This window comes from Pseudophryne corroboree, chromosome 3 (genome assembly GCF_028390025.1).
Source record: "Pseudophryne corroboree isolate aPseCor3 chromosome 3, aPseCor3.hap2, whole genome shotgun sequence".
Taxonomy (NCBI): domain Eukaryota; kingdom Metazoa; phylum Chordata; class Amphibia; order Anura; family Myobatrachidae; genus Pseudophryne; species Pseudophryne corroboree.
In genome coordinates, this window is record NC_086446.1 from 655,218,952 (window position 1) to 655,505,804 (window position 286,853).

At 46.6% G+C, this 286,853-nt stretch overlaps 1 protein-coding gene and 1 pseudogene across 1 annotated transcript; both read left to right on the forward strand.

The window, feature by feature from the left end:
- The first annotated feature begins 114,896 nt into the window (after positions 1-114,896).
- On the forward strand, positions 114,897-242,899 carry NRBF2 (nuclear receptor binding factor 2). The gene is made up of 4 exons (XM_063961824.1): positions 114,897-115,145; positions 185,987-186,071; positions 228,177-228,217; positions 241,343-242,899. The coding sequence occupies exons 1-4, from the start codon at positions 115,116-115,118 to the stop codon at positions 242,084-242,086; spliced, it is 900 nt and encodes a 299-aa protein (XP_063817894.1). The 5' UTR covers positions 114,897-115,115; the 3' UTR covers positions 242,087-242,899.
- LOC134897859 (5S ribosomal RNA) lies at positions 180,740-180,860 on the forward strand (annotated as a pseudogene).
- Positions 242,900-286,853: the final 43,954 nt, after the last annotated feature.

Here is a 286,853-nt window from a genome sequence, read left to right on the forward strand (position 1 = left end):
TGTCAAACAAATCTTATTGACTTTTTTGACTGTGTGACTAAAGTGATGGATAAAGGTGGAGCCATGGATATAGCTTATCTAGACTTTAGTAAGGCTTTTGACACTGTTCCACATCGCAGACTGCTAAATAAACTTGAAAGTTTGGGATTGGATATTAGGATTATTGAATGGATAAGATCTTGGTTGAAGGATAGAAAACAGAGAGTTGTGGTAAATAGAGTGCATTCACAGGATGGAAATGTTACCAGTGGAGTACCCCAGGGATCTGTACTTGTACCAGTGCTTTTTAATATCTTCATTGGTGACATTGCAAATGGCATTAAAGGGAAAGCATGCCTTTTTGCAGATGACACAAAGGTATGCAACAGGTAGACACACCAGGTGGGGTAAAACAAATGATTGAGGATCTAGGTAGAATAGAGGAATGGTCAAGAGTGTGGCAATTACAGTTTAATGCCAAAAAATGCAAACTCATGCACTTGGGTCTCAAAAATCCAAAGGCTAAATATAGTATTAATGGCACTATACTGGAAACTACTGAGGAGGAAAGGGATCTAGGAGTCACTATTTCAGGTGACTTAAAGGCAGGTAAGCAATGTAACAAAGCAATGAGGAAGGCTAGTCAGATGCTTGGCTGCATTGGGAGAGGAATCAGCAGCAGAAAGAAAGAAGTAATAATGCCACTGTATAGGTCATTGGTAGAGCCTCATCTAGAATACTGTGTTTAATTCTGGAGGCCATATCTTCAAAAGGATATTAATACATTAGAAACTGTACAAAGAAGGGCAACTAAAATGGTGCATGGCCTACATTACAAAACATACCCAGAAAGACTAAGAAATCTCAATATGTATAGTTTGGAGAAGAAAAGGGAAAGAGGAGACATGATAGAAACTTTTAAATAAGTCCAGGAGGGAAACATTCTCCAAATGAAGAGAAGCAATAGGACACCAGGACAAGCACTGAGACTGGAGGGCGGGAGGTTCAGGGGAAATTTGAGGAAAAATTACTTCACAGAAAGGGTAGTGGACAAGTGGAATAGCCTCCCATCTGAGGTGGTAGAGGCTAAGACAGTGGAGCAATTTAAACATGCATGGAATAGACATAAGGATATCCTTAAAAATAAATAAGGATCAAACAAGGTTAGAGAAAAAAATAATGTAAAAAAAAAAAAAAAGGGGGCAGACTAGATGGGCCAAGTGGTTCTTATCTGACGTCAAATTCTTTGTTTCTATGTTTCTATGCCCAGCAGCCCAGCCTGTGAAGAACAAAAGCCGCTCAGTGCCGGTGCGTCACACGAGCCGAGTGATGGGAAACAGCTGCACTGTAGCACCCAGGAAGGGACGCTGCGGGAAAGTTCAATCAGGCTCCTCTCTTCACGCCAGCCACAGTCACCAGAGGAGGAAGCGTGATGTGACACCATGACATCACCGTCGCGCCCCAGTAACCGTGACAAAGTGGGAGGCACCGTCATGCTGCCAAACACCATGGTCTTGTTACTTTGTGGCGCATTATAATTGTGTTAATGGCTGTAACGGGTGCAAAGTGTGTGGCAGGTGGTACTGAGTACCCACTACCAAATTCTTAACGGTTCGCCGTACCCAAGCATACCCGCATACTTGCACCACTGCCTCCAATTCAAAAAGGCATCATGATGTCTCTAAGAAGAAGGTAATGAGGAGCAGGACATGGGAGGCGGCTGGAGGGACTCTGAAGGGGCCTGTCAGTGCTCCAGAGATCAGTTGGTATGTATGTAACTGAGGAGGAGAGGGTAGGGTGGGGGGTGGGGGGAGGGTGGGGGGAGAGAATCATTAAATATATTATTGATATATATATGTATATATATATATATATATATACCATTAAATATATATTATAATATTATAAGCTGTTAAATTTTATTAAATATGTGATGGGACTCATTAAATATTTAAGGTATAAGGGAATCATTAAATATTTATGAGGCGGGGGAACATTAAACATATATAAGGGGTGAACGGCGGTCATTTTTATATAAGAACAATAGAATATATGTGTGTATATGTAGGACCTGCCACAGGGGGGAGGAGGCACAGCCAAGGGGGATGCAGTACTGACATGATGGGGAGGGGTCCTCCTTTCTTAAGTGCCCCGGCACCCTTGAGACTTAATCCAGCCCTTTATTTACCTAATCTCTTTCGGAATGTCCTTGATTCTCCCGAATTTCGGGGAGTCCCCACAGACTCCAGGAAGATGGGATCACCTTCCTGGATCACAGGCACTTCCTTATGAAATAGCCGGTATGAGGAGAATCTACTGTCGGGGATCGTGTCATTGTGTCCTTGCACACTCTGTGTGATGCTGAGACTTACAGAAGTGTTCAGTGGGAGTGGGGCCATGATAACTCGATTTGCTTCCCTTGGCCACCTGCATCATCCCTCCAGGAACTCCTAGATGGGAGGTATATAAAGTCACCAAGTATGCTGTATGGATTCTGATAATCCCATTCCACCAACGCCAGGCTCCCCCCTCTCACCTCAGGTGGCTTCCCCAGCAAATGCAGCAAACATTTTCTATCACGGATGTCCTCTGCAGACCAAATGGGACATTCTCCAATTCTCCATGTGACCACTTTTACGCACACCTCATGCCTCACCTCCTTTTAATTTATTAGGGATGTCCTCTGCAGGCCAAATGGGACATTCTTCAATTCCCCATGTGGCCACTTCTACGCACACCTTATGCCTAATCTCCTTTTAATTTGCAAAGTAACCTCAACCCTAAGCAGATAACTATGGGGCTTATTTATTATTGGTGGCAGAGGGTGAAGGGTTAAACATGCTATATGAATTGTTATGTGTTTGAATAGACACGTACGCACTCTCTACAAGATGCCTTTGTCTGTTCATATAATATAAGGCTTGTGTGTGTCTTATCTTCAAGGACAATTACATACCAGATCAAAACTGTTACTTCTGTGTGTTACTAAAATATCCTGCATGTAATGTCGTATGCTACTTCTATTTATCCAATCATATGCTTGCACATATTGTATACACCCATGTTTCTTTTCTATATAGTACGCTGTAATTTATTAAATAAACAGTGTGAATCTTTACTGCTTGTGTTGTGCATGTAACTTGTGGCTAAAGGTTTACACTCACGGACGTCTGAGAGGCCATCACATCGAGGGTTAAAGAATATAGGGGCATATCCTTTCAAATGGGGGCTACGTCCGCGATTCAGTGATCGTCCCCGAATGGTAAAGATAGAGAATTTATTGTCTGTCTTTGCCATACGGGATTGCGGTCATACACTGAAGCTGAATCCGTGTCAGTGTTCTGGGAACACGTGACCAAACATCTTTAATGTCTGGGACTTAAAGATACGTCTGAGAAGGGACCAGGGGTCCAAGCGCAATTCTCCAAAGACGTTAGTATCTGGGATACTTAAAATAGACCTGGGAGTCTATACATAACGTGACGTTAGTATCTGGGATACTTAAAATAGACCTGGGGTCTATACGTAACGTAGAGAATACCTCGATTTGATCGTCTATATATTTTTGTATGTTTGTAGTGAGATAAGTTCTTATATTTGGTCCAGACGGCTGGTAAGTTTTCGTCTGCCAGATATCTTTACTCAAACACTTTTCCTGCTTCCTGTTTAAAACGCTGTATTTTTCTGACATCTTGTACGAATGGTAAGTATCGTACACGTCAAAAGATTTCATGTTCTCACTGTGCAGATAATATTGTGATATTGTCAATGACTAATTAACTGGTTAGCTGATGCATGTATAGTAGAGTGTTGTACATTTTAGATATTTTCTTTTAAAGTTGTACTGTTGATTTATATTACTGTCTGACAATGGGCTCTAGTCAGAGTAAAAAAAACTACATATCCCCCGCCCCTCCCTGGTGAGACATGCAAGATGTATGTCGACCGCAACTCTACCTCAGAGTATTACTTAGTTAACCCATGGGTGGATAATTTAGCGGGATGGACAGAGAAAGCAGGACAGGACCCATTCCTACGGGAAGGCAGTAATTACCCTTTCTATATGGAGGATTAAAAAAAATGTCAGTTCCCAACAGCACAGAAGCGAAGCAGTAAAAAACTGTAAATCTTTGAAAACCCTCTGCCTCCCCCTTGCATTCCAATGTATCCTGCGCTCGGAGACACAGATCTCTTGGCAGCAGTAACCCTTTCACACCAAATGGGATTGCCTCCAGCTCCACTGCTAGAAAATGCGTCCACTAGCTCTATCCCTAACGCACCAATAACCCAGAGTTTAGATAATAGTAAAACACTGTCCCAAGCCCACTATTACCCTCGATGGCTGTATATCTTATTTGCGCAAAGCTTGCAAAGGACGCAGCTATACACATATGAAGGAAGTCTTTAAAACCCGTGCTCCTTTGCCTGTGCTTTTTTGCCTGTCGCTGTAGCTTGTAAACAGAAACCTGCACCCACTCATAACTATCAGAACTCCAGACGCTTTGACAGACAGAACCAACCCCGCAGTCAGGAAAGATTCCAAAGACCCCGCGCACTGACGGGGCCCGGAGGAGGGTATCCCAGCCTTTATTCAACTCACCCGTCATAGTAAAGATTCACCTCTGCTGCCACTTATTATAAATGGAAGTAAAATTCCCTTTTTAGTGGACAGCGGTGCAACAACCAGTGTTTTGTGTTCTGACCTATGCAGTATCCCCTCTCACCAGAAAAGATAGAAGGTCTCCGCCCCATGATACAGCAATTCTTACAACAGGGTATTCTCAGACATATTGTATCACCATACTGTACTCCTGTGAACCCTGTTGCCAAAGCTGATGGCAGTATAAGATTTGTACAGGATCTCAGAGCGATCAATCAGCTAATTGTCCCAATTGCACCAATTGTTCCAGATGTAAACTCACTCATTTCTGCAATCCCTGCAGATGCTGCGTTCTTCTCTGTAATTGATTTGAAGAATGCCTTTTTTCAGCATACCTGTAGATTCACAGACACAATTACTTTTTGCCTTTTCTTTTGAGGGTAAACAACTTACCTGGTGCAGATTATTGACGCACCTGTTGTCTCCAGGCCACATTGGGGCCCTGGCAACCTCACCATGGTTCAGTCCTGCTACAGTATGCAGATGATCTGCTGCTCTGTAGTAAAACTGAGGAGGCCTGCCGAGAGGATGGTGTTTCATTACTAAACTGGCTTTGTGAATGTGGACACAAGGTGTCCAAAACAAAAATGCAATGATGTAAAAAGCATGTTGATTACTTAGGTTTTGTGCTCACTCAGGGAGAGAGGAAAATCAGTCCACAACGCATACAGTCTGTATTGGGCCTGGTCACCCCAACTACCCAGAAGGAACTACTGTCCTTCCTGGGTATGGTAAATTACTGCAGACAGTGGATTTCTGATTGCTCTTATTATGATAACATTTTGAGACAAGCCACACTGAAGGACAAACCTAAAACTGTACAATGGTCACAAGAAATGTTAACTGCATATGAAAGTTTAAAATGTATGTTGATGAAAAGTCCGGCACTTGGCCTCCCCAATTATGTACTACCTTTCCATCTATATGCAAGGGACAATTGTAAAACCATGGCGGGGGTGCTCATACAGTTTCATGGAGGGAAGTTGCGCCCCGTGGCATTTTTTTTCCAAAGTCATGCCAGTGTCTGTGCAAGGTATGCCTGCCTGCCTCAGGGCTTTGGCAGCCTGTGCAATGGTTGCAGAAATGGCCACTACCCTCACTTTAGGCCACATCACAGTACTCCACACCACACATGATGTCCTGGCAATACTTAAAGGCTTGCACACACAGCACATGTCAGCACAACGCCTTAGTGGATATGAAGTACTCCTTTTGAGTAACCCTACCCTTACCATCAAGTACACTGCTAGTTCTTCTGGCCCTGCACCCATTCTCAATGCCCTTTTAGGCTTGAAAGGTCCCGAGGATGAACCACCCGACCTACATGACTGTGCTGCTTCCATTGAAGCTGAAACTTCTCCCAGACTTGACATGTCTCCCGTTCCCATACCAGGCGCAGACATAGTATTTGTTGACGGCTCCTGTAGTAGGCCCAATGACAATACATACCAGGCTGGCTATGCCATTGTCACCCTCCCTGACACTGTGTTGGAAACCCTGCCAACACCTTATCAGTCCGCGCAAGCTGCAGAACTCATTGCACTCACTAGAGCATGTCCCTCCCTTGACAACGTCCATCTGCTCACTCAACTTCAAGCTGCTGCGACTAATACTGATCTCTCCGACTGGACTTACCCAATTCTGCAGAAAAAATCCTAAATCAGGATTAATCTGCAAAGAGGGGAAACCCTGTATACCCCAGTCCAGTGCCCCTTTGCTCGTTGCCCAGTGCCGTGGTGTTGGTCACCGTGGTGAAGCCACAACACTCCTCCTACTAACCAATGATTTTTATGTTACTAATGCCAAATCACTTGTGGACCAGTATGTTAGCAGATGCATCACTTGCCTCAGGAACAACCCTAACAACCCTAATAAAGCTAAACACCAGCATCTTGAATACCCCACCACCCCTTTTACACACTTACAAATTGATTTTACCCATATCCCTGGTACAGGTAAACAAGAATATGCCCTGGTCATTGTAGATATGTTATCTCGCTGGCCAGAAGTATTCCTAACTAAGTCAGAGGATGCCAAGATAGTAGCAAGAATCCTAACACAGAAAATCATCCCTAGATGGGGGTGCCCCCTGCAAATAAATAGTGATAAAGGCTCAGCCTTTACAGCCAAAATCACACAGGCCTTAGTAAAAGCTCTGCAGGTGGAGTGGAAGTTTCACATCCCGTACCACCTGCAGAGTTCAGGGGTCGTAGGAAGAATGAATAGGACCCTCAAAGACAAACTAAGGAAGGCCACAGGAGGTACCTTCCACAAGTGGAAGCAGGTCCTTCCCATTATCCTAGCAGAAATCAGAATGACCCCACAGAAAACTCTAGGATACTCACCCTTTGAAATACTAATGGGTAGACCCTTTTCCTACACCCTGGGCTAAGAAACCACTAGTAATACAGGAAGGAGATCTAGAACTCATCAGAGAAGAGTATGTCAGGTCCCTGATAACAAAACTGAATGAAATTGAACATGAGGTTGTTTGTAAAAACCCTTTGAATCCACAGGAACCTACACACCCCTTTAAAGTCGGAGACAGAGTCGTGGTGAAGGTGCTCCCCAGGAACAAGAGCCCAGGAGACTTCACCTATGGTCCAGAGACAGAGGTCGTAGCAGTTACCCGAACAGCAGTCCTGACAGAGGAAAGTCCTACCTGGATCCATGCATCCCGAGTAAAAAAGGTTCCTAGACCAGACCTAGAGAGGGAAGCAAGTGATTCCAGTGAGGTACGAACCGGGGCGGACAGCCCTGACCTCCCACCCAGCGAAGACAGAAGACCAGAGGAGGATGAAGAAAATGCCCCCTATCTTTACCCTGGGGACTATCTTGATAGCCCTACTGGCCCATTTTCCCCTCTCAATGACTGAGGTTGATATAACTCAGAATAAGGGAAACTGACACTATGGTATAACTCTTCCACCACATACACCGCAACCTACATACTAGATTATTTCCAATTCCCCCAACTAGCTGCTGTCCAAAAGTCTGTTGACTACCAGATCCGCGCTGACACCACAGACAACCTAAGCCCCGAGGTACCCTATATTTGCGTTACAGGCCATAACTGGGGAAATGATTGCAGCTCATGGTCCGCGGCTGCCTGGAACACAGGTACCCCATGGGGCTATAAGCCCGCTGAAGCCTTAGATGAAAAGGATAAACACGGAACATCATTAACCCAACGATTAACCCTTCTTAAAATGCCCAACAATTACTGCAACTCCCGCTCAGGCTAAAAATTGCGCCATTGGTGTGCAGAAAGACGTAAGCTTTGCAAGAATCATATAGTATAACAATAATGATTCTAAGAGGGGATTGAAGGGTTAAACATGCTATATGAATTGTTATGTGTTTGAATAGACACGTACGCACTCTCTACAAGATGCCTTTGTCTGTTCATATAATATAAGGCTTGTGTGTGTCTTATCTTCAAGGACAATTACATACCAGATCAAAACTGTTACTTCTGTGTGTTACTAAAATATCCTGCATGTAATGTCGTATGCTACTTCTATTTATCCAATCATATGCTTGCACATATTGTATACACCCATGTTTCTTTTCTATATAGTACGCTGTAATTTATTAAAAAAACAGTGTGAATCTTTACTGCTTGTGTTGTGCATGTAACTTGTGGCTAAAGGTTTACACTCACGGACGTCTGAGAGGCCATCACATCGAGGGTTAAAGAATATAGGGGCATATCCTTTCAGAGGGGCTGCAAGAAAAACTATAATTCCTTATCATTGCATATCTCAGCAAGAAAGAATACAATTTTGGGAGGGAGGTGTGGGGGTTAAAATAAACCTTTTGTCTGGACAGAAGCTCCAATAGGATCCTGTCCCAGCTAAGAGGTTGGCAATAAAGTGTTAGTTATCACTATCAATTTACTGCTGGCTAGGACCCAGCGCATACACAAAATGTGATTGCTGAGAAGGGAGGAGCATAGGGCATCAGTAGATCACTCTCTGGTGATAATGCCTCCATAGGGACAAGGGGGCAAGCAGCACCATCTGAATATGATGCTAGTGAACAGGACAGAACGTGATAACTTAGCCATGACCATAGCCCCCTTTGCAAACAATGGGAACAGTGGTCTGCTGTGTTAATTTGCCAACTCTGCATGATATTTGAAAGGAAAGTACTTAATAAATAGGCCCCTATTTCTATTCTACATATAATTTAATATTTTATTTTTATGTGTGTATATATATATATATATATATACTTGTGCTCATAAGTTTACATACCCTAGCAGAATTTGTGATTTTCTGGCCATTTGTCAGAGAACATGAATGATAACTCACAAACTTTTCTTTCACTCATGGTTAGTGGTTGGGTGAAGCCATTTATTGTCAAACAACTGTGTATATAGGGGCAGTATATGGTGGGGGGTGCAGATTATGGAAGAGGATGTGGATGCAGTATATGGTGAGGGGTGAAGCAGGGCCGTCTTAACAGCAGCGTAGGCCCCTGGGCACGACAATGCATCTTTCAGCGGTAGGGGTGCTATCAGCGGCAGCTTTGATGTCCCAAGGGCGGGTGGGAGAACACTAAACTGTAGAAGGAGCATTAGGATGAATGAAGGGGCCCTGTTGCCCTGGTACATGACTTCCAGGGTGGTAGGGGGTGTTTAATACGTAGGGGAGAGGTGGATAATGGACTTAATATTCATCATTTTCTGGTGGGAGGGTAGCTTGCTTGACTGCAGATATCTCAAGTTCCTGAAAAAAGATTTCTTAGCTTTAAATGGGCTTAAAAAAAACTAGAGAGTCCCACCTTTCATGAGGTACTGGGGACTTGGAGATCAGAGTTCAGGAGCCAGGACAATCCACCAACGAAAATATAAATCTGCATACCAGGCGTGTGGAGCTGAAGCAGGGACCAGCTGCTTGACGGCTGATATCTCTGGTTCTGGGCATAGTAGAGACAAGCTGCCAGTGTTCACCAAAAGCGGAGAGTCCCAGCTTTTGGAGTATACCCTCATGAGAACTCTAAGGCAGACAGAACCTGAGATATCTGGCTGGGAAGAGCAATTAACAGGCTTGGATGGGGACCACTGCTTTGAAGTCAGATATCTCTGGTTCCCCATGGCTGATTTTCAAAAATATTGTATCCCTGGAAAGAAGGGACCCTCATCTATCAGGGCCCTTATACTCCTGGAACCCATGGGTAAGAGCCAATTTAGCCCATATGAAAAGACGGCACTGGGGTGAAGTGTACAAAGGGTGTGAGTGTGAGTGTGTGTGTGTGTGTGTGTGTGTGTGTATGTGTGTGTGTGTGTGTGTGTGTGTGTGTGTGTGTGTGTGTGTGTGTGTGTGTGTGTGTGTGTGTGTGTGTGTGTGTGTGTGTGTGTGTGTGTGTCCATGTCCCAAACGGAGCTCTGCCAGGTGCCCTCCAGTGGCTGGCAGCGGCAACACAGAGGTGACTATATTAATAAAAAAATCTGCATATCTCTCTCCACTGTCCCTATCTGCCCCTACCACTCCACTCTTTCCCCAGTCCCTCCTGTTTCTCTTTCTCCCCCCTGTCCCTATCTGCCCCTACCCCACTCTCCATCCCCCCAGTCCCTATCTGACCCTACAACCACTCTCTCACCCCAGCCCCCTCTCTTCGTATGCAAGTGTGAAACAGTCAGATCAGTATTGTTAATATTAGCAGTGACAGGATAGGATGCTGTAACATTTCCCTGCAGTGTCACTTTCACCTTCACCTGTGAGTCATTTGCTCTGTGTGACGGCCTCCAGTGGCCACTGGCGCACATAACAGAGGAGCAGTATTAGGGGTCTATTTATTAACATTATTTTTACTAAAATAATGTGAAAAAGGGTGTTTTCACACCCTTTTCACATTATTTTAGTATCACTTGAATGTATTAAAGGGCATTTGGAGCAGTTTTCATGAAAAACTGCTCCAAATCCTTTTTTCACTTATTTTTAGTAACCCACATCGCATTCCCCTTACTTATAATGGGATATGTGATGTGGCCAAATTCAGCAGCAGCACTGCGATGTGCACCCTTTTGCCCAACTTTCTCTGCCCCTGGCAGAGAAAGCTGAGTGGGGACCCTGCAGAGTGATCAGCTATGTGTGTCCGATGGACACACAAGCTGTTCACAGTGTAAAAAAAAAAAAAAAAAGTAAAAAAAAAACAAAACATACTCACGTGTCCAGGGAGCCGGTGTCCGCTGCTCCAGTGAGCGCTGCTAGACGCCAGGTTCCCCATATGCTGTGCTGTGACCCTGGTGCAGTAAAGTGATGCTGCAAAATGGCAGAGCACTTTGCAGCACTATACAACTTTACGGGGGTCACAGTACCGGAGAAGGACCCGGCGCCCGGCAGCCTCCTGAAGCAGTACGGACCGGCTCCCTAGACAGGTGAGTATATTTGATCTTCTGGGGGGGGGATCCGCAGCATGTGGGGGTAGTCGTGACGGGGGGGTTGACCGGGCAGCGGCGGTAGCGACGATGTCGGCGGGGGTGGCGCATGCGCAGCAGGACATTGGGGTATTTTTTATGAAAAATACCCCAATGATGCTGCGAAGAGGCATCGCAGGGACAGAGCTTGACCGCAAGCTCTGTTCCTGCATGCGATAATTGATACATCCCTGCTATGTAATCAATTATTGCAGTGCGAGTTTGGCCGATTTTATCACCTGTCACCTAGATGCGGATTGTGATAAATAGGCCCCGTAGCCTTTTATTATATAGTCAAATATTTCAAATAGTCATACACTAGTACACATTTAAAAGAGTAGGAATAGAACCTGTGGCAACCGCATCCCGGCGCCGGGATGCTGACCACCGGGATACCGAACGCTGGCAATGTGATACACACCCATTTAAAACAACGTCATAAAAGGAAAAAATATTAAAAACAATTAGTAATTAGCGGCCGGTAAATTTAAAGTCCCAGCAATTGCTGAAGCATCAAAAGCAGCTTAAGATAGTTAGTAGCTGAATGTTAAAAGTTTCTAGTCCAAACTTAATAGAAGAACCACTGCAATCGATAATAATAAAGCATATAGGGTGACATGAATAGTTTACCCATCAGCGGAGTCCATATGATGATTAGACCTCCCGGCTACTGATGCTGTATCCCCAATTATGTAGCCTTATCCAGAGTAATATTACTTAGGTGGCCGGGATCCCACTGTCGGTATACTGTCGGCCGCCGGTTTTTCATATCGTTCCCGAAGATAGGTACAGGTACATTACTGCTAGATTTAGATAAGCAGATAACTAGGTAATATAATGGTGTGAGTATATAAAGACTAGGGTGGTCATTCCGAGTTGATCGCTAGCTGCATTTGTTCGCAGCGCAGCGATCAGGCTAAAAAACGGCTGTTCTGCGCATGTGTATGCTGCGCAATGCGCACGTGCGTCGTACGAGTACAATGAATGATGTAGTTTTGCATAGGTCTAGCGAAGCATTTCAATCTCACTGGTGGCTGCAGTGTGATTGACATGAAGTGGGCGTTTCTAGGTGGCAACTGACCTTTTTCTGGGAGTGTTTGGAAAAACGCAGGCGTGCCAAGAAAAACGCAGGCGTGGCTGGGCGAAATTAACAGTCTGAAGTGATCGCAAGCGCTGAGTAGGTTTTGAGCTACTCTGAAACTGCACAGAAAACTTTGCGATCCATTCGCTCGACTTCTGCTAAGCTAAAATACACTCCCAGTGGGCGGCGGCATAGCGTTTGCATGGCTGCTAAAAACTGCTAGCGACCGATCAACTCGCAATGACCACCTAGATGCCATGTACTTTCAGGAAGAATCATCTTCTGTGAACATGTCTAACTTCATGTACTTTGTTTAACAGCTAATGCTAAGTGCGATTCAGTTATTGCTGAGGTTCCAAAGGAACCTCGCACATTAATGTAATGTTGTTATCCGAACTGAGTAGGAAAACATTGCATGTTTGTGCTCGTACCCATATATCACACTTCACTGAATCAACCGCTTTATTTCATTTACTAGCTCTAGCAATTTGAAAGGCAGTAATCACTGCGCTTGGTGTGCTTATAATAATCTAGCTAAGTGACAATCAATATATATTGTGCTCTACATTAAGAAAAACAACAAGGCTCAAAGATAAAGAATAATAAAACATAATTTACTGGAAAATATCAGTTTACCATAAAAGTGAAAGAAACATTTGTTAGCGTTTAATCATAAAATGCGATTGATGCTATACCTGCTCAGAATACATACACTTCCATGATCTACGAGTATCAAAAAGACTAAAAGTATATAGAAATAATTTTTTCTACATAGTTGCAAAAATGTAAGTCAGTAGTGCCTAATGAAATCATATAACCACAGCCTTAGACGATAAGGGCAAGGGCGTAGCTACCAGAGGTGCAGGTAGTACAGCTGCTATGGGGCCCAGAGCTGAGAGGGGCCAATCTTCCCTGTCAAAGTTACATGTGTTATATAAATTTTTCGCCAGTGGGTGGTATATAGGGGTCCTTTCAAACTTTTTCCTTGGAGTCTGCAATATATCTAGGTATGCCCCTGTAGCTGCTCATTGTAGTGTGGTATAAAATGAACTGTAGTGCATTTTAATGTTATATAAGCCATATGTATATATGAACCGGGGCACTGTAATGAGTCACAATACGAACGGGGAGCACTATATATAATAATGTGAATTGGGGATACTGTGCGGCATAATGTGTACTGGCAGCTCTGAAATGTGACATAGGGGGAACGTAAGCACTACGTAAGTTCATAAAAGAAACTAGGGCACTACTATGGGGCATAACATTAAATAAGGCTCTACTATGGTTCAGAAAATGAACTAGGGCACTATTATAGGGCAGAAACTGAACAAATGCTGCTGAGAAGTGTCTCTCTAGAAGCATTGGGATGGGGCCCCTTCAGAATGTTGCTTTGGGGCCCACAAAGTTCTGGCTATGCCCCTGGATAAGGTATATAGCTCCCAATAATGTACTTTATGGACTCAATCCCAATTTTCTTGAATAAAACAGAGCTTAATAAACTGCTTCTAATCGTTACTTGTGTGGAAATATCAACTTCTCCTAAAGGAGAGCCATGGCTGTTGCTGGCATCCCAGTTCCTATGGCTGCAGTATAGCGCTTCGCATGCATCATGGGAAATGTGCCAACAGACGTTGGGCGGGAAGCATCAAAGCTAAGAATACGGTCAAACTAGAGATGACCGGTTCGGTTCTCAGAGAACCGAACCCTATAGGACTTCACTATCCGAGCCCGGATCTGAGTCAGGCTCGGGTTTTCCCGCCTGACTTGGGAACCAGAACGAGGCTAAATGTCATCATCCTGCTGTTGGACTCTCACGGGGTTTGGATTCCATATAAGTCGCCGCTCGTCGTCGACATTTTCACTCTGGCATTGGAGAGTGTAGAGAGATGAAGTGTCTCCGTCCTTAGTGTCCTGCATCAGTTCAGCGTTAGTGTCTTGTGCTGCATCAGTCCAGTCACAGTGATTGTGTCCTCTGCTGCCATATGTCCAGTGCTGCTGTATAAGTCTAGTCCAATGGTGCTGTGTTGTGCTGCATCAGTCCAGTGGTGGTGTCTTGTGCTGCATCAGTCCAGTCACAGTGGTTGTGTCCTTAGCTGCCATATGTCCAGTGCAGAGCCATCTTAACAGCAGTGTACTACCCTGGGCACAGCAATGCACTGGGCCCCCTACCCATCCTCCAGCGGTAGGGGTGAGGGGTGCTTGCAGCAGCTTTGACATCCCACAGGTGGTAGGGGTTGTTCTATCTTCCACTCAGCATGTAGGACTTGGAGCAGTAATTTCTGCTAATTACCTCTTTACTGCACAGATGGGGCTAAACTGCAGAAGGGGACATTGGGCTGAATGAAGAAGCCCTGTTACATGACTTCCAGGGTGGTAGGGGATGTTTAATACGTAGGGAAGGGGTGGATAGTAGGGGTGGTCTTCAGTTTGCCGACTGTCGGGATCCCGGCGCATAGTATACTGGCGCTGGAATCTCAACAGCCGGCATACTGACACGTTTTCTTCCTCTTGGGGGTCCACGACCCCCCCTGGAGGGAGAATAGATAGCATGGCGCGCATAGCGTGCCACTGTGCCCGCAGCGTGGCGAGCGCAGTGAGCCCGCAAGGGGCTCATTTGTGCTTGCCCAGCTGTCGGTATGCCGGCGATTGGGATTCTGGCGCCGGTATGCTGGCCGCCGGGAGCCCGGCCGCCGGCATACACTACTACACCCGGATAGTAGAGTGGGCTTAATATTTATCATTTTCCAGTGGGAGGGACGCTTGCTTGACTGCAGATCTCTCAAGTTCCTGAAAATATATTTCTTAGCTTTGGGATAAAAAAACTAGCGAGTCCCACCTTTCAGGAGGTACTGGGGACTTGGGGATCAGAGTTCAGGAGCCAGAGCAATTCACTAATGAAAATCTAAAACTGCATATTAGGCGAGTGGAGCTGGAGGAGGGACCAGCTGCTTGAAGGATGGTATCTCTGGTTCTGGGCACAATTGAGACAAGGTGCCAGTGTCCATCAAAAGGGGAGAGTCACAGCTTTTGGATTATAGCCTCATAAAAACTCAGACAGACAGAACCTGAGATATCTGGTTGGGAAGAGCAACTAACAGGCTTGGGTGGGGACCACTGCTATCAAGTCGGATATCTCCGGTTCCCTGGGGCTGATTTTCACAAATCTGGTGCCACTGGAAAGAGGGGACCCTCCGCTATGAGCCTATGGCCCTTATACTCCTGAGGCCCTTGGGCAAGAGCCAATTGAGCCCATACGAAAAGACGTCCCTGATCCAGTGCTGCAGTATAAGCGCAGTCCAGTGGTGCTGTGTTATGCTGCATCAGTCCAGTGGTGGTGTCCCTGTGCTGCTCTATATGTCCAGTGGTAATGCCGTATATGTCCAGTGATACTGCCATATATGTCCAGTGATACTGTCGTGTATGTCCAGCAGTACTGCCGTATAAATCCAGTGATCCTGCTGTATAATTCCAGTGATCCTGCCGAATAATTCCAGTGGTACTGGCATATAAATCCAGTGATCCTGCGGTATAATTCCAGTGATCCTGCGGTATAAGTCGAGTGATCCTGCCATATAATTCCAGTGTTCCTGCCGTATAATTCCAGTGGTACTGGCATATAAATCCAGTGGTACTGGTGTATAAATCCAGAGATTCTGCCGTATAATTCCAATGGTACTGGCTTATAAATCCAGTACAGTGATACTACCGTATATGTCCAGTGGTACTGCCGTATATGTCCAGTGATACTGCCGTATATGTCCATTGAAACTGCTGTATATGTCCAGCAGTACTGCCGTATAAATCCAGTGATCCTGCCGTATAATTCCAGTGGTACTGGTGTATAAGCACAGTGATCCTGCCGTATAAATCCAGTGGTACTGGCGTATAAGTCCAGTGATCCTGCCGTATAATTCCAGTGATCCTGCCGTATAATTCCAGTGATCATGCTGTATAATTGCAGTGATCCTGCCGTATAATACCAGTTGTACTGGCGTATAAGTCCAGTCCAGTGATACTGCCGTATATGTCCAGTGGTGCTGCCGTATAAATCCAGTGATCCTGCCGTATAATTCCAGTGATCCTGCCGTATAATTGCAGTGGTACTAGCGTACACCTCCAGTCCAGTAATACTGCCGTATATGTCCAGTGGTACTGCCATATAAATCCAGTAGTACTGCCGTATAATTCCAGTGATCCTGCCGTATAATTCCAGTGGTACTGGCGTATAAATCCAGTGATTCTGCCGTATAATTCCAGTGGTACTGGTGTATAAATCCAGTCCAGTGATACTGCCGTTTATGTCCAGTGGTACTGCCGTACATGTCCAGTGATACTGCCATATATGTCCAGTGATACTGCCGTATATGTCCAGCAGTACTGCCGTATAAATCAAGTGATCCTGCTGTATAATTCCAATGATCCTGCCGAATAATTCCAGTGGTACTGGCGTATAAATCCAGTGATCCTGCCGTATAATTCCAGTGGTACTGGCGTATAAGTCCAGTGATCCTGCCGTATAATTTCAGTGATTCTGCCATATAATTCCAGTGGTATTGGCGTATAAGTCCAGTGATCCTGCCATATAATTCCAGTGGTACTGGCGTATAAGTCCAGTTCTAGACAGTATCCTGATCAGTGCTCAATATCTGCTGCATTATTGTGTGACCAGTATACTATATAGTAGTACAGTGCAGCATTTTGGTGACCACCAGTATAGGCAGTACAGTAGGCCATTGCTGTATCTTGCAGCTCCGTGTCACTGCAAGTATCCATATCTGTGCTGCATTGTTGTGGGCAGTATATATAGTAGTATAGTGCAGCATTTTGGTGACCAACAGTATATAGTTGTACAGTACAGTAGGCCATTGCTGTATCTTGCAGCTCTGTGTCACTGCAAGTATCCCTATCTGTGCTGAATTGTTGTGAGCAGTATATATAGTAATACAGTGCAGCATTTTGGTGACCAACAGTATATAGTTGTACAGTACAGTAGGCCATTGCTGTATCTTGCAGCTCCGTGTCATTGCAAGTATCCCTATCTGTGCTGCATTGTTGTGAGCAGGTATCCCTATCCCTGCAAGTATCCCTATCTGTGCTGCATTGTTGTGAGCAGTATATATAATAGTACAGTGCAGCATTTTGGTGACCAACAGTATATAGTTGTACAGTACAGTAGGCCATTGCTGTATCTTGCAGCTCCGTGTCACTTCAAGTATCCATATCTGTGCTGCATTGTTGTGAGCAGTATATATGTAGTAGTACAGTGCAGCATTTTGGTGACCAACAGTATATTGTTGTACAGTACAGTAGGCCATTGCTGTATCATGCAGCTCCGTGTCACTGCAAGAATCCATATCTGTGCTGCATTGTTGTGAGCAGTATATATAGTAGTACAGTGCAGCATTTTGGTGACCAACAGTATATAGTTGTATAGTACAGTAGGCCATTGCTGTATCTTGCAGCTCCGTGTCACTGCAAGTATCCATATCTGTGCTGCATTGTTGTGAGCAGTATATATAGTAGTACAGTGCAGCATTTTGGGGACCAACAGTATATAGTTGTACAGTACAGTAGGCCATTGATGTATCTTGCAGCTCCGTGTCTCTGCAAGTATCCATATATGTACTGCATTGTTGTGAGCAGTATATATAGTAGTACAGTGCAGCATTGTGGTGATCAACAGTATATAGTTGTACAGTACAGTAGGCCATTGCTGTATCTTGCAGCTCCATGTCACTGCAAGTATCCATATCTGTGCTGCATTGTTGTGAGCAGTATATATAGTAGTACAGTGCAGCATTTTGGTGACCAACAGTATATAGTTGTACGGGTTCACTACGATCTGCCAGCGGCCGGCCTCCCGGCGACCAGCATACCGGCGCCGGGAGGCCGGCCGCCGGCTTACCAACAGTGTGGCGAGCGCAAATGAGCCCCTTGCGGGCTCGCTGCGCTCGCCACGCTACGGGCACGGTGGTGCGCTACGCGCGCCACACTATTTTATTCTCCCTCCAGGGGGGTCGTGGACCCCCACGAGGGAGAATAAGTGTCGGTATGCCAGCTGTCGGTCTCCCGGCGCCGGTATGCTGGTCGCCGGGAAGCCCGACCGCCGGCATACTGAGGACCACCCAGTTGTACAGTACAGTAGGCCATTGCTGTATCTTGCAGCTCCGTGTCACTTCAAGTATCCATATCTGTGCTGCATTGTTGTGAGCAGTATATAGTAGTACAGTGCAGCATTGTGGTGACCAGTATACTACAGTACAATAGTCCAGTGCTGTGCTTGCAGCTCAGTGTCAATTCTCCATAGTATCATCAGTGCTCATTAAAATCAGTGCTCAGGATAATCAGTGATTGATCAGTATAATCAGTTCTCAGTATAATCAGTGCGCTGTTAGACGTGCGCCCGTTTTCCGACATTAGTGTATTGGGATTTAGACAACTGATGAAGTTATTGTGTCCCTGGTACAAAATCCCATCTAGATTCCACTTCACTAGGCAGGCGATAGCGAGATTTTACAAGAGATGTGCACCGGAAATTTTTCGGGTTTTGTGTTTTGGTTTTGGATTCGGTTCCGCGGCCGTGTTTTGGATTCGGACGCGTTTTGCCAAAACCTCCCTGAAATTTTTTTGTCGGATTCGGGTGTTTTTTTTACAAAAAACCCTCAAAAACAGCTTAAATCATAGAATTTGGGGGTCATTTTGATCCCATAGTATTATTAACCTCAATAACCATAATTTACACTCATTTTCAGTCTATTCTGAACACCTCACACCTCACAATATTACTTTTAGTCCTAAAATTTGCACCGAGGTCACTGGATGGCTAAGCTAAGCGACACAAGTGGCCGACACAAACACCTGGCCCATCTAGGAGTGGCACTGCAGTGTCAGGCAGGATGGCACTTCAAAAAAATAGTCCCCAAACAGCACATGAAGCAAAGAAAAAAAGAGGTGCACCAAGGTCGCTGTGTGGCTAAGCTAAGCGACACAAGTGGCCGACACAAACACCTGGCCCATCTAGGAGTGGCACTGCAGTGTCAGACAGGATGGCACTTCAAAAAAATTGTCCCCAAACAGCACATGATGCAAAGAAAAAAAGAGGCGCACCAAGGTCGCTGTGTGACTAAGCTAAGCGACACAAGTGGCCGACACAAACACCTGGCCCATCTAGGAGTGGCACTGCAGTGTCAGACAGGATGGCACTTAAAAAAATAGTCCCCAAACAGCACATGATGCAAAGAAAAATGAAAGAAAAAAGAGGTGCAAGATGGAATTGTCCTTGGGCCCTACCACCCACCCTTATGTTGTATAAACAGGACATGCACACTTTAACGAACCCATCATTTCAGCGACAGGGTCTGCCACACGACTGTGACTGGAATGACTGGTTGGTTTGGGCCCCCACCAAAAAAGAAGCAATCAATCTCTCCTTGCACAAACTGGCTCTACAGAGGCAAGATGTCCACCTCATCATCATCCTCTGATTCCTCACCCCTTTCACTGTGTACATCCCCCTCCTCACAGATTATTAATTCGTCCCCACTGGAATCCACCATCTCAGGTCCCTGTGTACTTTCTGGAGGCAATTGCTGGTGAATGTCTCCACGGAGGAATTGATTATAATTCATTTTGATGAACATCATCTTCTCCACATTTTCTGGAAGTAACCTCGTACGCCGATTGCTGACAAGGTGAGCGGCTGCACTAAACACTCTTTCGGAGTACACACTGGAGGGAGGGCAACTTAGGTAGAATAAAGCCAGTTTGTGCAAGGGCCTCCAAATTGCCTCTTTTTCCTGCCAGTATACGTACGGACTGTCTGACGTGCATACTTGGATGCGGTCACTCATATAATCTTCCACCATTCTTTCAATGGTGACAGAATCACATGCAGTGACAGTAGACGACATGTCAGTAATCGTTGGCAGGTCCTTCAGTCCGGACCAGATGTCAGCACTCGCTCCAGACTGCTCTGCATCACCGCCAGCGGGTGGGCTCGGAATTCTTAGCCTTTTCCTCGCACCCCCAGTTGCGGGAGAATGTGAAGGAGGAGCTGTTGACGGGTCACGTTCCGCTTGACTTGACAATTTTCTCACCAGCAGGTCTTTGAACCTCTGCAGACTTGTGTCTGCTGGAATGAGAGATACAACGTAGGTTTTAAATCTAGGATCGAGCACGGTGGCCAAAATGTAGTGCTCTGATTTTAACAGATTGACCACCCGTGAATCCTGGTTAAGCTAATTAAGGGCTCCATCCACAAGTCCCACATGCCTAGCGGAATCGCTCTGTTTTAGCTCCTCCTTCAATGTCTCCAGCTTCTTCTGCAAAAGCCTGATGAGGGGAATGACCTGACTCAGGCTGGCAGTGTCTGAACTGACTTCACGTGTGGCAAGTTCAAAGGGTTGCAGAACCTTGCACAACGTTGAAATCATTCTCCACTGCGCTTGAGTCAGGTGCATTCCCCCTCCTTTGCCTATATCGTGGGCAGATGTATAGGCTTGACTGGCCTTTTGCTGCTCCTCCATCCTCTGAAGCATATAGAGGGTTGAATTCCACCTCGTTACCATCTCTTGCTTCAGATGATGGCAGGGCAGGTTCAGGACTGTTTGCTGGTGCTCCAGTCTTCGGCACGCGGTGGCTGAATGCCGAAAGTGTCCCGCAATTCTTCGGGCCACCGACAGCATCTCTTGCACGCCCCTGTCGTTTTTTAAATAATTCTGCACCACCAAATTCAATGTATGTGCAAAACATGGGACGTGCTGGAATTTTCCCAGATGTCATGCACGCACAATATTGGTGGCGTTGTCCGATGTCACAAATCCCCAGGAAAGTCCAATTGGGGTAAGCCATTCTGCGATGATGTTCCTCAGTTTCCGTAAGAGGTTGTCAGCTGTGTGCCTCTTCTGGAAAGCGGTGATACAAAGCGTAGCCTGCCTAGGAACGAGTTGGCGTTTGCGAGATGCTGCTACTGGTGCCGCCGCTGCTGCTCTTGCTGCGGGAGGCCATACATCTACCCAGTGGGCTGTCACAGTCATATAGTCCTGAGTCTGCCCTGCTCCACTTGTCCACATGTCCGTGGTTAAGTGGACATTGGGTACAACTGCATTTTTTAGGACACTGGTGACTCTTTTTCTGACGTCTGTGTACATTTTCGGTATCGCCTGCCTAGAGAAATGGAACCTAGATGGTATTTGGTACCGGGGACACAGTACCTCAATCAAGTCTCTAGTTGCCTGTGAATTAATGGTGGATACCGGACACATGTTTCTCACCACCCAGGCTGACAAGACCTGAGTTATCCGCTTTGCAGCAGGATGACTGCTGTGATATTTCATCTTCCTCGCAAAGGACTGTTGGACAGTCAGTTGCTTACTGGAAGTAGTACAAGTGGTCTTCCGACTTCCCCTCTGGGATGACGATCGACTCCCAACAGCAACAACAGCAGCACCAGCAGCAGTAGGCGTTACACTCAAGGATGCATCGGAGGAATCTCAGGCAGGAGAGGACTCGTCAGACTTGCCAGTGACATGGCCTGCAGGACTATTGGCTTTCCTGTGTAAGGTGGAAATTGACACTGAGGGAGTTGGTGGTGTGGTTTGCAGGAGCTTGGTTACAAGAGGAAGGGATTTAGTGGTCAGTGGACTGCTTCCGCTGTCATCCAAAGTTTTTGAACTTGTCACTGACTTCTGATGAATACGGTCCAGGTGACGTATAAGGGAGGATGTTCCTAGGTGGTTAACGTCCTTACCCCTACTTATTACAGCTTGACAAAGGCAACACACGGCTTGACACCTGTTGTCCGCATTTGTGTTGAAATAATTCCACACCGAAGACGTGATTTTTTTTGTATTTTGACCAGGCATGTCAATGGCCATATTCACGGACAACAGGTGTCTCCCCGGGTGCCTGACTTAAACAAACCACCTCACCATCAGAATTCTCCTTGTCAATTTCCTCCCCAGCGCCAGCAACACCCATATCCTCATCCTGGTGTACTTCAACAGTGACGTCTTCAATTTGACTATCAGGAACTGGACTGCGGGTGCTCCTTCCAGCACTTGCAGGGGGCGTGCAAATGGTGGAAGGCGCAAGCTCTTCCCGTCCAGTGTTGGGAAGGTCAGGCATCGCAACCGACACAATTGGACTCTACTTGGGGATTTGTGATTTAGAAGAACGCACAGTTCTTTGCTGTGCTTTTGCCAGCTTAAGTCTTTTCATTTTTCTAGCAAGAGGATGAGTGCTTCCATCCTCATGTGAATCTGAACCACTAGCCATGAACATAGGCCAGGGCCTCAGCCGTTCCTTGCCACTCCGTGTCGTAAATGGCATATTGGCAAGTTTACGCTTCTCATCAGACGCTTTCAATTTTGATTTTTGGGTCATTTTACTGAACTTTATTTTTTGGATTTTACATGCTCTCTACTATGACATTGGGCATCGGCCTTGGCAGATGACGTTGATGGCATTTCATCATCTCGGCCATGACTAGTGGCAGCAGCTTCAGCACGAGGTGGAAGTGGATCTTGATCTTTCCCTATTTTAACCTCCACATTTTTGTTCTCCATTTTTTAATGTGTGGAATTATATGCCAGTATCAATAGCAATGGCCTACTACTATATATACTGCGCACAACTGAAATGCACCACAGGTATGGATGGATAGTATACTTGACGACACAGAGGTAGGTAGAGCAGTGGCCTTCCGTACCGTACTGCTATATATACTGGTGGTCACTGTCAGCAAACTGCAAAACTAAAATGCACCACAGGTATAGAATCTAGATGAATAGTATACTTGACAACACAGAGGTAGGTAGAGCAGTGGCCTTCCGTACTGTACTGCTATATATACTGGTGGTCACTGTCAGCAAACTGCAAAACTAAAATGCACCACAGGTATAGAATCTAGATGGATAGTATACTTGACGACACAGAAGTAGGTAGAGCAGTGGCCTTCCGTACCGTACTGCTATATATACTGGTGGTCACTGTCAGCAAACTGCAAAACTAAAATGCACCACAGGTATAGAATCTAGATGGATAGTATACTTGACGACACAGAGGTAGGTAGAGCAGTGGCCTTCCGTACCGTACTGCTATATATACTGGTGGTCACTGTCAGCAAACTGCAAAACTAAAATGCACCACAGGTATAGAATCTAGATGGATAGTATACTTGACGACACAGAGGTAGGTAGAGCAGTGGCCTTCCGTACCGTACTGCTATATATACTGGTGGTCACTGTCAGCAAACTGCAAAACTAAAATGCACCACAGGTATAGAATATAGATGGATAGTATACTTGATGACACAGAGGTAGGTAGAGCAGTGGCCTTCCGTACCGTACTGCTATATATACTGGTGGTCACTGTCAGCAAACGGCAAAACTAAAATGCACCACAGGTATAGAATCTAGATGGATAGTATACTTGATGACACAGAGGTAGGTAGAGCAGTGGCCTTCCGTACCGTACTGCTATATATACTGGTGGTCACTGTCAGCAAACTGCAAAACTAAAATGCACCACAGGTATAGAATCTAGATGGATAGTATACTTGACGACACAGAGGTAGGTAGAGCAGTGGCCTTCCGTACCGTACTGCTATATATACTGGTGATCACTGTCAGCAAACTGCAAAACTAAAATGCACCACAGGTGTAGAATCTAGATGGATAGTATACTTGACGACACAGAGGTAGGTAGATGAGTGGCCTTCCATACCGTACTGCTATATATACTGGTGGTCACTGTCAGCAAACTGCAAAACTAAAATGCACCACAGGTATAGAATCTAGATGGATAGTATACTTGACGACACAGAGGTAGGTAGAGCAGTGGCCTTCCGTACCGTACTGCTATATATACTGGTGGTCACTGTCAGCAAACTGCAAAACTAAAATGCACCACAGGTATAGAATCTAGATGGATAGTATACTTGACGACACAGAGGTAGGTAGAGCAGTGGCCTTCCGTACCGTACTGCTATATATACTGGTGGTCACTGTCAGCAAACTGCAAAACTAAAATGCACCACAGGTATAGAATCTAGATGGATAGTATACTTGACGACACAGAGGTAGGTAGAGCAGTGGCCTTCCGTACCGTACTGCTATATATACTGGTGGTCACTGTCAGCAAACTGCAAAACTAAAATGCACCACAGGTGTAGAATCTAGATGGATAGTATACTTGACGACACAGAGGTAGGTAGTGCAGTGTCCTTCCGTACCGTACTGCTATATATACTGGTGGTCACTGTCAGCAAACTGCAAAAGTAAAATGCACCACAGGTATAGAATCTAGATGGATAGTATACTCGACGACACAGAGGTAGGTAGAGCAGTGGCCTTCCGTACTGTACTGCTATATATACTGGTGGTCACTGTCAGCAAACGGCAAAACTAAAATGCACCACAGGTATAGAATCTAGATGGATAGTATACTTGACGACACAGAGGTAGGTAGAGCAGTGGCCTTCCGTACCGTACTGCTATATATACTGGTGGTCACTGTCAGCAAACTGCAAAACTAAAATGCACCACAGGTATAGAATCTAGATGGATAGTATACTTGATGACACAGAGGTAGGTAGAGCAGTGGCCATCCGTACCGTACTGCTATATATACTGGTGGTCACTGTCAGCAAACTGCAAAACTAAAATGCACCACAGGTATAGAATCTAGATGGATAGTATACTTGACGACACAGAGGTAGGTAGAGCAGTGGCCTTCCGTACCGTACTGCTATATATACTGGTGGTCACTGTCAGCAAACTGCAAAACTAAAATGCACCACAGGTATAGAATCTAGATGGATAGTATACTTGACGACACAGAGGTAGGTAGAGCAGTGGCCTTCCGTACCGTACTGCTATATATACTGGTGGTCACTGTCAGCAAACTGCAAAACTAAAATGCACCACAGGTATAGAATCTAGATGGATAGTATACTTGACGACACAGAGGTAGGTAGAGCAGTGGCCTTCCGTACCGTACTGCTATATATACTGGTGGTCACTGTCAGCAAACTGCAAAACTAAAATGCACCACAGGTATAGAATCTAGATGGATAGTATACTTGACGACACAGAGGTAGGTAGAGCAGTGGCCTTCCGTACCGTACTGCTATATATACTGGTGGTCACTGTCAGCAAACTGCAAAACTAAAATGCACCACAGGTGTAGAATCTAGATGGATAGTATACTTGACGACACAGAGGTAGGTAGTGCAGTGTCCTTCCGTACCGTACTGCTATATATACTGGTGGTCACTGTCAGCAAACTGCAAAACTAAAATGCACCACAGGTATAGAATCTAGATGGATAGTATACTCGACGACACAGAGGTAGGTAGAGCAGTGGCCTTCCGTACTGTACTGCTATATATACTGGTGGTCACTGTCAGCAAACTGCAAAACTAAAATGCACCACAGGTATAGAATCTAGATGGATAGTATACTTGACGACACAGAGGTAGGTAGATGAGTGGCCTTCCATACCGTACTGCTATATATACTGGTGGTCACTGTCAGAAAACTGCAAAACTAAAATGCACCACAGGTATAGAATCTAGATGGATAGTATACTTGACGACACAGAGGTAGGTAGAGCAGTGGCCTTCCGTACCGTACTGCTATATATACTGGTGGTCACTGTCAGCAAACTGCAAAACTAAAATGCACCACAGGTATAGAATCTAGATGGATAGTATACTTGACGACACAGAGGTAGGTAGAGCAGTGGCCTTCCGTACCGTACTGCTATATATACTGGTGGTCACTGTCAGCAAACTGCAAAACTAAAATGCACCACAGATATAGAATCTAGATGGATAGTATACTTGATGACACAGAGGTAGGTAGAGCAGTGGCCTTCCGTACCGTACTGCTATATATACTGGTGGTCACTGTCAGCAAACTGCAAAACTAAAATGCACCACAGGTATAGAATCTAGATGGATAGTATACTTGATGACACAGAGGTAGGTAGAGCAGTGGCCTTCCGTACCGTACTGCTATATATACTGGTGGTCACTGTCAGCAAACTGCAAAACTAAAATGCACCACAGGTATAGAATCTAGATGGATAGTATACTTGACAACACAGAGGTAGGTAGAGCAGTGGCCTTCCGTACCATACTGCTATATATACTGGTGGTCACTGTCAGCAAACTGCAAAACTAAAATGCACCACAGGTATAGAATCTACATGGATAGTATACTTGACGACACAGAGGTAGGTAGAGCAGTGGCCTTCCGTACCGTACTGCTATATATACTGGTGGTCACTGTCAGCAAACTGCAAAACTAAAATGCACCACAGGTGTAGAATCTAGATGGATAGTATACTTGACGACACAGAGGTAGGTAGTGCAGTGTCCTTCCGTACCGTACTGCTATATATACTGGTGGTCACTGTCAGCAAACTGCAAAACTAAAATGCACCACAGGTATAGAATCTAGATGGATAGTATACTTGATGACACAGAGGTAGGTAGAGCAGTGGCCTTCCGTACCGTACTGCTATATATACTGGTGGTCACTGTCAGCAAACTGCAAAACTAAAATGCACCACAGGTATAGAATCTAGATGGATAGTATACTTGACAACACAGAGGTAGGTAGAGCAGTGGCCTTCCGTACCATACTGCTATATATACTGGTGGTCACTGTCAGCAAACTGCAAAACTAAAATGCACCACAGGTATAGAATCTAGATGGATAGTATACTTGATGACACAGAGGTAGGTAGAGCAGTGGCCTTCCGTACCGTACTGCTATATATACTGGTGATCACTGTCAGCAAACTGCAAAACTAAAATGCACCACAGGTGTAGAATCTAGATGGATAGTATACTTGACGACACAGAGGTAGGTAGTGCAGTGTCCTTCCGTACCGTACTGCTATATATACTGGTGGTCACTGTCAGCAAACTGCAAAACTAAAATGCACCACAGGTATAGAATCTAGATGGATAGTATACTTGACGACACAGAGGTAGGTAGATGAGTGGCCTTCCATACCGTACTGCTATATATACTGGTGGTCACTGTCAGAAAACTGCAAAACTAAAATGCACCACAGGTATAGAATCTAGATGGATAGTATACTTGACGACACAGAGGTAGGTAGAGCAGTGGCCTTCCGTACCGTACTGCTATATATACTGGTGGTCACTGTCAGCAAACTGCAAAACTAAAATGCACCACAGGTATAGAATCTAGATGGATAGTATACTTGACGACACAGAGGTAGGTAGAGCAGTGACCTTCCGTACCATACTGCTATATATACTGGTGGTCACTGTCAGCAAACTGCAAAACTAAAATGCACCACAGGTATAGAATCTAGATGGATAGTATACTTGACGACACAGAGGTAGGTAGAGCAGTGGCCTTCCGTACCGTACTGCTATATATACTGGTGGTCACTGTCAGCAAACTGCAAAACTAAAATGCACCACAGGTATAGAATCTAGATGGATAGTATACTTGACGACACAGAGGTAGGTAGAGCAGTGGCCTTCCGTACCGTACTGCTATATATACTGGTGGTCACTGTCAGCAAACTGCAAAACTAAAATGCACCACAGGTATAGAATCTAGATGGATAGTATACTTGACGACACAGAGGTAGGTAGAGCAGTGGCCTTCCGTACCGTACTGCTATATATACTGGTGGTCACTGTCAGCAAACTGCAAAACTAAAATGCACCACAGGTATAGAATCTAGATGGATAGTATACTTGACGACACAGAGGTAGGTAGAGCAGTGGCCTTCCGTACCGTACTGCTATATATACTGGTGGTCACTGTCAGCAAACTGCAAAACTAAAATGCACCACAGATATAGAATCTAGATGGATAGTATACTTGATGACACAGAGGTAGGTAGAGCAGTGGCCTTCCGTACCGTACTGCTATATATACTGGTGGTCACTGTCCGCAAACTGCAAAACTAAAATGCACCACAGGTATAGAATCTAGATGGATAGTATACTTGACGACACAGAGGTAGGTAGAGCAGTGGCCTTCCGTACCGTACTGCTATATATACTGGTGGTCACTGTCAGCAAACTGCAAAACTAAAATGCACCACAGGTATAGAATCTAGATGGATAGTATACTTGACAACACAGAGGTAGGTAGAGCAGTGGCCTTCCGTACCATACTGCTATATATACTGGTGGTCACTGTCAGCAAACTGCAAAACTAAAATGCACCACAGGTATAGAATCTACATGGATAGTATACTTGACGACACAGAGGTAGGTAGAGCAGTGGCCTTCCGTACCGTACTGCTATATATACTGGTGGTCACTGTCAGCAAACTGCAAAACTAAAATGCACCACAGGTGTAGAATCTAGATGGATAGTATACTTGACGACACAGAGGTAGGTAGTGCAGTGTCCTTCCGTACCGTACTGCTATATATACTGGTGGTCACTGTCAGCAAACTGCAAAACTAAAATGCACCACAGGTATAGAATCTAGATGGATAGTATAGTTGACGACACAGAGGTAGGTAGAGCAGTGGCCTTCCGTACCGTACTGCTATATATACTGGTGGTCACTGTCAGCAAACTGCAAAACTAAAATGCACCACAGGTATAGAATCTAGATGGATAGTATACTTGACGACACAGAGGTAGGTAGATGAGTGGCCTTCCATACCGTACTGCTATATATAATGGTGGTCACTGTCAGCAAACTGCAAAACTAAAATGCACCACAGGTATAGAATCTAGATGGATAGTATACTTGACGACACAGAGGTAGGTAGAGCAGTGGCCTTCCGTACCGTACTGCTATATATACTGGTGGTCACTGTCAGCAAACTGCAAAACTAAAATGCACCACAGGTATAGAATCTAGATGGATAGTATACTTGACGACACAGAGGTAGGTAGAGCAGTGGCCTTCCGTACCGTACTGCTATATATACTGGTGGTCACTGTCAGCAAACTGCAAAACTAAAATGCACCACAGGTATAGAATCTAGATGGATAGTATACTTGACGACACAGAGGTAGGTAGAGCAGTGGCCTTCCGTACCGTACTGCTATATATACTGGTGGTCACTGTCAGCAAACTGCAAAACTAAAATGCACCACAGGTGTAGAATCTAGACGGATAGTATACTTGACGACACAGAGGTAGGTAGTGCAGTGTCCTTCCGTACCGTACTGCTATATATACTGGTGGTCACTGTCAGCAAACTGCAAAAGTAAAATGCACCACAGGTATAGAATCTAGATGGATAGTATACTCGACGACACAGAGGTAGGTAGAGCAGTGGCCTTCCGTACTGTACTGCTATATATACTGGTGGTTACTGTCAGCAAACGGCAAAACTAAAATGCACCACAGGTATAGAATCTAGATGGATAGTATACTTGACGACACAGAGGTAGGTAGAGCAGTGGCCTTCCGTACCGTACTGCTATATATACTGGTGGTCACTGTCAGCAAACTGCAAAACTAAAATGCACCACAGGTATAGAATCTAGATGGATAGTATACTTGATGACACAGAGGTAGGTAGAGCAGTGGCCTTCCGTACCGTACTGCTATATATACTGGTGGTCACTGTCAGCAAACTGCAAAACTAAAATGCACCACAGGTATAGAATCTAGATGGATAGTATACTTGACGACACAGAGGTAGGTAGAGCAGTGGCCTTCCGTACCGTACTGCTATATATACTGGTGGTCACTGTCAGCAAACTGCAAAACTAAAATGCACCACAGGTATAGAATCTAGATGGATAGTATACTTGACGACACAGAGGTAGGTAGAGCAGTGGCCTTCCGTACCGTACTGCTATATATACTGGTGGTCACTGTCAGCAAACTGCAAAACTAAAATGCACCACAGGTATAGAATCTAGATGGATAGTATACTTGACGACACAGAGGTAGGTAGAGCAGTGGCCTTCCGTACCGTACTGCTATATATACTGGTGGTCACTGTCAGCAAACTGCAAAACTAAAATGCACCACAGGTATAGAATCTAGATGGATAGTATACTTGACGACACAGAGGTAGGTAGAGCAGTGGCCTTCCGTACCGTACTGCTATATATACTGGTGGTCACTGTCAGCAAACTGCAAAACTAAAATGCACCACAGGTGTAGAATCTAGATGGATAGTATACTTGACGACACAGAGGTAGGTAGTGCAGTGTCCTTCCGTACCGTACTGCTATATATACTGGTGGTCACTGTCAGCAAACTGCAAAACTAAAATGCACCACAGGTATAGAATCTAGATGGATAGTATACTCGAAGACACAGAGGTAGGTAGAGCAGTGGCCTTCCGTACTGTACTGCTATATATACTGGTGGTCACTGTCAGCAAACTGCAAAACTAAAATGCACCACAGGTATAGAATCTAGATGGATAGTATACTTGACGACACAGAGTTAGGTAGATGAGTGGCCTTCCATACCGTACTGCTATATATACTGGTGGTCACTGTCAGAAAACTGCAAAACTAAAATGCACCACAGGTATAGAATCTAGATGGATAGTATACTTGACGACACAGAGGTAGGTAGAGCAGTGGCCTTCCGTACCGTACTGCTATATATACTGGTGGTCACTGTCAGCAAACTGCAAAACTAAAATGCACCACAGGTAAAGAATCTAGATGGATAGTATACTTGACGACACAGAGGTAGGTAGAGCAGTGGCCTTCCGTACCGTACTGCTATATACACTGGTGGTCACTGTCAGCAAACTGCAAAACTAAAATGCACCACAGATATAGAATCTAGATGGATAGTATACTTGATGACACAGAGGTAGGTAGAGCAGTGGCCTTCCGTACCGTACTGCTATATATACTGGTGGTCACTGTCAGCAAACTGCAAAACTAAAATGCACCACAGGTATAGAATCTAGATGGATAGTATACTTGATGACACAGAGGTAGGTAGAGCAGTGGCCTTCCGTACCGTACTGCTATATATACTGGTGGTCACTGTCAGCAAACTGCAAAACTAAAATGCACCACAGGTATAGAATCTAGATGGATAGTATACTTGACAACACAGAGGTAGGTAGAGCAGTGGCCTTCCGTACCATACTGCTATATATACTGGTGGTCACTGTCAGCAAACTGCAAAACTAAAATGCACCACAGGTATAGAATCTACATGGATAGTATACTTGACGACACAGAGGTAGGTAGAGCAGTGGCCTTCCGTACCGTACTGCTATATATACTGGTGGTCACTGTCAGCAAACTGCAAAACTAAAATGCACCACAGGTGTAGAATCTAGATGGATAGTATACTTGACGACACAGAGGTAGGTAGTGCAGTGTCCTTCCGTACCGTACTGCTATATATACTGGTGGTCACTGTCAGCAAACTGCAAAACTAAAATGCACCACAGGTATAGAATCTAGATGGATAGTATAGTTGACGACACAGAGGTAGGTAGAGCAGTGGCCTTCCGTACCGTACTGCTATATATACTGGTGGTCACTGTCAGCAAACTGCAAAACTAAAATGCACCACAGGTATAGAATCTAGATGGATAGTATACTTGACGACACAGAGGTAGGTAGATGAGTGGCCTTCCATACCGTACTGCTATATATACTGGTGGTCACTGTCAGCAAACTGCAAAACTAAAATGCACCACAGGTATAGAATCTAGATGGATAGTATACTTGACGACACAGAGGTAGGTAGAGCAGTGGCCTTCCGTACCGTACTGCTATATATACTGGTGGTCACTGTCAGCAAACTGCAAAACTAAAATGCACCACAGGTATAGAATCTAGATGGATAGTATACTTGACGACACAGAGGTAGGTAGAGCAGTGGCCTTCCGTACCGTACTGCTATATATACTGGTGGTCACTGTCAGCAAACTGCAAAACTAAAATGCACCACAGGTATAGAATCTAGATGGATAGTATACCTGACGACACAGAGGTAGGTAGAGCAGTGGCCTTCCGTACCGTACTGCTATATATACTGGTGGTCACTGTCAGCAAACTGCAAAACTAAAATGCACCACAGGTGTAGAATCTAGATGGATAGTATACTTGACAACACAGAGGTAGGTAGAGCAGTGGCCTTCCGTACCATACTGCTATATATACTGGTGGTCACTGTCAGCAAACTGCAAAACTAAAATGCACCACAGGTATAGAATCTACATGGATAGTATACTTGACGACACAGAGGTAGGTAGAGCAGTGGCCTTCCGTACCGTACTGCTATATATACTGGTGGTCACTGTCAGCAAACTGCAAAACTAAAATGCACCACAGGTGTAGAATCTAGATGGATAGTATACTTGACGACACAGAGGTAGGTAGTGCAGTGTCCTTCCGTACCGTACTGCTATATATACTGGTGGTCACTGTCAGCAAACTGCAAAACTAAAATGCACCACAGGAATAGAATCTAGATGGATAGTATAGTTGACGACACAGAGGTAGGTAGAGCAGTGGCCTTCCGTACCGTACTGCTATATATACTGGTGGTCACTGTCAGCAAACTGCAAAACTAAAATGCACCACAGGTATAGAATCTAGATGGATAGTATACTTGACGACACAGAGGTAGGTAGATGAGTGGCCTTCCATACCGTACTGCTATATATACTGGTGGTCACTGTCAGCAAACTGCAAAACTAAAATGCACCACAGGTATAGAATCTAGATGGATAGTATACTTGACGACACAGAGGTAGGTAGAGCAGTGGCCTTCCGTACCGTACTGCTATATATACTGGTGGTCACTGTCAGCAAACTGCAAAACTAAAATGCACCACAGGTATAGAATCTAGATGGATAGTATACTTGACGACACAGAGGTAGGTAGAGCAGTGGCCTTCCGTACCGTACTGCTATATATACTGGTGGTCACTGTCAGCAAACTGCAAAACTAAAATGCACCACAGGTATAGAATCTAGATGGATAGTATACTTGACGACACAGAGGTAGGTAGTGCAGTGTCCTTCCGTACCGTACTGCTATATATACTGGTGGTCACTGTCAGCAAACTGCAAAAGTAAAATGCACCACAGGTATAGAATCTAGATGGATAGTATACTCGACGACACAGAGGTAGGTAGAGCAGTGGCCTTCCGTACTGTACTGCTATATATACTGGTGGTCACTGTCAGCAAACTGCAAAACTAAAATGCACCACAGGTATAGAATCTAGATGGATAGTATACTTGACGACACAGAGGTAGGTAGAGCAGTGGCCTTCCGTACCGTACTGCTATATATACTGGTGGTCACTGTCAGCAAACTGCAAAACTAAAATGCACCACAGGTATAGAATCTAGATGGATAGTATACTTGATGACACAGAGGTAGGTAGAGCAGTGGCCTTCCGTACCGTACTGCTATATATACTGGTGGTCACTGTCAGCAAACTGCAAAACTAAAATGCACTACAGGTATAGAATCTAGATGGATAGTATACTTGACGACACAGAGGTAGGTAGAGCAGTGGCCTTCCGTACCGTACTGCTATATATACTGGTGGTCACTGTCAGCAAACTGCAAAACTAAAATGCACCACAGGTATAGAATCTAGATGGATAGTATACTTGACGACACAGAGGTAGGTAGAGCAGTGGCCTTCCGTACCGTACTGCTATATATACTGGTGGTCACTGTCAGCAAACTGCAAAACTAAAATGCACCACAGGTATAGAATCTAGATGGATAGTATACTTGACGACACAGAGGTAGGTAGAGCAGTGGCCTTCCGTACCGTACTGCTATATATACTGGTGGTCACTGTCAGCAAACTGCAAAACTAAAATGCACCACAGGTATAGAATCTAGATGGATAGTATACTTGACGACACAGAGGTAGGTAGAGCAGTGGCCTTCCGTACCGTACTGCTATATATACTGGTGGTCACTGTCAGCAAACTGCAAAACTAAAATGCACCACAGGTGTAGAATCTAGATGGATAGTATACTTGACGACACAGAGGTAGGTAGTGCAGTGTCCTTCCGTACCGTACTGCTATATATACTGGTGGTCACTGTCAGCAAACTGCAAAACTAAAATGCACCACAGGTATAGAATCTAGATGGATAGTATACTCGACGACACAGAGGTAGGTAGAGCAGTGGCCTTCCGTACTGTACTGCTATATATACTGGTGGTCACTGTCAGCAAACTGCAAAACTAAAATGCACCACAGGTATAGAATCTAGATGGATAGTATACTTGACGACACAGAGGTAGGTAGATGAGTGGCCTTCCATACCGTACTGCTATATATACTGGTGGTCACTGTCAGAAAACTGCAAAACTAAAATGCACCACAGGTATAGAATCTAGATGGATAGTATACTTGACGACACAGAGGTAGGTAGAGCAGTGGCCTTCCGTACCGTACTGCTATATATACTGGTGGTCACTGTCAGCAAACTGCAAAACTAAAATGCACCACAGGTATAGAATCTAGATGGATAGTATACTTGACGACACAGAGGTAGGTAGAGCAGTGGCCTTCCGTACCGTACTGCTATATATACTGGTGGTCACTGTCAGCAAACTGCAAAACTAAAATGCACCACAGGTATAGAATCTAGATGGATAGTATACTTGACGACACAGAGGTAGGTAGAGCAGTGGCCTTCCATACCGTACTGCTATATATACTGGTGGTCACTGTCAGCAAACTGCAAAACTAAAATGCACCACAGGTATAGAATCTAGATGGATAGTATACTTGACGACACAGAGGTAGGTAGAGCAGTGGCCTTCCGTACCGTACTGCTATATATACTGGTGGTCACTGTCAGCAAACTGCAAAACTAAAATGCACCACAGGTATAGAATCTAGATGGATAGTATACTTGACGACACAGAGGTAGGTAGAGCAGTGGCCTTCCGTACCGTACTGCTATATATACTGGTGGTCACTGTCAGCAAACTGCAAAACTAAAATGCACCACAGGTATAGAATCTAGATGGATAGTATACTTGACGACACAGAGGTAGGTAGAGCAGTGGCCTTCCGTACCGTACTGCTATATATACTGGTGGTCACTGTCAGCAAACTGCAAAACTAAAATGCACCACAGATATAGAATCTAGATGGATAGTATACTTGATGACACAGAGGTAGGTAGAGCAGTGGCCTTCCGTACCGTACTGCTATATATACTGGTGGTCACTGTCAGCAAACTGCAAAACTAAAATGCACCACAGGTATAGAATCTAGATGGATAGTATACTCGACGACACAGAGGTAGGTAGAGCAGTGGCCTTCCGTACCGTACTGCTATATATACTGGTGGTCACTGTCAGCAAACTGCAAAACTAAAATGCACCACAGGTATAGAATCTAGATGGATAGTATACTTGACAACACAGAGGTAGGTAGAGCAGTGGCCTTCCGTACCATACTGCTATATATACTGGTGGTCACTGTCAGCAAACTGCAAAACTAAAATGCACCACAGGTATAGAATCTAGATGGATAGTATACTTGACGACACAGAGGTAGGTAGAGCAGTGGCCTTCCGTACCGTACTGCTATATATACTGGTGGTCACTGTCAGCAAACTGCAAAACTAAAATGCACCACTGGTGTAGAATCTAGATGGATAGTATACTTGACGACACAGAGGTAGGTAGTGCAGTGTCCTTCCGTACCGTACTGCTATATATACTGGTGGTCACTGTCAGCAAACTGCAAAACTAAAATGCACCACAGGTATAGAATCTAGATGGATAGTATACTTGACGACACAGAGGTAGGTAGAGCAGTGGCCTTCCGTACCGTACTGCTATATATACTGGTGGTCACTGTCAGCAAACTGCAAAACTAAAATGCACCACAGGTATAGAATCTAGATGGATAGTATACTTGACGACACAGAGGTAGGTAGATGAGTGGCCTTCCATACCGTACTGCTATATATACTGGTGGTCACTGTCAGAAAACTGCAAAACTAAAATGCACCACAGGTATAGAATCTAGATGGATAGTATACTTGACGACACAGAGGTAGGTAGAGCAGTGGCCTTCCGTACCGTACTGCTATATATACTGGTGGTCACTGTCAGCAAACTGCAAAACTAAAATGCACCACAGGTATAGAATCTAGATGGATAGTATACTTGACGACACAGAGGTAGGTAGAGCAGTGGCCTTCCGTACCGTACTGCTATATATACTGGTGGTCACTGTCAGCAAACTGCAAAACTAAAATGCACCACAGGTATAGAATCTAGATGGATAGTATACTTGACGACACAGAGGTAGGTAGAGCAGTGGCCTTCCGTACCGTACTGCTATATATACTGGTGGTCACTGTCAGCAAACTGCAAAACTAAAATGCACCACAGGTATAGAATCTAGATGGATAGTATACTTGACGACACAGAGGTAGGTAGAGCAGTGGCCTTCCGTACCGTACTGCTATATATACTGGTGGTCACTGTCAGCAAACTGCAAAACTAAAATGCACCACAGGTATAGAATCTAGATGGATAGTATACTTGACGACACGGAGGTAGGTAGAGCAGTGGCCTTCCGTACCGTACTGCTATATATACTGGTGGTCACTGTCAGCAAACTGCAAAACTAAAATGCACCACAGGTATAGAATCTAGATGGATAGTATACTTGACGACACAGAGGTAGGTAGAGCAGTGGCCTTCCGTACCGTACTGCTATATATACTGGTGGTCACTGTCAGCAAAACTCTGCACTGTACTCCCCCTATATAATACTGCTGGTCCCCAGTCCCCACAATAAAGTAGTGTGAGCACAGATATATGCAGCACACTGAGCACAGATATGGAGTGTTTTTCAGGCAGAGAACGTATAATACTCGTGGTCACTGGTCAGCAAAACTCTGCACTGTACTCCTCCTATATAATACTGCTGGTCCCCAGTCCCCACAATAAAGCAGTGTGAGCACAGATATATGCAGCACACTGAGCACAGATATGGAGCGTTTTTCAGGCAGAGAACGGATAAAACTGGTGGTCACTGATCAGCAAAACTCTGCACTGTACTCCTCCTATATAATACAGCTGCTCCCCAGTCCCCACAATTAAGCAATAAGCACAAATATTTGCAGCAACATTAATAAACGGAGAGGACGCCAGGCACGTCCTCTCCCTAACATTTCCAATGCACGAGTGAAAATGGCGGCGACGCGCGGCTCCTTATATAGAATACGAATCTCGCGAGAATCCGACCGCGGGATGATGACGTTCGGGCGCGCTCGGGTTAACCGAGCCATACGGGAGAATCCGAGTATGCCTCGGACCCGTGTAAAATGGGTGAAGTTCGGGGGGGTTCGGTTTCCGAGGAACCGAACCCGCTCATCACTAGATTTTACCAATTAATATCAGTGATTTATAATTAATTATTAATTACAGTGATCTTGCCAAATGATTCCAGTGATTTTGTCATTTTCTTCCAGTAATTTGGACCAATAATACCATTGATTAGAACGAATAATTCCTGTGATTTTGTCATTTTCTTCCAGTGATTTGGACCAATAATACCATTGATTAGAACGAATAATTCCTGTGATATTGAGGTGTTTGTGTCGCTTAGCTTAGCCGTCCAGTGACCACAGTGCACCTCTTTTTCTCTTTTCTTTGCATCATGTGATGTTTAGGACTATTTTTTTAAGTGCCATCCTGTCTGACACTTACGTATATGTCCAGTGGTACTGCCATTTGATATAATTCCCAACATTACTGCCATATAATTCCAGTGATTTTGTCATTTTCTTCCAGTGATTTGGACCAATAATACCATTGATTAGAATGAATAATTCCTGTGATTTTGTCATTTTCTTCCAGTGATTTGGACCAATAATACCATTGATTAGAACGAATAATTCCTGTGATTTTGTAATTTTCTTCCAGTGATTTGGACCAATAATACCATTGATTAGAATGAATAATTCCTGTGATATTGAGGTGTTTGTGTTGCTTAGCTTAGCCGTCCAGCAACTACAGTGCACCTCTTTTTCTCTTTTCTTTGCATCATGTGCTGCTTGGGGCCAATTTTTTAAAGTGCCATCCTGTCTGACACTGCAGTGCCACTCCTAGATGGGCCAGGTGTTTGTGCCGCTCTCTTGGGTCGCTTAGCTTAGTCATCCAGCGACCTCGGTGCAAATTTTAGGGCTAAAAATAGTATTGTCAGGTGTGAGGTGTTCAGAATAGACTGGAAATGAGTGGAAATTATGGTTATTGAGGTTAATAATACTATAGGATCAAAATTACCCCCAAATTCTATGATTTAAGCTGTTTTTGAAAAAAAACACCCGAATCCAAAACACACCCGAATCCGACAAAACATTTTAAGGGAGGTTTTGCCAAAACACGTCCGAATCCAAAACACGGCCGCGGAAACCGAATCCAAAACCAAAACACAAAATCCGATAAATTTCCGGTGCACATCTCTATTTAATTCCAGTGATCCTGCTGTATAATTCCAGTGATCCCGCTGTATAATTCCAGTGGTACTGGTGTATAACTCCAGTGATCCTGCCGTATAATTCTAGTGGTACTGGCGTATAATTCCAGTCCAGTGATACTGCCGTATATGTCCAGCGGTACTGCCGTATAAATCCAGTGATCCTGCAGTATAATTCCAGTGATCATGCCATATCATTCAAGTGGTACTGGCGTATAAGTCCAGTGATCCTGCCGTATAATTCCAGTGGTACTGGCTTATGAATCCAGTGATCCTGCCATTTAATTCCATATAAGTCCATATAATTCAGTATAAGTCCAGTCCAGTGGTGCTGCCATATAAGTGGTGCTGTCCTGTGCTGTATATTTTTTACTCCAAATAAAGGGGTTACTAATATGTAATCCAAATAATTTTCACAGGGTTTGCCCTGTGAGGTGTAGAGGTACGCTCTCCTGTACCGCATATTGTTAAATAACTCCAGAAAAATAATGGAGAACAAAAATTTGGAGGATAAAATAGGGAAAGATCAAGAACCACTTCCTCCTAGTGCTGAAGCTGCTGCCACTAGTCATGACATAGATGATGAAATCCTATTAACGTCGTCTGCCAAGGCCGATGTCCAATGTGATAGTAGAGGGCATGTAAAATTAAAAAAGCCAAACTTCAGTAAAAAGACCCAAAAAAAAGAAATTTAAATGGTCTGAAGAGAAACAATAAACTTGCCAATATGCCATTTACAACACGGAGTGGCAAGGAACGGATAAGGCCCTGGCCTATGTTCATGACTAGTGGTTCAGCTTCACATGATGATGGAAGCCCTCATCCTCCCACTAGAAAAATGATAAGAACTAAGCTGGAAAAAGCACAGCAAAGAACTGTGCGTTCTAAGATGGTATCACAAATCCCAAAGGAGAGTCCAAATGTGTCAGCTGTTGCAATGCCTGACCTTCCCAACACTTCACGGGAAGAGGTGGCTCCTTCCACCATTTGCACGCCCTCTGCAAGTGCGGGAAGTAGCACCCACTGTCCACTTTCTGATATTTAAATTGAAGATGTTACTGTTGAAGTACACCTGGATGAGGATATGGGTGTTACTGGCGCTGAGGGGGAAGTTAACGATGAGGATTCTGATGGTGATGTGGTTTGTTTAAATCAGGCACCGGGGGAGACACCTGTTGTCCATGGGATGAATAATCCCATTGTGATGCCTGGGCAAAATACCAAAAAAGCCACTTCTTCGGTGTGGAATTATTTCTCCACAAATCTGGACAACAGGTGTCAAGCTGTGTGTTGCCTCTGTCAATCTGTAATAAGTAGGGGTAAGGACATTAACAACCTAGGAACATCCTCCCTTATACGTCACCTGCAACGCATTCATCAGAAGTCAGTGTCAAGTTGTGAAACTTTTGGTAAGAGCTTAAGCATACACTGACACCTAAATCCCTTCTTCCTCTTGTACCCAAGCTCCTGCAAGTCACACCACCATCTCCCTCAATGTCAACTTCCTCCTCCGTCAGGAACGACAGTAGTCATGCAGGCCATGTCACTGGCAAGACTGAGGAGTCCTCTCCTAACCGGTATTCCTCCGGAGGATCCTTGAGTGGTACGCCTGCTGTTGCTGCCGCTGCTGCTGTTGTTGCTGCGGTTAGTTGATCGTCATCCCAGAGGGGAAGTCGGAAGACCACTTGTACTACTTCAACTAAGCATTTGACTGTCCAACAGTCCTTTGTTAGGAAGATGAAACATGACAGCAGTCATCCTTTTGCAAAGCGGATAACTGAGGCCTTGACAGCTATGTTGGTGTTAGACGTGCGTCTGGTATCTGCCATTAGTTCAGTGGGATATAGAGAATTTTTGAGGTACTGTGTCCCTGGTATCAAATCCCATCTAGGTTCCATTTCACTAGGCTGGCGATACCGAGAATGTACAGAGACGTCAGAAAAAGTGTCCTTAGTGTCCTAAAAAATGCAGTTGTACCCACTGTCCACTTAACCACGGACAAGTGGAACAGGGCAGACTAAGGACTATATGACTGTGACAGTCCACTGGGTAGATGTATGGCCTCCCGCAGCAACAACAGCAGTGGCACCAGTAGCAGCATCTCGCAAACGCCAACTTGTTCCTAGGCAGGCTACGCTATGTATCACTGCTTTCTGTAAGAGGCACACTGCTGACATTCTCTTACGGAAACTGAGGGACATCATTGCACAATGGCTTACCCCAATTACACTCTCCTGGGAATTTGTGATATCGGACAATGCCACCAATATTGTGCGTGCATTACATCTGGACAAATTCCAGCATGTCCCATGTTTTGCACATACAATTAATCTGGTGGTGCAGAATTTTTGAAAAATGACAAGGGATTGCAGGAGATGCTGTCGGTGGCCCAAAAAATTGCAGGCCACTTTCAGCATTCAGCCAACGCGTGCCAAAGACTGGAGCTCATTAAACACTCCTGAACCTGCCCTGCCATCACCTGAAGTAAGAGGTTGTAATGAGGTGGAAGTCAACATTCTATATGCTTTAGAGGATGGAGGAGCAGTAAATTGCCATTCAAGCCTATAGATCCACCTACGATATAGGCAAAGGAGGGGGAATGCACCTGACTCAAGCGCAGTGGAGAATGATTTCCGTCTTCTGCAAGGTTATCCAACCCTTCGAACTTGCCACACATGAAGTCAGTTCAGACACTGCCAGCTTAAGTCAGGTCATTCCCCTCATCATGCTTTTGCAGAAGCAGCTGGAGAAATTGAAGGATGAGCAAAGACAGAACGATTCCACAAAGTATGTGGGACTTGTGGATGGAGCCCTTCATTCGCTTTGTCAGGAATCAAGGGTGGTCAATCTGCAAAACATCTCTGTACTAAATGTATGTTCAAATCTCACCCTGTAATCTGCCTATTGCAATCTGAACCTCTGCAAAACATCTCTGTACTAAATGTATGTTCAAATCATTTGTTAGATAGTTATGTGATTTCTGGATTTGTTTGTAATTTAAATTACCTGTGTTTCAAATTTTGGTTAGTGCCGCATATTTAATGAAGGCAGACTGGGCTGGTGTTTGCTTAGTCAAACACTGTGTTATTTAACCACTTTGATTAGTGGGACATTTGGCTCAGCTGTAGTTGTGTCAATTGACCATAGTATATCTGTAGCTTCAACCATGCACAGCTGTGCGTGTCAGCTGTGCGTTCCAGTACTCAAAGCGTTCCTATCTCTAAGCATTTTGAAAAGTAACAGTTAAAAAAAACAGTTGAACAAACATTGAACAACATCAAGAAAGAATTCAGGAACATAATGTGGACTCACCAAACCTCTGCAATTAAATCACCAGGACTACGCTCACTAACCCTCTGGCAGAGAACATCAGTAGTGCCTTACAGGCTTACCCTTCAAGGTGAGCAGGGAGCACTGGTGGGGAGAGCACCAAAGCCAGGCTCAGCAGGGTTATTTTCTTCTGATTTTAGTGTGCTCCCCACATTCTCATACCCCCCCCCCCCTCCGTACCTCACCAATTAGACCAGAATCATTTCCCTCCTTTCATTGTTTACCTGCAAAGGTGATCTCACCATGTGCTTTCTTCTTTAAAAAAAAAAACAAAAAAAAACACTTTTACTGCATACTTCCACCCCACCGTGTGGTATTCCTGTGAGGTGTACCTTCACTGATTGCACACCCTGCCAGCAGCATCTAACACAGTGCACCCCAAATGGGGGCCTCTGGTTGTTCCTCTGCGGGCAGGATGTGCCTCACGTGGATTGTTCATACAGGTTATATCATACGACTACACAAGTGCCCGTTCTCCCATGTATGCATTGGGCCTGTGAATGGCTCCCAGTGTAACTCCTGTAGTGCGCCCAATATGGCTGCCTCATTTGGTACGCTTGTGACTGGGATAAAAATACATGGACCTGATAGTTTTGTTTGCACCTTATTCTGAATGTTAGGATGCTGCAATCACCCCCATTTTGTGTCACCTCTTCTAGGGATGGACTATTCCACCCAGGGTAATACTACGCTGTGTGCCGAAGATGGCTGCCGCACCTGGTACCCTGTGAGGGTGGAATACACAGCCCATGGAAGTTATTACCCAAAATGCCTACACCAACCCTGCATTATGATTACTCTATGCATTTTAGGTTTTAATTTTTATGCCTGTGTGGCCTGTGTATTGCTGTATTAATCTTCTGTATTATGCTTGTTTTGATGTAAAGCGCCTTGAGTCCTGTTTGGAGAAAAAGCGCTATATAAATAAAATTATTGTTATTATTATTATTAATCTGTTGAAATCAGAGCACTACATTTTGGCTACCGTGCTTAATCCTAGGTTTAAAGCCTACGTTGTATCTCTCTTTCCTGCAGACACAAGTCTGCAAAGGTTCAAAGACCTGCTGGTGAGAAAATTGTCAACTCAAGCGGAGCGTGACCCGTCAACAGCTGGGGCTGCGAGGAAAAGGATAACATTTTCTAGCCCACCCGCTGGTGGTGATGCAGGGCAGTCAGGAGTGAGTGCTGATATCTGGTCCGGACTGAAGGACCTGCCAACAATTACTGACATGTCTACTGTCACTGCATATGATTCTGTCACCATTGAAAGAATGGTGGAGGATTATATGAATGACAGCATCCAAGTAGGCATATCAGACAGTCCGTACATATATTGGCAGGAAAAAGAGGCAATTTAGATGCCCTTGCACAAACTGGCTTTATTTTACCTAAGTTGCCCCCCCTCCAGTGTGTACTCTGAAAGAGTGTTTAGTCAGCCGGTAATCTTGTCAGCGATCAGCGTAGGAGGTTACTTCCACAAAATGTGGAGAAGATGATGTTCATCAAAATTAATTATAACTTCCTCCGGGAAGATCTTTACCAGCAATTGCCTCCAGAAAGTACACAGGGATCTGTGATGGTAGATTCCAGTGGGGACAAATTCAGTACCGGATCTTGCCACGGGCAAGCAGTACTTTTGCCCGGGGCGCCGCCTTCCGGAGGGCGCCGGCGCCCTCCGGAGGGCGCCGCACCATGGCAAGATCCGCCACTGTGCCCTCTGCAGTGCCCCCCGCTGTGCCCGCCGCTGGTCCCCCGCTTTGAAGGGAACCAGACGCTAAGCGTCTAGTTTCCCTTCATGGAGAGGACTGTGCTGTGCGGTGCGCGATGACGTCATCGCGCACCGCACAGCAAAGGTCCTCTCCATGAAGGGAAACTAGACGCTTCGTCTAGTTTCCCTTCATGGAGAGGACCTTTGCTGTGCGGTGCGCGATGACGTCATCGCGCACCGCACAGCATAGTGGCAGAGACACTAGGGGTCATAATTGACCTCTAGTGTCTATGCTGTGCTATGGGAGAGACGTAATGACGTCTCTCCCATAGATCCGAGGACAGACACAACCATCCGAGTCCAGGAGAAGAGCGGCGCCGGCGGAGGAGGAGGTCTGGAATCAGGAGCGGGGATTGTAAGTATACTTTTATTTATTTTAATTTTTTTTTTCAGCTGCGCTACAGGGGGCACAAATGGGGGCGTAGCTGACCACGCCCCCATATGAAGCCACGCCCCCATTTTTGCCCGGGGCGCCACAAGGGCAAGATCCGGCCCTGGACGAATTAATACTCTGTGAGGAGGAGGATGTACACAGTGAAAGGGGTGAGGAATCAGAGGATGAGGTCGACATCTTGCCTCTGTAGAGCCAGTTTGTGCAAGGAGAGATTGATTGATTCTTTTTTGATGAGGGCCCAAACAAACCAGTCATTTCAGCCACAGTTGTGTGGCAGACCCTGTCACTGAAATGATTGGTTTGTTAAAGTGTGCATGTCCTTTTTATACAACATAAGGGTGGGTGGGAGGGCACAAGGACAATTCCATCTTGCACCTCTTTTTCTTCTTTTCATCATGCGCTGATTGGGACCTAGTTTTTTTAAGTGCCATCCTGCCTGCCACTCCAGTGCCACTCCCAGATGGGCCAGGTGTTTGTGCCGCACACTTGTGTCGCTTAGCTTAGTCATACAGCCACCTCGGTGCAACCTTTTGGCCTTAAAACAATATTGTGAGGTGTGAGGTGTTCAGAATAGATTGGAAATGAGTGGAAATGAATGTTATTGAGGTTAATAATACCATAGGAGCAAAATTACCCCCAACTTGTGTTATTTGAGCTGTTTTTATGTTTTTTTTTTAAATCACCCAGATCCAAAACCAAAACACGAAAGGGTGGTTTTGGCAAAACCAATCCAAAACCAAAACACGAGCGGGGAATTAGAACCAAAACTAAAACACAAAACACGAAAAGTGCCTGCCGCACATCTCTAGGTCAAACTTCTGAAAAATGCAGTTGTCTGAGGTTTGGATGCATTTCTTATAGGCACCCAGCTCCAGAATGCAATACAATCGGATCCCTCCCAATGTCCCCTGCGGTGTGTTCTTCAGCTGATGCATGTTCAAACAGTAATCCTGAGTCATAAACCCAGAAGTCCTATCATGGCAGAGGACAGCTGTTATCAGGAGATCTGTCCTTTGCGATTTTATTCAAGACGTTCTAAAATGCTGTAATGGTTGCGATGAGTGGCGTGATGCATGGCAGCTTGCTGCATCCTGCCCTTGGAAGAGTAGAGAAATGGTCACTATGGGCCTAATTCAGATCTGATTACAGCAGCAAATTTCTTAGCTAATTGGCAAAACCATATGCAGTGCAGCTGGGGCAGATAGAGTTGGGTGTGGTGTGTGCAAACTGAAATCGAAATTGCAGTGTGAAACTAAAGCAACCAATATAACTGCACAGGAACAAAACATACCCTCCAACTGTACCTTTTTAGCAGGTACTGTACCGTTTTATTATGGTCCGTACCGATTTTTGGCTCTCCAAACGTCCACTGAAAATATAGGAAAAGGTGCGTGACCCCTTTCCTAATTTGTACCGATTTTTATGTGTAAAATGTTGGAGGGTATGACAAAATAACCAACCCAAATCTAACTCACTGCACTTATTATATCTGCCCCACCTGCAGTTCACATGGGGGGTAATTCAGAGTTGATCGCAGCAGCAAATTTCTTAGCAGTTGGGCAAAACCATGTGCACTGCAGGTGTGGCACATATAACATTTTCAAAGAGAGTTAGATTTGGGTGGGTTATATTGTTTCTGTGCAGGGTAAATAGTAGCTGTTTTATTTTTATACTGCAATTTAGATTTCAGTTTCAATACACCCTACCAAAATCTACCTCTCTCTGCACATGTTATATCTGCCCTCTCATGCAGTGCACATGGTTTTGCCCAACTGCTAACAAATTTGCTGCTGCGATCAGATCTGAGGGGGTCATTGCGAGTTGATCCCTCACTCGCAACTTTTTGCAGCGCTGTGATCAGGTTAAAACTTGGCAAAACTGTGCATGCGTATGCACCGCAATGCGCAGGTGCGTCGTACGGGTACAAAGATGATCGGTGCTGGGCTATGGATTTAACGAATAATCCATTTGCACAGTCGATCGCAAGGTGATTGACAGAAAGAGGCCGTTTATGGGTGTCAACTGGGAGTGTTTGGGGAAAAAGCAGGAGTGTTCAAGCGTTTGCAGGTCTGACGTCAATCCCGGGACCAAAAAAACTGGAGTGATCGCAGCGGCTGAGTAAATCCAGAGCTACAGAAGAAAAAAGGGGGGTGTTGTAGGTGCACTGTCTCTAGCATTACTGATATCATACAGCTTAGCATATAATAAATAGTGGAGTTTAGTTATGAATTGATCAATGCATGAAGCTGCAGCCCCGCGGCAAGGGACTCCACTCTGCTGCAGTACCTAACACTATAGGGGTTCAAACAGCAGAGTGGAGTCCCTTGCCGCGGGGCTGCAGCTTCATGCATTGATCAATTCATAACTAAACTCCACTATTTATTATATGCTAAGCTGTATGATATCAGTAATGCTAGAGACAGTGCACCTACAACACCCCCCTTTTTTCTTCTGTAGAACTACAAGTCTCAGTAGGTAGCACCTCACATTACTGGCAGCTATAGGTGTGCAGTCTAAGGCCCCTCCCTAAATCCAGAGCTACTCAGAAACTGCACAAACTGTTTTTGTACCGCTCGGCTGCAAAGGCGTTCGCACACTTGCAAAGCGAAAATACACTCCTCCATAGGCGGCGACTATCTGATCGTAGCGCTGCAAAAAGTTGCTAGCGAGCGATCAACTCAGAATGACCCCCTGAATTAGGTCCTATGTTCAGATGCTAGCACGGCTACAAAATGCAGCAATAGTGCATCCAGTCCAGAAGTGTGTGTACACACAGCAGGGTGCCTGTACTCTGTGCAGGAAGGAGACAATGATTACTGCAGCCAAGCTAGAGTATTGTAATCTCATCCAGCGCAGGGATTTTTTCTGTTTTTGTTGATCCTATTTTTTTAAGTTTTTGCACAACTTCTTCCATTTCCTGCAGGTGGGATATATATTGTATGTTTAAATTAATATATTTGAAGTGCCAGGAATTTTAATGGTGATACATCCATTATTTGTTGTTTGGTATCACGATTTGCTGCTCAGTATTGTAAAAATGTGGCTATTATTTACTATCACAATAAAAATTATATAGATATATATAGATATATATAGATATATAGATATATATATATATAGATATATACATAAACTTGTACTTGAACTGGCACTCCTCTTATAGGTAGTAGGTTGCTCCGGTGCCCCCAGTGAAATAGAGGTATTACCAATTGGAAAAAAGACCTGTGGCACTCAGAGGCTTAGCAGTGTAACTCGTGTATTCACATCAGCATATCAAACCAACGTTTCGGGGCTCGCACGCCCCTTTGTCAAGGTGAACAGAAAAATGTTCACCTTGACAAAGGGGCGTGCGCAGTGCCGGCCATAGGCATAGGCAAACTAGGCAATTGCCTAGGGCATTTGATATGCCTAGGGGCATCAGCAGCTTCTGCTGATTAAAATGATATGCGGCATGCCTATATTCTGTGTGTAGCATTTCATATGCAGATACAGCCACAGTCTCACACAGTATATAGGCATGCTGCATATCATTTTAATCAGCAGAAGCTGCTTGTGCATCCTAGCCACATAGCAATGCAAATAAGATGCATTTTCATTAAAAAAAGGTGTGCCCGACGTTAGCATTGAGGAAAGATTTATGAGGACACATCTGTATCCAAGCAGAGGCAGAGGTCACAGTGTTAGTGGTAGTGTGAGTGCTGTGTGCATGTGAGTGGCTTGGTTGTGCAGTAGTGTTCGGAATATGTGTGAGGAGCATTATGTGTGTCATGTAAAAATGCATTAATAATGTCCAACATATGTGTAAGGGGCACTATGTGTGTCATTATGTGTATAAGGGCATTAATTATGTGCGGCATATGTGTAACAAGGTGCTACTGTATGTGTGTCATTATGTGTATAGGGGCACTAATAATGTGCAGCAAATGTGTAGGGGGCACTATGTGTGTCATTATGTGTATAAGGGCATTAATAATGTGTGGCATATGTGTAAGGGACATTATGTGTAAAAGGGCATTAATAAAGGTTGTCATAATGTGTATGGCGCATTATGTTTATAAGGACATTAATAAGGTGTCTCATATGTGTAAGGGGCAGTACTGTGTGGAATTAGGTGTATAAATGCATTACTAATGTATGGCTTTATATGTATAAGGTGCTCTACTATGTGGCGTTGCATATAGAAAGGGCACTACTGTGTCGTCTAATGTGAATAAAGAGCAATAGATTGTGGTGTAATGTGAATAAGGAGCAATTCAGTGTAATGTAATGTGAATAAGGGGCTCTACTGTGAGGAGTAACGTTTATAAGGTAAAGTGATACTGCTGTGGGATGTAATATGAATTATGGACACTATTGTATGATCAAATGTGAATAAAGTTGCAGTACTGTGTGGCGTAATTGGAATTGGGGTTACTATTGTGTGGCCATGCCAGAAGCCTGCAAAAACACACCCCTTTTTGGGCTGTGCGCCAAATGTGCGAACTGTTCCTATTTATAATATAGGGGGTACAAACACCAAAATAAGGACTGCTATAGGTGAGGGGTGATGGTGCTGGGAAAGAGGTGCAAGGTCAGAGGCGGAACCAGCGGTGGTGCTTGGGGGCACCAGCCAAAATCTTGCCTAGGGCATCATATTGGTTAGGGCCGGCTCTGGGCGTGCGAGCCCCGAAACGTTGGTTTGATATGCTGATGTGAATACATGAGTTACACTGCTAAGCCTCTGAGTGCCGCAGGTCTTTTTTCCAATAGATATATACATACACATATATATATATATATATATATATATATATATATAAGGCATTACTATAGACCAGGGGTGGCAAGACTTTTGGAGTCGGTGATCTACTTTGAAAGCTGAAAAGCTATTGTGATCTACCTAGGCGGTATAATTGCGCGTTCCGCAGATGCACGCCCAAAAAGGGATGTGGCATGATAAAAAGGGGGCGTGGTATACAAAAAGGGGTGTGGCCTTGCTGCACAGGGTGTAATGACTGTCTTCCACGAAATCACACATTGGCCCCCACAGGTAAAAACCTCAAACACATATGCCCCCACAGTGCCACATATGCCCCCCGAATGCCAGATACATATATGCCCCCACAGTGCCAGATATGCTCCCACAGTGCCACATATGCCCCCACAGTGCCAGATACACATATGCCCCCACAGTGCCATGTGCCCACAGTGTCACATATGCCCCTACAGTGCCAGATACAGTTGTGCTCATAAGTTTACATACCCTAGCAGAATTTGTGATTTTCTAGCCATTTGTCAGAGAATATGAATGATAACTCACAAACTTTTATTTCACTTATGGTTAGTGGTTGGGTGATGCCATTTATTGTCAAACAACTCTTTTTAAATCATAATGACAATAGAAACTACCCAAATGACCCTGATCAAAAGTTTACATACCCTGGAGATTTTGGCCTGATAACATGCACACAAGTTGACAGAAACGGGTTTGAATGGCTACTAAAGGTAACCATCCTCACCTGTGATCTGTTTGCTTGTAATCAGTGTGTGTGTATAAAAGGTCAGTGAGTTTCTGGACTCCTGAAAAACCCTTGCATCTTTCATCTAGTGCTGCACTGGCGTGTCTGGATTCTGAGTCATGGGGAAAGCAAAAGAATTGTCAAAGGATCTGCGGGAAAAGGTAATTGAACTGTATAAAAAAGGAAAGGGATATCCAAGAAAAAGATATCCAAGCAATTGAGAATGCCAATCAGCAGTGTTCAAACTAATTAAGAAGTGGAAAATGAGGGATTCTGTGGAAACCAAATCACGGTCAGGTACACCAACAAAAATTTCAGCCACAACTGCCAGGAAAATTGTTTGGGATGCAAAGAAAAATCCACAATTAACTTCAGCTGAAATACAGAACTCTCTGAAAAAAAGTGGTGTGGTTGTTTCAAGATGCACAATAAGGAGGCATTTGAAGAAAAATGGGCTGCATGGTCAAGTCGCCAGAAGAAAGCCATTACTACGCAAATGCCACAAAGCATCCCGCATACAATACTCCAAACAGCACAGAGACAAGCCTCAAAACTTCTGGAACAAAGTCATTTAGAGTGATGAGACCGAAATTGAACTTTTTGGCCACAACCATAAACGCTACATTTGGAGAGGAGTCAACAAGTCCTATGATGAAAGGTACACCATTCCTACTGTGAAACACGGAGGTGGATCACCAGGTGCGTCTTAAGCGAGGAGGGGGCCCGTGTGCAGACTCCGGGTGGGCCCCCTCCTCTACATGGCGCTGTAGGCTCTGACACTGCGCCTGTCCAGGTCTCCGGAAACATGGCGCCCGCCATGTTCCGGAGACAAATTTTAAAGTGCGCATGCGCGGCGGCCATTTTGGAGTCGATTTTGTGCTGGACAGAGGCGGCTGCAGCGTCCGACGCTGGACTCCGGAGAGGTGAGCACTAAAATATGGGTGCAATGTGTGCGGTGTGGGGGCCCCCCTGGACCCAGGGGCCCGTGTGCACCACACACATTGCACCCATTATAGAAACGCCAATGTGGATCGCTGATGTTTGGGGATGTGTGAGCTACAAAGGCACTGGAAACTTGGCCAAAATTGATGGCAAGATGAATGCAGCATGTTATCAGAAAATACTGGAGGAAAATTTGCACTCATCAGCCCGGAAGCTGCGCATGGGACGTACTTGGACGTTCCAACAAAACAATGATCCAAAACACAAGGCCAAGTTGACCTGTCATTGGCTACAGCAGAATAAAGTGAAGGTTCTGGAGTGACCATCTCAGTCTCCTGACCTCAATATCATTGAGCCACTCTGGGGAGATCTCAAACATGCAGTTCATGCAAGACAGACCAAGAATTTACAGGAACTGGAGGCTTTTTGCCAAGAAGAATGGGCAGCTTTACCATCTGAGAAAATAAAGAGCCTCATCTACAACTACCACAAAAGACTTCAAGCTGTCATTGATGTTAAAGGGGGCAATACATACACGGTATTAAGAACTGGGGTATGTAAACTTTTGATCAGGGTCATTTGGGTAGTTTCTGTTGTCATTATGATTTAAAAAGAGTAAACACAGTTGTTTGACAATAAATGGCTTCACCCAACCACTAACCATGAGTGAAAGAAAAGTTTGTGAGTTATCATTCATATTCTCTGACAAATGGGCAGAAAATCACAAATTCTGCTAGGGTATGTAAACTTATGAGCAAAACTGTATGTCCCCACAGTGCTAGATATGCCTCCACAGTACCCTGGGGGTCATTCCGAATTGTTCGCTCATTGCCGATTTTCGCTATATTGCGATTAGTCGCTTACTGCGCATGCGCAAGGTTCGCAGAGCGCATGCGCTTAGTTATTTTACACAAAAGTTAGGTATTATACTCACGGCATAATAAGGATTTTTCATCGTTCTGGTGATCGTACTGTGATTGACAGGAAGTGGGTATTTCTGGGCGGAAACTGGCCGTTTTCTGGGCGTGTGCGAAAAAACGCTGGCGTTTCTGGGAAAAACGCGGGAGTGTCTGAAGAAACGGGGGAGTGTCTGGGCGAACGCTGGGTGTGTTTGTGACGTCAAACCAGGAACGAAACTGACTGAACTGATCGCACTGGCAGAGTAAGTCTGGAGCTACTCAGAAACTGCTAAGAAATTTTTATTCGCAATTCTACTAAGCTAAGATACACTCCCAGAGGGCGGCGGCTTAGCGTGTGCAATGCTGCTAAAAGCAGCTAGCAAGCGAACAACTCGGAATGAGGGCCCATGTGCCCACACTAACATTACTTTATCTTACGCTGGCTGGCTTGAGTGCGTCCCCTCTGGCTGCATCCCCGCTGGCTGGCTGGATCCCCGCTGGCTGGCTGGATCCCCACTGGCTGGCTGGATCCTCGCTGGCTGGATCCCCGCTGTTGCGGTCCTGCTGCCGCCGGCGCTGACTGGATCAAACCAGATCCAACAGACGCATAGGCTCCTCACATCACGTTCCCAATCGTGCATTGCGCGGGTGTGCGGCTGACGCAATGCATCATTGGGAAAGCGCCGAACTCAGAGAGGCAGCAAGTCACACTTGGATCGCGATCTACCGGCGAGAGCTCTGCAAACTACCGGTAGATCGCAATCAACGTTTTGGCCGCCTCTGCTATAGACTGTAGACTACAAATTCATAATAACTAATTCATAACAAAGAGACATGATAATTAAGCTTATACACAAGGGGGGTCATTCCGAGTTGTTCGCTCGCAAGCTGCTTTTAGCAGCTTTGCACACGCTAAGCAGCCGCCTACTGGGAGTGAATCTTAGCTTATCAAAATTGCGAACAAAAGATTCGCAATATTGCGATAAGACATCTCTGTGCAGTTTCTGAGTAACTCGAGACTTACTCGGCATCTGCGATCAGTTCAGTGCTTGTCGTTCCTGGTTTGACGTCACAAACACACCCAGCGTTCGCCCAGACACTCCTCCGTTTCTCCAGCCACTCCCGCGTTTTTCCCAGAAACGGTAGCGTTTTTTCACACACTCCCATAAAACTGCCAGTTTCCGCCCAGAAACACCCACTTCCTGTCAATCACATTACGATCACCAGAACGAGGAAAAAAAACGTGAGTAAAATTCCTAACTGCATAGCAAATTTACTTGGCGCAGTCGCAGTGCGGACATTGCGCATGCGCACTAAGCGTAAAATCGCTGCGATGCGAAGAAATTTACAGAGCGAACAACTCGGAATGACCCCCAATGTTTGTATTCTATTTAGGCTTATTCACACAGTTTCCACAGTGGGAAAATGTCACTATGAATCATATATATCTATGAGAGCTTAAGTCTAGTATGTGTTAAAGGGTTTGCTTGTTTTATGCCCTATGATGATATAGTTGAATACCGTGCTTCTCTTTTACTTGTATATCAATGCCACCTAGTGGTCATTCATAAGAACAACAGTTAAAACTTTCTATCATTGGGCTTATTCAGTTTTGTAAGCAAACCAAATAAAAAAAAAGTACAACTAGGTAAAACCATGTTGCACTGCAGGTGGGGCAGAGTTAACATGTGCAGAGAAAGTTAGATTTGGGTGGAGTGTGTTCAAACTGAAATCTAAACTGCAGTGTAAAAATTAAGCAGCCAGCATTTACCTTGCACAGAAACAATATAACTCTAATCAAATCTCAAACTCTCTGCACATGTTACATCTGCCCCACCTGCACTGCAACGTGGTTTTACCCAGTTGTGCTTTTTCTATTTGGTTTGCTTACAAGCGTGAATAACACCCATAGTGCTTCTACAACCAGATTTTAAATTCTAAGTAAGTCATACCTCCTAACTTTGGTGGCTGATAAAGAGGGACATCGGTGCGGCGGAGGCCACACCGGAAAAAGGGCGTGGGCTCCGGAAAGGGGGCATGGCTTTACGGGAGTGCCGCAATCGTGAGCCACTCCCCCGGTTTTCATCACTTTGGGGGCATGCCCAGCGCTCTGTGAGCTGCTGGCATGCCCCCTCTCCCTCTGTCTCTATTGAATAAACGCTGTGAGCATGCACACAGCATCTATTCACCGCTGCTCTGCTAAGCAGAGCAGCGAGTGCAGGAGACTCCCAACTGTCAACCTCTCTCACAAGCAGATGTTTAGGGGTGGTGTGGCTGACTCTGATACAGATATTTTCATGCACGCCATAGCTGCAACTAGGGGAGGGGCTAAGGGGGCATGCACCCTGGGTGCTGATTATCAATGGGTGCAGAGAACATTGACAGGAGACCCTAAGCTGCAGCAGGCAGCGATCAGTGACATGAGAGGAGCAGCCATCGGTAGGCGCTGCATTGCATTGCAATGCTGCTCCACGGAACCTCCTGGCTGCAGACACAGATGGAGAAGGGTAGAGACTGGCGATATCACGAGACAGCGGGACCACGTCAGCCTAAACACGGAAGCTACAGCTGGCACGGAGGCACTGCCCAGCATCCAGCCTCGGCTCACGCAGTTGGTTAACCCGGAGATCGGAGGGCATTAGCAACCAAAGAATCAGCGCATCTAACGATAATCTGATGGCACCAGGTCCTGCCTACCACTATCAAGGCCGCTCAAGAGTGGCTCACCTGTCAACCATTTGCAGACAGTCTACACATCCGGACAAACCATCAGCAGCACAGCCTTACCAGTAAGTGAAGGTATCCATTGGGTGGAACATTACACTACTTCTGACACTTGCAGCTGCCGCCAGTGTGCGCAAAAGAAACTTCTTAACAACAGGAGATATGTAAAATGCTCACATATCTGTCACATACTTATTTGGTATCAGTGTCGGACTGGGGCACGGAGGGCCCACCGGGGGAATGCAGCGATAAAGACCCATGCTTAGGGGTGTGGCCAGCTGACACAGAGGCTTGGCTAACAAGGTACGAGTTCCATGATAAATATATATAGTAAATACTGCTAGTGCATGCATGATAATGTACCAGATTAAAAACTGCAATGCACTGTCGATAATGCGCCTAATTCTGAGTTGATCGCAGCATCAAATTTGTTAGCAGTTGGGCAAAAACCATGTGCACTGCAGGGGGTACAGATATAACATGTGCAGAGAGAGTTAGATTTGGGTGGGGCGTGTTCAAACTGAAATCTAAATTGCAGTGTAAAAATTAAGCAGCCAGTATTTACCCTGCACAGAAACAAAATAACCCACCCAAATCTAACTCTCTCTGCACATGTTATATCTGCCTCCCCTGCAGTGCACATGGTTTTGCCCAATTGCTAACAAACTTACTGCTGCGATCAACTCAGAATTACCCCCAATATGTATAATGTACAATTCAAGTGCACAGTCGGGACCTGATCCATAGAGGAGGAGGTGGGCCCCCAGGCAGTGGGGCCCACCGGTGGTTTCCCCTGTACCCCTGTGGGCCAGTCCAACCCTGTATGGTATGATCATTGGGTGTTACAGTATATGATTTTATATTTCTAAATAGCATATTACATGGAACATATTGTTGGAACATATTGTTTTTGTAGAGGTTGCTTCAGATTTGCCCATAGAGGGCACACAGTAATGTTTTTGTTAAGTTTTGGGTGTGTATATCTATTTTTGAGATGTGGTGCTGTATCCTGCAAATACCTTTACTATATAATGCATTGTCATGGTGCAAAGCTCCTGGCATTGAGATTCAGGGCAGGGCCGATTCTAATATACATTACAGTGTGCAGTGGATGACCGTTTGACAACCCTCAGTGCCCGATGGACCTAGGGGCCTGTTCTGATGGCTGAAGCCACGGGCTCCAGTTGGCTGTTCTACCCGCACTTTGTGTGGCATAGTGTATAAGGTTATTACTAATGTATTGCATAATGTGTAAGGGACTAAGTAGCCAGGGTTATTATAGCATTTAACATAGTGACATTAACATCTGGGAGTGGTAGAATCATAGTTGTCAATTGGTACTAAATCATTACTTCAGCAGGTGCATTATAACATGAACAGCTAAACACAAAATACAGGTTGAACCCGATGGGCATTTTGCCTCTTTTCAACCTCACTAACTATGTAACTATGTGACATTACTTTGTGGTATTATGTGTATAAGGTGCATTACTACTGTGTGGCGTAACATGTATAAGGGGTACTAATGTGAATAACAGACACTACTGTGTTATGTAATGTGAATAAGGGGCATTTCTGTGTGGCATAATGTTAATAAGGTATACTATTGTGCGGTATAATGTGAATAAGGTTGCAGTACTGCGTGACGTGGGGGGGAGGGAAGAGCGTCAAATAAGTGCCTTGCCCCTAGTGATAAAAATCCTAGTTTCGGCCCTGTGTACGCAATGTGGCTACATTACATATAACAGCCCATGTGTATAATGCAAAACAGAGGCCTCTGTAGGACATCTTCACATACTTGCCGGGAAGAGTGGGGGGAACGTGGTGGCATGATCGTGTCATCTTGGCTCTGCCCCCCGCTATACAGTCCCAAGAAAATCAAGAAAACAGGAATTGTATAGCGGGGGGTGGGGCTACGATTCACCATGAATGACGACATTGTGCCCCCTCAGACCGCCCTCTTGTGCTCTTCCCGATGGCTGTGAGTGCCACACGATTTTCAGAGCCTCCTGGCCATTCCAGAAGAGTAGGCAAGTATGCATCTGACTGCATATGTGAAAATGTTCAGTTAGATTAAAAAGTTCTAAATCTACTGTAGGCAGGGGTGTATCCAGAAGAAGGGAGAGAGGAGAGGAGGGGGAGATACAGGGAGGAGGACTGTGCTGAGGGGGAGATACAGGGAGGGTGAGGGTGCTGAGGGGGAGATACAGGGAGGGGGAGGGTGCTGAGGGGGAGATACAGGGAGAAGGAGGGTGCTGAGGGGGAGATACAGGGAGGGGGAGGGTGCTGAGGGGGAGATACAGGGAGAAGGAGGGTGCTGGGGGGGAGATACAGGGAGGGGGAGGGTGCTGAGGGGGAGATACAGGGAGGGGGAGGGTGCTGAGGGGGAGATACAGGGAGAAGGAGGGTGCTGAGGGGGAGATACAGGGAGGGGGAGGGTGCTGAGGGGGAGATACAGGGAGGGGGAGGGTGCTGAGGGGGAGATACAGGGAGAAGGAGGGTGCTGAGGGGGAGATACAGGGAGGGGGAGGGTGCTGAGGGGGAGATACAGGGAGAAGGAGGGTGCTGAGGGGGAGATACAGGGAGGGGGAGGGTGCTGAGGGGGAGATACAGGGAGGGGGAGGGTGCTGAGGGGGAGATACAGGGAGAAGGAGGGAGCTGAGGGGGAGATACAGGGAGAAGGAGGGTGCTGAGGGGGAGATACAGGGAGGGTGAGGGTGCTGAGGGGGAGATACAGGGAGGAGGAGGGTGCTGAGGGGGAGATACAGGGAGGGGGAGGGTGCTGAGGGGGAGATACAGGGAGGAGGAGGGTGCTGAGGGGGAGATACAGGGAGGAGGAGGGTGCTGAGGGGGAGATACAGGGAGGAGGAGGGTGCTGAGGGGGAGATACAGGGAGGGTGAGGGTGCTGAGGGGGAGATACAGGGAGAAGGAGGGTGCTGAGGGGGAGATACAGGGAGGAGGAGGGTGCTGAGGGGGAGATACAGGGAGAAGGAGGGTGCTGAGGGGGAGATACAGGGAGGAGGAGGGTGCTGAGGGGGAGATACAGGGAGAGGGAGGGTGCTGAGGGGGAGATACAGGGAGGAGGAGGGTGCTGAGGGGGAGATACAGGGAGGAGGAGGGTGCTGAGGGGGAGATACAGGGAGGGGGAGGGTGCTGAGGGGGAGATACAGGGAGGAGGAGGGTGCTGAGGGGGAGATACAGGGAGGAGGAGGGTGCTGAGGGGGAGATACAGGGAGGAGGAGGGTGCTGAGGGGGAGATACAGGGAGGAGGAGGGTGCTGAGGGGGAGATACAGGGAGGAGGAGGGTGCTGAGGGGGAGATACAGGGAGGGTGAGGGTGCTGAGGGGGAGATACAGGGAGGGTGAGGGTGCTGAGGGGGAGATACAGGGAGAAGGAGGGTGCTGAGGGGGAGATACAGGGAGGAGGAGGGTGCTGAGGGGGAGATACAGGGAGGAGGAGGGTGCTGAGGGGGAGATACAGGGAGAAGGAGGGTGCTGAGGGGGAGATACAGGGAGGAGTAGGGTGCTGAGGGGGAGATACAGGGAGAAGGAGGGTGCTGAGGGGGAGATACAGGGAGAAGGAGGGTGCTGAGGGGGAGATACAGGGAGGAGGAGGGTGCTGAGGGGGAGATACAGGGAGGAGGAGGGTGCTGAGGGGGAGATACAGGGAGGGGGAGGGTGCTGAGGGGGAGATACAGGGAGGAGGAGGGTGCTGGGGGGGAGATACAGGGAGGAGGAGGGTGCTGAGGGGGAGATACAGGGAGGAGGAGGGTGCTGAGGGGGAGATACAGGGAGGAGGAGGGTGCTGAGGGGGAGATACAGGGAGGGGGAGGGTGCTGAGGGGGAGATACAGGGAGGAGGAGGGTGCTGAGGGGGAGATACAGGGAGGAGGAGGGTGCTGAGGGGGAGATACAGGGAGGAGGAGGGTGCTGAGGGGGAGATACACACACACACACACACACACACACATATTTACTTAGCAAATACCTTAAGGCTTTGCCCTACTGGCTGGCATCCTAGAACAGGAGTGAGCATTTGTGACTTCTAACGGTGCTCATAAACAGCAGGTACAGGAGAAGAGAGCGCACAGTGAGTACAGGAGGCGGGACGGGTACAGGAGGAGAGAGCGCACAGTGAGTACAGGAGGCGGGCCGGGTACAGGAGGAGAGAGCGCACAGTGAGTACAGGAGGCGGGCCGGGTACAGGAGGAGAGAGCGCACAGTGAGTACAGGAGGCGGGCCGGGTACAGGAGGAGAGAGCGCACAGTGAGTACAGGAGGCGGGACGGGTACAGGAGGAGAGAGCGCATGGTGAGTACAGGAGGCGGGACGGGTACAGGAGGAGAGAGCGCACAGTGAGTACAGGAGGCGGGCCGGGTACAGGAGCAGAGAGCGCACAGTGAGTACAGGAGGCGGGACGGGTACAGGAGGAGAGAGCGCATGGTGAGTACAGGAGGCGGGCCGGGTACAGGAAGAGAGCGCACAGTGAGTACAGGAGGCGGGACGGGTACAGGAGGAGAGAGCGCACAGTGAGTACAGGAGACGGGCCGGGTACAGGAGGAGAGAGCGCATGGTGAGTACAGGAGGCGGGCCGGGTACAGGAGGAGAGAGCGCACAGTGAGTACAGGAGGCGGGACGGGTACAGGAGGAGAGAGCGCACAGTGAGTACAGGAGACGGGCCGGGTACAGGAGGAGAGAGCGCATGGTGAGTACAGGAGGCGGGCCGGGTACAGGAGGAGAGAGCGCACAGTGAGTACAGGAGGCGGGCCGGGTACAGGAGGAGAGAGCGCACAGTGAGTACAGGAGGCGGGACGGGTACAGGAGGAGAGAGCGCACAGTGAGTACAGGAGGCGGGACGGGTACAGGAGGAGAGAGCGCACAGTGAGTACAGGAGACGGGCCGGGTACAGGAGGAGAGAGCGCATGGTGAGTACAGGAGGCGGGCCGGGTACAGGAGGAGAGAGCGCACAGTGAGTACAGGAGGCGGGCCGGGTACAGGAGGAGAGAGCGGCAGCACACAGCGTGACTTGTCCACACCATGTGTGGGTGCCGGGTTGCCAATGGTTAAGAGACAGGAGGAGGTGCAGTGCGGCGCTGGCGGCTGACAGTGTGAGTACGACGACTGTCAATGGTGGAGCACAGCACCACGCCACGGGTCGGTAATAGAAATCCGATCTGTGGCAGGGGGCCCTTTCAGACGGGGGTCCGGGGTACTTACCCTCAGAGCCCCCCATTCCTTAATCCGGTTCTGACCGCCGGGCCTCTTGCACTGGTACTTGTGCCCGCTGGCTCTATCTGTGGCCGATTTAAAAAAAAAATTGCCACAAATGACAGGGGGGGAATGGGCCCGAGTGCCCCTCTCCTGGATCCGCCACTGACTGTAGGGCAGCCAGAAATTAGAGAAGTGCGCAGACCCCCGTGTTTTGGTTTTGGTTCTAAATCATTGTTGTGTTTTGGTTTTGCAAATCCACCCTTTGGGTTCAGTTTTGGATCTGGTTTCTTTAAAAATAAATAAAAAGTCATTAACATCAGCTAAAATCATGTAATTTGCACCTGTTTTTGTTCCTATAGTATTATGAACATCAAGTAAGACAAAAAATTGGATATGTTTAATTTGTGCAGTTAACTGGAAAATAAGCAGCAGGTCCTTCTCATCTAAAAACAAGCAAACACTAAAGTTTGTAAAACTAGACTATTTGTAAAAGAATGATGATAGGACTTTGTGCTAATTCCGGAAAGATGTAATTTTTCCCAAATAAATATCCACACTTCAAAACTACTTTTGAAGTATAGAATAGAATATTAACAATTTATTGGGACAAGTACATAAAGTGCATCATTTAAAAAAGCAGATTTAAGATATCACAGTGCGCTTACTGCTTGTAAACTTTACACTCAATACAGTACAATAAACATAAATTACATAGGACAATAAAGTGCATAAAAGCATATAAAGTGCATAAAAAGTACATAAACTCAATTTTTACGTACCCTCTAGGGCTAGTGGTGTGTGCCTAATGATGGTGAAACTTCGCTTTGCCCAAGTTGTTGGAGAGTCTCTGGGAGTAGTCAAAAATCAGTAATTCAGCATCACAGCACGACGCGTTTCGGATCGTATTGGACCCTTTTTCAAGTGCATCTAGAGGGTACGAAAAAACAGAGTTTATGTACTTTTTATGCACTTTATAGGCTTTTATGTACTTTATTGTCCTGTCATTTATGTTTATTGTACTGTATTGAGTGTAAAGTTTACAAGCAGTAAGCGCACTGTGATATCTTAAATCTGCTTTTTTAAACGATGCACTTTATGTATTTGTCCCAATAAATTATTAATATCCTATTCTATACTTCAAAAGTAGTTCTGAAAGTGTAGATATTTATTTGGGAAAAATTACATCTTTCCGGAATTAGCGCAAAGTCCTATCATCATTCTTTTACATATTATGAACATCAGTAACATTCATTTCCAGTCACATGTGCCCACCTCACCATACACTCTCCTGAGTGAAATAGCACCTGAAATCAGAAGGGAGGGACTTACAGATGTGTCCTCATAAATCCACTCAGTACGCCATGCAGCGTTAGATGCCCGGGGTGAGTGAGTCACCAAGTCTAGTGAGACTCTGCTAATGTTCAGCATCTGTTTTTGCTAAAACTGTGACCAGGATGCACATGAAGACTGTGCTGATTAATGGGATATATGATACTTGTATATTGTGAGTGACTGAGTCTGTATACAGAGCAGAACAAAACTTGTATTGGAATAAAACTGCGGCTGCTACATTGTAGCACTTTGTGTACATATTCAGAGACTCAGTGGCACACAGGCGATGCAGTTAAATTGACATACAGGTGTCACATATCAAATTACTCAGCACAGTTTCATGATGCCTCCTAGTTGCATTGTGTTGTGACTAAGATGCATTTTTGCCAAAAAGAGGGGCTATTTTGTGTGACTGACGCAAAGATGTACAGATGTGTCCTTTTACAGCTTTGCCGTGTCAGCGTGTCTGCTATGCCATAGACTTGAATTGAAGCCAGCCTGCGCATTAGCCTGCCTCCCATTTACTTGTATGGGACCTGGCAGAGATGCTAACGAGCGAGACATGCCGTGCTTCATTCACATTGCGGTCCTGCTACAGCACGCTGCTATAAGCAGCAAAGCTGTGACAGGACAGACATATGTATGAGGACATATCTGTACATGCAATGCAAAATCCAAGATTCAGGTTTTAAATCCGAGTTCTTCGAGGGAAGACCCACCTCAAGACTTGGTTCTACTCGGATCCCCGAAGTTCAGGTATGTTTGGTTAAACCGTACCACTCATCTCTACCAGAAATGACATGGGTCTTATAAGATGATGAGAAAACATGTCCCATAATAGCCTCTGCATTGCTGAGATATTTCATTTTTCCTTCACATTATTCTTGATGTACTTATTGAGAAAAGTCTTCAGTAGTGCAGAATACTGTAAAAGCAGTTTTTATCTTTATTTCATGTGTGTAATGTATATAAATATTGGCTTATATACATAGTAACGCACTATGGTTACTATAAAAAAGAGGGGTTAATCGGAACGGCAGTTAGCAACTTCAGTCAAAATTTTATACAAAATAATCGTGCATAGGAGACCACAAATAGGTTGAACCCGATGGACAATTGTCTTTTTTCAACCTTAGATGCTATGTTACTCTGTATATGTACTGTACATCTTCAAAGTGGATAAATATACTGTATGTCTATGTCTAAATCTACTTATACTTTAAACTCCTGAAAGCTAAAGGCCAGTACTCACGGCCCGATTTGGGAGAGATGTGTGCTGAGCGGTTCGCTCAGCACACATCTCTCCCGGCGCTCAGCACAGCGCGATCTGTGCTGAGCGTGCGGGGGGGAAAGGGGGGGCCGCTCACTTCACCCAGCGGGTGAAGTGAGCGACCTGCTAGATTGGCCTGCATGCAGGCCAATCTAGCAGCAGCGATAGCGATGTGCGGGGCCGCGCATCGCTATCGCTGAGGGGGCTACACACGGAGCGATGTTGCTGAAAATCTAAGCAATCTAGTCAGATTGCTTAGATTATCGCTCCGTGTGTACCCCCCTTTACACTTGGCTCTGCCTAACCACTAAGAGATTAAACATCTGTTAGGGGGGAGGAACAAATGACATCTGTTAATAGCTTTAACCACAGGAAGCGTAGATAACACAGATAACAATTAAGTTGTAGCACCACTAAACTTTTGTAGGTGAACGTTAACTATAGAAGTCAGAAACATACACAATCCATTATAAGGATTTACAGTTAGAAAGATATACTTAGGTGACATTGGGCTAGATGCATCATCGCTTGGAAAGTGATAAAATGGAGAGTGAAAAAGTACCAGCCAATCAGCTCCTACTGTAACTGCCATTTTTTCAAACACAGCCTGTGACAAGGTTAGGAGCTGATTGGCTGCTGCTTTTTCACTCTCCATTTTATCACTCTCCAAGTGATGATGCATCTAGCTAACTTAGTAGGAATCTTTGGTACAATTGGCTGCTGTTCTGGAATGCATAGCAGGTGCAGTGTTACCACTGGGCATGAGAAATGTCAGTTGGGCATGAGGGAAGTGCAGGCGACCACCAAGTAGAAGGTGGTAATCTGCGTTTAGAGGCCTGCATAGTAAAGGTCCTTACAGACTGATCAATGCCCCAATGTAATAAAATAGTTTTTTTCCTGAGCATTTCAGAGTCCTACAGATAAAGTGACACTGTCCTACTGTATTGTTAAAGCACTGACAGATTTGAAAAAACTATTGAAAATAGTGGCGCATGCATATGAAGAACTATGGAATAGGCCTAGAGCAAGGACAGACAATGTGCGGCACTCCAGTTGCTGTGGAACTACACATCCCAGCATGCCCTGCCACAGATTTGCTGTTAGGTCATGCTAAATCTGTGGTAGGGCATGCTGGGATGTATAGTTCCACAGCCAGCAGCTTACCCCTGGTCTACGGGCAGTATTCAGTAAAGTCACAGAGGTCTGAACATCCAATCCAGCATCTGAGCAATAGGCTCCTACCAACAGACTTACAGTATTATATGTTGTCAGGGGCTATTGCAGAATTTCTAGATGAGCTGGGGGTTCCAAATGCTTGATTGTAGAGCTAGTGTGACCAGCCCATGGAGAAGAGGGCATAATCAGGACTTAACAAACTATAGGGGGAGATTCAGACCTGATCACTGCTGTGCACAGCGGGCGATCAGGTACTAACTGCGCATGCGTATGCACCGCAATGCGCACACGCATCGAACAGTAACAAAGGGCATCGATGGTCAGCGACAGGATGGTGCGAAAAATCCGATCACACAGGCGTTTGCAAGGTGATTGACAGGAGGAGGCCGTTTGTGGATGGTAACTGAGTGTTTATTGGGAATGTCTGGAAAAACCCAGGCGTTCCCAAGCGTTTTCAGGGAGGGTGTCTGGCGTCAGCTCCAGCCCGGATCATCCTGTTCTCATCACACTGTAGGAGTAAGTCCTGGGATGGACAGAGACTGCACAAAGTGGATTTTAGCAGCTCATCGCACACATGGGATCGCACACTTGCATGGCCAATATACACTCCCCCCGGAGGCGGCAACTATCTGAATGCAGGACAGCAAAGATAGCAGCCCAGCAATCAGGTCTGAATCACCCACATAGGGGTAAATTTACTAAGCTCCCGATTTTGACCGAGATGCCGTTTTTTCATCAAAGTGTCATCTCGGTAATTTACTAAGCAATAATCACGGCAGTGATGAGGGCATTCGTAATATTTTGAAGTCCTCGGAAAAAAATCACGAATGAATACACCATCGATCAAAACGCGGCTGTTTAAGTATGAATCTCGGTCATTTACTAAGAAGTGCAAAGCAAAAAAAAACAAACACTGCCGTGAAAAATTACAACTCGTAAAAAAGTGCTAAAAAAAAACAGACCTTTTTTTTTTATTCGTGATTGGATAGGCATGCACGGATCCATGAGATCCGGTCATGTATATCAGTGGGAAGGGGTGGGAAAGTGCTTATTTTTTCCAAAAAAATTGCGTGGGGTCCCCCCTCCTAAGCATAACCAGCCTCGGGCTCTTTGAGCCGATCCTGGTTGCAGAAATATGGGGAAAAAATTGACAGGGGTTCCCCCATATTTAAGCAACCAGCATCGGGCTCTGCGCCTGGTCCTGGTTCCAAAAATACGGGGGACAAAAAGAGTAGGGGTCCCCCGTATTTTTAAAACCAGCACCGGGCTCCACTAGCTGGACAGATAATGCCACAGCCGGGGGTCACTTTTATCTAGTGCCCTGCGGCCGTGGCATCAAAAATCCAACTAGTCACCCCTGGCCGGGGTACCCTGGGGGAGTGGGGACCCCTTCAATCAAGGGGTCCCCCCCCCCCAGCCACCCAAGGGCCAGGGGTGAAGCCCGAGGCTGTCCCCCCCCCATCCAATGGGCTGCGGATGGGGGGGCTGATAGCCTTTGTTGTAAAAGAACAGATATTGTTTTTAGTAGCAGTACTACAAGTCCCAGCAAGCCTCCCCCGCATGCTGGTACTTGGAGAACCACAAGTACCAGCATGCGGCGGAAAAACGGGCCCGCTGGTACCTGTAGTACTACTACTAAAAAAATACCCAAAAAAACACAAGACACACACACCGTGAAAGTATAATTTTATTACATACATACACACATACATACATACTTACCTTATGTTCCCACGCAGGTCGGTCCTCTTCTCCAGTAGAATCCAAGGGGTACCTGTTGAAGAAATTATACTCACGAGATCCAGGGGTCCAGGCTCCTCGGGGAATCCAGGTGTAATCCACGTACTTGAAAAAAATAACAAAACGCTGACCCGAGCCACGAACTAAAAGGGGACCCATGTTTGCACATGGATCCCCTTTTCCCGACTGCCAGAAAACCCACTCTGACTTCTGTCTAAGTGGGTTTCCTCAGCCAATCAGGGAGTGCCACGTTGTAGCACTCTCCTGATCGGCTGTGTGCTCCTGTACTGAATGACAGGCAGCACACGGCAGTGTTACAATGTAGCGCCTATGCGCTCCATTGTAACCAATGCTGGGAACTTTCTGCCCTGCGGTTGACCTAAAGTGACGTCACCGCTGAGCAGAAAGTTCCCAGCATTGGTTACAATGGAGCGCATAGGCGCTACATTGTAACACTGCCGTGTGCTGCCTGTCATTCAGTACAGGAGCACACAGCCGATCAGGAGAGTGCTACAACGTGGCACTCCCTGATTGGCTGAGGAAACCCACTTAGACAGAAGTCAGAGTGGGTTTTCTGGCAGTCGGGAAAAGGGGATCCATGTGCAAACATGGGTCCCCTTTTAGTTCGTGGCTCGGGTCAGCGTTTTGTTATTTTTTTCAAGTACGTGGATTACACCTGGATTCCCCGAGGAGCCTGGACCCCTGGATCTCGTGAGTATAATTTCTTCAACAGGTACCCCTTGGATTCTACTGGAGAAGAGGACCGACCTGCGTGTGAACATAAGGTAAGTATGTATGTATGTTTGTGTGCATGTATGTAATACATAGGTTCTCAAACTCGGTCCTCAGGACCCCACACAGTGCATGTTTTGCAGGTAACCCAGCAGGTGCACAGGTGTATTAATTACTCACTGACACATTTTAAAAGGTCCGCAGGTGGAGCTAATTATTTCACTTGTGATTTTGTGAGGAGACCTGCAAAACATGCACTGTGTGGGGTCCTGAGGACCGAGTTTGAGAACCTGTGATGTAATAAATCTTTACTTTCACGGTGTGTGTGTGTGTGTTGTCTTTTTTTGGGTATTTTTTTAGTAGTAGTACTACAGGTACCAGCGGGCCCGTTTTTCCGTCGCATGCTGGTACTTGTGGTTCTCCAAGTACCAGCATGCGGGGGAGGCTTGCTGGGCCTTGTAGTACTGCTACTAAAAACAATATCTTTTCATTATCACAAAAGGCTATCAGCCTCCCCATCCGCAGCCCATTGGATGGGGGGGGACAGCCTCGGGCTTCACCCCTGGCCCTTGGGTGGCTGGGGGGGGGGACCCCTTGATTGAAGGGGTCCTCACTCCCCCAGGGTACCCCGGCCAGGGGTGACTAGTTGGATTTTTGATGCCACGGCCGCAGGGCACTATATCAAAGTGACCCCCGGCTGTGGCATTATCTGTCCAGCTAGTGGAGCCCGGTGCTGGTTTTAAAAATACGGGGGACCCCTACTCTTTTTGTCCCCCGTATTTTTGGAACCAGGACCAGGCGCAGAGCCCGATGCTGGTTGCTTAAATATGGGGGAACCCCTGTCAATTTTTTCCCCATATTTCTGCAACCAGGATCGGCTCAAAGAGCCCGAGGCTGGTTATGCTTAGGAGGGGGGACCCCACGCAATTTTTTTTAAGGATTTTACAGTGTTTAATTTAAAAAATAAATAAATAAATGAACCCCAGCACGGATCACACAGATCCGGACGAGATTCATTGTAAAAAAGTGGGCAGTGTTTTGCTAATCACTACCGTAAAAATAAAAAATAAACACGAATGACATCGACATCGGAACAAAAGAAAAACCCGAATACGGCAGCTTAGTAAATCCGTCGTAACAAATTCAAAAAGTTGCAGTTTTACACTTTCAATGTCATTCGTGATTGAACTTTGACCTGAAACGGGAAAATACGAATGTTAGTAAATTTACCCCATAGTCTGCTTCACACAGAGTATGTTATACCTCAGACAAGGCCAGAGATCACAGTAAGCCATTACATGAAGCAACATGGCCTGCATGCAGAGGCAGAACTCTGGGAGGCAACGGAGTCAGCTGCCGCCGGGCATACTTCCTATGCAAGAGCAGATATCTCCACCAGTAAGGTGCATGCTTCCAGTGTAAAATATTGTGGGTTCTAATTCTAGGTATGACACTTGCAAATTAATTGTCAGAGAAATAATCAGCATTGTGAGTGATCGAGCAGATCTATGTAGTGTGTGGCTGGACCTCTACATAGATCTACCTAGTTCCAACGGGTTTTGTAGTAGCTTCATATAGTTAGAATTAGAGATGAGCGGGTTCGGTTTTACTCGGATCTCAAAGTGGCATCTTATTGGATTACTGATGATATATAGGGGGGGGGGCACCAATATTTTTCTTGACTCCGGGCAACTGGGACAAACTTACGCCACTGCCTGCATGCCTGCCAGAGCTGAATTATTTTTTTTCTCAGATGGGGGCACCATTGCCCAATCCAAGTCCCCTGCTCTATGGAGCATTGCAGCAAGTCTGGGAGTGTTGGGGAGCGAAAAACCTAGCACCAGCACTGGACATGCAGCATATGTACACATTGGCCTCCGTATTCACTGGATAATGTGTGCATACCTCCCAACTTTGCTGATGGTCGAGGAGGGACCTAGTGACCATGTCGACCTAATGCATGTCGACTTTTAGTGGTCGATCCAATGTATGTCGACCTAATGCTTGTTGGCCTAAGGACTGCCATCCCTCTCCCCAGGGAGAGTGGATTGGTGAGGGAATACAGGGCTTTGGGATGGGGGAGCTGGGAATGTAGCATGGAGTAATTGGGGAGAGACAGACTGTGGTGGGGTGTGTGGGAAGATGGAGAGAGGGAGACACAGACTGTGGTGTGTGGGGGGGAGGAAGGAGAGATATACATATTTATATGTGTGTGTACAGATAAATAAATCTATATAAATATATTTCTTTATTAAGGGGGTAATTCAGACCTGATCACTAGGGTGTGTTTTTGCATACCTGCGATCAGGTAGTTGCCGCCTACAGGAGGGAGGGTATTAGCTGTGTGCAGGTGTATGATCGCATTTGTAGCAGAACTGCCAAACATCAGTTTGTGCAGTTTCTGCTCAGCCCAGGACTTACTCAGCCGCTGCGATGACCGGGGCCAGAGCTGACGCAAGAAAACCTCCCTCCAAACACCTGGTTCCTCCTGCATTTTCCCGGACACTCCTCTAAAACGGTCAATTGACACCCACAAACGGCCTCTTCCTGTCAGTCACCTTGCGATCGCTCGTGCTATTGTTTTTTCGCACCATCTCGTCGCTATGCACCGATGCCTGGTGCAGTCATCCGACACGCTCGCGCATTGCGGTACATACGCATGCACAGTACAGACCTGATCATCCAGCAGTTATCAGGTCTGAATTACCCCCTAGGTTTCTATATAGCGCAGCAAATTCCATTACGCTGAGGGGCCCCAGATATATCACTGCACCGGGCCCCAAGATTTCTGTTGCCGGCCCTAACCACTGAGTCCCCATAGCAAAACAAAATGAAGAATGTTTGTGAAAGAGACATCCTTTTTTTAAATAGTATCGGCTGTTGCAGCTGAACTTACCAGCCGCCGTTGCCCGCTATTCACGACCCCACTGTGACCCATCTTCCCACACTGCTTTGTATCTGCTGCCTGTCACTGACATTGGCTGTGATACCAGCTGAGGCATCCATCCCCAGCTCTCCTCCCCCCTTCCTTTGAAGAAACATGACTGACTAGAAGTCGGCTGCTGGGCCGACAGTAAAAGGTTTGCATTGTGAGACTGTGGTATGTTACTTATACTTCACAAGAACAAAGAGTGACCAAATTCACATTTCACTGGCAAGATAGTCGACAGAGATTATGATAAAGTGAGGCATATTGTATGTGTGTGTGTGTTCATAGCCAGAATTAGGGGGGGGGGGGGTGCAGGACATACTGTACCCGGGCCCCCTTTGTCAGGGTGCCCCCATCCAGAGCACACGGACTTCACTAGCTTTTCCTCTTATGCAGCAGCAGAACTAGGCAGCCAGGGTTTCATGAGCTACCAACGGAGCTTTCTGACCAGAAAAGAGATAGGAGGGTGGAATGAGCTGTAAAATACCCAGATATCCCAGCTTCCCCTCCCCCCTGCCTGTGTGTCTGGGTCCTGTGTAACTGGTTATCTAATGAGAACATTCAGGTCTAGAGAGATACACACACAGAGAGTCCTCCTGAGTCCTGTCCCAGTGTGTAATTAGTACAGAGGCTGCTGCTATTCTTACATGTTAGAAGATTAATTATAGATTTCATTTTTCTATGTGTATTTTAAGGTTGTTCAAGTTGTCTTTGTTCCACTACAAGAACATTTTATAAAATAGTTGTCTTTCAATTAAGTGGAGCTATAAACAGTACCCAGGCATTATTACATGATTAGTTTTAAATGTATTATACACCATTGGTTTAAATTGAATATACGCAATCCATAAATCCCAACATGACCCATTCCAGAGGGGACAAAATGCTGTCTACCTGGACATCCTTCTTAAGTTATGATTGCAATCATCTGTGTCAAAACACTTTTCTTATCAATTAAATAGTTCAATACAGGTGACACCAATCATATATTAAGAAAGAAGTCCAGGCAGAGAGTATTTATTCCCTTCTGGAATGGGTAATGTTTGGAGGTATGCACAATCTAATATAGACCCCCATTCCACCGGGGCCCCCATTTCTTAAGTGCCCCAGGCATGTCCGAAGCCTTAATCCGGCCCTGTGTGTGTGTATCCATGACTAGACTAGTCCACCAGTGAATGAGAGCTTCTCTGCTTGGTTGAAGTATGCACAATCAGTCTTACATGGGCATGTGTCTTTCTACGGCCGGACTAGTCAGCATGTGGGTGAGGGCTTCTTCGCTCAGCCGTAAGGACCAGTGTCCTGGAAAGTAGACCAACATTAACTTCCAAAGTCAGACTTTGAAATACAATACATTTTAAAGATGGGTGAGTGCCCACGCTCTTGTAAATTAAAAATAAAATGTGTCCCATCATTATTGGACATTCTGTATGTACCTGTGTATATGTGTATCTGGTATATGTGTATAGATATATGTGTGTCTCTGTATATATGAGTGTATGTATGTACGTGTGTGTGTGTGTGTGTGTGTGTGTGTGTGTGTGTGTGTGTGTGTGTGCGTGTGTGTGTGTGCTTATCTGGTATCTGTATATGTGTACCTGGTATCTGTATATGGATACATGTGTACCTATATATATGAGTGTATGTATGTAAGTAGCTTGGTATATTGGTATACGTGTACCTATATACAGTATATGAGTGTATGCGTGTGCTTATCAACGCATCTGAGTATATGTGTATCTATGTAATAAAGGGCCTAATTCATGTTTGTACTCACACCCGATGGTTTACATACAAGTACGATGGTTGTGGGACTGGGCATGTGCTGAATGGGATTGCAGCCCCCTGTCAGACGCAGCATAATTAACAAAATAATAATAATATTTATATAACGCTCTTTATATAGGACCTAATGCGCTTAGCTTTTCATAAATACAGAGAGCATGGAGATACTAAAGGAACATTAAGGGAATGCATGGTTATAAGCTCCCCCCCTCCCCCACCGGGATTCTACGGCCGGGATCCCGGCGCTGGAATGCTGACCGTCAGGATTCCGAACGCCGGCATCCCGATACACACCCGGTTGGCTAATAGCCTGGCAGTTGCATTTTATAGCAGCTGTAAGTTGTGCAATTTTTATGCTGGGAGACCCATGTAGAGGGCATGCAGTAGTCTAATTGAGATGATACAAATGCCTGCATGACTTTTGGCAAATCTTCAGAGGGAATTAAGTTTTTGATTCTGGTTATGTTTCAGAATGAGGATTTCATTATGGCTAATATTTGATGTTTAAGTGTCAAGCCAAGATTCCACACATGATCAGTGTTTTGCAATTCTGAACTCCCAAGTGTAAGTCCAGTTGGTTGGCTATACTGCAGTCTTGTCCTTTGATGTTGCGGTCCTATCATAAAGACCTCTGATTTATCAGGACTCAGTCACAGCCAACTGGCACTCATCCACTCCAGGAGCTCAGCTAGACAGCCACTTAGGGTTGTTATTAAGTTCTCAGTACCCAGAGCAAAGGACAGGTACAGTTGTGGATAATCTGCATAGAAGTGGTAGACCAGGCCATGGTGCCTGATTATTTCACCCAGTAGCAGCATGTATACTGCTACAAGCATGGAGGATAGTATAGTACCTTGTGGAACACCACATGGCAGTGGCACTGGTGACGATGATTGTACACCAGATGAAACGCTCTGTGATCTGCCTGTGAGAAATGATTTGAACCCGCTAAGGACTGTGCCATCCAGTCCACAGGAATTTTTCAGGCGCTCAATCACAATTCTCTGGTCCACGCTATCAACTGCTGCAGAGAGTTCCAGAAGGATTAAGATTGAACAGTCACCTCTATCTCTTGCATCAGAAGATTATTTAAAACACACACCAGGGCTGTTTCACTGCTGTCTTCTCCTGTTTTCTGATTGGAATGGGTCATAGATATCATGGGTTGTCAGGCGGGTTTCCAGTTAATATGCAATCGCTTTCTCAATAATGATTCCTAGAAAAGGAAGGTTTGATACCAGTCTGTAGTTGGTCATGGAGTCTAAGAAGAGGTCTAACAATTGCTTCCTTCAGGGTTTCAGGAAAAATGCCCGTCTGCAAGACTATTGAAATATATTTGCAAATACAGGACCAATTATGTCCATACAACTTATCAGAACCTTTGTTGAGTCAAGGTCCATGTCACAGGTAGTAGGATGCAACATTCAAGCAATTTGACATGCTGCAGTGTTTGGGGGCGGAGACTGGATAGCACCCATCATCGTTCTTCAAAAGGCATGACAAGTCCAGGGTCTGGAGATACTTATCAGGTGCTTGAAAAGGGAGGGGGTCACAGCAAACAGAAAGGGGGGTGTTTTTCCCCCTGGTATCCCCCCAGCACCCTAACACCTGTAAGGTAAGGTAAGCTAGCCCTTAATCTGGATGTATTTTTGTATGAGCCTTTATCAAGAGACCTTACTATAGACAAATCACATGGCCCTATGTGGGCACTACTATCATGTAGTGTAGGATTGCCGATATCAGAGAAGCTGTGAAGTGGCTCAGCAGCTTCCCATGTATTTGCAAATATATGTAACATATCTCTGAAATTCTTTTGCCAGATAGGTTCAAGTATTGTTGCAGGTTTTAGTCAGTGTGCTGAAAAACTCCCCCCTTTGTTTTCTGTGACCCCTCCCTTTTCAAGCACCTGATGAGTGTCTCCAGGGTGATTGAGCAGCTACATCTGTGTTTGTTTGTTTGTATGTATGTGTGAGAAAGCATTGTATGGGAGCAGCATTTGGAAGGCATGCTGGTCCTTGTAGTGCTAATGGGGGATCCTTCGGATGACTCTCAGGTAAGCTAGCCCTCAATCTGGATGTAATTAGTCTTTATCATGAGGCCTTACGATAGACAAATCACATGGCCCTATGTGGGCACTGCTATCATGTAATGTAGGACTGCTAATATCAGAAAAGCCATGAAGTGTCTCAGCAGCTTCCCATGTATTTGCAAATATATGTAACAAATATATCTGAAATTTTATTACCTGATAGGTTCAAGTATTGTGATAGGTATTAGTCAGTGTGATGAGGGGATACCAGGAGGGAAAAAACACCCCATTTCAGTTTGATGTATTTAAAAGGGTCTGCAGAGGATAATGGGGATATGCACTGTGAACCTGCAGAACAGCAGTATCCATAGAATTGTATATAAGCAGGGCCCTCTTCTTTCATGTGGTTTTCCTTCTCTAACTTAAACTATCTTCTACTCCATACTCCCTTCGACAGCACCAAATACCTCAGTTTTCTGCCACACTGTCACTATCAGTGTCATCTGCTGATGTAGCTATGTTCTCAGGAATCTTACCTGTCAGATGGGTGACTCTCCTCGGGGGTCCCGGTGCTCCCATGGCTATCTGGTGGCTGCATACTGTTCCTGTGCTCAGGCCCGGACTGTTTGGCTCCGTTCATTGGGCTTCGTCGCATTGAGTCAGGTCAGACAATCGCCAAACCACCAATGGCGCAACAAGACCCAGTCATGTGACCTGTGCCACCAATCCTGGCAAATCAGGGGGTATAAAAGGCTTTTCAGGTGCACTAGGAAATTGCCAGTGCAACATTGAGAATTACTAGCATCTTTTGGTTCCAGAGTTCCTGTGACAGCATTCAGACTCTGTATTACCGCTGCTTGAGACCAGTTCTGATCCGATTTGCAGTTTTACTAGTTCCAGCTCAGTTGCCAATGATTCAAGTTCCAGCCTTGTTGCTACAAACTTGGACCATAGCGCTACTGATCTCGGCCTAGTTGCTTATGCCAATTCCATTTACAATTCTAGTCAATAAAACCTTTGGCACGTATGGGTTTGGGAAATAATTATTATATTATTGTAATGTACATTGACCATCATTTAGCTTCATTAGCAGTTTTGCTAAGATTGCAAAAATTGCTAATGATAAAATTGCATGCTGGGGGCCGCCCAGCACAGGGCAAGGCCGCCCAGCGTGTAAATGGTTGGCAGCGATGAAATTGCTATTCAATATGATTGCATCGCTGATTTGTGGATGCCCCATTGTCTACGCAGCCAGGCTGCAAAGTTATGCCTCATTTCCCATGCCAAATATGTACTTTTTATCCCCATATCCCCTATACATTCAGTTTTTCATTCCCCATAGCATGACCCTGCTCACCCCATACTGTTTGAATCAGCCTTAATATTGTAATGTATGCACTTGTGTTATGTTATCTATTACACTGTATATGGGTTACGCCTGTTAGCATTAGAGCTTCCTTTTATCTACTTACACCACAGTGGACACTCAAAGGCTGAATCATTTAAGGTACCATTGTCCTTTTTGTTTATTCCCTATTGTCCAACGGGATGGCTTTCTGCTGATGTAATCACCTTGATTAGAATATGTGTATTGTATTCCAATGTCTTAAGATCCTAAGACAAAGAAGAAAGCAAAATACACCCCTGCAATATGAAGCTTTTGGGGGTATATGTAGAGCTACCAAGAGAGCTGAAGGAAGATTCTCTGACCCTAGGCTAAGAAGTGATATTCTGCCAGTGATCTGCTGTGGAACGCATTATATTGGATTCATCTGGGACTCTGTATTGCTGGAAGAGATTCTCTGCTCCTAGGCTAAGAAGTGATGTGCTGTCAGGAGTTTGTGGTGGGAATTGTCATGTGGAATTAGATCCCAGAAGTGTGCCGAACAGTTTATAACCCACTCTGTTCAATAAACCACTGTTGGTTTTTCATCTACATTTGGATTTGGAAAACCTGTATCTTCACATACATCAATTCTTATTATGGGCCATCTCTCACTTTTTTGAAGGCACTGCTCCCAATATGCTTAATAGAGTCTGGATCATCCTGCCAAGATTGTTGGGTTGTATGTGATAAGCAGTAGTGTGTAGCTTCTTCCAAACAACGTACATATTTGTCTGAAAAGCATTAAGATATACCTGAACAAAATTTGTTTGCAACTTAACTGTAGGCTTCACACTGTACTGGCACAGCGATTGGTGTAGTAAGCCTCCCTAAACATAATGTAAGAGCAGCAATTGTAAAAAAAAGTTTTATCTTCAATTGCGTCAAAAAGACCAACCACAATGGGTGACTGGTCTGTATCAGATCCAAGTGGAGTGTTTTGGGGGGTTTTGTGTGTGTCATAATTTTTCAGATTGTAGGAATAATGCTCCTTTTCTTGCTATGTCTTCCCTAATTGTAATAACACCTCTTCGGATGGTAGCCTTTCTTTTAGGGCTTTCAAAATGTGCAGAATGATTATGATGACATATCTTTATAATGGCAGCACTGTTTATGCGGCATATACAAGAAATTGTTTTACTTCTGTTCCCCTTTCTATGTGTTTAGTAAATTGTGGAGCTACTTGTTTATGGTTTTCTCTGTTTAATTTATTTTGTTCAATCAACCCTTTAAGGTTCATGAAGATCTCACTACTTTGCTGTATTTTTATCCACTTCTCTACCGTCTAGTCTTTCCCTAGCAGGAATCAGTATGATATCTCGGCGGAGGGGATGCCAGTGGTCGTAATACCAATGCCAGGATCCCGGTGATGATAAGACCGACAGGGGTAAGGGGTGTTCTCAACTCTGCCAACCCCCTGACCCTCCCTGCAGCCTAACCTTAACCTCCCTCTTTAGTGCCTAACCCTAACCCCCTTGCGGAGGTGCCTAAGCATAACCTCCGTCCTTGCTGCCTAAACCTAACCCTCCCTCCCCTGCAGCCTAACCCTAACCCCCCCCCCCCCTCCCCCCCAGGAGTGCCTAACCCTATCTCACCCTCACTGCAGCTTTACCGTAACCCGCCCTTCCCCCCTTCCGCAGCCTAAACCTAACACCCCCCTCGGCTCTAAACCTGAACTGCGTGGATGCTTACGGTCGGGATGCCTGGTGTCGGGATTCCGATGCCTGAGCCCTGGCCAATTTGGAGTTCCGATGTTAGAAGTGTGAATGCTGTTGGGATCCCGGCGTAGATATTTTGACTTCCAGGATCTCGACAGCCAGCATCTTGACCGCATCCCCCCTAGCATAGTTCTTGACAAGAAGAGTGCCAGCTGAAGTTTTTTATTTATTCATAGGTCTTAGATATTTATTTCAGGTTTATTTCTCTTGCCAATCATAATACATCTGGATTCACATTTATGTTTCTAAAATGGTACTTCACATCACAATTGCATAACCTAGATGTCATCTATCTACTAAAGCTATGCTCTTTGTGGTTTTCAAATGAGTCAACAAATCATTATCAGTAAAAAAGCAATAAAAAAGTGAAATGTGTTTACATTAGATAACCTTTGATTTTTTTTTCTGTTATGCCTACAACAATAACCGGAATTGAGCTTTGAAGGAACTATCTCTATAACATTGTTTTTCTCTGATCCTGTTAGTAAGCTATTATTATTTCTCTCCCACCTCACTCTGATCCTGTTAGTAAGCTATTATTATTTCTCTCCCACCTCACTCATGAACCAAGATCATTATGACTTTCTTCCATGTATAAGCAAAAGCGTTTGATACAGTCAAGAACTAGGAATCTTTGTCAATTTAATTAACATTTTCTCAAATGCATCATGTTGTCTAACAATCAGTTGGATCATCTCAGTTCTCAGCAGCATTCCTCTCAAATTGCCTAAAACCATGTTATATGGTAATAACTAGCAAGCCCTATTTATTATTATTAGTATTATTCTTTATTTATATGGCGCCACATGGGATCCACAGCGCCAAGTTATAGAGTACATAGACAACTACGCAAAACAAAAAAACTGTGACTTACAGTTCAAGACAATATAGGACAAGAACAGGTTATATAAACATAGCTGCGTCAGCAGATGACACTGAAATAAATATCAGGGCGGCAGAAAACTGGGAGATTGGGTGCTATCAAAGAGAGTATTGAAAAGATGATAGGTTAAGTTAGAGATGGAAAAGCACATGAAGGAAGAGGACCTGCTCTTAAAAGCTGACGTTCAGCACACAGACAGGGGTGACACAAATGGGGTAGAGAGTGAACATGGGACAGAGGGCTTGGGATGAGAGACAGCTGGGTTTGGTGAAGAAGTGATTCTTGAGAGCCCGTTTGAAGTTTTGAAGAGAGGTGGAGAGTCTGAGGGAGAGAGGTAGAGAATTCCAGAGAACGGTGAGCAGCATGTGTAAGATCTATAAAACTATCATACTCCTTTACACATCATTTTGAGTGAGATGGCAAGACATCCTTATTAATGACCACTTGTTCTCAACTCACTCCAAATTTTCTTATATTAATTTTTGAATGTTTTAGCCTCAATCCAAAATTGGTCAAAAGTACAAAAACTTAATGAAGATGATTAGGAAGTTTGGGCATGCACCTACAGGTAGATTGTAGTAAATGTTGTCTAGATACAAGGGAATGCTATTGCAGTTTTTTCTGCTCTGGCAATGTTTAATTACTGCTAAAATATCCCTAAAGGCATTGCATAATCTCAACAGCATTGTGTAAATTCATAGTGCCCTTTGGAGTTGTAAACATCCACCTGACAGTGACGTGTGTGGAGGTAAATGGCTGGGGAGGCACTGGTTAGTATCAGAGCCAGACTTACTAATATATGAACCCGAGAAATCATGTGAGCATTACACACAGGTGCAGCAGTATATATTGCTGGAAATTTGGTGAGTTTTGATCAGAGATGTGCAGACAAGGTAGGCAGGTGAGACAGCGCTTCACCTGTCAGGCTGTCATAGTCCAGTATACTCCAGAGTTTTGACTATAAAAATGATTAGAATAATAAAAAGAAGATATTTTGTATGATTTTTATAGTCAAAACTTTGGAGTATACTGGAATATGACAGGAGAGGCGCTGTTTTACCTGGTTGCGAGAGGGGGTGGTTAGGGTTAGGCTGAGGGAGGTTATGGTTAGGCTGCAGGAGTTGTTGGTTGGGAAAAGGGGTAGGGTAAAAATACTTACTGGGATGTGTCGGGATTCTGTCCATTGGGATCCCGCTGTCGGCCTTCTGACTGCCGGTATTTCATATTCAACCCCTTAACAAACAAGTATCAGGTAGTCAAAACTGAAAGAACAAGTAGTATATCTTCCAACCATCATGATTTTTGCGTGACAGTGCCGATGTCCCACCGTCCACCATTGTGACCATCAGTCGCAACTCGCAATAGTAGCAGACTGCGGTTAGTCTGCAAAAGCTAAAGCTTACTCAGACTGGCCATAGGATTCGGAAAGCCAGGTCCTTGAAGTCTGCATCTAGTGGCGCAATTTACCGCCTCCGCTCTGTCCCCCAAATGCCGCAGCATGTCAATCTTGCTGCAGCTAAGAGGGGGCTGCAAGCAATATTCCAAGACCTGTTCTGAATATAAGCAGAATGCATCTTGCACCTGCGCAGACCCACAAACATTGGATTTGTATGTAAACCATCGAATTTTTGTACAAATTCGAATCAGGCCCTGAGTGCTGCACTACACAGCTCATGCCACTGGCGTATCTGTAATGGGTGCAGTGCATGTGGTGCACATGGGCCCCTGAGTCCAAAGGGGGCCCCACCGCACACTCTGCATCCATTTTTTGTAATACTTACCCCTCCGGAGTACCACACTGACACCAGCAGCACTGTGGAATCACTGTGAAAATGGCACAGCGGCCATTTTCACAGTGTTCTGCACATGCGCAGTAGAAAAATCACTGGGAAAATGGCCAACACACCATTTTCCTGGTGATCTGCACATGTGCAGTAGAGTCTGAGCCCTCTAGTGCTCAGACTCTCCAGCACTGCCGGCAGAGAGGAGGTGGTCTAATCGGAGGAGGCAGCACACGGGCCTCCTCCTCTCTTAAAGCGCCCATGGCTCATGCTGCTACTCTATGATGTGGGTGGTCTCTGCAGAGCACATTGACATCATCAGTGGCAGTCACTGTCAGGGCCGGAATGAGCCTTGGGGGGTCCGGGGCACTTAAGACAGGGGAGCCCAACGGAATGGCGGGAGGTGTGTATTAGATTGTGCATAGGATACCTTCCAACATGACCCATTCCAGGAGGGACAAAATGCTCTCTACCCTGACTTCCCTCTTAATATACAGTATGATTGGTGTCACCTGTGTTTATTAAATTGATAAGAAAGGTATTTCAACACAAGTGATTGCAATCATAAATTAAGATGGAAATTCCGGTGGAAATAATTTTAACTCTACTGGATCATGGTGGGAGGTATGGATTGTGTATATTAAATTTAAACCAATGGTGTGTATTAGATTTAAAATAATAGTTTAATAATGCCATGGTACTCATTATAGCTCCATCTAATTGAGAGAAAACTATTTTATAAAGTTTCCTGTAGTGGAACAAAGACAACTTAACCTTAAAATACACATACAAAAATAAAATGTATAATACGGCTCAAAAAATAATAATAATTTGTTTATATAGTCAAGGATATTTGAATGAATTTAGGGTAATTTGAGGGTGCTGATTCCAAATATACCATTGGTTTTCCCAGATTGGCTCTATTTTTTTTTAGCTATTGCATATACCCTGGAATTACATTTTTCCCATAAGCGCTTTAGACCTGCTTGTCTTAGTAGTTGTGGTTTGATCTTCATTGTGTACTTACTGCATCTGATACTTGTAGTTACTTTTTTCTTCGTTCATAAACAGCATTAAAGAGCAAAATTTGTTGTTTTTCCAGGCAAACATGAGTTCATCTCGAAGATCTTGCTTAAATTATCCTGATGTATTTTGTTAAATTTGTGGTGAATACACATTCCTCAAGCAAAGAAAAGACATCATTGAATTTGTGAAGCCTATCTTGCATATTTTGGTATAAAGCTTGGTGATCAAGATAAGCCCTGGGCTCCCCACAAAGTCTGTAAAACTTGCATAGACAATCTTCGCCAGTGGACATATGGAAACAAAAAAAAGTTTGAACTTCGGTGTGCCTATGGTGTGGAGGGAACCCAAAAACCACTGATGACTGTGCTGTCAATGGTAAAGGTTTCAATAAATACAAGAAACAGAAATGGGAATACCCTTATGTAGAAGCTGCGGTTTTAAAAGCAATAAATGTCAAAAGTTTACCATGTTTATATGTTGTTTCATCAAATAATAAGAATTTACTTACCGATAATTCTATTTCTCGGAGTCCGTAGTGGATGCTGGGGTTCCTGAAAGGACCATGGGGAATAGCGGCTCCGCAGGAGACAGGGCACAAAAAGTAAAGCTTTAGGATCAGGTGGTGTGCACTGGCTCCTCCCCCTATGACCCTCCTCCAAGCCTCAGTTAGGTACTGTGCCCGGACGAGCGTACACAATAAGGAAGGATTTATGAATCCCGGGTAAGACTCATACCAGCCACACCAATCACACTGTACAACCTGTGATCTGAACCCAGTTAACAGTATGATAACAGCGGAGCCTCTGAAAAGATGGCTCACAACAATAATAACCCGATTTTTGTAACTATGTACAAGTAATGCAGATAATCCGCACTTGGGATGGGCGCCCAGCATCCACTACGGACTCCGAGAAATAGAATTATCGGTAAGTAAATTCTTATTTTCTCTATCGTCCTAGTGGATGCTGGGGTTCCTGAAAGGACCATGGGGATAATACCAAAGCTCCCAAACGGGCGGGAGAGTGCGGATGACTCTGCAGCACCGAATGAGAGAACTCCAGGTCCTCCTTAGCCAGGGTATCAAATTTGTAGGATTTTACAAACGTGTTTGCCCCTGACTAAATAGCCGCTCGGCAAAGTTGTAAAGCCGAGACCCCTCGGGCAGCCGCCCAAGATGAGCCCACCTTCCTTGTGGAATGGGCATTTACATATTTTGGCTGTGGCAGGCCTGCCACAGAATGTGCAAGCTGAATTGTATTACACATCCAACTAGCAATAGTCTGCTTAGAAGCAAGAGCACCCAGTTTTTTGGGTGCATACAGGATAACAGCAAGTCAGTTTTCCTGACTCCAGCCGTCCTGGAAACATATTTTCAGGGCCCTGACAACATCTAGCAACTTGGAGTCCTCCAAGTCCCTAGTAGGTGCAAGGCACCACAATAAGCTGGTTCAGGTGAAACACTGACACCACCTTAGGGAGAGAACTGGGGACGAGTCCGCAGCTCTGCCCTGTCCGAATGGACAAACAGATATGGCTTTTTTGAGAAAAAACCACCAATTTGACACTCGCCTGGTCCAGGCCAGGGCCAAGAGCATGGTCACTTTTCATGTGAGATGCTTCAAATCCACAGATTTGACTGGTTTTAAACCAATGTGTTTTGAGGAATCCCAGAACTACGTTGAGATCCCACAGTGCCACTGGAGGCACAAAAGGGGGTTGTATATGCAATACTCCCTTGACAAACTTCTGGACTTCAGGAACTGAAGCCAATTCTTTCTGGAAGAAAAATCGACAGGGCCGAAATTTGAACCTTAATGGACCCCAATTTGAGGCCCATAGACACTCCTGTTTGCAAGAAATGCAGGAATCGACCGAGTTGAAATTTCTTCGTGGGGCCTTCCTGGCCTCACACCACGCAACATATTTTCGCCACATGTGGTGATAATGTTGTGCGGTCACCTCCTTTCTGGCTTTGACCAGGGTAGGAATGACCTCTTCCTGAATGCCTTTTCCCTTAGGATCCGGCGTTCCACCGCCATGCCGTCAAACGCAGCTGCGGTAAGTCTTGGAACAGACATGGTACTTGCTGAAACAAGTCCCTTCTTAGCGGCAGAGACCATAAGTCCTCTGTGAGCATCTCTTGAAGTTCCGGGTACCAAGTCCTTCTTGGCCAATCCGGAGCCATGAGTATAGTTCTTACTCCTCTACGTCTTATAATTCTCAGTACCTTAGGTATGAAAAGCAGAGGATGGAACACATACACCGACTGGTACACCCACGGTGTTACCAGAACGTCCACAGCTATTGCCTGAGGGTCTCTTAACCTGGCGCAATACCTGTCCCGTTTTTTGTTCAGACGGGACGCCATCATGTCCACCTTTGGTAATTCCCAACGGTTTACAATTATGTGGAAAACTTCCCCATGAAGTTCCCACTCTGCCGGGTGGAGGTCGTGCCTACTGAGGAAGTCTGCTTCCCAGTTTCCATTCCCGGAATGAAACACTGCTGACAGTGCTATCACATGATTTTCCGCCCAGCGAAAAGTCCTTGCAGTTTTTGCCACTGCCCTCCTGCTTCTTGTGCCGCCCTGTCTATTTACGTGGGCGACTGCCGTGATGTTTTATCCCACTGGATCAATACCGGCTGACCTTGAAGCAGAGGTCTTGCTAAGCTTAGAGCATTATAAATTTACCCTTAGCTATATTTATGTGGAGAAAAATCTCCAGACTTGATCACACTCCCTGGAAATTTTTTCCTTGTGTGACTGCTCCCCAGCCTCTCGGGCTGGCCTCCGTGGTCACCAACATCCAAAACTGAATGCCGAATCTGCGGCCCTCTAGAAGATGAGCACTCTGTAACCACCACAGGAGAGACACCCTTGTCCTTGGATATAGGGTTATCCGCTGATGCATCTGAAGATGCGATCCGGACCATTTGTCCAGCAGATCCCACTGAAAAGTTCTTGCATGAAATCTGCCGACTGGAATTGCTTCGAAGGAAGTCACCATTTTTTTACCATGGCCCTTGTGCAATGATGCACTGATTTTAGGAGGTTCCTGACTACCTCGGATAACTCCCTGGCTTTCTCTTCCGGGAGAAACACCTTTTTCTGGACTGTGTCCAGAATCATCCCAAAGCACAGGAGACTTGTTGTCGGGATCAGCTGCGATTTTGGAATATTTAGAATCCACCCCTGCTGTTGTAACAGTATCCGAGATAGTGCTACTCCGACCTCCAACTGTTTCCTGGACTTTGCCCTTATCAGGAGATCGTCCAAGTAAGGGATAATTAAGACGCCTTTTCTTCGAAGAAGAACCATCATTTCGGCCATTACCTTGGTAAAGACCCGGGGTGCCGTAGACAATCCAAACGGCAGCGTCAGAAACTGATAGTGACAGTTCTGTACCACGAACCTGAGGTACCCTTAGTGATAAGGGCAAATTTGGGACATGGAGGTAAGCATCCCTGATGTCTCGGGACACCAGATAGTCCCCTTCTTCCCGGTTCGTTATCACTGCTCTGAGTGACTCCATCTTGATTTGAACCTTTGTAAGTGTTCAAAATTTTTTTAGATTTAGAATAGGTCTCACCTAGCCTTCTGGCTTCAGTACCACAATATAGTGTGGAATAATACCCCTTTTCTTGTTGTAGGAGGGGTAATTTAATTATCACCTGCTGGGAATACAGCTCGTGAATTTTTTTCCATACTGCCTCCTTGTCGGAGGGAGACCTTGGTAAAGCAGACTTCAGGAGCCTGCGCAGGGGAAACGTCTCGACATTCCAAACTGTACCCCTGGAATACTACTTGTAGGATCCAGGGGTCCTGTACGGTCTCAGCGTCATGCTGAGAGCTTGTCAGAAGCGGTGGAACGCCTCTGTTCCTGGGAATGGGCTGCCTGCTGCAGTCTTCTTCCCTTTCCTCTATCCCTGGGCAGATATGACTCTTATAGGGACGAAAGGACTGAAGCTGAAAAGACGGTGTCTTTTTCTGCAGAGATGTGACTTAGGGTAAAAACGGTGGATTTTCCAGCAGTTGCCCTGGCCACCAGGTCCGATGGACCGACCCCAAATAACTCCTCTTCCTTTATACGGCAATACACCTTTGTGCCGTTTGGAATCTGCATCACCTGACCACTGTCGTGTCCATAAACATCTTCTGGCAGATATGGACATCGCACTTACTCTTGATGCCAGAGTGCAAATATCCCTCTGTGCATCTCGCATATATAGAAATACATCCTTTAAATGCTCTATAGTCAATAAAATACTGTCCCTGTCAAGGGTATCAATATTTTTAGTCAGGGAATCCGACCAAGTCACCCCAGCTCTGCACATCCAGGCTGAGGCGATCGCTGGTCGCAGTATAACACCAGTATGTGTGTATATACTTTTTATGATATTTTTCCAGCCTCCTGTCAGCTGGCTCCTTGAGGACGGCCCTATCTATAGACGGTACCGCCACTTGTTCTGATAAGCGTGTGAGCGCCTTATCCACCCTAAGGGGTGTTTCCCAACGCGCCCTAACTTCTGGCGGGAAAGGGTATACCGCCCATATTTTCTATCGGGGGGAACCCACGCATCATCACACACTTCATTTAATTTATCTGATTCAGGAAAAACTACGGTAGTTTTTTCACATCCCACATAATACCCTCTTTTGTGGTACTTGTAGTATCAGAAATATGTAACACCTCCTTCATTGCCCTTAACGTGTGGCCCTAATAAGGAATACGTTTGTTTATTCACCGTCGACACTGGATTCAGTGTCCGTGTCTGTGTCTGTGTCGACCGACTAAAGTAAACGGGCGTTTTAAAACCCCTGACGGTGTTTCTGAGACGTCTGGACCGGTACTAATTGTTTGTCGGCCGTCTCATGTCGTCAACCGACCTTGCAGCGTGTTGACATTATCACGTAATTCCCTAAATAAGCCATCCATTCCGGTGTCGACTCCCTAGAGAGTGACATCACCATTACAGGCAATTGCTCCGCCTCCTCACCAACATCGTCCTCATACATGTCGACACACACGTACCGACACACAGCACACACACAGGGAATGCTCTGATAGAGGACAGGACCCACTAGCCCTTTGGAGAGACAGAGGGAGAGTTTGCCAGCACACACCAAAAACGCTATAATTATATAGGGACAACCTTATATAAGTGTTTTCCCTTATAGCATCTTTTATATATTTCTAACGCCAAATTAGTGCCCCCCCTCTCTGTTTTAACCCTGTTTCTGTAGTGCAGTGCAGGGGAGAGCCTGGGAGCCTTCCCTCCAGCCTTTCTGTGAGGGAAAATGGCGCTGTGTGCTGAGGAGATAGGCCCCGCCCCTTTTTCGGCGGTCTCGTCTCCCGCTCTTAACGGATTCTGGCAGGGGTTAAATATCTCCATATAGCCCCCGGAGGCTATATGTGAGGTATTTTTAGCCAAAAAAGGTTTTCATTTGCCTCCCAGGGCGCCCCCCTCCCAGCGCCCTGCACCCTCAGTGACTGCCGTGTGAAGTGTGCTGAGAGGAAAATGGCGCACAGCTGCAGTGCTGTGCGCTACCTTAAGAAGACTGAGGAGTCTTCTGCCGCCGATTCTGGACCTCTTCTCGTTTCAGCATCTGCAAGGGGGCCGGCGGCGAGGCTCCGGTGACCATCCAGGCTGTACCTGTGATCGTCCCTCTGGAGCTAATGTCCAGTAGCCAAGAAGCCAATCCATCCTGCACGCAGGTGAGTTCACTTCTTCTCCCCTAAGTCCCTCGTTGCAGTGATCCTGTTGCCAGCAGGACTCACTGTAAAATAAAAAACCTAAGCTAAACTTTTCTAAGCAGCTCTTTAGGAGAGCCACCTAGATTGCACCCTTCTCGGCCGGGCACAAAAATCTAACAGAGGCTTGGAGGAGGGTCATAGGGGGAGGAGCCAGTGCACACCACCTGATCCTAAAGCTTTACTTTTTGTGCCCTGTCTCCTGCGGAGCCGCTATTCCCCATGGTCCTTTCAGGAACCCCAGCATCCACTAGGACGATAGAGAAAAATATTAATTTTGAGTGTCTTGAGTTTCTTTTGAAGGGATTTGTAGTAATTTCTACATGCTAAGCTACACAGTTCTGCATATCCAAAACTTAACATGCGTTTTACTGTTTTTCATGGGGTACCCAATTATCTAAAAAAGTATAGCCAATCTGGGAAAACCAATGTCATATTCAGAATCAGCACCTTCAAATTACCCTAAATAGACTGAAAAATTATTGACTATAGGCATAGTGTTGACCAGTGTAATTTATCTTACAAGAATGCAATAGCAGCAAGCCACTGTGCTACTTACATACTGAAACAGGACTCAGGAGTAATGTGTGTGTGTGTGTGTGTGTGTGTGTGTGTGTGTGTGTGTGTGTGTGTGTGTGTGTGTGTGTGTGTGTGTGTGTGTGTGTGTGTGTGTGTGTGTGTGTGTGTGTGTGTGTGTGTGTGTGTGTGTGTGTGTGTGTGTGTGTGTGTGTGTGTGTCTCTAGACCCGAATGCTCTCATTAGATAAGAGGTTACACAGGACCCATACACCCAGGCAGGAAGGAAGAGAAGCTGGGATCTCTGGTTCACTTACAGCTCCCTCTCCCCTTCTATCTCTTCTCTGATCAGGAAGCTACGTCAGAATCTTATGAAACTTGATACTCCTGTGTCTCTACCTGTACTGCATACTGTATTGCTTACATTCTGGCTGCATGTTTCTGCTGCTGCACAAGAGGGAGAGCTAGTAACGTCAGTGTGCACCGGCCAGAGGGGCCCTGATAGAGGGGAGCCGGGGCACAGTATGCCCTGCGCCCCCCCCCCCCCCCCCCTTAATCTGGCTATGGTCACTGTGTTCCTTCTCACAGGGAGCAGTGCAGGTGGGAACTGTTGTGAAATAGGTTTGTTGAGAGATAGAGCATTGTGTAGAAGGAGATAGGATAATTTGTTAGCAGGGGAGTTAGTGTTGCAGTGAGTATTTTTTTGGGGGTATGAGCTGTACTTTTACTATTATTTTTTTTCTTTTGATTTTCTTCCCGATCCCCTACTGAAACATTGATACCTCTATATAGTCACTACAGTCAGATTACATTTTCACTAGTACAAACAGAAAGCTCCTTATTCCCCCAGTATTTTACTCAATAGCAAAAATGTACTAAACATAGAAACATAGAATTTGACGGCAGATAAGAACCGCTTGGCCCTTCTAGTCTGCCCTTTTTTTATCCTTTAGGTAATCTCAACCCTTTTTGAACCTTAATTCTTTGTAAGGATATTCATATGCCTATCACAAGCATGTTTAAATTGCTCTACAGTCTTAGTCTCTACCACTGCAGTAAGTGGCTTTATGTTTGGTACCTTTGAAACTGCTGCAAATTTTTTTTCACCCATATGAATTATGTCAGATCAAGAAATAAAGATGACTGTGGGTAACTATTTATTAATCCCACTATACTGCAGAAACATCTTAAGGTAAATGGATTTTAAAAAAAAAATGACACTTTATTTATGTATTTATTTATTTAATTTATTTATGTATTCTTTCATCTGTGGCATTTTTAATTATTATTCAGTGGTGGCAGTGTTATATATTTGATCAGTACTGGTAGTATGTTTTTATTTATTTTTTACTGAGTAAACATGTAAGCAGTATTTACTATTTTCCTGGAAATTGCCCCTAGAGGACTGGGCCCGCGGCTAAGTAGTACAGTTTGTTACATTTTTGTTCTTACATGCAAGAAAACTAAGCAGTATGTTTTGAGCTATCTTGCCTATAATCACAAACTCTATTAATGGTGGGTTTTACTATGCTAAGTTAAACTGCTGCTTGGTAAATTTAATTAACTGTGTTTTTAATAGGGGGGTAATTCAGAGTTGATCGTAGATGTGCTAAATTTAGCACATCTACGATCTTTACTCTGACATGCGGGGGATGCCCAGCACAGGGCTAGTCCGCCTCGTATGTCAGACCCTATTCCCCCGCACAGGTACAAAAGCATTGCACAGCAGCAATGCTTTTGTACCTGACAAGTAGCTCCCTGCCAGCGCAGCTACTGCGTGCTGGCAGGGGGCTAACCGCCGCGTCCCAGCGGCTGAGTGTGACGTCACGCAGCCACTGCGGTCCGCCCCCCCAACAGCCTGGACACGTCCCCGTTGTCCACGTTGTCCGGACCACGCCCCACCAAAGGCTTTCTAACGCAGTTGACATGCCCCCTCCCGCCCCGCCTCTGCCTGTCAATCAGGCAGAGGCGATCGCACCAGTGAGATGCTTTTGCATCTGACTGGCTGCACATGCGCACTGCGCCTGCCGTGCGTGTTCACTGCGCATAGTTATTCAGACGGCGATCGCTGGTGCTGTAGCAATGCAGTCCCCCATTAATTTAAACAGACTTGCCACCACAATATCTAAGTTGACTATTTGAATGCCATTGACTCTACCATGACTTTAGTAAAGCTTCTGGCTTGAAAACCACTCACAAAATTTCTGAAAAACCCACACTTTAGTAAATGTCCCCACAAGTATTTTACTATTAGACAGCGAGCCATTGCTAATACTCTAAATCTGTATAAGAATGACCTTCCTTTCTCTGACATGCTCAGTAGTTGTCGGAACTGTCAGGTAATGACATCACTGGTGAGAGGGGTCAGAGTTAAGACCAACATTCAGTAACTGTAGTGTAACTGTTACTTAGTAATGTTTTTAGTTACTCCTTTCATCAGCACCAATCTGCATAGACAGTGTTATGAGAACATCCATAAGGCATTTTCAGAAAATGCTGTGTGAAACCTTTCTGGACACCTAACAACCTAGCAACTGACTAGAAAAATTACTACTCCAATTACCCGATTACCCATAAAGTCTCACGCAATGGAGAATTATATTTTATATATATATATATATATATATATATATATATATATATTTGGGGGGAGTTGTCTTTTTCCAGTTCAAACATGCGCTCAAAATACCGACAGAAGGGATACCAACAGCCAGGAGACCGACATTGGGATCCCAACGGTCAGATTTCTGACACATGCCAAAGCTAAGTTGGGGTTTGTCACTAGGGAGAGGTTAGTGTTACATTGTGGGGGGTTAAGAAGCAGGGGACGACGACAGGCAGGGTTAGGCAATGGGAGGGCGAATATATAAGGGCGTGGCTTCATGGGAAAGGTGCATGGATAGTACCAATTCAATTACACTGCACAGAAGTGTGCGTTATTCAAATTACACCCCACAGTAGTACCCTTTATACACATTACACCAGGTAGAGCCCCTTATACACATTACACCAAGTAGAACCTCTTAGAACTTCTTATACACATTATGCCAAGTAGCACCACTTGTACACATTATGAAGGCAGTGCCCCTATACACATTACGCCAGGTAGAACCCCTACAGAGAGTGAGAGAGAGGTGTGCATTTTCCACCGCACGCCCTCCCTGGAGCATCATTGTTGCGCAGACATTAATTGTCCCTGTACTCAGAACACCAGCAGTCCGCAGCCTCCTCCTGTACCAGGAAATTCCACAGGGGAAAACGAGGGGAGGCAGAGCACATGGAGGGCACACTCGGACACGTTGCCTGCTATATTGTACAGCATCCAGCACAGCAGCTGTCAGTCTGCACCAATTGGGGATGGATGTGGATGGTGCACCCACAAGACAAATTAAACACCCTAGTTACGGCCCTGGGGGGATACTCCCCCCCCCCTTCCCCCAATCATCTGCCTATGCCTCTCTTTAATTTTCTTTAATTTATAAGCTAACCTTCTTTAATAATCCTATTCCCCCCAACAATAAAATCACTGCACTTCTTATAATATTTTGTTAATATAAAATTACATTCATTCTTACCCACTCACCCCTACCAATCTTTGTGAGTGAAGGCAGGGTGGGGGTGCAGTCACTGGCTGCCTAACTGGAGCTGGACTGACAGTCCACTCCATGCTGGTGCCACTGTGGCTGCCTGCTGAGCTCACTCACTGGAGGACTGCCCACTGCTCAAATCCGAGCACCCGTCCAAATGCCGCAGCTCCTCACGGCACAGGGCACTGTGTCAATGGATGAGACATGGGCAGAGGCTCAAATTATGACCACACTAACAATAGTATATAATATGATTGCAAGAGCTGCCACCACAATATGCAGTTTAAGAGACAGAGCAGAGCTGCTGCACATTTCCAGTGGTAGCAGTTTCTTCTACCAAGTTTGCTGTGTGTGTGGATCTAAGCCCTCAATCAGTGCACTGGACCAGAGAGAAGCTGCTAGGAAGAAGAGACAGGCGCCTTACCATGAGGTGGAAGAATGTGCAGTTCTGTATACTACTGATTCTATTACGGTTGTGTGTGCATTTATTTATTTATTTATTTATTTATTATGGGATGTTTAACTTTTCCTGACCACTTACTTTATTTATATTTGTAAAAACAGGATTTTAATACCTACCGGTAAATCCTTTTCTCCTAGTCCGTAGAGGATGCTGAGGTCCATTTCATGACCATGGGGTATAGACGGTTCCGCAGGAGCCATGGGCACTTTAAGACTTTTCAAGGGTGTGAACTGGCTCCTCCAGACCTCAGTTATAGGAACTGTACCCAGGGAGACGGACATTTCGAGGAAAGGATTTACTTTTATACTAATGGTGAGATTCATACCAGCTCACACCTCAACCATGCCGCACAACATGGCATTCAACATAACACACGCCAACAGGCATGAACCATTTACAGCAACATGCTGAAAACAAATGTAACACACTTGTGTAACTAACTGAACAAAACTGCAGGTAAAGTACGCACTGGGTCGGGCGCCCAGCATCCTCTACGGACTAGGAGAAAAGGATTTACCGGTAGGTATTAAAATCCTGTTTTCTCATATGTCCTAGAGGATGCTGGGGTCCATTTCATGACCATGGGGTTTATACCAAAGCTCCAGTACGGGCGGATGACCCTGCAGCACCGATTGACCAAACTTGAGGTCCTCATCGGCCAAAGTGTCAAACTTATAAAATTTAGCAAAAGTGTTTGACCCAGACCAAGTAGCTGCTCGGCAAAGTTGCAATGCCGAGACCCCCCGGGCAGCCGCCCAGGACGAGCCCACCTTCCTAGTAGAATGGGCCTTCACCGACGTAGGTAACGAGAATCCAGCCGTAGAATGAGCATGCTGAATCGTTCCTCTGATCTAGCGCGCAATAGTCTGCTTAGAAGTAGGACACCCAATCTTGCAGGGAGCATACAGGACAAACAGAGCCTCTGTTTTCCGTAACCGAGCTGTTCTTGCGACATAAATCTTCAAAGCTCTAACCACATCTAGAGACTGTGACTCAGTGAAAGTGTCAGTAGCTACTGGCACCACAATAGGTTGGTTTATGTGGAAGGATGAAACCACCTTTGGAAGAAATTGTTGACGAGTTCTTAACTCTGCCCTATCTTCATGGAAGATCAGGTAAGGGCTCTTGTGAGACAAGGCCCCCAATTCAGACACCCGCCTTGTGGAAGCCAAGGGTAAAAGCATCACCACTTTCCAAGTGAGAAACTTCAATTCTATCTCCTGCAGAGGTTCAAACCAATCTGATTGAAGGATCTGCAACACCACATTAAGGTCCCATGGTGCCACTGGAGGCACAAATGGAGGCTGGATGTGCAGAACCTCTTTCACGAACGTCTGAACTTCTGGAAAGGAGGCCAATTGTTTTTGAAAGAAAACTGATAAGACCGAAATCTGGACCTTGACTGACCCCAATCTATGGCCCGCATACACACCAGCCTGCAGAAAATGGAGAAAACGTCCCAACTCAAACTCTTCCGTAGGAGCCTTCTTGGATTCACACCAAGACACATATTTTCTCCAAATACGGTGGTAATGTTTAGACGTTACTCCTTTCCTGGCCTGAATAAGAGTGGGGATGACTTCCTTGGGAATACCCTTTCGGGCTAGGATCCAGCGCTCAACAGCCATGCCGTCAAACGTAGCCGCGGTAAGTCTTGATACACACACGGCCCCTGCTGTAGTAGGTCCTCTCGAGGAGGAAGAGGCTGAGGATCTTCTATGAGCAACTCCTGAAGATCTGGATACCAAGCCCTCCTTGGCCAGTCTGGGTCAATGAAGATTGCTCGAACTCTTGTTCTTCTTATTATTTTGAGAACTTTTGGAATCAGTGGAAGTGGAGGGAAAACATATACCGACCGAAACACCCACTGGGTCACCAGTGCATCCACTGCTACTGCTTGAGGGTCTCTCGACCTGGAAAATATCTCTGAAGCTTCCTGTTTAGACGAGATGCCATCATGTCTACTTGAGGAACTCCCCAAAGACTTGTCACCTCTGTGAAGACTTCTTGGTGGAGGCCCCACTCTCCTGTATGGAAATCGTGTTTGCTGAGGAAGTCTGCTTCCCAGTTGTCCACTCCCAGAATGAAAATAGCTGACAGAGCTCTTACATGTCTTTCTGCCCAGAGGAGAATCTTTGTCACCTCTGCCATTGCCGCTCTGCTTTTCATTCCGTCTTGCCTGTTTATGTACGCGACTGCTGTAACATTGTCCGACTGGATCTGCACGGGATGATCTTGAAGAAGATGTACCGCTTGTAGAAGGCCGTTGTAAATGGCTCTCAATTCCAGAACGTTTATGTGAAGACAGGCTTCCTGACTTGACCATTTTCCTTGGATGCTTTCCCCCTGTGTGACAGCTCCCCAGCCTCGGAGACTTGCATCCGTGGTTAATAGGACCCAGTCATGAATCCCAAACCTGCATCCCTCTAGTAGGTGAGAACTGTGTAGCCAGCACAGGAGCGAAATCCTGGCTTTGGGGGACAGGATTATTACGGTGCCTGTGTAGGTGGGATCCAGACCACTTGTCCAACAGGTCCCACTGGAATACTCTGGCATGAAATCGGCCAAACTGTATGGCCTCGTAGGCTGCTACCATTTTCCCCAACAACCGAATGCATTGATGGATCGACACACTTGTTGGTTTCAATATTTTGTTTGGCCATTTTCTGGATTTCCAGAGCCTTTTCCACTGGAAGAAATTCTCTCCGTACTTCTGTGTCCAGAATCATCCCTAAAAAGGACAATCTTGTTGTCGGTTCCAACTGCGACTTAGGAAAATTCATGATCCAACCGTGTTGTTGGAGTATTGACAGGGAGAGTGCGATGTTCTGCACCAACTGTTCCCTGGATCTCGCTTTTATCAGGAGATCGTCCAGATAAGGATTATATTGACTCCTTTTTGACGAAGGAGGACCATCATCTCCGCCATCACCTTGGTGAATATCCTCGGTGCCGTGGAGAGTCCGAACGGCAACGTCTGGAACTGGTAACGGCAATCCTGTACTGCGAATCTCAGATAAGCTTGGTGAGGAGGATAAATGGGAACATGCAAGTAAGCATCCTTTATGTCTACTGACACCATGAAGTCCCCCTCCTCCAGACTGGAAATCACTACCCTCAGGGATTCCATCTTGAACTTGAACCTTTTCAGGTAGAGATTCAGATTTTTCAGGTTTAAAATTGGTCTGACCGAGCCGTCCTGCTTCGGAACTACGAAGAGGCTTGAATAAAAACCTTCTCCTTGCTGTGACAAGGGTACCAGGACAATGATCTGATCCTGACATAATTTTTGAATTGCCGTTGTTACTGCCTCTCTTTCTGGAAGAGAAGCTGGCAAGGTCGATTTGAAAAATCGGCATGGGGGGGATGTCTTGAAACTCTAGTTTGTACCCATGGGACACTATTTGTAAGACCCATGGGTCCAGGCCAGATTGAATCCAGATTTGACTGAAAAGTTTCAGACGTGCTCCCACCCGAGCGGACTCCCGCAAGGGAGCCCCAGCATCATGCTGCAGATTTGGCAGAAGCAGGGGTGGACTTCTGCTCCTGCGATCCGGCAGACGGTGCGGATTTCTTTGCTTTTCCCATTCCCCTACCTGCAAAAAAGGGGGAACCTTTGGCCTTTTTGTATTTGTTGGCCGAAAGGACTGCATGTGAGAGTGATGTGTCTTTTTTGCCAGTGTAGGAGCATAAGGCAAGAATGTCGACTTACCTGTGGTAGCCGCCGAGACTAACGCATCCAGCCCATCACCAAACAAGGCCTCACCTTTATAAGGAAGAGCCTCCATATTTCTTTTGGAATCTGCATCAGCATTCCACTGACGAATCCACAACGCCCTCCGAGCCGATACTGCCATGGTAGCGGTTCTTGATCCCAAGAGACCAATATATTTCATGGTTTCTAGTACGTACGCAGCAGCGTCTTTGATATGACCTAACGTTAGGAGTATCTTGTCTCCATCTATTGTGTCAATGTCTAATGACAAGTTTTCTGACCACTTCTCAATAGCACTACTCACCCACGCACAGACAATGGTAGGCCTGAGTAGTGTCCCATTGGCCACATCAATAGATCACCTCTCTCACTTGCGCCTGTCGGCTCCTTAAGTGAAGCCATTCCAGGCGCAGGGAGAAACACCTTTTCTCTTTTAGACAGGACCCTGTCTAAAATGCGGAGTGACTCCCACCTTTTTTAGAAAAAGGTAAGCTGTCTGAATTCCTTTTGGGAATCTGAAATTTCTTTTCAGGTTAAATCAGACTCCCTCCAAGAGACTGTTCAACTTCTGAGGTGGAGGGAAAATTACATTACTTCTTTACTAAAGTAAACCCTCTCCTTGTGGTAAAAGAGGGGCTACGTAACGTCTAACACCACCTTTATAGCTAAAACATGTTTTGAATGCTTTTTTGCTAATTTAGGACCTATTCCCCTGGAATCACTAGTGTCGACACAGGAAACAGAGTCTGTGTCGGTATCAGTTTGTACTACTTGTGCAAATTTGTATGTGACCCAGAGGGGTCCCTGTGGATGAAAGGCAGAACTATTAAAAATCACATCTTCAACATATTATATTCAGTTGTCTGTATGAGATTCAGTAGGGATTCACACTATCATGTAACCTTTCACCCAGTCAGGCTCTTGGTGTCATATTACACCTCTGTGTCTCTAACATGTCTTCCACAGAGGAAGAGATTCCCTGCCACAGACATGTCACATGTCACATGTGTTTCTGCTCAGCTTTTATGAGGTAATTTTTTATACTGGCGGGGGTAGGACTGTGCCTCAGCAACTTATGCCCCTTATTTATGACAGTTTCCATAGGTTTCATGCTGCCCAGGCCCCCCCCCCCCCACTCCCTGCACCCTGCAGTGCCTGTGAATGTGTGGGCAACATGGCGCGCTGCGCTCCAGCCAGGCGCACGGTACCTTTAGCTGTCACTTTCTTGATTGAAGATCTGTCTTCTAACACTCACCTGTCTTCTGGCTCTGTGAGGGGGGTGACGGCATGCTGTGGGAGTGAGCATCTAGGCACGGCTAGCATTCATAGCATTCAGTACCCTTCAGGAGCTACTGGTGTCCTGTCAGCCAGAAGCAGAGCCATGAAACTCTTTAGGAAGTTGGTTCCTACTTCTGCCCCCTCAGTCCCACGAAGCAGGGAGACTGTTGCCAGTTCTCCCTGAAAATAAAAAACCTAACATAAGTCTTTTCAGAGAAACTCAGTAGAGCTTCTCTGGAGTGCATCCAGTCTGCCTGGGCACATTTCTAAGACTGCGGTCTGGAGGAGGGGCATAGAGGGAGAAGCCAGTTCACACCCTTGAAAAGTCTTAAAGTGCCCATGGCTCCTGCGGAACCGTCTATACCCCATGGTCATGAAATGTACCCCAGCATCCTCTAGGACGTATGAGAAATATGTTTGATACAGCCTATACCTTAGACCATCTATAGCAGTGATGGGGAACCTTTGGTGCTCCAGCTATTGTTGAACTACACATCCCAGTATGCCCTGCTACAGTATTAGCATGGCCAAATAGCAAAACTGTAGCAGGGCATGCTGGGAAGTGTAGTTCAACAATAGCTGGAGCACCAAAGGTGCCTCATCACTGATCTACAGTGTTAAACATTAATACTGTATTTCATACACTATCCAGTGTGTAAAAAGACCAGAATTGGTACTAGGTTCCTCTACCGTCCCCCCAGACTCCTGTGCGTGCTTCAGTGTGCTGCAGAGTGGGAGATTATGGATTTCAGTTGAAAACCCCCACGCTAGAAATCGTGCATTTGCACCTGGACATGATGACATTGTGCCGGAGACGGGGTTAGCCAGGAGGGGTGGAGCATGTGGGGGGGGAGCTGCAGTGCTGCCTACTGTCTTGTATATAGTGATGTGCTTGGCAGAGAGGGAGCCGAGTGCACCACTACATACATTACAGCAGGCATCGCTGCTGCTAGTGGCAGTGAGCAGCCCTGCAGGTGCTGTAGGATGGTACGGCTACAGAGCATATGTGGTGCATATGTGCTGTGTGAAAGGCATCATCAGCACTACCCTAGTTATGGCCCTGGGTTTTATACATTTATACATTGAAAAATCACCAACATGTATGATATATATTTTTAGACATGAATAAATTTGCTTTGACATAACAGTCATTATATCAGATATGTATAAAATGTACTTTGACAAGCAAACAACTGTTTCTTGTGAAAAAAACCCAAAAACAAAATATACTGTACTTACCACTTTACCATGTGCAGCTCTCCATCACAGCTAGATAGAAATGACAGGCGGTTCCTAAATACAGGGGCAGGTCATCTCACCCCATTCTTTCCTATGACTTTTTTTTCGTTATTACTGTGGGGAAAAATTACGCTGGGTACACACTAGATTATATTTTTAACAATTTGACAATTTCTGATGAATCGGAAAGACAAAGCGTTCAAATTGTCCAGTGTGTATGTACTATGCCGCTTCCCATGGCATCCTTACATTGCCAGATTGGTCGTACATGTTGCTCAATCTGAGGATGTTGTTAGCGGCTCCATGCATAGTAATGAAGGACAGAATAATGAATCGCTCTGACTGTCATTACATCATTCACTGTAGGCGATGTATCGTTACATTGGCATCACGACGGTTGCATTGGCATACATCGTGCAATGTGTACCCAGCTTAAGTTATTTCAAAAAGACAGTTGAGCATTAAGGGGGGTACCAATGGAGCGATATTCTAAGCAATCTGACTAGATTGCTTAGAATATGAGCATTATCGCTCCGTGTGTACCCCCTACAGCGATAGCGATGCGCAGCCCCGCGCATCGCTATCGCTGCTGCTAGATTGGCCTCCATGCAGGCCAATCTAGCAGGTCGCTTACTTCACCCGCTGGGTGAAGTGAGCGGCCCCCCCGTCTTCCCCCGCACGCTCAGCACAGATCGAGCTGTGCTGAGCGGCGGGAGAGATGTGTGCTGAGCGGTTCGCTCAGCACACATCTCTCCTGCATCGGCCCGTATATATGGGCCTTTAGTCAGCTGAGGCGGCAATATTGCCTCAGGGCAGTAACGGCTAACCTGATTATAAAGGAGACAGTATGCAACAGAATATGGGCTTTCTGTAGCTATGTTTCTGAAACTGTTATTGCCACGTTACTCATGAGGTAGGAATTTGAGAGATTGTCTTGTTAAAACTGATGTTACAGCTATGACGATTGACAGGCCCACACATTTTCAACCACAACGTGTGGGCTATTTTAAAAACCCAAACTGTTTTTACAGACAGGTAAAGTCTTCCATCCACATTCTGGCAAGCCTTTTGATATAAAACACCATTTTACTTGTAGCGCTAGATATGTGGTATGTACTATTACTTGCCTTTGTGGGTATATTTAAGTGGGTAAAAGCACACGCCAATTTAAGAGCCAGATGGCGCTTCATCACTCAGCCATCCATGTGGCATTTTCTAGTGGCAATAAAGAACAACCTGTTTCACAATACTTTTGTCAAATTCCTCACAATCTTATACTTTAATATACCAAATGATTAATTATATCCCCCTTCTCATTAATGTGGGGAATTAAATTATTTTGCATGCAGCTATAATTAATGGGCATCCAACAGAGCAATTCAATTTTTCTGAGTGTCTATTAATTATTGTGCTTTTCGCCCCCAAAAAGATGGGGTTTACTTTACATGCTAAACCCATCTAAAGTCCTGGTTAGGTCACCCAATCCACGAACTACTTAGCAAGAGGCTGGTAGAAATAATGTGACCCCCAGCGGCACTCAGGCCCAAACAGAGCAACAAGAGAATTGCACTATCTAATGGTAGCCATGGGGAAAAACAATTGAATTCTCCACAATGAGTCCTTGAGATTACAATGCTTCCTCCAGGCAATGTTTTCTCTCATAGCATTTTTTATTGTAATTTTTTTTGCCAATTAGTCAAAGCATGCCTTGTAGTATGTTATATAACCTAAATATGGTTTGGTAAACAGATAAAATTATATATATATATATATATATATATATATATATATATATAGCCTGGTGACCCATGCACTCATCTGAGTTTGCAAGTACAGGTAGAGTATCCCATATCCAAATATTCCGAAATACAGAATTTTTTGAGTAAGATAGTGAGACCTTTGTTTTCTGATGGCTCATTGTACACAAACTTTGTTTAATGCACAAAGTTATTAAAAATATTGGCTAAAATGATCTTCAGGCTGTGTGTATAAGGTATAAATGAAACATAAATGCATTCTGTGCTTAGACTTGGGTCCTATCACCATGATATCTCATTATGGTATGCAATTATTCCAAAATACAGAAAAATCCGATATCCAAAATACTTCTGGTCCCAAGCATTTTGGATATGGGATACTCAACCTGTACTGCCAATTAATTTGTCCATCTTATCTATGGCTAAGACATTTATATCCATTTTGTATCCTGTATCCAGGTATGTGTCATCCCCCCCCCCCTCCCCCCGGCGGGTATACTTACCCCCGCTCCCCCTCCTGAGTATACTTACCTTGATTTGGAATAGTGCGACTCTCCTTCTCCGCAGCACCATCTTCCCAGTGACAACTTTGGGACGACGGCGCAGCAGTATGTGAAAGTACAGACTCTAGAGTCCATTGTTCTCTATTGCACATGCGCCATACTCCTGAATATCACTGGGAAGGTGGGGTACCAGGGACGTGCAGTCAGGGAGGCAGTGCCTCCTCCTGCCATTAATGATTAAAATAATACAAAGAAGATACTTATGACACTTTCTGTGTCATAAGTATCTGCTTCATATTATTTAAAGCAATTTGGCTTTTAAATTGACTTTGGGAGGCAACGATAGTGGTGCCTCCCATAGTCAATGGGACAGGGGACAAAGCGGGAGGCGGAGACATGCGGGCTGTAAAAGCAAGTTGGAAATCAATGAAGAAGCGGCACTTATTAAAGAGCCGCCTGTGACATGGGGACGTGCTTTCACCCATGAAAGCACGCCCCTGTCAGTGAGGAGGGATGTGATTGGCCAGCGGCTCCGTCACTGGATCCGCTGTCAATCATCACTGGGTGGGTGCGGGGCGGGCATATGCGGTGGCGGCAGCGGTGCGGATGTTGGCAGAAGCGGCATAGCGGCGGAGGAGGTGCGGGCGTTAGCGGCAGGTCTGGATCCAAGAGGATCCAGTCCCTGCCTGGCTGCAATTCAGTATTTTGAGTTTGGCAATAGTGCCAATTTCAAAAATGGTGCTGAAGCGCCATTTTTTAAATTCAAGATGGCCACCGCGAGCCAATCACAGCTCGCTGCATCATCACCCTACCCCCCCCCCCCCCCGGCTGACTTATAAGTCAGCGCGAGGGAGCGGCTGTCAGTCTGACGGCGGAGGAGGAGCAGAGAAGAGCTCCTGAAGCAAGAAGATGCCGTGGAAGTCCTGGATCGGCGGCGGCCATGCAAAAGAGCTTAATGGCCGCCGCCCACCAGGTGAAGCCAAAAGACGCCGTGGAAGTCCTGGATGGGCAGCGGCCATGCAAAAGAGCTTAATGGCCGCCGCCCACCAGGTGAAGCCAGAAGACGCCGTGGAAGCCCTGGGGAGGCGGTGGCCATGCAAAAGAGCTGCCCAAAGGCCGCCGCCCGCCAGGTGAAGACCCTGTACAATAAACTTTTTTTTTTTAAATGTGTTGTGTGTTTATTTTAATATTTTCTTTACAGGAGGACTACAGGTGCCAGTGGTCACTTTATGTCCGGGCATGCTGGCACTTGTGGTTCTCCAAGTGCCAGCATGCTGGGGCAGGCTTGCTGGGACCTGTAGGCTGCCTGTAAAGAACAATGGGGGTCATTCTGAGTTGATCGCTAGCTGCCGTTGTTTGCAGCGCAGCGATCAGGCCAAAAATCGGCATATCTGCGCATGCGTATGCACCGCAATGCACAGGCGCGTCGTACAGGTACAATGAGCATTGTGGGTTTGCACAGAGTCTAACGAACATTCCTGTCGCACGGCCGAACGCAGGAAGATTGACATGAAGTGGGCGTTTCTGGGTGGCAACTGACCGTTTTCAGGGAGTGCTTGGCAAAACGCAGGCGTGGCTGAAAAAACGCAGGCGTGGCTGGGTGTTCGCTGGACGGGTGTGTGACGTCAAAAGCCGTCCCCCCGTCATTAGAATCAACGCACACGAAGAGTAACTACAGGGCTGGTCTTGTTTTGCACAAAAAGATTTTGCAGGCGCTCTGCTACACAATCATTCGCACTTCTGCAAAGCGAAAATACACTCCCCAGTGGGCGGCGACAATGCGTTTGCATGGCTGCTAAAAACTGCTAGCGAGACCCCCTATATTAGCATGGCATGAACCCCGCACCCACCGCCACCAGGGGTGTGGGGCATAGCATTGGGCTTTCAGCCCAGTGCTGGTTATTGCTCGTGATAAAGGTAACCCCAGGAAAGGGCACCCTTTGCTTAACCAAGTTCAAGCACGCATTCAGTCAGTCAGCATCAGGTTCATACACGGCTGCAGCCAGTGACCAGTCAACAAAATAACCTTTGTAATAACTAGCCACACATGTATAAAGTGGAAAGTAATAGAGCAGAGAGAGAGAGCTTTATTTCCTACCAGCAGTACATTATAAAGTGATACAAATTAACATATCGTGTGGTCGATTCCTGACACGAAGCTTAATCCTATTGGCTAATAAAACTTCTATCTTATACGTAATATGTTTGCCAACGTCTATATTTCTTATATGTGCTCTTAAGTGGAATAACTGGGGGGGTTTTGCTAACCTCGAAACCTACATATGTCTGGTTATATTTTTACACCTGCTATACCGCAAACTGACAAATACCTTTTGAAGCTCACATGTCTAGCTGCTGACATTATATTTCTGCTAGGAAATTACCGTAAAATATATCTTAGATAAAGGTCATAACTTCACAATATGGGTTCAAACAAAGTGCAGTGTCTGTACTTTTTCCTGTGTCAGCTCTAAGCTGAAAACAATTTGAAACAGCTTGTCAGATGTCAATTATAAATGGAGTCTTATGAACAAATATGGCTTCCATCTTTATCAACTTCCCCTCTTTGTTTCTAATTTTTACCTTTAATTTACCCTTCCTTTACCTGGTCATTGATTCTATAGGGACACCTACTTTCACGACTGGTGTACCATAAGGGCACTCCAGGCATGGGCTAGTCCATTCAACATCCCTATGCTCGGGCAGAACCAATGTTCCCTATTCTCTTATCCCTAACCACAAGAGAAAGTTCATAAAGCAGAGGAGTCTTTTGAGGATGGAATCATTATAATGTTCATGGTCCTTGCTCAATAGTCCTCGAAAGTCTTTTTGACTCAATATTGTGACAGCAAAGTTCATTAGATTACGTCATCATAACAGTAGGGACAGCTGGAAGCTTCTTTGTATCTGGTATGGCAGGTCTCACAGTAGAAGAATGTGGAATTGTATATTATAGCTCCTCCAATAAGTTTCATATAAATTGGTTGCGGTTTAGCAGTTTCAGCAATGCCTTAGGTAGAAAAACATTTTAGTGTCAGTATCCACATAATAAGCCTTAAAATATGCAATTAATAGCAAAACAAGTTCCTTAGCAACAATAGATAATATTTCTGTAAAGCAATTGGTTGTATAGTGTTTATAAAACCAAGAAAAGAAAGAATCTGGAAATACACTGGTATAATTATGATTAGTAGCGAACTGATTTTTCAACTGTATTACTTTATTTATTTTTTCATCAATAATATCTTCTGGGCTAGTATAATTTATTAAATAAGTACAACATTTTACTCCATACATGGTCTGCAAAGTGACACTAGCCTGCAGATACAGTAAACAATTGGAGACAACTGTTTATATTGGTCCTGTTTTACATTTAATGACCAGCATCTTTTATGCCTATTTGTCTTTACCTGGGTAATTGTTGACATCCTATGTGTATTCCCTTTTGTTCTGTTATTTTTGGCATAGTTACTGATTATTGCACTATCACTTGACTCCTTATATAAGTAAGGTTCAATCATTACTGTTTATATAAGAATAACCATGCTAACAAGAAGAACTAAGTTACACATTATACATCCCCCAGACCCTTATATGGCCTGGGGCCTATTAAATTGTATCTATATATTTTGATTATGTATCGTGATTGGATAATACTTCCTTTGTCATTTTCTTGCAATGAGATGCGTCTATTCATGAGTCTCTTTCACTCAACGTGACTGAAGTGGCGGTAGTCAACAGAACTTAAAACGGTCCTTTGAATTTGGGTTCAAGATACTTTCTCTTTCTTAGTGACCACCCAATCACCTTGCTTTAGTTCATGTGAGTCTTGGGAACAGTTAGTGTCTGGAATAGAATCAAAAACTTTGCCGTGCAATTTGGTTAGTTGCTGTTATATATGCATTACATAATAAGTTAAGTCACCGTGCTTATGTTGCAGTTGCTGTGGAAAATAACATACTGTTCTAGCAACAATACCAAAATAAGATTTCATATGGTATTAACCCATGCTTTTCACTTGAAGTATTTGTGAGAACAAAGCAATGGGTAAACCTTCTAGCCATGTTTTGCCTGTTTCTGTAACTTATTTTTATAGCTTTAGTATTAGGGTAATAAGTTTTTCTACATGTTTACTACTTTGCCTATAGGGAGTGTAAAAGGCCTGAGTAACACCTAAATCTGACAGAATTTTGCCTAATACTTCTCCTGTGAACTGGGTACCTCTGTTGCTTTCAATAACTTAAGGTACTCCATATCTACATATTACTTCTTGCATTAACTTCTTTGCAACTGTTTTGGCGTTTGATGCTCTACAAGGCCAAGCTTCAACCCAATTTGAGAATAGGTCTTTGCACACAAGTACATTTTCTTACCCAGAACATTTAGGTAACTGGATAAGGTCTATTTGTTATCGCTGAAATGGGTAGCAGGTTTGCGGGGTACTTTTTGCTGGTACCTTCACAACCTTTCCTGGTTATGTAAAGCACAAGCTACACACCGTGCAACATAAGCCTGTGCTGCCTGTGTGAAACCTGGTGCCACCCAATGCTGGTTCAGAATCCTCACCATTGCATCTCTTGATTGGTGAGTTTTTTATGCAATATTTGTGCTAAGACTGGGTAAAGTGAGCGTGGTAAACAGAGACGGTTTCACACCATCCAACTGTCACCGTGTATTCGCCCACCTAATTTTTCACAATCTTTTTCTCCTTGCCTAAGGCCTGTGCTTGTAATTTGCACAATAACTGTAAGTCTAATGACTCTGGTGTGACAGTTAACATCACCTGAGTGTTTGGCAGAGGCTGGACTGCTGCAGCTTTTGCCGCCTAATCAGCTAAAGCGTTTCCTCTGACCTCTGCAGTATCCTCTTTAGTGTGCGCTTTGACCTTTATGACTGCTAATTTATTTGGCAATTGAAAGGCAGCAAATAATGCCCTAATACAGTCTGCATGTTTTATTGGTTTTTCTGAAGAGCCTATAAAATCTCGCTCTTCCAGATAACTGCATAGTCATGAGCAATACCAAAGCAGTACCTTGAGTCTGTATAAATGTTAACTGTTTGACCTTCAGCATAAATACAGGCTGCTATCAGTGCCCTAAGTTCTGCCTCCTGGGCTGAACTACCTGATGGCAAGGGTTCCTGTATTAAGATGTCTGTTTCTGTGGTAACTGCAAAACCTGTATGCGGTTCCCCATCCACATAGTACCTGGAGCCATCCACAAATAAATGTAAATCTGCATTTAGTAGAGGATGTTCCTGTATGTTCGGTGTACTTGCGGCTTCAAGGGTCATTAACTCTATACAATCATGTTCTTGATCGTGTGTAGAAATTGAAAAATTTGATTGGTTTTCTGTGCCTGTCATTTCATCATCACTCGTACCATTCCCCTCTTTTGAAACCAGCGGCAACAATGTAGCTGGGTTTTAAAGAAGTACAACGTTTGATAATGACATTGGATGGTGTAAGCAATGCTACTTTATATTTGGTTAGTCTAGTAGCAGATAAATGATTAGTCTGCGCTTGGTTCAGAATTTTAGTTACTGAGTGAGGCACCTGTACAGTTAAGGGATGACCCAGAACAATATCAGCAGCCTTGTTTAACAGTAACGCTGCTGCTGCTACTGACTTGACACAGGTTGGTGCTGCCCGTATGACTAGGTCTAACTGTACTGAGTAATACGCTAGGGGTCGCTGTTTGTCACAATGTACCTGCGTTAATATTCCTTGCGCATGGCCTGAAATTTCACAACAAAACAAATTGAAAGGCCTTGCATAATCAGGAAGTCCTAATGCTGGTGCTGATATTATGTCTGTTTTTAACTGACAAAAAGCATTTAGCTGTTCTTGTGTCATGAGTAATGCACCTTGTGCATTTTGTCCCTTTAGGGCATCATATAACACTAGTAGTTTCTGTGATGCGCCTACAATCCACTCTCTGCAATAAGTGATTAGTCCTAAAAGGATATGAGTTGTTTACATGTTTGAGGAGGTTTAACTTCTGAAATAACTTTCCTCCTTTTTGTAGTGATATGCTTACTATAAGCAGAAATGCAGTGTCCTAGAAATGTTACTTTGTTTTGTGCATATTATAACTTATTTCTATGTACCCTACATTTTTTTTTTATATATGAATAGCAATAAGGGTTGACATTTGAGTTCTATTTAAAAATACCTTACACTTGTTGTTCTTTTGATGGCATCATATAAAACTTAGTTTTTTGTGATGCCTTTGGAATGTATTTTGTACAATAGGTGATTAATTCTAGAAATGACTTAAGCTGTTGTAAGGTGCGTCATAGAGATATTTCTAAAATAAACCTCCCTCCTTTACTGTTATATGCCGAGCATTAGCAGTAATGCAATGTTAATGTATGTTCACCTAACATTTTTCAGAGGTATCATTTATGCATTGATACAGTTTACAATTTTGATTTTATACCATGTAAATGTAATTGTATCATGAGGGCAGACTTCTATCTTAGGGGTATGGACTATAACTACAGTTCTGCTCACTTCTCATACCTAGTTTACTTCATCACTTGGCCCCACCCCTTGTAATAGTTACCCAAACACTTCTTGATTCTCTGACATTTCATTACACACTGTAACTGGAACAGTAACGAGCTGTATATTAAAGAAAATATTTTTTTACATTTGTAACATGTTTTTATTTATCTACCTATGAACTGTTACTCTTTTAGACACAGAGATATTAATTTTACTGTGGAGATTTGTTTAATGCAAATACATGTCATATTTGTAGTCTTATGACAGCCCTTTGCTATTGGCTGGGGCAATATTTATTTGGCCACAACACATTTCATTATACTTATCCAAAACTTTATATTAAGAGAATACTATTTTACACACACAAATAAAACACTGAGAGTGAGCCAGCACTCTCCCAACTCCGAACAGGGGTTATGGAGTTTAATGATAAACCATTAGAACTTACATAATACATTATATTACACACTTCCATTGAAGTCTACAAGTCATTTGTAGCCACTGATTCAATACATATTTACCAATGTAATTTACAGACTATATATTTTGCTATTCTGCGGCACAAAATGACAGAAAAGTGCAAACACACTGATTACAATTTATGAATAATCTCTTTACACAATTTGATAAGCATGCAGTTTCAGAGACAAAAGCAGCCTGAAACTGAGACTGTTGGACCCCAGTTTTACCTAATGACGGACCAGACCAGCCCACATGGGAAGGCAAAAAGGAGTAAAGAATAGATTACTTCACCAGCTGGATTTTGTTTGCATTTCCATGCCACCTGAGTTAAATTGTCCATCACTAAGCAGGATCCAGAAAACTTATAACCCTTTTTGGATTCTATTTCTAGGTTTAAATTATTTTTAATTTTTTTACAAATCTAATGAACTTTATAAATTGTTGTTTAACATCAGGGAGTTCTGTAACTGTTGTTATGTTAACAGTTCTGAATTTGTTTATGGCTTGTACCATGTTGTGGTTCTGCGCCGCTCTGCCTGCGCTGCGTTACCATCCGCAGCTGCTACAGCAGGTGTGATTGAATCTTGTGTACATACCGGATACAATCCATAGGGGTCTGATCCCTCGGGTACAATATATGCTGGAGGTGCAGATGCCAGACTAGAGACCACACATCCAGTTTGTTTAGGATGCACTCCTGGTCTTTTGACATTACTTGCTGTGCACTCTTTAGTTTGACAATGTATAAGTTTAGGGCATCCGCATCTCCAAGTATATTTTGAAGGTTTCTTATTTTTAAGTAATGGCAGCCATTTACTGATAGATTTCCTAAACCTAACGGATTTTTTAACATTTGGTCCTTTACAGGGCTTACATTTGTAAGACCAGGGTGTCTGACAAACTGGGCATATTGTGTCATCTGGTGGGTTACAATGTCCACAATTTGGACATGCCCAGTAAGGATACCCTTTGGTTTTCTTGGGACCTCTATGTATCATTGTTTCCTGTCTTGTTGTGTCTACATCTTCCCAGTCATCCAAACTTATTAGGGACAGTTGTTCCTGAATTTGGTCTACTTCTTCTAACTCTTTTTCATACTGAAGTAATTCAGCTGTGTCAATCCACAACTCAAGCCTACGCTCCAGTTTATTATCCTTCACATATCTCCCATAGGTTACTCTAATTTGTTTCAACCTATCCGGGTCTAGAATGCCATCAGTAGTCACTCCTGCCCATTGAAACAATCGTCTCATACCCTTCAAGCATTGCTCACCATGTACATTCTTCATAATGTCCATGGCACTCCGAGGTGCTTCATCCGAAGGATAAGTATTTGTATTTCCCATTCTTATGGCCAGTAAGTATTTAAAATCTGGGAAATATCAGTAGCCTGGATCTAACGGATCCTCAGAGATATAACTGTGAGGAAAATTGCCTGAAACAGAGGTGATGTGTAACCAATTTTTACCTATGTCACTATCTTTTGGAATGAAATGACATCCCATCAATATGAACACATCATCTGGGTTTTCTCTATTTTCCCAAACCCCTTCTTCTGCAGAGTACACTACTGCTGTCCCTCCCCTAACTTATGTATGATTGCTATGCAGACACAATCCTGACAGGACATTTAACTTGCATTCATTGCTTGCACCAATCTGTGGTTACAGCTCACGGAAGAGAGAGAAAAATAAAGTTTTAAATGACTTCCGTTCCTGATTTTTTTTCTTAACTCTGTACGCTATAATTTTCTAAAGCGACAGGACGTGGTTCTATGGTACTAACAAGGTATGCAAGTCAGATGCAATGATATTCTACTGTGAGTACAACTTAGACTCTTATATTGTGTGCAATATACTGCTCTGAATCTTTCAATTCAGAAAGTATATCTGACCACTTCCTTCCAATGTCTCTTACTGTAGGAATGAAATGGCAACAAATTGGTGCAAAAATGTCAAATCCTTCTTCCCAAGATTCAGAAAATAGGGGAGATTCTCCTGGACTACAAATATAATGTAAATAAATGTTTTGATTGTGGTGTGCCTTTACTAAGAGTACTACACACTTACAAAGGGGACATGTCTGTTTCATAACTCAGACTTATTTTTTAAAGTCTTTCTACAATATCCTACACATATAGACTGCAGTAACACAAACTTAACCTACGTTCTAATTCTCAATATAAGACAAAACAAGACAGTGGTCGCAGCAACGTTTAGTTTAACAACCCGTCAGTTGGTTATATGCAGACACACTCTAAATACTCAGAATCCATTTACTTCCACATTCATTCATTGTTACGCCTTTATAACACATATAAGCACATATAATAGACGGAAAATGAAAAAAATCAACCTGTTTACTGAGTGAACTTTGTGCGTACGATCCCGATGCCTGTCTCCCAGCGGAACAGATTGAACAGTTAACGGAATGAGAGTCTACAGAGAAATAGCTCTACGTACCATGCATGGGTTTTGAGTCTCAGTCAAGGAACCGTCCGCCCAGTCGTCCGCTATTCAACAGGTGATGTGGGATCTCGGATTCGGAACCTCCATATTGATAAAGGTAACCCCAGGAAAGGGCAACCTTTGCTTAACCAAGTTCAAGCACGCATTCAGTCAGTCAGCATCAGGTTCATACACGGCTGCAGCCAGTGACCAGTCAACAAAATAACCTTTGTAATAACTAGCCACACATGTATAAAGTGGAAAGTAATAGAGCAGAGAGAGAGCTTTATTTCCTACCAGCAGTACATTATAAAGTGATACAAATTAACATATCGTGTGGTCGATTCCTGACACGAAGCTTAATCCTATTGGCTAATAAAACTTCTATCTTATACGTAATATGTTTGCCAACGTCTATATTTCTTATATGTGCTCTTAAGTGGAATAACTGGGGGGGTTTTGCTAACCTCGAAACCTACATATGTCTGGTTATATTTTTACACCTGCTATACCGCAAACTGACAAATACCTTTTGAAGCTCACATGTCTAGCTGCTGACATTATATTTCTGCTAGGAAATTACCGTAAAATATATCTTAGATAAAGGTCATAACTTCACAATATGGGTTCAAACAAAGTGCAGTGTCTGTACTTTTTCCTGTGTCAGCTCTAAGCTGAAAACAATTTGAAACAGCTTGTCAGATGTCAATTATAAATGGAGTCTTATGAACAAATATGGCTTCCATCTTTATCACTCGGGAGGGGGGACCCCATTCAATTTTTCCGGGGTCCCCACTTTCCGAGTAATTTCAGCCCTGGGCTGACTGGTTTGGGGGTGTTTAATGCTATGGCAGGGCCGAAACTAAGGGGGGGCTAGGGGGTCAGGTGCCCCGGGTGCTGGGCTTAAGGGGGCGCTAATGAGCCCAGTTCGTCTGTAGCTACTGACCGGCTGTAAGAAGCCAGCAGCAGCACTACTAGACGCGGCTCATCTGACTGTGCTCCTCCGGGATGCGGGCGCAGGCACATCGCGCGTGTGACGTCATGACGTCGCACGCGCACGTGCATGTGGCGTGACGCGCGCACTTGGCTTGAGCACGGAGCTGGAGGAGGCGGGAGTATCTGGCGCCGGCGGCCGCGGCAAAAAATAAATATAATAAAATCCGACCTGGGCTGGCTGCAAAAAAAAGTAGGTGCGTGATGCGGGCGGGCGGCTACCTCCACAGTGAGTGTGGTCCACTGGCTGCAGAGTACACAGTCAGCACACTGGGGACTTCTTAGTTAATAAATATACACTGACACTGACTGGCTCACTGACGTGACATTTTTTTTAAACCAGTATCGTACTGGCATATATATATATATATATATATATATATATATATATATATATATATGATTTATATATATATATATTTTATTTATATATATATATATATATATATATATATATTTTTTTTTTTTAATATATTATATATAAAATATATTTTATATTATATATACAGTATGTGTATCTATATGTATATATATATTATACTGTATATATATATATATATATATATATACACACACACACATACAGAATGATCCGGCACTCCAGCAGGCCCTCGGCTGCAAGTGCTGATGTGCTCACGGTGCCTTCCTCATGGACACAATAGCCCCCAATGTAGCAAGCGGATGGAGGCGGCACTCAGAGACTTTTCAATATTAAACGTGAACAAGTTTAATGGTGCATCTACGTTTCGGAGCCGACGGGGCTATGGCTCCGAAACGTACATGCACCATTAAACTTGTTCACGTTTTATATTGAAAAGTCTCTGAGTGCTGCCTCCATCCGCTTGCTCTATTTATATATATATATATATATATAATATTTATATAAATATATATTATACACATATAGATATATAAATATATCGGCACTCAAGCAGGTCTTTTGAAGTGTTACAAGTATATTGTCAGGTGTCACAACAAACAAGCAATGTTCCGGGGCCCGTAGCCTCTCCTTTGCCCGATTGGGCTACGGGCCTCGTAACATTGGCTTATATGATGTGACACCTGACAATATACTATTTAGTACAGGGGGCACGTGGGCCATTGCTACCATTGTTTAGGGGTGCCGGACACCAAGGACTATATATATATATATTATATATATATATATATATATATATAGCAATACATAGTCAGCGGCACTCCATATAGTGTAGAAATAGACATCCAGTTATGGCCGGTGCTCACCATTGGAGGCAAAGTCTCCAAAAATACAACAAACAGCAGTAAGCGGCACTCACGGCTCGAAGAAGAAATACAGGATTCCCTTTGAACGTGTCAACATTTCAATGTTTATAATGACGAAAATGTTTTATTATAAACATTGAAACGTTGACACGTTCAAAGGGAATCCTTTATTTCTTCTTCGAGCCGTGAGTGGCACCTACTGCTGTTTGTTACATACATATATATATATATATATATATATATATATATATAAGAAAGTGGAGTAAAAAAAAGCGCCTAATAGTGTCAGTGAGAAAAACCTTTGTGGGTTCAAACGTAGTGATAATTTAAACAATAAGCAACGACTTATTGTTTAAATTTATCACTACGTTTGAACCCACAAAGGTTTCTCTGACTGACACTATTAGGCGCTTTTTTTTACTCCATTTTCTTACATTTTACCTATATACTGTTTTAGAGCTGCCACTCACTTATGTATGAGGTGTGTCGTGTTTACTAAAAAGTATTATCAGAAATCAATCCTTTTGTATTTTCATACCAGGGTGCCTGACCAGGTATATACGTAGGCGCTATTTTCCACTATTCCCCATATATATATATATATATATATATATATATATATATATATATATATAATTATTATTATTTTATTATTATGCTTTATTTATATGGTGCCACAAGATCCGCAGCACATATTACACAGTAAATAATCAAATGAGCAAACAAGAAAACAGCACTTACAGTTCAAGACAATATTGGACAGGTATGGAAAACCAGCGATTAGTTGCCATCAAAGTATGGAGTATAAGATAGTGTAAGTAAGAAAAGGAAAGGCACATGAGAAAAGAAGGCCCTGCTCTTGCGAGCTTGCAATCTATTATATATATATATATATATATATATATATATATGTTTGTTTGTATTGAAAGACTTGGGAGTTCCGCCTCATTTACAAACACATGTACAGCCGCAATACCGTAGTGACTGCACCTTAGCACGTAAGATACCACATAGAGGATGAGGCAGCTGCTCAGTAAAGCACTTCATGCCACAAGCACCTGAGTATACCTACATATAACGATCCTTGCTTGACCACAAAGAGGATGAGTGCCTGGATAATTTACAACTAGATAGATAGATAGATAGATAGATAGATCACTCCATCCCCTCTAATACACAGTACACCCCTGCCTCATTCCCCTCAGGGGATGGGGGGGAATGGTGCATTCAGTGAGGGGAGGACACTAATATTTAATGCAGTCAGTGAATGAGGGGAGACAGTGTCCTTTTTTATTTAAACGTGCAGTACAGATTGTGCAGGGCGATCCCATTCCCGTTAAACTTCAGTCCTGCTTAGTAGAACAATGTTTGATTAGCCTTCTGGTGCTGAGACTATGGAGAGATATAGGATGGGGAGGCAAGTTGAGGCTGCTGGAGAGAGACTGGGTGGGAGGAAGCTAAGGTTACGGAGAGATGCAGTGGGATGAGACTGTTGAGGAGAGACAGTGTAGAAGGGGATGGGGCACAATAATATTTATTAAGACACCAATTCAAATAAAATTAAGAAAAAAAACAAACAAACAAACAAACATTACTTCTATTGTATGATGGTGACATTGGTTATATTCCTACATAAACCTACTTCTTCTAAACCATGTGATCACCTTTATGAGTGGATACTGACTGAAGTTATTGTGGATCCATTTATTCGCAGGTACCCCATTGCAGAGAAACCACCGTATACATTAGGTAAGAAAATACTCCTGCTCTGTACCTAGCAGGGAGGAATGGGGGGGGGGGTTAAATAAAAATTAGCGACTTTAATTTTCATAAACTGAAAAAAGGTTGCAAAGATGTCAAAGAAACCATCGGGAGCAGAGTACCGGAAGAAGGCAAAGGAAAGAGAACAAGCAGCACAACGATCATCGTCCTTGATGTCATCGTGGCTGAGTGACAAAAGCTCCAACAAAGGTACATTAAAAATATACATTTATAATAAGACTACATTAAAATGCTACAGGTGAAGTAGTAAGTTGTAAAATATTATATTTTTATATTATTTGGGTTTTTTCAGGTGAAATGGAAAAGAGCTGTGATTTGGAGGCAGATAAGACACAAGAGAAGATTAGGGATCAGCAGGACGATATTTCAAGCAGTACCATTTCTACAGACATTCACAACCAGGACACCATTTCTGGAACCTCAGCAGGCACACAAGGTGTTAGTTGCATGGATTTTGCTTTTGATTTCAATGACCCAGGTACATGGCCAAGTAGAATTTCTGATCCTGAGAGATGTTTCATCACAAGAATGAGAGCAGGGACACAACATAATCCTGATCTAAGCAGAAGCTTGAGAGACGGAAGACATCTCACAAAGGAGTGGTTTTTCAAACAACTACCAAATGGTCAAAAAGTAAACAGATCATGGCTAGGTTATAGCCAAACAAAAAATGCTTTGTTCTGCATTCCATGTAGGCTATTTTCACAAGCTTCATCAGAGACAACACTGCCCTATTTGGCTAAAGAGGAAGGTTTAACTCAGTGGCGAAAGCTCAGTGACAAAATCCCAGACCACGAGAACTCCCTACATCACAAATCACGTTTTTGTAATTGGAAAACTCTTTAAACCTCCCTCGGAATTGGTGGTATAGACAGAGAACTGCAACTCCAGATAGCTAAGGAAGAAAAACATTGGCGAGTAGTCTTGCATTGTATTATAGATGCTATTATGTTCTTGGCCAAGCAGGGGAGTCCCTTGAGAGGATCTCAAGAAAGTAGTGATTTTGGGAATCCCAACAGTGGCAAATTTCTAAACACCATAGACCTTATATCACACTACCACGCTCCTTTGTGTGAACACATAGAACGGCACAAGAAAGGCCAAGTGACCTACTTTTCTTCAGCGATTCAAGATGAATTCCTTAAAATAATTGCAGGAAAAGTAAGACAAGATATACTGAATGAAATAAAAGAAGCTAGATATTTTGCGCTCATGTTTGATTGCACTCCAGATGTGAGCAAACTTGAACAAATGACAGAGGTAATTAGATATGTCAAAGTAAGTGAAAATGGCCCAGAAATTGTAGAAAGTTTTATTGACTTTTTTGTAGTTTCTGACAAGACAGGCCTTGGTCTGAGTGAAGAAATCCTCAAGAAAGTCCAAAATGATGGTTTAGACATGAAGTTTTGCAGAGGTCAGTCATATGATAATGGAGCAAACATGGCTGGAGTTTATAAAGGCGTCCAGGCAAGAATACTCCAAGAAAACGAATTGGCATATTTTGTGCCTTGTGCGGCACACTCACTAAATTTAGTAGGAGTACATGCTGCTGATATATCTCCTGAAGCACAGACCTTCTTTGGGACACTTCACTCTCTCTATCTGTACTTTGCAGCATCAACTTCAAGATGGGAAATTTTGAAGAAACATGTCCCAACCTCACTAAGATCACAAAGTAAGACGAGATGGTCAGCGTAGAGAGAAACTGTTGAGGCAGTATACAAACATTTAGATAAAGTTATGAAGGCCCTGGAAGAATTGGGGACCAACCCTCTGTCTTCTCCAGAAACTAAGTCAGAGGCAAACTCTCTGTTAAAACACATAAGCAAGTTTGAATTTATCATCATCACTTGTTTCTGGTATGGAATCCTAAGAAAGATTGACCATGTGAGTCAGTATCTACAGAGAGATGATGTAACAGTTGACAAGGCAGTAAGAAATATACGTGGGCTGATAAACCTGATTCAGTCAGCAAGAGAGAGTGCTGTGCCCGAAGCTATAACTGAGGCTAAAGATATAGCACACACTAACAATCTTACAACTGATTTTAAAGAAACAAGAAGAAGAAAGAAAAAGAGGATGTTTGATGAAAGTGAAACTCCTGGTGATGATGCATCTAACATCTCACAGGAAAAATTGTTTAGGATCTCACTATTGGAAATTATTGATCGAATAATAAGTGAACTTAATAAGAGATTTCTAGCACTAGAAAAAATCAATGAAAAATTTGGATTCCTACATGGAATGGAACTACAGAAATCAGAAACAACGCATCTGAAAACACAAGCAAAGGAACTGGCACAAATTTACAAGGAAGATATAAATGAAGAAGAGTTCCTCCATGAAATCGAGAGTTTTAAATTTCATGCATTGGAAGTCGACGAAAAGATGAAATCATCCCCTCCAGCGACCATCTTGACCCTTATCTACAAACATAGGCTTGAAGAGGCATATCCTAATATCACTACAGCACTTCAAATTTTTCTAACACTTCCAGTCTCTGTCGCCTCCGGGGAAAGAAGTTTTAGTAAATTAAAACTTATTAAAACCTACCTAAGGAATACCATGGGTCAGGAAAGGCTGACAAACCTCAGCATAATTTCAATTGAACACAAGAGAGCCTCCACTCTTTGCTATGAAGACATTATAAAAATTTTTGCTGCGAAAAAAGCTAGGAGAGTACAGCTTTAATTGATTTTTGTGTGCATCTGTGTTTTATATTGTAACCAGTAGTGGCTGAATGTATGTTTACTTCTGCTAAGCAGTTCCCCCTGCACTATATGGTCGGCACTGCAAGCGCCACTGATTATAAATATTATGTTATTTCAATAATTGTAATTTGAATAAAACAATTTGGATATTTGATGGTGTTATTTAAGAAACCTAACTCAATATTTTTAAGGGATAGATATTACATTTATGTCAGAAGGGCCATCGTTCATGGTTGAAAGATGTCTGAAAGGGCAAAGTGTACAGTTGTGGGGTTTTCTGTGTTTTGTATTTATTTTATTTATTTATGTTTTTATTTAATTTTTTTTGGGTGGGGTGGGATGGGGTGGGGGACGCCAAATTACTGCCTTGCCCCGGGTGACAGAAATCCTAGTTTTGGCCCTGCAGGGGGGGCCCATACCGATTGTCTCCCCTGGCTGGTTCAGCCTGGTGCTGGTTTTTCTTAAATATGGGGAGTTACATTTTTTTTTTCCTGTTTAATATTAAGGGCGGGGGAGAGGGGGGCGCTAGTGATTCATCCAGTGCCTCCCCAGCCACAAACCTCGCCGCACGTCACCTTTCCATGCCCAGAGACGATGCAGAGCTGGATCTGTCACGCCGCCTCTGTGCACGCGATATATACAGCTGGGCACTGTGCAGTACGCTCTCTGCTGGTTCGAGCAGGAAACACAAAACGACGCTGCAGTAGTATCCATGGCAACGCGAGTTCCGCCCTCAGCCCCGGCCAACTCCCTGCATCTGGCACCTCCCTCAGGTGTCAATGACGTCAACACGGCGGGGCGGGGCGAGAGGAGGAAGTTGTTGTTGCTGCTGCTGCTGCTGCTGCTGCTGCTGCAGGAGCCGCTGTGTTGTGTTGTCACAGCCGGGATCAGATCCTGAGACCTCTCTTCCCCGGGGCAGCGGCAGCAGCGGGGACTGCGCGGCCTGATGACTGGCCCCGGACACCGGCTCTCCCCTGACTAACAGCCTTTCTCTACACCCGGCGGGGATCTATGGAAGTGATGGAAAGTCCCCTGAATCTGGTGAGTGCCCCCAGCCCCGTCTGCACTGGGTCACATACGTGTCACGACTGGTGACTGGATAGCAGGGCATCACCTGTCTGCCTGGCAGCTCACTGCCCACATCACTGGCAGCTGCAGTGTTACTCCTCCCTTTGCCACTGCACAGGTTCGTGTGGCACTACAAGTCCCAGCAGGAACATGCAGGCCATAGTGTTATTTGTAGGTCTACTCTACCTCCTACTGACAATCCACAGGCTGCCCACACTTGTGTACTCAGGTCATTTTAACAGGTGTATACATGTATTGAAAAATAATCATTGCCATTGCATTGTGGGTGTATATATGTCTTGCAGGGGGTCTAGGTATGGCCTGGTATTCCTTGTCCATGTCTTCTCTCATCTATATGGATAACTGCACACCATACTATGTGTATAACCATTATCCCCACCATATATATAGTACTAGTGTATACAATATACTTGCCCCAAACAATCCAGATGTGGCTTGTACTGTAACTTTCCTGATATATGACTGTATGGCTCATGCTTAGTCCTCTGAGTCTAATGGCTTTCTTTCCTGTTCCATATTCCTCTAATTATATGACCTGTCATTCTAGAAGATGCATGCTTCTATACCATTGTCCAGTGTATAAGTCCCTTTTTGTCAAGAAGGCTGCTTTTATTCTAGCAAATAATCTAGTAACCACCATCTGGCTGGTGGTTGTGAATAACACTGCCATTTTGCATATGTGCCATCACATTCTGCCAATGGAGGGCCTGAAGCAGAAATTGGGAGGGTGTGCGTCAGCGCTGTGTGCATATAAATGTGTATATTTGCCCACATGCATAGTTGTACTCATCTCTGCAGCCAGATCAGCTCTATTGGTGTTGATACCCATGGACATTATCCGTACACATTTGTACCAGCCCTATATTTAGTGCAAAAGATCTGTCTGGAAACAGACGTATTTATGCATATGCACAAATCTGCCGACACACTATCAACGCACCCATGCAAAAAGTAGCTTCCACGCAGACGTTAAACGCACCTTAACTACACATGTACGCTCTTTCAGCTGGAGGTGGAGATGCGTCAGAGCTGCGTACAATTTGGCTTTGTTGTACCTGTAATTGCATATGCTCTGCCTTGGAGATTACGAAGTGTCAAAGCACACCAGATACTTTTGCAACTCCGCATCAGTCCCAGCATGTTTATAAAATATACAAGGGTGGTTCAGTAAGTAAGGTAACAAGACCTCTCACATCTGTAATGTTTTATGTCATTCTTATTTGCTGCCAGGCCAGAGCAGGTAGACCGCTGCTTCCCCTCAGGGCCATTAGACTGCGCCTCATACCAGTCATACTGTCCCCACATCAGCTGTAAGATGGCGGGCTGGCGGAAACATGGTTAGACATTGAGGTGCGTAGTGTGATCAGATTTCTGCGTCTAAAGGGCACATGAGCAGCTGAAAGTCATCACCAACGTGTCGAGGTGTATGGTGATAACGTCATGTCAGGTTTGGGTTGGTGCACTGTCTGTGGTAATAGCAGGACAGTTGCTCAAGATGAACAGCGATCTGGCCAGCCAAGCACGTGCACCACAGGCAGTGCACTAACCCCAACAACAAGCCTGTTTCCGTGACATGACATTATCACTGTACACATCGACATGTTGGAGAATTTCAGCTGCTGATGTGCCCTTTAGACGCAGAAACCTGATCACACTAAGCACCTTAATGTCCATGTCTCCGCCACCCCCGCCATCTTGCATCTGATTTTGGGACAGTATGACTGATATGAGGCGCAGTCTAATGGCCGTGAGGGGAAGCAGTGGACTACCTGATTTGGCCTGGCGGGAAATTAGAATGACAGAGAGAATATTTCATACGTGAGAGGTCTTGTTACCTTAGTTATTGAACCACTCTCGTACTTACTGTTGGAGATGTGCCAAGCCTTGGAGAGAGTTAAAGTGGAAAAGTTGCAGAAAGCACCCAATGAGCATCTAGCTATCATTTATCTAGCACAGTCTGACACTTAGGAGCTGATTGCTTGCTTTGGGCAGTATCCATTTAGCCACGTTTTTTCCTCATTGCTAATGGAGTTGGCCGGGGCTATCTAATTAGCTCCAAAAAGCTGCTTCGAGACGCTTATCGGGGATTTTGTTTCCTCTGCCCCAAACAAGTGAAACAGAATCCCTGAAAACAGCTCCAATTTCATGCGAAAACAGGGCTGCAGCTGCAAAAACACAGAAACTGTGTTTTCACGAGAAAATGTAGTTTTTTTTCGGGAGACCTAATAATACCCCTTTCACACCGCACAAATAACCCGGTATCGACCCGGCATATTGCCGGTTCAACACGGGTCAGCATGCGGTGTGAAAGGGGCACAGCCGAAATCCCACGTCACCTGACCCGGCAATTCAACACGGGAATAAAGCAGTGTTATACCCGGGTTGAATACCGGGTCAGTGGCTGCGTAAATGGGCTCCTGGGTCGATGCGACCCAGGACCCGTTTACTACAGCAGGGAGAGGTCTCATCTCCCAGCGCCACCTTCGCCCCCCGCTGCTATGGCAACCGACCCGGCATATTGCTGGGTCGGGGAAGCCTGCAGCAGCGGCCAATGCCGGATCCCACCTGGGAAGGACCCATTTCCAATTACCGGGTTGGATCCGGCATTGGCAGTATGAAAGTGGTATAAGATTACCTTACAAAAGAAAAAAATTGTCCAAAATCTTCTGTTCATTTTCACCGCTCTCTACATCTCTCCTTGTGTGAGATCCAAACTCTAAAGGGCCATACACACTAGACTATTTTTTTGACCAATATGGCCAATACAGACGATTGTGAACGATATATCGTTCACATCGTCTAGTGTAGTGTTCATTCTAGCACCCTGCACCTTTCAAATTCTGTGCAGTTCCTCTTTCCTGCCTGGGGTGTAGCTCTCTGCTCTGGTGCTTCTCAGCAAACACAGGTCTGTATCACAGCAGTGAGTAACAGAACACAGTGTGCTGAGAAGCACCAGAGCAGAGAGTGACACCCCAGGCAGGAAAGAGTAACTGCATGGATTTTGAAAGGTGCAGGGTGCTAGAATGAACATTATAGTGTGTATTGTCCTGCAATTAACGATGCGCGCACCCACGCTTGTTGATTGCAGGTTGGCGGTTGGCTGTGCTGCCTGCTTAATGTGAGCAATGTCACTTTTGACATCGCTCATCACGACATGTGTGTACGGAGCCGCGATGAGCGATGTCCACAATGTGACATTGCTCACCCACTGCAGGCGGCTTCCTCCCCGGCAGCAGCTCCCTCCTCTCCAGCGGCTCTCCTCCCAGCCAGCGGCTTCATATCTGAGGCCGCTGACGGGAGCCGCTGGCTGCTCAGCGCGTCTCCCCTCCAGCGGCTCCCTCCCTGCCAACGGCTTCATTGTGTAGCGAAGTCGCTGACGGGAGCCGCTCCATCCACTGCCCCACCAATGTAATTAAAAATCTGGAAAAGGAAAATGAAGAACAAGCGCCTAATGGTGCAGTAGTTTTTAACTTCGATTTATACCAGATGAGGAAATTTTTATCATGCACATCAAATACTGTTGTCTTCCATCTGTTGCTCACAGCCTGGGGGGTCGGAAAGTTTAAACTGTAACAGCACGTCACGGGGGGTCTTTATTCCTCCAAAGCTCAAAATACGATAGAATCAGCTCACAGCACAGGGGGTCTGTGTGGAGGAGGCAGGTCGTCGCTGGCTGTGCTGTCTGGTCCAGGGAGCGAGAGGAGATGCTATTCCCAGCTGCTGCCTGGGTCCCTGCACTTGCACAATGGGGATGACAGGCGCCGGGACCTGTGCACTGGCACTTGCAACGGCGGGACTGATGATAAGAAAGGTGTTCCCGCAGCCTTAGGTAGTTTAAAAATAAGTACCCTTAGGACTTGTAATTCTTGCATATCAAGGGGTAGTCCTAATAAATCACCAAACAACGAAACGCGTTGGCCAGACAAATCCACTCCTCCATAAGGATTTCAGATAAGCTTTTATACTAATTTTTTATTGTACGAGTCCAATTTGTATATATTGTTTGTTATATGTGTTTATATTAAAACCTTAAAAATTACTACACTATGGGCTTTTCTTCCCGTCGTTGGGAGATTCTATCTCATTATTAAGGGTCCCCATTATGAGACGCAATAAAAACACCTTAGATGGCAAAAAATACATCACATATAGCTCCTGGGCTATATGGATGCATTTAACCCCTGACAATTTTTCCTTAAAAAAGCGGGAGAAAGGCCGCCGAGAAGGGGGCGGAGCCTATCTCCTCAGCACACTGGCGCCATTTTCCCTCACAGCTCCGTTGGAGGGAAGCTCCCTGACTCTCCCCTGCAGTCCTGCACTACAGAAACAGGGTAAAACAAGAGAGGGGGGGCACTAATTTGGCAGATAAATCTATACAGCAGCTATATAAGGGAAAAACACTTATATAAGGTTATCCCTTTATATATATATATATATATATATATATATATATATATATATATATATATATATATATATATATATATATATATATATATATATATATATATATATATATATAGCGCTCTGGTGTGTGCTGGCAAACTCTCCCTCTGTCTCCCCAAAGGGCTAGTGGGGTCCTGTCCTCTATCAGAGCATTCCCTGTGTGTGTGCTGTGTGTCGGTACGTTGTCGACATGTATGAGGAGGAAAATGGTATGGAGGCGGAGCAATTGCCTGTAATAGTGATGTCACCCCCTAGGGAGTCGACACCTGACTGGATGGTCTTATGGAAGGAATTACGTGATAGTGTCAGCACTTTACAAAAGACTGTTGACGACATGAGACAGCCGGCAAATCAGTTATTACCTGTACAGGCGTCTCAAACACCGTCAGGGGCTCTAAAGCGCCCGTTACCTCAGATGGTCGACACAGACCCAGACACGGACACTGACTCCAGTGTCGACGGTGAGGAAACAAACGTATTTTCCAGTAGGGCCACACGTTACATGATCACGGCAATGAAGGAGGTTTTGAACATTTCTGATACTACAAGTACCACAAAAAAGGGTATTATGTGGGGTGTGAAAAAACTACCCGTAGTTTTTCCTGAATCAGATGAATTAAATGAGGTGTGTGATGAAGCGTGGGTTTCCCCCGATAAAAAACTGCTAATTTCTAAAAAATTATTGGCATTATACCCTTTCCCGCCAGAGGTTAGGGCGCGTTGGGAAACACCACCTAGGGTAGATAAGGCGCTCACACGCTTATCAAAACAAGTGGCGTTACCGTCTCCTGATACGGCCGCCCTCAAGGAACCAGCTGATAGGAAGCTGGAAAATATCCTAAAAAGTATATACACACATACTGGTATTATACTGCGACCAGCAATCGCCTCAGCCTGGATGTGCAGTGCTGGGGTGGCTTGGTCGGATTCCCTGACTGAAAATATTGATACCCTGGACAGGGACAGTATATTATTGACTATAGAGCATTTAAAGGATGCATTTCTATATATGCGAGATGCACAGAGGGATATTTGCACTCTGGCATCAAGAGTAAGTGCGCTGTCCATTTCTGCCAGAAGAGGGTTATGGACGCGACAGTGGTCAGGTGATGCGGATTCCAAACGGCATATGGAAGTATTGCCGTATAAAGGGGAGGAGTTATTTGGGGTCGGTCTATCGGACCTGGTGGCAACGGCTGGGAAATCCACCTTTTTACCCCAGGTCACCTCTCAGCAGAAAAAGACACCGTCTTTTCAGGCTCAGTCCTTTCGTCCCCATAAGGGCAAGCGGGCAAAAGGCCACTCATATCTGCCCCAGGGCAGAGGAAGGGGAAAAAGACTGCAGCAGGCAGCCTCTTCCCAGGAACAGAAGCCCTCCCCCGCTTCTGCCAAGTCCTCAGCATGACGCTGGGGCCTTACAAGCGGACTCAGGCACGGGGGGGGCCCGTCTCAAGAATTTCAGCGCGCAGTGGGCTCACTCGCAAGTGGACCCCTGGATCCTGCAAGTAGTATCTCAGGGGTACAAATTGGAATTCGAGATGTCTCCCCCTCGCCGGTTCCTGAAGTCTGCTTTACCAACGTCTCCCTCCGACAGGGAGGCGGTATTGGAAGCCATTCACAAGCTGTATTCCCAGCAGGTGATAATCAAGGTACCCCTCCTACAACAGGGAAGGGGGTATTATTCCACGCTGTTTGTGGTACCGAAGCCGGACGGCTCGGTGAGACCTATTTTAAATCTGAAATCCTTGAACACTTACAAAGGTTCAAATTCAAGATGGAGTCACTCAGAGCAGTGATAGCGAACCTGGAAGAAGGGGACTATATGGTGTCTCTGGACATCAAGGATGCTTACCTCCATGTCCCAATTTGCCCTTCTCACCAAGGGTACCTCAGGTTTGTGGTACAGAACTGTCACTATCAGTTTCAGACGCTGCCGTTTGGATTGTCCATGGCACCCCGGGTCTTTACCAAGGTAATGGCCGAAATGATGATTCTTCTTCGAAGAAAAGGCGTCTTAATTATCCCTTACTTGGACGATCTCCTGATAAGGGCAAGGTCCAGGGAACAGTTAGAGGTCGGAGTAGCACTATCTCAAGTAGTACTACGACAGCACGGGTGGATTCTAAATATTCCAAAATCGCAGCTGATTCCGACGACACTCTGCTGTTCCTAGGGATGATTCTGGACATAGTCCAGAAAAAGGTGTTTCTCCCGGAGGAGAAAGCCAGGGAGTTATCCGACCTAGTCAGGAACCTCCTAAAACCAGGCCAAGTGTCAGTGCATCAATGCACAAGGGTCCTGGGAAAAATGGTGGCTTCTTACGAAGCGATTCCATTCGGCAGATTCCACGCAAGAACTTTTCAGTGGGATCTGCTGGACAAATGGTCCGGATCGCATCTTCAAATGCATCAGCGGATAACCCTGTCTCCAAGGACAAGGGTGTCTCTCCTGTGGTGGTTGCAGAGTGCTCATCTTCTAGAGGGCCGCAGATTCGGCATTCAGGACTGGGTCCTGGTGACCACGGATGCCAGCCTGAGAGGCTGGGGAGCAGTCACACAGGGAAGAAATTTCCAGGGCTTGTGGTCAAGCATGGAAACGTCACTTCACATAAATATCCTGGAACTAAGGGCCATTTACAATGCCCTAAGTCAGGCAAGGCCTCTGCTTCAGGGTCAGCCGGTGTTGATCCAGTCGAACAACATCACGGCAGTCGCCCACGTAAACAGACAGGGCGGCACAAGAAGCAGGAGGGCAATGACGGAAGTTGCAAGGATTCTTCGCTGGGCGGAAAATCATGTGATAGCACTGTCAGCAGTGTTCATTCCGGGAGTGGACAACTGGGAAGCAGACTTCCTCAGCAGACACGACCTCCACCCGGGGGAGTGGGGACTTCACCCAGAAGTCTTCCACATGATTGTGAACCGTTGGGAAAAACCAAAGGTGGACATGATGGCGTCCCGCCTCAACAAAAAACTGGACAGATATTGCGCCAGGTCAAGGGACCCTCAGGCAATAGCTGTGGACGCTCTGGTAACACCGTGGGTGTACCAGTCAGTGTATGTGTTCCCTCCTCTGCCTCTCATACCCAAGGTACTGAGAATCATAAGAAGGAGAGGAGTAAGGACTATACTCGTGGCTCCGGATTGGCCAAGAAGGACTTGGTACCCGGAACTTCAAGAGATGCTCACTGAGGACCCGTGGCCTCTACCTCTAAGAAAGGACCTGCTCCAGCAGGGACCCTGTCTGTTCCAAGACTTACCGCGGCTGCGTTTGACGGCATGGCGGTTGAACGCCGGATCCTGAAGGAAAAAGGCATTCCGGATGAAGTCATCCCTACCCTGATCAAAGCCAGGAAGGATGTAACTGTGCAACATTATCACCGTATTTGGCGTAAATATGTTGCGTGGTGTGAGGCCAGGAAGGCCCCTACAGAGGAATTTCAACTGGGTCGTTTCCTGCATTTCCTGCAAACAGGACTGTCTATGGGCCTAAAATTAGGGTCCATTAAGGTTAAAATTTCGGCCCTGTCGATATTCTTCCAGAAAGAACTAGCTTCAGTTCCTGAAGTTCAGACGTTTGTCAAGGGGGTACTGCATATACAGCCTCCTTTTGTGCCTCCAGTGGCACCTTGGGATCTCAATGTAGTTTTGGGGTTCCTAAAATCACATTGGTTTGAACCACTCACCACTGTGGACTTAAAATATCTCACATGGAAAGTGGTAATGCTGTTAGCCCTGGCTTCAGCCAGGCGTGTCTCAGAATTGGCGGCTTTATCCTATAAAAGCCCTTACCTAATTTTTCATAGGGACAGGGCAGAATTGAGGACTCGTCCTCAATTTCTCCCTAAGGTGGTTTCAGCGTTTCACTTAAACCAGCCTATTGTGGTACCTGTGGCTACTAGGGACTTGGAGGATTCCAAGTTGCTGGACGTAGTCAGGGCCCTGAAAATATATGTTTCCAGGACGGCTGGAGTCAGAAAATCTGACTCGCTGTTTATCCTGTATGCACCCAACAAGCTGGGTGCTCCTGCTTCTAAGCAGACTATTGCTCGTTGGATTTGTAGTACAATTCAGCTTGCACATTCTGTGGCAGGCCTGCCACAGCCAAAATCTGTAAAAGCCCATTCCACACGGAAAGTGGGCTCATCTTGGGCGGCTGCCCGAGGGGTCTCGGCTTTACAACTTTGCCGAGCAGCTACTTGGTCAGGGGCAAACACGTTTGCTAAATTCTACAAATTTGATACCCTGGCTGAGGAGGACCTGGAGTTCTCTCATTCGGTGCTGCAGAGTCATCCGCACTCTCCCGCCCGTTTGGGAGCTTTGGTATAATCCCCATGGTCCTTTCGGAGTTCCCAGCATCCACTAGGACGTCAGAGAAAATAAGAATTTACTTACCGATAATTCTATTTCTCATAGTCCGTAGTGGATGCTGGGCGCCCATCCCAAGTGCGGATTGTCTGCAATACTTGTACATAGTTATTGTTACAAAAATCGGGTTATTATTGTTGTGAGCCATCTTTTCAGAGGCTCCTCTGTTATCATGCTGTTAACTGGGTTCAGATCACAAGTTGTACGGTGTGATTGGTGTGGCTGGTATGAGTCTTACCCGGGATTCAAAATCCTTCCTTATTGTGTACGCTCGTCCGGGCACAGTATCCTAACTGAGGCTTGGAGGAGGGTCATAGGGGGAGGAGCCAGTGCACACCAGGTAGTCCTAAAGCTTTTACTTTTGTGCCCAGTCTCCTGCGGAGCCGCTATTCCCCATGGTCCTTTCGGAGTTCCCAGCATCCACTACGGACTATGAGAAATAGAATTATCGGTAAGTAAATTCTTATTATTTAATTTTCACTTGGAAATTCCTAAACACAGAAGGCGCTGGGTTCTACCACTTTATATATCTAATTTACCAGGACTTTTGAAATTGAGTTCACACCAGAGGGCCTTTATAGCAGCCCCACCAAATTAAGTTATTATTAACGCCTAAGAATAAGTCATGTCATCCAGGTAGCAGCGCTATTTGCACTATTGTTTAAACCCCCCCCCCCCGGCTCTCCTTGTAATAAATATTCTGCGCCGGGTGCCCACGCGTAAAAGGATGTATGTAGATAGGCAGGTGTGGCACTCTTGGCGTCTCAGAAACTTATATGGAGACATGCATGTTGAATGCCATTCAACATGCATGTCTCCATTTCATTCACCATGCATGTCTCCATTTAAGTTTCTCAGACGCCAGGAGTGCCACACCTGCCTATATATATATATATATTTTGAACCCATTCTAATTTTGAATTACGTTGGTGGCACAGTGGAAATATAATTGGTGGGGCAGTGGGTGATAAAAAACTTCATTGGTTCCCCCTCCTACAGCCCTGCTCATACACCCAGAAATGCCTCCACAATATTAAAATATGTAAATAAGGTGCCAATTCCAAAGATATCTTTCGTCTTTCAAATTGTTTGAAAAATTGCATAGTGTGTACACCTCAATTTCGTTTGTCAGGACTCTTGGAAGTTCAAGGGAAATTGATAATCTTTCAAATTGTTCATCTTTCACATTGGTCATGTCTTCTAGTGTGTATGGCCCTACAAAGAAAATTACAATTTGGTGGTAAATATGAAAGAATCTTTCATATAGGGAGCACATGCATGTATATATAATATATACGTGTGTGTGTGTGTGTGTGTGTGTGTATATATATATATATATATATATATATATGTGTGTGTGTATATATATGTGTATGTGTGTGTGTGTATGTATATCTATCTATCTATCTATCTATCTATCTATCTATCTATCTATCTATCTATCTATCTATCTATCTATCTATCTATCTATCTATCTATCTATCTATCTATCTATCTCTATATCTCAAGTAAACTCCGGCACTCCAGTCCTCTCCCTCAGGGTGTAGCTCGCTCCGGTGCCCTCCCCAGGGATCCTCTCCCTGACATGTACCAACAATCGAAATCAGAGGCGGCACTCAGAGTCTTTGAAAGCAGTGGAAAAAACTGTATTTGTGAGGTCAACGTTTCGGGGACCACCTGAAGACGGGGAGGTGGTCCCCGAAACGTTGACCTCACAAATACAGTTTTTTCCACTGCTTTCAAAGACTCTGAGTGCCGCCTCTGATTTCGATTGTTGATAGATATATATATATAACACTAAGCAGTGGGGCAGCACACCTTTTTTAACATGATAGTCCCGGTGCCAGCCGTAGAAACTCCCCGGCAAGGAGTCCAAATTCTTTGCCTGATGACGATGTAAAATATACATCGAAACGTTGCAGTAATCCTGACTCTTTGTGGTTATTACGCCGTGTGCTGCCGACTACAGTTGCTGTTTAGATATATATATATATATATATATATATATATATATATATATATATATATATATATATAAATTTTACCTATGTACAGTGGTCGAAGCGGAAATTTTGAAGTGGGGGTATGGAAAAGTGAAGGTTGCAATTATGCAAGCGCCTCCAGGGAAGGAGACGTGGCCACTCAAAAGGAAGCGTATCCTTCAGTGAAGTTTACCACACCATATGCCCCTTATGCACCACAATAGTAGGACACCTTATACTATCTAGTACTAGTGCCCCTTTCACATTATAGCACACAGAATGAGCGGAAATTCACATTATACCACACAGTATGAGCTGAAATTCACATTATAGCACACAGAATGAGCCGAAATTCACATTATAGCACACGGTATGAGTCAAAATTCACAATATAGCACAAAGAATGAGCCGAAATTCACAATATAGCACAAAGAATGAGCCAAAATTCACATTATAGCACACAGAATGAGCCGAAATTCACATTATAGCACACAGAATGAGCCAAAATTCACTTTATAGCACATGGTATGAGCCGAAATTCACATTATAGCACACGGAATGAGACAAAATTAACAATATAGCACACTGTATGAGTCGAATTTCACATTCTAGCAAACGATAATGAGACAAAATTCACATTATAGCACACTGAATGAGCCGAAATTCCCCTTGTAGCACACTGAACGAGCCGAAATTCCCCTTGTAGCACACTGAACGAGCCGAAATTCCCCTTGTAGCACACTGAATGAGCCGAAATTCACATTGTAGCACACTGAATGAGCCGAAATTCACATTGTAGCACACTGAATGAGCCGAAATTCACATTGTAGCACACTGAATGAGCTGAAATTCACACTGTAGCACACTGAATGAGCTGAAATTCACACTGTAGCACACTGAATGAGCTGAAATTGTGACCGCAGGGGCAGCCAATGATGACAGGGAGAGAGAGACAGTGACGGCAGGGGGAGAGACAGTGACGGCAGGGGGAGAGACAGTGACGGCAGGGGGAGAGACAGTGACGGCAGGGGGAGAGACAGTGACGACGGGGAGTGTCGACAGTGACAGCAGGGGAACATTACCTCATTTGTTGCTGGCAACAGTGAGCTGTGGGCTGGTGGCGGCGTCGGGCGGGAGGCTGGTGAGCACGGGCGGCAGGCAGCGGTAAGCGGCTGTGAGCTACTACAGTGCTCTACACAGCCGCCGGTCGCCGCGCAGGGATGGGGAACACCATGTGCAGCAGGATGGCCACTTCCCTCACCTCCTGCAGCACTTTCATGGGCTCATTTCCGAGTCAGTGGAAGAAGTGGCCCCACTTCGACCACTGTGTGTGTGTGTGTGTGTGTGTGTGTGTGTGTATGTGTGAGTGTGTGTATATGTGTATATATATATATGTATATGTGTATATGTGTGTGTGTGTGTGTGTATATATATATATATAATATATATATATATATATATATATATATATATATATATATATATATATATATATATATATATTTCTCTAACGTCCTAAGTGGATGCTGGGGACTCCGTAAGGACCATGGGGAATAGCGGCTCCGCAGGAGACTGGGCACAAAAGTAAAGCTTTAGAACTACCTGGTGTGCACTGGCTCCTCCCCCTATGACCCTCCTCCAAGCCTCAGTTGGGTTTTTGTGCCCGAACGAGAGGGGTGCACACTAGGTGGCTCTCCTGAGCTGCTTAGTGAAAAGTTTAGTTTTAGGTTTTTTATTTTCAGTGAGACCTGCTGGCAACAGGCTCACTGCATCGAGGGACTAAGGGGAGAAGAAGCGAGTGGATTGGGCTTCTTAGGCTACTGGACATTAGCTCCAGAGGGACGATCACAGGCCCAGCCATGGATGGGTCCCAGAGCCGCGCCGCCGGCCCCCTTACAGAGCCAGAAGACAGAAGAGGTCCGGAAAATCGGCGGCAGAAGACGTCCTGTCTTCAACAAGGTAGCGCACAGCACTGCAGCTGTGCGCCATTGCTCTCAGCACACTTCACACTCCGGTCACTGAGGGTGCAGGGCGCTGGGGGGGGGCTCCCTGAGACGCAATAAAAACACCTTGGATGGCAAAAAATGCATCACATATAGCTCCTGGGCTATATGGATGCATTTAACCCCTTCCAGAATACATAGAAAAACGGGAGATAAGGCCGCCGATAAGGGGCCGGAGCCTATCTCCTCAGCACACTGGCGCCATTTTCCCTCACAGCTCCGTTGGAGGGAAGCTCCCTGGCTCTTCCCTGCAGTCACTACACTACAGAAAGGGTTAAAAAAGAGAGTGGGCACTAATTACGCGCAGTATTAAATAAAACAGCAGCTATAAGGGGAAAAACACTTATATAAGGTTATCCCTGTGTATATATATATATAGCGCTCTGGTGTGTGCTGGCAAACTCTCCCTCTGTCTCCCCAAAGGGCTAGTGGGGTCCTGTCCTCTATCAGAGCATTCCCTGTGTGTGTGCTGTATGTCGGTACGTTTGTGTCGACATGTATGAGGAGAAAAATGATGTGGAGACGGAGCAGATTGCCTGTAATAGTGATGTCACCCCCTAGGGGGTCGACACCTGAGTGGATGAACTGTTGGAAGGAATTACGTGACAGTGTCAGCACTGTATAAAAGACAGTGGTTGACATGAGACAGCCGGCTACTCAGCTTGTGCCTGTCCAGACGTCTCATAGGCCGTCAGGGGCTCTAAAGCGCCCGTTACCTCAGATGGCAGATATAGACGCCGACACGGATACTGACTCCAGTGTCGACGGTGAAGAGACAAATGTGACTTCCAGTAGGGCCACACGTTACATGATTGAGGCAATGAAAAATGTTTTACACATTTCTGATAATACGAGTACCACCAAAAAAGGGGTATTATGTTCGGTGAGGAAAAACTACCTGTAGTTTTCCTGAATCTGAGAAATTAAATGAGGTGTGTGATGATGCGTGGGTTTCCCCCGATAACAACTGATAATTTCTAAAATGTTATTGGCATTATATCCTTTCCCGCCAGAGGTTAGGGTGCGTTGGGAAACACCCCCTAGGGTGGATAAAGCGTCACACGCTTGTAATGGCTCTACCCTCTCCTGAGATGGCCGCCCTTAAGGATCCTGCTGATAGAAAGCAGGAGGGTATCCTGAAATGTATTTACACACATACTGGTGTTATACTGCGACCAGCAATCGCCTCAGCCTGGATGTGCAGTGCTGGGTTGGCGTGGTCGGATTCCCTGACTGAAAATATTTATACCCTAGATAGGGACAGTATATTTTTGCCTATAGAGCATTTAAAAGATGCATTTCTATATATGCGTGATGCACAGCGGAATATTTGCCGACTGGCATCAAGTCTAAGTGCGTTGTCCATTTCTACCAGTAGAGGGTTATGGACACGACAGTGGTCAGGTGATGCGGATTTCAAACGGCATTTGGAAGTATTGCCTTATTAAGGGGAGGAGTTATTTGGGGTCGGTCTTTCAGACCTGGTGGCCACGGCAACAGCTGGGAAATCCACGTTTGTACCCCAGGTCGCCTCTCAACATGAGAAGACGCCGTATTATCAGGCGCAGTCTTTTCGTGGACAAGCGGGCAAAAGGTTCCTCATTTCTGCCCCGTGACAGAGGGAGAGGAAAAAAGGCTGCAGAAATCAGCCAGTTCCCAGGAACAGAAACCCTCTCCCGCCTCTGCCAAGCCCTCAGTATGACGCTGGGGCTTTACAAGCAGAATCAGGCACGGTGGGGGGCCCGTCTCAATGAATTTCAGCGCGCAGTGGGCTCACTCGCAAGTAGACCCCTGGATCCTTCAGGTGATATCTCAGGGGTACAAATTGGAATTCGAGACGTCTCCCCCTCGCCGTTTCCTAAAGTCGGCTTTACCGATGTCTCCTTCTGACAGGGAGACAGTTTTGGAAGCCATTCACAAGCTGTATTCCCAGCAGGTGATAATCAAGGTACCCCTCCTGCAACAGGGAACGGGGTATTATTCCACACTGTTGTGGTACCGAAGCCGGACGGCTCGGTGAGACCGATTCTAAATCTAAAATCTTTGAACACTTACATACAGAGGTTCAAATTCAAGATTGAGTCACTCAGAGCAGTGATTGCGAACCTGGAAGAAGGGGACTACATGATGTCTCGGGACATCAAGGATGCTTACCTTCATGTCCAAATTTACCCTTCTCACCAAGGGTACCTCAGGTTTATGGTACAGAACTGTCACTATCAGTTCAGACGCTGCCGTATGGATGGTCCACGGCACCCCGGGTCTTTACCAAGGTAATGGCCGAAATGATGATATTCCTTCGAAGGAAGGGAATTTTAGTTATCCCTTACTTGGACGATTCCCTGATAAGGGTAAGATCCAGGGAACAGTTGGAGGTCGGTGTAGCACTATCTCAGGTAGTGTTGCGGCAGCACGATTGGATTCTCAATATTCCAAAATCGCAGCTGGTTCCGACGACTCGTCTTCTGTTCCTAGGGATGATCCTGGACACAGTCCAGAAAAAGGTGTTTCTCCCGGAGGAGAAAGCCAGGGAGTTATCCGAGCTAGTCAGGAACCTCCTAAAACCGAGCCAAGTCTCAGTGCATCAATGCACAAGGGTTCTGGGTAAAATTGTGGCTTCCTACGAAGCAATCCCATTCGGCAGATTCCACGCAAGAACTTTCCAGTGGGACCTGCTGGACAAATGGTCTGGGTCGCATCTTCAGATGCATCAGCGGATAACCCTGTCACCAAGAACAAGGGTGTCCCTCCTGTGGTGGTTGCAGAGTGCTCATCTTCTAGAGGGCCGCAGATTCGGCATTCAGGACTGGGTCCTGGTGACCACGGATGCCAGCCTGCGAGGCTGGGGAGCAGTCACACAGGGAAGGAATTTCCAGTGCTTATGGTCAAGCCTGGAGACATCACTTCACATAAATATCCTGAAGCTAAGGGCCATTTACAAGGCTCTAAGCTTAGCAAGACCTCTGCTTCAAGGTCAGCCGGTGTTGATCCAGTCGGACAACATCACGGCAGTCACCCACGTAAACAGACAGGGTGGCACAAGAAGCTGGAGGGCAATGGCAGAAGCTGCAAGGATTCTTCGCTGGGCGGAAAATCATGTGATAGCACTGTCAGCAATTCCGGGAGTGGACAACTGGGAAGCAGACTTCCTCAGCAGACACGACCTCCACCCGGGAGAGTGGGGACTTCACCCAGAAGTCTTCCACATGATTATAAACCGTTGGGAAAAAACTCGACAGGTATTGCGCCAGGTCAAGGGACCCTCAGGCAATAGCTGTAGACGCTCTGGTAACACCGTGGGTGTACCAGTCAGTGTATGTGTTTCCTCATCTGCCTCTCATACCCAAGGTACTGAGATTTATAAGATGGAGAGGAGTAAGCACTATATTCGTGGCTCCGGATTGACCAAGAAGGACTTGGTAACCGGAACTTCAAGAGATGCTCACGGAGGATCCGTGGCCTCTACCTCTAAGAAGGGACCTGCTCCAGCAAGGACCCTGTCTGTTCCAAGACTTACCGCGGCTGCGTTTGACAGCATGGCGGTTGAACGCCGGATCCTGAAGGAAAAAAGGCATTCCGGATGAAGTCATCCCTATCCTGATCAAAGCCAGGAAGGATGTAACCGCAAAACATTATCACCGCATTTGGCGAAAATATGTTGCGTGGTGCGAGGCCAGTAAGGCCCGACGGAGGAAATTCAACTGGGTCGATTCCTACATTTCCTGCAAACAGGAGTGTCTATGGGCCTGAAATTGGGGTCCATTAAGGTTCAAATTTCGGCCCTGTCAATTTTCTTCCAAAAAGAACTAGCTTCAGTCCCTGAAGTTCAGACATTGTAAAAGGGGTACTGCATATACAGCCTCCTTTTGTGCCTCCAGTGGCACCTTGGGATCTCAATGTAGTTTTTGGGTTCCAAAAAGTCACATTGGTTTGAACCACTTAAATCTGTGGAGTTAAAATATCTCACATGGAAAGTGGTCATGCTGTTGGCCCTGGCCTGGGCCAGGCGCGTGTCAGAATTGGCGGCTTTATCCTGTAAAAGCCTTATCTGATTTTCCATTCGGACAGGGCGGAATTGAGGACTCGTCCTCAGTTTCTCCCTAAGGTGGTTTCAGCGTTTCACCTGAACCAACCTATTGTGGTGCCTGCGGCTACTAGGGACTTGGAGGACTCCAAGTTGCTAGACGTTGTCAGGGCCCTGAAAATATGTTTCCAGGACGGCTGGAGTCAGAAAATCTGACTCGCTGTTTATCCTGTATGCACCCAACAAGCTGGGTGCTCCTGCTTCTAAGCAGACTATTGCTCGTTGGATTTGTAGTACAATTCAGCTTGTACATTCTGTGGCAGGCCTGCCACAGCCAAAAATCTGTAAATGCCCACTCCACAAGGAAGATGGGCTCATCTTGGGCGGCTGCCCGAGGGGTCTCGGCTTTACAACTTTGCCGAGCAGCTACTTGGTCAGGAGCAAATACGTTTGTAAAATTCTACAAAATTGATACCCTGGCTGAGGAGGACCTGGAGTTCTCTCATTTGGTGCTGCAGAGTCATCCGCACTCTCCCGCCCGTTTGGGAGCTTTGGTATAATCCCCATGGTCCTTACGGAGTCCCCAGCATCCACTTAGGACGTTAGAGAAAATAAGAATTTACTTACCGATAATTCTATTTCTCGTAGTCCGTAGTGGATGCTGGGCGCCCATCCCAAGTGCGGATTGTCTGCAATACTGGTACATAGTTATTGTTACCAAAAAATCGGGTTATTGCTGTAGTGAGCCATCTTTTCTAGAGGCTCCTCTGTTATCATGCTGTTAACTGGGTTTAGATCACGAGTTGTACGGTGTGATTGGTGTGGCTGGTATGAGTCTTACCCGGGATTCAAAATCCTTCCTTATTGTGTACGCTCGTCTGGGCACAGTATCCTAACTGAGGCTTGGAGGAGGGTCATAGGGGGAGGAGCCAGTGCACACCAGGTAGTTCTAAAACTTTACTTTTGTGCCCAGTCTCCTGCGGAGCCGCTATTCCCCATGGTCCTTACGGAGTCCCCAGCATCCACTACGGACTACGAGAAATAGAATTATCGGTAAGTGATCTAATGTATAGGGGTGCTGGCTGGGCGCAGGCTGGCTCCACACGCTGTCCTCCCCGCTCTCCCTGTAGCCTGCGCGCCCAGCCAATAGCTGAGACACAGGCTGCTGCTCCACAGATAATTGGACAGCTGAGCCGTCGCTCAGCTGTCCTTCCTGTGCGCACTCTCTGCGTGCGGCGCTGCCGCCGCCAGCATTTTAATGCAGTATTGAGCCGCCGCGGGAGTGGGGACAGCCATGGATCAGGTGCCCTGCATGTGGAGCCGCCATGCCTGCTCCCGGGAGCGCAGCACCGCAGATCGGACTAGAGGGGGGGGGCCTTTTAAAAAGGGGGGCCCGGGGTACTTACCCCCGGGGCCCCCCTCTTAATCCGGCTCTGACTGTGACACATTGTGTGCCCTGTAGGCACCTTATAAAGGATATGTATTTTCTGTAAATAGAAACCAATGTTTTGAAAAGAAAATGTTAAATTCTGCCATGTTCACGTTAGCACAATGGGCCTGATTCGGGTGGACCCATTGTTGATGTCGGACGTAGTGTCGTGATTTCTGCCATTGTGCATGCGCCAAAGCTGTACTGCGCATGCACAGCGAACGATCAGCAATTGTGGCTACACAGAGGATTTATTCTTTGCACAAGTACACTGCACATACGACTGCTTGCACCTCTTAATCCGGCCTTTAAATGGCTCAATTTAACATTTTCTTTTCAAATCATTGGTTTCTATATACAGACAAAGGCTTATCCTTTTATAATGTGCCTACAACGTGCACAATTCAGCAGTACATTGAGAGAAAAAGAGAAAAAAGAGAGAGTTAATTAACGTTGGTTAAAAATGTGGAGGTAGGATGTGTTTTGATGGTATTTTCTCATTATAAGTGCTTGGGGTTGTGTAAAAAGAAAAATAATTAATAAAAATAACTCTATGGCACAGTGGTTAGTATTGCTTTCTCCCAGAGCTGGGTCGAGGCTTCCATTCTGCTTACAGCCATATCTGTATGTTTTCTAATCTTTGTGTGGATTTCTTTAAAAAAATGGTGAATGTGTAAGGACTGTTCGAAATGCAAGAAGGAAGGCTCATATTATTCTCATGCTGTCCTTTTTTCAGCACTGTTCAGCCAGAGGAAGGTAACTGGGACAGGATGCAGTTAAAATGCCGGCTGTCAGGACGCCGGAATCCGGACAGCCGGTGAAATACCGACACATGGAATCCTGCCTGCCACCCAGGATACCCTCTCTGTTGGTGGGTCCGCGCCACCAACCGAGCGGGAATAGAACCTGTGGTGAGCCCCCGAGGCGACTCGCTGCCGGGATTCCGGAAGTCAGGATGCCGCTGTCGTATACCGACAGCCAGCATCACGTCTGCCGGTATATTATACCGGCACCCACTGGGACGGATTCCTGTTTGTATGGAATTGCACAGCTGTAAGGAAGCAGCTGTGAAATGCCGTCTAATTAAAAGTTGAATGCAGCAGGAGGCGTCTGTAGGAGATAGATGCATCCTGCTAGCATTAGCGAGGATCGGAGTGCTGCGTCTGAGGACGCAGCCTCGGATTGTCACGACTCGCAATTTTTCAGGTAACAGCCAGCCTTCTTAAGCTGAAGCTTACTCAAGCTAGCCGCAGGATTCGGACACCGTGATCCGGGAAGTCTGCGTCGACCACACAGACCCTGGACCCGTCCCGCCTTCAGAACGGGGGCAAACAACGAGTCAGAATGGGTTTGCATACAAATATGAATCTGGTTCACTGTCATTTAGACGCGTTAACAATGTGTAAACTGTGAGACCAGCCAGCGTAGGGTGGATAACAGGCTGTTCTGAGGAGGTTTGGATAGGAAAAACATAAATGTTATCCCAAATACCAGTGCTTCTTTTCTCTTTCCTCTCCAGATAATGCTATACTGGTCTATGGTAGCGCCCCCTATGTAATAATATGTATATAATTACACTTCTCTTATATGCAGTGGATCTTGGTATATCGGTTAGAACACAAGGACTGTCATTCCGTGTGCAGATATCATCTTCTAATTACACTAATAAAGCCCCAGTGATGCCATATGTCGTCCTGACAATTCAACGAGTGTGGTGGTTTTGGGCTGAGATCTTGGCTCTCCCTAAGGAGCAGGATCGCAGCCTATCACCAGCTCAACAGTGGTCAGCCATACTATTATGTATAAAATATCACTATTGTCTGTTTTTTATTAAGGGTTTCCACTAGGCTTTATTTACAGTAGAACTGTGCTGTTACACCTGTACTCTAGGCTTTTCTCTTTTTGCTAATTAGAAGCTGCACTTTATCTGTAGTAAGCATAGCCAGAGTAAAAGGGGCGGGGGAGGGGGGTGTTGCAGGGGATACTGTACCCTGGGCCCACTTTTGTCAGGGGGCCACCCAGCCAGAGCACACTGGCATCACTAGCTCTCCCTCTTGTGCAGCAGCAGAACCAGCCAGGCAGAGACACGAGCATCCAGTTTCATGAACTACCAACAGAGCTTCCCAACCAGTAAAGAGAGAGGAGTGGGGAGAGAGCTGTTCGTGGCCCATAGTTTTCGGCTTCCCCTGCTCCCTGCCTGGGTGTCTGGGTCCTGTGTAACTGGTTATCTAATGAGAGCATTCGGGGATATATATATATATATATATATATATATATATATATATATATATATATATATATATATATGTATATGTGTATATATATATGTGTATATATATATATATATATATATATATATATATATATATATATATATATATATATATGTGTGTGTGTGTGTATATATATATATATATATATATATATATATATATATATATATATATCTCCATCATACACCCCCTGAGACCTGTCCCAGTGTGTAAGTAGTACAGAGGCTGCTGCTATGTTTTGCATGTGACCAGATAAATTATAGATTCGATTTTTCTATGTGTATTTTAAGGTTGTTCAAGTTGTCTTTGTTACACTACAAGAAAACTTTTTAGAAAATAGTTGTCTCTAAATTAGGTGGAGTTATAAACAGTACCCAGGTATCATTAACCTATCAGTTTAATGTAAACCATTAGTTTAAATTTAATATACACAATTCATACCTATCAACATGTTCCATTCCAGAAGGGACAAAGGGCCTAATTCAGCTTACTACGCTGAAGTGCGGAAATCGCTATTCAGCAATTTCCACACTTCTACGCATGTGTGCGGCCTTAAAGTGCGGTCACATACAACCGCAGGTCTTTAGTGCTGGTTGGGGGGGAGGGGGGGCGGTTAGGGGTCAATGTTGCGTTGGGTGGGCGTGGTCTGAACAACAGTGTGACTGGACCGTTTGCTGGGTGGTCCGCAGCAGCTGTTTTACATCACACGCAGCTGCTGCAAGCCAAAATATGGCGGCCCGGCACCTGACTTCGCAGCTAGGCTGCGCAGGCAAGGGGCTACCCTAAAGACGCATTATGATGGGGGGGGCCATCCCCCCCCCCCCCCCACTGTATTCTAGTGGAAGAAGTTGTAGTATTGAGAATTTTCGCATAACTATAACTCATGCTGACTTAGGCCCAAAATGCTCTCTACCTGGACTTCACACTTATTTATGATTGCAATCACCTGTGTTGAAACACCTTTCTTACCAATTTAATAGTTCAACACAGGTGACGCCAATTCTATATTAAGAGGGAAGTCCGGGTACAGAGAGCATTTTCCCCCCTGGAATGGGTCATGTTGGGAGGTATGCACAATCTAACATACACCTCTCCTTCCCCCAGGCCCCTTGGCTTAGTCTGGCCCTGGTAGTAAATTGTAACTCGCCAATATACAAGCAATGTGGGTCTATCAAGAATAACTTGTGGGTTGTTGCTGGTATTAAAACCAAATTCTCATATACTTTTATGGAGTCTTATAGAGCTGCATTACCACCAAGTAAAAGGTGGTGGTATAGGGCTCCACTCTCAAGCCAGAGACATGGGCTGTTTTTGTCTCTGCTGAATACTGTGGGAGAGGGGGATTATACTGTTGTATCCACATAAGTGGAAAGGATTCAGATGCAAACAGCTGATAATCAGTAGTGGCCACAGCTCATCATCCTCATCGGTTCGTATTTTACACCAGGATGTAAGGGTTCAAGCAGTCATAAGTGATCCACCTCAAAACAGGTGCATATGCATTTGTCATGTGATCAACGTGAGATGCATTATAGGTAAGCATCTCAGGATAGCAGTCTGAGGTCATGGAAATTGTGGCGGGCATAAGCAGTAAAATAAATGAATGTAAAAGAAAAAAACACTTTGGGGGAAGGCATGCAGCTTGTTTTTTGGTTCAGCTCTGCATCTATTACGTTTAGCGGAATGTGATCTCACTGCATCTTTGAGAAATGTTGTTGAATTCAAGAACATAAATGGAAAGCCTGAAGCTGTATGCAATTCCAAACTGCAGTTGTAAAGTAAATCCACCTAAATAAATGAAATACATTATATGTTCAGCAATTTAGATTTATTAGAGGCAGGTACCCATGCAAATCTACTAGATCAGTGGTTCTCAAATGGGCCCTACACATATGGCGATGTGCCGCCAAGGTGCCCGACGGCCGATACGGCCGACGGGCAACCCGGCGGCGGGGGGGCAGTGACGGGGGGAGTGAAGTTTCTTCACTCCCCCCGTCACCCGGCTCCATAGACGTGCAGGCAAATATGGACGAGATCGTCCATATTGGCCTGCATGCACAGCCGACGGGGGACCAGCGATGAAGGAGCGCGGGGCCGCGCATCGTTCATCGCTGGAGCCTCCACACTGAAAGATATGAACGAGTTCTCGTTCATTTATGAACGAGATCGTTCATATCTTTCAAAAAATCGGCATGTGTGTAGGGCCTAAAACTCTGTCCTCAGGACCCCACACGGTGCATGTTTTGCAGGTAACCCAGCAAGTGCACAGGTGTATCAATTACTCACTGATACATTTTAAAAGGTCCACAGGTGGAGCTAATTATTTCACTTGTGATTCTGTGAGGAGACCTGCAAAACATGCACTGTGTGGGGTCCTGAGGACCGAGTTTGAGAACCTGTGTACTAGTTGATCTTTAGGGATATTCATAATAATTTCTCTAACGTCCTAGTGGATTCTGGGGACTCCGTAAGGACCATGGGGAATAGACGGGCTCCGCAGGAGACTGGGCACTCTAAAGAAAGATTTAGTACTACCTGGTGTGCACTGGCTCCTCCCTCTATGCCCCTCCTCCAGACCTCGGTTAGAATCTGTGCCCGGCCAGAGCTGGGTGCTTTTAGTGGGCTCTCCTGAGCTTGCTAAGAAGAAAGTATTTTAGTTTAGGTTTTTTTATTTTCAGAGAGCTTCTGCTGGCAACAGACTCTCTGCTACGTGGGACTGAGGGGAGAGAAGCAAACCTACTAACTGCGGCTAGGTTGCGCTTCTTAGGCTACTGGACACCATTAGCTCCAGAGGGATCGAACACGTGTACCTAACCTTGATCGTCCGTTCCCGGAGCCGCGCCGCCGTCCCCCTCGCAGAGCCAGAAGTACAGAAGCATGAAGACATCGAAATCGGTGGCAGAAGACTCCTGTCTTCACTAAAGGTAGCGCACAGCACTGCAGCTGTGCGCCATTGCTCCCGCAGCACACCCGCACACTCCGGTCACTGTAGGGTGCAGGGCGCAGGGGGGGGGCGCCCTGGGCAGCAATTAAGGTACCTTTTGGCAAAATAACACATATATCCAGTCAGGCACTGGATATATGTTCGAGCCCCTGCCATTTTTTACACATAGAAGCGGGACAGAAGCCCGCCGCTGAGGGGGCGGGGCCTTCTTCCTCAGCACACCAGCGCCATTTTCTCTTCACAGCTCCGCTGGAAAGACGCTCCCCAGGCTCTCCCCTGCAGTATCCAGGTGCAAAAAGGGTAAAAAGAGGGGGGGCACATAAATTTAGGCGCAAAACGATCACAAACAGCAGCTACTGGGTAATCACGAAGGTACAGTGTAATCCCTGGGTTATATAGCGCTGGGGTGTGTGCTGGCATACTCTCTCTCTGTCTCTCCAAAAGCCTTTGTTGGGTCCTGTCCTCAGTCAGAGCATTCCCTGTGTGTGTGCGGTGTGTCGGTACGTCAGTGTCGACATGTTTGATGAGGAAGGATATGTGGAGGCAGAACAAGTGCAGGTGAATGAGGTGTCGCCGCCGACGGTGCCGACACCTGATTGGATGGATATGTGGATAGTTTTAAATGATAATGTAAGCTCCTTGCATAACAGGTTGGATAAAGCTGTAGCCTTGGGACAGTCAGGGTCTCAACCCATGCCTGATCCTACAATGCAGAGGCCGTCAGGGTCTCGCAAGCGCCCACTATCCCAGATGGTTGACACAGATGCCGACACGGAGTCTGACTCCAGTGTCGATGACGATGATGCAAAGTTGCAGCCTAAAATGACTAAAGCCATCCGCTACATGATTATAGCAATGAAGGATATATTGCACATATCAGAGGAAAACCCTGTCCCTGACAAGAGGGTTTATATGTATGGGGAGAAAAAGCAAGAAGTGACTTTTCCCCCTTCACATGAATTAAATGAATTATGTGTAAAAGCGTGGGATTCCCCTGATAGGAAAGTAGTAATTTCCAAGAGATTACTGATGGCGTATCCTTTCCCGCCAACGGACCGGTTACGCTGGGAATCCTCCCCGAGGGTAGACAAGGCGTTGACACGCTTATCTAAGTGGGTGGCCCTGCCGTCTCAGGATACGGCCGCCCTAAAGGATCCTGCGGATAGAAAGCAGGAAGCTATACTGAAGTCTGTTTATACACATTCTGGTACTCTACTGAGGCCAGCAATTGCTTCGGCCGGGATGTGTAGTGCTGTAGCAACTTGGACTGATAATCTCTCGGAGGAGATAGATACCCTGGACAGGGACACTGTTCTACTGACCCTGGGACATATCAAGGACGCTGTCCTATATATGCGCGATGTCCAGAGGGACATTTGCCTGCTGGGCTCTAGAATAAACGCAATGTCCATTTCTGGCAGAAGGGTCTTATGGACTCGGCAATTATACAGGGGATGCCGACTCTAAAAAACACATGGAGGTTTTGCCTTATAAGGGTGAGGAATTATTTGGGGACGGTCTCTCGGACCTAGTTTCCACTGCTACGGCAGGGAAGTCAACCGGACGGTTCGTTCAGGCCCATCTTGAATTTAAAATCCCTGAATATTTATCTGAGGAAATTCAAGTTCAAAATGGAATCGCTCAGAGCGGTCATTGCAAGTCTGGAAGAGGGGGATTTCATGGTGTCTCTGGACATCAAGGATGCTTACTTGCATGTCCCCATTTATCCACCTCATCAAGAGTACCTCAGGTTTGTGGTACAGGACTGTCATTACCAATTCCAGACGCTGCCGTTTGGCCTGTCCACGGCACCGAGAATATTTACCACGGTGATGGCGGAGATGATGGTGCTCCTTCGGAAGCAAGGAGTTACAATTATCCCATACTTGGACGATCTCCTCATAAAGGCGAGGTCCAGGGAGCAATTACTGATCAGCGTAGCACACTCTCAGGAAGTGTTGCGGCAGCACGGCTGGATTCTGAATATTCCAAAGTCGCAGCTGATCCCTACGAAGCGTCTGCCCTTCCTGGGCATGATTCTGGATACAGGCCAGAAGAAGGTATTTCTCCCGGAGGAGAAGGCTCAGGAGCTCGTGACTCTGGTCAGGGACCTCCTGAAACCAAAACAGGTGTCAGTGCATCACTGCACGCGAGTCCTGGGAAAGATGGTGGCGTCATACGAAGCCATTCCCTTCGGCAGGTTCCATGCCAGGATTTTTCAGTGGGATCTGTTGGACAAGTGGTCCGGATCGCATCTTCAGATGCATCGGCTGATCACCCTGGCCCCCAGGGCCAGGGTGTCTCTTCTGTGGTGGCTGCAGAGGGCTCACCTTCTCGAGGGCCGCAGGTTCGGCATACAGGACTGGGTCCTGGTGACCACGGATGCAAGCCTCCGAGGTTGGGGGGCAGTCACTCAGGGAAGAAACTTCCAAGGGCTGTGGTCAAGTCAGGAGACTTGTCTGCACATAAATATCCTAGAACTAAGGGCCATATACAACGCCCTAAGCCACGCGGAGCCTCTGCTTCGAGACCAACCAGTGCTGATTCAGTCAGACAACATCACTGCAGAGGCCCATGTCAACCGACAGGGCGGCACAAGAAGCAGGGTGGCGATGGCAGAAGCCACCAGGATTCTTCGTTGGGCGGAGAATCACGTGCAGGCACTGAAAGCAGTGTTCATTCCGGGGGTCGACAACTGGGAAGCAGACTTCCTCAGCAGACACGACCTCCACCCGGGAGAGTGGGGACTTCATCAAGAAGTCTTCACGCTGATTGCAAATCGATGGGAACTTCCACAGGTGGACATGATGGCGTCACGCCTCAACAAAAAGCTAAACAGCTATTGCGCCAGGTCAGGGGACCCTCAGGCGATAGCTGTGGACGCACTAGTAACACCATGGGTGTTCCAGTCGGTCTATGTGTTTCCTCCTCTTCCTCTCATACCCAAGGTGCTGAGAATTGTAAGAAAAAGAGGAGTGAGAACAATATTCATTGCTCCGTATTGGCCAAGAAGGACTTGGTACCCGGAACTGCAAGAAATGCTCACAGAGGACCCATGGCCTCTGCCTCTCAGACAGGACCTGTTACAACAAGGGCCCTGTCTGTTCCAAGACTTACCGCGGCTGCGTTTGACGGCATGGTGGTTGAACGCCGGATCCTAGCGGAAAAGGGCATTCCGGATGAAGTTATTCCTACGCTGATAAAGGCTAGGAAAGACGTGACAGCAAAACATTATCACCGTATATGGCGAAAATATGTTGCTTGGTGTGAGGCCAGGAAGGCCCCTACAGAGGAATTCCAGCTGGGTCGATTCCTGCACTTCCTACAGTCAGGAGTGACTATGGGCCTAAAATTAGGGTCCATAAAGGTCCAGATTTCGGCCCTATCCATTTTCTTTCAAAGGGAACTGGCTTCACTGCCTGAGGTTCAGACGTTTGTTAAGGGAGTGCTGCATATTCAGCCCCCTTTTGTGCCACCAGTGGCACCTTGGGATCTTAACGTGGTCTTGGGGTTCCTGAAATCCCACTGGTTTGAGCCACTTAAGACCGTGGAGCTAAAGTATCTCACATGGAAAGTGGTCATGCTGTTGGCCTTAGCGTCGGCTAGGCGTGTGTCAGAATTGGCGGCTTTGTCATGTAAAAGCCCCTATCTGGTTTTTCATATGGACAGGGCAGAATTGCGGACTCGTCCGCAATTTCTACCAAAGGTTGTGTCTTCGTAATCTATAGCAGCCAGCTATAGATTACCTCTGAAGGCAAAGAAAGTGATAAAAGCTCAAAGCTGAGACCTTATGAATGATAGAATTAGCATTGTATTAATGCACAATGCCATACATAAAACATTCACAGGTAAAATAATGAAACCGCCACATTGGCCACCTTTACCAGTGAACAAACTGGAGACTTCGGAAATTTCTAATGGCTCCTCCATATCTGCAGACTGAATAAGAGGTATCTGGTAACCTTCTACTGCCAGAGCGTTTTGAGCGCAAAAAATCTTTGTGAAGGGAATATACAGATATGATACAGGTTGGTCTTAGCTTCAACTGTCCAAAGATTGCTGTTCCAGAACTGGGCTGGTTTTTTGAGATTTTTTTTTTTTTTTTTTGTGTGGCTAAATCTAATCTGGCCTTTTTATTCTTGAGGCTTCTTAAGGGGGGTACTCACGGAGCGATCCCAGCCTAAAATCTAAGCAATCTGACTAGATTGCTTAGATTCTAAGAATGATCTCTCCGTGTGTAACCCCCACAGCATTGCGATGCGCATCGCTATCGCTGGTGCTAAATTGGCCTGCATGCAGTCTCATACTAGCAGGTCGCACATTTCATCCACTGGGTGAAATGAGTGGCCCATCCTGTCACCCCCCCCGCACGCTCAGCACGCATCGCGCTGTGCTGAGCGGGGGGAGGGATGTGTGCTGAGCGGTTCGCTTAGCACACATCTCTCCCCACATCTGCCCGTGAATACGGGCATTAAGTGGTTTTCACCCTGTGATGAATGTGTATTTGCTCTTGAGAAGTCTTTTGTTCCTGGAGAGTGCACTTGACTTTGTCCAATGTTGTGAAAAATGTTTTCTTTGCAATAGAAATAATCCTGCTTTCACCCACCACTGTTGTCTTCCGTGGCCGTCCAGGCCTTTTTCGTGTTGCTGAGCTCACAAGTACGTTCACCCTTTTTTTTTTTTTTACTCCAAATATACCAAACTGTGTTACCCCTTTCACATCACACAAATAACCCGGTATCGACACGGGTCAGTCAGTGTGCGATGTGAAAGCACTTTGCCCGAATTAGCGGGTCGCCTGACACAGTAATTCAACCCAGTATATAAGAAGGGTTATACCCGGGTTGAATACGGGGTCAGGCGCAGTGTGAATGGGAGCCGTGTTGATGCGACACTGCTCCCATTCACAGCATAGGGAGAGGCGGCGCAGGAGATGAGCTTATCTACCAGCGCAGCCTCCACCCCCTGCCCCTGCTGCTGCGCCCCCCACTGCTATGCCAACCGACCCGGTATATTGCCGGGTCGGAAAGCCAGCAAAGCAGAGCAAATGCCGGATCCCACCCGGTAAGGACACGTTTCTCTTCCCGGGTGGGATCTGGCATTTGCGATCTGAAAGCGGTATTAATTTGGCCACCCCTGAGGTTCCCAGTTTTTCTGATGGATTATTTTGGTTTTTGCATCCTAAAGCTGTGTACACACGGTGAGATGCTTGCTGTGCCCGATTTTGACTATGCCTATTAACCTTGAACTCCCCCAGAGCCCAGATAGTACAGATTTTGACTCTTTGCTTGAGATTTTGTTTATGTACGATTATGACTAAGTGCCAATTTTGACTATACTTTGTACTAGATAATACACTAGATAGTCAAGATTGACTTGACTGCACAGTCTATCTAGCCTTACGATACCGACCCCACGGGAGCGCGTATCGGGATCGAATCTGTATCGCAAGCTGCCTAACACCTTGAGATATGCACTAACTTTTCATAAGATTTTAACTATATAGTCAAAATCTTAGTTTTATCTCACCGTGCGCACACACTTTAAGGGGGATCCGGTCTGAAGATCGACAGTGTCTAGGTCGACAATGTTTAGGTCGACAGTCACTAGGTCGACATGGATGGAAGGTCGACAGGGTTTCTAGGTCGACATGTGCTAGGTCGACAGGTCTAAAGGTCGACATGAGTTTTTCAAATTTTTTATTTTTTTGGATTTTTTCATACTTAACGATCCACGTGGACTACGATTGGAACGGTAAAGTGTGCCGAGCGAATCGGTAGCGGAGCGAAGGCACCATGCCCGAAGCATGGCGAGCAAAGCGGTGCACTAATTTGGGATCCCGGTCACTTTACGAAGAAAACGACACCCAAAAAAAAAAAAAACCCTCATGTCGACCTTTAGACCTGTCGACCTAGCACATGTCGACCTAGAAACCCTGTCGACCTTCCATCCATGTCGACCTAGTGACTGTCGACCTAAACATTGTCGACCTAGATACTGTCGATAAACCGAACCACACCCCTTTAAGGATGGCCTGTTTCACTTGCATTGAGAGCTCATTTGACCGCATGTTGTGGGTTCACAGTAGCAGCTGCCAAATGCAATTGCCAGACATGGAATCAACTCCAGACCTTTTGTTGGCTTAATTGGTGATGAAATGACAATGGAATAGCCCAGACCTGTCAATAAAACAGTTTTTGAGTAAAATTTCCAATTACTTTTGGTCCCTTGGAAAAGAGGAGACTACAAATGAAACAGTTATAATTTCTAAACCTTTCCTCCAATGTGGATGTGAATACTCTCAAATTAAACTGATAGTCTGCGCTATAAAACCAAACTTGTGTAACTGTAACTTGAATATGTTTTGGTAAACAGCTAAAATAGCAAAAATTGTGTTAGTGACAAAATATATATGGACCTAACTGTATAGTGCTATTATTGCAGGTGTTTTTCTACAAACCTTCATGTTAGGAACTGATGCATGCTGGGAATATGCATCACTGTTTCATGAGTCAAACACCTCATTGTCTTATTGGCTTTGCTGGCTGCCATATTCCCCTGAGCAATGCATGAGACTGAAATAAATAGCTGTATATCCTGTGCACTATTTGAGTAGTAAACAAACTCTCTATGTAATTAGAGATTGAGCCTTTATATAATGACGATACTCTATCCTCTCTAGTGCGTCTCATGGATAGAATTATACATTCCAAATAAAAAAAAGTATTTTCTGTAAGCCTGTGTATTATCGGTGGATAATGACATCTCCAGTACTGAACTGTAATGTTAAATAAGATGTGACATGCCCGTGAGTTGCAGGTAAAGTGGCCAATCCCGGGATCAGCGGGATCCTGGAATTTAGGGCAAAAATCATCCGGGATTCAACCCCGGGATTGGAAGCTCCCATCCCCGGGGATTTCGGGATCAGGCAGCCCTTTGGTTTTTTTTTAATGCCAGCCAGCATTGAGGGTCCTCAGGAGGCTCAGACGCTGCCCTGCTCCCTCCTCCTGGCTCCCCCTTCATATTATGACATAAAGTCAGAGGTCACGCTGCGCATCCAGCCACTCGCCGCACGGACCTCACCAGCTCCCTCCTCTCTGCTTCCCCTGCGCAGCGTGACGTGAAGTAAGAGATCACGCTGCGCAACCAGCTGCCCGCCGCACGAACCACGAACCTGAGGGAGTTGGCCACCTGTCCTCCCAAGTACCATGGTGGTAAGTTATGGGGGCGGGGCGCGAGGGGGACGACACTGGAAACAAATGAATCCCGGGATTGACCATTTTTCAATCTCGATACCCGGGATTGAAAAAGTGGCCCGGGATTGGCCACCCTAGCTGCACGTTCTTGCACCAGCATTTGTGTGTTTCCTGGCATCCTAGTTATACTAAGACATTTACCATTTTAAAGATTACAAACGATCTTAAACATTTTAGGAGTTGTAAATTTGAGAGAGTCCAGAACCCGTGCCATTCAGCTGTTGTAGAACCACTGCTCCCAGCATTCTTCCAACAGATCTGAAAGAAAGAAAATAGTCATATCCTTACTGTACACACAATATTCCCCATTATATGTAAATCTGTGATGTTGCTGGCAATAAGCTATTGTTTTATTTTCAATTGTTACAAGACTGAAAGGTTACAGTCAGGTGACTAAAGGTGGGTACACTCTGACAGATATATCTGCCGATCAATTGATCGGTAGATATATTGGCCGTCGGCTGTGCTGCGGGGCCGACGCGATATGTCTGTGAACGACTGAGTTCACAGACATATCGGCCGTACACACTGGGCGACGAACCCGCGATGTATATCGGCTGTTCAAGAGAACGGCCGATATATCGGCCAGTGTGTACCCACCTTTACAGTAGAAATACATGAGAACGAACGTGCTGTAACAGAATAGTGCTGCCACTACTTACTGCTCCAACACTGTGCCAAGCTCTCCCCAGTGTATGTTCCAGGATACAGTAGAATCATACAATTGGTCAAAGTGGTCCATCATGGACTCTCAAGCACTTGAGCGAATGGGTCTGTTAGATGGTGACCACAAGCCCACCGCCATGCAAATGACATTAAAGGGAAAGTATGCCTTTTTGCAGATGACACAAAGGTATGCAACCGGGTAGACACACCAGGTAGGGTAAAACAAATGATTGAGGATCTAGGTAGACTAGAGTAACGGACAACAGTGTGGCAATTACAGTTTCTCTAACGTCCTAGTAGATGCTGGGGACTCCGTAAGGACCATGGGGAATAGACGGGCTCCGCAGGAGACAGGGCACTTTAAGAAAGAATTTGGATACTGGTGTGCTCTGGCTCCTCCCTCTATGTCCCTCCTCCAGACCTCAGTTTGAATCTGTGCCCGGACGAGCTGGGTGCTACTTAGTGAACTCTCCTGAGCTTGCTAAAAAGAAAGTATTTTGTTAGGTTTTTTATTTTCAGAGAGATCTGCTGGCAACAGACTCTCTGCTACGTGGGACTGAGGGGAGAGAAGCAGCCCTACTCACTGAAGATAGGTCCTGCTTCTTAGGCTACTGGACACCATTAGCTCCAGAGGGATCGTACACAGGATCGCACCCTTGGTCGTCCGATCCCAGAGCCGCGCCGCCGTCCCCCTCGCAGAGCCGGAAGACAGAAGCCGGTGACAGAAGCAAGAAGACTTCGAAATCGGCGGCAGAAGACTCCAGTCTTCATATGAGGTAGCGCACAGCACTGCAGCTGTGCGCCATTGCTCCCACACTACACCCACATACTCCGGTCACTGTAAGGGTGCAGGGCACAGGTGGGAGCGCCCTGGGCAGCAATTAGAGACCTCTTTGGCAAAAGTTTGCATAATATACAGTTGGGCACTGTATATATGTATGAGCCCCCGCCAAAATTGTACATAAAAGCGGGACAGAAGCCCGCCGTCGAGGGGCGGGGCTTCTTCCTCAGCACTCACCAGCGCCATGTTTTTTATCCACAGCACCGCTGAGAGGAAGCTCCCCAGTCTCTCCCCTGCAGTTACACGGTAGAAGAGGGTAAAAAGAGAGGGGGGGCACATAATTAGGCGCAAAAATCAATATAAACAGCAGCTACTGGGTTAACATTAAGTCACTGTGTTATTCCTGGGTTAATAGCGCTGGGGTGTGTGCTGGTATACACGCTCTCTCTCTCTCTCTCTCTCTCTCTCTCTCTCTCCAAAGGGCCTTATGGGGGAATTGTCTTCAGATGAGCATTCCCTGAGTGTGTGGTGTGTCGGTACGTGTGTGTCGACATGTCTGAGGTAAAAGGCTCCCCTAAGGAGGAGATGGAGCAAATATGTGTGGGAGAGGGTGTCTCCGTCGACAACGCCAACACCTGTTTGGATATGTGAAATTAAGTGCTAAGGTGAATTTATTGCACAAAAGATTAGAGAACAGACAGGAAATCTACCCATGTCTGTCCCTATGTCGCAGAGACCTTTAGAGTCTCTCAATGCTCACTATCCAAAATAATAGACACTGATATCGACACTGAGTTTGACTCCAGTGTTGACTACGATAATGCAAAGTTACAGCCAAAATGGCAGAAAAGTATTTAATATATGATTATTGTAATAAAAGATGATTTGCATATCACTGATGACTCATCTGTCCCTGACACAAGGGTACACGTTTAAGGGGAAGAAAGCTGAGGTAAATTTCCCTCCTCTCATGATGAAAAAGAGCGGGAATCTCCAGACAAGAGACGGCAGCTTCCCACAAGAGAATTCTCAGGCAGTATCCTTTCCCCACTAGGGCCAGGATATGATGGGAATCTTCCCCTAGGGTGTCACGTTTGCCCAAAAGGTAGCCCTGACGTAACAGCTATTCTCAGGGATCCTGCAGATAGCGTGCACATTCTGGTACACTACTCAGACCGGCGATTGTGTCGGCATGGGTTTATAGCGCTGTGGCAGCGTGGACAGGTACCTTATTAGCAGAGATTGAGACCCTAGTATGCATATAGATATATATATATTAAAGATGCTGTCTTAAGAGATATGTATATATAAAACATGCCCAAAGAGACATGAGTATACTGGGTCCTAGAGTCAAAGCTATGTCGATTTCGGCTTCACGTGTCCTGTAGAATATGCAATGGACAGATGATGCCGACTTAAGAGGCATATGGAAGGCTGAGGATTGTGTGGAGAAGGGTTCTCAGACCTGGTCTCCACAGCTATAGCTGGTAATTCTGATATTTTGCCTTATATTCCTGCACAGCCTAGGAAAGCACGACATTATCAAATGCAGCCTTTCGAATAAAGAAACAAGAAAGGACGCACCTCGGACTTTCTTGCCAGAGGCGGGGGCAGAGGAAAGAAGCTGCACAGCACAGCTAGTTCCCAGGAACAGAAGTCCTCCCCGGCCTCTACAAAAATCCACCGCATGTCGCTGGGGCTCCACAGGCGGAGCTAGGCCCGGTGGGGGCACGCCTTCGTAAGTTCAGCCACAAGTGGGTTCACTCCCTGTTAGATCCCTGGGCAATAGATATTGTGTCTCAGGAATACAAGCTGGACTTTGAGAAGATGCCCCCTCACCGACTGCCCTGCCGGCTTCCCCCCACGAGAGGGAAACAGTGTTAACTGCAATTCACAAATTGTATCTTCAACAGGTGGTGGTCAAGGTTCCCCTCCTTCAACAAGGAGGGGGGTATTATTCGACCATGTTGTAGTCCCGAAACCAGACGGTTCGGTCAGACCCATATTGAATTTAAAATCCCTGAACATATACCTGAAAAGGTTCAAGTTCAAGATGGAATCGCTAAGAGCGGTCATTGCAAGCCTGAAAGGGGGAGATTTTATGGTGACTCGGGACATAAAGGATGCATACCTTCATGTCCCCATTTATCCACCTCATCAGGCGTACCTCAGAATTGTGGTACGGGATTGTCATTACCAATTTCAGACGTTGCCGTTTGGTCTCTCCACGGCCTTGAGAATATTCACCAAGGTAATGGCGGAAATGATGGTGCTCCTGCGGAAGCAAGGTGTCACTATTATCACGTACTTGGACGATCTCCTCATAAAAGCGAGATCAAGAGAGCAGTTGCTGAACAGCGTTTCACTTTCTCTGGAAGTGTAACGGCAACACGGCTGGATTCTATATATTCCAAAGTCGCAGTTGGTTCTTACAGCTCATTTGCCTCTCCTAGGCATGATCCTAGACACAGACCAGAAAAGGGTTGATCTCCCGATAGAGAGAGCTCAGGAGCTCGTGACACTGGTCAGGAATCTATTAAAACCAAAACAGGTGTCAGTGCATCACTGCACTCGAGTCCTGGGAAGGAGGGTGGCATCATACGAGGCCATTCCCTTCGGCAGGTTCCATGCGAGGACCTTCCAATGGGACTTACTGGACAAGTGGTCCGGATCACATCTTCAGATGCATCGGTTAATCACCCTATCCCCCAGGGCCAGGGTGTCTCTCCTGTGGTGGCTGCAGAGTGCTCACCTTCTCGAAGGTCGCAGATTCGGCATTCAGGACTGGGTCCTGGTGACCACGGATGCAAGCCTCCGAGGGTGGGGGGCAGTCACACAGGGAAGAAATTTCCAAGGGCTGTGGTCAAGGCAGGAGACTTGCCTTCACATCAATATCCTGGAACTAAGGGCCATATACAACGCCCTAAGTCAAGCGGAGACCCTGCTTCGACCAGACAATATCACCGCAGTGGCTCATGTAAACCGCCAAGGCGGCACAAGGAGCAGGGTGGCGATGGTAGAAGCCACCAGAATTCTTCGCTGGGCGGAGAATCACGTAAGCGCACTGTCAGCAGTGTTCATTCCGGGAGTGGACAACTGGGAAGCAGACTTCCTCAGCAGGCACGACCTCCACCCGGGAGAGTGGGGACTTCATCAAGAAGTCTTCACGCAGATTGCAAGTCGGTGGGAACTGCCACAGGTGGACATGATGGCATCCCGCCTCAACAAAAAGCTACAGAGATATTGCGCCAGGTCAAGAGACCCTCAGGCGATAGCTGTAGACGCACTGGTGACACCGTGGGTGTTCCAGTCGGTTTATGTATTTCCTCCTCTTCCTCTCATACCAAAGGTACTGAGAATCATAAGAAAAAGAGGAGTGAGAACAATACTCATTGTTCCGGATTGGCCAAGAAGGACTTGGTATCCGGATCTGCAAGAAATGCTCACAGAAGACCCATGCCCTCTACCTCTAAGACAGGACTTGCTGCAACAGGGGCCCTGTCTGTTCCAAGACTTACCGCGGCTGCGTTTGACGGCAGGGCGGTTGAACGGCGGATCCTAGCAGAAAAAGGCATTCCGGATGAGGTTATTCCTACGCTGATTAAGGCTAGGAAGGACGTGACGGCTAAACATTATCACCGTATATGGCGAAAATGTTGCTTGGTGTGAGGCCAGGAATGCCCCTACGGAGGAATTCCAGCTGGGCCGTTTCCTTCACTTCCTACAGTCGGGAGTGACTTTGGGCCTGAAATTGGGTTCCATTAAGGTCCAGATTTCGGCTCTATCCATTTTCTTTAAAAAAGAACTGGCTTCTCTTCCTGAAGTCCAGACGTTTGTAAAGGGAGTGCTGCATATTCAGCCCCCTTTTGTGCCTCCAGTGGCACCTTGGGATCTTAACGTGGTGTTGAGTTTCCTGAAGTCACACTGGTTTGAGCCACTCAAAACCGTGGAGTTAAAATTTCTCACGTGGAAGGTGGTCATGCTATTAGCCTTGGCGTCAGCTAGGCGTGTGTCAGAATTAGCGGCTTTGTCACATAAAAGCCCCTATCTGGTTTTCCATATGGACAGGGCAGAATTGCGGACCCGTCCACAATTTCTGCCAAAAGTGGTGTCATCCTTTCATATGAACCAACCTATTTTGGTGCCTGTGGCTACTCGTGATTTGGAGGATTCCGAGTTACTAGATGTGGTCAGGGCTTTGAAGGTTTATGTAGCCAGAACGGCTAGAGTCAGGAAAACTGAGTCGCTGTTTATCCTGTATGCATCCAACAAGCTGGGTGCTCCTGCTTCAAAGCAAACTATTGCTCGCTGGATCTGTAAAACGATTCAGCAGGCTTATTCTGCAGCTGGATTGCCGCTTCCAAAATCAGTAAAAGCCCACTCCACAAGGAAGGTGGGCTCTTCTTGGGCAGCTGCCCGAGGGGTCTCTGCGTTACAGCTTTGCCGAGCAGCTACTTGGTCAGGTTCGAACACTTTTGCAAAGTTTTACAGGTTTGATACCCTGGCTGAGGAAGACCTTGTGTTTGCTCATTCGGTGCTGCAGAGTCATCCGCACTCTCCCGCCCGTTTGGGAGCTTTGGTATAATCCCCATGGTCCTTACGGAGTCCCCAGCATCCACTAGGACGTTAGAGAAAATAAGATTTTACTTACCGGTAAATCTATTTCTCGTAGTCCGTAGTGGATGCTGGGCGCCCGTCCCAAGTGCGGACTTCTTCTGCAATACTTGTATATAGTTATTGCTTAAATAAGGGTTATGTTTGGTTGCATCAGGGTTGATCTGATGCTCCGTTGTTGTTCATACTGTTAACTAAGTATGGTTATCACAAGTTATACGGTGTGATTGGTGTGACTGGTATGAGTCTTGCCCTGGATTCCAAGATCCTTTCCTTGTACTGTCGGCTCTTCCGGGCACAGTTTCTCTAACTGAGGTCTGGAGGACGGACATAGAGGGAGGAGCCAGAGCACACCAGTATCCAAATTCTTTCTTAAAGTGCCCTGTCTCCTGCGGAGCCCGTCTATTCCCCATGGTCCTTACGGAGTGCCCAGCATCCACTACGGACTACGAGAAATAGATTTACCGGTAAGTAAAATCTTATTTTAATGCCAAAAAAAGCAAAATCATGCACTTGGGTCTTAAAAATCCAAAGGCTAAATATAGTATTAATGGCACTATACTGGAAACTACTGAGGAGGAAAGGGATCTGGGCGTCACTATTCAGGGGACTTAAAGCAAAGGCAGGTAAGCAATGTAACAAAGCAATGAGGAAGGCTAGTCAGATGCTTGGCTGCATTGGGAGAGGAATCAGCAGCAGAAAGAAAGAAGTAATAATGCCACTGTATAGGTCATTGGTACGGCCTCATCTAGAATACTGTGTTCAATTCTGGAGGCCATATCTTCAAAAGGATATTAATACATTAGAGACTGTACAATGAAGGGCAACTAAAATGGTGCATGGCCTACATCACAAAACATACCCAGAAAGACTAAGAAACCTCAATAAATCTCAATATGTATAGTTAGGAACACAGAAGGGAAAGGGGGACATGATAACTTTTAAATATATCAAGGGTTTTAACAAAGTCCAGGAGGGAAACCTTCTTCAAATGAAATGAAGTATTAAAACACAAGGACATGTACTAAAACTGGAGGGAGGGATGTTCATGGGAAATTTGAGGAAAAATTACTTCACAGAAACAAGTAGACTAGCCTCCCATCAGAGGTGGTAGAGGCTAAGACAATAGAGCAATTTAAACATACATGGGATAGACATAAGGATATCCTTACAAAGACATGAGGATCAAATAAGGTTTGAAATGAAAAAATATGGTGAAAAAAAAAGGGGGGTGGGGCAGACTATATGGGCCAAGTGGTTCTTCTCTGCCGTCAGATTCTATGTTTCTATGGGGGTAATTCAGAGTTGATCGCAGCAGCAAATTTGTTAGCAGTTGGGCAAAACCAGGGGGGTAATTCCAAGTTGATCGCAGCAGGATTTTTGATAGCAATTGGTCAAAACCATGTGCACTGCAGGGGAGGCAGATATAACATGTGCAGAAAGAGTTAGGTTTGGGTGGGTTATTTTATTTCTGTGCAGGGTAAATACTGGCTGCTTTATTTTTACACTGCAAATTAGATTGCAGATTGAACACACCCCACCCAGATCTAACTCTATCTGCACATGTTATATCTGCCCCCCCCACCCCCCTGCAGTGCACATGGTTTTGCCCAATTGCTAACAAAAATACTGCTGCGATCAACTTGGAATTACCCCCCATGTGCACTGCAGGGGGGCAGATATAACATGTGCAGAGAGAGTTAAATTTGAGTGGGTCATTTTGTTTCTGTGCAGGGTAAATACTGGCTGCTTTATTTGTACACTGCAATTTAGATTTCAGTTTGAACACACCACACCCAAATCTAATTCTCTCTGCATATGTTATATCTGCCCCCCCCCCCCTGCAGTGCATATGGTTTTGCCCAACTGCTAACAAATTTGCTGCTGCGATCAACTCTGAATTACCCCCTATGTTTCTAGAGGAAAATTGGCATTGTGTGCTACGTGTTCAGCATGAAGGGAAGACTGGAAGTCATTAAGTATAAGGGGAGTAAAAGTTATCCACTCACATTATTTTGTCTTCTTGCTGTGTTTGATGTGTCATACTGGATTTAATGCATGGAGGGGCTAAATATGGTTGAAATGTAACCTTTTGTTTAGGTTTGTATCCATGTTTGGCACCATGGGGGTGATTTTAGACCTGATCGCACACAATCGTTTATTTGCAGTGCTGCGATCAGGTAGTTGCCGCCTACAGGGGGAGGGGGTAATCGCTGTGCAGGGGTGCAAACGGATGTGGAGAGAGCTGCACAAACAAAAGTTTGTGCAGTCTCTGCACAGCTCAGGATTTACTCAGCCGCTGCGATGATCTGGCCAGGAGATGACGTCAGGAACCCTCCCTTAAAACGGCTGGGCACGCCTGCGTTTCTTCCTTCCTGGAAATGGTCAGTTGGGGACTTGAGCTCAGTCAATTAGTTAGTAAATCAACTTAAACCAGAATATATGGTTCTCATTATTATTATAATTATTATTATTATTATTATTATTTATTTATATGGCGCCACATGGGATCTGCAGCGCCCAATTACAGAGTAAACAAATAAGCAAAACGTGAAGACAGTGACTTGCAGTTCAATACACTATAGGACAAGTAGAGGGTATATAAACATAGCTGCGTCACTAAACAGCACTTATCAGGGTGGCAGAAAACCAAAGGATTTGGTGCTGATAGGTTAAGTAAGAGACGTAAAAGCACGTGAGGGAAGAGAACCCTGCTCGTGAGAGCTTACATTCTAAAGGGGAGGGGCACACAAACGGGTGACACAGATGGGGAGTGAGCGGGGGCTACAGAAGGCTTAGGAAAAGAAATGACTGGGTTTGGTAAAGAAGTGCGTCTTCAGAGCCCATTTGAAGTTTTGTAGAGAGGTGGAGAGTCTGAAGGGAGAGGTAGAGAATTCCAGAAAAAGGGAGCAGCGCGTGCAAAATCTTGGAGGTAGGAGTGGGAGCTGTTGTAACAGAGGTATTGTAACATGTAACAGAGGTGTTGCCCTACAGTCTAGTGACTCCTGGTATAGTCTCCAAAACCAGTGGACCACTAATGCCTCCACAGCTGCTATCCAACACAGAAATACCAATTGTAAGATGGACCGTTAATTTACGAGAAGTGACTGGCCACTGATAGTTGATGTCATACAAGAAAGCTTAAAGTGCAGAGTCTCTAGGTCACCACCTCCCAGTCTCCACCTTGAAGTGCCCATGGATCGCAGAAGCTGTCTCAAGTATTAGTGACGTTGCACCCAACAGTGTAGTGTTCATTCACCCTGCACCTGTCACAACCCGTGCAGTACCTCTTTCCTGACTTGGGTATTGCTCTCTGCTCTGGTGCTTCTAGCACACTCTGGTCTGTATCTCTGTACTGACATTCAGACCAGAATGTGCTAGAAGCACCAGAACAGAAAGCAACACCTCAGACAGGAAAGAGTGGTTGTGACAGGTGTAGGCTGCTAGAATGAACACTATTGCACACAATGCTTGGTTGGTGCATGCACAATAGGGTTTTCTTCTGGTCTGCACATGCACAGTTTGCAGATTATTTCTCCTATCGTCCGTCCTCTCCACTATGTGCACCTCTGAATCAGGCCATATGTTACCAGTCATTGCATTGTTTTTACACTCCGCAGGAAGTGAGGGACCCCGTTTTTAAAAACGAGCGGGTCCCACGGGTGCGCAGTTCACCCAGTAGGAATACATCGGCAACACACTCTGCCATCCCCGCCTCTGGAGCGCTTTCATTGCTCAGTGTACCTGTCAATCACTCAGACGCGGACTCAGATTGGCGGAGTGCATCCCGGGAATCTGATTAGCCACGACCCGAGGAAATAGCTGGATAAATGGGGCATGGCTCCTGAGAGGACTCTAATTGGCTGTGCTGCAACAGAAAGCTATGCGCCGTTTGGTTACTTGACTGGGTTGTGCTGATTGGCTATATGGCAAGGCCATGCGGGAAGCTCACAGGCTGAGGTCACTGTTTAAGCATGTCCTGTGACTCACAGCCCATTAGTTGCTGATATAGCAAGCTTGTAAGCACAGTCACCCTTTGCATGCCGACAGACATTGTTTGTCTTGGCAACGGGTCACAATCATGTTTAATACATGGCTACTAAGGTATAGGGGTAATGGCTGGTGTGATACTCAGACTGCAGCTCCCGCTCCCGTGTTGTATGCCCCCACCCAGCTTCCATAGTAGGCAGGTGGCTGCAGACTATTCCTGCTGCACTACAAGTCCCAGGCTTTCTGGGCAGGAAATAGGGAGAACACGGGGATGATGGTGACAGTGCTGTGGCTGGCCAGTGCATGGAGAACAGTGAGGGCTGTTGTGCCGCAACCGCCCACTTCCCTCCCCACTCAAAGGCAAATGTCTGCCCTGTCCCCATAACTTCATCTGTCTGAACCTCGGGGAAGGAGGTTCCCTGGGGTTGGACCATGAGAATGGATGTTGAACTAGAACCCACTAATATCATATATGGTGTATATACTGTCACTATTACACCATGTACGGTAGTCTCAGGGCCCATTCACTGTATGGATCCCACTATTCATTCATCTATCTATCCATCCTATCTATCCTATCTATCTATCTATCTATCTATCTATCTATCTATCTATCTATCTATCTATCTATCTATCTATCTATCGCAGTGAGCCAATATACACTATATGCACTCTGGCATCTTCCTCCTTTTATAGTCTGACTGATGGTGTAATGGTTAGCAATACTGCCTAAGAGTACTGAGGTCATGGGTTCGATTCCCATTATGGCCATTATGGTGTAGAGTTTGTATATTCTCCCTGTGTCTGTGTGGGTTTTTCCCCGGGAGCTCCGGTTTCCTCCCACACTCCAAAAATATACTGGTTAGTTAACTGGCTCCGAACAAATAAAACTAACCCGAGTATGTAAATACGTGTAGATGGGCAAAATGTGGTTCTTATTTGCTGTCAATGATTCTATTATGTTGACATGTCAGACATGCCAACATTATGCATGTCAAGGGTGACCGTGTCAACATACTTTATATCTCTAACCTCCGCCTAATCCTAATGCTGCTATGTTTAATAATGTTGACATTCTGATTGTTGTAGACATTCAGAACCATTTGATATTACATTGTCGACATTCTGACTGTGGACAGCATGGCTGCATGCTGCTGGTTCTCCTGCTGGTGATGTTCCTGAGAATAGGTTACAAATTATATCCCTTTCAGACTGGCGGTCTGACCTGGCTTATTGCCAGGTTAGTGAAGTCACTGCCGACACGGCCCAAGCTGAGGTTTGGAGATGAGATCATTCCTATGGTGTGAACGCGATCCGGAATACCCATTCACACTGCACTGCAAGCCAGGTTGAACTCTTGTTCAACCCTGTTTGCTACCCGGGTTGAAATGCTGGGTCGCTCATCCTGGGTGATTTCAACAATGTGCTTTCCCACTACATAATATCCCAGGTTGCTCCACGTTCACGTGCAATAACCCGGCATATTTATGGCCATGTGAAAGGGGTATTACATAGTTGTGACAGGGTAGTAATGCAGCTGAGACAGGGAAGGTATCAGGTCCTCCTACCTACTGGGCACCCATCTTGAGGATGTAAAAAAAACAAAAACCCTAAAACTACAGGGTAATATGTAACAAAAATGGAAGTGTCCCATCTCTGCAGACTTGGCCTCTCTGTCAGAGCCGCTGTAGTGCAGTGTATTAGACTGTAATATAGACACGGCATGCGTTATTTATTTGCAGGAAGTTCAGTGCGTGCCAGCACCTGTGTTTGCTAGCAGCAGAGAAGAAAGTTGATGCAGATGTATGGTACGTGTGCTCTGTGTACGTGTAGGACATTCCTCTCCTGTTCCTCATTTGTTCTCAGTCTGTCATTATTTGTAAGGTTAATCATTTATGTATTTGTGGAATACATTGTCCTTGTATCATGTCAGCCAGGACATTGTTATCTACTCACGTAAGCCAACTGGAGGAAAGACCAAGCTATAATGCCCTGATATAATTATCTGTAATTCACTCTTGATTAACAATAACCGGATATGCGTTGGGATTTGCCCATCCATGTGTGACTGTGCAAAATGGTCCTCATTCTATTACCTGAGCTTCATTATGTACAACAAAGTCTGCATAGTGTTTATCACATTCTTTTTCCTGTGTGCGCAGACATGTGGGAGCCTGTAACCTTATTCAGGAACTAGTACAGGCCGTGTTTCCATTAGACAAGACAAATACTAAGGCCAGCCTAGTGAAAACACCAGGACAGGGGCACATCCTATGGATGATGTTTTTTATTTCATTTCAGTTGTAGGTAATTTTAGAAGATTTTTATATGGTTATTCTTTACATTTTTATGTATCTTGCTTGTTATTAGTGAGTAGTTCATTATTAGAGAATAGTTCATTACTTTGAGTCATAGAAAACAACATAGATGTAACTTTGTCTTTTGTAATAGGGCATTACAAAAATGGTATGGGAAGCAGAGCATTCGGTGCCCATTATAAGCAATGCACGTGGCTCATCTCATCTCTAATATAATGTCAGCAAGCTGTGTTCTATCTCCTAATAATCCTGTGTGCTCAGACAGCTATCATTATATCCTGTTGAGTGGATTTTGTAGTGGTCACTTATGCCAAGGGCCGCTTCATGTGTGACCTCACACTATTGTCTTTTTGGTCAGGAGAGATGCTCTCCTCGTTGTGCCTCTAATTGAGCTTTAGGTTTGTTTTTTCCTATAGGCCTATTGTCACCTCTGTAGATCAGTGTATCATCTATGGCATCAAGTCCACCACACAGGGCCCCTCACCGCCTCAGTGACAGCGGCCACTCGCCGTCTCAGTGACACATACATTACTGTCAGAAAAATTAAAAAATGACTACATAACTCAAAGGACCAAACATCAGTCCTCATCAAATATGACTGGTTACAATGGTGTTCTCTTCAGAGAACATGACCAGGACTGTATTTTCCTCCTATTGTTTTTCCATTTATCATGTCCACTTTACAGCTTTTTTGTCACATTTTATAACCTAGAAATATTACTCTTGGTTGTGGGGTTGTGCTCTGATATACGCACACCTTGGGTGCATATATCAGAGTGAGGCCACACACCCAAGAGGGGTGTATCTATTTGATATAATATGTGTGTGTATATATAGACTAGAATGTTCTAATTTATATTTATTTGAGTATTTCAACTTGAGAATTTACACAAGGGGGAGGGGAGGGGAGGGTAGGATGAGCCAGTGGGGAAAGTTGGCCCACCCCTGTATCTAGGCAACTGTACACTTGTTGTCATGCGAGTCATATATTCAGGAAGCAACTGTATTTTCTCTCTGGCTGTTATGAAGAGAAGCACATGGTTAAGTCCTAAGTATGTCTGTCTTTTCACAAGAAACTGTTTTTTTGCTTGTCAAAGTAAAGTTTATACATGTCTAGTACATAATGAATTTTATTTCAAGCAAATTTATACAGGTCTCAAAATATAGATCATACAATGTATAAAACCATGTGAATCGTTTAGCTAAAGATTACTGAAATAGGCAGTTTCTCTATCGTCCTAGTGGATGCTGGGGTTCCTGAAAGGACCATGGGGAATAGCGGCTCCGCAGGAGACAGGGCACAAAAGTAAAGCTTTCCGATCAGGTGGTGTGCACTGGCTCCTCCCCCTATGACCCTCCTCCAAGCCAGTTAGATTTTTGTGCCCGGCCGAGAAGGGTGCAATCTAGGTGGCTCTCCTAAAGAGCTGCTTAGAAAAGTTTAGCTTAGGTTTTTTATTTTACAGTGAGTCCTGCTGGCAACAGGATCACTGCAACGAGGGACTTAGGGGAGAAGAAGTGAACTCACCTGCGTGCAGGATGGATTGGCTTCTTGGCTACTGGACATCAGCTCCAGAGGGACGATCACAGGTACAGCCTGGATGGTCACCGGAGCCTTGCCGCCGGCCCCCTTGCAGATGCTGAAATAAGAAGAGGTCCAGAATCGGCGGCAGAAGACTCCTCAGTCTTCTAAAGGTAGCGCACAGCACTGCAGCTGTGCGCCATTTTCCTCTCAGCACACTTCACACGGCAGTCACTGAGGGTGCAGGGCGCTGGGAGGGGGGCGCCCTGGGAGGCAAATGAAAACCTATTTTGGCTAAAAATACCTCACATATAGCCTCCGGAGGCTATATGGAGATATTTAACCCCTGCCAGAATCCGTTAAGAGCGGGAGACGAGGCCGCCGAAAAAGGGGCGGGGCCTATCTCCTCAGCACACAGCGCCATTTTCCCTCACAGAAAGGCTGGAGGGAAGGCTCCCAGGCTCTCCCCTGCACTGCACTACAGAAACAGGGTTAAAACAGAGAGGGGGGGCACTAATTTGGCGTTAGAAATATATAAAAAAGATGCTATAAGGGAAAACACTTATATAAGGTTGTCCCTATATAATTATAGCGTTTCTCTATCGTCCTAGTGGATGCTGGGGTTCCTGAAAGGACCATGGGGAATAGCGGCTCCGCAGGAGACAGGGCACAAAAGTAAAGCTTTCCGATCAGGTGGTGTGCACTGGCTCCTCCCCCTATGACCCTCCTCCAAGCCAGTTAGATTTTTGTGCCCGGCCGAGAAGGGTGCAATCTAGGTGGCTCTCCTAAAGAGCTGCTTAGAGAAAGTTTAGCTTAGGTTTTTTATTTTACAGTGAGTCCTGCTGGCAACAGGATCACTGCAACGAGGGACTTAGGGGAGAAGAAGTGAACTCACCTGCGTGCAGGATGGATTGGCTTCTTGGCTACTGGACATCAGCTCCAGAGGGACGATCACAGGTACAGCCTGGATGGTCACCGGAGCCTCGCCGCCGGCCCCCTTGCAGATGCTGAAACATGAAGAGGTCCAGAATCGGCGGCAGAAGACTCCTCAGTCTTCTAAAGGTAGCGCACAGCACTGCAGCTGTGCGCCATTTTCCTCTCAGCACACTTCACACGGCAGTCACTGAGGGTGCAGGGCGCTGGGAGGGGAGCGCCCTGGGAGGCAAATGAAAACCTATTTGGCTAAAAAATACCTCACATATAGCCTCCGGGGCTATATGGAGATATTTAACCCCTGCCAGAATACACTAAAGAGCGGGAGACGAGCCCGCCGGAAAAGGGGCGGGGCCTATCTCCTCAGCACACAGCGCCATTTTCCTTACACAGCTCCGCTGGTCAGGACGGCTCCCAGGTCTCTCCCCTGCACTGCACTACAGAAACAGGGTAAAACAAGAGAGGGGGGGCAAAATAGTGGCAAAAATTATATTATAAAAGCAGCTATACAGGGAGCACTTATTATAAGGCTATCCCTGTCATATATAGCGCTTTTGGTGTGTGCTGGCAAACTCTCCCTCTGTCTCCCCAAAGGGCTAGTGGGGTCCTGTTTTCGTTAAGAGCATTCCCTGTGTGTCTGCTGTGTGTCGGTACGTGTGTGTCGACATGTATGAGGACGATATTGGTGTGGAGGCGGAGCAATTGCCAAATATGGGGATGTCACCTCCTAGGGGGTCGACACCAGAATGGATGCCTTTATTTATGGAATTACGGGATAGTGTCAACACGCTAAAGCAGTCGTTTGTCGACATGAGACGGCCGGACAATCAGTTAGTGCCTGTCCAGGCGCCTCAAACACCGTCAGGGGCTGTAAAACGCCCTTTGCCTCAGTCGGTCGACACAGACCCAGACACAGGCACTGATTCCAGTGGCGACGGTGACGAATCAACCGTATTTTCCAGTAGGGCCACACGTTATATGATTTTGGCAATGAAGGAGGCGTTACATTTAGCTGATACTACTGGTACCACTAAACAGGGTATTATGTGGGGTGTGAAAAAACTACCTATAGTTTTTCCTGAATCAGAAGAACTAAATGATGTATGTGATGAAGCGTGGGTTGCCCCCGATAAAAAGATGCTAATTTCAAAGAAGTTATTAGCTTTATACCCTTTCCCGTCAGAGGTTAGGGCGCGCTGGGAAACACCTCCTAGGGTGGATAAGGCGCTCACACGCTTATCTAAACAAGTGGCGTTACCCTCTCCTGAGACGGCCGCACTTAAAGATCCAACAGATAGGAGGATGGAAAATATCCAAAAAAGTATATACACACATACAGGTGTTATACTACGACCAGCTATAGCGTCAGCCTGGATGTGCAGTGCTGGAGTAGTTTGGTCAGAGTCCCTGATTGAAAATATTGATACCCTGGATAGGGACAATGTTTTACTGTCTTTAGAGCAAATAAAGGATGCATTTCTTTATATGCGTGATGCACAGAGGGATATCTGCACACTGGCATCACGGGTAAGTGCTATGTCCATTTCGGCCAGAAGAAGTTTATGGACGCGACAGTGGTCAGGCGATGCGGACTCAAAACGGCATATGGAAGTTTTGCCGTATAAAGGGGAGGAGTTATTTGGAGTCGGTCTATCAGATTTGGTGGCCACGGCTACAGCCGGGAAATCCACCTTTTTACCTCAAGCTACTCCCCAACAGAAAAAGACACCGACTTTTCAACCGCAGTCCTTTCGTTCCTTTAAAAACAAGAGAGCAAAGGGATATTCATATCTGCCACGAGGCAGAGGAAGGGGGAAGAGACACCAACAGGCAGCTCCTTCCCAGGAACAGAAGCCCTCCCCCGCTTCTACAAAAGCCTCAGCATGACGCTGGGGCTTCTCAAGCGGACTCGGGGGCGGTGGGCGGTCGTCTCAAGCATTTCAGCGCGCAGTGGGCTCACTCGCAGGTAGATCCCTGGATCCTGCAGATAATATCTCAGGGGTACAGGTTGGAACTAGAGACAGATCCGCCTCGCCGTTTCCTGAAGTCTGCTTTACCAACGTCCCCCTCCGAAAGGGAGACGGTTTTGGAAGCCATTCACAAGCTGTACTCTCAGCAGGTGATAGTCAAGGTACCTCTTCTACAACAGGGAAAGGGGTATTATTCCACTCTATTTGTGGTACCGAAGCCGGACGGCTCGGTAAGACCTATTCTAAATCTGAAGTCCTTGAACCTGTACATAAAGAAGTTCAAGTTCAAAATGGAGTCACTCAGAGCAGTGATAGCGAACCTGGAAGAAGGGGACTTTATGGTGTCCTTGGACATCAAGGATGCGTACCTCCACGTTCCAATTTACCCCTCACACCAGGGGTACCTCAGGTTCGTTGTACAAAACTGTCACTATCCGTTTCAGACGCTGCCGTTCGGATTGTCCACGGCACCTCGGGTCTTTACAAAGGTAATGGCCGAGATGATGATTCTTCTTCGAAGAAAAGGCGTATTAATTATCCCATACTTGGACGATCTCCTAATAAGGGCAAGGTCCAGAGAACAGCTAGAGAGGGGATTAGCACTGTCTCAAGAAGTGCTAAAACAGCACGGCTGGATTCTGAATATTCCAAAATCCCAGTTAATGCCGACAACTCGTCTGCTGTTCCTAGGGATGATTCTGGACACGGTTCAGAAAAAGGTTTTTCTCCCGGAGGAAAAAGCCAAGGAGTTGTCCGAGCTTGTCAGGAACCTCCTAAAACCAGGAAAGGTGTCTGTACATCAATGCACAAGAGTCCTGGGAAAAATGGTGGCTTCTTACGAAGCAATTCCATTCGGCAGATTCCATGCACGAATTTTCCAGAGGGATCTGTTAGACAAATGGTCAGGGTCGCATCTTCAGATGCACCAGCGGATAACCCTGTCTCCAAGGACAAGGGTATCTCTTCTGTGGTGGTTGCAGAGTGCTCATCTATTGGAGGGCTGCAGATTCGGCATACAGGATTGGATCCTGGTGACCACGGACGCCAGCCTGAGAGGCTGGGGAGCAGTCACACAAGGAAGAAACTTCCAGGGAGTGTGGACGAGCCTGGAAACGTCTCTTCACATAAACATTCTGGAACTAAGAGCAATCTACAATGCTCTAAGCCAGGCAGAACCTCTGCTTCAAGGAAAACCGGTGTTGATCCAGTCGGACAACATCACGGCAGTCGCCCATGTGAACAGACAGGGCGGCACAAGAAGCAGGAGTGCAATGGCAGAAGCTGCAAGGATTCTTCGCTGGGCAGAGAATCATGTGATAGCACTGTCAGCAGTGTTCATCCCGGGAGTGGACAACTGGGAAGCAGACTTCCTCAGCAGACACGACCTTCACCCGGGAGAGTGGGGACTTCATCCGGAAGTCTTCCACATGCTGGTAACCCGTTGGGAAAGACCAATGGTGGACATGATGGCGTCTCGCCTCAACAAAAAACTGGACAGGTATTGCGCCAGGTCAAGAGATCCGCAGGCAATAGCTGTGGACGCGCTGGTAACGCCTTGGGTGTACCAGTCGGTGTATGTGTTTCCTCCTCTGCCTCTCATACCAAAAGTATTGAGAATTATACGGCAAAGAGGCGTAAGAACGATACTAGTGGTTCCGGATTGGCCAAGAAGGACTTGGTACCCGGAACTTCAAGAGATGATCACGGAAGATCCGTGGCCTCTACCTCTAAGGAGGGACTTGCTTCAGCAGGGTCCCTGTCTGTTTCAAGACTTACCGCGGCTGCGTTTGACGGCATGGCGGTTGAACGCCGGATCCTAAAGGAAAAAGGCATGCCGGAAGAAGTCATTCCTACTTTGATTAAAGCAAGGAAGGAAGTAACCGTGCAACACTATCACCGCATTTGGCGAAGATATGTTGCGTGGTGCGAGGATCGGAGTGCTCCGACGGAGGAATTTCAACTGGGTCGATTCCTACATTTCCTGCAATCAGGATTGTCTATGGGTCTCAAATTGGGATCTATTAAGGTTCAAATTTCGGCCCTGTCGATTTTCTTTCAAAAAGAATTGGCTTCAGTTCCTGAAGTCCAGACTTTTGTTAAGGGAGTGCTGCATATACAGCCTCCTGTGGTGCCTCCAGTGGCACCGTGGGATCTCAATGTGGTTTTGGAATTTCTAAAATCTCATTGGTTTGAACCACTAAAAAAGGTGGATTTAAAATATCTCACATGGAAAGTGACCATGTTACTAGCCCTGGCTTCGGCCAGGAGAGTGTCAGAACTGGCAGCTTTATCTTACAAAAGCCCATATCTGATTTTCCATTCGGACAGGGCAGAACTGCGGACTCGTCCGCATTTTCTCCCTAAGGTGGTGTCAGCATTTCATCTGAACCAGCCTATTGTAGTGCCTGCGGCTACAAGTGACTTGGAGGACTCCAAGTTACTGGACGTTGTCAGAGCATTAAAAATATATATTGCAAGGACAGCTGGAGTCAGAAAATCTGACTCGTTGTTTATATTGTATGCACCCAACAAGATGGGTGCTCCTGCGTCTAAGCAGACGATTGCTCGTTGGATCTGTAGCACAATCCAACTTGCACATTCTGTGGCAGGCCTGCCACAGCCTAAATCTGTAAAGGCCCACTCCACAAGGAAGGTGGGCTCATCTTGGGCGGCTGCCCGAGGGGTCTCGGCATTACAACTTTGCCGAGCAGCTACGTGGTCAGGGGAGAACACGTTTGTAAAATTTTACAAATTTGATACTCTGGCTAAGGAGGACCTGGAGTTCTCTCATTCGGTGCTGCAGAGTCATCCGCACTCTCCCGCCCGTTTGGGAGCTTTGGTATAATCCCCATGGTCCTTTCAGGAACCCCAGCATCCACTAGGACGATAGAGAAAATAAGAATTTACTTACCGATAATTCTATTTCTCGGAGTCCGTAGTGGATGCTGGGCGCCCATCCCAAGTGCGGATTATCTGCAATAATTGTACATAGTTATTGTTAACTAATTCGGGTTATTGTTAAGAAGCCATCTTTCAGAGGCTCCTCTGTTATCATACTGTTAACTGGTTTTGATCACAAGTTGTACGGTGTGATTGGTGTGGCTGGTATGAGTCTTACCCGGGATTCAAAATTCCTCCCTTATTGTGTACGCTCGTCCGGGCACAGTACCTAACTGGCTTGGAGGAGGGTCATAGGGGGAGGAGCCAGTGCACACCACCTGATCGGAAAGCTTTACTTTTGTGCCCTGTCTCCTGCGGAGCCGCTATTCCCCATGGTCCTTTCAGGAACCCCAGCATCCACTACGGACTCCGAGAAATAGAATTATCGGTAAGTAAATTCTTATTTTTTGGTGTGTGCTGGCAAACTCTCCCTCTGTCTCTCCAAAGGGCTAGTGGGTCCTGTCCTCTATCAGAGCATTCCCTGTGTGTGTGCTGTGTGTCGGTACGTGTGTGTCGACATGTAGGAGGACGATGTTGGTGAGGAGGCGGAGCAATTGCCTGTAATGGTGATGTCACTCTCTAGGGAGTCGACACCGGAATGGATGGCTTATTTAGGGAATTACGTGATAATGTCAACACGCTGCAAGGTCGGTTGACGACATGAGACGGCCGACAAACAATTAGTACCGGTCCAGACGTCTTAAAAACACCGTCAGGGGTTTTAAAACGCCCGTTTACTTTAGTCGGTCGACACAGACACAGACAGGGACACTGAATCCAGTGTCGACGGTGAATAAACAAACGTATTCCTTATTAGGGCCACACGTTAAAGGCAATGAAGGAGGTGTTACATATTTCTGATACTACAAGTACCACAAAAGAGGGTATTATGTGGGATGTGAAAAAACTACCATAGTTTTTCCTGAATCAGATAAATTAAATAAAGTGTGTGATGATGCGTGGGTTCCCCCCGATAGAAAATTATGGGCGGTATACCCTTTCCCGCCAGAAGTTAGGGCGCGTTGGGAAACACCCCTTAGGGTGGATAAGGCGCTCACACGCTTATCAAAACAAGTGGCGGTACCGTCTATAGATAGGGCCGTCCTCAAGGACCAGCTGACAGGAGGCTGGAAAATATCATAAAAAGTATATACACACATACTGGTGTTATACTGCGACCAGCGATCGCCTCAGCCTGGATGTGCAGAGCTGGGGTGGCTTGGTCGGATTCCCTGACTAAAAATATTGATACCCTTGACAGGGACAGTATTTTATTGACTATAGAGCATTTAAAGGATGCATTTCTATATATGCGAGATGCACAGAGGGATATTTGCACTCTGGCATCAAGAGTAAATGCGATGTCCATAACTGCCAGAAGATGTTATGGACACGACAGTGGTCAGGTGATGCAGATTCCAAAAGGCACAAAGGTGTATTGCCGTATAAAGGAAGAGGAGTTATTTGGGGTCGGTCCATCGGACCTGGTGGCCACGGCAACTGCTGGAAAATCCACCGTTTTTACCCTAAGTCACATCTCTGCAGAAAAAGACACCGTCTTTTCAGCCTCAGTCCTTTCGTCCCTATAAGATCATATCTGCCCAGGGATAGAGGAAAGGGAAGAAGACTGCAGCAGGCAGCCCATTCCCAGGAACAGAAGCGTTCCACCGCTTCTGACAAGTTCTCAGCATGGCGCTGAGACCGTACAGGATCCCTGGATCCTACAAGTAGTATCCCAGGGGTACAGATTGGAATGTCGAGACGTTTCCCCTTCGCAGGCTCCTGAAGTCTGCTTTACCAAGGTCTCCCTCCGACAAGGAGGCAGTATGGGAAAAAATTCACAAGCTGTATTCCCAGCAGGTGATAATTAAATTACCCCTCCTACTACAAGAAAAGGGGTATTATTCCACACTATATTGTGGTACTGAAGCCAGAAGGCTAGGTGAGACTTATTCTAAATCTAAAAAAAAAAATTTTTTTGAACACTTACAAAGGTTCAAATCAAGATGGAGTCACTCAGAGCAGTGATAACGAACAGGAAGAAGGGGACTATATAGTGTCCCGGGACATCAGGGATGCTTACCTCTATGTCCCAAATTTGCCCTTCTCACTAAGGGTACCTCAGGTTCGTGGTGCAGAACTGTCACTATCAGTTTCAGACGCTGCCGTTTGGATTGTCCACGGCACCCCGGGTCTTTACTAAGGTAATGGCCGAAATGATGATTCTTCTTCGAAGAAAAGGCGTCTTAATTATCCCTTACTTGGACGATCTCCTGATAAGGGCATAGTCCAGGGAACAGTTGGAGGTAGGAGTAGCACTATCTCGGATACTGCTACAACAGCACGGGTGGATTCTAAATATTCCAAAATCGCAGCTGATCCCGACGACACGTCTGCTGTGCCTAGGGATGATTCTGGACACAGTCCAGAAAAAGGTGTTTCTCCCGAAAGAGAAAGCCAGGGAGTTATCCGAGCTAGTCAGGAACCTCCTAAAAACAGTGCATCATTGCACAAGGGTCCTGGTAGAAAATGGTGGCTTCCTACGAAGCAATTCCATTCGGCAGATTTCACGCAAGAACTTTTCAGTGGGATCTGCTGGACAAATGGTCCGGATCGCATCTTCAGATGCATCAGCGGATAACCCTATATCCAAGGACAAGGGTGTTTCTCCTGTGGTGGTTATAGAGTGCTCATCTTCTAGAGGGCCGCAGATTCGGCATTCAGGATTGGATGCTGGTGACCACGGAGCCCAGCCCGAGAGGCTGGGGAGCAGTCACACAAGGAAAAAATTTCCAGGGAGTGTGATCAAGTCTGGAGACTTTTCTCCACATAAATATACTGGAGCTAAGGGTAAATTTATAATGATCTAAGCTTAGCAAGACCTCTGCTTCAAGGTCAGCCGGTATTGATCCAGTGGGAAAAACATCACGGCAGTCGCCCACGTAAACAGACAGGGCGACACAAGAAGCAGGAGGGCAATGGCAAAAACTGCAAGGACTTTTCGCTTGGCGGAAAATCATGTGATAGCACTGTCAGCAGTGTTTCATCCCGGGAATGGAAACTGGGAAGCAGACTTCCTCAGCAGGCACGACCTCCACCCGGGAGAGTGGAAACTTCATCGGGAAGTTTTTTCCACATGATTGTAAACCGTTGGGAAATACCAAAGGTGGACATGATGGCGTCCCGTCTGAACAAAAAACGGGACAGGTATTGCGCCAGGTCAAGAGACCCTCAGGCAATAGCTGTGGACGTTCTGGTAACACCGTGGGTGTACCAGTCGGTGTATGTGTTCCCTCCTCTGCTTCTCATACCTAAGGTGCTGAGAATTATAAGACGTAGAGGAGTAAGAACTATACTCATGGCTCCGGATTGGCCAAGAAGGACTTGGTACCCGGAACTTCAAGAGATGTTTACAGAGGTCTTATGGCCTCTGCCGCTAAGAAGGGACTTGCTTCAGCCAGTACCATGTCTGTTCCAAGACTTACCGCAGCTGCGTTTGTTGGCATGGCGGTGGAACGCCGGATCCTAAGGGAAAAAGGCATTCCGGAAGAGGTCATTCCTACCCTGGTCAAAGCCAGAAAGGAGGTGACCGCACAACATTATCACCACATGTGGCGAAAATATGTTGCGTGGTGTGAGGCCAGGAAGGCCCCACAAAGAAATTTCAACTCGGTCGATTCCTGCATTTCCTGCAAACAGGAGTGTCTATGGGCCTCAAATTGGGGTCCATTAAGGTTCAAATTTCGGCCCTGTCAATTTTCTTCCAGAAAGAATTGGCTTCAGTTCCTGAAGTCCAGAACTTTGTCAAGGGAGTATTGCATATACAACCCTCTTTTGTGCCTCCAGTGGCACTGTGGGATCTCAACGTAGTTCTGGGATTCTTCAAATCACATTGGTTTAAAACCAGTCAAATCTATGGATTTGAAGCATCTCACATGAAAAGTGACCATGTTCTTGGCCCTGGCCTGGACCAGGCGAGTGTCAAATTGGTGGTTTTTTTCTCAAAAAAGCCCATATTTGTTTGTCCATTCGGACAGGGCAGAGCTGCGGACTCGTCCCCAGTTCTCTCCCTAAGGTGGTGTCAGTGTTTCACCTGAACCAGCTTATTGTGGTGCCTTGCACCTACTAGGGACTTGGAGGACTCCAAGTTGCTAGATGTTGTCAGGGCCCTGAAAATATAGGTTCCAGGACGGCTGGAGTCAGGAAAACTGACTTGCTGTTATCCTGTATGCACCCAACAAACTGGGTGCTCTTGCTTTTAAGCAGACTATTGCTAGTTGGATGTGTAATACAATTCAGCTTGCACATTCTGTGGCAGGCCTGCCACAGCCAAAATATGTAAATGCCCATTCCACAAGGAAGGTGGGCTCATCTTGGGCGGCTGCCCGAGGGGTCTCGGCTTTACAACTTTGCCGAGCGGTTATTTAGTCAGGGGCAAACACGTTTGTAAAATCCTACAAATTTGATACCCTGGCTAAGGAGGACCTGGAGTTCTCTCATTCGGTGCTGCAGAGTCATCCGCACTCTCCCGCCCGTTTGGGAGCTTTGGTATAATCCCCATGGTCCTTTCAGGAACCCCAGCATCCACTAGGACGATAGAGAAAATAAGAATTTACTTACCGATAATTCTATTTCTTGGAGTCCGTAGTGGATGCTGGGCGCCCATCCCAAGTGCGGATTATCTGCAATACTTGTACATAGTTACAAAAATCGGGTTATTATTGTTGTGAGCCATCTTTTCAGAGGCTCCGCTGTTATCATACTGTTAACTGGGTTTAGATCACAAGTTGTACGGTGTGATTGGTGTGGCTGGTATGAGTCTTACCCGGGATTCAAAATTCCTCCCTTATTGTGTACGCTCGTCCGGGCACAGTACCTAACTGGCTTGGAGGAGGGTCATAGGGGGAGGAGCCAGTGCACACCACCTGATCGGAAAGCTTTACTTTTGTGCCCTGTCTCCTGCGGAGCCGCTATTCCCCATGGTCCTTTCAGGAACCCCAGCATCCACTACGGACTCCGAGAAATAGAATTATCGGTAAGTAAATTCTTATTTTCTTCCAAAATGGTGGCTGTGGAGTAAATTGAACCAGTTTGAAATTAAAGCTGGGCATACACTATACAATTATCCGGTAGACCATATGTTCAGTCTGGCTGGTTGGAATGAAAATATGGTAATGTAAGTGAGCAATTGACCATTTGCTCCCAAATACTGGAAAATGGACAAAAACGGTCGTTCAATCAAATTGGTTAAAACCGTGATTTAAACAATATGTATGATTTGACCGTTTTTGTTTTGTATGTTTTCCAGGGTTTGGGGACAAATTGGTTTATTGTCATTTGTTCCCATAGTTTCATTCCAATCAGCCAGATAATTGTATGGTGTATCGATCAAAGCTTTCCGGCCTCCAAGGATGCAATGGGTCCATCCATATATCCCCGCCCCCTGGCTCAGGCAAATCAGTTTTTTGTTTGGTGCGGCAGGAGCCGGACCATGGTCAGAGGGCTGCTGTGTTTTAGCAACCCTAAGCTTTCTTATTTTATTTTTATAGTCTTACTATTTTTTTTTTCAGTGATCTTTCTAAACAGCGTCTTATACGCATATTAGAGTCGCTCCAACAACTCTCCGCCGGGTCGCGACAACGCTTACCCACGAGTGCAGTTCTGTTTCGGCGGGCTTCTATGTCAGATATACTAGTAGGTCCATCAGACGTTACCAGGCTGTGGCCGGAGCACATGGAGAAGGTAAGGCATCGGTTCCGCTTAGCTAGATGGAATACGGACACAGCCGCACTGTTTTGGGAGGAAACTAACAAACGGTATCTGACGCGCCGCCACCGCGGGTGCTCCAGCGCTAGGCCTTAGGGATCATAGGCTCCAGGAATAGCATGAGGCCGCGATCCCTAAGGTTGATGTCAGCAGTGGGTAGTCAGACGCTCTCCTGGTTGCCCCTCCCCACGGTTCATGACCAGTTTCCGCCGGTCTCCCACCATGAACTGTTTACTCGCTTCCGTCCCAGACGCTACCGGTCGCAGCTTAGGCGGCTGTGTGACCGGTGCGTCTGTGTTCACTGATCGCTACCATGAGGAGACCCGGTTGCAGCTTAGGGGGCTGTGTGACCGGTGCATCTGTGTTCACTGAGCGTCTGTGTTCACTAAGTCATGGAGCGGCAGTGTACACTAGTAGCGTCTGGATCCACTCAGTGTTCACTAACGTATGATCGATCTTGGAAGCGGGGTGATTCTCCCTGTATCCCACTCTACTGAGTATGGGCTATACAGCACTAAATCTCTATCTACCTTTTGAGTGCGAGTAGTTAGATAAGTGCATATTGCATATGAGTCTGTATACCATTACTGTTGTTTTCTTAGAATTGCGTCTGAATACGTTAGATCGGTTAAACATAATTCAGTAAATGTGTTCTCCTACATACTTAAAATGTTATTGTAGTTGATGTACTCATATTGCTTATTATACTAATGTATAACATGTGACTGACTGCTAGTATGATGCTGACTTAACTATAAAAAATGTCTGTTTGTTTTGCAGATCCTCAATGCTGGTGCTTGGTAGGGTCGGATGGATATAATTTTAAAGGTTAAAGTGATTACAGTCACAAAATTGTGTAGTACACTGGAAGTGCTGATTATTTATCATGTATAAGTGCGGCAATGGTGAGGACACTCATACCATGTTTGTGTTGCAAAGCTGTATTATCATCATGATCTGGTTCAAGATGGCCTGTGTGCATAATGTTTTAGGTCAGCAAAGATACAAGGCAGAGGCGGGTAACGGTTGGCTGTGGCCTAAAGAGTGCAGTGTCTGCAAGTAATGCATGCACTCCCGGGTCGGCACCAGCGGCCGCGCAATTACTGTTATATCTCTGCACAGACTTTACCCAAAATGGATAATTACCCCAAAATTCTGTACAAGGGATAGGGTTACACTGTTAGCCCTTATATGCAGATCCACCTATGGTGTATCACTCCTAGCAGCAGCTTCTCAGAACTGGTGGTAAGTAAATCTTCACCCTTACAGGCTACACATTGTTCAGATTCATCACACGATGAAAGCCCAATTTCTCTATCGTCCTAAGTGGATGCTGGGGTTCCTGAAAGGACCATGGGGAATAGCGGCTCCGCAGGAGACAGGGCACAAAAAAGTAAAGCTTTACTAGGTCAGGTGGTGTGCACTGGCTCCTCCCCCTATGACCCTCCTCCAGACTCCAGTTAGATTTTGTGCCCGAACGAGAAGGGTGCAATCTAGGTGGCTCTCCTAAAGAGCTGCTTAGAGAAAGTTTAGTTTAGGTTTTTTTTCTTTACAGTGAGTCCTGCTGGCAACAGGATCACTGCAACGTGGGACTTAGGGGGAAAGTAGTAAACTCACCTGCATGCAGAGTGGATTTGCTGCTTGGCTACTGGACACCATTAGCTCCAGAGGGATCGAACACAGGCCCAGCCGTGGAGTCCGGTCCCGGAGCCGCGCCGCCGACCCCCTTGCAGATGCTGAAGCGTGAAGAGGTCCGGAAACCGGCGGCTGAAGACTCCTCAGTCTTCATAAGGTAGCGCACAGCACTGCAGCTGTGCGCCATTTTCCTCTCAGCACACTTCACTGGGCAGTCACTGAGGGTGCAGAGCGCTGGGGGGGGGCGCTCTGAGAGGCAAATATAAACCTTATACAAGGCTAAAAATACCTCACATATAGCCCATAGGGGCTATATGGAGATATTTAACCCCTGCCTGACTGGAAAAATAGCGGGAGAAGAACCCGCCGAAAAAGGGGCGGGGCCTATCTCCTCAGCACACGGCGCCATTTTCTGTCACAGCTCCGCTGGTCAGAACGGCTCCCAGGTCTCTCCCCTGCACTGCACTACAGAAACAGGGTAAAACAGAGAGGGGGGGCACATTAATGGCTATATATATATATATTAAAGCAGCTATAAGGGAGCACTTAATATAAGGATATCCCTTGTATATATAGCGCTTTGTGGTGTGTGCTGGCAGACTCTCCCTCTGTCTCCCCAAAAGGGCTAGTGGGTCCTGTCTTCATTAGAGCATTCCCTGTGAGTTTGCGGTGTGTGTCGGTACGTGGTGTCGACATGTATGAGGACGATATTGGTGTGGAGGCGGAGCAATTGCCAAATATGCAGATGTCACCCCCCAGGGGGTCGACACCAGAATGGATGCCTTTATTTGTGGAATTACGTGATGGTTTATCTTCCCTTAAACAGTCAGTTGAGGACATGAGGCGGCCGGACAATCAATTAATGCCTGTCCAGGCGCCTCAAACACCGTCAGGGGCTGTAAAACGCCCTTTGCCTCAGTCGGTCGACACAGACCCAGACACGGGCACTGATTCCAGTGACGACGGTAGAAATTCAAACGTATTTTCCAGTAGGGCCACACGTTATATGATTTTGGCAATGAAGGAGACGTTACATTTAGCTGATACTACAGATACCGTAAAACAGGGTATTATGTATGGTGTGAAAAAACTACAAACAGTTTTTCCTGAATCAGAAGAATTAAATGAAGTGTGTGATGAAGCGTGGGTTGCTCCTGATAATACCCTTTCCCGCCAGAGGTTAGGGCGCGCTGGGAAACACCCCCTAAGGTGGACAAGGCGCTCACACGCTTATCCAAACAAGTGGCGTTACCCTCTCCTGAGACGGCCGCACTTAAGGATCCATCAGATAGAAAGATGGAAGTTATTCAAAAGAATATATACACACATGCAGGTGTTATACTACGACCAGCTATAGCAACTGCCTGGATGTGCAGTGCTGGAGTAGTTTGGTCAGAATCCCTGATTGAAAATATTGATACCCTAGATAGGGACAATGTTTTACTGTCGTTAGAACAAATAAAGGATGCATTTATCTATATGCGTGATGCACAGAGGGATATTTGCACACTGGCATCTCGGGTGAGTGCTATGTCCATTTCAGCCAGAAGAGCCTTATGGACACGACAGTGGACAGGCGATGCGGATTCAAAACGTCACATGGAGGTTTTGCCGTATAAAGGGGAGGAGTTATTTGGAGTTGGTCTATCAGACTTGGTGGCCACGGCTACTGCCGGGAAATCCACTTTTTTACCTCAAGTCACTCCCCAACAGAGAAAGGCACCGACCTTTCAACCGCAGCCTTTTCGCTCCTACAAAAATAAGAGAGCAAAGGGCTTGTCGTACCTGCCACGAGGCAGAGGAAGAGGGAAGAGACACCAACAGGCAGCTCCTTCCCAGGAACAGAAGCCCTCCCCGGCTCCTGCAAAAACCTCAGCATGACGCTGGGGCCTCTCAAGCGGACTCGGGGACAGTGGGGGGCCGTCTCAAAAATTACAGCGCGCAGTGGGCTCACTCGCAGGTAGACCCCTGGATCCTGCAGATAATATCTCAGGGGTACAGGTTGGAATTAGAGACGGATCCTCCTCATCGTTTCCTGAAGTCTGCCTTACCAACCGTCTCTTCCGAAAGGGAGAGGGTGTTGGAAGCCATTCACAAGCTGTACGCTCAGCAGGTGATAGTCAAAGTACCCCTATTACAACAAGGAAAGGGGTATTATTCCACTCTATTTGTGGTACCGAAGCCGGATGGCTCGGTAAGGCCTATTCTAAATCTGAAGTCCTTGAACCTCTACATAAAAAAGTTCAAGTTCAAGATGGAGTCACTCAGAGCAGTGATAGCGAACCTGGAAGAAGGGGACTTTATGGTATCCTTGGACATCAAGGATGCGTATCTACACGTTCCGATTTACCCCGCACACCAGGGGTACCTCAGGTTCATTGTTCAAAACTGTCACTATCAGTTTCAGACGCTGCCGTTCGGATTGTCCACGGCGCCTCGGGTCTTTACCAAGGTAATGGCCGAGATGATGATTCTTCTTCGAAGAAAAGGCGTATTAGTTATCCCATACTTGGACGATCTCCTAATAAGGGCAAGGTCCAGAGAACAGCTGGAGACAGCTTTAGCACTATCTCAAGAGGTGCTAAGACAACACGGGTGGATTCTGAATATTCCAAAATCCCATTTAATCCCGACAACTCGTCTGCTGTTCCTAGGAATGATTCTGGACACGGTTCAGAAAAAGGTTTTCCTTCCAGAGGAAAAAGCCAAGGAGTTATCCGATCTGGTCAGGAACCTCCTAAAACCAGGAAAAGTGTCAGTACATCAATGCACAAGAGTCCTGGGAAAAATGGTGGCTTCTTACGAAGCAATTCCATTCGGCAGATTCCATGCAAGAATATTCCAAAGGGATCTGTTGGACAAATGGTCAGGGTCGCATCTGCAGATGCACCTGCGAATAACCCTGTCACCAAAGACAAGGGTGTCACTTCTGTGGTGGTTGCAGAAGGCTCACCTATTAGAAGGCCGCAGATTCGGCATTCAGGATTGGATCCTGGTGACCACGGACGCCAGCCTGAGAGGCTGGGGAGCAGTCACACAAGGAAGAAACTTCCAGGGAGTATGGACGAGTCTGGAAAAGTCTCTTCACATAAACATTCTGGAACTAAGAGCAATCTACAATGCTCTAAGCCAGGCGGAACTTCTCCTGCAAGGAAAGCCGGTGTTGATTCAGTCGGACAACATCACGGCGGTCGCCCATGTAAACAGGCAGGGCGGCACAAGAAGCAGGAGTGCAATGGCAGAAGCTGCCAAGATTCTTCGCTGGGCGGAGAATCACGTGATAGCACTGTCAGCAGTGTTCATCCCGGGCGTGGACAACTGGGAAGCAGACTTCCTCAGCAGACACGATCTTCATCCGGGAGAGTGGGGTCTACATCCAGAAGTCTTCAACATGTTAATAGACCGTTGGGAAAGACAAATTGTAGACATGATGGCGTCTCGCCTCAACAAGAAACTGGACAAATATTGCGCCAGGTCAAGAGATCCACAGGCAATAGCTGTGGACGCACTGGTAACTCCTTGGGTGTACCAGTCAGTGTATGTGTTTCCTCCTCTGCCGCTCATACCAAAGGTATTGAAGATCATACGGCAAAGAAGAGTAAGAACAATACTAGTGGTTCCGGATTGGCCGAGAAGGACTTGGTATCCGGAACTTCAAGAGATGCTCACGGACGAACCGTGGCCTCTACCTCTGAGAAGGGACCTGCTACAGCAGGGTCCCTGTCTTTTTCAAGACTTACCGCGGCTGCGTTTGACGGCATGGCGGTTGAACGCCAGATCCTAAAAGGGAAAGGCATTCCAGAAGAAGTCATTCCTACCTTGATTAAGGCACGGAAGGAAGTCACCGTGAAACATTATCACCGCATTTGGCGAAAATATGTAGCGTGGTGCGAGGATCGGAGGGTTCCGACGGAGGAATTCCAACTGGGTCGTTTCCTACATTTCCTGCAATCAGGATTATTTATGGGTCTCAAATTGGGATCCATTAAGGTTCAAATTTCGGCCCTGTCAATATTCTTCCAAAAAGAATTGGCCTCTGTCCCTGAGGTCCAGACTTTTGTCAAGGGAGTACTGCATATACAGCCTCCTGTGGTGCCTCCGGTGGCACCGTGGGATCTAAATGTAGTTTTAGATTTCCTCAAATCCCATTGGTTTGAACCATTGAAAAAGGTGGATTTGAAATATCTCACATTGAAAGTGACTATGTTACTAGCCCTGGCCTCTGCCAGGAGAGTATCTGAATTGGCGGCTTTATCTTATAAAAGTCCTTATCTAATCTTCCATTCGGATAGGGCAGAACTGCGGACTCGTCCGCATTTTCTCCCTAAAGTGGTATCAGCATTTCATCTGAACCAACCTATTGTGGTGCCTGCGGCCACTAGCGACTTGGAGGACTCCAAGTTGTTGGACGTTGTCAGAGCCTTAAAAATATACATTGCAAGGACGGCTGGAGTCAGAAAATCTGACTCGCTGTTTATATTGTATGCACCCAACAAGTTGGGCGCACCTGCTTCTAAGCAGTCGATTGCTCGTTGGATTTGTAACACAATTCAACTTGCACATTCTGTGGCAGGCCTGCCACAGCCTAAAACTGTAAAAGCCCACTCCACAAGGAAGGTGGGCTCATCTTGGGCGGCTGCCCGAGGGGTCTCGGCATTACAACTCTGCCGAGCAGCTACGTGGTCGGGGGAGAACACGTTTGTAAAATTTTACAAATTTGATACCCTGGCAAAGGAGGACCTGGAGTTCTCTCATTCGGTGCTGCAGAGTCATCCGCACTCTCCCGCCCGTTTGGGAGCTTTGGTATAATCCCCATGGTCCTTTCAGGAACCCCAGCATCCACTTAGGACGATAGAGAAAATAAGAATTTACTTACCGATAATTCTATTTCTCGGAGTCCGTAGTGGATGCTGGGCGCCCATCCCAAGTGCGGATTATCTGCAATACTTGTACATAGTTATTGTTAACTAATTCGGGTTATTGTTAAGGTGCCATCTTTAAGAGGCCCTTTCTGTTGTCATACTGTTAACTGGGTTTAGATCACAAGTTGTACGGTGTGATTGGTGTGGCTGGTATGAGTCTTACCCGGGATTCAAAATGCCTCCCTTATTGTGTATGCTCGTCCGGGCACAGTACCTAACTGGAGTCTGGAGGAGGGTCATAGGGGGAGGAGCCAGTGCACACCACCTGACCTAGTAAAGCTTTACTTTTTTGTGCCCTGTCTCCTGCGGAGCCGCTATTCCCCATGGTCCTTTCAGGAACCCCAGCATCCACTACGGACTCCGAGAAATAGAATTATCGGTAAGTAAATTCTTATTTTATTCTACATCATATGAAAAAGAAGTAAGTCTCAGCTCTGGAATTTAGCTGAGCTAATGAAAGCAATGAAGCCATTCTATCCTTAGAGGATACAGCAGAGCCTGTGTTAAAAACCAAGGCACCTGTGTTTAAACATCCAAAAACCTGAGTCAGATCAGCTGACGGAAATCATGGAAGAGGCTGGGGCTATGCCCGATAAGTTTAGAATTCCTAAGAAATGGAATTCCAGTTATCCTCTTCCAGCTGGGGATTTTTTTTTAAAGTGGAGGTGGCTCCTAAAGTAGATGCGAAATAATCTACACTGCTCAAAAAAATAAAGGGAACATTTAAACAACACAATGTAACTCCAAGTCAATCACACTTCTGTGAAATCAAACTGTCCACTTAGGAAGCAACACTGATTGACAATCAATTTCACATGCTGTTGTGCAAATGGAATAGACAACAGGTGGAAATTATAGGCAATTAGCAAGACACCCCCAATAAAGGAGTTGTTCTGCAGGTGGTGACCACAGACCACTTCTCAGCTCCTATGCTTTCTGGCTGATGTTTTGGTCACTTTTGAAAGCTGGCGGTGCTTTCACTCTAGTGGTAGCATGAGACGGAGTCTACAACCCACACAAGTGGCTCAGGTAGTGCAGCTCATCCAGGATGGCACATCAATGCGAGCTGTGGCAAGAAGGTTTGCTGTGTCTGTCAGCGTAGTGTCCAGAGCATGGAGGCGCTACCAGGAGACAGGCCAGTACATCAGGAGATGTGGAGGAGGCCGTAGGAGGGCAACAACCCAGCAGCAGGACCGCTACCTCCGCCTTTGTGCAAGGAGGAACAGGAGGAGCACTGCCAGAGCCCTGCAAAATGACCTCCAGCAACCACAAATGTGCATGTGTCTACTCAAACGATCAGAAACAGACTCCATGAGGGTGGTATGAGGGCTCGACGTCCACAGGTGGGGGTTGTGCTTACAGCCCAACACTGTGCAGGACGTTTGACATTTGCCAGAGAACACCAAGATTGGCAAATTCGCCACTGGCGCCCTGTGCTCTTCACAGATTAAAGCAGGTTCTCATTGAGCACATGTGACAGACGTGACAGAGTCTGGAGATGCCAAGGAGAACGTTCTGCTGCCTGCAACATCCTCCAGCATGACCGCAGTTGGCAGTGGGTCAGTAATGGTGTGGGGTGGCATTTCTTGGGGTGCCGCACAGCCCTCCATGTGCTCGCCAGAGGTAGCCTGACTGCTATTAGGTACCGAGATGAGATCCTCAGACTCCTTGTAAGACCATATGCTGGTGCGGTTGGCCCTGGGTTCCTCCTAATGCAAGACAATGCTAGACCTCATGTGGCTGGAGTGTGTCAGCAGTTCCTGCAAGACGAAGGCATTGATGCTATGGACTGGCCTGCCCGTTCCCCAGACCTGAATCCAATTGAGCACATCTGGGACATCATGTCTCGTTCCATCCACCAACGTTGTCCAGGAGTTGGCGGATGCTTTAGTCCAGGTCTGGGAGGAGATCCCTCAGGAAACCATCCGCCACCTCATCAGGAGCATGCCCAGGCGTTGTAGGGAGGTCATACAGGCACGTGGAGGCCACACACACTACTGAGCCTCATTTTGACTTGTTTTAAGGACATTACATCAAAGTTGGATCAGCCTGTAGTGTGTTTTTCCACTTTAATTTTGAGGGTGACTCCAAATCCAGACCTCCATGGGTTAATAAATTTTATTTCCATTGATAATTTTTGTGTGATTTTGTTGTCGGCACATTCAACTATGTAAAGAACAAAGTATTTAATAAGAATATTTCATTCATTCAGATCTAGGATGTGTTATTTTAGTGTTCCCTTTATTTTTTTGAGCAGTGTACATTATCTTTGCTTTCAACATCACGGATAGGAGAGTGGATAGGTTTCACAATTTTTTTTTTTCCGATCTAGGGCAGTCATAAGGCCAAGCCTTGGTTTCGGCTTGAATGGCAAAGGCAGTTGTTGCCTGGGCTGATGCATTGGAAGGAGCCTTTTTTTTCAATAAAAGATCTCATATAGCTCATATAAAAAACTGCAATGTTCCTGGAAGCATTGGATATGGGCAAAATATTTACTACAGGGCATCAGCCCCAATAATATCTGCTCGCAGAGCAGTTTAGCTGAGTACGTGGAAGCTGATTCAGAATCTAAGAAGGTTTTGAAATCATTGTCTTTTCTGAAAATATTCTTTTTGGTAAGAATTGACAGATATTCTGGAGTCAGAAGCAGACTCCAAGAAGGTCAGGTTCCTTCCACATACAGTTTCAAACCTAAAAGTTCAGCATTTCGGCCCTTTTTTGGTATTTAACAAGTCGGGGAAGACTAGGAAGCATTGGGCTACCAGAAGATCTACAGCTACACCACACTGGATTGGCCCAAAATCATTTGATTTTTTGGAAACTAAGCAGTGTTGGGCCTGGTTAGTACTCGGATGGGAGTCCATCTGGAAATACCAGGTGCTGTAGAAAAATAATTAGTCTGATGGTGTGGGCCTCTGCCTGGGAGACCTCAGGCTGGGGGGCCGACTTCTTCAGGTCACACAGATCTGGCAGGGTATCTCTAGTTTATGTTTTTGTCTTCAAGACATCCTGTCCCTGGGTAGAGGCGAAGGCCTTGGCTTTGTAAGAAGCAGGTCAGAAATTGCTTCAGTCAGGAATAGTCATTCCAGTTCCTCTGGCAAACAAGGACATGGTTTTTACTCTAACCTGGTTTTAGTTGGAAGCCAAATGGGTCACTTCGGCCCATGCTCAATCCTAAAATGCTGAACAAATGCATTTGGAACCTCTGTGGCATGGGAACCGTTACGTTCCTTATGTGTGGCATGGAGCCAGGGGTTTTTATGGTATCCCCTGATATACAAGATGCTTACCTACATGTTCCTATACCACTGTCCATCAGTGTTACCCAAGGTTTGCTATCCTACAAACTGCATTTTCAGTTCTAGGCCTTACCCTTTGGGTTAGCCACAGTTCCCACCTTATCTCCGCCAGCAGGGGTAAAGGATTTTCCCATACCTAGACGATTTTTTAATCCTGGCACAGTCACAGATTGCTCTTTTGTCATTTGCAACAGACAATAACGTGTTTGCAGAGGCAAGTGACTTGGAAAAATCGTCTCCAGTTTCGTCACACCGATGACTCATTGGGGGCTGTACTGGATCAGGTCTGCAGAGAGAAATTTTTACGTCACAACAAGATATCCAGGGTTCAGCATAGGATTCAGGACTTGCCACACAGTCAAACGCTATCCATTCACGCAGCAGTGCGGTTGATGGGTTTGGTGGTATCTGCATCGACAGGATGGAGTATGCACAATTCCACTCTAGGTCTCTGCAGCGTCTGATTCTTACCAAATAGAATCTACAGTCACACCACACTGGATAGGCCCGGATGTCATCGGATCGTGGGAGATCAGCAGTGTTGGCCTGGTTGGTACCTGGAGGGACCAACTAGGAATACAAGGTGTTGTAGGTATTAACGGATTGCATCAGATAATAAAGACGGACTATGGTGGCTACAGACATCTCAGCTGGACAGAGGGAAATCCGTTTGATATCAGATTGGGAAGATTCTGACACTGAGGAGCAGTGTCAGGAAGGTTGGGTTTCCACAGAAGAAAGTTGTCTGCCGTTAAAGGTTGAAACCTCGGGCCATATTCAGTACACCGGTGTAGGCACAGGACAGTCTTCGGGGAAAACCAGTCGAGTTCCTGGCGGACAAGGCGACGATAGTAGCGTACCTCAACATCAGGGAGGAACTCTCAGCCGAAAAGCGATGAAGGTAAAGCACATACTAAGATGGCCAGAACTTCATCATCCAACCTTGTCTGCTGTTTTTATTCTGGAAATCCTAAACGGGGAAGCGGACTTTCTTAAGTTGACATACCATTCAGGGAAGTGAATGGGCTTTTCCAGGACTCCAGTAAACCAGAGGTGCTTGCCAGAGATATATCTCATGGAGTCTTGTCTGAACAACAAAGTGCTCGCATACGGGACAAGAACAAAGGATCCCAGAGCGATCTTTGTGGATGCCTTATCAGTGAGATGCGACTTTCTTCTGGTTTATATGTTTCTCCAAGCACCCTATTACCCAGGGTGTTGAGAAAGTTAAACAAGAAAACCAGTAGAGAATGACGATGGATGCTCCACTTCTGCTCCCCCAACGTCCAGACCTACTGATGCAGGGTCCATGTTATCACAGACATCTGGATCTACTGTCTTTGACAGCGTGGCCTTTGAAACATTTATCCTAAAGGCAACAGGATATTTTCATCTGGAAATTCAAACAGTTTTCAGAGCAAGCAAACCTTCCTTAACTCGACTTTATTACCAAATATGGCAGGCCTATATTCAGGGGTGCAGTGAAAGAAGGTTGGACCCTAAATCTTATAGAGTTCCGGGGTCTTAGCATTCTTTCGGGCACAAATTGATAAAGGTTTGAAGGTGGCTTCCTTGTAAAAGCAAGGGTTGGCAATGACTAGGGTTTCAAAAGTAAATGACCAACTTATAGGATGTGCGTACTTTTTTTTCCAGGGTATGCTGTGCATTCAACCTCTGGTTGTTCCGCCTACAGTGCCGTGGGACTTGTGTTAGTCCTGAAAGCCCTTCAAGTTGTCCATTTGAACCATTTATTAAAATGGATCATAAATGATTTTTCTACTGACTACGGGGTCAGCTAGAGGAATATCAGACTTGGGGTCATTGTCATGTTCCCCATTTCTGATTTTTTTCTTTATCCAGATAAACCAGTTCTCAGAACTAGATCTGGGTATCTTCCCAAGGTGATGACTAAGCTCCACCTTAACAAAGAAATTGTGGTCCCGGCTTTTCAGGTTCTGGACCTTTCTGCGGGAGATGCATCGCTGGACGTGATCCGTGCATTAGAGATCTACGTGGATTGTACCAGTGCCATCAGAAAAGCAGATTCTCTCTTCATTCTCTATGGATTTCACAAGAGAGGATGGCCAGCTGGTAAGCAGATGCTGGCAAGATAGCTTCAGATGACTATTTCAGAAGCATAGTCTCTAAGCTGATCTCCCTATTCTGGCTAATGTCTCTGTTCATTCTACTTGTAAGGTAAGTCTTTTTTTGGGCAGCACAATGTGGTGCTTAAACAGAACAGGTATGTAAGGCAGCCATATGGTCTTCCGTTTACACATTCATTAGACATTATGCCTTGAATACCTTTGAATCTCACAATGTTGAATTCGAGCAAAGGATTCTCCTGTGCATCAGGAGCGTCCCCAACACGAAACTGCTTTGGGAAATCCCATTTTTATCCTGTGGATAACTTGTGGACCCTGCCAGAGAAATATACGTTATGGTAAGAACTTACCGTTGATAACTGTATTTCTCCTAAGTCCACAGGTTCCACAGGGATCCCACCTTGACGTACCTGATTTGAGGATCCTTTTACTCACTAACCTCTTCCCTCTTGCACGGAAGAGTGTGCATGTGTGTTCTTCTCGCCTGATTAGGGCTCCTGCCTTCTGCTTTGGAATACAACTGATTTGCCTGAGCCAGTGGGCGGGGATATATGGACGGGCCCTTTGCATCCTGGGAGGCCAGAAAGCTTTGATCAATGGTGCCAATCCGCTGACGCTCCATCATATCCATTGTTATCCTGTGGAACCTGTGGACTTAGGAGAAATACCGTTATCAACGGTAAGTTCTTACCATAACGTATATTTTGCATTTAAGGAAACAAATTTGCCATTTTTCCCACAAAGCTTGGAGAGAGATTAAGATAAAGAGGAGAGAGACGAAGCACAAAACGAATCGGCTTCTGTTTTCCAATTGGAGGGGCAGATGTACAGTACTAAGCGCTGGAGAGAGACAAAGTGGTGAGAGCTCAGCTACCAACTAGTCAGCTCCTAACTGCCATGTTACAGGCTGTGTTTGAAAAGCTGGTTGGTTAGTAGGTGGTTGGTTGGTACTTTCTCTCCAAGGTTTAGTATATTTGCCCACAGTCTGTAACATGACACTTATACCCCTTTCAGACAGAAACACCAGCTCCGACCTGTGTCCAACCTGGGATACTGAACACGGATGTACTTACCCTTTCACACCACCACCTGGACACTGGTCAGCCCTGGGTCTTCACTGTTCACACAGGACGCTTGGAGTGCTCCTGAGCTTGCAAATCAGCTGCCTTTTAGGTATGACCGTCTTAGGTCATGCCTTTCACACTGCAGCCAACCCGTGTTTGACCCAGGAAAGTCGCAACCCTTTTCACACAAAGCTGGGACCCGTGGCTTACCCTGGCAATAACCCCGATTCTCAGCTCAGTGTGGAAAGGGATATTAGATGCTGATTGGTTGGTGCTTTGTGTGTCTCCACTTATCTCTTTCCAAGTTTTGATAAATTGCACCCCAAAGTGATTTGCTGAAGAAGCTACCTCTACCTCATAAGGCAGCAAGAGGAGCTACACTTCATATTTCCTTGCAACGTTTATGGGTGGAATGTGGAATAGTTGTTGAATTGCCGAACAGATGTTGTATGAAAATAATTTCATAGTTGAATGATAGTTTATTTGTTTGGTTTTATAATGTTTATGGTTACCCTTAAGAAAAAAAATAACACTATTTGGAAAAGGCATTAGTGAAATATTTTGATAAATTCTGTTCATGTTTAAACTTGAAAAAGTCAGTTGGACAAGTTACCTCCAAATGGCAAAAATGTACCCATTGATGCGGCTCAATTTACCCCTACTAGGTAAGTTGAGCTACGAGACCACTTTTTTGTTTTTTGGGAAAGTAATATTTTCACAGCCTTTTATCATACTGCAGTTGCACTCATCATTTTATTAGTGGATTAGTCTTCTGGTGTCAAGGTTACAGCAATCAGAGACAGCAAATGGCTTTGTGTGACACGGGACTCTGATGTTGTGTAAGGCATGCTGGTATTCTTGGCCCAAGTGTATTAAGCCTTAAAAAGTGAAAGTGGAGTGATAAATTTCACAGTGATAAAGTACCAGCCAATCCGCTCCTAACTGCCATGTCACAGGCTGGGTTTGAAAAATGACAGTTATGAGCTGATTGGTTGGTAATTTATCGCTTTTCAAGGCTTAGTACAGCTGACCCAAAGAGTGATAAATTACCAGCCAACCAGCTCCTAACTGTCATTTTTCAAACATTGGGGCAGATGTATTAACCTGGCCAGTCAGCTACTAACTGTCAATTTGCATATTGGAGCTGATTGGCTGGTGCCTTTATCACCTTGCACTTATCACTGGTTTATCACTTCCTTATGCCTTTTCCAGGTTAATACATCTGCCCCAGTGCATGTTACATGGCAGTTAGAAAGCTGATTGGCTGGCCATTTATCACTCTTTATCCGTCTCCACTATATGGGCCACTGTATTTTACTGAATAAGGAAGAGTACATCCCACTGGCACAGCACAGAGTGCTTAAGTAAGGGTGGGCCGTATAATACAACTTTGGTAGATGCGTCTTACCCAATTTTTTTTTTTTTTTTTTTTACATTGCTCCTTTTTATAATAAGGCTTTAATTATGGATGACCTGCTGTTTCTCAGTATAAAGGCTATTTGGTGAAGCATAAAATGTAGTTGTAATACAATTCCTTATGATTACAGGCACATCAGCAAAGTAGGAAAGCAGACAGGTTTCTGGCTACAGGAAAATATGAGGAGGCCATTGCATGTCATCGGAAAGCTGCCGGTATGTACTGCAGTCACACGCCATTTTACTCATACCTTTTGCTGTTAGTTGTGCAGAAGTGAATTGTTTGATTTATCCTAGCGTATTCTGTTGACAAGTGTTTCTGAAGTCGAGCCATATGACTATTCCATGTCCTCTTTCCACTATGTGGAACTTTTGTTCTTTAATCTCTTGTAGCTTTAGTAATAATGTTGGTCAGGTGATGTGTAAGAGCCAAGATGGAGTAGATAGGACATCACCCCGTCATTGGGCGGGAACACCTAGTAATAGGTCAGCGTCCAATGGTTGTGTTTCATGTCCCACTGGTTTTGAGCACCAATAATCATTTATGTTATATGGTTAAGTCAGTGGTTCTCAAACTGTGTGCCTAGGCACCTTGGGGCACTTGCAGGGGTGCCTTGGATTGATGACCCAGGACCAATTCAAATGATTTATGATGAATGCAATAGGAAAAACCAGTGCTGGTGGCTGCCAAACAGAAGCAAATCTTGTCTCTCACCACACAATTGCACCTAATCGCAGGTACACATGGTGCGATTCAGACTACGGCCGATATTGAATATATGACTTCCCTTGAACTGCCCGGTGACATGACCCACAGATATTGTCCATATTTGCCTGCTTGCACAGTCTACTTTTCCTTAAGATACCGATCCCGTGAGAGCACGCATCGGCATCACAAGCTGTATACACACGGTGCGATATGCACTGTTTTCTACCGATATGGACTTTATAGTCTATATTAGTAGTTAATATCGCACCGTGTGTAGGCCCCATTAGGATTAGGACATTTTTCAATAAGAAACTATTGGCCTAGAGGTGCCTTGAAAAGAATTCTGATGAACTAGGGAGCCATGATTTTAAAAAAGTTTGGAAACCACTGGGTGAAGCCCATTTTTAGGTAATTACAGACTTTTAATTTAATGTTACGTTTTATTTATTAGTAAATATTTTGTCAGGGCCAGGGTTGGGAAAAAATGTTTTTTCAAACAATAAAAAAATAGTTTTATTGAAAGATGTAAAATAAATCATATCAAAACCTAAGAACTTTGGATTGTTAATGTTAGAAAGCATTAAAAGATGTTACACAGTATTAATATAATAAACTGGATTTTTTTATTATTTTTTATTATTAAAACATGGGGGGAAAAACTGACCAAAAAACCCAGGTAAAATTTTTTGTTTTTTTTACTTTTTTATGGCTTATTTCTATTGCATATTAATATATGTAGATAGATTAAACATATTAAAACATACTTATACCTCTTTTAGACTAAATATCGCGGGTCGCAGCTTGGAGCCTGACACGGGTGCTACCCGGCTGCAACCCGCCTCAGCCCCCTTTCACACCGCATTACCAGCCATGCATTTTGCCGGATGGTGACGTCGCCGATGACGCGGTGGGGGGGGACACTTGGAGATCACATGATCTCCAAGCGCCGTCCATCTATACACTGTAAACAGGAGCTGGGTCGATGCGACCTGGCTACCGTTTACACAGCATAGTTTGCTGGGTTCAACACCAGTTCAACCCTGTAAACTACCCGAGTTGGAATACCGGGTCATTCAACCCGGATTATTCCAACTTGACCCTTTTACACCGCGCAGCAACACGGGTTATGCACGTTTATGTGCAATATCCCGTGTTATATGCTGGCTGTTTAAAAAGGGGTATAAGTAAGAAATTGAAAATAGACTAAAACAAGTTAATGTTAAGCATTAGTCCTACTTATTACTTATAATTAAATAAATCTGAATAGTAATACAAATGGAAACTGCAAAAACACTTTTCTCTTACGTCCTAGAGGATGCTGGGGACTCCATAAGGACCATGGGGTATAGACGGGATCCGCAGGAGCTTGGGCACACTAAAAAGACTTAAAACTGGGTGTGAATTGGCTCCTCCCTCTATGCCCCTCCTCCAGACCTCAGTTAGACTTTGTGCCCAGGAGTGACTGGATGCACACTAGGGGAGCTCTACTGAGTTTCTCTAGAAAAAGACTTTTGTTAGGTTTTTTATTTTCAGGGAGTCCTGCTGGCTACAGGCTCCCTGCAGCGTGGGAGTGAGGGGAGAGAAGCAGGACCTACTTCTGGGAGTTTCAAGGCTCTGCTTCTCGGCTACTGGACACCATTAGCTCCAGAGGGTTCGATCACTTGGTGCGCCTAGCTGCTTGTTCCCGGAGCCACACCGTCGCCCCCTCACAGAAGGCAGAAGTCGGGTGAGTATGAGAAGATCAGAAGACTTCAGGACGGCAGAAGACTTCAGTGACGGAAGGTAAAGCACAGCGGTAACGCTGTGCTCCATGCTCCCACACACATATCACGAACGGTTTTCACTGGGTGCAGGGCGCTGGGGGGGGGACGCCCTGGGAGGCATGTTACTGAAGTTTTGTAAGGGCGGCATATGATTGTGGGTGCCGAGGCACCTTTTACAGACCCCCGCCGGCATTTTACATGAGTTGGAATTTGGCGGGCCAAAGCCGCCGGGAAGGGGGCGGAGCTTCGGTCTGCGGCTCACACGCGCCATTTTCTCCCTGCACCAGACGGAGGGAGAGACGCTACCGGGACCTCCACGCTGATTTCAAGTAAAGGGGGCATCTCCAGACGGGAGCCGCAGTGGGGTACCAGTCTTTTTGATAATAAGGCAGCGCTGGGTACATATATTCGTGTACCAATATACAGGCGCTGGGGTGTGAGCTGGCATACTCCCTCTGTCTCCTCTTCTGGGCTGCATTGTGGGCCTGTCACCTTGCTGGGACGGTTCTGTGTGTCGGTACTACGTGTCGACATGTCGGAGCCTGAATGTTATTCACCAGAGGAGGTTATGGGAGGTGGGGATGCGGGGCTAGATGTAGCACTGTCGACGCAGCCGACTCCTGATTTACTAGCACTCCTTAATACAATAAATTCCAATGTAGCTTCTTTATCTAAGAGGTTAGATAAGTCTGAGTCACAGACGCAGGTGTGGAAAATGTCCATGGAGGAGGCTTTATCTCAGGTACAGACCCCATCCAGGTCCCATAAGAGGCCTTTTACTCAGGTGGGGGATACGGATACCGACACGGACTCTGATTCCGAGGTCGATTTCACTGAGGCTGCGTTACATCCACGATTAGTTAAGAGTATTCAGTACATGATTGTGGCTATAAGGGATGTTTTGCAGATTTCTGATGAACCTGCGGTACAGGAAACAAGGATTTGCTTGTTCAAGGGAAAGAAACCTGAGGTGAAGTTCCCCCCTCTCATGAAATGAATACTCTTTGTGAAAAGGCTTGGGAGTCGCCGGATAAGAAATGGCAGATTCCCAAGAGGATTTATATGGCGTATCCTTTCCCCTCTGATGACAGGGAAAAATGGGAGACATCTCCAACTGTTGATAAAGCTCTATCCCGTTTGTCTAAGAAGGTGGCGCTTCCGTCTCCTGACACGGCAGCTCTCAAGGATCCGGCGGATCGCAAGTTGGAGACGTGTCTGAAGTCCATTTTCGCTAATACGGGTGCATTGCTCAGACCTGCTGTGGCGTCGGTATGGGTGAGTAGTGCTATTGCTAAATGGGCTGAGAATTTAGCTAGTGACATGGATACTCTTCATAAAGATAATGTTCTTCTAACTCTCGGTTATATTAAGGACGCTGCGGATTACCTAAAGGACGCGGCAAGGGACGTCTGTCTCTTGGGATCAAGGACCAATGCCATGTCGATATCTGCCAGGAGGGCCTTGTGGATCCATCAATGGAATGCTGATTCCGGCTCCAAGAGGTCTATGGAAGCTCTACCATTTAAAGGTACTGTCTTGTTTGGGGACGGCCTGGCGGACCTAGTCTCGACCGCGACTGCGGGTAAGTCCTCTTTTCTTCCTTATGTTCCCACACAACAGAAAAAGGCACCACATCAACAAGTGCAGTCCTTTCGTCACAATAAATACAGGCGTGGGAAAGGTTCGTCTTTCTTCGCCTCAAAGGGTAGAGGACGGGGAAGAAAACTTCCTGCAGCCTCAGGCGCACAGGACCAGAAGTCCTCCCCGGCTGCTACCAAGTCCACTGCATAACGCTGGGGCTTCCCTGGGGGGGTCTGGACCGGTGGGGGGCCGTCTTCAGGTATTCAGCCAGGTCTGGATTCAATCAGACCTGGATCCTTGGGTGTTAGAAATCGTGTCTCAAGGATACAAACTGGAGATGCCCCCTCACCGGTTCTTCATTTCGGCATTACCGGTGGTTCTTCCGGACAGGGAGGTGGTCCGGGCGGCGATTCAAAAATTGTGTCTACAGAAGGTCATTGTTCCCGTCCCTCCGTCCCAGCGGGGGGGGGGGTTCTACTCGAGCCTCTTTGTGGTACCGAAACCGGACGGTTCGGTCAGACCAATTCTAAATCTAAAATCCCTCAATCCATACTTGAAAGTCTTCAAGTTCAAGATGGAATCCCTTCGAGCGGTGATTGCCAGCCTGGAGGGCTGGACATAAAGGATGCCTACTTACATGTGCCGATATATCCTCCACATCAGGCTTTCCTCAGGTTTGCGATACAGGATTCTCATTACCAATTTCAGACGTTGCCGTTTGGGCTTTCCACGGCTCCGATGGTTCTTCTTCGCAAACAAGGGGTTTCAATTATCCCGTACTTGGACGATCTCCTGATAAAGGCGAGGTCCAAGGAACGGTTGCTGAGAAGTGTAGAGTTGTCCACTATCTGTTCTGTGACAGCATGGTTGGGTGCTCAATTTGCTGAAATCCCAGTTGATTCCGACCACTCGGCTTCCTTTTCTGGGCATGATTCTGGACACTGAGTTACAGAAGGTATTCCTTCCAGAAGAAAAGGCTCGGGAACTGCAGACGATGGTCAGAGAACTTCTGAAGCCGACGAGTGTGTCAATCCATTATTGTACTCGGGTTCTGGGGAAGATGGTTGCGGCGTACAAAGCCATTCCATTTGGCAGATTTCACGCCCGCGTGTTTCAGTGGGACTTGCTGAGCAAATAGTCCGGATCTCATCTACACATTCACCGGAAGATAAGTCTATCTCCCAGAGCCAGAATTTCTCTCCTGTGGTGGCTACAAGCTCATCACCTCCTGGGGGGACGCCGATTCGGTATCCAGGATTGGGTACTTCTGACGACAGATGCAAGTCGCTGGGGCGCAGTCACCCAAGGAAGAAATTTCCAGGGAAAATGGTCGCTCCAGGAAGCCTGTCTCCACATAAATATTCTCGAGTTAAGAGCCATTTACAACGGCCTGCTCCAAGCAAGAAGTCTTCTTCAGGATCGACCGGTCCTGGTACAGTCAGACAACATCACAGCGGTGGCCCATATAAACCGGCAAGGCGGAACGAGGAGCAGAGCGGCAATGGCGGAGGCCACAAAGATCCTTCGCTGGGCGGAACAACACGTCAGCGCACTGTCAGCAGTTTTCCTACCGGGGGTGGACAACTGGGAAGCGGATTTCCTCAGCAGACACGACCTCCATCCGGGAGAGTGGGCTCTGCACCAAGAGGTATTTGCAGAAGTGACAAGACGCTGGGGAATTCCGTTGATAGACATGATGGCGTCTCGGCTCAACAAGAAGCTCCCGAGGTATTGTTCCAGGTCAAGGGACCCACAAGCCACTGCAGTGGACGCCCTGGTGTCTCCGTGGGTCTTTCAGTCGGTGTATGTGTTCTCTCCACTTCCTCTCATTCCAAAGGTGCTGGGGATCATTCGTCGAGCAAGGGTTCAGGCGATTCTCGTCGTTCCAGACTGGCCAAGAAGGGCCTGGTACCCGGATCTTCAGGACTTGCTGGTGGAAGATCCTTGGCCACTTCCTCTAAGAGAGGATCTGTTGTTGCAGGTTCCATGCGTGTTTCCAGACTTACCGCGGCTGCGTTTGACGGCATGGAGGTTGAGCGCCAGATCTTAGCTCGTAAGGGTATTCCCAGGGAAGTCATTCCAACTCTCATTAAGGCTAGGAAAGAGGTTACGACGAAACACTATCACCGTATCTGGAGGAAGTATGTTTCCTGGTGTGAGCTTAAAAAGGCTCCTGCGGAGGATTTTCACTTGGGTCGTTTTCTCCACTTTTTACAGGCGGGCGTAGATGCAGGCCTGAAATTGGGTTCCATCAAAGTGCAAATTTCGGCTTTGTCTATTTTCTTTCAAAAAGAGTTAGCTGCCCTCCCAGAGGTTCAGACCTTTGTGAAGGGTGTAATGCACCCTTACACCCTTCACAAATCGCCGTTTGTACCTCCTGTAGCTCGATGGGACCTCGAATGTCGTCTTACGGTTTCTCATGTCTTCCTGGTTTGAACCTTTGCGTAAGGTTGAGTTGAAATTTCTCACTTGGAAGGTCGTTATGCTTTTGGCGCTGGCATCTGCCAGGCGAGTGTCGGAATTGGCAGCTTTATCTCATAAGAGCCCGTACTTGATTTTTCATTCGGATAGGGCGGAATTGAGGACTCGTCAACAATTTCTACCGAAGGTGGTTTCTTCATTTCACATTAACCAACCTATTGTGGTTCCGGTAGCTACGGAAGAGGTGGCGATTCCAAAATCTCTGGATGTTGTAAGAGCGTTTAAAGTATATGTTTCTAGGACAGCTGTTACTAGGAAAACTGAAGCGTTGTTTGTTCTGTATGCGGCCAACAAGATTGGTCATCCCGCTTCAAAACAGACTATTGCACGCTGGATTTGTAGTACGATCCAGCAGACTCATTTTTCAGTAGGACTGCCGGTGCCGAAATCGGTTAAAGCCCATTCTACCAGGAAAGTGGGCTCATCTTGGGCGGCTGTCCGAGGTGTCTCGGCGCTACAGCTTTGCCGAGCAGCTGCTTGGTCGGGTTCGAGCACTTTTGCTAAGTTCTATAAGTTTGATACCCTGGCCGATGAGGACCTGGCGTTTGCTCAGTCGGTGCTGCAGAGTCGTCCGCACTCTCCCGCCCGTTCTGGACCGTTGGTATAATCCCCATGGTGCTTTTGGAGTCCCCAGCATCCTCTAGGACGTAAGAGAAAACAGGATTTTGGTACTCGCCGTTAAATCCTTTTCTCCTAGTCCGTAGAGGATGCTGGGCGCCCGTCCCAGTGCGGACTATTACTTGCAGTGTGTTTTCTTACTGGTTAAGTTAGTTTGTACACGAGTTGTGTATTGGTTTGTTGCAGCTGGTTGCTGGAGTTTTATGCATACTGTTATCTGGTTTGGCGTTATTCCGGTTGTACGGTATGTTTATTGTGTGGGCTGGTAGTTTGGTAGCCTTTAGTTAAAACAAAAATCTTTCCTTGTACTGTCCGTCTCTCCTGGGCACAGTTCCTATAACTGAGGTCTGGAGGAGGGGCATAGAGGGAGGAGCCAGTCCACACCCAGTTTTAAGTCTTTTTCGTGTGCCCAAGCTCCTGCGGATCCCGTCTATACCCCATGGTCCTTTTGGAGTCCCCAGCATCCTCTACGGACTAGGAGAAAAGGATTTGACGGTGAGTACCAGAATCCTGTTTTCAGGGAGACACACACACGGTTAAGCATTAGCACTGGACATGCCACTAGCACTAAACATTTCATTAAAAATAGGAATTTAATACCTACTGGTAATTCCTTTTCTCTTAGTCCGTAGTGGATACTGGGGTCTTGTACTTTAGTGCCATGGGGTATAGATCGGGTCCACTGGAGCCTGGCACTTTAAACTTTTAGTGTGAGTATGTGTGTGCTGGCTCCTCCCCTCTATGCCCCTCCTACCAGACTCAGTCTAGGAAAACTGTGCCCGAGGAGATGGACATAATGAGAGAAGAACAATACAACAGCGGTGAGGCAATAAGCCAATACACAACCATAAACGAAAGGAGGGCGCTAACCAGAACAGAGGATAGCAACCCCAACCTAACCTGGATAGCACGGATATCCCAATCACATAATGGGACCGCAACGTCGGTCCAACCAAATACTTACACAGGTAAGCAGGAACGAAGCACTGAGGCAGGCGCGCAGTATCCACTACGGACTAGGAGAAAAGGAATTACCAGTAGGTATTAAATTCCTATTTTCTTTTACGTCCTAGTGGATACTGGGGTCTTGTACTTTAGTACCATGGGGAAGTCCCAAAGCTCCCAAACGGGTGGGAGAGTGCTGAGACCCCTGTAAAACCGCCTGACCAAACTGAAGGTCATCCTTGGCCAAGGTATCGAACCTATAGAATTTCACAAAAGTGTTCGAACCAGACCAAGTAGCAGCTCGGCACAACTGTAGGGCCAACACACCCCGGGCAGTCGCCCAGGAGGACCCCACAGACCTTGTTGAGTGGGCCTGAATACACGTCGGCAAGGGCAGAGCCGCCCACGTATAGGCCTGTTGAATGGTCAACCTGAGCCAACGAGCAATGGATTGCTTAGAAGCAGGCCGACCAATCTTGGAGGCATCATAAAGGACAAACAGCGAGTCAGATTTCCGATGACGGGCCTTCCTTTTGACATAAATCTTCAGGGCCCTGACCACATCCAAAGATCCAAAGACTCAGGGCCAACAGAAGCGTCAGACGACACCGGAACCACAATAGGCTGATTCACATGAAAAGCCGACACCACCTTAGGCAAAAATTGAGGACGGGTCCTCCGTTCCGCCCTGTCTTCATGAAAAATCAAATAAGAGCTCTTACAGGATAAGGCCCCTAATTCTGAGACCCGCCTGGCAGATGCCAATGCCAATAACATCAACGTCTTCCAGGTGAGAAATTTCAAACCAGTCCGATTGGAGAAAGGACAGAACTACATTGAGGTCTCACAGAGCCGTGGGAGGTACAAAGGGTGGTTGTATATGAAGAACTCCCTTTAGGAAAGTCTGTACTTCTGGCAACAGGGCAAGTTGTTTTCGTAAGAAAATGGAGAGCGCCGAAATCTGGACTTTGATGGAGCCTAAACGTAGTCCCATATCCACTCCCGCTTGCAGGAAAACTAGAAGGCGACCAATTCTAAATTCCACGGGAGAGAAACCTTTCTACTTTGACGTCACCATCTTCCTGGCCTGGACCATGGTGGAAATAACCCTGGAGGAAAGACCCTTTCTTGCTAGAATCGCCCTATCAACTTCCAAGTCGTCAAACGTAGCCGTTTGGATACACGAATGAGCCTTGCCGAAGAAGATCGTCTTGGAGCGGCAGAGGCCAGGGATCCTCCAGAGACATGGTCAGGAGGTCCAAGTACCATGCTCGTCGAGGCCAATCCGGGGCAATTAGAATTGCATGAACGCTTTCTCTTCTTAGTCTTTTTAGAACCTTTGGGATTAGCGGTAGAGGGAACAGGTACACAAACTGGTACATCCACGGTGTCGTCAGCACGTCCACTGCTACAGCCTGCGGATCTCTTGTTCTGGAATAGTAACAGCATAGCTTCTTATTGAGATGAGAAGCCATCAGATCTATCTGTGCACAATCCCACTGGTGAATTATCCGTTGAAACACTTGGGGATGTAGGCCCCATTCCCCCGGATGGAGGCCGTGTGCTTCCCAGTTGTCCACGCCTGGAATGAATATGGTGGAAATGGCCATTGCGTTGGCCTCCGCCCAGAGGAGGATTCTTGACACCTCTCATATCGCTGTTCTGCTTCTTGTTCCTTCTTGTCAGGTTATGTACGCTACTGCCGTGGCGTTGTCCGACTGAACCTGGATCGCCCGATCTGTCAGGAGATGAGAAGCCTGCAGAAGGCCATTGTAAATTGCCCTGAGTTCCTGGATGTTTATCGGCAGAGCCGATTCCCGTCTCGACCATATCCTCTGTAACTGTACCCCTTGGGTCACAGCCCCACAACCCTGGAGGCTGGCATCCGTTGTCAGTAGAATCCACGAGTGGATATTGAAACTCCTGCCCTCTACCAGGTGAGGCACTTGTAGCCACCATAATAGAGAAATCCGGGCTTTCTGCAGCGGGGTACACTGGTTTTCCACAGGGAATAACATTGGGGTGTAGAGTAGGATCTTGATCCGAGGCACCAAGAGGCTAAAAGCTTTGACTGTTCTCATGATACTCAGCGCCGCCTCCTCTATAACCCGCCTCCGTGCACAGGAGCTCAGTTTGTAAGTTGGTGCCTGCAGTGCAGGCAGCTAACAGGCAGGGCTGCTCCAGCAGCCCTAAGAAGAGCTATTTTAAAGAAAATAGAAGACTTCAAGGACTGCAGCAGAGGCACTCTAGTGCTAGATATCATTCTGATATCTCCTGCTGCAGCTCCATCACCTCCCCCCCAGCGGTGCTGTATACTCCTGTGTCCCTGGTTGCCGGGTACTTACAGCGGAGGCTCAGGTTCTTCACCCAGGGCACACACACTAACCGAAGTTCTCCGGGATCGCGTGGCTGCACTCAGGGAGGAGGTTAGAGGGTCCCCCAGGCAGGACCCGCTGGAAATCGCGATCCGCCGCGGCCATTAGAAAGCGGGCCGCGCGCGCTGGCGTGGACACTGTGGCAGTACAGGGACCCCACTAGACCACCAAGGCAAGGTCGGATTAGGCTATAATCCAGTTTACTTAGGCTCGCAGCACCCGGTGGTAAAGGCTCTGACCTGTAGCCCCTCCCCCAGCCCCTGGGCGCCATTTAGAGTAAATGTTCCCACCCTGAAGCTGCATTTCTCTGTCAGCGTTTGGGCGCCACTACACACAGCTGGGCTGATTCGGGCACTGCTGGGTGATGCCTCCTCTGTAAAGCCGCCTGCATCATCAGCGCTGTGCATTTACAGGACACTTATGTAGAATACTTGTCGTTTAGACAGTGTTAGTTAAGAACAAGTGCATACTTCAGGGTTATTTAGTACAAGTACCCTGTGATATTCATCCAGTTTTTACTGTGCATTGATATATCTTTTTATATACATAACTTTACTTAGTAATAGTATTGCTAGTCCAGTGCAGTTTTATTGTTTGTCATAATTCCTGCATTGCACATGTGGCTGTGTGTGTGTGCATATAGCTGCTGGGTGATACAGGTGTAGAGTGGTGTAACCAGGGCGCCCTCTTTCCGTGGTTATATGTGAAGACCAAAGCAATGATCACCTTAACTATTAAATAGTGAACACAATGGTGATATGTTGATATGAATTCCAATGAGTCTCAAATAAAAACGTAAAATTTAATACAATGAACATTCACATACATATATGTAAAAGCATACCATAATGGTAAGCTAGGAGCCGCAGGTGTTAAAGGAGGCGGGGTGGTCAAGAGATACACCCTGCTCAGGCTCCTAAGCTTACTGATGGGTCGTGAACCCCTGGATGGGTAATGGTAAATATTCAAAACAGCTCAAGTAACAATTCAAATAGTGTTGGAAAGCATACCGGAGAGGTAGCTAAGGAGCCGCAGGTGTTATGATAAGCAGGGTGGTCCAGACTTCACCCTGCTCTGGCTCCCAAGCTAACCACAAGGCAGATGTCCCATAGATGAAAGGTTCGAGCTCCTAATGGATCCAGATACCAACGCGTTTCGAGATCTCCAATCTCTTCCTCAGGGCTTGATGGTGTTACATGTCTCCAGAGATGGCTTTTAAAGATGGTGGGAGGGTGGTTCCGGGTCGTAGGTCACTGAAGCCGGAAATGATCCCAAAAATCTTCTTTGGCAAAGTCTGAATCCTAATTGTGGTGTGCTGTTGTGCCAGTGCTCTTATGGTGAGCATAAAGTGCAAAATTCATTGTTAATTGATGAAAACTAATGAAAAAAACGTCTGGCCAGGCGACCGGAAGTGACCCGGACCGGAAGTTCAAAACCGGCAGTGACATTGCGGCGTGAAAAGGCCGAAATAACAACATGCAGAACCTAAGATAGGTGTAGCAAGAGTAGAAGTGGACTTCAAGTGTGCATGGTAGGAATAAACTACTAGTGACAGTGGTCACATAGATCTTGGTGTTCGGCCGAACGCACCGCTCCGATACCGGAAGTGACGCAGCGGTTTGCGTTCCACCGACCGGAAGTGACGCGGTTGTTTGCGTGTCACCAACGGGAAGTGGTGGGGAAGGTAGCTAGGACGGCGGCTGTGAGCCCCAGGATATTATTTATAGCAATAACAGTGGAAGAATGTAGGTTATTTATAGACGGAGGTTATTTATAAATGAGTGAAGGTCGAGGAGTGGAATGTGGTTTAAACACCTAAAGGCTAGAATAAAGGTGGTTGATGATAACATAATAGGTGAGTGCTAAACTATGTGTACATGACTCCCCCTGCAATATTACGATCCATAATGGGGATATGGGAGTCCGTGGTCAGTTGGACACATAATGTGCATAGATACAAGGTTATCTCATCTGAATAAAAAGTCATATCATCTCCAAAGTTGTCCATAATTCGTCTTCATTTCAATTATTGCTCCATAAGTCCCCGTGATAAAGAGAAATAAAGAAAACAAAATAAAATTGGTTAAACAATACCATGTATGGTATCTGACTGAGGTACATGTTGACTGATGAACTACATGGGCTAATGCAAGAACCATTTAAGTTCAAAATCTTTGTTTAGACCTTTGGGACACAGGGACTGGAGTTTGTAAATCAATTTAATTTCCGCCTTCGCAAGATTTTTTTCTGTATTTCTGTCGCGCCAGGTGGATTTTATGTGCTGTAGTACCACAAATTTCCTTATAGATGTGTATGAACAATTGTGTTCTGATTTAAAATGTTCCGACAAATTGTGTGTGAGGAGACCTTTTTTTTTTTTTTTATATTGCGCAGATGTTCACCAAGTCGTGTTTTTAGTGCTCTCGACGTACGTCCAATGTATATCTTCCCACAGGTACATTCCACTAAATACACAACGTTACTGGTGTGGCAAGTGATGAAATCCTTGATTTTAAAGCTAATGCCATTGACGGTAATTTCTGTGTATTTTGATGTTTCGGTTTTGATTTGTCGGCAAGGGAGACAGAGTCCGCACCTGTGGAAACCACTTGTTCTGACGGGATTATTATTCTGGGGTAAGGCGCTTCGGACTAGTTTGTTCTTTAAATTTGCTGCCTTACGGTAAAGGAACGTGGGCTTTTTTGGGATGATGTTCTTTAACGTGTCGTCCATACATAGTAAGTTCCAATGTTTTCTGATGATAAGTTCCATTTCTCTGACGTCCTAGTGGATGCTGGGAACTCCGTAAGGACCATGGGGAATAGCGGCTCCGCAGGAGACTGGGCACAAAATAGAAAGCTTTAGTACTACCTGGTGTGCACTGGCTCCTCCCCCTATGACCCTCCTCCAAGCCTCCGTTAGATTTTTGTGCCCGAACGAGAAGGGTGCACACTAGGGGCTCTCCTGAGCTTCTTAGTGAAAGTTTTAGTTTAGGTTTTTTATTTTCAGTGAGACCTGCTGGCAACAGGCTCACTGCATCGAGGGACTAAGGGGAGAAGAAACGAACTCACCTGCGTGCAGAGTGGATTGGGCTTCTCGGCTACTGGACACCATTAGCTCCAGAGGGACAGCTCACAGGCCCAGCCTTGGAGCTCGGTCCCGGAGCCGCGCCGCCGGCCCCCTTACAGAGCCAGAAGCAAGAAGAGTCCGGCAAATCGGCGGCAGAAGACGTCCTGTCTTCCACAAGGTAGCGCACAGCACTGCAGCTGTGCGCCATTGCTCTCAGCACACTTCACACTCCGGTCACTGAGGGTGCAGGGCGCTAGGGGGGGGCGCCCTGAGCAGCAATAGAAACACCTTGGCTGGCTAAAAATACATCACATATAGCTCCGGGGCTATATGGATGAATTTTAACCCCTGCCAGATTTTCACAAAAAAGCGGGAGAAAGGCCGCCGAGAAGGGGGCGGAGCCTATCTCCTCAGCACACAGGCGCCATTTTCCCTCACAGCTCCGCTGGAAGGACGTCTCCCTGACTCTCCCCTGCAGTCCTGCACTACAGAAACAGGGTAAAAAAGAGAGGGGGGCACTAATTGGCGGGTGATTAACAATACAGCAGCTATAAGGGAGAAACACTTATATAAGGTTGTCCCTATATCTATATACAGGTTGAGTATCCCATATCCAAATATTCCGAAATACGGACTTTTTTGAGTGAGAGTGGGATAGTGAAACTTTTGTTTTTTGATGTCTCAATGTACACCAACTTTGTTTAATACACAAAGTTATTAAAAATATTGTATTAAATGACCTTCAGGCTGTGTGTATTAGGTGTATAAGAAACATAAATGAATTGTGTGAATGTACACACACTTTGTTTAATGCACAAAGTTATAAAAAATATTGGCTAAAATGACCTTCAGGCTGTGTGTATAAGGTGTATATGAAACATAAATGCATTCTGTGCTTAGACTTGGGTCCCATCACCATGATATCTCATTATGGTATGCAATTATTCCAAAATACGGAGAAATCCCATATCCAAAATACCTCTGGTCCCAAGCATTTTGGATAAGGGATACTCAACCTGTATAGCGCTCTGGTGTGTGCTGGCATACTCTCCCTCTGTCTCCCCAAAGGGCTAGTGGGGTCCTGTCCTCTATCAGAGCATTCCCTGTGCGTGTGCTGTGTGTCGGTACGTTTGTGTCGACATGTATGAGGAGGAAAATGATGTGGAGGCGGGGCAATTGCCTATAATAAAGATGTCACCCCCTAAGGAGTCGACACCTGAGTGGATGGCTTTATGGAAGGATTTACGTGACAGTGTCAGCTCCTTACAAAAGACGGTTGATGACATGAGACAGCCGACTAATCAGCTGGTCCCTGTCCAGGCGTCTCAAAAACCATCAGGGTCTCTAAAAAGGCCGTTACCTCAGGTGGTGGATACTGACGTCGACACGGATACTGACTCCAGTGTCGACGGTGAGGAGACAAACGTGACTTCCAGTAGGGACACACGTTACATGATCACGGCAATGAGAGAGGTGTTAAACATTTCTGATACTGCAAGTACCACTAAAAAGGGTATTATGTGGGGTGTGAAAAAACTACCTGTAGTTTTTCCTGAATCAGACGAATTAAATGAGGTGTGTGATGAAGCGTGGGTTTCCCCCGATAAAAAACTGATAATTTAAAAAAAAGTTATTGGCATTATACCCTTTCCCGCCAGAGGTTAGGGCGCGTTGGGAAACACCCCCTAGAGTGGATAAAGCGCTCACACGCTTATCAAAACAAGTGGCGTTACCGTCTCCTGATACGGCCGCCCTCAAGGAACCAGGTGACAGAAAACTGGAGAATAGCCTTAAAAGTATATACACACATACTGGTGTTATACTGCGACCAGCAATCGCCTCAGCCTGGATGTGCAGCGCTGGGGTGGCTTGGTCGGATTCCCTGACTGAAAATATTGATACCCTGGATAGGGACAGTATATTGTTGACTATAGAGCATTTAAAAGATGCATTTCTATATATGCGAGATGCACAGAGGGATATTTCCACTCTGGCTTCAAGAGTGAGTGCGCTGTCCATTTCTGCCAGAAGAGGATTATGGACGCGACAGTGGTCAGGTGATGCGGACTCAAAACGGCATATGGAAATATTGCCTTATAAAGGGGAGGAGTTATTTGGGGTCGGTCTATCGGACCTGGTGGCCACGGCAACTGCTGGGAAATCCACATTTTTACCCCAGGTAACCTCTCAACATAAGAAGACGCCGTCTTATCCGGCTCAGTCCTTTCGTCCCCATAAGGGCAAGCGGGCAAAAGGTTCCTCTTTTCTGCCCCGGGGCAGAGGAAGGGGAAAAAGACTGCAACAGACAGCCACTTCCCAGGAACAAAAGCCCTCCCCCGCTTCTGCCAAGTCCTCAGCATGACGCTGGGGCCTTACAAGCGGACTCAGGCACGGTGGGGGCCCGTCTCAAGAATTTCAGCGCGCAGTGGGCTCACTCGCAAGTGGACCCCTGGATCCTGCAAGTAGTATCTCAGGGGTACAAATTGGAGTTCGAGACGTCTCCCCCTCGCCGGTTCCTGAAGTCTGCTTTACCAACGTCTCCGTCCGACAGGGAGGCAGTATTGGAGGCAGTTCACAAGCTGTATTCCCAGCAGGTGATAATCAAGGTACCCCTCCTACAACAAGGGAAGGGGTATTATTCCACGCTGTTTGTGGTACCGAAGCCGGACGGCTCGGTGAGACCAATTTTAAATCTGAAGTCTTTGAACACTTACATACAGAGGTTCAAATTCAAGATGGAGTCACTCAGAGCAGTGATCGCGAACCTGGAAGACGGGGACTATATGGTGTCTCTGGACATCAAAGATGCCTACCTCCATGTCCCCATTTACCCTTCTCATCAAGGGTACCTCAGGTTTGTAGTACAAAACTGTCACTATCCGTTTCAGACGCTGCCGTTTGGATTATCCACGGCACCTCGGGTCTTTACCAAGGTAATGGCCGAAATGATGATTCTTCTTTGAAGAAAAGGCGTTTTAATTATCCCTTACTTGGACGATCTCCTGATAAGAGCAAGATCCAGAGAACAGTTAGTAGTCGGAGTAGCCCTATCTCAGGTAGTGCTACGGCAGCACGGCTGGATTCTAAATATCCCAAAATCGCAGCTGGTTCCGACAACACGTCTTCTGTTCCTAGGGATGATTCTGGACACAGTCCAGAAAAAGGTGTTCCTTCCGGAGGAGAAAGCCAGAGAGTTATCCGAACTGGTCAGAAACCTCCTGAAACCGGGGCAAGTCTCAGTGCATCAATGCACAAGAGTCTTGGGAAAGATGGTAGCTTCCTACGAAGCGATTCCATTCGGCAGATTCCACGCAAGAACGTTCCAGTGGGATCTGCTGGACAAATGGTCCGGATCGCATCTTCAGATGCGTCAGCGGATAACCCTGTCTCCAAGGACAAGGGTGTCTCTTCTGTGGTGGTTGCAGAGGGCTCATCTTCTAGAGGGCCGCAGATTCGGCATTCAGGACTGGGTCCTGGTGACTACGGATGCCAGCCTGAGAGGCTGGGGAGCAGTCACACAAGGAAGAAATTTCCAGGGCTTGTGGTCAAGCCTGGAGACATCACTTCACATAAATATCCTGGAGCTAAGGGCCATCTACAATGCTCTAAGCCTAGCACGACCTCTGCTTCAAGGTCAGCCGGTGCTGATTCAGTCAGACAACATCACGGCAGTCGCCCACGTAAACAGACAGGGCGGCACAAGAAGCAGGAGGGCAATGGCAGAAGTTGCAAGGATTCTTCGCTGGGCGGAAAATCATGTGATAGCACTGTCAGCAGTGTTCATTCCGGGAGTGGACAACTGGGAAGCAGACTTCCTCAGCAGGCACGACCTCCACCCGGGAGAGTGGGGACTTCACCCAGAAGTTCTGCCACATGATTGTGAACCGTTGGGAAAAACCAAAGGTGGACATGATGGCATCACGCCTCAACAAAAAACTAGACAGGTATTGCGCCAGGTCACGGGACCCTCAGGCAATAGCTGTGGACGCTCTGGTAACACCGTGGGTGTACCAGTCAGTGTATGTGTTCCCTCCTCTGCCTCTCATACCCAAGGTACTGAGAATCATAAGAAGGAGAGGAGTAAGGACTATACTCGTGGCTCCGATTGGCCAAGAAGGACTTGGTACCCGGAACTTCAAGAGATGCTCACGGAGGACCCGTGGCCTCTACCTCTACAAAGGGACCTGCTCCAGCAGGGACCCTGTCTGTTCCAAGACTTACCGCGGCTGCGTTTGACGGCATGGCGGTTGAACGCCGGATCCTGAAGGAAAAAGGCATTCCGGATGAGGTCATCCCTATCCTGATAAAAGCCAGGAAGGATGTAACCGTGCAGCATTATCACCGTATTTGGCGAAAATATGTTGCGTGGTGCGAGGCCAGGAAGGCCCCTACAGAGGAATTTCAACTGGGTCGTTTCCTGCATTTCCTGCAAACAGGACTGTCTATGGGCCTAAAATTAGGGTCCATTAAGGTTCAAATTTCGGCCCTGTCGATCTTCTTCCAAAAAGAACTGGCTTCAGTTCCTGAAGTTCAGACGTTTGTCAAAGGGGTGCTGCATATACAGCCTCCTTTTGTGCCTCCAGTGGCACCTTGGGATCTCAATGTGGTTTTGGGGTTCCTAAAATCACATTGGTTTGAACCACTCACCACTGTGGACTTAAAGTATCTCACATGGAAAGTGGTAATGCTATTGGCCCTGGCTTCAGCTAGGCGCGTGTCAGAAATGGCGGCTTTATCCTATAAAAGCCCTTACCTAATTTTTCATGCGGACAGGGCAGAATTGAGGACTCGTCCTCAATTTCTCCCTAAGGTGGTTTCAGCGTTTCACCTGAACCAGCCTATTGTGGTACCTGCGGCTACTAGGGACTTGGAGGACTCCAAGTTACTGGACGTAGTCAGGGCCCTGAAAATATACGTTTCCAGGACGGCTGGAGTCAGAAAATCTGACTCGCTGTTTATCCTGTATGCACCCAACAAGCTGGGTGCTCCTGCTTCTAAGCAGACTATTGCTCGTTGGATTTGTAGTACAATTCAGCTTGCACATTCTGTGGCAGGCCTGCCACAGCCAAAATCTGTAAAAGCCCATTCCACACGGAAAGTGGGCTCATCTTGGGCGGCCGCCCGAGGGGTCTCGGCTTTACAACTTTGCCGAGCAGCTACTTGGTCAGGGGCAAACACGTTTGCTAAATTCTACAAATTTGATACCCTGGCTGAGGAGGACCTGGAGTTCTCTCATTCGGTGCTGCAGAGTCATCCGCACTCTCCCGCCCGTTTGGGAGCTTTGGTATAATCCCCATGGTCCTTACGGAGTTCCCAGCATCCACTAGGACGTCAGAGAAAATAAGAATTTACTTACCGATAATTCTATTTCTCATAGTCCGTAGTGGATGCTGGGCGCCCATCCCAAGTGCGGATTGTCTGCAATACTTGTACATAGTTATTGTTAACTAAATCGGGTTATTGTTGTTGTGAGCCATCTTTTCTAGAGGCTCCTCTGTTTATCATACTGTTAACTGGGTTCGGATCACAAGTTATACGGTGTGATTGGTGTGGCTGGTATGAGTCTTACCCGGGATTCAAAATCCTTCCTTATTGTGTACGCTCGTCTGGGCACAGTATCCTAACTGAGGCTTGGAGGAGGGTCATAGGGGGAGGAGCCAGTGCACACCAGGTAGTACTAAAGCTTTCTATTTTGTGCCCAGTCTCCTGCGGAGCCGCTATTCCCCATGGTCCTTACGGAGTTCCCAGCATCCACTACGGACTATGAGAAATAGAATTATCGGTAAGTAAATTCTTATTTTTTTTGTATTGGTGGTCATATCCTGTAATAAACGACCATTGTGAATGATTGGGGAGTTTTTCATCGTTTTTCTTCTGTTTCTTGTTGTGGATGAGAGAGGTCCTATCCTTATTCATCGTTTCTATCTGAATTAATTCCAAATTTTCAGGTTGATAACCTTTTTCAATGAAGGCGTTTTTGAGTTCGTTAATTTGAGACCTACATACAGTGTCCTCACTGCAGTTTCTCCTTATCCTTAAAAATTGGCCCTTTGGTATGCCGTTGAGCCAATTTACATGGTGCTCACTCTCTTGCTGATATAATTGTTTGAATCTGTGGGTTTTTTATAAGTTTTCGTTTGGATAATATCATCCTTGATATATATAGTTAAATCCAGAAAATTGATTTCAATCTTGCTGTTTTCAAATGTGAGGACAATATTTTTATCATTTTGATTGAGATGCTCGCAAAACAAGGTTAGACTCTCCATGTCCCCTCTCCAAAAAAATATCACGTCGTCGATATACCGGTTCCATATTAATAGTTTATCCTTCCAAGGGTTCTGTTGGTATATGTTTTCGTGCTCCCAATGGGCCATGAAGAGATTTGCAAAACTGGGTGCAAATTACGTACCCATTGCGGTACCTCTCCTTTGAAGGTAATAATCCCCCTCGAAGAAAAAGAAGTTGTTTTTCAGGATAAAATCCATGGACTCGATTATGAACGATTTTCTGGCTTCTGAGAACTCAGTCTGGTCTAGGAACCAAATTGTGGCCTCTATTCCCTTCTGGTGTTCGATGATGGTATATAGGGAAGTGACATCTGCTGTGACCATGATGGTCTCACTATCCCACGGTATTCCTTCCAGTTTTTTGATGGTATCACTCGTGTCCCTCAGGTGTGATGGATTCTTTGTTACTATAGGTTGGAGTTCATGATCGATTAGGGCTGATAGATTTGATGTTAGACACCCTGTTCCGGCGACAATGGGTCTTCCTGGAGATGACGTACTATTCTTATGTATTTTTGGTAATACATAAATCGTCGGGGTGATGGGGTCTTCAATATTGAGAAATGCAAATTCTGTTTCTGTAATTCCACCTTTTTCAAGGTGGGTCTTGAATAGTTTCTGAAAGTTGGTTTTTATTCTTGCTGATGGGTCGGTCTTGAGTTTTTGGTATGTATCGCTGTCCGGTAGTTGACGGTAAATTTCCTTCACGTAGTCAGATTTGTTCAAAATAGCAATCCCTCCTTCCTTATCGCAAGGTTTAATTACGATCTCCTGATCTTCCTGGAGAGATTTGATTGCTTCACGTTCTTTTCTAGTCAAGTTATGGCGAACTTTCTTCCTTTTTTCCGTTTTGTTGATTGAGTTTAATTCTTCTATGACTAGTTTTTGGAAAGTTTCAATGTAATTGCCTTTAATATGGCAGGATAAAAGGTGGAAGGTTTTTTATGCACAGGTTGGGGTATGGGTTCCACGGAATTTGATGCCGAGGGAGCCTCTTCACTTCTTTTCAGTTCAAAAAATTTCTTAAGAGAAATTTTTCTAATAAATTTGTGTACATCTACAAATCTGTCGAAGTCATCAGTGGTAGTTGTTGGTGCGAACTTCAATCCTTTTGCTAATACCTTTTCCTCAACATCCGTAAGAATCCTGGAGCTTAGGTTATATATTACTTTCCTTTTCGTACCTTCTTCCATGATGGTCCCTTGGTTTAAAATATTGATGGGTTTTTTCTTTTTTCGTAATGGTTGACCAGCTCTTTTACCTCTTTTTCTCTTCTTCCTGCTCTTTTTCGTTGCTTTGGAAGTTATTGGTGATTGTAACCCCTCCTTTCTCCTAAAAAAGGTGAGTTCCTTTCTGTCCTGTCACTTCCATTCATGGTTCGTGTGCTCCTATGGTTACCTGACGTGACGTTCTCTTTAGGAGTAGGTGTTCTTCTACGGTCATGGTATACGGGTCGTCTGTCTCTTCTCTCTCCAGGTCTTCTCCATGTATTCTGATAGTGTCGGTCTTGTCTGCTCGTATCTCTCCTATATTCTTGTGCTACCCTCCTATAATTCTCATGTCCGTATCTGTCGGGTCGATCTCTACTCCGTGTATCTCACTCCTGCTGCTATCCCTATATTCTGTAACCTGAGGAGGCTCTGTGCGTCAGGGTTATTAGATAATATAGGTATTTCACAGGATATACGTATTTTGTATTTTTCTCTGTTTTTCAGTCACATTTTACCTCCGAAATCCTCTGTTTGTGCTGCACAGGGGGGTTGGTGTTATATATGATATCTGCTGATTTTGTACTGTCGCCCGTGGTTTATGCTTTCATGTCATGTCAGCTACAGGAGGTGATGGGTCTGGGGCTGATTCCGCTGTGCGCGGTTATGATGTCCCAGATGCATTTGAGGATAACATGGCTGCGGAGGGTTCAGGTTTTGGGAGTTTTGTACCCCCCGGTCAGTTTGTAACAACGGGGGCACATCAGGGCCCGCCTTGGGCTGCCTTTTCTATTTTACTGACTACGCTGGTAACTAGACCCGCGCCCCCATATGGGACCTCCTATGCCTTATCAGCCTTATATGGTCTCTGCGGTTAATCCGCCATGGACAGATGCTCTCTCCACTCAGTTACAGCAATTAAATAACTCCTTGGATAAACGTATTCCTGACCCTCGCCCGCCTAAGACTAAACCTAAGAAGTCCTCTAAGCGGGCTCTTACTTCCTCTCAATCCACGCATGTTCCGGATAGATGGCGTGTATACTGACCCCACAGACTCTGATCATGACATTTCTGATGGGGAATCTGTTTCACAGGTGGATGTTCCTGATTTATTAGAGGCTATCAGGCTCATTCTTCAGATTGATGATGATCCTGAGCCTGCTACTACATCTAAGAAACCGGACAGGTTCAAACGTCAGAAGGTTACTAAATTGGTTTTACCTCATTCTGACCACTTGGTTGACATACGTCAGGAATCCTGGGAGAACCCAGGAAAGAAATTCACCCCGCACAAGAAGATGCTATCCCGCTATCCCCTTGCGGCAGAATTGAGTAAAAATTGGGAAACGCCACCGCCGCTGGATTCGCAAATCACTCGGCTGGTGGTGTCCTCTGCTCTGCCTGTCACTGCCGTCATTTCTCTCAAGGAGCCGACAGATAAGCGTGTGGAGGGCTGCTTAAAAGCTTATCTATACCCTTGCAGGGGCTGCGCATAGGCCCACCATTGCGGCTTCTTCGGCCGCAGAAGCTATTGAGGCGTGGGCTTTTCTGAACATGCCAGACAATGTCTCTCTTATATTGTCACGGCATCCCATTACATTAAAGAAGCAGCTTCAGATGCAGGTGTTCTGGCGGTCAAGGCTGCTACGACATCCATTTTGGCACGCCGTATTCTTTGGTTGCGGTCCTGGTTGGTGGATTTGGACTCTAAGAAAATCCTGGAGGTGCTCCCATTTAAAGGAAACGTCCTCTTTGGTGAGGATCTCAACAAAATTGTCGTTGACTTGGCGTCTGCTAAGACTGCATGTTTACCTAGTACTACTCCTTCGGCCCTGAAGGCTAAGAGTACTTCCTTTCGTTTCTTTCGCCCTCCGGGTAAAGCAAAGGGTCAGGTGTACCCAAAACAGTCTTGCACTTCCAAAACCCCCAAGCCTAAACGTGCCTGGGCTGTCCGACAGCCGGCTTCCAAATCTGACAAGCCTACGGCATGACGGGGGGTGGCCCCCCGGGGGATCCCAGGGTGGGAGGCCGACTTCTCCAGTTCACCCAGGTATGGTTGAAGACAACTTCAGATGCTTGGGTGCGGGAAGTCGTCACTCACGGATATGCTATATCCTTCAAGACACGTCCCCCTCCTTGCTGTTGCCTGACGGACATCCCTTCGGATCAGGTGAAGGCAACAACTCTCCGTTTAGTGGTACAATCCCTCCTGGACACCGGAGTGGTAGTACTGGTGCCTCTGGCTTAGAGGGGCAGGGGGTACTATTCAACGCTGTTCCTAGTCCCCAAACCGAATGGTTCCTCCCGGCCCATTCTCAATCTCAAATCTTTGAACAAGTTTGTGAGGGTCTCCAAGTTTCGTATGGAGACCCTTCGCTCTTTTTTTCCTGGCTTTGGAACCAGGGGACTATATGGTATCCCTGGATATACAGGATGCTTACCTGCATATCCCTATTGGCATGTCACATCAGCAATAGCTGAGGTTTGCTATTGGCAATCTCCATTACCAATTCCGAGCCTTACCGTTTGGTCTGACCACGGCTCCGCAAATCTTCACCAAGGTCATAGCAGTTATGACGGCTTCACTCCGCCGTCGGGGCATCCGGATCCCTCCGTATCTGGACGATCTGCTGATCCTGACCAATTCCCCAGAAGTTCTCCTCCGTCATTTGGATCTGACTGTCCAGTTTCTGCAAGCTCACGGGTGACTCATCAACTGGAATAAATTATCCCTGGTCCCTGCCCAGAGCATGGTGCATCTGGGAGCGTTGTTGGACACACACAACCAGAGGTTGTTTTTGTCACAGGAGAAAGTCCTGAAGCTTCAGGACAAGATACGTTGCTTCCTCTCTCATCCGCATGTGTCGACACACTCGGCGATGCAAGTACTAGGTCTCCTGGTGTCGGCTTTCGACGTGGTGGAGTATGCTCAATTTCATTCCCGCCCTCTGTATAAACTGATTCTTGCCGAGTGAAATGGCCTGCCTCACCGGATCAGGTCTCAAATGATTTCCTGGTCTCCGGGGGTCCATTTGTCACTGACTTGGTGGCTGCAGGACCATCGATTGAGCAGGGGTCGTGCCTTCTGGATCTCCAACTGGGTCCTTCTGACGACTGATGCCGACCTGAGCGGTTGGGGCGCGGTGTTAGAGCAACACTCCCTTCAGGGTCGGTGGACCATGGAGGAGTCTCTCCTCCCGATAAATATTCTGGAATTGCGGGCAGTGTTCAATGCTCTGAAACTGGCCTGGCATCTGGTACTGAACAGGCCTGTTCAAGTACAGTGAGACAACACCACCATAAATCATCAAGGCGGCACTCGAAGCCCCATGGCAATGTTGGACGTGTCAAAGATTCTTCAATGGGCGGAATGCCATCTGCCAGCCATATCGGCAGTGTTCATTCCGGGGGTCCTCAACTGGGAAGCGGACTTCCTTAGTCGTCAGGACGTACACGCCGGAGAGTGGAGCCTTCATCCAGAAGTATTTCAACTCCTAGTGGACAAGTGGGGCCTACCAGGTGTGGACCTGATGGCGTCTCGACACAATCACAAGGTTCCGGTCTTCGGAGCAAGAACAAGGGATCCTCAAGCGGCGTTCGTGGACCCACTGGCAATTCCATGGAACTTTCGGCTGCCGTACATGTTCGCTCCGGTGTCACTCCTGCCCAGAGTAGTGAGGAAGTTCAAGCAAGAATGAGGAATACTACTTCTAATAGCTCCAGCGTGGCCCAGACGGCATTGGTTCTCAGACCTACAGGGTCTCGTTAGAGCGTCCTCTTCTGCTTCCGCAACGACCAGACCTCCTCGTTCAGGGCCCTTGCGTTTACCAGGATTTGGCCCGTCTGACTTTGACGGCGTGGCTCTTGAAGCTTCCGTACTGAGGGCCAAAGGATTTTCTGAGGCGGTCATTCAAACTATGTTGAAGGCCCGTAAGCCGGCTTCTGCTCGGATTTATCATAGGGTCTGGAATTCTTACTTTGCTTGGTGCGCATCTAACAATCATCATGTTTACAAGTTTAGTACGGCCAAACTTTTGGCCTTCCTGCAACAGGGCCTGGACTTGGGCCTTCGGCTGGCCTCCCTCAAGGTTCATATTTCTGCCTTGTCGGTATGGTTTCAGCGAAAAATTGCGACTTTGCCTGATGTTCATACCTTCACTCAGGGTGTTTTATGGATCAACCTCCCTATGTCCCACCTGTAGTTCCTTGGGATTTGTTGATGGTTCTGGAGGCTTTGCAAGAGTCTCCGTTTGAACCTCATGAAGAGTCTCCGTTTGAACCTCTTGAATCTGCGGACCTTAAGAGGCTTTCCCTCGAGGTCTTGTTTCTGCTGGCTATTGCCTCTGCTAGACTGGTATCAGATTTGGATGCCATGTCTTGTAAGTCTCCGTATCTGATTTTTCACCGTGACCGGGCGGTTCTTCGAACGCGCCCTGTTTATCTCCTAACGGTGGTGTCTTCTTTCCACCTTAACCAGGAGATTGTGGTTCCGGTCTTTGTCTCTCCGGATTTATCCTCCAAAGAGCGGTCTTTGGATGTGGTATGGGCTCTCCGTATCTATGTGAAGAGGACAGCCTCCATTAGGAAGTCTGATTCTCTCTTTTGTACTGTTTGGTTTTCACAAACGTGGCTGACCTGCTAACAAGCAGAGCTTGGCCAGATGGATTAGAATGGTGATTGCACATGCTTATGTACAGGCTGGCCTTCCAGCTCCTGCTACCATCAAAGCCCATTCTACTTAGTCTGTTGGACCTTCTTGGGCAGCCCGCCGTGGTGCGACCTTTGAACAATTGTGCAGGGCGGCTACATGGTCCTCAGTGAACACGTTCATAAGGTTCTGTGCCTTCGATACTTCCGCCTCCCAGGATGCTTCCTTTGGACGCCGGGTTCTTGTGCCCGCTACAGTGCGTCCCCTCCCATAAGGAACTGCTTCAGGACATCCCTGATGTTATTCCCTGTGGAATACCAGTGTACCCTGCTGCACGAAAGGAGATTTATGGTAAGAACTTACCCTTGTTAAATCTCTTTCTGCGAGGTACACTGGATTCCAAAGGGCGCCCACCCTGACACACTTAGCTTCTTTGGGTTGGTATGGCATTAGCCACTGATACCCTCTCCTGTCGTGAGAATGTGGTGTACTTGGCTACTAACGGCTGTCGTCTCTTTTGCCTGCTACTGTATTGTACTGGTTAACGAAACTGAGCTCCTGTGCACGGAGGCGGGGTTATAGAGGTGGCGGCGCTGAGCGTCTTGGGAACAGTCAAAACTTTTAGGGCTATGTTATTCCCTGTGGAATCCCGTGTACCTCGCAGAAAGAGATTTAACAAGGGTAAGTTCTTACCATAAATCTCCTTTTTGGAAACAAGGGCACTTCCCGATGCATGTGAAGGTGACAACCCGACCATTTGTCCAGTAGATCCAGTTGAAATGGCCGGGCATGGAATCTACCGTATTGGATTGCATCGTAAGCAGCCACCATCTTGTCCAGTAAGCGAGTGCAAAGATGTATGGACACCATGTGAGGACTGAGGACCGAGCGGACCATAGCCTGGATAGTCAAGGCCTTGTCCATCAGAAGAAACACATTTTGAGACACTGTATCCAGTATCATTCCCAGGAACTGAAGACGCAGGGTCGGTTCCAGGTGAGATTTCTGGAAATTTAGGATCCACCCATGATCCGTGAGTAGGCGAGTAGTCAGATCGATGTTGTGTAGCTGACGTTCCCTGGACACAGTCTTTATTAGGAGATCGTCCAAGTAGGGAACTATGTTCACTCCCATTATGCGTAGTTGCAGCATCATCTCCGCCATGACCTTGGTGAGGCCTGAAACTGGAAATGGTCGTCCAATATGGCGAACCTGAGGTAAGCCTGATGAGGAGGCCACATGGGAATGTGAAGGTAAGCATCCTTGACTTCCAGAGACACCAGAAACTCCCCCATCCTCCAGAGCGGATACCACCGCCCTCAGGGATGCCATCTTGAATTTGAACACCCACAGATACGGGTTGAGAGACTTCAGGTTCAAGATGGGGTGCACCATACCGTCTGGTTTGGGAACAAAAAAAAGACTGGAGTAAAAAACCCCGTTGCGTAACGGAGGAGGCACAGGAACTACCACCCCTGTCTGCAAAAGCTTTTGAATAGCCTCTTGCAAGGTAACTTTTGCTGCGGGTAAAGCTGGTAAGCCCGACTTGAAAAACTTGTGAGGAGGTAGTGTTTGGAATTCCAGCTGGTATCCGTGGGATATGAGGTCCCTCACCTAAGAATCCCGGCAGGACTCCGCCCACACGTGGGCATAGTGTTAAAGGCGAGCACCTACCTGAAAGTCGCCTTGTCGCTGGGGCCAACCATCACGCGGAGGGTTCAGCGGCAGGGGATCCGGTGGTCTGGTCCAGGGAGACAGCAGGTGCAGGTTTACGGGACTTACCACGAGATCCTCTGGAGGTGGTGGAGGCCCCTCGGACCCTGCCTCTGAACCTTTACACACAAAAAGACTGCAAGGAGGGTCCGGTGTAAGAACGTCTAGCAGGTGGCGCAGCCAACAGCAGATAGGTAGACTTACCAGGCGTTGCTTGCGAGATCCACTTATTCAATTAGTCTCCAAACAAGACATCACCTGTAAAGGGAAGATTTTCTACACCCTTTTTGGAATCTGCATCCGCCGCCCATTGACGTAACCACAGAGCTCTGCGCACTGAGACCGCCATAGCAGTAGTGCAGCCATTAATCTTACACAACTCCTTTATAGCCTCGCTCATAAAATTTGCAGCATCCTGTATATGTTGCAGCGGGTAACAACCTCATCCTGGGGCAGAGCGTCTAAACCATAAATAACATTATCAGACCACTTTACCACAGCCCTGGAGATCCACCCGAAAACTATTGTGGGGTGCTGTGCTGTGCCTGCTGCTGTATAAATAGCCTTGAGCGTTGTCTCAATTTTACGGTCAGCAGGCTCCTTCAGAGATACAGCCCCAGGGACAGGCAGTACCAATTTTTTGGATAGTCTGGATACAGATGTATCGTTTGACGGGGGTTTTTCATAAGACCTTCCTATCCTCAGCTGGAAGGGGAAAGGTAGATTAAAAACCTCTGAGGAATTTACATTTTCTCTAACGTCCTAGTGGATGCTGGGGACTCCGTAAGGACCATGGGGAATAGACGGGCTCCGCAGGAGACATGGGCACTTTAAGAAAGAATTTAGGTTCTGGTGTGCTCTGGCTCCTCACTCTATGTTCCTCCTCCAGACCTCAGTTTGAATCTGTGCCCGGACAAGCTGGGTGCTGTTCAGTGAGCTCTCCTGAGCTTGCTGTGAAAAAGTATTTTGTTAGGTTTTTTATTTTCAGGGAGCTCTGCTGGCAACAGACTCCCTGCATCGTGGGACAGAGGGGAGAGAAGCAGCCCTACTCTCTGAAGCTAGGTCCTGCTTCTTAGGCTACTGGACACCATTAGCTCCAGAGGGATCGTACACAGGATCTCACACTCGTCGTCCGATCCCAGAGCCGCGCCGCCGACCCCCTCGCAGAGCCGGAAGACAGAAGCCGGGTGAGTATGAGAAGCAAGAAGACTTTGAAATCGGCGGCAGAAGACTCCGTTCTTCACTGAGTTAACGCACAGCACTGCAGCTGTGCGCCATTGCTCCCACACACCTCACATACTCCGGTCACTGTAAGGGTGCAGGGTGCAGGGGGGGGGGGGCGCCCTGGGCAGCATATGGACCTCTTTTGGCAAAAGTACACATATATACAGTTGGGCACTGTATATATGTATGAGCCCCCGCCAAGAAAATGTATATTTCTCTAACGTCCTAGTGGATGCTGGGAACTCCGTAAGGACCATGGGGATTAGCGGGCTCCGAAGGAGTCTGGGCACTCTAGAAAGATCTTAGACTACCTGGTGTGCACTGGCTCCTCCCACCATGACCCTCCTCCAAGCCCCAGTTAGATTTCGTGCCCGGCCGAGGTTGGATGCACACTAGGGGCTCTCCTGAGCTCTTAGAAAGTTATAGTCTTAGAATTTGTTATTTTCAGTGAGACCTGCTGGCAACAGGCTCACTGCAGCGAGGGACTAAGGGGAGAAGAAGCGAACTCGCCTGCTTGCAGCCGGATTGGGCTTCTTAGGCTACTGGACACCATTAGCTCCAGAGGGATCGACCGCAGGCCCAGCCTTGATGTTCGGTCCCGGAGCCGCGCCGCCGTCCCCCTTACAGAGCCAGAAGCAAGAAGATGGTCCGGAAAATCGGCGGCATGAAGACTCTGTCTTCACCAAGGTAGCGCACAGCACTGCAGCTGTGCGCCATTGCTCCTCTCACACACTTCACACTCCGGTCACTGAGGGTGCAGGGCGCTGGGGGGGGGGCGCCCTGAGGCAGCAATAAAAACACCTTGGCTGGCTAAAATACCTCAATATATGGCCCCAGGGGCTATATATGAGGTAAATACCCCTGCCAGAATTCCATAAAAAACGGGAGAATAGGCTGCGAAAAAGGGGCGGAGCCTATCTCCTCAGCACACTGGCGCCATTTTTCCCTCACAGCTCGGCTGGAGGGAAGCTCCCTGGCTCTTCCCTGCAATTCTACAGTACAGTAAGAGGGAAAAGAGAGGGGGGGCATTAAAATTGGCACTGTATACAGTATATTATATAAAAGCTATTAGGGACATAACTCAGTTAGTCCCTGTATATATATAGCGCTCTGGTGTGTGCTGGCATACTCTTACTCTGTCCCCCCAAAGGGCTTTTGTGGGTCCTGTCCTCGTTTAGAGCATTCCCTGTGTGTCTGCGGTGTGTCGGTACGGCTGTGTCGACATGTGGAATGAGGAGGCTTATATGGTGACAGAACAGAGGCCGATATATGTGATGTCGCCCCCTGTGGGGCCGACACCAGAGTGGATGGATAGGTGAAAGGTATTAACCGACAGTGTCAACTCCTTACATAAAAGGGTGGATGACGTAACAGCTGTGGGACAGCCGGCTTCGCAGCCCGCGCCTGCCCAGGCGTCTCAAAGGCCATCAGGGGCTCAAAAACGCCCGCTCTCTCAGATGGCAGACACAGATGTCGACACGGAGTCTGACTCCAGTGTCGACAAGGTGGAGACATATACACAATCCACTAGGAACATCCGTGACGTGATCCCGGCAATAAAAAATGTGTTATACATTTCTGACTTTAACCCAAGCAAAATGGGTTTTAGGTTTGGGGAGAAAAAACAGGCAGTGTTTTGTTCCCCCATCAGATGAATAAATGAAGTGTGTGAAAGCGTGGGTTCCCCCGTTAAGAAACTGGTCATTTATAAAAAGTTACTGATGGCGTACCCTTTCCCGCCAGGTGGATAAGTTACGCTGGGAGATATCCCCTAGGGTGGATAAGGCGCTCACACGTTTGTCAAAAAAGGTGGCACTGCCGTCTTAGGATACAGCCACTTTAATAGGTACCTGTTGATAAAAAACAGGAGGCTATCCTGAAGTCTGTATTTACACACTCAGGTACTAGACTGAGACCTGCAGATAGTGCTGCTGCAGCGTGGTCGGTGACCCTGTCAAACAGGGATACTAGTTGGCAAACATAAAAACATATTAAAGACGTCGTCTTATATATGGGGGATGCACAGAGGGATATTTTGCCGGCTGGCATCCAAAATAAATGTAATGTCCATTCTGTCAGGAGGGTATTAGAGACCTGTCACTGGACAGGTGATGCTGACTTAAAAAGCGCATAGAGAGCCTTATAAGGGTGAGGAATTATTTGGGGATGGTCTCTGGGACCTCGTATCCACAGCAACTGCTGGGAAGAAATAATTTTACCTCAGGTTTCCTCACAGACAAAGGTACAGTCCTTTCGGCTTCAGAAAAGCAAGCGGGTCAAATGGCGCTTCCTTTCTGTACAGAGAAAAGGGTAGAGGGAAAAAAGCTGCACCAGTCAGCCTGTTCCCAGAATCAAGATTCTTCCCCCGCCTCCTGTGAGGCCACACCATGACGCGGGTGCTCCACAGGTGTAGCCAGGTACGGTGGGGGGCCGTCTCAAAAATTTCAGCAATTAGTGGGCTCGCTCACAGGTGGATCCCTGTTTCTTTCAAGTAGTATTTCAGGGGTACAAGCTGGAATTCGAGATGTCTCCCCCTAGCCGTTTCCTAAAATATGCCTTGCTGACAACTCCCTCAGGCAGGGAGGCTGTGCTAGAGGCAATTAATAAGCGGTATTCCCAGCAGGTAATACTCAAGGTGCCCCTACTTCAACAAGGACGGGGTTACTATTCCACACGGGTTGGGGTACCGAAACCGCATGGTTCGGTGTGACCCATTTTATATTTAAAATCCTTGAACACAAAAATTCAAGTTCAAGATGGAATCGCTCAGGGCGGTTATTCCAAGCCTGGACGAGGGGGATTACATGGTATCCTGGGACATCAAGGATGCTTACCTGCATGTCCCCATTTACCATCCTCGCCAGGAGTACCTCAGATTTGTGGTACAGGATTACCATTACCAAGTCCAGACACTGCCGTTTGGACTGTACATGGCACCGAGGGTGTTTTATCAAGGTAATGGCCGAAATGTTGATACTCCTTCAAAAAAAGGGAGTTGTAATTATCCCGTACTTGGACAATCTCGTTATAAGGGCGAGGTCCAAGGAGCAGTTGGTAGTCGGGGTAGCACTATTTTGGAAAGTGCTACAACAGCATGGTTGGATTCTAAACAGTCCAAAGTCACAGCTGGTTCCTATGACACGTCTACTGTTCCTGGGGATGGTTCTGGACATAAACCAGAAATAGTGTTTCTCCCGGAGGAGAAAGCCAAGGAGTTGTCATCTCTAGTCAGAGACCTCCTGAAGCCAAAATAGGTAGCGGTGCATCATTGCACGCGAGTCCTGGGAAAAATGGTAGCTTCCTACGAAGCAATCCCATTAGGCAGGTTCCATACAAGAACTTTTCAGAGGGACCTGTTGGACAAGTGGTCCGGATCGCATCTTCCGATGCATAGGCTGATAACCCTGTCTCCAAGGACCAGGGTATCTCTACTGTGGTGGCTGCAGAGTGCCCATCTTCAAGAGGGCCGCAGGTTCGGCATACAGGACTAGGTCCTAGTGACCATGGATTCCAGCCTTTGAGGCTGGGAGGCAGTCACACAGGGAAGAAATTTCCAGGGACTTTGGTCAAGTCAGGTTATTTCCCTACACATAAATATTCTGGACCTGAGGGCCATTTACAATGCCCTGAGGCCGGCAAGGCCTCTGCTTCAAAACCAGCCGGTACTGATCCAATCAGACAACATCACGGCAGTCGCCCATGTAAACTAACAGGGCGGCACAAGAAGCAGGATGGCGATGGCAGAAGCCACAAGGATTCTCCGATAGGCGGAAAATCATGTGTTAGCACTGTCAGCAGTGTTCATTCCCGGTGTGGACAACTGGGAAGCAGATCTTCTCAACAGACACGACCTCCACCCGGGAGAATGGGGACTTCCTCCAGAAGTCTTCCAATAGGATTGTACACCATTGGGAAAGGCCACAGGTGGACATGATGGCGTCCCGCCTCAACAAGAAGCTATAAAAGATATTGCACCGGGTCAAGGGACCCTCAGGCGATAGCTATGGACGCTCTGGTAACACCGTGGGTGTACCAGTCGGTTTATGTGTTCTCCCCTCTGCCTCTCATACCAAAGGTACTGAGAATAATAAGAAGGCGAGGAGTAAGAACGATACTCGTGGATGGCCAAGAAGAGCTTGGTACCCAGAACTTCAAGAATTTATATCAGAGGACCCATGGCCTCTGCCACTCAGACAGGACCTGCGGCAGCAGGGGCCCTGTCTGTTCCAAGACTTACCGCGGCTGCGTTTGTCGGCATGGCGGTTGAACGCCGGATCCTGAAGGAAAAGGGCATTCCGGAGGAAGTCATTCCTACGCTTACTAAAGCCAGGAAAGAGGTTACAGCAACTCATTATCACCGCATATGGCGAAAATATGTTGCATGGTGTGAGGCCGAAAGGGCCCCAACAGAGGAATTTCAACTAGGTCGATTTCTGCATTTCCTGCAAGCAGGAGTGACTATGGGCCTTAAATTGGGTTCCATTAAGGTACAGATCTCGGCTCTGTCGATTTTCTTTCAAAAAGAACTAGCTTCAGTACCTGAAGTTCAGACATTTATAAAAGGAGTGCTGCAGAGTCAGCCCCCGTTTGTGCCTCCTGTGGCACCTTGTGATCTCAACGTGGTGTTGAGTTTCTTAAAATCACATTGGTTTGAACCACTAAAAACCGTGGATCTGAAATATCTCACGTGGAAGGTGGTTATGTTATTGGCCTTGGCTTCTGCCAGGCGAGTATCAAAGTTGGCGGCTTTGTCTTGTAAAAGCCCTTATTTGATTTTCCATATGGATAGGGCAGAATTGAGGACTCGTCCCCAGTTTCTCCCAAAGGTGGTGTCAGCGTTTCACCTGAACCAGCCTATTGTGGTGCCTAGGCTACTAGGGACTTGGAGGACTCCAAGTTGCTAGACGTTGTCAGGGCACTGAAAATATGTTTCCAGAACGGCTAGAGTCAGAAAATCTGACTCGCTGTTTATCCTATATGCACCTAACAAGCTGGGTGCTCCTGCTTCTAAGCAGACTATTGCTCGTTGGATTTGTAGTACAATTCAGCTTGCACATACTGTGGCAGGCCTGCCACAGCCAAAATCTGTCAATGCCCATTCCACAAGGAAGGTGGGCTCATCTTGGGCGGCTGCCCGAGAGGTCTCGGCTTTACAACTTTGCCGAGCAGCTACTTGGTCAGGGGCAAACACGTTTGCAAAATTCTACAAATTTGATACCCTGGCTGAGGAGGACCTGGAGTTCTCTCATTCAGTGCTGCAGAGTCATCCGCACTCTCCCGCCCGTTTGGGAGCTTTGGTATAATCCCCATGGTCCTTACGGAGTTCCCAGCATCCACTAGGACGTTAGAGAAAATAAGAATTTACTTACCGGTAATTCTATTTCTCGTAGTCCGTAGTGGATGCTGGGCGCCCATCCCAAGTGCGGTTTATCTGCAATACTTGTACATAGTTATTGTTAACTAAATCGGGTTATTGTTGAGCCATCTGTTGAGAGGCTCTATTGTTTCATACTGTTAACTGTGTTTCATATCACGAGTTGTACGGTGTGATTGGTGTGGCTGGTATGAGTCTTACCCGGGATTCAAAATCCTTCCTTATTGTGTACGCTCGTCCGGGCACAGTACCTAACTGAGGCTTGGAGGAGGGTCATGGTGGGAGGAGCCAGTGCACACCAGGTAGTCTAAGATCTTTCTAGAGTGCCCAGCCTCCTTCGGAGCCCGCTAATCCCCATGGTCCTTACGGAGTTCCCAGCATCCACTACGGACTACGAGAAATAGAATTACCGGTGAGTAAATTCTTATTTTAAGCGGGACAGAAGCCCGCCGTCGAGGGGGCGGGGCTTCTTCCTCAGCACTTACCTGCGCCATTTTTTCTCCACAGCTCCGCTGAGAGGAAGCTCCCCAGGCTCTCCCCTGCAGATACACGGTAGAAGAGGGTAAAAAGAGAGGGGGGGGGCACATAATTTGGCGCAAAAATCAATATAAACAGCAGCTACTGGGTTAACATTAAGTTACTGTGTTATTCCTGGGTTTATAGCGCTGGGGTGTGTGCTGGCATACTCTCTCTCTGTCTCTCCAAAGGGCCTTGTGGGGGAATTGTCTTCAGATGAGCATTCCCTGAGTGTGTGGTGTGTCGGTACGTGTGTGTCGACATGTCTGAGGTAAAAGGCTCCCCTAAGGAGGAGATGGAGCAAATGTGTGTGTGAGTGGTGTCTCCGTCGACAACGCCGACACCTGTTTGGATATGTGAAATTAAGTGCTAAGGTAAATTTATTGCACAAAAGATTAGAGAACAGACAGGGAATCTACCCATGTCTGTCCCTATGTCGCAGAGACCTTCAGAGTCTCTCAATGATCACTATCCAAAATAATAGACACTGATATCGACACGGAGTCTGACTCCAGTGTCGACTACGATAATGCAAAGTTACAGCCAAAATGGCAGGAAAGTATTCAATATATGATTATTGTAATAAAAAATGTTTTGCATATCACTGATGACTCATCTGTCCCTGACACAAGGGTACACATGTTTAAGGGGAAGAAAGCTGAGGTAAATTTCCCTCCTCTCATGAAGAAAAAGAGCGGGAATCTCCAGACAAGAGACTGCAGTTTCCCACAAAGAATTCTCAGGGAGTATCCTTTCCCTACTAGGGCCAGGATACGATGGGAATCTTCCCCTAGGGTGTCACGTTTGCCCAAAAGGTAGCGCTGACTTAACGGCTATCCTCAGGGATCCTGCAGATAGCATGCAGTAAAAGTACTTTGAAGTCCATTTACACACATTCTGGTACACTACTCAGACCGGCGATTGTGTCGGCATGGGTTTATAGCGCTGTAGCAGCGTGGACAGATACCTTATCAGCAGAGATTGAGACCCTAGTATGTATATATATATATAGATATAGATATATATATATATATATATATATATATATATATATATATATATATATATATATATATATAAAAGATGCTGTCTTAGATATATATATAAAACATGGCCAAAGAGACATTAGTCTACTGGGTTCTAGAGTCAATGCTATGTCGATTTCTGCTTGACGTGTCCTGTGGAACATGCAATGGACAAGTGATGCTGACTTAAGAGGCATATGGAAGGTTTACCTTACAAGGCTGAGGATTATGTGGATAAGGGATCTCGGACCTGGTCTCCATAGCTATGGCTGGTAATTCTGATCTTTTGCCTTATATTCCCGCACAGCCTAGGAAAGCACGACATTATCAAATGCAGTCCTTTCGATCAGAAAGAAACCAGAAAGTCCGAGGTGCGTCCTTTCTTGCCAGAGGCAGGGGCAGAGGAAAGAAGCTGCACAACACAGCTAGTTCCCAGGAATAGAAGTCCTCCCCGGCCTCTACAAAATCCACCGCATGTCGCTGGGGCTCCACAGGCGGAGCTAGGCCCGGTGGGGGCACGCCTTCGAAATTTCAGCCACAAGTGGGTTCACTCCCTGTTGGATCCCTGGGCAATAGATATTGTGTCTCAGGGATACAAGCTGGACTTCGAGGAGATGCCCCCTCACCGACGGCCCTGCCGGCTTCCCCCCACGAGAGGGAAATAGTGTTAACTGCAATTCACAAATTGTATCTTCAACAGGTGGTGGTCAAGGTTCCCCTCCTTCAACAAGGAGGGGGTTATTATTCGACCATGTTGTAGTCCCGAAACCGGACGGCTCGGTCAGACCCATATTGAATTTAAAATCCCTGAACATATACCTGAAAAGGTTCAAGTTCAAGATGGAATCGCTGAGAGCGGTCGTCGCAAGCCTGGAAGGGGGGGATTTTATGGTGTCTCTGGACATAAAGGATGCATACCTTCATGTCCCCATTTATCCACCTCATCAGGCGTACCTCAGATTTGTGGTACAGGATTGTCATTACCAATTTCAGACGTTGCCGTTTGGTCTCTTTACGGCACCGAGAATATTTACCAAGGTAATTGCGGAAATGATGGTACTCCTGTGGAAGCAAGGGGTCGCAATTATCCCATACTTGGACGATCTCCTCATAAAAGCGGGATCAAGAGAGCAGTTGCTGATCAGCATAGCACATTCTCTGGAAGTGTAACGGCAACACGGCTGGATTCTAAATATTCCAAAGTCGCAGTTGGTTCCTACGGCTCGTCTGCCTTTCCTAGGCATGATTCTAGACACAGACCAGAAAAGGGTTTATCTCCCGATAGAGAGAGCTCAGGAGCTCATGACACTGGTCAGGAACCTATTAAAACCAAAACAGGTGTCAGTGCATCACTGCACTCGAGTCCTGGGAAGGATGGTGGCATCATACGAGGCCATTCCCTTCGGCAGGTTCCATGCGAGGACCTTTCAATGGGACTTACTGGACAAGTGGTCCGGATCACATCTTCAGATGCATCGGTTAATCACCCTATCCCCCAGGGCCAGGGCCTCTCCCCTGTGGTGGCTGCAGAGTGCTCACCTTCTCGAGGGCCGCAGATTCGGCATTCAGGACTGGGTCCTGGTGACCACGGATGCAAGCCTCCGAGGGTGGGGAGCAGTCACACAGGGAACAAATTTCCAAGGTCTGTGGTCAAGTCAGGAGACTTGCCTTCACATCAACATCCTGGAACTAAGGGCCGTATACAACGCCCTACGTCAAGCGGAGACCCTGCTTCGCGACCAACCGGTTCTGATTCAGTCAGACACCATCACCGCAGTGGCTCATGTAAACCGACAAGGTGGCACAAGGAGCAGGGAAGCGATAGCGGAAGCCGCCAGAATTCTTCGCTGGGCGGAAAATCACGTAAGCGCACTGTCAGCAGTGTTCATCCCGGGACACGACCTCCACCCGGGAGAGTGGGGACTTCATCGGGAAGTCTTCGCACAGACTGCATGTCGGTTGGAACTGCCACAGGCGGACATGATGGCATCCCGCCTCAACAAAAAACTACAGAGGTATTGCGCCAGGTCAAGAGACCCTCAGGCGATAGCTGTAGACGCCCTGGTGACACCGTGGGTGTTCCAGTTGGTCTATGTATTTCCTCCTCTTCCTCTCATACCCAAGGTGCTGAGAATAATAAGAAAAAGAGGAGTGAGAACGATACTCATTGTTTCAGATTGGCCACGAAGGACTTGGTATCCAGATCTGCAAGAATTGCTCACAGAGGATCCGTGGCCTCTTCCTCTAAGACAGGACTGGTTGCAACAGGGGCCCTGTCTGTTCCAAGACGTACCGCGGCTGCGTTTGACGGCATGGCGGTTGAACGCCGGATCCTAGCGGAGAAAGGCATTCCGGAGGAGGTCATTCCTACGCTGATAAAGGCTAGGAAGGACGTGACAGCTCAACATTATCACCGTATATGGCGAAAATATGTTGCTTGGTGTGGGGCCAGGAATGCCCCTACGGAGGAATTCCAGCTGGGCCGTTTCCTTCACTTCCTACAGTCAGGAGTGAATTTGGGCCTAAAATTGGGTTCCATTAAGGTCCAGATTTCGGCCCTATCCATTTTCTTTCAAAAGGAGTTGGCTTCTCTACCTGACGTTCAGACGTTTGTAAAGGGAGTGCTGCATATTCAACCCTCTTTTGTGCCTCCAGTGGCACCTTGGGATCTTAACGTAGTGTTGAGTTTCCTGAAATCCCACTGGTTTGAACCACTCAAAACGGTGGAGTTGAAATATCTCACGTGGAAGGTGGTCATGCTATTAGCCTTGGCTTCGGCTAGGCGTGTGTCAGAGTTGGCGGCTTTGTCACATAAAAGCCCCTATCTGGTTTTCCATGCGGATAGAGCAGAATTGCGGACCCGTCCACAATTTCTGCTAAAAGTGGTTTCATACTTTCATATAAACCAACCTATGGTGGTGCCTGTGGCTACTACGGACTTGGAGGATTCCGAGTTGCTTGATGTGGTCAGGGCTTTGAAGGTTTATGTAGCCAAAACGGCTAGGGTCAGGAAAACAGAGTCTTTGTTTATCCTGTATGCTTCCAACAAGCTTGGTGCTCCTGCTTCAAAGCAAACTATTGCTCGCTGCATCTGTAACACGATTCAGCAGGTTCATTCTGCGGCTGGATTGCCGCTGCCAAAATCAGTTAAGGCCCATTCCACTAGGAAGGTGGGCTCTTCTTGGGCGGCTGCCCGAGGGGTCTCGGCATTACAGCTTTGCCGAGCGGCTACTTGGTCAGGTTCAAACACTTTTGCAAAGTTCTACAAGTTTGATCCCCTGGCTGAGGAGGACCTTGTGTTTGCTCAATCGGTGCTGCAGAGTCATCCGCACTCTCCCGCCCGTTTGGGAGCTTTGGTATAATCCCCATGCTCTTTACGGAGTCCCCAGCATCCACTAGGACGTTAGAGAAAATAAGATTTTACTTACCGGTAAATCTATTTCTCGTAGTCCGTAGTGGATGCTGGGCGCCCGTCCCAAGTGCGGACTTCTTCTGCAATGCTTGTATATAGTTATTGCTTCAATAAGGGTTATGTTATGGTTGCATCAGGGTTGGACCTGTTGCTCTGTTGTTGTTCATACTGTTGACTGGGTATGTTTATCTCAAGTTATACGGTGTGATTGGTGTGGCTGGTATGAATCTTGCCCTGGATTACCAAAATCCTTTCCTTGTATTGTCAGCTCTTCCGGGCACAGTTTCTCTAACTGAGGTCTGGAGGAGGGACATAGAGGGAGGAGCCAGAGCACACCAGAATCTAAATTCTTTCTTAAAGTGCCCATGTCTCCTGCGGAGCCCGTCTATTCCCCATGGTCCTTACGGAGTCCCCAGCATCCACTACGGACTACGAGAAATAGATTTACCGGTAAGTAAAATCTTATTTTTTTTATCAGGGTTTAACCAAGCATCCTAGGTCAGGGAGTTTAACTCCTTAGACACTGGAAAGTTAGCTGAACTCTTGGGCCTTACATTAAAGTATAACTCCTCATCTGGTTCCGCCTCCGGGTCCGGTATGTGAAGGACCTCTCTTATGGCAAAAATGAGGGCTTCCACCCCAGGGGACAGAGAGCTGTCCTCGTCCATGTCATCATCATCTGGCTGATCAGAATCTGAATGTAAAACCTGTGGCAGTGAGCGTTTGTGTGAAGCCACTAGAGGGGGCTACGAAGCCTTCCTGGAATCTGCTGCCTTAGTCACACAATCAATTGAGTGTTTTAATACTTGTCTCTCCCTTTTAGCTACAGCTACTTCAGAATTGACATTGTGAATCATGCTCTTAAGGCTGTCAAACCAGTCAGGTGCCTGTGAGCTGGGCCCTTGAGGAGACAGGGAACATTGCTCACACATGAGAGACCCCGCAGAAGACTGGGTAGAATTACAAGCAGCACACATAACCAAGTCTTCAGACATTATACAGGAAATAACAGCGCAGCACTTTGGAGTGACACAGAGGAGCAGACCCAGCACACAGAACACAGCAGCACAATGTGTGAAAATAAGTGTATGTAAAATCAGTGCAGCGGTGTTACCGCTGACATGCTCCCCCCTGTCTATGACCCCCTGGTACCATTTCAGACAGTCTGTAACAGCGTGGGTCCTGGAGGAGCAGCGTGCATGCAGCCTTGGTGATCCGCAGCAGCAGGAAAAAATGTTGCGCAGTCCCTGACAAGATTATACTGGCCACAAGTGTAAAACACCTCGGAAATGTAATTTACATTCCACACAAAGCCTTAGATCAGTGGTTCTCAACCTCGGTCCTCAAGTACCGCCAACAGTTCATGTTTTCCAGGTCTCCTCACAGGATTGCAAGTGAAATAATTTGCTCCACCTGTGGGTCTTTTATAATGCGTCAGTGAGTAATGAATACACCTGTTCAACTGCTAGGTGACCTGGAAAACATGAACTGTTGGTGGTACTTGAGGACTGATGTTGAGAACCTCTGCCTTAGATGACAGTGAGCACTGCTGGGCAATAGCCCTGAGCCAGTTCCGTCCACGGCGGGCACCGCAGCTCCGGACCTGTGACCACCGCGTGACATGCTGCCAAACTGCACCAGGGACCCGCTAACCGGGACCCCGGTATAACACTCACCGCACCTGGTCTTTGGCATCTGTTAAAGGGTGGCAGCTAGCTGCTGGGGTGGGCACACATACTGACGATGAGTGATCAGCACCTCAGGAGCTCAATGTCCTGTCAGACGGGATTACGAACCATTAACCCTCAGGAGGTTGGTTCTGTCCCCCCTCTAAGTCCTATGAAGCAGGTAGTCTGTCTGCCAAGCAGAGCTACCTGAAAATAATAAACTAAATTTACATTTAAAAGAAAAATCTCTGGAGCCCCAGAGAAGTGCACCCGGCTCCTTGGGCACATTTTTCTAAACCGAGTCTGGTAGGAGGGGCATAGTAAGGAGGAACACACACTCTCTCTCTCTCGTGTAAAATGCCAGGGGGTGTGTTCAAACTGAAATCTAAATTGCAGTGTAAAAGTTTAGCAGCCAGTATTTACCCTGCACAGAAACAATATAACCCACCCAAATCTCTCTCTGCACGTTATATCTGCCCCCCCCCCCCCCCCCCCTGCAGTGCACATGGTTTTGCCCACTAGAGGAAGATTTTGCTTTTGCAGTTAACCTTGAATTAGGCCCTTAACCTCCTTGTGAAGCACGAAACACGGTATACGAGGAAGCCTTAAATGTGTACGCCTAATGATTACTAGTAGTCTTGTGATATAAATTAACATTCATAGTTATAATCTTTATATGTTGGAAATAAACCTGCTGTTTCTGCACAACATTATTTGGATAAAATCTTGGCTTGGCAAAATGCCTGGAAACAAAGACACCAGGTAAGCAGCAGCAGCAGTGTTGTTTCTTCTCCGGCTGCTGTGGGTACGGAGAGGACAATGTGTTTGTTACATGGCACCGTTGGCTGTGGGAATGTTTTGTAGTAGGGTTGTTTAGGCACAATATGTTGTGGTGAGCCACATCACATGTCATTTTATAACCCTTATTTTGCAGTGCTTGGAGTACAGTGTGTAGCAGAGTAGTGCAGTATTGTCTTGTGCATATACTAATTAATGTTCTGTGCACTAGATCTATATTCTCCAAACATGATTTTACTATGAGTTGCACACCTTACCTTCTACACTCACCTTCTTGTAATGTTGCAGCAAAGTTTTGGGTTTGGGAAGTAGAGGCACATCACAAATAAATGAATTGTCCTTGAATGTACTCAAGAGAGCTGTACTATTGGGGAACTGGGATGGTGTAGATGGCATTCGGGAATTGCTCTGTGGCATCTCAAATGCTCTCGTGTGAAATTGTGTTAACTTAGAAGTACTTTGTGTGTGTGAAGTTTCCATAGAGATATATAGACATCATGTGTGTGTTTTCATTGCTGTCTCGCACCATATCCCCTCCATCTGGTGGGGGAGTTACTGTTGTCTTTGGTAAAATGTAATAGTGTTTTGGATCCAAAAACCCTTCATGCACGCAAGTACTTTTGCTGTTTTCAGGTACTGGTTTTGCAAGTCTATGGCGATCATAATTATAGTATACAGAATGCAGTACGACACAGTATTACAGTGTGCATTACTATGCAGTCAGAAATTCCAAATAACCCTGTCGTTTGTGGCGTCTGGTGAATTGTCCGCTGGGAAAAAGCTTTTATTTTTGTTTGTGCTGCTGTGTGCTGTGGTCTTTAGTCTTGTTTTGGTTGCACATCGCCCCCTAGTGTTGCTGTGTGCTTCAGTAATGTCCATACATTTTGTTTTTCTGTTTTGCAGCTTACCTCTCCGAGGCCAAGAGGCTGACACAGTCTGAGCAGGTACATATTATATATTATGAAAACTGTAGTTAATATGGTTTGTGTTGTTAATATGACATTTCCCTGACCTTTCTTGCTTTTATTCAAATGACAACTGTATAGAGCCAGGGCTGTTTCTAGGCAATTTGGCTCCCAGTGCGAGATTTAAAAATGCGCCCCCCCCCAATCCATAGATATTAAAACAAAGAATTTGCGCGTGGCCTCGTTACAATGGGCATGGCCTCGTCTGAAAAGACTACCTTACACCCCAGTTTTTGACCCTGCACCAACCGATCACGGCCACCACAGGAGAAAAAAAAATTCTACCATATTAAGCCCCACACAGTAATGCCCCCTGCACCATATTATGCCACACACTGAAATGCCCTTGAGACATTAAATCCCTATTTTCCACATTACGGCAGGCAAGTGTCCCCATTTTCCACATTACGGCAGGCAAGAGTCCCCATTTTCCACATAACGGCAGGCAAGAGTCCCCATTTCTCCTGCGTCCTAGAGGATGCTGGGGACACTTCAAGAACCATGGGGAATAGACTGGATCCGCAGGAGACATGGGCACTTTAAGACTTTAAAAGGGGTGTGAACTGGCTCCTCCCTCTATGCCCCTCCTCCAGACTCCAGTTTAGAATCTGTGCCCAGTGAGACTGGATGCACACTGAGGAGCTCTCCTGAGTTTCTCTGAAAAAGACTTTTGTTAGGTTTATTATTCTCAGGGAGACCTGCTGGCAACAGGCTCCCTGCTTCGTGGGACTGAGGGGAGAGAAGCAGACCTACTTATGTGAGTTTCAAGGCTCTGCTTCTTTGGCTACAGGACACCATTAGCTCCTGAGGGTCTGATGCTCATTCCCAGAGCCCGCCGTCACCCCCCTTGCAGAGTCAGAAGACGGGTGAGTAGAAGAAGATCAGAAGACTTCAGTGACGGCTTTGAGGTACCGCGCAGCGGCCGCGCTGCGCGCCATGCTCCCACACACAGTGGCACTACAGGGAGGGGGGGGGGGGGAGCCTGGGCAGCATTAAAAACCTCATATAAGACTGGCAAGGTGGTTTTTAAGTGCCAAGGCACTAAATCCGAACCCCCGCCAGTATAAATATTTTTAAAAATAGGTGGGCTGGAGAGCGCCTTTAAGGGGGCGGGGCTTAGCCCTCACAGCTCTTATCAGCACCATTTTCTCTTCACAGAGCTGCAGAGACGCTGGTCCTTCCTCTGCACTGCTGTATCAAGTAACACGGTGCAAAGCAGGGGGGGGGGCACAGTTATTTTGGTGCTATATATGTATTTATAAAAGCGCTAACAGGTCTGAGGCTTTGTATATGGGTTTTCAGAACCGGGATAAGCGCTGGGTTGTGAGCTGGCAAACTCCCTCTGTGGTTATCTGACAGGCTTTACTGTGGGTCTGTCCCCTATATGCCCAGTGTGTCTGTGGGTGTCGGTACACGTGTGTCGGCATGTCTGAGGCTGAGTGCTCTTCTCAGGAGGAGGCTGGATTAGGGACAGAAACGGCTGTGGGAGTGACCATGTCAGCACCGCCGACTCCTGATTGGGTGAATCTTTTGAGTGCTTTGAATGCAAATGTGGCTCTATTAAATAAGAGATTAGATAAATCTGAGTCTCAGAACCAGGCATGGAAAAAATCCGTGGAGGATGTTTTGTCACAGGTCCAGACCCCCTCGGGGTTGCAAAAGCATTAATTTACCCAGATAGCAGATACAGATACCGACACGGACTCTGACTCCAGTGTCGACTATAGTGATGCCAGATTAAATCCTAAACTGGCTAAGAGCATTCAGTACATGATTGTGGCGATAAAAGACGTGTTACATATCACGGAGGATCCTGCTGTTCCTGATACAAGGGTCTGTATGTATAAAGGAAAGAAACCTGAGGTAACGTTTCCTCCCTCTCATGAACTGAACTCGCTTTTTGAAAAGGTTTGGGAAAATCCTGACAAGAAGTTTCAGATTCCCAAGAGAATTCCGGTGGCATATCCGTTCCCCTCTGGGGATAGGGAAAAGTGTGAGTCACCCTCCACTGTAGACAAGGCTCTGTCACGACTGTCCAAAACGGTGGCGCTTCCGTCTACTGACACGGCAGCCCTAAAGGAACCTGCGGATCGTAAGCAGGAAAATACATTGAAATCCATTTATGTCACTACAGGTACGCTGCTCAGACCTTCCGTTGCTTCGGTGTGGGTGAGTAGCGCTATTGAAAAGTGGGCAGATAACTTGTCATCTGAGATAGATACCCTGGATAGGGATAGCATTCTTTTGACACTGGGTTATATCAAGGACGCTGCAGCCTACCTAAAGGAAGCTGCGAGAGACATTGGCCTTTTGGGATCAAGGGCCAATGCCATGGCAGTCTCAGCTAGAAGAGCATTGTGGATTCATCAACGGAATACTGCTGATGCTGACTCTAAGAAGGCTATGGAGTCTCTGCCGTATAAAGGTGGTGTCTTGTTTGGTGACGGCCTCGCTGACCTGGTATCTACGGCTACCGCGGGTAAGTCATCATTTTTACCTTATGTTCCTGCACAACAAAAGAAAACGCACCACTATCAGATGCAGTCCTTTCGGCCCAATAAATACAAAAAAGGACGAGGGTCTTCCTTCCTTGCTTCTAGAGGAAGAGGAAAAGGAAAAAGGTCACCTGTTGTGGCAGGTTCCCAAGAGCAGAAGTCCTCTCCTGCTTCTGCCAAATCCACCGCATGACGCTGGGACTCCTCTGCGGGAGTCCGCACCGGTGGGGGCACGTCTCCAACTCTTCAGTCAGTTCTGGGTTCGTTCGGCCCTAGACCCATGGGTGTTAGAAATAGTGTCCCAAGGGTACAAACTGGAGTTTCAAGACGTTCCCCCTCGGCGATTTTTCAAATCAGCCTTACCAGCTTCTCTTCCGGACAGGGAGGTAGTATGCGATGCGATACAAAAGCTGTGTCAAAATCAAGTCATTGTCAAGGTGCCCCCGTCACAACAGGGAGAAGGTTTTTATTCGAGCCTCTTCGTGGTCCCGAAGCCAGACGGCTCGGTCAGACCAATTCTGAACCTAAAATCCCTCAATTTCTATCTGAGAAAATTCAAATTCAAGATGCAATATCTCCAAGCAGTGATCTCCAGTCTGGAGGAAGGGGATTTTATGGTGTCGGTCGACATAAAGGATGCCTACTTACATGTCCCCATATATCCCCCACATCAGGCTTACCTGAGGTTTGCGATTCAGGATTGTCATTACCAATTTCAGACGTTGCCGTTTGGTCTATCCACGGTTACGAGGGTTTTCACCAAAGTTATTTTGGGAATGATTCTGGACACAGATAGAGTTTTTCTTCTAGAAGAGAATGCTCTGGAAATTCAGAGTCTGGTCAAACAAATTCTGAAGCCGGCGAGAGTGTCAATCCATCAATGCACTCGATTGCTGGGGAAGATGGTGGCGGCCTACAAGGCCATTCAGTTTGGCAGGTTCCATGCCAGAGTGTTTCAGTGGGATCTGTTGGACAAGTGGTCCGGGTCCCATCTGCACATGCACCGACAGATAATCCTGTCTTCCAAGACCAGAATTTCACTACTGTGGTAGCTGCACAGCTCTCAGCTCCTAGAGGGACGCAGGTTCGGGATCCAGGACTGGATCCTGGTTACCACGGATGCGATTCTCCGAGGCTGGGGTGCAGTCACACAGGGGGGGAAATTTCCAGGGAAAATGGTCAAGCCAGGAAGCTTGTCTACACATAAACATTCTGGAATTATGGGCCATTTACAACGGCCTTCTACAAGCAGTACATCTTCTTCGCGATCTGCCCGTCTTGATTCAGTCGGACAACGTAACAGCAGTGGCGTACGTAAACCGCCAGGGCGGAACGAAGAGCAGAGCGGCAATGGCAGATGCCACAAATGTTTTCCGCTGGGCAGAAAGGCATGTAAGCGCTCTGTCAGTGGTCTTTATTCCGGGTGTGGACAACTGGGTAGCAGACTTCCTCAGCAGACACGATCTTCATCCAGGAGAGTGGGGTCTTCATCAAGAGGTCTTTGCAGAAGTGACAAGTCGTTGGGGAATTCCTCAAATAGACATGATGGCGTCTCGCCTCAACAAGAAACTTCCGAGATATTGTTCCAGGTAGAGGGACCCTCAAGCAATAGAGGGGGACGCCCTAGTGACACTGTGGGTGTTTCAATCGATATATGTGTTCCCTCCGATTCCACTCATTCCAGAAGTGTTAAAGATCATAAGAAGAACAAGGGTTCATGCAATCCTCATTGTTCCAGACTGGCCAAGGAGGGCCTGGTATCCAGATCTTCAGGAATTACTCATAGGAGATCACTGGCCTCTTCCTCTACGACACGATCTGTTACAGCAGGGGCCGTGCGTGTACCAAGACTTACCGCAGCTTCGTTCGATGGCTTGGAGGTTGAACGCAGGATCCTAGCCACGAAAGGGTATTCCCGGTGAAGTAATTCCCACACTGCTTCAGGCTAGAAAAGAGGTAACGGCCAAACATTATCACCGTATTTGGAGGAAATATGTGTCTTGGTGTGAATCCAAGGAGGCTCCTATGGAAGAATTTCAGCTGGGCCGTTTTCTCCATTTTCTGCAAGCAGGGGTGGATGCGGGCTCAATTAAAGTACAAATTTCGGCCTTGTCAATTTTCGTTCAAAAAGAATTGGCTTCCCTTCCGGAAGTTCAGACTTTCGCGAAAGGCGTGCTGCACATCCAACCTCCCTTTGTGCCTTCGGTGGCACCGTGGGATCTTAACGTGGTGTTGGAGTTCCTGCAATCTCATTGGTTTGAACCTTTACGTAAGGTAGAGTTGAAATTCGTCACTTGGAAAGTGATCATGCTGTTGGCCTTGGCCTCTGCAAGGCGGGTATCAGAATTGGCGGCTTTGTCTCACAAGAGCCCCTATTTAATCTTCCATGAAGATAGAGTGGAGATGAGAACTCCTCAGCAATTTCTGCCAAAAGTGGTGTCATCGTTTCACATGAACCAACCTATTGTGGTGCCAGTGGCTACTGACGCCTTTGAGGAATCAAAGTCTCTAGATGTAGTCAGAGCTTTGAAAATGTATGTAGCCAGAACGGCGGCCAGAACGGCTCAGATTAGGAAAACGGAGGCTCTGTTTGTCCTGTATGATCCCAACAAGATTGGGGCTCCTGCTTCCAAGCAGACTATTGCACGCTGGATCTGTAATACGATTTGGCAAGCTCATTCTACGGCTGGATTGCCGTTACCGTAATCGGTGGAGGCCCATCCTACCAGAAAGGTGGGCTCATCCTGGGCGGCTGCCCGGGGGGTCTCGGCATTACAGCTTTGCCGAGCAGCTACTTGTTCGGGTTCAAACACTTTTGCAAAGTTTTACAAGTTTGATACCCTGGCCAAGGAGGACCTCTTGTTTGGTCAATCGGTGCTGCAGAGTCATCCGCACTCTCCCGCCCGTTCTTGAGCTTTGGTATAAACCCCATGGTTCTTGAAGTGTCCCCTGCATCCTCTAGGACGTAGGAGAAAATAGGATTTTAATACCTACCGGTAAATCCTTTTCTCTTAGTCCGTAGAGGATGCTGGGTGCCCGTCCCAGTGCGTACTGTATCTGCAGCAATTGGTTATGGTTACACACGTGTTGTGTTGCGTTTATAGTCAGCCTGTTGTTGTCATTTGTCATGCCGTTGCATGCGTTGGGTTGAATGCCATGTTGTACGGCATGTTTGAGGTGTGAGCTGGTATGTATTTCACCTTAGTTTAAATCAAAATAAATAATTTTTCCTCAAAATGTCCGACTCCCTGGGCACAGTTCCTATGTCTGGAGGAGGGGCATAGAGGGAGGAGCCAGTTCACACCCCTTTTAAAGTGTTAAAGTGCCCATGTCTCCTGCGGATCCCGTCTATACCCCATGGTTCTTGAAGTGTCCCCAGCATCCTCTACGGACTAAGAGAAAAGGATTTACCGGTAGGTATTAAAATCCTATTTTTACACATTACTGCAGGCAAGAGTCCCCATTTTACACATTACGCAGGCAAGAGTCCCTATTTTACACATTACGGCAGGCAAGAGTCCCTATTTTACACATTACGGCAGGCAAGAGTCCCTATTTTACACATTACGGCAGGCAAGAGTCCCCATTTTACACATTACGGCAGGCAAGAGTCCCCATTTTACACATTACGGCAGGCAGAGTCCCCTTCTACAAAGAAAGAAAGAAAGAGAAAGTTATACTTACGTTTGCAGCAGTCCTCTTCCATCCCGCATACCGCTCTTCGGCCCGCGCCGGCCCTCCTTCTAGCTTGCTGGCTCCCCGGGTGGCTCCCCCTCCTCAGTACTCCACTCGGGGGCGGAGTTCCGTGTAATGACGCGTTTGCATGGTGACATCACGACGCAAACGCATCATTGCATGAAACTCCTCCCCCGAGCGGAGTAGTAATGACGGGGAGGAGGGGGAGCAAACTGAGCCACCTAGAGCCGCGGCGGGCGCCCCGTGCGAATGCACGCCTCGCCCACCGCAAGAAACAGCTCTGTGTATAGCATCGGCTTCCCTCCTTGTCAATAGCAACCCCCTCCGTCTCTATATAGCATCATCCCCTCCCCTCATGTCTACACTCTCAGCAACCCCCCTCCCCCTGCATCTATATATAGCATGATCTTTCATTACCCCCCCCCCCCCCCCACAGCATGTGTCTGCACTCTAAGCCTCCCCCTCTCCCCCTGCCTCTTTTTAGTATCAGCGGCCCCCAAGCCCCTCCTCCCCGTCTGTAGCTGCTTCACTCACGTAATTCTTGCAGCTCCTCATGGAAGGGCAGCGTCTAGACTCCAGTGTGGAGAACCTTTCCGGCTCAGCGGCGGCAGGCTCCTTCTGTATTCAGCGCCCGGACGTCATGATGTCACGCGCGCAGTACAGGAAAAAAACTTTCATGTGCCAGGCAGCCCAGGTCACAGTAATGATGCCGGGACAGAGGCTTCCTGGCCCCTCTAGTGGCGCAAGTATGAGGCGGGATCTGGTCACAGAGGTGACAGCAGCAGCAGCGGCGCCAGCTATCTCCCCTGCTCCCCCTCCTCATGTCATTCTGCTCCGCTGGGGGGGCGGGGTTTCGCGGAATGATGCGTTTGCATCATGACGTCACGATGCAAACGCGTTGTTCCACGAAACTCCGCCCCCCGAGCAGAGTAGTAGTAATGATGACAGGAGGAGGGTGAGCACACCAGAACAGAGCCACCAAAAGAGCTGCGGCGGGCGCCCCGTGCAAAGGCACACCTCGCCCACCGCAACAAAACGGCTCTGTATAGAGCATAGAGCAGTGGTTCCCAAGGATCACTAACCGTTCTTTTCCAGGTCACCTGTGGATGACAGTTGGTGATACACAGCGCAGCTGCCGGGTGACCACGAAAACGTGACCTGTTAAGGGCCCTACACACTGGACAACATTTTAGAAAGATATAGTTAAAAAATGAACGATATATCGTTCAGTGTGGAGGCACAGACGATGAATGATGCGTTTCCTCACAGTTGTTCATCATTGGTCTATCATTGTAAGCCAATTTGGATGATATAGATGTTTGGAATGTAAAATTGTTCATACAAATCGTTCTGTGTGTATGCAAAAAAATTGTTACTGAAAAATCGTTCATTGTTCATATCGTCCAAATTGCCCAGTGTGTAGGGCCCTTTAGTGTTCCGTGGGGACTGAGGGGTCTGAGATCCTAACTGTCATTTTTCAAACCCAGCCTGTGAAATGACAGTTAGGAGATGATTGTCCAGTACTTTACCTCCATCCAAGGTATAGTAAATAGACCCCTGAGTTTGGGAACCACTGGTGTAGGAGACCATGTATAATTTTATGGCTATTTCAAGCTGCTAACAGTATTAAAGGAGTGATCATGCAACTGATCGGATAGGGTCTATATTGTCTGTGTTAATGGGTGCATGTGACAGGAGGGTGGATTGCAGGGGCAAACGGGGAGGGGGGGGGGGGTGGTGTGTGTGTGTGTGTGTGTGTGTGTGTGTGTGTGTGTATATGTTACAGTGATCGCGCTACAGGCATCTCGGAACCCTGTTTACAAAAATGAGCGGGACCCTCTGAGCTGCAATTCAAATCAGTGACTGGGTGCATTGAGGGAGGAGCTTGGTGTGACCCGGATGGCGGCAGAAGAGGCAGAGCTGTATGTAAAATGTGTGTGTCAGCGTTCCCTTGGTCCTTGTACAATGTCCCGTCACCCCTGCCTCAGTCAGCCACTATCTCCCCATCACCCTTGCCTCACCAGTTACCCACTACCTCCCCGTCACCCCTGCCTCACCAGTCAGCCACTATCTCCACATCTCCCCTGCCTCCTGTACCTGATAGGAAAGTAAACAGTAAAGGTTGGTACACACTGGCTGATATATCGTGCGTTCTCTTGAACGGCTGATATATCGCGGGTCCGTCGGCCAGTGTGTACGGGCAATATGTCTGTAAACTCCGTCGTTCACAGACGTATCGCGTCGGCCCCGCAGCACAGCCGACGGCCAATATATCTACCGATATATTGACGCGTCGCTGTGTGTGTACAGGCGGTCTGCCGACCACCCGTACACATGCTGCAGCAGCCGGTGGTGATTGACATCTGAACTGCGTGGCTGAGTGTACACGCCCGCCCAGTTCATGACGTCAGTCCCCGACGGATCGGGCAGTGTGTATGCACAGCACACTGCCCGATCCGTCCATAGATATATCTGCAGATCAATTGATCGGCAGATATATCTACCAGTGTGTACCCACCTTAAGACATCACCTGTCAGCCCTATATATTGACACCTTGTGCCCTACATAGCACCTCATGGTACATACACTCCTATACCCCCACACACTACCTACCTGTGCCCCACACAGCACCTCATGGTACATACACTCCTGTACCCCCACATACTGCCTTCCTGTGCCCCACACAGCACCTCATGGTATATGCACTCCTATACCCCCACATACTGCCTTCCTGTGCCCCACACAGCACCTCATGGTATATGCACTCCTATACCCCCACATACTGCCTTCCTGTGCCCTACACAGCACCTCATGGTACATACACTCCTTTACCCCCACATACTGCCTTCCTGTGTCCCACACAGCACCTCATGGTATATGCACTCCTATACCCCACATACTGCCTTCCTGTGCCCTACACAGCACCTCATGGTACATACACTCCTTTACCCCCACATACTGCCTTCCTGTGCCCCACACAGCACCTCATGGTGTATGCACTTCTATACCCCCACATACTGCCTTCCTGTGCCCCACACAGCACCTCATGGTACATACACTCCTGTACCCCCACATACTGCCTTCCTGTGCCCCACACAGCACCTCATGGTGTATGCACTTCTATACCCCCACATACTGCCTTCCTGTGCCCCACACAGCACCTCATGGTACATACACTCCTGTACCCCCACATACTGCCTTCCTGTGCCCCACACAGCACCTCATGGTATATGCACTCCTATACCCCCACATACTGCCTTCCTGTGCCCTACACAGCACCTCATGGTACATACACTCCTTTACCCCCACATACTGCCTTCCTGTGCCCCACACAGCACCTCATGGTATATGCACTCCTATACCCCCACATACTGCCTTCCTGTGCCCCACACAGCACCTCATGGTATATGCACTCCTATACCCCCACATACTGCCTTCCTGTGCCCCACACAGCACCTCATGGTATATGCACTCCTATACCCCCACATACTGCCTTCCTGTGCCCCACACAGCACCTCATGGTATATGCACTCCTATACCCCCACATACTGCCTTCCTGTGCCCCACACAGCACCTCATGGTATATGCACTCCTATACCCCCACATACTGCCTTCCTGTGCCCTACACAGCACCTCATGGTACATACACTCCTTTACCCCCACATACTGCCTTCCTGTGCCCCACACAGCACCTCATGGTATATGCACTCCTATACCCCCACATACTGCCTTCCTGTGCCCCACACAGCACCTCATGGTATATGCACTCCTATACCCCCACATACTGCCTTCCTGTGCCCCACACAGCACCTCATGGTATATGCACTCCTATACCCCCACATACTGCCTTCCTGTGCCCCACACAGCACCTCATGGTATATGCACTCCTATACCCCCACATACTGCCTTCCTGTGCCCTACACAGCACCTCATGGTACATACACTCCTTTACCCCCACATACTGCCTTCCTGTGCCCCACACAGCACCTCATGGTATATGCACTCCTATACCCCCACATACTGCCTTCCTGTGCCCCACACAGCACCTCATGGTATATGCACTCCTATACCCCCACATACTGCCTTCCTGTGCCCCACACAGCACCTCATGGTATATGCACTCCTATACCCCCACATACTGCCTTCCTGTGCCCCACACAGCACCTCATGGTATATGCACTCCTATACCCCCACATACTGCCTTCCTGTGCCCTACACAGCACCTCATGGTACATACACTCCTTTACCCCCACATACTGCCTTCCTGTGCCCCACACAGCACCTCATGGTATATGCACTCCTATACCCCCACATACTGCCTTCCTGTGCCCCACACAGCACCTCATGGTATATGCACTCCTATACCCCCACATACTGCCTTCCTGTGCCCTACACAGCACCTCATGGTACATACACTCCTTTACCCCCACATACTGCCTTCCTGTGCCCCACACAGCACCTCATGGTGTATGCACTTCTATACCCCCACATACTGCCTTCCTGTGCCCCACACAGCACCTCATGGTACATACACTCCTGTACCCCCACATACTGCCTTCCTGTGCCCCACACAGCACCTCATGGTGTATGCACTTCTATACCCCCACATACTGCCTTCCTGTGCCCCACACAGCACCTCATGGTACATACACTCCTGTACCCCCACATACTGCCTTCCTGTGCCCCACACAGCACCTCATGGTATATGCACTCCTATACCCCCACATACTGCCTTCCTGTGCCCTACACAGCACCTCATGGTACATACACTCCTTTACCCCCACATACTGCCTTCCTGTGCCCCACACAGCACCTCATGGTATATGCACTCCTATACCCCCACATACTGCCTTCCTGTGCCCCACACAGCACCTCATGGTATATGCACTCCTATACCCCCACATACTGCCTTCCTGTGCCCCACACAGCACCTCATGGTATATGCACTCCTATACCCCCACATACTGCCTTCCTGTGCCCCACACAGCACCTCATGGTATATGCACTCCTATACCCCCACATACTGCCTTCCTGTGCCCCACACAGCACCTCATGGTATATGCACTCCTATACCCCCACATACTGCCTTCCTGTGCCCTACACAGCACCTCATGGTACATACACTCCTTTACCCCCACATACTGCCTTCCTGTGCCCCACACAGCACCTCATGGTATATGCACTCCTATACCCCCACATACTGCCTTCCTGTGCCCCACACAGCACCTCATGGTATATGCACTCCTATACCCCCACATACTGCCTTCCTGTGCCCCACACAGCACCTCATGGTATATGCACTCCTATACCCCCACATACTGCCTTCCTGTGCCCCACACAGCACCTCATGGTATATGCACTCCTATACCCCCACATACTGCCTTCCTGTGCCCTACACAGCACCTCATGGTACATACACTCCTTTACCCCCACATACTGCCTTCCTGTGCCCCACACAGCACCTCATGGTATATGCACTCCTATACCCCCACATACTGCCTTCCTGTGCCCCACACAGCACCTCATGGTATATGCACTCCTATACCCCCACATACTGCCTTCCTGTGCCCCACACAGCACCTCATGGTATATGCACTCCTATACCCCCACATACTGCCTTCCTGTGCCCCACACAGCACCTCATGGTATATGCACTCCTATACCCCACATACTGCCTTCCTGTGCCCTACACAGCACCTCATGGTACATACACTCCTTTACCCCCACATACTGCCTTCCTGTGCCCCACACAGCACCTCATGGTATATGCACTCCTATACCCCCACATACTGCCTTCCTGTGCCCCACACAGCACCTCATGGTATATGCACTCCTATACCCCCACATACTGCCTTCCTGTGCCCCACACAGCACCTCATGGTATATGCACTCCTATACCCCCACATACTGCCTTCCTGTGCCCTACACAGCTGCTGGCATATGAGGATCTCAAAAAAATAAATTGCGATGGGACCCAGAAAAAGTGAAGTAGGACCCCAAAGTGAGGGGTCCCTGGGACCTTTTTTTTTTTTTTCCGCTTAGCGTGATAACTATCTATCCTATCTGTCAATCTTTCCACACAGCCTGCTCCCTTCCCTACCACACATACTCGGACTGTAGAATACACACACGTACGCACTCTGACTGTGGACTGTCTCCACCCCACACACACTAGGACTGTGGACTCCAGCGCTCCCCTCCACCCCCAAAACACACACACTCACACGCACACTATGATTGCAGACTACCCCATCCCACCCCCCAGACACATTTTGACTGCAGAATACATTATATACACACACATACACACACACACACACACACACACACACACACACACACACACACACACACACACACACACACCTGGCCTTTGTATTAGTGGACTAGAGCTTAGAAGAAGTGCAGTGAGTGACATGCAAAGGCTCATGGGAGCTTCCTGGTCCCCTGCACTGCACTGCTTGGCAAACTAAGAAGCTGAAAAGCGTTCCTGCGGCAGCACAGATCAGATCACATCCGAGCTCTCTGCTTCTCTCACAGAAATAAATGAATAGATAATAATAATCCGTGCTCTGCGATGGATCAGCCTGGCAGAAGGGTTTCCAGGCACTTGTGCGCCACTGGATTGAGATGTGGAACAGAGGCAAGCAAGAAGCCACAGGTTGAGAATTACATTGTGAAAGGAGCAGGGTCCTTCAGCAGCTCAGTAGTAATGTCGATGTCGCTTGTACAGAAATATTGGCTGCCATATCGGTGTTTTACAAAGCCCATACTTTGGCACAATTCTCAGACGGTAATAGTGTCATGTTTGCTTTTATCTCATTGTGAAAACAATGCTGTGGTAGATTGTAATACTTTCTAATAGGTGAAGTACATATAACTGTCATTTCCATCTCTCTTTCCACTGTCCAGGCTCAGCTGTCGTTGGAACTGCAGCGGGATAGTCACATAAAACAACAGCTCTTAATTCAGGAACGTTTGAAAAGAGCCAGAAGAGAAGAGAAGCTCAGAACTCAACAAAAAGCAATAGCTGCGGAAAAGGAGTTCTCAACGCATCTCCAGGCATCGTACAAATTATCTGCTGATGACCTTGACAGCCAAAATGCACTTGTTTCTGCAGGGCAGAAATCCAACTCCAACCCAGGGAAGTGTTTGCAGGAAATCCACAGTGTCCTTGACCGAGAACCAGACTCTTTACTGTATCTGCTACAGAAGAGAAAAGAGCCGCTGGAGCCCTACAAGGCCAACAGAGTTCCAAAAGATGACAAAACAAAACTGGAGGAACAGGCAACCAAGATAAAAGACCTGAACCTGCTGGTGGACACCCTTCTGGCCGAAAATGAGAAATTAAAAAGGGAGAACCGTAAACTGCGGGCAGAGGTAGCCAGGCTGCAGAGGAATCCTGAGAAAGAGCTAGACACAGATACCGATTTCGTGGAGAAGTCAGAGCTGTGGAGCCTGCAGCAGCCTATGCAAAGCTCCCCAAGCCCTGTGTCTACATGGCAGAAGTTTGTAGCAAATACCGGGAAGGGTACAGACATTCCTATACCCAATCTTCCTCCTTTAGACATTCCCTTACCAGAACTTCCTCCCCTTGAGCTCCCAGAAGATATACAATCGCAAATTACTGGACTTAAAGGACTCATGGACAGCTAGAAGAAGGACTGACTGATTTTTGAGGACAATCACCAGGAAAGGGAAAGGCCATCTTGGCAGCAATATTGGAAGGGCCAATGGCGCCTTTGCCAGAATTTACTGTAGGAGGCTGAGAACTGCAGTACCTTGGTAGACACGTCACTGTGAAATATTCAATCAAGTTACTATGTTGAATAGATATATACAATTACTACAACAGAGAGTGACACATGATCTCTTGAGACAATTCTGCTTTTCTTTTTATTTCAAACCAAATGACTGCCTGAAATAACTTAAAAAAAACAAAAACTAATTGCCTACAGTTTTTAAATGGTATATGTAGTTCTGTAATATTAATGACGCAGAATCTCCATCATACACGATGGCAGAACCTCTGTATTTTAAGCATATGCTTTCTGTCATGCATTCAGAATGTATGCATTTTAATATGCACAAACTTTTTGTTACGTCAGAACTAGTGTGTGTACAGTATACACAGGACAGCTCCTAAATCTACCCGTGCCACATTGCACGCCTAGATCATAACCTCAAACCAACAGAAACCGCTTCAGTTGTTTTTAATTATAATTATTTTCTGGAACCAAATTACATGTTCTTTCTAAATAATCAGTTTACAAAATAAAATGGGAAAGGAGAAAAAAAAAACAGGGTGCATCGTAATTAACGTTGCTGTATAATGTTAAAATATGTGTTATGCATTGTTTAAAAATACTTACTGAAAAGATCAGTATCTCATTATAACGGTGCATGAGTGCAAGAAATGCTGAATGACAGTATTTGATTTACAATAATAAAGTGTGTTTATACCTGGAATGCCTGGAGATTCTGTATAATTGCAAAGCGAGACATCACAGGAAGTGTTACATGATTGTTACAGTGTAAACATGCTCATCCGCAATCAAAGCGGGCGGGTTTAGAGTTGGACTTAAAATGAAATAAAAAGCAACAAACCATGCTGCAAGGTAAGGGAAGCAAATACGTTTAATAATTTGCATGCAGGGTAAATACTGGCTGTGTTTGCACGTAGCCTTCAAATGCCAGGCAGCTTTAGTTTTACTCTGCAATTTAGATTTGAATTTCAACACGCCCCTCCCAGATCTTAATCTCTCTGCGTGTACATCTGCTCCCTCTGCAGTGCACCATGGTTTTGCCAAGGTGCAAAGTTATACCCCTTTCACACCGCAAATATATCCCGGGATATTGTCGGGTTGAGCCAGCTTGACCCGGGTCAAGGTGCAGTCTAAAAGCACCACTTTTGAATATCCCGGGTCGAGTAACCCTGCATTTCAACCCGGTATAAAAGCAGTGTTCTACACGGGTTGGACCCGGGTCAATGTGCACTCTAAAGTGTCCAACCCGGGTTATTCAACCCTGCATCATGTAAAAGTGCTGATTGGCTGCTGTTTGTGTGCCTTGATGTCAGCAGCCTGAGCCCTGCTACACAGGAGAGAACAGAGAGCATTAAGAATTAGGGGTGAGGCGGAGATTGCTAGGCAGCTTACTGCATACCTCCCAACTTATTAACAGTACAAAGAGGGACCTTGGGGTGTGCCACGCACATGTGCGCCTGAAAAGGGGGTGTGAACTATATGAAAGGGGCATGGTCTAGTGGCAGAGCTGCGATCGCGAGTCACGCCCTCTTGTACTGTCACTGAAGGGGCATACCCAGCGCGCTCTGAGCTGCTGGCATGCCCTCTCACCTGTGAATAGACGTTGTGCATGTGCACAGTGTCTATTCACAGCAGTGACAGGAGCCTCCCAACTGCCCCCCCCACGGGACAGTTGGGAGGTAAGTTACTGGAACAGCTAAAGATGCAATTGTGTATACAAACATAGCTCTGTCAGCCATGATTCCTGCAATGCTGTGAGCTGTACCCACCCTCTCCTTTTGTCCCCTTCTGACACCTCATCTTTCTGAGCCAAAAAAAGTCAATTTAAAATGACATCCATGGTGTTTTAATTGCTGCTCCGGGTTAAGTTAAAAGGAGCCAACCCTGCAATAACCTGGGTTGAAAGCGTAGTGTGAAAGGGTCGGACCTGGGTTTGCGGTGTGAAAGGGGTATTACTTCCTTTTTATGCTTCGTACCCAACTCAGAATCAGCCCCTACGTATCTAAACAGCAACAATAAACATTAGCAATAAATATCTGCCCCACCAAATAAAAACACATCTTTATTTATAAAACTTCAATGAGTTTTAAAGAACACAAAAACATGATTCACCAGAAAATGCCACCAACGTTGGTACAACAGATAGGAAATACCAAGAACGGTGCTCGGGCGCGATATGGGCTGTTGTTCTAATGCTGCTGCTATACAACAGGATTAGTCAATCCTGATACCTAAACATACACAAAGAGAAAACAAGGATAGCAGCGCTGATTCAATTAATAATGAAAATTAAAAAGTGAGATGGATTGGATGAAAACCGATTAAATTTTTTTATTAATAACTCTGAATAATAACCAATTAAAAGTCAATGTGACGGGGGCGTGGCTTGGAGGTTGCCTGAGCAGGCTGCATTTTGTGTAAGCTCCCAGGGACCTGGAAGTTTATAGATAATAATTTGAACCCTTTAAACCTCCCACCCGCCCTAAGTGTTCCTATTAGCATTTACTATCAGTGGAGAAGACGGTGCTGCGGAGTCGGGGAGCCGGTTTCCTGGCTCCTGCGGACTGCGGCCTACTCACTGCCCTGAAGCCGGGGCCTCAATTTCTACCTCACCCGCGGTTTGCTGCTGGTCCGCCCGGGTCGCCTGTGGAGCCTTCCTAAACCCGGTCCCTGGCTGGGACACCACTGTCTCCCACCCGGTGCTCATACCTGCCGGACGGGGGTAACCCGAGACCTGTTCGGGGGCCGAGAGGTGCACTCCGGAGGACGGGCGGCGGCCATCTTGGAGGCTGAACGCTGCAGAGAGACGGGACGGCGGCGCGGGAGAGACGTCAGGCGGCATCGGAGTGTAAGCGGCCGGCTGACTCGGAAAGGTAGCCGAGTCTCCCCTCCCCGTGCGCTGACCTTGAAAGCCTGTGGCGCTCTGCTGCGGGCGGCTTTACCGCGACCTCCCTCTGCCTGTCATCAGAGTAGCGGTTCATACCGCGGGTGCCCCCAGGCTACTTGGGACTTTGGGGCAAAGTCTCCCCGTGCTCTGGGGTTAATTTTGCCCTGTGAGGACAGCGGGGACCCCCCTCCCCCCCCCCCCTCCTCCACTCACCTCCTCCTCCACTCACCTCCTCCACTCACCTCCCCCACTCACCTCATCAGCTCACTCTCGGGTGCCTCGGAGATTCGTGGAGCTCCTGCGTCTCGGTGAGTTCGCCCACGGCTGTGGGGGGCTCGCGGGACGGTGGGGAAGAGGTGGCGCGGCTTTCTGCGGCTCTCGACTGCTCCGCACTGGACAGGGGAGCCAGGGGTGGCCGCCCATTATACAATAATCAAAGGGGCGACTGGGGCGAAAGTGAAGAATCTGCCCCCAGCACTACCGACACACCTCCAGGCATTTGAAATCCTCTCTGGTGTTGGGCGGCGCTCCTGACTCACCGGCGGGAGGTGGCCGGGATTATTTCCCACTACGTTATAATACCCCTCTGGGGAGCCTAGTCCTGGATCTTGATTCTCTATAACCTGAGGCCCTGACCTGAGTGTTCCTGGGATGCTTGATCTGCGGGGACGGAGCTACCCCATACCCATGTGCTTCATCTGTGTATGCAAGAAGATGGCTAGCCTCATAGCCTTGTCAGCTCTGCTCATGCCAATGTAAACCAGGACGTATTTCCCACCCCTGCCATTATCTACGTGATGTCCTAGTTTTTCCGGAGCAGGTGGAGCCATCTCCCGTTTGAGGTGTCGGGAATCGTTGAGCTATCTTCCTTCGGGCCTTAGTATGCCTTCTAGACGCAGCAAGCCGTCTAAGCCTGCGCAGCAGCTTTCATTCTTCAAGTCATCTCCGAGAATGTCGGGCCCTAAATCTGCCGGGTCCTCCACAAAAGATCCAGTCCATCAGACTCCTCCTTCACTGGAGGTGCCACCTTCCACACCTATAAGTGCCTCGAGTCTGGACAAGATCGGAGATGGAGATGCCCTCACTGTGGGCACTATGAAGCTACTTTTGTCCCGTTTTAAAGAGGAAGTGGCGGCTGAGTTCCGTACGACATTATCGGCGTGTCAACAATCTATAGATGACCTGGGTGGTCGCACTGACCACTTGGAAACTAAAATGGAGGAAGTCGTGGGGTCTCACAACAGCTTACTGGACTCTCATGATGCATTAGAGGCAGAGGTGAGGCTTTTGCGGGATAAAGTCACAGATCTAGAGGACAGATCGCGCCGAAGCAATCTTAAGCTACGTGGAGTCCCCGAATCGGTGTCACACAGCAGTTTACACGATTACGCAGTGGCCCTATTTAAAGCTCTTTTACCTCAGTCTCCATCGGCAGACTTCCTAATTGACCGAATACACCGGTTGCCCAAGGCCAGGGCGGCCCCAGGAGATGCCCCCAGAGATGTCTTAATGAAAATGCATTATTTTCACGCTAAGGAGGCCTTACTGAAAGCATCTAGACCAACATCAGACACCTCCTCCGCCCTTCATGGTCTTCAGCTCTTTGGCGACCTGTCCACAGCAACCCTCTACAAACGACGGTCATTTTATCCTATCACTACGGCCCTCAGAAAGGCGAATATCCCTTATCGCTGGGGTTTCCCTACCAAGCTGCTGATCCCCCGAGATGGCTCCACTGTCTCTGTTTCTACTGCGGACGAAGGACTGAAGTTACTTAAATCATGGAACATTATGGAGCCCGCTGCAGACTCCTCACCTCGTCGACTTCAGCAAGATTGGTCCTCGGTGAAATTATGTTACCTGCTCGAGGTCGAACAGCCTCGATAGATGCTAGATTTCTCCGGTTGCTACTCGGGGGACTCTCCAGTTAGACTTGTTCGCTCTATTACTGTTACCTGTACCCTTGTATGATGGACCGTGGTGTGTCGGTGGAGGCGCTGAGTATAGTGGGCGATTTGTCCATGTTTCAGAAATAGTTTCTTGATTGTATACTTTGATTTACTAGTTGCCCAGTGTTATTTTCTCTGGGTTTTTTGCCTGGCGCCTCCCCTGACATAGCAGTTGTCTATTGAAATTAGTTGCGGGGAGAGTTCAGTAGTTTAATATGTGGGGAGGGTCCCGAGGGTGGTACGGATGGCTCTACTGTTACTGTTTTTCTGGGATTTAATTTTCATATTATGTTCCCAAGTAAGAGCGTGGTTTGTTTACCATTTTCTGATCTTGATGTTCAGTTTCGGTTCAGGTAGATTTAGCTGTTCTCAGGGAATTGGGATGTTTTTTTTTGTGTTATTCATTTCATGGTTTCAAATATGGCAACGGGTGGGAGCTTTGCCACTAACCCCCCCTATAGCCTACACAGCCGCCACATTATGGCGACTGGTTGTGATCTCAAGAGAGATCAGTTCAGTTTTGTTTTTTTAATTTTTTTTATGTCTTCCCTCTTGTTCTTTGACATGTTTCCCTATCCCTATCAGGTATGTCTGCTTAAGCACAGAAATTGGTCAATGGAGTCATCAGCTATATCCCCTCCGGAATATGGTGAACATAATCTCCATTAACGCTAAAGGGCTTAACTCTCCTCAAAAGCGAAAAGTGGCCTTGAATTATTTTTATAAGCTTAGGGCAGATGTGGTAGCAGTGCAGGAGACACATTTTCAGAATCAAAATCCCCCTCTCTTCACTAATTCACGTTACCCCCATTGCTATACTGCCAATGGACCCGCTAAGAAAGCGGGAGTGGCCCTTCTTATAGCACAACATTGCTCGTTTGTTCTGTCCGCTAAATATGAAGACCCAGCAGGGAGATATTTAATCTTAGTTGGTCGGCTAGACGATATAGAGACTACTCTGGTCTCTTGCTACGCCCCAAATACCAAACAAATTTCGTTTCTCAGAACATTCTGTAGAATTCTCCAGGATCACGCTAAAGGTGCCCTTTTGATCCTAGGAGACTTCAATATGGTGCTGGACCCCGTTATTGACCGCTCCCGTCCGATCAGATCCCTTCGTAGCAGTCCACCCCAGGACCCTTCAGGCAAGTTTAGTCAACTTTTGGCAGAGTATGCGCTATATGATGTGTGGAGAGCTAGACATCCTGCAGAACGGGATTACACTTTCTATTCTCATGTACACAGTTCGTACTCTAGAATAGACTTAGCACTAGCTGATAAGTGGACGTTAGCGGCTATTAGGAGGGTGGATATACTACCAATGTCCTGGTCAGATCACTCCCCACTTGTAGTAGTTTGGGATACTAGTAAGAAGGTGGTCCCCCATGGCCCTTGGAGAATGGGCCCCTATCTCCTTGCCCGCCCTGAGGCTCAGCAGGCTATCCAGCAATCCCTAGATTTATATTTGGCTACAAACTGCCCTAAAGATACATCTGTTTTCACACATTGGTGCTCTCTGAAAGCCGTGGTTAGGGGTTCCGCGATCCAAATAGCAGCTAGACTTAAACGTGAGTATAGACATAGATACGCCTCGGCCGAAAGAGAAGCTGCCCGGCTGGAATCTGCACACAAACTTAGCCCTGATAATAAATCCCTCTATAAGCAACTCCTTGAGGCCCGTGAAAAAGTTAATATATTTGCTTTAACTGAAGTTCACCGCAATTTGCAGAGGCTTAATCAAAAATACTATAGGCTGGGAAATAGAGCGGGACGTTTGCTGGCACGTAAACTGAGGGGGCGTAGAGCTAAAGAACGCATACAGGCTATCCATACATCCTCTGGAGTTAAAGTAACCGATCCGGTTGAGATAGCTAATGCGTTTGCTGACTATTATTCGCAATTGTACAACCTCAAAGACGACCCTGGTACCCCTCAACCTACTCCGGCAGATATTGCCGGTTTCTTAGACGGGTTGTCACTCCCTGCTATTGATTCTCGGACTCGTGAATCCCTTAGCTCCCCCTGGCTACTCGAAGAAGTCGAAGCGGCTATAGATTTATGCCCAATGAATAAGGCCCCCGGCCCAGATGGGTACCCTTCTAACTTTTACAAAACATTTAAATCAACCCTTGGCCCACTTTTGCTGTCGGTCTTCAGTGAAGCTTCCGACTCCACATGTTTTCCTAAAGAGATGTTAGAAGCCCGGATTGTTACCATCCCTAAGCCAGGCAAATCTCCAACAGTGGTTCAGAATTACCGTCCAATTGCATTACTGAACACCGACCTTAAGCTGTTCGCTAAGATGGTTGCAAATAGGATATCCCCTCTCCTGCCTAGTTTGATCAACCCCGATCAGGTGGGTTTTGTTATGGGTCGGCAAGCGTCAGATAACACGCGCAGGGTTATTAATTTGATTGAATGTTGCCAGGGCCGGAGCGAACCTCTCTTGCTCCTTTCTCTGGATTCAGAAAAAGCATTCGATAGACTTCACTGGGGCTATTTAAGAGCTACGCTGGGACGTTTTGGATTTGCGGGTAGGATCCTTGATTCCATTTTAGCTTTGTACTCCTCACCCTCGGCTTCGGTTTTCACCAATGGTTGTAACTCCTCTACATTCAACATTACTAATGGGACCCGTCAGGGTTGCCCGCTATCCCCTCTTATCTTTGTTTTAGCCGTGGAGCCTCTAGCGGAGCGGATTAGGGTGTTAGACTCAATTGTAGGACTGGTAGTGGGAGGGAAGCCTCATAAAATATGTCTTTTTGCGGATGATATTTTGGTGTGTCTTAGAGAGCCTGAAGCGTCTCTACCATATTTACACACTCTCTTAGACTCCTATGCAGCGGTCTCCTACTACAAATTGAATACCACTAAGACGGAGGCCCTCCCTCTGAATATTCCCGATAGCGCTCTAAGACGTTTGAAGGATGAATACAAGTATGCGTGGCAAATTAGATCACTTAAGTATTTGGGTGTGCATCTATCTAGGGGTCGGGACTTAACAGGTTGTAACTACGACCCACTCTTTCGTGCATTTGAACTGTTCATAAAAGATTGGATGATGCAGGAGGTCTCCTGGGTCGGACGGGTGGCAGCTGCAAAGATGGTCCTTCTACCAAAATTGATGTACCTTTTCCGCACCATCCCAAGGTCCTTCCCCAAAGACGTATGTAATAGATTTAATCGTTTATTATCTAGTTACGTTTGGGGGGGCTTGAAGCCGAGAATAGCGAAATCTACCTTAACTGCTCCAAAGAGGGCCGGTGGAGTCGCATATCCTGACCTAGAGAGATACCATACTGCCTGCTTACTTGCCCAGGCCAGAGATTGGTTTACCCAGGATACTCGTAAACCATGGGTAGACTTAGAACAGAATGCGGTAGCCCCCTTTACACTGGCGGACCTATTTTGGATGCCTACTGCTTCACTTCCTGATAGAATTGCGGAGTGCTCCGCGGTCCACGCAACGTTGTCTGCGTGGAGAACCGCACTTGGATACCTCCCTGCTGGTGCTTTGCCCTCCCCACAGTTATCTCTCCACGCTATAGCTCTATTGATCCCAGACTTACATTTACACCATTGGCGAGACATAGGTCTTCGCACCTTACAAGATGTGCTTCAAGAAGGGGTTTTAGTCCCTTTTTCCCTACTCCAGGAACAATTTCAGGTACCTAAACAAGATTTTCATAAATACCTGCAATTGCGGCATTGGCTTTAAAGCTGTTCGTCCAGCCGTGTTCGCTATACCGGTCTCCCCAAAATACTGTTATCCCTCCTAGTGCCTAGTGGTAATAGGGGGGGCATCACCAGATGGTATCAGCATCTGCTGACTGGGTCCCGCCAGGGGACATTCCCCTCACAGACTAAGTGGGAAAAAGACCTCCCTGCGGTCTTTAATGAAGATGTCTGGACAGTTATCTTTAAGTCCTGCTTTAGAATTTCTAGATGTGTAAATCACTGTGAAATGTATTATAAACTGGTCCATAGGGTATATTTTACACCGGAACGTTTGCATAAGATTTGGCCTGATGTCTCCGCCAGCTGCTGGAGGAATTGTGGGATGGTGGGAGATATCCTTCATGTTTTCTGGTTATGTCCGGTAATCCAGTCGCTCTGGAGGGAGGTGTTCCTTTTCATTTCCCACATACTGGGAGTGGTCCTTATACCTGACCCCCTTTTGGCACTCTTTCATTATTATGAGGGTGAGATGTCTAGCGGTGATAGATACCTCTTGGGCCACATTCTCATAGCCTCTAAAGCCGCCATTGCCTCCAAGTGGAGGTCGGCGGTTATCCCCAGTCTATCAATGATAGAAAATAAAATCCATCAACATTATGTTTTTGAAACTGCGGAGGGCAAATTTGCTACGGAATCTCCTTCTATTAGCAGGAAGTGGCTTAAATGGTCCATGTATAGGGAGAGATTGAGCCAAATGGGTGTATCTGGTGCCCCGAATGACCTACCTGACCTCTCTGTGCTTCACTCCCCGGTCCATTCTGGACCTTAACTAGTTAAGAGTTACAGACCTTTCCTTCTTCAATACCCTTTGATGTTATTGTTGTATTAATACATTGATACATTCCCCCCCCCCCATGTCTTTATTAGTCTTGTTTTGTATATTTTAGTCCCCCCTTTTTGAGTTTGTTTACCAATTTGACTGTATCTGTAATCTGTGTGAAAACTCAATAAAAAATTTAATATTAAAAAAAAAAAAGTCCAATGTGACCACCGGCAGAATTAGTGAACCAGAAATGTCCGTTCCTTTTAAATAACTGGACACCAGTTTAGGCAGAATATACAGGCTTAGGAACTGATTGCACAGTCCCGAAAAGGGTAATTACCGCTTCTTATGCCGCTGGAGGGAGAAATATCCCATAGAAGATCCTTCAGTTGGGAAGTTGGTAGCATATTCTCAATCCTCACCAGTATGCGGAGCTTGACTTGCGGGATGGTCCTTGGTACGCCTGTTGGAATCCACCAAATAGCAAACTCTGGACATCCAGTATGGTCCGGGCACTGGTTCAGCAACAAAACGACGGTGATCAGGGTGGCAACTGACGCGTTTCGCTGCAGGTCCTGCAGCTTTTTCAAAGGTGATCTATCTTGTGTGGAGGCAGAGTATTTATACCTGTTGTGATCATTGATCAATCCACACCTGTTCTCACAATCCATCTCAATTAACCATAATTTTCATAAAAACACTTCGTTATTTATATATTTATTATCTCAATTTCATAAATGTTAGACTCAGCAGGGCAAAAAACCTTTTTACTTCTTCCTAATTCAAATAAAAACAATTTAAAATATTATCCCTCATATTTTACTTCCGGGTAAATGACCATGTGACCATGATGTGTATGTTGTTGCTAAGCAACTACATAGTTGCTTCCGGGTTATGTGAACACTAGTTCCTGTTTTATATCATATAGGTAGAAACAACATCCACTATTGCTTAAATATATTATTAAAGGATTTAACAATAAAGGTCACTTTCCACCTTATTTTCGATTGCCACATCTCTTTATTCGAGCTGGCATCGAAAGCAGTCACGTGATATCAACACGTGACTCGCCTCAGAGCTTCCGCTTATCTTTACTTGAGCTGGCATAGGCGTTGCTAGGTGACAGAGAAGCGGTCACGTGATATCAACACGTGACTCGCCTCGGGACCTCCGCTTGTAGTAAACAGAATGTGTTGCTAACGTTACTGAGTTGCAGGGTGCGGTCACGTGGTGTTCTCACGTGACTGACTTCTAACACTCCCACTTGGTGTGACGCTTTAGAGTTTCTTGGAAGCAGTGATTGCGGTCACGTGACTCATTAGTTGACCCACATAATGTTCTTAATTTAATGCTTTTATAGCACATGTTGATTATACCTATTTCTTAGGGACTTTAATTTAAAGAAGTCACGTGGTCATTATACCAGGTTTCATAAGCCATATGAAAAACACCCTGTCACCTAGTAACACAGTGCACTAATATACAAGTGTTTGATTAGTCAAAAAATTACATTTGACTTAATGATGCTACAGCACATCTGAGGTTTATAGTGCACAGAAGAATTGATACATACATAGTTAGTAACATAATTACAACTCTGATTCATGATTTATATACAGATACAGACAAATCATACATATATCTTCAATCTACAGGAGCAATTCAAGAATAGCTTTTATAATGCTAAAGGAAGTAATTAAGACTCATTCCTAATTTGCAAAAGTGGTAGAGAAACAAAGGGTTCTTCTTCATTAGGCACTAAGTGCAAATTAGGCCATAAGAGTTCTTGTCAGTTCTACTTCAACCATCTGTGGGATAGTAATATCATCTTTAAGGGTAGTTTTAGGGGGGACATTCTCATTGTGGAATGAGTCTTAATTACTTCCTTCAGCATTATAAAAGCTATTCTTGAATTGCTCCTGTAGATTGAAGATATATGTATGATTTGTCTGTATCTGTATATAAATCATGAATCAGAGTTGTAATTATGTTACTAACTATGTATGTATCAATTCTTCTGTGCGCTATAAACCTCAGATGTGCTGTAGCATCATTAAGTCAAATGTAATTTTTTGACTAATCAAACACCTGTATATTAGTGCACTGTGTTAATAGGTAACAGGGTGTTTTTCATATGGCTTATGAAACCTGATATAATGACCACGTGACTTCTTTAAATTAAAGTCCCTAAGAAATAGGTATAATCAACATGTGCTATAAAAGCATTAAATTAAGAACATTATGTGGGTCAACTAATGAGTCACGTGACCGCAATCACTGCTTCCAAGAAACTCTAAAGCGTCACACCAAGTGGGAGTGTTAGAAGTCAGTCACGTGGGAACACCACGTGACCACACCCTGCAACTCAGTAACGTTAGCAACACATTCTGTTTACTACAAGCGGAGGTCCCGAGGCGAGTCACGTGTTGATATCACGTGACCGCTTCTCTGTCACCTAGCAACGCCTATGCCAGCTCAAGTAAAGATAAGCGGAAGCTCTGAGGCGAGTCACGTGTTGATATCACGTGACCGCTTTTTTGTTACCCAGGAATGCCGATGCCAGCTCGAATAAAGAGATGTGGCAATCGAAAATAAGGTGGAAAGTGACCTTTATTGTTAAATCCTTTAATAATATATTTAAGCAATAGTGGATGTTGTTTCTACCTATATGATATAAAACAGGAAATAGTGTTCACATAACCCGGAAGCAACTATGTAGTTGCTTAGCAACAGCATACACATCATGGTCACATGGTCATTTACCCGGAAGTAAAATATGAGGGATAATATTTTAAATTGTTTTTATTTGAATTAGGAAGAAGTAAAAAGGTTTTTTGCCCTGCTGAGTCTAACATTTATGAAATTGAGATAATAAATATATAAATAACGACGTGTTTTTATGAAAATGATGGTTAATTGAGATGGATTGTGAGAACAGGTGTGGATTGATCAATGATCACCACAGGTATAAATACTCTACCTCCACACAAGATAGATCACCTTTGAAAAAGCTGCAGGACCTGCAGCGAAACGCGTCAGTTGCCACCCTGATCACCGTCGTTTTGTTGCTGAACCAGTGCCCGGACCATACTGGATGTCCAGAGTTTGCTATTTGGTGGATTCCAACAGGCGTACCAAGGACCATCCCGCAAGTCAAGCTCCGCATACTGGTGAGGATTGAGAATATGCTACCAACTCCCAACTGAAGGATCTTCTATGGGATATTTCTCCCTCCAGCGGCATAAGAAGCGGTAATTACCCTTTTCGGGACTGTGCAATCAGCTCCTAAGCCTGTATATTCTGCCTAAACTGGTGTCCAGTTATTTAAAAGGAACGGACATTTCTGGTTCACTAATTCTGCCGGTGGTCACATTGACTTTTAATTGGTTATTAATCAGAGTTATTAATAAAAAAATGTAATCGGTTTTCATCCAATCTATCTCACTTTTTAATTTTTAATTTTCATTATTAATTGAATCAGCGCTGCTATCCTTGTTTTCTCACCAACTTTGGTAGTCTGGGGTATGAATAGCCCACCAGGGAATGGAGTGGTAGGGGCCCAAGCTTATGGGTGTGATCAGCCACCACAGAGGAACTTAGCCAACCATTTGAGAGGACATTCAAAGAGCATCCCCTTTATAAAAAAGGGGGCTTTCAGGACCAACCGCTTTGATTGGCAGAAGGCCATCTTGGGTACTTGGTTGGTTTGTTTCTGTGGAAACTACACCAAGTTCCTCCATAATTCTGCTCCACTCCTGGAGGAGGTGGTGGGGCCCACCAGCGATTTCCCCTGTATGTCAGTGGGCCAGTCTGACCATCAGAATCAGCTTTATTGGCCAGGTATACTTGCGTATACTAGGAATTTGTCCGGTTTGCTATACAACAGCCAAGTAGGTAACAGATAAGCAGGTGGGGAAGGGGGCAAGTAAAGTCACACAGATAGGCATACCGTAGGGACACAAGTTAGTTACATGTACGTCTAGTCAGTCAATGTTCAGGAGTTCAGCAGGCGGACCGCTTGGGGAAAGAAACTTTTGAGGCTTCTGGTGGACCTGGCGGGGACGGCCCTATAACGCCTGCCTGAAGGAAGCAAGTTAAACATGCGCTGGCCAGGGTGTAGCTGGTCTTTTACTATCTTTGTTGCCCTTTTTTTTTTTTTTTTAGCTCTGGACAGGTACAGGTCCTGGAATGAGGGAAGGTCGGCCCCGATGATCTTCTCTGCGGTTCTGACCACCTTTTGGAGCCTGCATCTGTCTCTCGCGCTGGCAGAGCTGTACCATACCAGTATCGAGGAGCACAGTACCGACTCCAAAATTGCGGAGTAGAAGAGGAGCAGAAGCTTCTGTGGGATGTTGAACTTCCTTAGTTGCCTAACAGTGGCGTCAGAGTTGGTCCCCATTTGTGGTCCCTAGAAACTTGAGAGTCCACTAGCGATACCACACGGTCAGCAATCGTTAGCGGAGGTTCACTAGCTGTCTTCTTCCTGAAGTCCACTATCATCTCGACAGTTTTGATGGGGGTTGAGCTCAAGGTTGTTGTGGATGCACCACTGGGACAACCGGTCTACTTCCCGTCTATAGGCCGATTCTTTCCCGTCCTTGATGAGGCTGATGACAGTGGTGTCATTGGCGAATTTGATGATCTTTACTGATTGCGCCTCTGATGTGCAGTCATTTGTGTACAGGGAGAAGAGCAGGGGTGAGAGGACACAGCCCTGAGGGGCCCCTGTACTAATGGACCGATTGAGAGGTGAATTTCCCCGCTTTCACCACCTGTGTTCTATCTGTCAGGAAGTCTACTATCCAGGAACAGGTAGCTTCTTGGACCCCTAGGCGAAGTAATTTGGGGTGGAGGATGCTGGGGACGATTGTATTGAAGGCCGAGCTGACATCGACAAACGGGAACCTCGCATAGGTACCGGGAATGTCTAGGTGCTGTAGAATGTAGTGCAGGCCCAGGTTGACTGCATCCTTGACACACCGATTCGATCGATAGGCGAACTGTAGGGGTCCAGTCGGTCACACACATTAATGTCAAGCTTCCATCTGAGATAAAGTTGTGAATATGGGATTCCTTTCTGCCAGTGATACAATTTAGATGCAATAAACTTGTGTACTGTTTTTTTTTTTTGTTTTTTTTAATAAGTTGCTTTTTACTTTAAATTGCTGATAAGAGTTATAGTTGGACTAAACCTCACAGCTGAAGTAACTGCAATGTAAAATATCCAAATTAATCTAGTTGGTTAAAAGTATGTGATACACTACCCTGGCGGTCAGGATGCCGGCAGTGACATGACCAATTGCGGCATCCCGACTTTTAGAATGGCAACAGGGTACAGGGTAATTAATTTACCCCCCCCCCCCCCCCTCCTGACCTGCCTTGGGTTGTGACTAGGGCTAAGGACAAAAGGGGGTGGTGGCTACGGCTAACCCATCCCCCTCCCCTCTTTGGTGCGTAACCCTAACCCCCTGGGGCCCTAACCCTCACCCCAATACTTCGGGATACGTCGATCAAGGTTTCGGCGTCGGGATTCTGAGAGGTGTCTGTCACCTGACCGCCGGCATCCAGTGCACCTGGATGATGCTGACCACATCCCAGTTAAATATACCTATTAAAAATGCTTTGTGACCGGTGCTCATATTGGGCTCTATTCAATTCTGAGAGTTGAAAAGTGTCGGGAATTAACTCCCAGGGCTCTTCAGTACAGCGCCATGGTAAGTCGGAGAATGCCCCTTCTCCTGGACTAACAGGGTGTTTTGCCAGGAGAACTGTCATTCTCTGACTTAAGTGCCCGGCACAATGCTGTTTCTGCTGCGCTAAGGACAGAAATCGGCATCGCAATGGATTTCCCGCCAAGAATTTGCCTGAAGGGCACTCTCTCTGTCTCCACCCTCCCCACACAGCCAATAGGCCCTGCAACCTGCACCTGGCCCCAAGCTGCTCCAGGCAGACAGTATAGAGCTGCCTTCCCCCCCCCCCCCCCACCACCCCCATTCTGCATGTAAGGAGAGAGCTCAGCAGTATGCAGAGGAGCCATATGAAGAAGGATCCTTCATCCCTGGAGCAATGAAGATGCCACCGGCCACAGTCAGACAAATAAAAGTAAATTAAATTAAGTATAAATGTATATTGGTGCTTCTTCTGCATATGTGTATCTGGCACTGTGGGGGCATATGTGTATCTGGCACTGTGGGGGCATATGTGTATCTGGCACTTTTAGGGGCATGTGTGTATTTGGCACTGTGGGGGCATATGTGTATTTGGCACTGTGGGGGCATATGTGTATCTGGCACTGTGGGGGCATATGTGTATCTGGCACTTTTAGGGGCATGTGTGTATTTGGCACTGTGGGGGCATATGTGTATTTGGCACTGTGGGGGCATATGTGTATCTGGCACTGTGGGGGCATATGTGTATCTGGCACTGTGGGGGCATATGTGTATCTGGCACTTTTAGGGGCATATGTGTATTTGGCACTATTGGTGGCATATGTGTATCTGGCACTGCACTTCTGAGGGCATATTTGTACCTGGCCCCCATATGTGTATAACACGCCCATTTTTTTGGCGCGTGCGCACACAGTACCACTAAGATATTTTTCCTACTTGCACCACTGCATTAAAGTAAATGTTTTCTACACGATATGTGACATCTCTTTGATTATGTTTTATTGCTGGTTTTTCTAAAAACCTTTGAAAATTGCATATAAGACTTTCTTTTTCTTGTGGCCCACACAAGACTTAGACCTTGATTATTCGGCCCAGTTGGGATTTTGAGTTTGACATGCCTGGTGTAAGTAGTAACTGCTAATGGTACAGTACAACATTCATACACAATATAATACTTTGTTAAGGTATCAAATACATAAGATATTGCGATCAATAGAGTTGAGTGCAAAAAAGGCACATGCTAGGTGATCTAACCAGATCTTGCCTGTATGCTTGAATGATCTGAGCCAGTGATGGCGCCGTGCGGGCCCGCGCATTGCTATCGCTATGGGGGTATACACACAGAGCGATGTGTGCTTCATTTCTAGTCAGATTGCTTACAAATTAAGCAAATATCGCTATGTGTGTACACACTTAATTCTTCCCACTACATACACACAATTCTTCCCTGAGTTCTGACAGCTACTGAAGCAGCCGAGTACAGTTCCTGTCCTCAGAATCTCTACTGACTGCCAGGTCTGGGTTTACATTTCGTTACTACATGGTTCCAAGTCCCTTTCTATGAATAACGTATACCCCAGCTACTGTTCTGAGATGCATGGATAGGATCAGTAGTTGAAGGGTATTCGGATCCTTGTAGTGCCATATTTGAGGATTTTATGTTGCCTCCAAGTGTGTTATCTCTCATTTTAGAAATACATAACTATATGAACCTAAGTGTGTGCTATTATCATGTAGTGCAGGACCACCAGAGCAGAGACACCTTGCCGGGGCTGGGGCTTACCATATGTTTGCAAATGTATGTAACGGATCTCTGCATTACTATTATCATGTAAGCTGTGTCTCCAATGCTGGTCCTTTATGGTGTGCTGGGGGAATTTGTTTTTCTAGTACTACAAGCTAGATTTATATATTATAGCTATTATTGTATGTGCATTACATTACAGCAGTGGTTCCCAAACTTTTTTGAATCACCGCTCCCTTGTGTTTCAGCATATTTCTCACGGCACCCCTAGGCCAAAAGGTTCTTATTGAGAAATTCTGCAAAAATGATTAAATTATGCTTACCTGTCCTCCTTAAACTCAGATGTGTGCTGGTGGTCAGGGTTTGATTCTGTCCATTTATTTTATGATTGCCAGCCATCAGGTCTGGTTTTGCCTATCTCATAAATTTCTTGTTTTTGTTCTGGACCACAAATCTGTGGCACCCCTGCAAGTGCACCACTGCACACAATTTGGGAACTACTCTGTTACGGGTTAGTCCTAGTTTTGAAAAGTGAACATAAAATACACAAATTTTGTGGAAAATAAAAAAAAAATTTTTTTAGCCTGTAGGTGCTGCTGTTTCCACAGCTCTGTTCTGTATATGGCAATCTCCATCTGTTGGACCATGCTTTTTGTAGAAAGCAATTGCAACAATGACATCTGGAGGCTAAAGGGCAGTACTGCACTCCGTCACCAGCACTGACTTAAATGTTATGCAACAAATGAATGATATTTTGATAATAGTATTGCTTTCTCAAACGGCTGGTCACACATTTGCTGGCAAAGCGTTTGTCAGTCCATGACCGAAATGTGTTTACAGGAGAGAGCGTGAACACTCGTATTTTTTATAGTTTTTAACTCGCACCATAAAAGGTATGACATATTGGACTGTGCTGAATAACCTTTTTCTGCTGCGGGGTACACTGGGCTCCACAAGGAATGGACAACGGGGTGTAGAGTAGGATCTTGATCCGAGGCACCAACAAGCTCAAAGCTTTGACTGTTCCCAGAATGCATAGCGCCGCCTCCTATATCACCCCGCCTCCCTGCACTGGATCTCAGTTTTGTAGTTGGTGCTGCAGTAGCAGGCACTTAACAGAGGGGCTGCTCCAGGCAGCCCTAAGTAGAGCTTTTTTTCTGAGGAAAAAAGTGAAGACTTCAAGGGCAGCAGCAGTGTTACATGTCAGTGGACATTCACGGCTGCAGCTCCGGCTCTCCCCAGCGGCGCTGTACACTCCCGAGCCCTGGTTGCCGGGTAACTACAGCTGGAGGCTCCGGTTTTCTTCTTGTCAGGCACACATGACGGGGGCTCTCCGGGATCGCGTGGCCGCGCTTCGGGAGGTGGTAACAGGTCAGGTTTCCTCTATAAACCGTTTTATTAGAGCCCGCAGTACCCGGTGGTTTTGCTTGGATAGAGCTTGGACCTGAAGCCCCTCCCCCAGCCCCAGGGCGCCATTTTCTGCAAATGTTCCCGCCCTGGAGCTACATATCTGTATCTCCCTCACTCCTTGGCAGTGTCTGCGGCGCCATTATCCCTCAGCTCACTGTTCCTGGGAATGCTTGGGCAAATCCTCCTGTGTAAAGCCGCCTGGTTGTCAGCGCTGTGACTTTACAAGACACTTAAGTATCCTACCTGCCTTTTTTTAGTCAGTGTTAGTAAGAAAGAGTGCATTTAGTCAGGGTTTCCTAGTACAATTACCCTGTGATATACATCCAGTTCTTACTGTGTACTGTTATATCTATTGTTATATAGCTGTGTAAGCTAGTCCAGTGCAGTATTATTGTTAGTAATAACCTCTGCATAGTCACAGTTTGTACAATTTGTGTGTGCATTTGATAGCTAAGTGGTGTCCATTTCGTGTCTTTCACTCAACCTGCTATCCCTATATTCTATAACCTGAGGGGGCTTGGTGCGTCAGGTTTTATCTAATATAGGATTTTCACAAAGATATACTGTATTACGTATTTTTCTCTCCTTTATCTCTGCTGGTGCTGACTACACTGCGCAGGGGTTTGGGCTAAAGGTATCGTGCTGCTGACAAATTGTACTGTGTTACCTGATACTGCAAGTTATATCATGTCTGCTTCTGAGGGTAACGGTTCTGGGGCTGAACACACTGCCGGTGTTGCTGAAGCCGCAGATACCTATGAGGAGAATATAGCAGCTTTGGGCTCAGGTTCTGGGGGCTCCTTGCCCCCCAGTGGGACGGTGGCAACGGGGGCAAATAATGACCCGCCGTGGGCCGCTTTTTCCACGCTTCTGCATACGCTAGTTCATAAACTAACACCCCCTATGGGACCCCCAATGCCGGTACAACCGTTTGTGGTCCCTGCAGCTAACCCGCCGTGGGCGGACGATTTATCTGCTCAAATAAAGAAGTTGAACCAGTCCCTGACTACTAAAAAGTCTGACCGTCGCTCGCCTACGTCCAAGGGGTCCTCTAAGCAAGCGCTTGTCTCCTCACAATCCACTGCTGTCACTGACACCTCGTCGGATGAAGACGGCACTTACACTGACCCCACAGGTTCTGACTCAGATACGGCTGATGGGGAGGGTGGTTCACATGTGGATGTTCCTGATCTCTTGGAGGCTATTAAGTTAATTTTACAGATTACGGATGATCCCAAGCCATCCGTTCCTCCTAAGAAACCAGATAGGTTCAAGCGTCAGAAGGTGATTAAACAAGTTTTACCTCACTCTGACCACCTAATTGATATACGTCAGGAACCCTGGGAAAACCGGGTACGAAGTTTGTGCCTCAAAAGAAGATGCTGGCTCGCTATCCCCTCGCGCCGGAGCTAAGAATTGGGAAACGCCTCCTCCAGTGGACTCACATGTGGCTAGGATGGTGGTTTCCTCAGCTCTACCGGTCACCTAAGAGCCTACAGATAAACGTGTGGAGGGTTGTCTGAAAGCGATTTACACCCTCACAGGTGCTGCACAAAGGCCCACTATTGCAGCTACTTGGGCTGCAGAGGCCGTTGAAGTATGGGCCTTGGAGTTAGATGCTGAAATCTCCTCTGACCATGCTAGACAATGCTTGTCTCATATTGTCACAGCTTCTCATTATATTAAAGAGGCGGCTTCTGATGCCGGTATCCTGGCAGCCAAGGCCTCTACTACATCAGTCCTGGCTTGCCGGATATTGTGGCTGAGATCCTGGTTTGTGGATCTGGACTCTAGAAAAACCCTGGAGGTACTCCCTTTTAAGGGAGATATTCTGTTTGGGGAGGATTTAAATAAGATTGTGGCTGACTTGGCTACTGCCAAAACTGCCTGTCTGCCAAGTACTGCTCCTTCTGTGTCGAAGGCTAAAGGTACTTCCTTTCGCCCCTTTCGTCCTTCAGGTAAAGCAAAAGGTCAGGCGTACAACAAGCAGGCCCGCACTTCCAAACCTAGTAAGCCTAAACCCAAAAGAGCCTGGGCGGCCCGTCAGCCAGCTTCCAAGACAGATAAGCCTGCCGCATGACGGGGTGGGCCTCCCTCTGGGGGATCCCAGGGTGGGGGGCCGGCTTCTAGGGTATACCCAGGAATGGTTGAAGACCACCGGGGGTACTATTCTCCGCTGTTTCTAGTCCCGAAACCGAATGGGTCCTCCCGACCCATTCTCAACCTCAAGGCATAGAACAGGTTTGTGAAGGTTTCCAAGTTCCAGATGGAAACCCTTCGCTCTCTAGTTCTGGCCTTGGAACCTGGGAACTTCATGGTCTCCCTGGATATACAGGATGCTTACCTGCATGTTCCTATAGCAGTGTCTCATAAGCAATATCTGAGATTTGCGATTGGCAACTGCCATTACCAGTTTCGGGCATTACCTTTTGGTTTAACAACGGCTCCGCGAGTCTTTACAAAAGTCATGGCAGTGATGACGGTGGTACTCCGCCGTCAAGGGGTCAGGATACTGCCGTATTTGGACGACTTGTTAATCCTGGCAAATTCCCCAGAACTTCTCCTGCGTCATCTAGATGTGACGGTCCGGTTTCTGCAAGCCCACGGGTGGCTCATCAACTGGAAGAAGTCATCCATGATCCCTGCTCTGAGCATGGTGCATCTGGGAGCACTATTGGACACTCACAACCAGCAGTTGTTCCTGTCTCAGGAGAAAGTTCTGAAACTTCGGGACAGGATTCGTTGCTCCCTATCTTGTCCGCAAGTGTTGATACATTCGGCGATGCAGGTGCTGGGCCTCATGGTGTCAGCATTCGACATGGTGGAGTACGCTCAATTTCATTCTCGCCCTCTCCAGAGGCTGATTCTAGCCAAATGGGATGGCCTGCCTCACCGGATCAGGTCTCAAATGATATCATTGACTCCAGAGGTCCGTCTGTTGCTGCTCGGGTGGCTCCGGGACCAACAACTGTGCAGGGGCCGTCCGTTCTGGATATCCGACTGGGTCCTGTTGACGACAGATGCCAGTCTAAGAGATTGGGGCGCGGTGCTGGGGCAACACTCCCTTCAGGGGCGGTGGACCACGGAGGAGTCCCTCCTCTCAATCAATATTCTGGAGTTGCGGGCGGTCTTCAATGCCTTGAACCTAGCTCAGCATTTAATTCAGAACCATCCTGTTCAAGTACAGTCGGACAATGCCACCACAGTGGCTTACATAAATCATCAAGGTGGCACTCGAAGTCGCCTAGCAATTAAGGAATTTCACGGATTCTACAGTGGGCAGAACGCCATCTACCGGCCATATCGGCAATATTCATTCCGGGAGTCCTGAATTGGGAAGCGGACTTTCTCAGTCATCAGGACGTGCATGCCGGCGAGTGGGGCCTCCATCCAGAAGTGTTTCAACTCCTAGTGGAAAGGTGGGGCCTTCCAGACGTAGATCTGATGGCGTCTTGACACAATCACAAGGTTTCCGGTCTTCGGAGCAAGGACAAGGGATCTTCAAGCAGCATTCGTGGATGCGCTGGCGGTACCGTGGAGGTTTCGGCTGCCGTACGTGTTCCCTCCGGTGTCACTCCTGCCCAGGGTAATTCGGAAGTTCAAGCAAGAAAAAGGAATTCTGCTTCTCATAGCTCCAGCGTGGCCCAGACGGCACAGGTTCTCAGACCTGCAAGGCCTATCGTCAGAGCGTCCAATTCTACTTCCACAACGCCCAGACCACCTCGTTAAGGGCCCCTGTGTCTACCAGGACCTAGCCCGGCTGTCTTTGACGGCGTGGCTCTTGAAGCTTCCGTCTTAAGGGCTAAAGGGTTTTCTGAGGGGGTCATTCAAACTGTTGCGGGCCCGGAAACCGGCTTCGGCTCGGATTTACTATAGGGTCTGGCATTCTTACTTTGTTTGGTGCGCATCTAACGATTATGACGCTTCCAAGTTTAGTATAGCCAAGTTGTTGGCTTTTCTTCAGCAGGGCCTGGACTTAGGCCTGTATCTGGCCTCCCTTAAGGTTTAAATATCTGCCTTGTCGGTGTGGTTTCAGAGAAAAATTGCGACCTTACCTGATGTGCATACCTTTACTCAGGGCGTGTTGCGTATCCAACCTCCCTATGTCCCACCTGTGGCTCCTTGGGACTTGTCTGTGGTTTTGGAGGCGTTACAAGAGTCTCCGTTTGAACCTCTTGGTTCAGCTGACCTTATGTGGCTTTCCCTTAAGGTGGTGTTTCTGCTGGCTATTGCTTTAGCTAGAAGAGTGTCTGATTTGGGTGCCTTGTCCTGTAGTTCCTCATATCTGATATTTCACCGTGACCGGGCGGTTCTTAGGACTCGTCCCGGCTATCTACCTAAGGTGGTTTCTTCGTTCCACCTTAATCAGGAGATTGTAGTTCTGGCACTTGTTTCTCCTGATCTGTCTCCCAAAGAGCGGTCTTTGGATGTGGTACGGGCTCTCCGTATCTGTGTGAAGAGAACTGCTCCTATTAGGAAATTGGATTCTCTTTTTGTTGTGTTTGGGTTTCACAAACGTGGCTGGCCTGCTCACAAGCAAACTCTGGCCAGATGGATTAGAATGGTGATTGCACATGCTTATGTGAAGGCTGATCTCTCTGCTCCTGATCACATTAAGGCCCATTCTACTCGGTCTGTTGGACCTTCTTGGGCGGCCCAACGTGGTGCGACCCTTGAACAATTGTGCAAGGCGGCTACGTGGTCCTCTGTGAACACGTTCATAAGGTTCTATGCCTTCGATACTGCCGCTTCCCAGGATGCTTCCTTTGGACGCCGGGTTCTTGTGCCCGCTACAGTGCGTCCCCTCCCATAAGGAACTGCTTTAGGACATCCCCGTTGTCCATTCCTTGTGGAGCCCAGTGTACCCCGCAGCAGAAAACAAGTTTTATGGTAAGAACTTACCTTTGTTAAAACTCTTTCTGCGAGGTACACTGGGCTCCACAAGGCGCCCACCCTGACGCACTTAGCTTCTTTGGGTTGGTATGGCATTAGCCGCTGACACGTCTCCTGTCGCGAGAATGCTGTGTTGTGGCTACTAACCGTGGTCATCTCTTTTTCTGCTACTGCATTGGACTGGTTAACTAAAAACTGAGATCCTGTGCAGGGAGGCGGGGTGATATAGGAGGCGGCGCTATGCATTCTGGGAACAGTCAAAGCTTTGAGCCTGTTGGTGCCTCGGATCAAGATCCTACTCTACACCCCGTTGTCCATTCCTTGTGGAGCCCAGTGTACCTCGCAGAAAGAGTTTTAACAAAGGTAAGTTCTTACCATAAAACTCGTTTTTTCTTTAATTTATCCATCTGTTTTTAATTGTTTTTATTTATTCGTGTGTGCCCTACTGTTTGGGCTGTATTATCCTTTTTGGAATAAATTTATGTAATTTTATTAATCACCTGTTGGATTTTTTTTCTCCTTCCTTGTTTAAGTTAAGAGATAAACCAAACCAAGTATTCTTTTATGGGATATACATTTTCCATACTACTGTGAGTTGGGTATGCTTGTCTATTTGTGACGTCACCTGAATTGCTAAAGAAACCTTTATATGCCTGTTACATATCTCAACATTAGTGAGTGGGGTACGCCCATCTGATTATGTTGTGTGCCCATTTAAGAGGACGTATTGTGATAAGATTTAAGGTTACTGCATGAAAGATACCTGGATATGTATATCTAAATGGTGTAGAGTGTGAGTCTGGGTATGCTTTATTCCATCACTGGTGCATTGTAGAATATGGGACAAAGTATTTTTATAAACGTTTTTGTGTATTTAAACAGTTCTACTCATTTTAGTGCTTTTTCTTTATTTGCATGCATGTGGGATCCATCATTTGACAATCTGTCGTCTAATGCCAACCATTAGGAAGATCTAATACACTGGAAACAGACTCTACCAAAAGGAACGTATTGTATAAATTGCATCCATTTTACAGAACATTTGTCATATGGTATATATTTGCTAGCGCCAAAAGTTGAGCCTTTCCAATATTGTTGTTTGCTTAATCCAAACAAAGCATACTCACATCAAACCATTTTCATTCAAGACAACAAGTGTTGGCTTCCTCATTGTGTAACATTCAATGTAATTCCACAATGGTACACCGCTAAAGTATAAAATCCACAATTTCATGATATCCTATAAAGATAACTGTATGTGCGTTAGTCTAAGTGCACGTATAGATGACGCCTGACAACACCACGCAGCACCTTCCTCGTCATTTTTCTATTTTTGGAAAATGAACTATTTTTAATACTTTTTTGGTTTGATTGGTGAAGATATAAAATTGGTTACAACTCTTTACTGGGTATTTTATATTAACACGTCACCTGCTATACACAATAAGTTATATGTACTGTACTACAATCCTCAACATCTCAGAGTCATGGAATGCGGCTACAATGCCATCTTTATAAGTGATAAGTTCTGCAATATGTAACTTGGAATCCTAGACCAGATGGTGGGATTAGTGGGCAATGAAAGGTAAACAAAAAAACAAAAAAAAAGGATATTTACGAATGTAAATCCTCCAATATGACCATTTCTACTTCGTATACAATGTAGATCAGGCAAGCCCAAATATGATCCAGGGATTCTAACCCCAATTACTGCATTTGACATGAATTGGCGGAAGAACATTTAAATAGGAGTGGGTGTTTCTGTCCTCTAGAGGGCAGTATATTAATGCAAGCCTCTGACAGCCAATCATAGGTCATCTTCAACAGTCCTGAATGATCCTCCTTTTTTCAAAGGTATTCCTTCTAAGCCTGCTCTCATAAGGAGGTGTATACTACCCATATAATATACAGGCATGAAACCTATTATTTAGAATTGTTAGGGCTTGGGGCTTCTGCATACTGGCTGACCCTGTAATTGAGAGCACCATGCCGAAAATACTGAACACATTGAAAAACTCTGTTCATGATACACCCTTCTCACTAACCTGTTCAGCAGTGCTCCTCATAGGTGGGGGATTCAGTTCAGCATGATGTTGTGCTGTCTGCGCTTCAATCAGCCATTTTTGGTAGTGGCGACATCGCAAGGGATGATGGCAGGATGGCGATATACTGCTCCAGAACACTTTTTTTTTTACCCATGTGTGTTATTTTTCATTTACATGTTTGAATGAGTAAAAAGAGTAAATTTTTCCGGAAATATGAAGTTTCCTGATAAAAACAAGGTGTAATTTGTGTGGATATTACATTAAAAAAAAAAATCATTGATAGGCAGGAATGGTCTGAGACGTGAGAGCGCACTGCTTAAAGCTCCATTTGCGCAAGAATTAATAAGACCACTTACAAATTCCTCTATTGATGGTAATATGCTCCATCCCAGTAAAATTGTCCCAGACACCTTGGACAGATGCCTTTCTGGCACCTTCCTACACATCTGCTGGACTTGTCCAAGACCAGATACACTGCATACTATTCACAAACCTTTCTTTGACCCCCAAGTACCACTTGTTACCCCTGACAACCCCCTAATGTAACTAAAATACCAAGCTAAACTTATACATCGTAAGGGGGCTGCGATCTGGCAACTAGAAATCTCTGCCCACCCCACACACACACTGCTTTTCTAAATAGATCATGGTTCTCCTATCATATGAAATGCATGACAGCTATTTTACATAACTCAGCGAAAGGTGAGAAAACCATCAGCAGCGAAGGCAAAACCATCTATTACATTTCCTTTGTCTGTGATAGAAATTAGCAATGTAAATTCTTTACAATTTGGCTTTGTCCCCAGAAATGAGCTTGTTTTTATAGTTAGAGAAAACTGCACGGTATACATTGCATTAATTACTTTTTTTTTCCCCAGAGTGCTACTATAAACCTGTGAGACATAAACATGTCTAATACATAGTATATTGTTGTGTGTACATTAAATATCTTGATTTTCTACTGCCATCTAGTGGTGGTATTGTAGATTACTACCTTTTTGACTAAATGGCTTCTTTTGTCACGTAGAGAATATAAAATATGTACACAAGTATGATGGTAAAGCATAAATGATATTTTTACTTGTCAGTCTATGACTACATAATCTTGCATCAGAAACAGAACTTTTTATGGTTGGTAATTGTGCTTTAGAACATGTGCTATTAGGTGCTTCTAATGCATCAGATGTAGTATATCCCTTATGCACTTACTGCATGAAACCACAGAGGTGTTTCTATCCAGACCACAGTATTGTTTTTTTTATTTTTGAGCTATACAGTACAAATGTAAATTATGTGATGTGTGGAGTCTCCATAACCAGTTTATTTAGCTTATGTAAAGCACAAACCACATTTATACAGTAGTGTGATAACCAGAATGTGTCTGTTTTGAATTATTCCTTATATTGTTCAAAAGAATATATATAATAGGATTTCTGTAACGTCCTAGAGGATGCTGGGGACTCCGTAAGGACCATGGGGAATAGACGGGCTCCGCAGGAGATAGGGCACTTTAAGAAAGCTTTGGATTCTGGGTGTGCACTGGCTCCTCCCTCTATGTCCCTCCTCCAGACCTCAGTTTTACACTGTGCCCAGAGGAAGAAGGGGGCACTGCAGGGAGCTCTCTTGAGTTCTTTGCTACAGAAAGCATTTTTGTTTGGATTTTTACTTTTTTCACAGGGAGCACTGCTGGCAACAGGCTCCCTGCATCGAGGGACTGAGGAGAGAGGGGCAGACCTACTTAACTGATAGAATCTGCTTCCTCGGCTACTGGACACCATTAGCTTCAGAGGGGGTGAACACAGGTTCGTCCTGGGCGTCCACCCCCGGAACCACGCCGCCGTTCTCCTCACAGAGCCAGAAGAACAGAAGCAAGAAGACGTCTCAGGCGGCAGAAGCCTTCAGCTTCACAGAGGTAACGCACAGCACTGCAGCTGTGCGTCATTGCTCCACATCACCTCACACACTCCGGTCACTGTATGGGTGCAGGGCGCAGGGGGGGGCGCCCTGGGCAGCAATAATAACACCTCTTAGATGGCAAATAGGTATATACATGTATATAATTGAGCCCCCGCCATTTCACACGATTTTGAGCGGGACAGAAGCCTGCTGCCGAGGGGGCGGGGCTTCTCCCTCAGCACTCACCAGCGCCATTTCTCTCTCCACAGAACGCTGAGAGGAAGCTCCCCGGACTCTCCCCTGCTTACACACGGTGAAGGGAGTTTAAAAAGAGAGGGGGGGGGGGGGGGGCACATAATTGGCGGATAAAGTATAATACAGTGCTACTGGGGAAAAACATTCTGTGTTGGTCTCCAGGTTGTTGCGCTGGGGTGTGTGCTGGCATACTCTCTCTCTGTCTCTCCAAAGGGCCTTTTAGGGGATACTGTCTTCAGAAAAAGTTTCCCTGGGTGTGTGCAGTGTGTCGGTACGTGTATAGCAAAAAAAAGATAGGTAATACACTATATGAGGCGCCAAATGACAATGAATAACAATATGTAATATATATCAATGGTTTGATACGTCCCTTATAAATACTTGAATTCAGGCATATATGGAGTTCTTTGTATTCCTCATATGTTAGCCAGCTTTCACAGTAGAGCCTCGATCAATGGTATCATATGTGAATAAAAGGATAAAAAAGCATCTAGTATAACACAGTTTTATTCCTTCACACAATTTCATAAAATATTAAAAAATCTTTTTTGCAGGATCAAAAATCCAGATAAAAGTGTTCCATAAATTTACATAGAGCACATAAAACATGTAGGGTCATCTCCAGGCTGTGTGTGTAAAAGTAAAGAATTACCGGATGGTCTGAGGATAAAATTATCCCAAAAAAAGGGTGTTCTTAACACCAGGCAACCTCCCGGGAAGTGTCTGGATTCTCCGGCAATACTCCTTTCCACAACCAACGAAGAGACACCTCTAGCTGCGCCGACGCGTTTCAGGCCTTTCTAGGCCCTTTTTCAAGGCTGATGTGCTCCCATAAAAACCAAGATGTTTTTATTTCCAAACTCACCAATCACAGCATCGATTGGAAATTAGAAATAACTAGTAAAACCTGTATAAAACATGGCCACCTGTATAAAACATGGCCACCTCCATATGTTTATTCTTGTTACTAGGACCACCACTTCCTGTTTAGTATCCCATAATCCCCCCCTTGGAAAAGAGGGTTCTCAATAAAATCTCTATAGAATGATATTCTCCCCTAATTTATCTTAACCCTTAATAGACATATCTTCAAACATTTATTCCACTGCTGTCCCGGGATCAGATGTAATAGATCCGTGCTGATCGCAGCTTTACCCGGTCGCTAGGCGACGTTTCTAGTCCGTTGCTACGGACAGGACGTCACTTCCGCCTTTAGGCTTCATTTTTCAGACTGAACTTCCCTTCTGCTCTTAGCGCTCCGTCACGTCAGTTTCTAGTCCGCTACTACGGACAGGACGTCACTTCCGCCATCAGGCTTCGGAACGTCACTTCCGCCCTTAGCGCTACGTCACGTCAATGTAAAAGGGCGTCACGTGGCTCCACATCAATGTAGAGGGCGTGACGGGGAGGTGTTCATGTCGCTACACGTCCGTATAGAAGGCGTAACGGGGCAGTATACATCCTAAAGCCCCTTGTAACGTGGATGTAAGTACTGGGTGGATATGCTGAATGTCTTGAATGCAAATGTAAATCTCCTGCATAAAAGATTAGACAAAGCTGAAGCTAGGGATCAGTCAGGTAGCCAGTCCGTGCCTGTCCCTGTGGTGCCAGGACCTTCAGGGTCTCAAAAGCGCCCCATATCCCAGGTCGCTGACACAGATACAGATACTGACTCTAGTGTCGACTATGAGGATGCAAAATTACAGCCGAAGGTGGCAAAAGGTATTAGGTACATGATTATTGCCATAAAAGAGGTTTTGCACATCACGGAGGAACCCCCTGTCCCTGACACGAGGGTTCACATGTATAAAGGGAAAAAGCCTGAGGTCACGTTTCCGTCCTCATTTGAGCTAAGCGAATTATGCGAAAAGGCTTGGGGTTCTCCGGATAGGAGACTCCATGTTCCCAAAAGGATTCTCATGGCGTATCCTTTTCCACAGAAGGATCGGGTATGATGGGAATCTGCGCCTAAAGTAGACAAGGCACTGACACGCTTATCCAAGAAGGTGGCACTGCCTTCTCCTGATACTGCTTCCCTCAAGGATCCTGCTGATCGCAAGCAGGAAATTACCATGAAGCACATTTACACACATTCAGGAACTATAGTTAGGCCGGCCATGGCGTCGGCCTGGGTTTGTAGTGCTGTCGTGGCACGGGCAGACTCCTTATCTACGGAGATGGACACCTTAGGTAGGGATACCATTCTAATGACCATGGAGCATATCAGAGATACTGCCTTGTATATGAGGGATGCTCAGAGAGACATTTGTTTACTAAGCTCTAGAATAAACGCTATGTCTATTTCTGCTAGGCAGCTCTTGTGGACCCGACAGTGGACGGGAGACGCCGACTCAAAGCGGCATATGGAGTAATTGCCTTACAAGGGGAGGAGTTGTTTGGAGAAGGCCTCTCGGACCTAGTCTCTACTGCTACGGCCGGTAAATCGAATTTTTTACCTTATGTTCCCCCGCAGCATTCTAAGAAGGTACCACATTATCAAATGCAGTCCTTTCGTTCCAATAAAAACAAGAAGGTACGAGGATCGTCCTTCGTTGCCAGAGGTAAAGCAAGGGAAAAAAGCTGCACTCAGCTAGTCCCCAGGAGCAGAAGTCCTCCCATACTTCCGCAAAGTCCACAGCATGACGCTTGGGCTTTCCGGGGGGGGGTGGGGTCAGATCAAGTGGGGGCACGTCTTCGTCTTTTCAGAAACGTCTGGGTTCAATCACAGGTGGATCCCTGGGCAATAGAGATTGTTTCCCAGGGATACAGACTGGAATTCGAAGACATGCCCCCTCGCCGGTTTTTCAAATCGGCTCTGCCGGCTTCCCCGTCAGAGAGGGAGCTAGTGTTAGCGGCAATTCACAAATTGTACATTCAACAGGTGATAATCAAGGTTCTTCATCTCCAGCAAGGAGAGGGTTATTATTCATCCCTGTTTGTGGTACCGAAACCGGACGGTTCGGTCAGACCCATTCTAAATCTAAAATCCCTGAACCTGTACTTGAAGAGGTTCAAGTTCAAAATGGAATCGCTCAGAATGGTCATCGCCAGCCTGGAGGGAGGGTATTGGATGGTGTCCCTGGACATAAAGGATGCGTACCTTCATGTTCCGATTTTCCCCCCTCACCAGGCGTTTCTGAGATTTGCAGTACAGGATTGTCACTACCAATTTCAGACGTTGCCTTTTGGTCTTTCCACGGCCCCGAGAATTTTCACCAAGGTAATGGCGGAAATGATGGTGCTCCTGCGCAAGCAGGGAGTCACAATTATCCCGTACTTGGACGATCTCCTTATAAAGGCGAGATCTCGGGAGAAGTTGCTGGACAGCGTGGCTCTGTCCGTGAAGACGTTGCAGATGCACGGCTGGATTCTCAATTTACCGAAATCCCAGCTAGTACCTGCAACGCGTCTGACCTTTTTGGGCCTGATTCTAGACACAGACCAAAAAAGAGTTTTTCTTCTGGTGGAGAAGGCTCAGGAGCTCATAGCCGTGGTCAGGAACCTTTTAAAGCCAAAAAAGGTTTCGGTGCATCATTGCACAAAGGTTCTGGGGAAGATGGTGGCTTCATACGAGGCCATCCCCTTCGGCAGGTTCCATGCGAGGACTTTCCAATGGGACCTATTGGACAAATGGGCTGGGTCCCATCTACAGATGCAGAAACGGATTACCCTGTCTCCCAGGGCCAGGGTATCTCTCCTGTGGTGGCTGCACAGTGCTCACCTCCTAGAGGGTCGCAGGTTCGGCATTCAGGACTGGATCCTGGTGGCCACGGACGCGAGCCTCCGAGGTTGGGGGGCTGTTGCACTGGGAAGAAATTTCCAAGGTCTCTGGTCAAGCCTAGAGACTTGTCTCCACATCAATGTCCTGGAGTTCAGGGCCATTTACAATGCCCTACGCCAGGCGGAGGAGTGGCCTCAGAACAATTCGGTTCTGATTCAGTCGGACAATATCACGGCAGTGGCTCATGTAAACCGCCAAGGCGCACAAGGAGCAGAGTGGCCATGGCAGAGGTGACCAGGATTCTGCGCTGGGCAGAAGGCCATGTAAGCGCACAATCAGCAGTGTTCATCCCGGGGGTGGACAACTGGGAGGCGGACTTCCTCAGCAGGCACGACCTGCATCAGGGAGAGTGGGGACTGTCTTCACACAGATCGTGGATCGGTGGGGACTGCCTCAAATAGACATGATGGCGTCCCGTCTCAACAAAAAGCTAAAGAGGTATTGCGCCAGGTCAAGAGACCCTCAGGCGGTAGCGGTAGACGCTCTAGTGACACCATGGGTGTTCAGATCGGTCTATGTGTTTCCTCCTCTGCCTCTCATACCCAAGGTGTTGAGATTAATAAGACTAAGAAGGGTCAGAACAATTCTCATTGTTCCAGATTGGCCAAGGAGGACTTGGTATCCGGATCTGCAAGAGTTGCTCACAGAAGATCCGTGGCCTCTTCCTCTAAGGCAGGACCTGCTGCAGCAGGGGCCCTGTCTGTTCCAAGACTTACCGCGGCTGCGTTTGACGGCATGGCGGTTGAACGCTGGATCCTAGCTGAAAAAGGGATTCCGGAGGAGGTCATTCCTACCCTGATCAAGGCTAGGAAGGATGTGACATCGAAACATTATCACCGTATATGGCGGAAATATGTTTCTTGGTGTGAGGCCAGAGCTGCTCCTACGGAGGAGTTCCATTTGGGCCGTTTGCTTCACTTCCTTCAAACGGGAGTGAATTTGGGCCTAAAATTAGGGTCCATAAAGGTCCAAATTTCGGCCTTATCCATTTTCTTTCAAAAAGAATTGGCTTCTCTTCCTGAAGTACAGACTTTTGTGAAGGGAGTGCTGCATATTCAGCCTCCCTTTGTACCTCCGGTGGCGCCTTGGGATCTTAACGTGGTATTAAGTTTCCTCAAGTCACCTTGGTTTGAACCACTCAAAACAGTGGAGTTGAAATACCTCACTTGGAAAGTGGTCATGTTGTTGGCCTTAGCTTCTGCAAGGCGTGTTTCGGAATTAGCGGCTTTATCATATAAAAGCCCATACCTGATTTTTCACATGGATAGGGCAGAGTTGAGGACTCGTCCTCAATTTCTGCGCAAGGTGGTCTCATCTTTTCATATGAACCAACCTATTGTCGTGCCTGTTGCTACACGGGACTTGGAGGACTCCGAGTCCCTGGATGTGGTCAGGGCTTTGAAGATTTACGTGACCAGAACAGCTAGGATCAGGAAGACTGAAGCTCTGTTTGTTCTGTATGCGGCCACCAAGGTTGGCGCTCCTGCTTCAAAGCAGACAATTGCTCGCTGGATCTGTAACACGATTCAGCAGGCGCATTCTACGGCAGGATTGCCATTGCCTAAATCGGTTAAGGCCCATTCCACTAGGAAGGTGGGCTCATCTTGGGCGGCTGCCCGATGGGTCTCGGCACTACAACTGTGCCGAGCTGCTACTTGGTCGGGGTCAAACACCTTTGCAAAGTCCTATAAGTTTGATACCCTGGCTGAGGAGGACCTCCTCTTCGCTCATTCGGTGCTGCAGAGTCATCCGCACTCTCCCGCCCGTTTGGGAGCTTTGGTATAATCCCCATGGTCCTTACGGAGTCCCCAGCATCCTCTAGGACGTTAGAGAAAATAGGATTTTACTTACCGGTAAATCTATTTCTCGTAGTCCGTAGAGGATGCTGGGCGCCCGTCCCAAGTGCGGACTTCTTCTGCAAGACTTGTATATAGTTATTGCTTACATAAGGGTTATGTTATAGTTGGTCGGTCTTGAACCGAGGCTATGTTACTTGTTCATACTGTTAACTGGGTAGTTTATCACAAGTTATACGGTGTGATTGGTGTGGCTGGTATGAATCTCGCCCTTAGGTTACATAAATCCTTTCTTCGTACTGTTCATATCCTCTGGGCACAGTTTCTCTAACTGAGGTCTGGAGGAGGGACATAGAGGGAGGAGCCAGTGCACACCCAGAATCCAAAGCTTTCTTAAAGTGCCCTATCTCCTGTGGAGCCCGTCTATTCCCCATGGTCCTTACGGAGTCCCCGGCATCCTGTACGGACTACGAGAAATAGATTTACCGGTAAGTAAAATCCTATTTTTAATACCTACCGGTAAATCCTTTTCTCCTAGTCCGTAGAGGATGCTGGGGACTCCAAAAGGACAATGGGGTATAGACGGGATCCGCAGGAGCTTGGGCACACTATAAAGACTTAAACTGGGTGTGAACTGGCAACTCGCTCTATGCCCCTCCTCCAGACCTCAGTTATAGGAACTGTGCCCAGGAGAGACGGACATTTCGAGGAAAGGATTTTTGTTTAAACTAAGGCGAGAACATACCAGCCCACACCACAACATACCGTACAACTGGAATAGAATGAAACCAGATAACCGTATGAACTAACAACAGCAACAAGCTGAAGAAAACCAATACACAATCCGTGTGTAAACAAGTACAACCAGTAATAATACAACTGCAAGAAACAGTCCGCACTGGGATGGGCGCCCAGCATCCTCTATGGACTAGGAGAAAAGGATTTACCGGTAGGTATTAAAATCCTATTTTCTCTTACGTCCTAGAGGATGCTGGGGACTCCAAAAGGACCATTGGGTCTATACCAAAGCTCCAGAACGGGCGGGAGAGTGCGGACGACTCTGCAGCACCGATTGAGCAAACATAAGGTCCTCCTCAGCCAGGGTATCAAACTTGTAAAACTTAGCAAAAGTGTTTGAACCCGACCACGTAGCTGCTCGGCAAAGCTGAAGTGCCGAGACCCCTCGGGCAGCCGCCCAAGATAAGCCCACCTTCCTGGTAGAATGGGCCTTTACTGACTTCGGCAATGATAGCCCAGCCGAAGAATGAGCTTGCTGAATCGTATTACAAATCCAGTGAGCAATAGTCTGCTTAGAAGCAGGATTTCCAATCTTGTTGGAAGCATACAGGACAAACAAAGCCTCTGTTTTCCTGGTAAGAGCCGTTCTAGCAACATAAATTTTCAAGGCTCTTACAACATCAAGAGACCTTGGAACTGCCACAGCATCCGTAGCCACAGGCACCACAATAGGTTGGTTGATGTGAAAAGAAGAAACCACCTTCGGCAGAAATTGTTGAAGAGCCCTCAATTCCGCTCTATCCGAATGGAATATCAAATAAGGGCTTTTGTGAGACAAGGCCGCCAATTCAGACACTCGCCTGGCTGATGCCAGAGCCAAAAGCATGACCACTTTCTAAGTGAGAAACCTTACGCAAAGGTTCAAACCAAGGAGACATAAGGAACTGTAAGACCACTTCAAGATCCCATGGCGCCACTGGCGGCACAAATGGAGGTTGTATATGCAACACACCCTTCACAAAGGTCTGAACCTCAGGCAGGACGGCCAATTCTTTCTGAAAGAAAATAGATAAAGCCGAAATCTGCACTTTTATGGAATCCAATTTCAGGCCTGCATCTACGCCAGCCTGCAAAAAATGGAGAAACCGACCCAAGTGAAACTCCTCCACCGGAGCAGCTTTGGTCTCACACCATGAAACATATTTCCTCCAAATACGGTGATAATGTTTTGCCGTAACCTCCTTTCTAGCTTTAAGGAGAGTGGGGATGACCTCCCCAGGAATACCCTTCCGAGCTAAGATTTGGCACTCAACTTCCACGCTGTCAAACGCAGCCGCGGTAAGTCCAGAAACACGCAGGGCCCCTGCAATAACAGGTCCTCTCTTAGAGGAAGCGGCCAGGGATCTTCCACTAGTAATTCTTGAAGTTCTGGATACCAGGCCCTCCGTGGCCAATCTGGAACGACGAGTATTGCCTGCACCCTTGCTCGTCGAACGATCCTCAGCACCTTTGGAATGAGAGGAAGCGGAGGGAACACATACACTGACTGAAACACCCACGGAGTCTCCAGGGCGTCCACTGCACTGGCTTGGGGGTCCCTTGACCTGGAACAATACCTCGGAAGCTTCTTGTAGAGGCGAGATGCCATCATGTCTATCAGAGGAATTCCCCAACGCTTTGTCACTTCTGCAAATACCTCTTGATGAAGAGCCCAGATCGTGTCTGCTGAGGAAGTCTGCTTCCCAGTTGTCCACTCCCGGGAGGAAGACTGCTGACAGAGCACTCATGTGCTGTTCCGCCCAGCATAGGATTCTTGTGGCCTCGTCCATAGTCACCCTGCTCCTTGTTCTGCCTTGGCGGTTTACGTACGCCACCGCTGTTATGTTGTCGGACTGGATCAGGACAGGGAGACCCTGAAGAAGGTTCTTTGCTTGCAGCAGGCCATTGTATATGGCTCTCAACTCGAGAACATTTATGTGGAGACAAGATTCCTGGCTTGACCATTTTCCCTGGAAATTTCTTCCTTGCGTGACTGCGCCCCAACCTCGGAGACTTGCATCTGTTGTCAGCAGGACCCAGTCCTGGATTCCGAAACGGTGTCCCTCTAGAAGGTGAGAGCTTTGCAGCCACCACAGGAGCGAAATCCTGGCCCTGGAAGATAGACTTATTTTCCGGTGCATGTGCAGGTGAGACCCGGACCATTTTTTCAGCAGATCCCACTGAAACACCTGGGCATGAAACCTGCCAAACGGAATGGCTTCGTAAGCCGCAACCATCTTCCCTAGAACCCGAGTGCATTGATGAATCGACACACTTGTCGGCCTCAGAAGCTCCCTGACCATGGTCTGGATTTCCAGAGCTTTGACCTCCGGAAGAAAAACACTCTGTATTTCCATGTCTAGGACCATGCCCAGGAAGGGCAGCCGAGTGGTCGGGATCAACTGAGACTTTGGCAAATTTAGTATCCAACCGTGATGTCGCAGAACCGACAGGGAGAGATCCACATTTCTTAACAACTACTCCTTGGACCTCGCCTTTATCAGGAGATCGTCCAAGTACGGGATAATTGTGACCCCTTGCTTTCGAAGGAGGACCATCATCTCCGCCATTACCTTGGTGAAAACCCTCGGGGCCGTGGAAAGCCCAAACGGCAACGCCTGAAATTGGTAATGACAATCCTGCACCGCAAACCTCAGGAAAGCCTGATGAGGAGGGAATATCGGGATGTGTAAGTAAGCATCCTTTATGTCTACTGACGCCATAAAATCCCCCCCTTCAAGGCTGGAGATCACCGCTCGAAGAGACTCCATCTTGAAATTGAAAGTCTTCAAATATGGGTTGAGGGATTTTAGGTTCAGAATCGGTCTGACCGAATCGTCCGGCTTCGGCACCACAAAGAGGCTCGAATAGAACCCTTTCCCCCGATCTGACGGGGGAACCGGCGCCAAGACCCTCTGTTGACATAACTTTTGTATTGCATCCCTCACCACCTCTCTTTCGGGAAGAGAAGTTGGAAAAACCGGTTGGGGGGCATCTCCTGAAACTCCAGTCTGTACCCTTGGGACACTATGTCTAAGACCCAAGGATCCAGGGCCGAACGAACCCAGACCTGACTGAAGAATTGGAGACGGCCCCCCACCGGTAGGGACTCCCCCAGGGGAGCCCCAGCGTCATGCGGTGGACTTGGTAGAGGCAGGGGAGGACTTTTGGTCCTGGGTGCCTGACACTGCAGGCGACTTCCTTCCCCTACCTCTACCCTTCGAAGCGAGGAAGGACGAGCCCTTACCTCTTTTGTACTTATTAGGCCGAAAGGACTGCATCTGCTGATAGGGCGCCTTTTTCTGTTGTGTGGAAACATATGGAAGAAAAGATGACTTACCCGCCGTAGCGGTCGACACCAGGTCACCCAGGCCATCACCGAACAAGACACTACCTTTAAAAGGGAGAGCTTCCATATTCTTCTTGGAGTCGGCATCAGCATTCCATTGGTGAATCCACAGCGCCGTCCTGGCCGAAATCGCCATGGCATTGGCTCTCGATCCCAAGAGGCTAACATCCCTCGCCGCATCCTTTAGGTAATCTGCAGCGTCCTTGATATAACCAAGAGTCAAAAGAATATTATCTTTATCAAGAGCATCCATATCAGAAGCCAAATTTTCAGCCCACTTTGCAATAGCACTACTCACCCATACCGACGCCACAGCTGGTCTGAGCAATGCACCAGTATTGACGAAAATGGACTTCAATGTCGTCTCCAGCTTGCGATCTGCCGGATCCTTGAGAGCAGCCGTGTCAGGAGACGGAAGCGCCACCTTCTTGGACAAGCGTGAGAGAGCTTTATCCACATTTGGAGAGGACTCCCATTTGTCCCTATTGTCAGAGGGGAAAGGATATGCCATCAAAATTTGCTTGGGAATCTGCCACCGTCTTTCAGGCGACTCCCAAGCCTTTTCACAAAGCTCATTCATTTCATGAGAGGGAGGAAATTTTAACTCAGGTCTTTTCCCTTTAAATAAACAAATCCTTGTCTCAGGAACGGCACGTTCCTCAGATATACGTAAAACATCTTTAATGGCTATAATCATGTACTGAATACTCTTGACAACCCGTGGATGCAAAGAAGCCTCATTCAAATCGACATCGGAGTCAGAGTCCGTGTCGGTACCTGTATCTGCCATCTGGTTAAAAGCACGCTTCTGTGACCCTGAGACTGTTTGTACCTGAGACAATGCGTCCTCCACCAACTGTCTCCATGTTTGTGTCTGAGAATCAGATTTATCTAGTCTCAGACATGTCGACACCTCCTGCCGACACACTCACACTCACGCAGTCCACAAGCCCGGGGACAGACCCACAGAGAAGCCCTTAGGGAGAACACAGAGAGAGTATGCCAGCTCACACCCCAGCGCCCATATACTAACAGAAGTTAGTAATATGCTCAGCGCCGACAATATAACTTGAAAAGCACCAAATTTAAGTGCCCCCCGCCCCAAGTACTTGCGGGAGCTCGGAGTCCGGGCAGTGTCTCTGCAGCGCTGTAAGAATAGGAGAAAATGGCGCTGGTGAGCAATGTGCGGCTAAGCCCCACCCCCTTCCCGGCGCGCTGTAGCCCGCTAAAATTTGAAATTGCAAAATGGCGGGGGTGCTCTATACGGCGATCGGACACCGTATCGCCTTCTTTTACCAGCACGCTGTAGCACCTAAAATTTGAATCTTTAACCTGGCGGGGGTACTCTATACAGTGATCGGACGCTGTATAGCCTTTTATTATGCCAGCCAAACCTCAGTAATTGCTGCCCAGCGCCCTGCACCCTGTGAGTGCCGTTGGTGAAGCGTGTGGGAGCATGGAGCGCAGCGCTACCGCTGCGCTGTACCTTCCGTTACTGAAGTCTTCTGCCGTCACTGAAGTCTTCTGTACTTCTCATACTCACCCGGCTTCTTTCTCCTGGCTTCTGTGAGGGGGGTGACGGCGCGGCTCCGGGAACATGCAGCTAGGCGAACCAGGTGATCGAACCCTCTGGAGCTAATGGTGTCCAGTAGCCTAACAAGCAGAGCCCTTAACTAAGAAGTAGGTCTGACTTCTCTCCCCTCAGTCCCACGATGCAGGGAGTCTGTACCCAGCAGGTCTCCCTGAAAATAAAAAACCTAACAAAAGTCTTTCCAGAGAAACTCTGTAGAGCTTCCCTAGTGTGTGACCCATCAGTCCTGGGCACAAAGTCTAACTTAGGTCTGGAGGAGGGGCATAGAGGGAGGAGCCAGTTCACACCCAGTTTAAGTCTTTATAGTGTGCCCAAGTTCCTGCGGATCCCGTCTATACCCCATGGTCCTTTTGGAGTCCCCAGCATCCTCTAGGACGTAAGAGAAATATATTTTTTTTAAATGTGTTTACAAAAGTATTAAGTTTGATGAAAAAAAAAAATTGAGTATGAAAGATTTAACATATATACAGTATGTCTCCAGTTGCATATACTTTTACTCTATCTCACTCGGGAAGAATATAATATTGCTTCCTGGTGGAGCAATGCAAGTGGGTCTGTAATTATTAATGTTCAAACCCGGTAACGACACCCGTATCACATAGGGGAGTTGACTTGAGGTGTGTGTTTCAGGCAGTCATTTGGCGGTATTGTAGTCCCCAATTGATGTAGCTTTTTACATAGAAATAAAAAAATATACCTATTTTGTATATTTACTTAGAAAACCTATTATAGAGCATTCCTTGTTTAGACAGCACCGTAATTAGGGGGTTGCTTTGATTGTTAGACTGAAGGAGAACTCATAATTGTATAATCTCCTGGAATGTCTGGGATACTCCCACATAATTCGGGCAGCTCTCCCAGAATCTCAGGAGGGGATAGACCAGCCTCCCGGATTGTGCCTACAGCTATGGAGTGAATTGCGTCATCGTAGCCCCACATTGTGAGGAAGTGATGTAATGCATCACACCATTTCCCCTCTGGGATCTCTCTGAAGAATAAAGTAAGAAAGTCTGGGTAGATTTCCGTCTAAGGGGATGTTAAAGCTAATATAAAATAATGGCAGTTACAGTACAATTGTATACTATACATTTTATATTTATTGGATCGCTGGAATAAAAACAAAACAAACCAATATATCTTAAAGTGATGGTTTCCGCTAGCAGCTTTCAGTGTAGGTATTTTCTTTAGTGCAGAAATTCTGATAATCAAGTCATCAGTCAGCTGGAAGACGCAAAATATAATTCCAAGACAGCTGCCATAGTGGAGTGATATTTACCGTACATCTTGTCAAGTTTTAAATGTACAGTTTCTTGTTATGTGAAATGCATTTATAGTTCTATGCTGGGTTAATTCGGTCCTGCTTCCTGTGTTTTCCTTTAGTGTCACACAATGGTTAATACCCTTTTCACATCTCCAATGCCGGATCCCACCCGGGAATTGGAAACGGGTCCTTCCCAGGTGGGATCTGGCATTGGAGACTATCTTCTGGCTTCCCGACCCAGCAAACTACCGGGTCGGCTGCCATAGCAGTGGGTGGGCGGAGTCGGCAGCAGAGGTGGAGCTGGGAGATGAGCTCATCTCTGCACCGCTCCACCCTACGCTGTGAATGGGTACCGGGTCGCATCCGGCAACCCATTCACAATGCGCCTGACCTGGTATTCAACCAGGGAATAACCCTTATTACCCGGGTTGAATTACTGGGTCAGGCAACCCGGGAATACGGACATGGCCCTTTCGTACCGCACACTGACACGTGTCGACACCGGGTTATTTGTGCGATGTGAAAGGGGTATTATGGTGTAAACAATATTTTGAAGATTGCAGCCAAACTAGAGTTACAGAGGGTGAGTCGTCCAGTGATTGAACGGTTAAGAGAATTCTCGTTTGAGGCACGAGCCATCATCTTTATTAGAGATGTGTCCACATACACCTAGCGGCAATACTCCATACAGCGCGAGACGCCCACCGTGACTGAGCGTTCTGAGGGGAGCAGTGTCTTTTTCTATAAATCTTGTATTTAATTAGCATCACAGACGGAGCGAAACACCACTCAGTGTGCCAGACGCTGGGCGGCGGATAACCGCACAGGAATTAGTGTTAAATACGGACAAAGTCGTACATGAGGAAAAACGGACTTGGGGTGAGAAAAAGCCACAGCCACTGCATCGTAGCGTGTCGCACACAGATGTACAAATGGCGCACATCACATTGGTCAGTGCAATCTAGCAAAGCAGTTGTGTCACTTCCAGTTATTGTATTTACGTGATTAAGATGCACATTGTGAGTAAAAGAATCGCTCAGCCCGGCCAATTCACCTGGGAGCAGGGGGGCTGCTTTTCATGCAAATGAAGCTACGGCGTATAAGTACTTATCTATATGTTAACTTGGTTTAAATACTGAAGTAACAGTTAGAATTTTACAACCAAAAACAGGTGAGGTGCAAAAACTACCAGTCACTGAACACCCAAAGCCAGAGAATGAACAACGTGACATTTATAAAGCAAAATGAGACACTTGTTATGATAGGCTGAGAAGCCACTTATATGACTGAAGGAATTATTTTCTGTGAAATACAAGTGTGCAATAATCTAGGACATAGAACTATTGAACAATTTTCAGTAATAATACTTTTCAGTGCTGAGTCAGTAACTCCATAATCTCATACGTCAGGCTTCTAAATTATGCCAGCACGAGCAGATAACTTCCATTAGACATCTTAAGTATATTACACAGGGAGGGAAAGGCTTGTGGACCTAATAACTGAAAGTTGGATTTTGTCTCAAGTGAGTTAGTGGTAGAATATGTACGCCAGTGTTTGTGTAGGTTAAAACCCTTTACTCTGGGACGTGTCACAGTGCATAGGGAAGAGGATTATAGAGCTGGCTGAAAAATGAAAGTACTGCATCGCTGTATAAAGTCTCCTTGAAACAGTCTTGAAAGGTCGTCCGCAATGTAAGACTTTGAAGTGGGATGAAAGCAGCAATGTGAGCTAGACTGGATCAAAGTCACACAAAGGCAAAGGCAGCCCCCACAATTGGCTCACTACATTCAGCTAACCACTGTCATTTACTGATGCTGCAAGGCAGGAATGCGGTCATACGTGTACATCTTCTCAATGTGCAGAGCACACAGCCGTGTTAGGCTGCTCAGTTACAAAGACACATGCCAATTGCAGGCACACACATATCAGATTTTCAACTTTAACATGAAGATCACACGAAGCGGTACTGGGGATAATATGTAATAAAAAATAAAATAGACAAATATATCAACTTTATTCTCTTGCTAGCCACATGTGGGAGGATGAGATGTGGAGGGGTCTGTCATTGTCTAGTACCTCTATATAGAATCTATAGAATCCTTCAAAAGTAGACTCAAGACTTTTCTGTTTACTCAAGCATTTCCATAATGTCCCTTTTAGTATCTTCATGCTTCTGTATTTTATGAAAATGTACTTCATTATTTTCTGTACTATATTATGCTATGTATCTGTTAAGCACCTTGAGTCCTATTGGAGAAAGAGCGCTATATAAATAAAATTATTATTATTATTATATACATCTGTATCTGTAAATGTGCAAAACAGAAAATCCCTAGACCATCAACCATTGTGAAGGTGTCAGGTTGGAGTTTTTAGATGAGCTAACCCTGAGACCCGAGGGTGTGGGGCATTTTATTATTATCCTGTATTTATTAGAGATGAGCGCCGGAAATTTTTCGGGTTTTGTGTTTTGGTTTTGGGTTCGGTTCCGCGGCCGTGTTTTGGGTTCGACCGCGTTTTGGCAAAACCTCACCGAATTTTTTTTGTCGGATTCGGGTGTGTTTTGGATTCGGGTGTTTTTTTTAAAAAAACCCTAAAAAACAGCTTAAATCATAGAATTTGGGGGTAATTTTGATCCCAAAGTATTATTAACCTCAAAAAACATAATTTACACTCATTTTCAGCCTATTCTGAACACATCACACCTCACAATATTATTTTTAGTCCTAAAATTTGCACCGAGGTCGCTGTGTGAGTAAGATAAGCGACCCTAGTGGCCGACACAAACACCGGGCCCATCTAGGAGTGGCACTGCAGTGTCACGCAGGATGGCCCTTCCAAAAAACCCTCCCCAAACAGCACATGACGCAAAGAAAAAAAGAGGCGCAATGAGGTAGCTGACTGTGTGAGTAAGATTAGCGACCCTAGTGGCCGACACAAACACCGGGCACATCTAGGAGTGGCACTGCAGTGTCACGCAGGATGTCCCTTCCAAAAAACCCTCCCCAAACAGCACATGACGCAAAGAAAAAAAGAGGCGCAATGAGGTAGCTGTGTGAGTAAGATTAGCGACCCTAGTGGCCGACACAAACACCGGGCCCATCTAGGAGTGGCACTGCAGTGTCACGCAGGATGTCCCTTCCAAAAAACCCTCCCCAATCAGCACATGATGCAAAGAAAAAGAAAAGAAAAAAGAGGTGCAAGATGGAATTATCCTTGGGCCCTCCCACCCACCCTTATGTTGTATAAACAAAACAGGACATGCACACTTTAACCAACCCATCATTTCAGTGACAGGGTCTGCCACACGACTGTGACTGATATGACGGGTTGGTTTGGACCCCCCCCAAAAAAGAAGCAATTAATCTCTCCTTGCACAAACTGGCTCTACAGAGGCAAGATGTCCACCTCATCTTCACCCTCCGATATATCACCGTGTACATCCCCCTCCTCACAGATTATCAATTCGTCCCCACTGGAATCCACCATCTCAGCTCCCTGTGTACTTTGTGGAGGCAATTGCTGCTGGTCAATGTCTCCGCGGAGGAATTGATTATAATTCATTTTAATGAACATCATCTTCTCCACATTTTCTGGATGTAACCTCGTACGCCGATTGCTGACAAGGTGAGCGGCGGCACTAAACACTCTTTCGGAGTACACACTTGTGGGAGGGCAACTTAGGTAGAATAAAGCCAGTTTGTGCAAGGGCCTCCAAATTGCCTCTTTTTCCTGCCAGTATAAGTACGGACTGTGTGACGTGCCTACTTGGATGCGGTCACTCATATAATCCTCCACCATTCTATCAATGTTGAGAGAATCATATGCAGTGACAGTAGACGACATGTCCGTAATCGTTGTCAGGTCCTTCAGTCCGGACCAGATGTCAGCATCAGCAGTCGCTCCAGACTGCCCTGCATCACCGCCAGCGGGTGGGCTCGGAATTCTGAGCCTTTTCCTCGCACCCCCAGTTGCGGGAGAATGTGAAGGAGGAGATGTTGACAGGTCGCGTTCCGCTTGACTTGACAATTTTGTCACCAGCAGGTCTTTCAACCCCAGCAGACCTGTGTCTGCCGGAAAGAGAGATCCAAGGTAGGCTTTAAATCTAGGATCGAGCACGGTGGCCAAAATGTAGTGCTCTGATTTCAACAGATTGACCACCCGTGAATCCTTGTTAAGCGAATTAAGGGCTGCATCCACAAGTCCCACATGCCTAGCGGAATCGCTCCGTGTTAGCTCCTTCTTCAATGCCTCCAGCTTCTTCTGCAAAAGCCTGATGAGGGGAATGACCTGACTCAGGCTGGCAGTGTCTGAACTGACTTCACGTGTGGCAAGTTCAAAGGGCATCAGAACCTTGCACAACGTTGAAATCATTCTCCACTGCACTTGAGACAGGTGCATTCCACCTACTATATCGTGCTCAATTGTATAGGCTTGAATGGCCTTTTGCTGCTCCTCCAACCTCTGAAGCATATAGAGGGTTGAATTCCACCTCGTTACCACTTCTTGCTTCAGATGATGGCAGGGCAGGTTCAGTAGTTTTTGGTGGTGCTCCAGTTTTCTGTACGTGGTGCCTGTACGCCGAAAGTGTCCCGCAATTCTTCTGGCCACCGACAGCATCTCTTGCACGCCCCTGTCGTTTTTTAAAAAATTCTGCACCACCAAATTCAAGGTATGTGCAAAACATGGGACGTGCTGGAATTGGCCCAGATTTAATGCACACACAATATTGCTGGCGTTGTCCGATGCCACAAATCCACAGGAGAGTCCAATTGGGGTAAGCCATTCCGCGATGATCTTCCTCAGTTGCCGTAAGAGGTTTTCAGCTGTGTGCGTATTCTGGAAAGCGGTGA

Excerpts from the sequence above, each read along its gene's own strand:
- NRBF2 (XM_063961824.1), top strand. The coding sequence starts at position 115,116 with ATGGAAGTGATGGAAAGTCCCCTGAATCTG. Across the intron at positions 115,146-185,986 it reads TGGAAAGTCCCCTGAATCTG|GCACATCAGCAAAGTAGGAA; the intron begins GTGAGTGCCCCC and ends TTATGATTACAG. Across the intron at positions 228,218-241,342 it reads GGCTGACACAGTCTGAGCAG|GCTCAGCTGTCGTTGGAACT; the intron begins GTACATATTATA and ends TCCACTGTCCAG.